General features: G+C 40.5%; 10 protein-coding genes across 16 annotated transcripts; 8 read left to right on the top strand and 2 right to left on the bottom strand.

The window, feature by feature from the left end:
- The first annotated feature begins 67,790 nt into the window (after window positions 1-67,790).
- On the top strand, window positions 67,791-99,166 carry LOC133990761 (uncharacterized). The gene is made up of 25 exons (XM_062429165.1): window positions 67,791-67,860; window positions 74,444-74,583; window positions 77,779-77,877; window positions 79,641-79,772; window positions 80,761-80,880; window positions 81,351-81,389; window positions 82,562-82,627; window positions 83,905-83,964; window positions 85,950-85,997; window positions 86,216-86,324; window positions 86,933-87,577; window positions 88,471-88,598; window positions 89,594-89,699; window positions 92,464-92,581; window positions 92,906-93,053; window positions 94,329-94,476; window positions 95,282-95,423; window positions 95,523-95,655; window positions 96,381-96,578; window positions 96,770-97,010; window positions 97,249-97,377; window positions 97,463-97,626; window positions 98,224-98,377; window positions 98,777-98,848; window positions 98,948-99,166. The coding sequence occupies exons 1-25, from the start codon at window positions 67,791-67,793 to the stop codon at window positions 99,100-99,102; spliced, it is 3,564 nt and encodes a 1,187-aa protein (XP_062285149.1). The 3' UTR covers window positions 99,103-99,166.
- A 354-nt stretch (window positions 99,167-99,520) lies between these two features.
- Window positions 99,521-104,091, bottom strand: c8a (complement component 8, alpha polypeptide). The gene is made up of 11 exons (XM_062428617.1): window positions 103,871-104,091; window positions 103,632-103,740; window positions 102,905-103,052; window positions 102,582-102,729; window positions 102,111-102,300; window positions 101,840-102,022; window positions 101,236-101,476; window positions 101,010-101,141; window positions 100,576-100,733; window positions 100,181-100,406; window positions 99,521-99,787 (listed from the first exon to the last, which is right to left on the bottom strand). The coding sequence occupies exons 1-11, from the start codon at window positions 103,978-103,980 to the stop codon at window positions 99,636-99,638; spliced, it is 1,797 nt and encodes a 598-aa protein (XP_062284601.1). The 5' UTR covers window positions 103,981-104,091; the 3' UTR covers window positions 99,521-99,635.
- Window positions 104,092-104,437: 346 nt separating this feature from the next.
- On the top strand, window positions 104,438-112,199 carry si:ch211-188c16.1 (uncharacterized protein LOC562677 homolog). Of its 5 annotated transcripts, XM_062428613.1 has the most exons (18): window positions 104,438-104,616; window positions 105,291-106,233; window positions 106,371-106,562; window positions 106,783-107,314; window positions 107,400-107,515; window positions 107,617-107,642; window positions 107,811-107,851; window positions 107,958-108,008; window positions 108,242-108,374; window positions 108,627-108,786; window positions 109,000-109,123; window positions 109,246-109,277; window positions 109,690-109,753; window positions 109,945-109,982; window positions 110,267-110,330; window positions 111,140-111,367; window positions 111,596-111,629; window positions 111,828-112,199. In XM_062428613.1, exons 1-16 carry the CDS (start codon window positions 104,608-104,610, stop codon window positions 111,357-111,359), a joined length of 2,745 nt encoding a protein of 914 aa, XP_062284597.1. In that variant the 5' UTR covers window positions 104,438-104,607; the 3' UTR covers window positions 111,360-111,367; window positions 111,596-111,629; window positions 111,828-112,199. The 5 variants fall into 5 exon arrangements, with proteins under 5 accessions (XP_062284597.1, XP_062284600.1, XP_062284598.1 ...); XM_062428616.1 differs by having other exon boundaries at window positions 106,097-106,233; window positions 111,140-112,199; XM_062428614.1 differs by having other exon boundaries at window positions 109,696-109,753; window positions 111,140-112,199.
- A 734-nt stretch (window positions 112,200-112,933) lies between these two features.
- LOC133990968 (phospholipid phosphatase 3-like) lies at window positions 112,934-126,355 on the top strand. 2 transcript variants are annotated; one of them, XM_062429405.1, is made up of 6 exons: window positions 112,934-113,291; window positions 119,651-119,808; window positions 123,008-123,288; window positions 123,486-123,543; window positions 123,633-123,809; window positions 124,382-126,355. In XM_062429405.1, exons 1-6 carry the CDS (start codon window positions 113,153-113,155, stop codon window positions 124,508-124,510), a joined length of 942 nt encoding a protein of 313 aa, XP_062285389.1. In that variant the 5' UTR covers window positions 112,934-113,152; the 3' UTR covers window positions 124,511-126,355. The 2 variants fall into 2 exon arrangements, with proteins under 2 accessions (XP_062285389.1, XP_062285390.1); XM_062429406.1 differs by lacking the exon at window positions 119,651-119,808 and adding an exon at window positions 118,331-118,485.
- Window positions 126,356-143,278: 16,923 nt separating this feature from the next.
- Window positions 143,279-145,802, top strand: LOC133990760 (leucine rich adaptor protein 1-like). The gene is made up of 3 exons (XM_062429164.1): window positions 143,279-143,491; window positions 144,103-144,287; window positions 145,259-145,802. The coding sequence occupies exons 1-3, from the start codon at window positions 143,279-143,281 to the stop codon at window positions 145,800-145,802; spliced, it is 942 nt and encodes a 313-aa protein (XP_062285148.1).
- A 965-nt stretch (window positions 145,803-146,767) lies between these two features.
- On the top strand, window positions 146,768-154,845 carry pgap6 (post-glycosylphosphatidylinositol attachment to proteins 6). 2 transcript variants are annotated; one of them, XM_062428771.1, is made up of 13 exons: window positions 146,768-146,899; window positions 147,973-148,156; window positions 148,374-148,575; window positions 149,304-149,431; window positions 149,528-149,796; window positions 149,930-150,276; window positions 150,404-150,500; window positions 150,799-150,913; window positions 151,699-151,838; window positions 152,031-152,209; window positions 152,304-152,450; window positions 152,602-152,718; window positions 152,860-154,845. In XM_062428771.1, exons 1-13 carry the CDS (start codon window positions 146,836-146,838, stop codon window positions 153,175-153,177), a joined length of 2,307 nt encoding a protein of 768 aa, XP_062284755.1. In that variant the 5' UTR covers window positions 146,768-146,835; the 3' UTR covers window positions 153,178-154,845. The 2 variants fall into 2 exon arrangements, with proteins under 2 accessions (XP_062284755.1, XP_062284754.1); XM_062428770.1 differs by having other exon boundaries at window positions 151,696-151,838.
- A 1,872-nt stretch (window positions 154,846-156,717) lies between these two features.
- On the bottom strand, window positions 156,718-164,061 carry rgs11 (regulator of G protein signaling 11). The gene is made up of 17 exons (XM_062429162.1): window positions 163,999-164,061; window positions 163,626-163,722; window positions 163,363-163,413; window positions 162,249-162,355; window positions 161,956-162,007; window positions 161,674-161,732; window positions 161,456-161,532; window positions 161,287-161,368; window positions 160,162-160,230; window positions 159,653-159,676; window positions 159,440-159,501; window positions 158,919-159,032; window positions 158,581-158,696; window positions 158,085-158,172; window positions 157,860-157,998; window positions 156,957-157,039; window positions 156,718-156,856 (listed from the first exon to the last, which is right to left on the bottom strand). Exons 1-17 carry the CDS (start codon window positions 164,059-164,061, stop codon window positions 156,718-156,720), a joined length of 1,422 nt encoding a protein of 473 aa, XP_062285146.1.
- Window positions 164,062-165,090: 1,029 nt separating this feature from the next.
- Window positions 165,091-170,196, top strand: ints15 (integrator complex subunit 15). The gene is made up of 8 exons (XM_062429281.1): window positions 165,091-165,163; window positions 165,759-165,959; window positions 166,052-166,273; window positions 167,422-167,587; window positions 167,762-168,039; window positions 168,156-168,393; window positions 168,767-168,806; window positions 169,760-170,196. The coding sequence occupies exons 2-8, from the start codon at window positions 165,765-165,767 to the stop codon at window positions 170,037-170,039; spliced, it is 1,419 nt and encodes a 472-aa protein (XP_062285265.1). The 5' UTR covers window positions 165,091-165,163; window positions 165,759-165,764; the 3' UTR covers window positions 170,040-170,196.
- A 7,698-nt stretch (window positions 170,197-177,894) lies between these two features.
- On the top strand, window positions 177,895-194,974 carry LOC133990327 (transferrin receptor protein 1-like). The gene is made up of 18 exons (XM_062428604.1): window positions 177,895-178,003; window positions 184,759-184,808; window positions 186,375-186,612; window positions 187,055-187,238; window positions 187,409-187,634; window positions 187,809-187,931; window positions 188,069-188,164; window positions 188,598-188,737; window positions 188,899-189,050; window positions 189,152-189,271; window positions 189,489-189,574; window positions 189,691-189,754; window positions 190,426-190,493; window positions 190,631-190,698; window positions 190,880-190,973; window positions 191,117-191,338; window positions 191,571-191,729; window positions 192,160-194,974. The coding sequence occupies exons 2-18, from the start codon at window positions 184,776-184,778 to the stop codon at window positions 192,394-192,396; spliced, it is 2,310 nt and encodes a 769-aa protein (XP_062284588.1). The 5' UTR covers window positions 177,895-178,003; window positions 184,759-184,775; the 3' UTR covers window positions 192,397-194,974.
- Window positions 194,975-220,974: 26,000 nt separating this feature from the next.
- tnk2b (tyrosine kinase, non-receptor, 2b) lies at window positions 220,975-254,739 on the top strand. The gene is made up of 17 exons (XM_062429811.1): window positions 220,975-221,041; window positions 235,100-235,277; window positions 236,734-236,804; window positions 241,899-242,168; window positions 242,554-242,706; window positions 243,465-243,628; window positions 244,490-244,609; window positions 245,026-245,152; window positions 245,310-245,456; window positions 245,815-245,909; window positions 246,091-246,285; window positions 246,535-246,626; window positions 247,809-248,242; window positions 248,448-249,620; window positions 251,297-251,392; window positions 253,446-253,576; window positions 254,272-254,739. Exons 2-17 carry the CDS (start codon window positions 235,115-235,117, stop codon window positions 254,276-254,278), a joined length of 3,438 nt encoding a protein of 1,145 aa, XP_062285795.1. The 5' UTR covers window positions 220,975-221,041; window positions 235,100-235,114; the 3' UTR covers window positions 254,279-254,739.
- The last annotated feature ends 921 nt before the right edge of the window (window positions 254,740-255,660 follow it).

Below are 255,660 nucleotides of genomic sequence, written 5' to 3'. Positions count from 1 at the left end.
TAATCAATATGTTGCATTACAGATTTTTTTTTTAATCATCAAGAAAAATGTTGACTTTTGTGAAAATTAGGCATGGCTTAAATTTAAGGATGAAAAAAAAATCAACCAATTATATGAAATTTTAATTTCTGCTTTTGCATTCAAGTCTTTGATGTGCCTCAGCAACTTGAAATGTTCCCTTTCAAGTTGCTGCATTGATCAGTAATCTGAAGTATGATTAGTTGACTGCTGTGACTTTCAGTCCTGGCATTGCATACTAATTTTACACATTTGAAATTTGACTTTTCTACATTGTTCTACAGCTGAATGAAGCTTAATTATCATTCAATGTGATGCTGCAAACGCTATCAAGGGAAAATCACAATTAAGAGCCTGGATAGATTTGAGCACAGACCTTGGAGCTGCATCCACTTCACTGAAGAACCTCGAGCAGGTCAATGAACCCCTCCTCCTGGCCCTTATGAGTGTTGTTCAGTAACTGACCCTGCGCCCTGGACACTTCAGGGGAATAATGTTTATTTCCCTTAGTGAATTTGTCCAATCAATTTAAATCAAGCATTATTGAACAGCTCACCATGGTTAGTCAATGTATTTGCATAGTATTTTGTACTTGTGCTGTTTGTGTGTGGGGGTAGTTTACAGGAATATAAGCGTCATGGTTGAATATAGGAAAGACCTTGGTGTTACATCATCTGTGACACTACAGAGTCAACTATGGGGGGAAAACGGACAGACCGACTGGTCATGAAAAAGGTGTAAGGTCAGTTTTTGGTGACAGAAAGTGAAAAGCCTTAGAATGTGGCATAACATGTCTTACATGGCTGTGACACTGAGGTACTTTCCAGTGATTGGCTGAATGATTGTGCACTGATTTTTTTTCTTTAGCAAATCACTTTTTTTTGCAGATCCTCTCAACCTTTCAAAAGGTTTAAATGTTGTAAAAAGCACTGAAATGGAGCTGATAGACACACACATACTGTTCATACACACACACACACACACACTTGCAAACAGACACATAATACAATGCACTAACTCAATCTTCACATATCACATCAGCTGTGCAACTTAAAGATATTCACACACAGTTATTTATATGGCATCTGTTTGCAAAAAAAAAAGAAAGAAAAAGTTATAATGCAACAATTTCATTGAGTACTGCAGTTGACAAACCTGAACTACAGTAACCTACCTTATGTAAGTGTCTAATCAATATGTCCAGTAGGGGGCAGTGTTGGATAAACCTACATTGTATGATTTTTGATCTACCATCCCCATCATTTTCCATGTGATGAGTCATTACTCAGGGTGGAAGTAAATTGGTTCAAGGGCTAATACAGCTCCACTATGCCAACTCATGCTTGCTTTTGTCATATTTTGCCAATATGGCAAAGATATGACCGTATCCTGTTTGCACTCTGCTATTAAAATGGTTCTTGTTTGGGCTCAGAAACAATCTGCTAACTGACTGTGCATGCTGTTTTGTTGTGAACACTGACTGAAAATGTGTTTGAAGACAGGATCTTTTGATGTGCGTCCCTGACAAAAAGCATTTCTCGAACGGTTCCAGCTGTGATTTTCAAGTAAAAAAACAGGATTAATTCCATTTACTTCTACAGGCTGTCTCTTGCTATCTGTGGTCAGGCACGGTCAGAGCGGTGGTGGATGTGAGAAATTAGGTTAAAACCTCTTTATTCATCTGACCCGGTTGTGTAGAGGAGTCTCAGAGATAAGCGTGCCTGATGCTCTTTTTTTCCCCCCTTCATTTTGTTAACAGAATTCCTAGGTTTCTCTTGCCCTACCTCGTCCCAAAGATTATCTGTAAATGCAGGGCTGCAATCCTCTTTTCCCCGGCACTCTGTTTTTATCCGATGTCTGTTATGGACTGAATATTCTCAGTGTGCTCTTGTGTATTTTCTTTTTGCATACAGGTGTCTATATATAGTAATCACCGTTAGCTTGTTTTCTGTTGCCTGATTCTAACATGGATGACATGAAGTCCAGACTCTTGGCAGAAATTACTCTTTAATACTTACTGATTTTACACAAAAAGGTCACGAGCAGGATTGCTTGGCCTTTGAAAAAAGTTACATAATGTCTTCAGTGGTTCTGCTGGGAACTTTCTGAAATCAGAAGGTGTTCAAACAGAAAGAATCTCATTTTTGCCTCGTATTACTTGTCCAAATTTGACAGCTGGACCGTTTGTGCAGTCTGTTGTTTCTGTCTCTCCATTATCCTGTTGTCTATGTAGGCTACATTCATCTTCATCTCTAGATTCTTAGAGCTCTAGGATAAGCACAAATATCTTCAAGAGGACCCATCTGCTTCTGTTCATGCCACTGCTACTTTAAATCCAGATATCTTGGCCACCTTTTCTTTGATTTTGACTCATCTTCTTTTCTTTTTTTTTTAAGATGTTTAAGATTTAAAGATATTAAATCACTAAAGAGCAAAGCAAATGATAATACCATCAGCCTCAGCTGTATTTTGTGGTCAGTGCTAATTTACAGATGTTAGCATGCTAACTCACTAGACTCGTGGATGATTTATAAGAGCTGCAAACTGGACCAAAAATTGCGCCCATTCAGTTAAATGAGAAGTGCTCAGCTGGTGTTTACGCCAGAAAAAGTTTCTAGTTTCCAGGTTTGTTTCTGCGTTATGTGACGCAGAATAGTTTCATCTGCTGGCCTCACTTGTAAGTTCATGCTCTGCCCATGGACTTTACATTGTGATGACAAAACAGCATTGCTTTTCTAGACTTGGAAGAAAGTTTTGTATATTTATCATCTCCATGGTTTAAAAAATTCATAATAGAAAGAGTCATAATTGACCTTGTTTGCAGTTCAAGGTGGTCTATGAGGAAAACGCTTTTTTAACCGCTGGGGGATTTTTCACTGCAATACCGCGAGTGGCCACTGGGTAAATTTTGCTGCAAGGCTGAGCAATGCCGCCCTATCCAGCTCTTATAATACATTCATGGCTAAACTAAGACGGTGAACATTATGCCTGCTAAGTATTATCATGTCAGCATTGTTTTTGTGAGCATTAACATATAGTTTAAAAGTACAACTTCACAGAGCTGCTAGCATACGTGTAGTCTCTTAGGCTTTCACTGTTTGTTTTATATGGTTTGAACAGAAATTCAATAAGACTGAACTGGACACCATCAAGAGGTCAAGGTTCACTTAACGTCTACCTGCATTCTTTCTTGGTTCACCACATATTCCTACATCTCTTTATTGGATGACTCATACCTTTAGTTATATTTCTTTTCTCCTATTGCCCTTCCACTCCTCTACCTCCTGCCTCCTATAGCTCTCCCATTTTCTCTCTCCATGCATACTTCTCTCTCGATTAGGGAGGGGTCTGCTAGTGAGGAGTGAAGGATCCCGTCAGTGTGAGTGTATGCGATTGGAGGAGAATAATCCTTTGAGTGCTTTGCTTTCTTAGATTTTTGTGCAAGGGGAGTGGGGTGGGGGGGTTCTTTGATGTTCTGCGGATACCATTTGAGACCGCAGCATTAAATGCGGATTTACAATTTCTGTCATAGATACTCCCATCCCCTCCCTTCCCCTTCTTCATGAGTGTTATTGCTCATTTCCATCTTTTTCTTTAAATTGCACCACTCATTAAATTTCTACGACCCAATTTCCTGCACTTCCAGTGTCGGACATCACAATAAGCACACTTGTAGTTGTGTTTTAGGAGCACTTAAATCTTCTCCATGGTCAGGCCACAATGGCATTCTGACAGGGCCGTTTAGCAGGGTGCTTAGCAAGAGGCCGATAAGACGCTGGCAGCTACTTGAAATCAATTCGGCCATGCCTTACCCTCAGTAAGCCCACAGTCGCAGAAGTCCCATTCCCATGCGCTTGTGATTAAGCCCGGTGTGTAGGGCTGAAGTAGCCATTCAGGAAGCAGCATCAGACATGCCACATTTCATAAGCCTTTGATTTAAGATGTATGTATATGAATAACAGTCTCCTCCAGGGAAGCTTCTGCTTAATGTTTCATGGACTTATTTCCTCTGTGCCTCTCTGTCATCTGAGATTTGCTGCTGTCTGATGCGACACAGAGAAACATGAGGTGTTCCCTGGGATCACGGCTCGTGTGACGCACAGGCCTGAGGTGTGTGAGGAGTAATAACGGATATACTTTCACATACACACTCATACATCCCACATTCAGTTTTGGGTCCACATTCACTGGGTCACTCTGTGTTCTCACGCGAAGCCCACACGGGTGAGACACAGCTGAGACACACACACACACACAAATGAGATGTGACATGTTGACTAAATACAGCATAGGATGCACACCATTCAGCCTAGAGTAAAGAATGATCATGCATGACGTGCACTTCCACAGAAGCATGTTGCCTAACCTTTCCCATGCCGATGAATGAGTCACAACCCAGATGCCAAAGGTGACCTTACATGGTGTGTTGCCCCTGAATGAAGCCAAACCTCAGCAACATATCTTCGGACATTTTGAACCATCTCACAGAGCTCTGTCAGAATCTGATTTGGGTTTATTTTGTATGTGGGAGCTTTGAATGAACAGGTTGCTTTTGTTATCTCTCTTCAGGGGACACAAGAACAGCAGGTAAAGTAATGATGAGATAATCATGAAGTAATGACGCTTTTCCTATTAAGTATTTAAGTGTTTTAAAGGGTTGTTTTGTGTGTTACACACTATTGATGTGAGTGAGAAGATTGCTCTCTGTAGGTGAACAACTCTATTGGTCAGAAACAAGGAAGTGAAACTATGAAACCTTTGAAAGATGACGTGATAAAATCATTCTCTTATAAATGAAAATGTTTCATTCATGAGCAATAAAATGCAATATGTTCACAGGATTTTGCTGCTTTAGCCTTAATTGGTCTGGTGTAAGCAGCAGATTTTGGTGACTAATGTTGGCAAATTTTAGATAAACTGTTGAGTCATTACTAGAGCTACTACTTTTCAGAATATCACAGAAACTCATTTAAATGGTTTTATTGCAAAAATAAAACAAAAACATAATATTGCTTGTGGTCCCTTTCTAATCACTTTCAGACAGTTTACGTAAAGATGATGTCATTAAAGCTGTATTAATGAATTACAATGAATACACAATTAATCAAACGACTATGTAAAATATGAAAGGAAATGTGTTTTCCACAGCTTAAAGAAGCATTTTAGTGTCTTCCAGCTCCTTGTTTTGTTTTAACAACATGCAGCTCTTCTGTTTAGTTCGTAGTCACAAACATGACTCCAAATGAATGCTAATGTTTGCTGGATGTGTATGTAATTGTTTGCAAACACGTTTGCCAGATCAACTTTATATGATATGCTATATTATGCTCTTGGGCTTTCAAGTAACTGACTCAAGAGCAGCTTACCTTGAGCTGCATTAGCCATCATTCAAGAAAAAGGGCATGTTCTCATATAAATACTGGTTCATTAACTAATTAGCAGTCTGTTCTCAGGTAAATTATCTACTATAGTTCTCAATTCATAGTTCATTGGAAATAATTAAGTTTTTATTAATTAACTGAGGAATTAGCTATTAGATATTGTTTTTTTGTTAATTTCTTAGAGACTACTCAGGATTTGTTGTACCAATGTGTTTGTAAGGCAGACTTTTTTTACTTTCAAATGTGAAACATTACACTCAAATAATAGAAACACCAAACAACAAAGTTATACAGTACATATGAGTCCTGAATCATTTCATGATTTGATGATAATTTTTGAGGTTGTATTGTTGACAAGCAAATCCGATACACCAGCAATGCAGTATAGGCAATGACTGCATAGTCTCATGTGACTCTGTAATGTGCTAATTAGTATTTAAATGAATAGGACTCTCTTGTGTAGCTGCCTTTGTAATTGTGATTTATATTGCTTGGAACAAACACTGCAAAATTATGTAATGCGACAGGGGGAAAAGCTTAAAAATGCCATACAGTATGTTGATATAGGAAAACTGTACCAGCAAAAAGAAACAGGCTTCACTAGCTGCATTACGGATTTTAATACACTTAACATGATTTTTGTGGAACAAAATTGCAAAATGCCTAAAATGTGACAAACAAGTTTAATCAACATCTATGACAGCCCAGATTGGAAGCATCCCCAAGAACAGCAGGGCATTTGTATTGTATGCTGTTGATAGTGTGTTTACCACTTGTAAATCTCCAATAAATGGGCTGTCTCTAATCTCAATGTTCTACTCAAGGCTCAGATCTAAAAAACATATATTTAAAATGTGCATGTTCCTACACAAAAGCCTTTGTGTTTCATGGATGTCATTCAATCTGGCTCATGATTCATTCAACACATTTGGCAGACAATATCAGCTGTTAGTCATAGGGGGAAAAACACCCAACAACATGTTGGAGGTGTTAGATAAGCGGCACACTGTCACAAAATCATTATTACAAAGTAGTTTCATAGTTACATAGCGGTGTAGAGTATCAGTTTGAAAGCCACTGCTACTGACCCTGACACTGCACAAACCTTGAGGGCCAGTGGCCCCGTCTCGCTCTGATTGTCGCCATGGTTACACACAATGGGGGTCCTGCAGATGAAGATGTGATGATTATGATGATGATGATGGTGCTGGCTGTCATAGTTTGCCCCTTGGGGTTTCTGTTTTCGCATCAGGCCCGCCATCCTCCGCTCATGACCTCTGTCACCTTCCCTGGGGGAGACACTTGCCAGGTGAGAAAAGCACGCAACAGGAATTAGAAGGACCAGGTCGACTGTATGTATGCTCCCCCGAGCAAGGTTGTTGTTGGCTGATATGTCAGTCCTTTTCGCTCATTTCATGAATACAGGGCAGGTTATTTTTTCCCAGCAAAATCATTGGGGATGTTCTAATATACACAGAGAGTAGAATGGAGTTTACTTAATTTTATTGTCATATCATATTAAGTTAATTTCAACTTTGAACTGATTATGTTGGGCATTCAGGGAGTGAGAAAGTTTTCCTTGTCTTAGTAACTGAATGAGACAGTGTATTATATCAATGCAAATGAAGGTTATTTCATGCTTATTCATTGTTCATTTATTGTTTCTGGCCGTGTGATGAATGTAAATCCAATATTCACCCCTTCATTCGATTAGCTCTGGACTCTTGAGGGAAATATCTAGCAATTTATCGGTTAAGTCCTCCACTATGTTCACCAGCTAGTTTCCAACTTTGTCTTTCAGAGCTTTTTCATCTGCTGCTGCTGAAAGCAATACTGAGGAGAGCACTGAGACTAAACAAAGAGCAAAGTTGCTTGGTGTAAAACCAAAACAATGAGCTGAAAGACACTAAAGTGTTTCAAAAGATTGGAGGGGTAATGCTGAGTCAGGTGATCATTTTCTTTGTCAATTCAAGCAAGCCCTCTCACATACATGTAGCCATTTGATTCATTGTTAGCATTAAAGTATTGATGAATGAAGCTTTAGTCTATGCTTCACCATCCAACACAAAACCTTTTGCTGTCCTAAAAAGTGAACTCAAGTCTCATTGTTGTGGAACTGTTACTAACCAGAAAACTTGCCCCAGAAGTCATCTTGGAGTACCAATCCTGCATATCCACTTTAGCAGTCTCCCATATGTCACCAGTGGAATAACTTCAAATCTATCCTGTGATGGGCCCATCTTCATTTTGGCTCACTGTTTTCTGTCTTTGAGAGAGAGATATTCAAGATCACAAAAACGTCCCAAGTGAATACCTTTTTTGGTTAGATTAGTGTCCTTTATAAAGGAAAGATAATCATATTAAAGGGCAGCAAATTGACTAAAAATACCTAAATTGATATATATATATATATATATATATATATATATATATATATATATATATATATATATATATATATATATATATATATATATATATATATATATATCTAGAGTGAAACAGAGTCTCACAGTGCTGTCTGAGCTCATCTTGAACCTATCATCAGTCTTTAGTTTTGGGATGTTCAGGAGGATGTTGTTAGTCAGTTTCACACCAACAATGCTTGTATTGGATCATGTTGATGTCATATCGGCCCACATCTCATACTTAGTGTAATGAATGGTGATACATTTATATGAAGCTGCAACCAGAAAATGGTAGAGATGAGTGTGTCCCTGCTTTTTAATGGCAAATACAGACACGTGTAAACAGCAACTCTGATTTGACTTCCTGGTATGAGACAATGCAGATGAAGATTTGTTGCTCTTCCTGCACTTTTACAACATTTTCATTTACTCTTTTAATGTGCAGCATTGTTATAGTTTGTTAAAATGCAAAAATACAATTGGTCTATCCACCATCTTGGCCCAGCCTGAAACTGCAACTACTCAATGGACTGCATTAAAGTATTTGGCTGGTGATTTTCTATATTTCTCTTATTGTCAGCAAATCTCATGTGCAGAGCCAAACAAGCAATTAATTGATCTACTTAAAAGTGTGTATCCAAAGGGATATATCAAATCCCCCTGTTCTTAGACCTCCCTTTTTGGCCCAAAGCTAAAGAAAAAAAAACACTGTTGCGCTGGGTGTCATGTTCCTTCACAAAGAGTTGTAGGCATATTACTTTGTTTAGAAATGGCTCCAAAGACTTATAGCAATCACGTTTTCAGTCTCCAGAGTATAAATCCATGTAAAGCAGATGCCACTGCCAATGTGCAGAAACAGTGCTTCGCTAGTTGAATACAACCACATTCCTATGCATGCACAATGGCATCTGCTTAACATGGAAACATGATTACTGTTATTAGTCTTTGGTGCCATTTCAAACAAACTAAGGTGACCGTAATCTTCAAGACGAAGGAACATGTCACCCAGTACAACGATGTGTCTCATTGATGTGTTTTTAATCATTTTCAGACAACAACAGCCTATAGCACAGAGGAATGTGATCTATCAGGCTTTGGATGTGTAAAGGAGTTAGTGATTCCACTTGCCACTACTAGCCCATATCGATATTATTATTGAATATGCACTGAATATAAGTCGTTATCAGATACCTGCCTCGTTAATATTATGTAATTTCCTTTTGAATCTTGAGTAAACATGAATGTAGAAGTAACCACAGACTTATTTTTTGTGTGTACTTGAACGCATCTAGAGGGCCCCTACAGAAATGGCGGGTGTGTTCTGGGTTCAGCTACCAGTCTGCTGTGCTCGGTGCCCACTGTAGGTTGAGCTTGGTTAATACCTGTTGTCCTTGTTTTGTATGCTTTAAATGCAGGTCTTTGTTTTATGTGTTTTCAATGTGTGTTTTATTTCTATTATACAATGAGATAAGCTCCCATTAATCACAACAAGTGTTTTACGGTGCCAATTTATTGGGCCGCTTATCAGCTACTGTGTTAGCTCAATGTTAGCTCGTAGCTAATACCTGTGATGCAGCTGCATATTAGCCGCAAGTCTAATCGTCTTTATTGTATTTCAGTGTATGTTCCTGTGACTGTCGCTGTGAGAGCTGCATATGGAGAGCTAATGCCACTGTGTCTGTTACCAAGTACATATATATATTTTTCATTATGACTTTATCTTGCTTGTAAGTGTTCAGCCACCAGTCTGCTATGCTCGGTGCCGCTGTGTATATTCCTGTCACTGTCTGTCAGAACTGGATATGGAGAGCTAATGTCACTGTGTTTGTTACCAGGCTGCAGTAAAAAGTGGATTGGAGTTGAAAAGCGCCAGTGTACTTCCTGAACACAACACGAGAGAGTAAGTAGACCAATTTATTGATTTGTTGACAGTAAGAAACATATTGTGGCAGCATAGCTGAACCTATGCATTGCACATGATCTCGAACGCACCCCGATGGCCGGTTAGCCTATCCTAGAGCAGAGGCCCGTATTTAAGACGGCCCTCTCTCTCACTCTCCAGCTTCTGTATCACTTCCGGGTAAGAGGTCGGTCTTCCTCTCCGCTACAGTGTGTGTGCTGCGGCACCTGTTGCTCTGTGTTGCTCCTGAGCTCTCCTTTGGCATGGAAATGCTGATGTCCGGATCTGTCGCGCTCCTCCTCCTGCCTGTATGAGTGTGTGTGTGAGCCTCCATTTCTGCTAGAGGTGGAACCACGGATCGGACTGCTGCTGCTTTGTCTCGGCTCTTTTTGCCAGCTCACCTTTCGCTTTGCCTGCTTGCTGCTGCTTTGCTGCTGCTTGCTGCTGCTTTGCTGCTGCTTGCTGCTGCTCCGCTGTGTTGCCTGCTAGGGCGGCGTTTTGACTGCGGCCTTCTCTCGACGGACAATTAAGCTGCTGTCTCTCCACTATAAGACTCTTGCTGCAGTCTGGTTTCCACAGCAGCTTTGCATGACATAGCCACGCATGCTTGTGATAAGTGACTTCCTTTTTAATGGTTTAGTTGTATGAGTGTGAGGTGTGGGTTGTATGAATTAACTTGGGTTATTTGTATAGGTTTATTTTTATTTTCTTTGGACTCTTTTGATAGATTCATTTTCTTGTTTTTGTGTTCAATTAGATTGTAAATTGTGTATTTTCTTTGAATTAAGTGTATTGCTTTAATTTTTGGTTATTTGAAAGGGTTTAGTTATATTTGTTCATTTTTGTTTCTCAATTTAATCTGTTCATTAATTGTTTTTGTCTTTTGTATGAGTTGCAACCCCCCCCCCCCCCCCCATTAATTATTTTACCTTCTTTTCCAGTGTCGGAGGCCGGTGTGCTCCCTGGTGATGGTTACTAGTGTGTGTCTGGGTGACCCTTTTTCTATTTAGTTATTTTGGGTGAACTACTCCCCGTCCACTAACACTTATCCATCCGCTAAGCCTCTGACATAGACTAGTTTCCCTTCCCTGTTGTGAGTGACGTTGACCATTTTATTGTTTTAAAAGATTGTGATAAAATACCTTGAACCCCGTCTCAGCCAAGTGAATAGAGCGAACCTGTGTCTACTCTCTGGGTGAAATTCCCAGGGTGGCGTTGTCGTGCAACCTATACATTTCTTGATGATATTTGACACTTGATTGTAATTTACCCTACCCCCACCACAATATAAAAGGAGCATCAACCATATCCAATAACTTTTCCTTGCCATCTCAAGGTCAAAATTTTAGCTTGTTCATTATTTTTAGTTTATGACCAAATGGTTAATTCGGTCCACATACCTGCAAAAGACATTACCATCAGCCTGTAGATTTCATATGCAAATGTATACTAAGATGGTAAATATGATAAATATTATACAGTTGAACACCAATGACACCAATAACACAATACATGTTAACATTTTCACTGTGAGCATGCTAACATGGTTAGGTAAGCATGTAACTCAACTTAGCTGCTTTGACCATTATACTGTAGTAGCTTAATTGGAGTTTTAAATTACAGTGTTTCAATGCACTTCACAAAAAAGAAAGAAGTGTTTCATTGGCTTTGACCTCAAGATAGGTAGTTTTACAGCCAATGAAAGGCACTCAGCTTGCATGAGTCCAAATCCAGGCCCTGAAAAAAATGGTCCTTGGAGTCACATTTGTCTCTGAAACACATGGTCTCATTTATGTGTGTGATTTTATGTATATGTACACTTATGTATGCCTCTGAGGTCGCATGTGTACATGTATTAACTCCCACAGAGTCTCAGTCTGTTAGAGACGGTACGTTTGACTCTCGTTTTTTACTGACTCGAGCTTTTATGAGTCACTCGTTAAAGAGAGTCGGGTTATCTTGTCACTAGAGTCACTGATCCTGGGTAATCCACAACCAGGGAACGAACACTTGTCTATAGATTACTCGGGCTCTGTATACTACAGATAAACAACTATCATGACACATTTCTTTTGGAGAGTGTTGGTTTGATGGTTCAATACTTGAATTAATTGGCTGATTAGATGTTCATGTTCTGACATTAATTTAAGCTTGCCTTGCTAATTAGGAAGCTAGCTGGCTAACGCAACATTTTATGTAAGCAAGTGAAGCAAACTAGCTAATGATGTGTCAGACAGTTTGATGGAGTGGAATACAACATGCATTGTTATTTTTGGCTTGAGAAAATAAAATGTTGCATATTAATTTCATTATAAAGACCTGATACTGTACTGTTTTGTTTAACACACACAGGCCGCATTGACTGCCAACAGCACAGCTCAGAAGAAGTGTCAACCTGTTTTAGAGCTACTCACTCATGAGTCAGAGCTGCTCAACTCGAGTTGACAGCCGAGTATCAAGTTATCCAGACACTCGCTCGCACACGCTTAACCAACGAGTTCTACCTTCTTCCAGTCCTAACTGATTTATATGATTAGACCACCAATTTGAAGGAAAAGGATCCGTATCACTGCGATTAAAGACTGAAAGACCAAGAAATCGAAAAGTGCTTATTTCGTAGTAGTTCGTTTCAAATGATTCGTTAATGACACGCACATCACTAGAATCTGCTGGGTTGAGCGCTCTGTTGTTTTGACTTGATTGATTTTCAACAACAGACATTTAAACTGAAGTTTACATGGAAACTGTGCATGAATAACACACGCCGTATTACAAATTACCCCCTGCCAAAATGATTAATCCAGTCTTTTGCCTTTGGGTCCAAGTTCATTAGACATTATGTTAATCTCATGGTGTTGGGGGGCCTATTAGAAATAGGCCTATGACTTATTTTGGATTTCGACTCTCTGGCTATGATTAATCACTGTTCTCTGACTGACTGATCAGTGGTGTTGTCGGTGCCCTTACATGATGGGTGGGATTTTAGAAAACAATAGCCCATTCACAGACTCTGTATGCGAGGAAAAGCCAGGCAAGATAAATAAAAGACTCTTGACAATAGCTCTGGTGCATCATGGGTAGTTTGGGCTCAGACGGAGAATCGCACCGCCATCAGCACAACCATGTTGCTCCACATTGAAGCAACTGCTTGCAGACTCCTTAGGCTTGCTTTGTGACATCCCCCATAAGCAATTTAATTCCTCCAGAGTTTCTTTGCGCTATACTATCCTATCCACTTGAGAGCCTTGACATCATTAATCCATTAAACTTTAAATTCCAGAGGACTTTTAGCCCTCCTGCTCCCAGATTAGCAGTTCAGTGCGTTTCTGTGTCAGTTCACTGGGTTGAAATTAATTTCTCGACTAATTTAGTAATTGCATGCCAAAGCTTTTTATCTGTGCGGAGGAAAGGCAGCATCACACTGTCACCATACTACTGGCAGGTTAGGCGGATACGAAAACTGTGATTGTATTCGCTCAGAAATCCAGGCTTATTATGACACTTTTGGCATCACCACTACAATAGGCTGCTCATAACACCTGATGCACTGGCAAATAACTAACTGACCCGATCAAAGCAAGCAGAAAATAGGCATTTTTTAAATTCGATCTGTGAAATCCAAATTGTAGAAAGCCGCATGCTGTGACCTGTCAGTGTGAGAAAGCCTGTATCGGGATGTAGACACTGAAACATGATAATTTGCACAAGCTTTTAACCACTTTCTCTGAATGTCTGCTCTAACTGGGAGTACTGTATTATACAGGATGGCTGCTCTGGATAAGTGCTTGATTCACTGCTACAGCCTGCTTTGCCCATTATGGATAAGCTCCTCTGACACACTGATGTAGAGGCTACTTCTTTCGTGTGTGTGTGTGCGCTCGCGTAAACTCGGTGCAAACATGCTCTTAGAACTGTGGGTGGTGTTGGTTGTAATGAGGGAGTAGGCACATGTGCAATGATGAGTGACTCTCAATCCCCTTCCTATCTGCAGTGTGACTCACTATGTCTCCTTTGGCATCCCATCCACTCTCCAGAGAGGACACACACACACACACACACACACACACACACAGACACACTGCAGTGACAGTTTTGTGCTGGCACAGGACGGCTGGACACTGTCCCCGCCGATCACTGACCATGCCTGACATCTCTGCCTCTCAGCGTGACTTGAGTTCACAGGGGTCGTGACGCCGTACGTGAGCCTATCACCCAAAACCATGGTGTCTCCTCAGCCGTGGATCCACTAGCTCGCAGCCTCTGAAAAACATGACAGCGTTTGAAATGCACATCGCTGCTGTTGTGACACTGACTAGAATTACAGTAAATTACCAGTTTGTAGTGAGGTGTAATAACAGCATTGCTAGTCATTGTTCCCATGATGCCGGCTGTGCCGCTTCGCTCTTATGAGGCTCATCGGCAGCTCTGTCTTACAAGACGCACGTGAACATGAAGTGCACCCTGTTATCACAGCTCACTCATACGCACGCACACATACACACGCACACACACCTGCGTGTCTGCCTGAGGTGTGAGAGTTGTGATAATGGTATGTCTTGCAATCCCAGTGTCACTTCTGACAGTCATTGCTCGCTGCCTCTGCACGCATACACACACATACATGCACGCATCGTCACAAATATGATTGTTGCCACAAAGGTATGAGCAAAAGAGAGTAGGATGCTGACAGGTTGTGATGAACAAAGGTGTTGAGTTCTCACACAGTACACAATACACAGAAGCACACGCTATTCAGGTATTTAGGAATAACTTGAATGTATTGTTGCCACATTGAGAAATGCTTATTTATGTTTATTACTACATCCCCTCTCAGCCTCTCTCCTCTAATATCTTTAGAGCTTATATCTTTCACAGAATCAGATATAATGTTATCATCTGATGATAATAATACTCATGGTATGATCTCAGGTCTTGGGGCGGCTTCCAGAGCTGGCATGAGTGCAGCCAGTGGCTGGCGTTGCGCAGTTGGTTAGAATAGTGTTTTCTCTGCCATCATCCCTAGTCATCCCTAATCCTGTGACTGCAGCTGTACACACAATGGGTAATCCCATCATGACTCACTTGTGTGTGGAAATAAAGACACACATTGGCCATGAAGAGGAGAGTTATTTTGTTAGAGCTTAAAGGGGCAGGTCTGTTGTTGTGTGTTCACTGGGGAAGGGTGAATGGTATTAAATGTTCACCTGCCAGTACATCCTGACATGGACAGAGTCCAGCATGGTTCCTGCTGCTAACAGAAGAGTAACACAGGGTTGTTTTTTTAATCGTCTGTGAAAAGAAGGTGTCACTCTTTTCAAAGTCAATACAGCTACTGGATAATAGACTAATGCGCGTCCTGCTCTGCTAACAATACACCTCGCATTGTAAACACCGGCTTTCCTCAGGGTGAAAGCTATTTATCCAGTCTGGGCCCTTTTGCAAAATCTATTATTCAACAGACAGACAAAAGTGAATTAGAATATTTTTGCTAGCAGGATATGTGCGCAGGAGGGGAGGAGGAAGAGGAAAAGGAGGATGGGGAGGGGGGGGGGGTCCAAAACTGTAGCTGCAACACTGTAGCAGACTATTTCACAGAGGGATTTCCTGTTTACTGAGGGACACCACGCACAGCTTGGTAGCTTGCTAGGCACAGCACAGGCTGTCTGTGTTGATGCCTGTTTGTGGTTTACGGAGCCACTGACCATGCTTGTATGTGTCAGTCTGCCATGGCCTCCATTCCTCCTCCTGCTTCACTGGATTGTGCAGTGGCTCAGATAATGAACAGTCCAACCCAAGGGGGACAATTAGCTTCTTAATGTGTCTGATCTGATAGACGTTTGCTCTGGTGAGTGGATGAGGAGTGAGCGACTCTACGCTGGGACCGCCGCAGCTTACGAGACCGGCATGGTGACACAGAAAGGATCAAACTTAAAACGCAGCCCCTTTCTGTCTGACACCGCTGTGTCTTTGAGCCGTACAAGAACCCCACTATGCATTTGGGATTTGCTGTCTGAAGAATTTTACACAGCGCACCCCCGCAGATTCCCACTGCACTTAACACTCGAAGTCGGCCCTCGCCTGAAGGAGTTGAAACCAGTACCTTCAATAGTCTTTGTCTGGAAAACCCCCTTGACACCCCAATCAGGCAAAGAGGCATGGCAGACACTCGGAATTTTAATCAAAAAGAGAATATTGAATTTGAGGAATTTGAAAATGTGCCTCTCAAACAAAATGCTGCCTACCTTCTTTGATATGGAAAGCTACCACTCCTCCCTCCCTCCCTCCCTCCATCATGAAATAAATTATTTTTCCTGTCTGTACAGTTGGGTAGCCTCGGGCACTATGACCCTCATTACATGAGTTGTACATATGAGAGAAAAGCCCCTGCGTCTCTTTATTTGCCCTTCTTTTTCCCTATTTATTTTCTCCTGAGCCCACTGTACAATGACACCCCATCCGAGCTGTGACAGGGTGATGCTCCATGCTAGCAGAGTGTTAAATAGGTTGTGAGGAGGTCTGGAGGTTATATAAGATTAACAATTGAGTGTAATTAATTGCTGTGTAGTTCACTATGTGTATGTCGACCTATATTGTGATAAAACCCCTGCAGCAAAGAAAAAAAAATGGAGCCAGACTCATTGTGTCTTAAGTTAACATCATACAGTGTCAGCCAAATTTCTTTTAGAAGACTGAGATACTATAAAATATAACCGGCTGTTTGATCTTAACAGACTTGTATGTTCCTGAAGGTCTTAACAAAGCTTTGGACTCATTCTAACGCCCTAATACATTTATAGAGTAATACAATATTTAAAAACATTTTGTCTTATTTCGTTCATTGTCTTTGATTTTTGTATGTTAGGTGCTTTTTCATCACTTGATTGTTGTATTGTGAATGGGGTGAATGTGCAGTTACATTTGCAATACAACACATTGATATAATACCCTCAAGTGTTTAAAGGTGTGGACTGATAGGATATTGTTATCAGGCTCAGACTGACATGACAGTATGTTTGACTCTGAGGTCATAAGTTAAATATGTATTTTTCGGATATCTGATGTTACCAGGGTAAAAATTACTTTTGTCCTCTGAGCCATCTCTCAGATTTTAACAATAAGGGTAAACTTTGAAAAGTGGCACCTTATTGTTTACTGTCTGGGAAAAATGCATAGCAACCCTCTAATCTTGTAGCGCACATATAATAACTTCCCATAAGGGCTAGTGGGAAAGTGTTGAGTAAGTGTTTCAAGGTTAAAATCGTCTTGCTTTGAAGAGAATAACCATTGGTGCAACTTCTCCCTTTGTGGTTCCATTTATCTTCCCTCCACTTGCGAAGTCTCTTTTTTTGAGCTGTTTGAGATCATTTGTGTAATGATGCAGAATATCCTGAAATATGGTTACTCTTCTGGTATGCTCGTTACTATGGAGCCAGATTTCTGACATCACACGGGTAAGTGCAGAGCCACAGAACATGTTCCAATAACAAACACTGTGTATTAGTCCAGAGGATGAAGAAGGTGAGTGGAATTGGAGCAGTTGTTCCTTAAAGTTTCTGTCAGAAACTTTAATGACACATAAGCAGCTTGCTCAGTTGTGTATCTTGGAATCGGCAAAAATTCTATTTATTTTATTGAGTTTCAAAAGTACAGAGAGGACTGTGGATGTATATCTTCCCACAGTTCAACAGTTTATTCCACAGTTAGAATAGAGATAAAGATTTATTACTTTGAGGTTTTGCATGACCTGGTCCCCTTTTTATCGCTCAGGCTTTTGCTTCCTTATGAGCCAGTGAGCTTGCTGACATTCTCAGCAGAAACTCTTCTGGTTTTACCTTAATTGAGGCTAAAGATTAAAGGTGACTAGTGTTTTGCCAGCAGGGCCCCTCAGGGCTTCTTTTTGCATGAGGAGCTCAAGTTGCCAGAGTCATTATCATGTTTTAAATCACTTCTTAACACTGTGTTTTATTGGGACATCTTTTTGTACTCTAATTTTTATTAATTTTACTTTTTTTTTTGTCTGTTACTGTTACTGTTACTTTTTTTTTTTTTTTTTTAATGTTTTCTACCTTTTATCCTCCATTTATTCATGTCTTTGCGGACACAATTCTTCATCATTAAACCACATGTAATTGATATTGTTTAAAGGTGTTTTTTATGATTTTGATGAGGTCAGCAGAAGGCTGCTCCAACAGCTACAGTATGTCTGATGCTCCAGATTGTGACACTCTGGTTGAGTTACTCTTGGCTAGAGCATATGGCGAGCTCTTACTCTAGTTTGTGGACTCTTTAATTAGCCCAGCGGTCCAAATGAGGTTACTGCAGCGAAGGACAGAAAAATCAAATGAAAAGGAGCAGAGGAGAGAGAAACAGGGTTGTCCTGAGAGCACAAAATGTTATCTAATTCAGTGCTCGATTATGTAAGGGATCAATAGCATAACTGTAAGAAGATTCAGCCCCCCCCCCCATCAGCTAATCATTGTTCTCCTCTGAAGTTCACGGTTAATTGTTTCTCAGGAGAGGTGGCTGGCATCCTCTACTGTTCCTGCTGTGGAAAAGAAAACGGTGTTCCATGCTGTGTTGTTAGACATGCACAGGAAGGATGGCTTTATTAGGCAGGTCTGGCCCAGTGCTTTTTGAAAAATAGGTTTTCTATTGTGGCAGGGATATTTAAATTGAGAGGAAACATACAATATAAATGTAACATCTGTAAAAGTGTTACAATTTATTATACTGTATGTTTATATACTACTGCATAAGTTGTGTTAAAGTAATGCATACACCTACATTATAGTGTTCTAAACAGGTATTAAATGTCTATAAACTGCTGATGCTAAATATTTTATGGTGCATATAAAAATAACACCATAAAATAAGATAAAAACAGCAAAGGTTGAATGCTGTTAGGAGAGTACAGTGTAGAGCAGGATTGGCATTTTTACTACAACTGGATGTCTATATGTGTGTCAGGAAGCATCATGCACCGTGGAACTCTACATGACACCTGTCATGATCGGGAAATGGCTGTTCTCTGTTTTCCAATTCCCCTGCTCCATCAGGGCGGCCTTGTTCCTTTCCTCACCGCAGAAGATCACAGGTTCTCCTTCCTCTTACATCTTTCTTTCATTCTCACTCTCTCTTGCTCGCTCTTTTCCCGATCTCACATCTCTCTTTTGTTCCCCTTCTCCTGCGTCTTATTTCCCAGATTTTTCTCTCTCTTGCACTCTGTTGCCTTTTAAAAAAAAAATATCTTTCTGTTCTTCTCTCTCTCTCTCTCTCTCTCTCTCTCTCTCTCTCTCTCTCTCTCTCTCTCTCTCTCTCTCTCTCTCTCTCTCTCTCTCTCTCTGTATCTTTCTGGCCCGCCTGGCTTCACCTCCTCCTTTCTTTCAGCTCAGCTGCTCTGGGATTGTCCCTGATCATTCGACATCAAAATATCTTCTCCTCACTGTTGCCCTGTGTTCTCCTCATCTCGACCATATAATATTAAAGTCAGAGGGGACGGCCCTGCTGTTTTCAATGAGTGCTTATTCACAGAAGAGGAAAAGAGACCGAGAGCAGGAGAGGGGAAAGCTATGTCACCCACAGCCGAGCCAGCGAGATGAATGCACTTTGACTAAATCTCCCCTTTAGCCACTTATTATTATTCAGAAAGTCCAAACCTTCTCTACCGCAGCTCTAAAACTGAATATAGAATGTGAGGGATGCATTTGTAGACATTCAACAAACAAAGCTTTTCTGAAGCTGAGACTGAGAACTCACTTAGGCCTTCTTGATTGATTATGCACATAGATTAACACTGTACATCTGCCATAAAAGCAACAGATTTCTGGATGTGAATGACAATTGTCCTTTTTTGTTCCCCATTGAGGTTTCAGATTTGGATCCGGTCATTGAATTTCATGCGTCTGCCTGACAAGTGACCAACTGTTTTTGGGAGCGGGTGAGGCAGTCACACTCACCCATTATCAAGAACACCATAGGGGACTGCCTACCGGGAGTGAAAACACAGACTTTTATTATGGGTCTCTCTGTAGTGCAGCCCACCAATGAGGCTACATAGCAGCACATGTGCAATTAACGCAGGACAGATGGTTCAAGTTCACATCAAATCAATGCCGGGGATGAAATGATGGGAGGGGAAGCCCATATCGCCCCACGGGACCATCACAGCTTCACTGTCACTGATGCGTGGTTCAATTTGACATGTTTGATCAGGTGACTCCATGAAAGTGTATCCACTTTGAAATTGAAATGCATGCCAGAGAGTATTTACGGTGCCCCCTCTGTGTTTTATAAACACAGGTGGATCCGCATTACAAAATCTATAATTTTATATTACTCTCATACATTATGCATGCGACATGCCATTAGTGAAGACAGGTAGGGGTAGGGCCAGGGGGTTTTAATGAATTTTTCAGATGATGATGATAGGAGGATTTGCATTTGCGGGAGGTGACATTGTGTTTGTTCTGGAAAATTGGTTGAGATTAAGGTTCATGGTCATGGCGTGCCTGTACGAGCTAATACTATTATAAAGAACTGGAAAACATCTCGTTGTGCTACAGTGTGTGTGTTGTGCTCCGTGTATTTGGTTAAATTAATTAATCTCTGCAGTAATCCTGAAATACTCATTTCTGATACTGATTGAATACAAATATGACATGTTATGTCACACAGCATTGCTTCACATTGTGTTTGCCCATCATATCTTATTATAAAATACTGTTTTGTTATTGTATCATATGACCACCGTATACGTTTAAATAAACGTTCAAAAATAAACATGCAGCACAGTAGCTACTGTATCCTCTTTGCACTGTTAGTAAGATTTCAGTTTGACTTGATTCTAGTTCATTGTTAAGCTCGGAAATAACAATCTCAAGTCAAGGTCCACTCACTTATTTGTTCCAGAGCTTTTGACGGCATCACAGGTCTTCTTCCCCAGGTGGAGTGTTCTCAGTTGTCATTGAGCTGTAGATGTAGCAAAGATGAGATGTGGCAAACTCCATCTGCTGATGAAGCCTGTGTTATCGCAAGCTCGGGAGCATGTGAGTTATTGGGCTTTGAGTTGAGATTGCTGTGCCAGAAAATAAGATACCCTTACAGGATGTCACAGATCATGAGTAAGTTTAATTAAAACAAAGCAAATTAGTGGTAGGAGATGAATATTTGACGGTTGAAAGCATTAATAGTGAAAATATCAAGTGTTTTGGTGCTGTAAAGACTTTTTTTTGTCTTTGTTCACCATTTGTCATTGTGTAACCACTAATCCTAACAACTATGAAAAGTAGTGGGGGAAGCGCTCTTACATAAAACATAAGTATCTGTAAAAGTAACTGTGTATGAATATATAAATATGTAGTCTATGATCTAACTCTAACCAGAGAGCTAGTGTAACTTTAAGGCTACACTTAGTCACAGTGCTGCTTTGAGCTAACACCAGCAATATGTTCACAATGACAATGTTTTTATTCATTTGTATTTTTGGGGTCATTTTATGTCTTTATTATACGTCAACAGTTGTGATACAACAGGCAATGAAGGGAGAGAGACATGCAGAATGGCAGGCTCCAAAGGTCCTCTGGTGGAATCCAACAACAGATATTGTGTTAATGTGTCTTAACCAGTTGGCTGCTAGAATGCACCCCCAATGGGGATGTATGTTTTTAATAATCTGATAATTAGTCAGTGTACCCATGTTCACCATCTTAGCTTAATGTGTTGGCTTGATATTGTGAAGTACAGATGAGGCTGATGGAAATGTCATTAGTTTATCAGGTATTTGGTGGGAGAACCAAAGTATTAGACACAATTACAGTTTGATATAGACAAAGTTGTGACAGTTCATTCTGTAAGGAGCATAAATACGTGTACCTAACTTTATGTGAAACCGTACAATAATCGAGATGCTCAAAACCAAAAATAAAATCTCCTGGCAGCAATAAGGAAAAGTTGAGATATCCCTAAGGATTCATCATCAACTATAACTATCTTTCCTAGATTTCTTGGCAGTCAATTAAATAGCTGATATTTCAGTTGTTGTAGCAATAAGTACTCCAACAAACTGACTTCTCTATCCAGCTCTACATCGGGTTTTTTTCTGAATAATGGTTTTGAATTCTAACATGGAACCACATAGAAAACAAGTTTAATGGTTTATTAATGCAAATTTATTGTAAGACTTACTCTGGAAGGTAAATATTTCATACTGACCTGCCACTGGCATCTGAACCAAAAACTTAATTTCATTCTCTGTCAGTCACAGATTTGTTATACACGATAATGATGTAGCCTACTCTTTCTCTCCGACTACGAGGAAGACATCACAGGTCATAATCTGTGATTCTCTGCCTGCTACGGACTGCTAATATTCTTCCAGAGGCTTCAGTTTAAAGTCAAACCGCTTCACTAAGACGAACAGAATATTTATATCTCACCCTCTGCCTGTGCAGCATCAGTGCTGAGCAGCCGTGATTATAAGTGAAGTGTTGCGATAATGACCTTGCTTTGGGTACTCAACAAAATATTAATTAGAGGTTGCTGTGTTTATGAGTCAGCTGTGGTCGTTATGCAACCCAGGCGAGCAAACAAGCCGACTGTTTGGACGTGAATTAACCGACAGCACAAATCTGTGAGGTTGGTCTTTGTGCAAAAAATGAAGCTGCTGGTACAGTAACCACGGCACCATTAGTGAGTAAAATGTGATGAAAAATCAATGCAATAAAAAAAGAAACCTTTTCACTGGCAGTTTAAATAGCAAGCTTGTTGCGTGTCTCTATTGTCCATGATTTCCTCCAGCACCTGCAGTCACAGAGGAAGCTGTATGCAGGGGAGGGTAGGCGTTAGTGTAGAATAGCATTATGAGCATCCTTGCTAATTAACTGTGTCTATTTCCCAAACCAGGCCTGCAGTCTCTCTCTCTCTCTCCTCTTTCTCTGCCATTCCTTCCTGCCCATCGTCACGTTCGACAGCCCAGTCTGATTAGTATTCAGGTGGCTTCCTCCTCTCCCTGTGTGTGACTCTGCAGAGCAGGTGTCCATGGCTGTGGCTCAGACAATGATAGCCCACTGATAAGCTGCCTTGCACAGACTGATAGATAGGCAGATAACCTGTTTTCCACTGATGAGAATGACATGTTTTCAGCTGGTATTTTGCAGTCATAGAGGATGTTCAAAGCGAAGTACGAGAAGCAGATCATCAGATGTTTTCTACTGAAACTAATAACACAGTTTAGATCCATAAGATAATCCTTTTTCAACATTTAACAGACACAAAAGAGACAAAAATGTTATAATAAAAAATGGGAAATAGTTGAGCATAAAGAATTTATCCATGGTGTAAGATTGGACACATGTTGAGGTAGCGATACAGGTGTCAGGTATCAGATTCCTGTAACAAAAAAGTATGTGTATGTACCCATTTGAACACTGTGCTAATAAAAGTTTTTTTCTACTGAGATGATTTAAAGAAACATGATTTTGACTAAATACTAAAAGCATTTAATTGATGATTTGAACATTGTACGTAAACAAAAAGAATCCATCTTCCATTTATTGATGAATCATTGTTTGGCCCAGGAGATAGTCTTGCTTTACATAGCTTGTTATGTTTTGTTTAATCTTTCAGTGCACCTCGCTGAAAAATAAAGAAAGAATTTAATTCTGCATTATTTACAGAGAATAATCCTGAACTTATTCTGCACTCCAGAGAGAGTCATATTGAACATTGTAATGCACTAAGTGAAGATCCAGGTATATCTGACATTTACGGTGTTTAAAAAAACTTTTAATTCGTAAATTTTTATGGCACTGACAATTATACAAATGATACAATGCATGATTTTTTCAGAGGGTATTGTACGGTATGAGCTCAGGCTTTTTTTCAGTGGTTAAAAATGGATGCCAGCCAGGTGGCAACCTTTGGGGCAGAAAAATTAAGCCAACGCAGAAGTGCAAACAACTGTAGTTCCACGAATGGCAACTTGAAGCTGGCTCCAAAAGCGAGCCAATCACCATAGACCCCCATCTTAAAATGCCCAACTTCATAGCAGAACTAAACATGTTTACAGTTTTGGTCTCTATAGCAAATTTTTGTTTTAATGGTTTTACTTTCATTCACATTATCACAGTTAACCATAGACTGTAAATGCACTGCGCTAACCCAGCTAGTCATCAGGGTGAGCTCTACCATCTCGAACAAATATGGCCACTTCTGGTTCCAAAAAATCAAAGATGGTTACGCTCAAAATGCAAACTTCGTCCAGTCCACAAACCAGTGGTTGAAGTCATGGTCTATGATGACAATAGCAAGTAATAGATTTAAATGCCATTCAGTCATTGTGTGTTCTCTGTAATACCCCACTTATCTTTGGTGATATGGTTTAAAGGGACAACGATTACTGGAACTTTTCTTCTTTTATTACTCTCTTTTCTTACTGATGGCATGATATGGTACCTAAAATGAAATGTTCAAAACCTTGTTTGCGTATAAGGAATTTATTTTCAAACACCACTTAATTCACAATCAAGCATCTGTTTAAAAAATGGTTTCATCCATATGTCATGTATGAGATTTGAAGAAAACGAACTTTTTTAAGTCTGTAAAAAAAAACAACGTACAAAATCTCTACAGTAACTTCAGCATGAATTGGCTTTTTACTATGAGGATGATTTTTTAAAGAGGTTTGAGGACAGTCCTTTAAAAATCCTTAGAGCATGGAGAATTATTGTGTCAGACATTACATTTAGACCAGGGCTGTTAACCGATTCAATGATTTAATGGCGATTAATCACATGATTCTCTTGAATTAACTCAAGACAGGGAAGGATATTTTTCAAGTTTTTAATACTCTTATCAACATGGCAGAGGACACATATGCTTGCTTCATGCATGATAGCTAATTGGTGGCTACATCATGCAGGCTGGTTAACATCATCATGGAGAACGAGGGTCTGCTTTGACGAGTAGGAGGAGGGCTCTCTGTATAAACTGTATGCTTGGCCAGCAGGTGGTATTTGAGACTCGACGTACACTGGTGGTAACTTAATTCACATCGACGTTAAATGCAAATAACTTTGGTCTTGTTGATAGAACCATCTGGCAGGGCTTTGAAACTGAATTTACCATTCATAAGATCCTTTTCTTTATCCATTTCTGCTTGTTATCCAAAACATTACTGCTGCATCACTTCCTTATTTCCCAAACTACCGGCTGGGCCAAGGGTCAAACAGAATGTGCCCACGTTAATTGCGCGACAAAAAAAATAGTGCAGTTAAAATGAATTTGCATCAACGTGTTATATATACAGATGTTTCAACCACAAGTTGGATCAGAAATTGTAGCACTGAACACCAGTTCAAGAAAATATGCATTATCACACATGAACAGCGTGCTTTCATACTAGGTTGTACTGTTGATACACTGCTTTGAAGTACACTTTGATGCATACTGTATAGAACGGAGCGAAATAATGAACATGCTGTGATTTGCACTAAGCAGCTCACTTATTTTAGACGCTTTGATAAGCAATACTCTAATGAGAGTGAGAGAGCATCCATTGTTTCATATGATTTAAAAATGTCTTTGTGGTGCTCACGTTTTAAAATAAGAATTTTAACCAAACATGACTTCTTAATTTTAACAAACTTCAATTTCCAAGTAGTCGATAGTTATATTAAATTAGCGTTAAGGTACCAACCGAAAAGAATTAAATTGACAGTCTCTAATGTGGACCTATGTAGACACTTCAAAAGTGTTGAAATAAATTCCGACAGTGTTAATCTGGGTGTGTTGATTTCGCTGTGCTGTTGTGAGTGATAGCAAGTTGCAGGATTTAGAATGTGGTTACTGCATTGACACTTTGGCTGGCGGTGCAGCGTTATCTCCCACCAGTTGTCAGACTTATGAACGGATTCCATAGGTCGAAGCTGTCCGGTATTCCTCAAGTGAACTGTTCTGGATGTGATGATATTGTGCAGCCAGATCCTTGCATCCGGCATGATATCGCCACGATTATCTCCAGTAATCTTTAATAACATCCCAGGGAGGAAGACAGACTGCAATAAGCTGCATCTGTTCAGACTGGCCCTGGTATAGCAAGAGGTGTGTATGAGAGAGAGAGAGAGAGAGAGAGAGAGAGAGAGAGAGAGAGAGAGAGAGAGAGAGAGAGAGAGAGAGAGAGAGAGAGAGAGAGAGAGAGAGAGAGAGAGAGAGAGAGAGAGAGAGAGAGAGAGAGAGAGAGAGAGAGAGAGAGAGAGAGAGAGAGGGAGAGGGAGAGGGAGAGAGGGAGAGGGAGAGAGAGAGAGAGAGTGTTGCCCGTAGGTTTGCTGTAGAAATTAATCATTTTATGAATCCTTTGCAAGGTTAAAACTAAAAACACATACTGGTTGTTTGGTAGATGGATTTGGTAACAAAATCAATTTCTATTTGAGACCCCACACCATTCAACTGGCACAAAACAGTGGCCTCCGAGACATTCATTGTTCCTAAATTTGACTGCTTATCAATTTCTTTTTAAATAGTGAAGGTTTTGGGTGAACTAATACTCAGAAATTAATTTATTTTGGTCCTGAGTGTTTTTTAAAACAAAAATTTAGCTTCAAGATCAGTTTTTCATTAAAACAAACCACAACTTTGTGACTTTGTTCACAGGAGTAATGTTTGTGTCTAAAGTTTCTCTAACAAATAAGGCCTCAGGGTTTTCTCTCCCCACTGAGCTGCAACGTTAATGTCAGTGTGTGCATCTGGGTGTATAATTGAAAAACGACTACATATAAATTAAGGGTGCCAAAGCAACAAGAAAGTCGTTGCATGCTGGGTCCTAAATCCTTTATATGCCTCCTAACAAAAGAATATAGTAGTGCCAATAACCAATCCTCATCAACTTGCAGTATATTTGAGGTAGGATCTTAATGTTTTCATTTGTGTATAGGGCCAATAAGTCTCTTTGTTATGGGTAAGCCTCTGGTGATGGCACAAATAATTCACAGAGGTTGAGAGCTCGTATCTTTTCCTTGATCTTGTAACATCATCAGTTGTACACAGATTTCCTTAATAACAATGAAGATTCAGAGGAAACATCACTACTTTGAAAGTTTTTTTTTCTGTTGCACAAGGTTATGTCTTTGGTGTGCATGAATGAATAGAAACAATGATTTAATGATCTGACTGCTTCTGAATATCTTGCATGTAGATTTGGAAATACTTTTAGTAAGGCATGTCGTTGGATGTTTTGATAATGTTGGTGTAGCAACATGTCATCTAGTTCCAAAATCTTCCATAGTTGTCACAGTTTAGATGAGATCTGTGAAGGCTATAGCATGTGATTCATCATTTTTATACTCACTGAAACATTCAGTGACCTGTTTAGCCCTCATCATTATTTTTTTTACACTGATTTATTCCAAAGAGAGTCCAAAATACTAACAATAATTGGCACAGCGCACTTTGAAGCCCCAATCTAAATAGCTTCCTTGTGAAGATTACAGAAATTGTTCTTTCCACACTGTGTAGTCAGTTGGTCTTAACTGTATTAGTTATATCCAAGTTCATTTGACCTTATTGAAAATGCTTCAATTTATTGTCAATGTAGAATAATAATAATAATAAGAAGAAGAAATAAATGTATAAAAGTGAAGCCGGGAAACTTTCTGAACACCTACTGTAATACACACATTTTCACTGCAGCCACCTGCTATAATTTTCATTACAATAAAAAATTTGTCAGGGGTCTATTTTATCTAAGCGGGTAGTTCCAGGTCTGAAAAGTTAAACCAATGGAAGTGCCATAAACCTGCATTCTCCGTAATGGTCAGCAGGGGGACAATGCCACTGGCTCGAAAAAGCAGTTATGGGAAATCACCCTACTTTTTTTACTTGATTTATTACCTCTGTAAACACTTTTCTAAAGAGTTTATGGTCTCAATCCCTAGTTACAAATTTTCTTCAATACATCGTGATGTTTATTTTGTAAATTCTGGTCTCATTTAAGTTTGACAATAAGGCTTAGTATGCTTTAGGATGTGGCTATGTTGTGATTGACAAGTCTATATTATGGCAAAAATGTTGGTTCGGTAAGGTAAAGATGGTTTGAACCCATATACAGAGTGTAGGAGTAGTTGTAGCATCACTATTTCAGTGTGCTTTCTGTCCATGAAAGTAAATTGTAACATTTTGGTTAAAAAAAATCCTGTTCAGTGTTTGGTGTGCACCCTCTAAAGAATTGGATGTTCAGTTTTTACAGCAAGTACATTATATTTTAAGCCCATTTTTTGCTAGCGAAAATTAGTACTAGCGTTATCACAGTTAAGCATAGACTGTAAATAAAATGTGCTAGCCAAGCTACCAGCTAGCGTTTGGGTCAGCTACACCCTCTTGTTCAAATATGTTCACTTCTGGCTCCAAAAATCCAAAATGGCGACGGTCAAAATCCCAAACTTGAGGCTTCAGAACTCAAGTTCACAAACCAATGGGTATATTATCATATATATTATTTTTATACAGTCTATGATCATATCTTATAGCCTATTCATTTAATTTTAATGACCAAAAGTTACATTTCCAAAAAAAAAAATCAAACTATCCTGTGTGTGAATGTTTCTGAGTCTACTTCATGTCTTCATGGCAGTCTGGGTGGTGCCTGTGTGGAGATTAAAAAATGAGCAAACAAGAACAAGCACTAAACTGGCAGCATTGATCATGTTTTTTGCAGGGGGGAGGGCGAAACGGCAACGTTTTCAGCTATGCTAATGGGCTCATGTTTCTCTGCCTGTGATCATGGATGAAGATTCATGGTGGCCATGGCTGCTCCAGGTCCGCAGCAAGTTCAGGAAGGATATTCATGTTGACAGCACTCGTTCTCCCACCAAGCCCGGGAGGAGGATCACACAACCTGTCACTCAGATTGATGTCTCCCCTGACGGCACAAGTTAAAAGGAAAGGAGGAGAAGGTAATGAAGAGAGGATAGAGGCTGGAGAATGCTCCCAGGGTTAGAGACGTATGAAGACGATCTCTCGCCGCTGCATCATCGGTATTCAATTCATCGCATTGACGTTGACATTCACACACATACACAAACCCTACTGTATGCACTGGGAGTTGCACCCAGAGCACTGTTGTGTATAGCAAAGCTGCTCTATTACACAGAGGATTTGTTCAATATGTCTTTGATGTGTAGCCTGTTCATGTGAGGGGGGAAAAAAACATAGGGAAGAGCTCCGTCATACAATATGGATCAAATGAAAAGGAAATAAAAAGATGCGAGGTAATGTCATGCATATGACCTCATTGTGTGTTGTTGCAATATTTATTATTTGAGATATGGTGAGATGGGTAACCACATAAAGCAGCGAAACTGTTTCTATTCACATCATCTTGAAAATGGGATGTCGTCTGTTTTTGCAGGTAGGTTATTCAGCCACAACCACGAATGAATTTTCTATCTCTGCGTGCTTTGATCACAGAAATGATTTGTTTTCATATTGTGGCGCTGCATTGTGCAACAGGCAATTTCTTAGCATGGCGAGCACCTCTACATTATGATGGGAGGAAACATAATCTAATTTCTACTTTAATTTAAAGGACAGATTGTTCAAATGGAGTAATAACTATCTCCTCTGCCCCCTCTGCTTCCTCTCCTCGTCTCTTTCTCATTCTCGCCCTTCTACTTCTCTCGCTCTCCCTTCTGCCTATTTCGGCCCCTATTCATTCCTTGAAGAATGCATTTGAAACCATGCAAATGAGAACAAGTGAACAAATGAATGTTTCATGAATGCTTTTATGATGAGAATATGCAAATGAGGATGAGTGAATGAATGAATGTTTAATGAACGCTTGTTTAATGAAAAGGACTTATTAACTAGAGCGCTGACTTAGCACTGCGCCATAGCCTGGGCCTACCACGCATGAAAGGATCACATTATATTTTGGCAAGGAGGTGATACAATACATTTAGATGAACAAGCACCACTAATCAGTTGGACCTGATTGACAGGACAGAGACATATTGAATTAGCATTTAACTGTCACTTTCTCCTTGCCTGCCTCTGTTTGTTTTGGATAATATTGAACAAACATACAATCTGATGAAGTAAAATTGGGTGGGATGTGCCAAGCGAGCCACATTTTTGGCTTCTGTGGCTGAGCTGGGGGAAGAGGCCCCACACATGAGGGAGATATATCACTCCCCTCATTAGCTGTTGTTGCCATATTTCTCTAAATCTCACACAGAGAGGTAGAGGAAAAATAATGTTTAATTTCACCCTCGTGTCCTCTAGAAGATGTGTGAGAGAAGGAGGAGTTGTGTGTGTGTGTGTGTGTGTGTGTGTACGTTTAAATGTGTCTGTACAGTACGCTTCTGTCACCTCAGTGTGTGTCGGTGTTGTATCTGTGTGTATGTGCTGTCAAATGAGTAGTCTATCTTGTGTTGGTGTTTGACGGCTTGAGGGCACCTTTAATTGTTATCTTAGTGTGTATGACTAGAGTGTAGAGAAGCAGTGAGGTTAGAGACCACCCAAGCTAATTTACTACCAGCCCCAGGTGGCTATGACCTTGAATCTTTGAACACTTATTATCAATATATCAATCAATAAATAACACAACCTGTGAATGTATAAGATCCCATTCAGTTCTTCACTTCTTCAGTAGAAATACAAAGCATCTTTTTCCATGAGATGTTCAGTCTTACAAGTTAATTTGACTCAAAAATAATGAGAGTCTTGGTGGTGATTTTCAAGTTGTATTGATGGCCACTTGGGCGCAATGGAACAAGCTGGAGACACAACCCTGAACATATTATCACCTCGTAAAATTGTTTTGGGGAATGTGTTAGCAAACAGTTTTGTTTTTGCACATCCAGCAGAGACTAAGCTGAAATGTGATTCATTTTTTCTGTTCACCATATGAATACAAGTCCAATTTTCCCTCTCCTTTTAGCTCTGACTGCTGAAGGAAATATGTGGCTTTCTAGCCGCTAAAATAATAAACTTCATTTGCTGGTTGCTAACTTTGGTAACTTTGTCTGTGTGCTGTTAAGCGCTGGGTAGAGAGCATATAGTAGGTTTTGTATGTCAGTAAAACACTAAAATATCCCAATTTTCAACCCAATATAAAAACATAAACAATCACTACATGTCTGAATTCAACACTAAATTTGTCGGTATCAATCAATATGTTGCCGTTGAAGCTGTTGCTAGCCTGTGATGCTTGTGGCTCTTTCTCGACGAATCTGTCAGTGTGCTAACGGTTAGCTCTCATGCCAAAGAGAGAGCTTGTCTTTTCTAAAGAGCTCCAGTACCTTTGCGTACATTTTCAGTTGCACACACTGGAAATACTTATATAAAAGATAATAATTTTAAGATAGCAAAAATAAGCGGTGGTTTCCCTGAGGGCTTCAGAAAATAAACTTTAACTAAGGAGAAAGACAGCAAAGTGTGAAGTACGTGGACATTTTTTCCGAAAGTCAACTTTCTTTTAAAGGCTGTTTCTGTGTATTTGTTATTAATGAGTTGCAATTATGATTGAATGTTTTGTAGTTCTTTGTAAAGCTGGCAGACTGCTCACTGACAAATACCTTGGTGGATTTTTTTTGTCTGCTGAGGCACTGTCCATGGTGTTGAAAGGTGTGTTCAGTAGGTGTGCTTATTGATGAAAACGCCTTCGTGCATAAGCGCATACATGTGCACTCAGGGTCCCGGTTTAGAGGTTTGAAAACATGGTCACCTGAAACTGAGGGGAACTGTAGAGTTAGGTAATAATCTCTGTGAGCGACCCCTTATGCAATAAACATGCTTATTTTATTGTTTTTTAATTTAAAAAAATTAAATTAAAAAAAATAATTGATTAGAGCAGTTTAAAGAGAAATGTTTCTATGAAGGTTATTGTAGGTAGATGATCTGGCTCCAGTGCCCAAGATGGTGGCAAACAATGTTTTTCTAAATTTAAAAATCTTCAGGCCATTTTCGAAGACAAGTATGGTTATGATTAGATTAATGATGGTGAACAATATATGCACTTTGAAAATTGAAATCAAAATAGTTCATCACAACATTGCGTCCCTCGGGTCAGCCGGGATCACCATCTACCGGGTGGCACTGTTTTATAATCCCTGAATGATTTTAAACCTTTTAGCTCTAAACAGAACCATATTATTCCAATAACTGTCATTATCCCTCATATTAGCTTAGTGGAGAGAACATGCCAAATGGCGAGGGCCACTCCGTCTCCTATTTGACCTTCCACACCCACACTAACACTAGCCGCATATGCTCCCCCCTGTGCCCCCAGACCTCCCCCTCTATCTCCCCATCTCCCTTCTCTCCCCCGTCGCTACAGTTGCGTTAAGGGGAAATGGGGCTTAACAAAAATATTGTCAAACTGCCTGGAAAGCCGAGGGGAGGAAGCTGGGCGAGCATATCCAAATAGCCTCCATTTGAATTGCTAATTTGAGCTCTGTACTAAAAAAAAAAAAAGTGTTGACAGAGCTGAGAGCAGAGGAGAGGAGAGTAGGTCCTTAATAAAGCAACAGTGTTAACTCTTGGGTGAGCGGCTTCAGCGTGAGATCAAAGCCTTTTAAAACAGGACAGACTTAAGCTTCTTCAGGGGACCTTTCTCACCCACACGCACCTCTCTCACTTTCTCTCTTTCTCTCTCTCTCTGTTCTCCCACTAATTCTGTCCCTTCAGTCGCTAGCCTCCACAATCCCCTTTTCTCACAGCTTGGGTTTTTGGATGTGAACCGCTACTTCCTCAAAGAGCATGCAAATGTGTGAATGTATGTGCGACAGAGACAGAGAGGAGAGGGAGGAAGAAGGCGAGCTTTGTTAGAGATGTCTAAATTGGGTTGCTTTTGTGCAAATCCACTGATCTCTTTCAAATGAAAAGGAAAACTTGTGCTTTTGTCCCTCTAATAGGCTGTCCACAAACCATGAAAAGGTCTGCATTGTGTCTGCATGTATGTGAGTGTGCGTCAGTGTGATGCGCTGTATGTGTGTGTTCACATGTGATCTGTGGATGCACCGGGGTCAGACAGGGGGGGGGACCCACACACATCAAAACACATAGCTACTCATGTGGAATAGGAGTCAGTCACCAGTGGAGACACACATCCACAACCGAAAAATACAAAAAATACATACACACACATTTGTATGTAGAGCACAGACACACACACAACTTTACTGTACCCTCATTACTTTACATATGCATTCTTTTAATGTGCTTAAATAAGTGATAAACCGCTCTGAGGTCTCTTGATATGCAAAGATAACGCCAAAGTAGAAAATGCTTCCTCTGCATCGTCTGTTATTTTCTGAATAGGAATATCCCAGTGTGTTATCATGCTTATTCCAATGGGCACTTATAACAGGCAAAAAGAGGAGCTGTGTTTAAGTTTTCATCTCTTTTGAAAACTGATATGAATTAAGTTGAACCCATTGTTAGGTTTGTTTCACCTGTGAGTGTTCACTGATAACATGAATACCTGCAGTTTAAAACATATTGCACATTCATTTAGGACAGTGTTAATCACTGTCATACCACTGGTAAAGCCTGCTCAAATCATTCTACAGTAATACCAGGTTGACACCCTTCTGGATCCTGATGTGAACACTAATATTAACTTTTAAGAAGTCTAAAAAACTGGATGGTACTGAATCTGATCGATTAGTTAAATACTAATCGATACTAACTCAATACTAGTATTGACTAATAATGAAGAGGACTCTGCTGACAGTGATGCTACATTCTGTTCAACCCTGCCTACACCTTCCCATTGATCAATACATATGATGTGAAATGACAAAACATGAACAAGCCTTCTTATTAACTTCTTTAAGTAGTTAATATAGGCAAAAACTGTTCTTATTCAGCAAAAACAAGGTATTAAATTGAAATGAAACCAAGAATCAACACAAGAATCCATATAAATGTTTAGAAATAAATAGGGCCCGAACAGAATTTTGGGCCAATACAGATATTAGGGAGTTAAAAAAATTCCAATGTCAATATATCAGTCAATTATCTTATATATGCAGAATATGAACATAAAAAGCAATTTTTTTGCAATGTGGTTATTAAACGAATATGAAGATATTAAATTGATCTATATTGTATAAAATGACTGAAACACTAAATTTCACTGGGAATTTAATAAATATAAATGACTATAAATAATAAAACACATTAAACACAAAAAAATATATGTACACATTAAACTTGAATTCAGAAAAAATGATACTTATACATAAAATGCTGCTAATATATTTTTAAAGAAATAACTACATATAAGACAACATGTATGTCGATATCGATCTGTGATAGGCCAATATCGGCCTATAATATCGGTCTGGCTCTAGAAAAAAAATGTTTGGTTTAAATTTAGCATATTCAATTTCTTGTAAGGCTGTAGAAGTTTTTAACCACAAAGAAATGTATAATTCAAGCAAAGGAACAAGATATGAGCAAGTGAAGTGAACACACCTCATCAGTTTACTGCTACACTCTCAGTGCAGCAGTGTAGGAGCTTATCTGAGGTTTTTTTTTTTTTGTGAAACTCTATCTAGAGACTTCTGTATACTGGAGAGCAGCTCATCCAGGCTACGTGGAGTGTAATGTAGGTCAGATGTGTGAGCTGCAGTGCCGGTTCACAGCGCTGACCCAGTAATGAGCCCCTATGTCCTGTATGCTGTCAGTCCACCTCACCTGGCACATGAGGTTAGGTAAGTCCCTCTGACTATGTCATACAGCAGCCAGAAGAGCGACCAGGCTGGAACGTCCAGCTGTCTGATCATCTGCAGGATCAGCAGATGAAGGCCTCCAGGTGTCGACAGCTGGCGCTCGGTGTAAGGGTTGAGAAACACCCAGTGGTCCGTGAAGGGTTTTATTATTTATCAGTTTATGAGTATTGATCTACAAGGTTGCTCTTTTTTTGAGGGGCGGGGCTGCGGTTGTGATGATATTTTATCCAACAGTCAGTTTTCAGCAGAGTCTGTCCACATACTCGCCCCGAAAAAATCAAAAACTAACAAAGCAACTACAAACCTCTGAACTGCACCTTTTCAGCAGAAGTCTTTTGGACACAGTTATGTCTATTGTATATAAATATAACAAACATACATATAGTTCAATGTGATAGATGCTTAGTATTTTAATAAACCAGCCAGGTGAAATAAATATAAAAGAATCAGAACATATTGAGAATAAAACTTTGCACGATTAGCTTTGCGACTAATTCTTGATATATAATATCAATAACCACGAACAAACTGATTACATTTTTGTGCAAAGGTAAGTGTGTGGATACAACTACAAATAATTGTTCAATTTAGCCACAACATTGATACAGACTAAATCTTACAAACAAATACAAAACTCAATACTTATGAGATTAAAAAGAAAAGGCACACTTCTCTTTTCCATTCTCTATTCATCCTTTTGACTTTGTGCTACATTATAAATTCCTCAAAGAACATCAGTACCATACAAAGGACCACTCTGGAGGCTGAAAACATGATTGCTGTTATTGCTCTTTGGATCCATTTGTAAACAAACAACAGAATATGCAATAAAATACATCAGGCTTTGGATACACGCACAATACTTTTTAAGTAGATTAATTTATTGTTGGTGCGGCTCTCCACATGAGATTAGTTGACAATAAGAAAATTGCCAGCCAATTTAATCTTGTTGCTCCTGTTGCTGTTTCTTTAAATAGACTGTGCATTATCTCTTTGTGTACCATACAATCGGAAGATCTTATCAGTCACTTCATGTTCATGAAAGATGTTGGATATATACTGAAATAACACCACAGTACAGAGAAATAACCATTTTAAAGCCCATAACCAAATGTTTTCGTACTAAAATACATGGTGCTATACTATAGAACAGTGAACATCATTATGAATTGTGCATTAAGCGTCTGTTTCTACTAATGTGGTAATCTCGTTCAAAGTATTTCATTCAGGATCACTCCACTTGAACTGCTCCGTCACTGAGTCTAAAACCTCTGCCAGCTCTCAGAAAGAAGTAGATCAAGATCAGTTCAAGACACGAGTGAAAAACATCCTCTCACACATTTAGTAGATGTTTTCAGTGTATTCTTGTGCTTCATCAAATGTAGACATGGCGCTTCTGGAAAAGCATATATAAGTAATCCTTTCCATTAATTCATACATGTAGTATTGTGTATATCTCACAAAGTTGATATTATACAAGTTATTTGAAAAGGCGTAATCTTTTAGCTATTTATATACATGTCATTTACATTTCAAACTTTCAAATGTCAAAAAATCATAGTGCTGTCTTACTATAGGTAGATACAGGAAGAACTGTCTGTGTTATTTGAGAATAACTGCAAACACGGTCTATATTTGTCATACAGGGGACAAAGATACACAGCAGATATGAGTTGCAGTCAAACCCAATTTCATGAAAAAGGTCAACCTCCTCCAACATCGCTACATCGACGTGAAAAGGTAAACATGTGGGGGGTTTATGTGTCCTTTTCACCATACCTGTTTTTTCTCCTGTGAAAAATTGAATTAGCAGGTGGTACATTAAGCAGCTTATGTTTAGTTTATGATGATCACCCTCCCCCACCTTTATACCTCTTTTTCTTGCTCCCACTTTTCTGACGGATGTCGAGTCTCTCCCTGAGCAGTGCAGTGCTCCACCTTCCTCCTGTACCTGCCTGCGAGGCTCCACGACGGCTCTGTGTGTTTGTCGACTTAATGCTGGAGCAAGGCTCTAATCTGCCATTAAGACAGGGGGAGAGAGAGGCTTACTGGTGTTTCTCTTACAAATCCACTTCCAGAAAACCCTAGCAGAGATGCTGCACTGCATCCCAACGGATTAGTGATGGGGCAACCACTGACAGGAAAAATGTAGAGGAGTGGAGAGGAGAGGAGTGAGGAAAAGGTCGAAAAGAAATGATGTGATGGAGGAAAGGTGATGATAGAGGATAGAGGGCTACAAGGACAGCCAAAGACAGACAGAGAGGGAACCTAGGTGAGAAAATGAAAGCGTGTGTGTGTTCAAACGCTGTGTTTGTGCACGCTTATGTGGGAATACACAAGAGAGAGAAGTGAAAAGGAAAATGCCACAGGAAGGCAGGGGTGTAAGGGCAAGAAAATGAGGACAAAAGGGAGAACAGAGAGAGGTGGTGGTGCTGTGTGGGTGCGCTGGTTATAGAATGAGGGGATGTGGGCTGTAACATTTAATATCTGGTCTCCACACAGCGTTTACTTAATGTTGTGTGCAAATATCAGTTACTGACAGATCCCTGCTCTGCGTCTTAACCCCTTTCAACCTGTTCATACAAAAGATTTATCCCTGTGTTCTTACTCCATCCTCCTCTCTTTGCCCAGCCTTTGCCTCAGCTTTGCTTTAATGATAGCCAGACTGTGCGGCCCTCTTAGTGTCACTGTGATGCAGCCCAGGCATGACTAACACCTTTCTGAAGGCTGTCCATCTGTGGTGGGAACACCGGAGAGCCAGAGCAGAGGTCTGAAATGGAGCAGTCCTGACAGGCAGATGGCTCAGCTCCTCCGTGCCAGGACTGTGCCCAGTTCCCTCCACCCCCGTAACTTACCCCCTCTTGGCTCAGCCCATCTGTGGACTGGCCTTGAGGGGGAAATGTGGCCCACCTGGGCTGACTAGGGGCCCCCGGTGTCCATTTTGTTCGGTTCGTCAGAGCCCGAAACACAACACAAGCAAAGGAGAAACCACCCACGCTCATCCAAGGAGCTGCCCCTGTAAAGGTAAGTGAAGGGCTTTTTCTTTTTTTTTTCTTCGTGTCTACCAAACACTCTTGGCTTTCCGTGGGCAGTTGCCATGGCTACAGCAAAGTAAGCGACCACCTGTGGGCTCGCTTCTGATGTAAAAGAGAAAAAGGCAAAAAGAGACAAATCAGCAGACTACAAACTGATGGACCGAAAGTACCCTGGAATAAATCCAACATTTTCAGATGATACATCCTCTGAAGTTTCAGGACATTCACACAGGCAGATAAAAACATCTTGATTCAGCAGACAGGAACTGGCGCCCCAAGCGCAGTCTCTGGATCAGTCAGATAGGAGCTCAGTCACAGTGGGCAGGGGCGGCAGATTTTAGCTCGGGTCAGAGCAGCCCAAACCCCCAAAGCAACTCACTCCAAAAACTCCTCCCCTGCTGGACATCAATCTTTGGAGCTGCTGTCTTGGCAAAGAGCAGATTTGATTTCTCCACTGAACAGTGCTCAACCCTTGACCTCCCTCCCCTCAAAGCCCTAGCAGTCCCAAGTAGTTGCTATGGTTACTGTAAATCGGGTGTGGGTTATAGTGGCATCCGTGCAAGATGCAGAGCTGTGGTGAACATTATAGTAATAGATTTAAATTTATATAAGCCCCTTTCAAAGTGTAATTGAATGTACTCAGAAAACTTGTCCCTGTCAATAAATTAGCTATTTATTTCTGGCCTTGAACAAGGTGACAGCATGTAATACGTTCCAGCACACTGCGATGCTCTGAGCAGAGGTGGATCCTGTTTAGAAACACAGTCATGTCTAAGCACTTGTGCGCAAAGAAAGCAGTTTGTGTGTTTGTGTGTGTGTGTGTGTGTGTGTGTGTGTGTGTGTGTGTGTGTGTGTGTGTGTGTGTGTGTGTGTGTGCGTGTGTGCGCACTGGCGTGTACTGTATGTGTATGTACATGTGTCCAAGCGTGTGAGTATGTGTTGACTTGGTGCCAGTGGGTTCCTCGTGCCAGCGCCGCAGTCTGGTGAGGCAGAGCAGCAAGTCGGCTGCACAGCTGCGCGCGGGCAGCTCCCATTGGTCGAGGTTAACGAGGTAGAGAGCACATCTGCATCAGAGCAGGCCACGGATGAGTGAGGCCACAGCAGAAACCGTCATGCTCTCTCTCTCTCTGTGTTTTTATGTGTAAGAGAAGTGCATGACTGTAGATTTATTCTAATGTCAGGAAGAGTGTCAACATGTCAGAGAGGGGGTGAAATAATTTATGTTGCACAGCATTATTTGCTCCTGTCTCCCAAAGCATTGCTTGTGCAAACAGTGTGTGTGCATATACAGTATTCACTATCCAAGTTAGCCAAGTATATGTGTAGTGGACCTTCCTCATCTGGAAATATAGTCATTTAAATGCAAACATTTACATGCCATCAACATGTTCTATAAAAGAAACATTTTTAATCAAATGAATGTGTCCACTTGTTATAGTTTTCCAAGGTTTTTTGACCATATCATGTGGTCTTCATCAGCGAATAAAGTTTCCTGAGTCATGCAGATTGAGATGTTCAAATGTTAGCTTAGTAGCTAATCCATAACACTTTTAGCACTTACTGTTTAAGTAATAATAAATTAAACAGTTCATTCTTGAACTTGAAAATAGTAGTTTGACAAACAATGACAAACAGGTCCATTTACTAGCTTTTTCAAGAGATTTAAACCACAGCCTGCATCAGTGGACCTCAGTAGCAGTTATGATTTTGACATGTAGTGTGATTCAAGCCCACTTGTTTTGACATGCAAACCATCAAATCAATGCTAACTGGAATGTGTCTGAATGTAGACGGGGAATTAGCAAGACTATTTAAAAACAGCTGTAATTTTGACATAACTAAGAAAATAAAAATAGAGCTATGTGGTTATGACATAATAATAAGGTAGTGTGTGAGGGTATTTCAAAGATACTCTGATATGATCTGGTTTTTCAGTGATCCATGTTAGATTTTGCACTGAAAAGGTTTTTTTCACATTTATGCAATGTTGGCAGAATATCAAGAACAGAAAGACATGCTGTTATGCTCACTTGAGGGTTCACACATTATTCCAGTGGGGTTACCCCCACCACTACCAAGCGGGAATTTCGTAGCCGTAAGAAATTTCTTAAATCTCTGACACTAATTACAAACCAAAGACTGGCATTTTTCCAAATCCTCTGCTTGTAATTATGGTGTGAACGATATGATGTGAAGGTGGCATATGACAAGTCAAAATGTCTGTTGTGAAAAAGGCTCAATGTGCTAGCTGGAGTACTGCCATGTGTGCAGCTGCTTCTGCAACTCAATATATGTAGCGGTCATCCCAGTCAAACAAAAAATATGATTGTAAATGATGTGATAATGGTCTTCTTGCTGAAAATGTCTATCACTGGTAATGTGGATGATACCCTGAATCGTGGCTCTTGTAGTCCATAATGAGTGGTAGTCTCGAAAGCCAGAAACCAGCCTGGGTTCATCACAAGCTGCTGAGGTAACCCTGATACAGAAATGCCAGAAGGGGCTGGATACAGAGAATTTAAAGGTACACCTGCACTGATGCAGACGAACAGGCACCTGGATAATATTTGAATTGTGTTTTCGGTTCGGAAATAAACATAAGATTCAAAACTCCCTATGTGGGGATTTTCAACGCAACATGAGCTGGCCGACAAGGAGACGCTGCTCGAATTACAGGTGCATGTGCTAGAAAAACAAAAATCAGCAAACTTATCGCAGCGAGGGGTGCAGTCAAGCAAAGCCAATAAATTCCGGGAATAAACATGTGTACACCTCCTTGGCAAATAGGTGGAAGTGATAACCTCCAGATCTACCTCTAAACAAATTTGAGCAGCTTCATAAATTACAGTACTCCTACAGTACACCCCTTCGAGAAGTGCTCAGGACAAGAGTTACATCATCAAAGGAGGTCTTTCCTGATGGCATACGGTGGCCGCACTCCTCGTCGTAAACTTAATATTCATCTAAATGAGAGCGCATGCTTGTTTATGCATGTGCTTCCCTCAGCCTCACTACGCTCTACTGCTAAATATGAATGTGAGTGTACTCAGTCGTGCATAAATATGTCTTTGTGCTTAATGGTGATGCACCACACTGTAGTATCTATCTAGGACAGTAGCATGTAGTGATTGTTGTTTACACAGCCTATTTACATTAGAAAGCCCTGTAACAATAGACGGTCTCACCATGTAGATCCGATAGCCGGGGGTTTTAACGTTGAAGCCCATCGTCCTTATTGTCTGTCTCACCCAGGGAATGTAGAATTAACAGATTAGCCCAACCAGAGGGGAGGGAAGAAAATGCCTGCATCTGCTGTTTGATTTAGAAAAGGAAAGACAGTAGTGATTGTTTGAGGAAGCATGTATGAATTCATATGTCTATTTGAGGATAAAGACTGAAACAGTGTATACACAAGACCTGATGAATGCAAGCAGGCCTTTATAATGTAAAGCAAGTGGCTGCCTCTCCGTCGTCCCTCCTTTCTTCATAGTCTTCTTCGTGTGTGTGTGTGTGTATGTAGATGAGTCTATGAACTGAAGCGTGTGTGGAGAGCGAGATGGAGCGACAGACAGCGACGAGATAGCGCCGAGATGAGAGGAGAAAGAGAGAGGGCAAACATATTCCTCTTTACCTTGGATTCACAGGCTGAGTCACTACAGATGGAGGGCATTTTTCATGCTGCATTGCTACACAGTTCTCTTTACTGCATTATTTTTTATGACACTCCTCCCCAAGGATGTTGGAGTCTTAAGGAGGTCCCCTGACTGTGATTAATATAACATGCTGCCGTTACCAACTGACATTTGAGTTCTTCTCCTACACCATTATGCATCTGCCTCATCTTTCATAGGGCGGGTTATGGCGACAGCCTGGCGTCATGCTACAGTACATGGAGAGGGATGGCAGTTAGTAGAAATATTCAAACCTCCATCTGGCTCTTTCTTGTATCTATTTTTCATTTTAACTCTCATTGTCGTCTCTTCTCTACCTTTGTCTCTCCTTCTGTCACTCACCGCTCCCCTCAGATCTTGTTTCTCTCTCTCCCTCCTCCTTCAAAACACACTCGCACACATGTAGCATGTCTCTCAGATCTGACTGATTCCTCAAACTTCTTCAATCCTTAAGTTTTACACTGCGAGCAGGTTGCAGATATCACACCTGGCTGGCCGGCTTAAAATGAAATCCAGCTATCTGTCATCAAACGTCGCAGCGGCTCCCTGCACTCACTTGTTTGTGCTGGGAAAGTTTCTGGTGTCATCTACAGCAGATTCGCTGTTTATTAGGATTAAGAGTTCTGTTATGAAGCTGTGTATCGCAGTAACGCCCCCCGTGGAACAAATCAAAACTGGGTCAGAGCCTCAAAATATCAGAAGAGGAGCCTTATTATCATTTCTGTGTATTGTCAAGCCTTATATTCTGCCAGATGAAAACTCTCTAAACAATAAGTTGGCACATTTAGGAAGGAGATGGGGATTCAGTGGGAGGAGAGGGATACCCAGACTCCAGATGTCAGTGCAGCAGCCTCTGTAGTGTGTGTGTGTGTGTGTGTGTGTGTGTGTGTGTGTGTGTGTGTGTGTGTGTGTGTGTGTGTGTGTGTGTGTGTGTGTGTGTGTGTGTGTGTGTGTGTGTGTGTGTGTGTGTGTGTGTGTGTGTGTGTTTGTGTGTCTGTGTCCAAAGCATCCTCCAGCTATTAAATAAACCATAGTCAACATCTCATTATAACTATATGGATTCTACTTTTATTTATGATTTATCTGGTAATCTCTCTTGTTTTTGTGTCTTTCTAAAGCACTTTGTAACTTGTTTTTTAAGAAAGTGCTATATAAATTAATTTATTGTTATCATCTTGGTGAACTGACTCCTGTATGATGATCAAAGCCTCCAATCTGGGCCCTGCACCAGTTTAACTCTGAAATCTCTGGTGAATATCTCGGGGGCAGCCCCGCACACGTGGAACTGCGAGTGGAAAAGCCAGCCTATGTGTCAGTGTGCCACAGTTTTGCATCCTGCGTGCGTGCGTGTCATGTAAAGTACGTGTGGGTGGTTAAATATATATGTCAGTTAGACACAGAGAGGTGTACAGCAGCTGCACCCATCTGTCTGCATGTGCAGGGGAGTGTGATGATGCGAAGATATGTATGTAGGTGTGCCTGTCAGGGCTGTGAAGGGGAGGTCTGAAGGATGCTCTTGATGGGAAATCAAATGCTCCTCGACTCCCTCCTCCCTCGCTCCATCTCAGCTCGTCATTTAGCGAGGCTGGAGTCTTAACATCTTGTTTTCCTTTAAAAAAAAAAAAAAAAGAGGGAGAATTTGACTTGTCGACGAAGCAAAAATATTTATGTTTCAAAATATGGCAGACAACTGCATTCATTTAAAGAACCAGGTTGATTTACATTGAAAACAAGTGGAATACTTTTTTTCTCTGCTTGCTTTTGGAAAAGGATTTTATAACACAGGTCTGGATTGATATGGAGCCCTGAAACAAAATGTAGTAAAACGTTATGAGACAAGTCAAAGTTATAACCAAATACATCAATTAATATTGGTGACTAAATAATTAAAAAGGAGTGTAAAAAGAAATATAAAACCTTAACCTGCAATCTTTAAAAAAAGGAAGTTTTTATTTATTTCCTTTACAACCACCAAAAAAATTAATTGATCTATTTATCTTTCACAAGCTCATTTTATTCAGTCTATTATTCTTTTGGGAGGTTAAAGTTAGGGTCTTGTCATACATTTAATATTTCCCATTTTCCTGAGCACCTGTGTGGGTGGCTGGCTTAAAAGATCAGTGTGTAGGATTGTGGGGGATCTATGCAGAAATAGAATATAGTATGCATGAGCAGGTTTTAATTAATGCATAATCACTTGGAAATAAGAATTGTGTTTTTGTTACAGTAGAATGAGCCCTTTATATGTTGCACCAACATATTTCAACAATAGCACAGAATGGACAAACCAAACACCGGCTCTAGAGAGGGCTTTTGAAGCTTTTCACAGGTTTCACAGCAAGTTACCCTACACTCTTAGAAGGGAGGGGTATTCAGTTGGTTGTAATCTGCACCCTCACCACTAGATGCCACTAAATTTTACACAGTGGTCCTTTAACATCAAAGAACTAGCGGCTTAACGCACTGAGCAACCGGCCATTTCAGCTACCTAGATGAAGCTAACATTCATTATAAACCTTTACCATCTATAGTCCAAATAATGGATTCAGCACATACTGTATGAACTCTTGTAACAGTAGCTAAAACCTGTTAACCAGCAAGCTTTGCTAACATTGTTATCATGCTAATGTGGATGTTCACTGCCAACATGCTTCTGTCTTCAGAAGTTTTGGGGCTCAATAACTTAAAAGACTAAATGGCTCGTGAAAATAGACATTTTTACTGTGCACTGATGACGACATGACATGCGTGAGGCATATTTCTGAAAGGGGAAAGGCTGAAGCTCTAGTTCCCCACTGTCCTCCATTTACTGCCTTCAGTTTGTCCTTCTCTGATGTCTCACTTTAAAGAGCATCAGGGAAACCCGGTTCTCTTCTCTCTGGATTCATTTGACACTTGAGTATGTGTCTTGGGATTTTATGCATGGAGATGTGCAATACACACCCACACGACACACGGAAACACGCTCACACAAGCGGAGGCGCACAGTGTGAAACACGCATCCCTACACATACACAAACAAACCCCCTCTATGCAGTGCAGTAAATACAATGATTGTATTTTGGCTCCATTTTCTCCAGGGTGGTGACAAGTCTTTTTTCCTCTCACATGGTTGAAATGAAATCCAATTATGTCTGTAATGGCTCTCCAACTCTTCCTCTGCTTTGAAGGAGTCAGCTTGCTTGAGTCACCACTGTTGGACCCAAATGTGCTCAGTAAATTAGTGATGCGCAATGGTGCAAATGTGCAAAAGAGACAGATGTAGCGTGTGCATGTATGTGTGTGGTCCATGGCTCTTTTTTGGGAAAGCTAATGTTAAGCAGTGACTAAACTTCCTTCAAACTTTGTTACTCCGTTATGTGTGTCACATGTTATAGCGATGACTGTCTATTTGCATATTTTAATTAAATAGCTTGAATTTTGAATTAATCACTTCCTAAATTTATGGGGTAATTATATGGTGTTTGTCCTTGACTTGGCAGCATCACCCACCCATGAATAAATTCATCATAGTCTTGTGATGGCAGGCAAAGTTACGCTGACACCTGCAACTTTGTTTCCTCCACTTACCCCTCAATTACCCTCTTTTGTTTCTTTTCTGACACAATAAATCACATACTGTCACATTGTCTATGTCATCGGTCCCCTGTGACAATTTTATGATGTGTGGGTGGTATAAGTGTGCAATACATGCTGTGTGTGTGTGTGTGTGTGTGTGTGTGTGTGCGTGTGTGCGTGCGTGCGTGCGTGCATGCGTGCGTGCGTGTGTGCTGGGATTTCTAAATACCCAGTGCACTCACTAAAATAAAGGGCCTCTTTGACAAACCGGACATGAACGAGGTGTCGTGTGTTTCCATGGTACCCTTAAATGTGTGCTTAGTGTTGCTGATTGGGCAAAGGGAGTACCACCTCACTGTTTTCACCTCTTCACATGAATAGTAGATACTCATCATTTACATTAGATCGACCAGTGTGAGATCAGCCTGTTGGTCATTTTACCACATAAATGACATATACACGGTCGCCAATAAAGTAGGAATAATTTTGTTTTCAGACACATACCTCTTTTTATTTTCTATTTATACACATCAGTAATCACCTTTGACCAGGTGCAATGAAATTGATCAATACAATTTTGAGAATATATACACTTTATCTATCAAGAATAAATCACATTGTCACAATCATTTATTCCAACTTTATGGGCGACCGTGTATATTTAAAAAAAAAACTTTTTGGATAATATGTGCAAAACATAGTTTATAGGTTAATATTGATCATCATTTTAGAAATATGTATGTGTTCATTAATTTGGCCTGAACACAGAGCAAAAGAAAGATGGCCAAGAGTGAAGACTTTGCCAAATTTCTTCAACAGACAGTCATCAAGATGTTCAGACACCAAATAACTGGCGTAAGATATCTGTACACTATCCTGTATCCAAAAAGTACACAGATGCAATGTAACCACATTCTGTTAACTCTTTTAATTAAAAATGCGAATTCAGCAGATGGACTGTAAATCCAACTGAATTTTCCCTCCCAAAATGCAAACCGACACCTGTCGCTGTCCATCTGCTTTATTTCCTGTTCTTGTGATTTAATATCAGCAGCTAATAAAGCCTCACACCTTCAGCTTGAGCTTCAACCATGTGTATCCTCCATCCTATAGCTAGACCAAGAGTTTCCATACTGTACAGGACGATTTCTCTCTGTTAGCAAGGGACTTCAAAATTGACATTTAGTATCCTCCCAGTTTACTGCTGATGTTTTGTAATTCAACTATGCATCAGCCACATTCAATGAATCAGTTTAGCTAACAGGGACAGAAATCATTCATCAACATTTTAGCATAACTCTTTTTCTACGTAATGAGGGGTCCTATTTTTCAAAAGAGAATGTTTTCTAGTTTAATGGCTGCGTCAGGATTTTTATGGTCTGATTATCACACGTTTTATGAGCAAGATTTTCTCCAGACCTCGGCGACCTTGACAAGACAGCTGAGTGAATACATGAGATTAATGAGCTGGTGTTGTGGCTTTCAGGCTCACACAAGTCACAGTAGCGCCAGGGAGCATTACTGTGAGTCACAAAAGCACAACAAAGCTAAACATGTGGCACAACACAGATACAGTTTGAAATCCTGAAAAAAAGAAGCTTTTTTCTGTTTTTTCTCTGCAGCAGCTTGCATCCTCTGCTCATTCTGTACCTGTTGTGGCTCATTTTATTACTGCTGTTTTCGAGGGAAACAGTAAACATCTGATCAACTGAAAAATGGGGCTAATAGTACACTTTTTGCTTCAAGATGGAAAATGCTTAAACCAGCAGACAATCTGCCTCTAACATCATCTTATTTAGTTAATATAAGGAACATTTCCTCTGACTCCTAACATTTATATCTGGCTTTAAGTGCTAATGTTTCCGCTATGATCACTTAGCTAGTCGCCAACTTTGTTACTCTGCTGTTTGGTGCTGGGAAGTTGGTGCACAGTTGGTTTACAAAAGATGTTTTGCTGAAAACAGCTGTTTGTGTCTAGGAACAAAGTTGACAAGACTGGTGAGAGTGAACCAAAACGGTTCATTTGCCTGCCAGATAATCACACAATGCGCTGAAAGATTCTAAACCGCCTTGTACCCGGGGAAACTGCAGAGTCGAGTGATTATTCTCAGTGAGCTCATCACTGTGGGTGACCCTTTTCACATTAGACATAGCCATTTCACCCATTGTTCCTACAAACACATTGATTAATGCGGCTTTAATCCAGTTTAAGGATTATGCACAATTTAGCTGTAACACCACCGCAAGATTTGAATCATTTTTCTAGCTACACTGCTCTCACTTAAAAAGATGTATGCTAAGGGTGTTAGCGTGGCGCACCAGATTGATATGTGACAGTTAAGTTGAACAACTTGCTTATCTGCTCCCAAATTTGGTGTATTACTGTACCACAGGTTCTCTAGCTTTGTCCCCAAAGACTTGAGGCCTCTAGACTTGCTGGTGTCTGAGTACATTATGATTAGCCATGCTAGAGGAAATGAAGAGGCCTGGGGCGAGAGATAAAGGAGAGCAACTTTTCAGCTGCCGGAACAGTCAGGGTCAAGGGTCACATGTCATTTATCGATGTCAGGCTTCTCCCTGCCATGCCTTTCTGAATGCTAATCACTCACACACTAGTACGACAATACGATTAGACTTGATTAAAACAGCCCATTAGCATAGAACTCAGTGTAGGCTGAGCACAATACAGCACAAAACAGCCTTCTCTCCTCCATGGCTTGCTCCGTCTGCGACTGTGTTCTTGTGTCAATAACACAGCTGAAAGGCTAATCAGTGGTCAAGTCTTTAGCAAGCTACAAGCCTTGTTAAGGAGGAGGACACAATGTAGCAAATCAGCATTTCGTGTGAGCATGTTTTCTGCTTTTTAAGTGTATGTTGTATCATGATTGCTGTAACCAGGAAGTAGTTATTGATCAGCTTTCACTCCAAGATTTCACAGGGGGGGCCACCAGTTAAGCATCTGTCCTCTGGGAGATGACTAATCATTTGCAGGGGTACGGCGATGAGAATTTTGACTGTGCTAATCTCTGGATTGAAGGGAGATTAATCGCCATGTGGGGTGGTGACTCTCCTCTTTGTCTTTTTGTCTGGATGGGGATCTGCTCGCCTTATCTTATCGCTCTGCCTCATTTCTCCAGGGCAGTTCCCTCCTGTTATCAGCACAGCTCCATCTACATAGAAATCAAAGCCTTTGCAGAAGTGGAATACGATTAGCGAGGGTGAAACAAGTCTAATCTTTCCCCTCTTAATTCTAATAATACAGCGCCGCAATTTACGAATACAGAGCCGAGAAAGCTGAACCAAACCGCACACTCGTATTTGTGAAGGTGAATGGATGGATGAACAAGGTGGCACAAGAGTGATGGGTTCATGTTTAACTTGAAACATTTCATCTGCAAGGCTTCTTTTTGTCTGTAGGCCTTGAAAATGAGGATTAACGCTCGCCTCAAAGGACACAGCTGCCTGATTCCACTGCTGACACTGACCTCCTTTGTTTTTTTAATGACCAAAGAGTAGATGCCTGTGTGTATTTGTGCATGTGTGTACGCCTGTGATGTGTGTGTGTGTGTGTGTGAACGCGCGTTTTTGTTACCTCTCGGGGACCGTTTCTGGTATAAACACTAACCTTGTTGAGACCAGTAGTTCTCATGGGGACCAAAACCTGGTCCATGAGGCAACACATAATTTCATGTCTTGGTTAAGGGTAGGAGTGATGTGTGAGCTCAGGTTAGGTTAAGGTTAGGTTTAGGGTTAAGTTGTCCAAAATTAATGGAAATAAATGCAATATCCTAACAGGGATAGCTGCCAGAACTGTGAACTGCATTTGTGTTTGTGTGTGTACAATAGCAGGGGTGGCTGATAAAGGGAGGGCGGGATACAGAGGGGATTAGGACCCACACAGCAGCCTCCCACTCTAGTAAACAAAAGTACACGGTACTGCACTGTGTATGTGTGTTTAAATGTATACCATGCTACTGTCACTGCTGGTGACACCAAACAAAAAGAGAAAAGACTGAGTCCATCTGTGAAAGCAGCGGGATTAAGCCATACTCAAGCCAAGAGCTGCACGTCAATCAACCGCTAAGTGTCTGTGTGAGTGCATGTACTTCTGCCAGCATGTGTGTGTGTGTTACATACAGCTCTGGTCCGGCAGTGGGGGGAGGGAGGACCCCAACACTGTTGTTCCCATTTGTAATCTGTGGGATGGAGTGAAGCCAGCTATACATCAATCACACTCTGTAACCGCGACACCACAAAAAATGAAAAGAAAAACTTTTTTTTATGGTTTTTACACTCAGTCTGAAGAAAGCATGGATCTGACATCTCCTCTTTTCTATGATATAGAATATGGAAAAGTAAACTGTATTCTTCAAAAAACAAGAACATGAATGTATAACATGTAACAAATGCTCACCGACGGCACGTCTACTGGAATGTTGCAAGATTTCTCCACGATGAGGCCCAGACGCTCTTGTGCACGCTCCCATACATGGGTCAGCCCCCACCGTACTGTCTCTCTGAGACGCTTGTTGTTGTGCTATCAGGACCCCCTACTGTTCCCCTATAATGCACCAGCAATTTTGCATGGCACCCCGTGGGGGCCAGTCTGAAGCCACCGGTGTGCAGACTGTGGCCAGAGTCCATTTACAAAGGCGGAGGTTGTCATAGGTGTGTATGTGAGTGTGTGTGTGTGTGTGTTGGGGGGCTTGACCTAGATGTAACAGCCCGCTCAGTAACAGAGCATGAAGGTGGGGGGTCATTATGCCCCCACGTGCCGTGTACCAGTGATTGAAGCTGGCTCGCTCCCCTACACCTTTCACCCCGGCTGGAGGGGGGAAATTGAAATCAATACAACCTATGATGAGGAGACTGGAGTGGGACAGGGGTGAAGGAAGAGGGAGGCGAGGCGAAGGAGGGAGGGGGCTTCGGCTTGATGGATGGCTGGTTAAAGGGGGGCGATCAATTACCCTGATGGATTGCTTTTTTGGGGATTTCAGAAATGAGACGGATCTCTTCTCTTTAAAGACCGATTGTCCACTGAAGGAGGGGAATGGATGGGAGACTGCTCCACTGCAGCTTGCTTAACATCCTACTAGGCTGGAATATCATTCACTTACATCTTTGTTGTTGTGAGAAGTGGCAACTGGTCCCTCCTCCCTCCCCAATCCTTTATTTTTCGAAAATGTTTAATCCCCTTCGTCCCCTCCCCCCTCCACACATTCTCCCTCTAACGAATCCCCTCTTTCTACATTATTCTCTGTGCATTTTAATTTTTTTTTTCTGTCACCGGGGGCCCACTTTCCCCGCCCACTCTCCTCATTTTAGCCTGAAACTAGAATAGTGGAGCCAAGAAATAGTTAATCTCTCCGGCTGCTGCTATGATTGGCCGCTGCAGCGCTTCAGCCTCCTTGAATGAGAAACAGGGGTAACCAGGCAACTTCAGTGCTGGAGAGAGAGAGAGAGAGAGAGAGAGAGAAGAAAAAAAAGAAGATAGAGCTTTACGGGATCTTAGAATTATGGAAGAATTTTGAACATGTAAAAGCGAGGCAATGTGATTTCACCTTGTGTGTCCGGCAAATGGAATTAACAAATGGATTTTCTTAAACACGCTCTCTGCCTCTCTCTCTCCCTCTCTCTCTCGCTCTCTCTCTCTCATTGAGGGAAAAAATAGAGCGCTCAAATGAAGGGGACACAGATGTGGATTAAAACGCATAAATGGGACACTCCAGAAAAGCACCCGCTGAGAAAAGGTGAGTGACATCTCACTTATGAGCATCTTTATTAACGGGAGTGTTTTAAACTGTGGAACTAAAGAGCTGTTTAAAGATGCAAGGCAGCCTCAGCGACATGTCAAGATTTATGGATAGGGATGCGTTGGCCGCTGAATAAGCGGAGCAGTCCGCTGTGACTGAGAGACAGTATCATAAATAATAAAAATGAAACAACTAAGATCAGAAATGAGCCGGTGAGCCTGATCATCGTTAGTGCTTTGGTGAATTTGAATGTGGAGTCCTTTAAAGCGCAAACGCCGGTCGCCTGTCAAATAACCTGCTGTCCCATATTCAATTGCGCACAAATTGGAAATGGACATTTAGCTCTGAAATGATTGCGGTGCATGATCCAGCTTGCATATGAAGGGTATGTTGCTTCATGAAATACCATCAAGTATCAGTAAAAGCTAAAAGCTCTATCCACCACGTCTGTACCCCCCCTCCCTCTCCCAAATATTCAAATGATGTCCTGCTGCAACAGCAGTAAGTCATCTTCCAACGGCTGCTTGTTAACCAGCTCTGAGCCCGGGTGAATGAGTGAATGATGACGCATAGGTTGATGAACCTATCGATTTTTGTGCAGAAACGGTTGGAAAATGCATAGATGAGAAGTGCTCAGGCTGCATTGGGGGCTGAGTACCTGTGGATGGATGGCTGGATGGGAGCGCACAGCGCAGCGCAGCGGCACCGGTCTGACCAACAGTGCTGAACCAGAGTCTGCCTCAGACAGTGCATATAGGCCTGCACATGATTCCTCTGTTCAGCATTCAAGTTCATGGGTCTTTTTTTGGGCAGAGAAACAATCCTGTTAATTGCGGAAGCGGGAGGGATGGGGAGGGGGAGTGTGTGTGTGTGTGTGTGTGTGTGTGTGTGTGTGTGTGTGTGTGTGTGTGTGTGTGTGTGTGTGTGTGTGTGTGTGTGTGTGTGTGTTTGGCTGCCCATCTTCTGGGCAGCCAAAGATGGGCGTGCAGTTGAGCCCATCTTTGGATTTCCCTATGATAAATGTTTGGATTTGAAGGGCTAATGATGCTCTTTTTTTCACTTGGATGGAACTTTTAACAGTCTATCACAGTTTTTGGTTATATGCGTAATCAGATTGGTCCAATTAAAGAGCCAGAAGCCAACCATTTGACCTCCTTCTGTCAGTATGTAAATTATTCATATTAACAAGTAATTTCTTTTTTTAGCCTTGTTTTTTTTAATGCAATTCTATTCTTGAACAAATCTGACGTAATCTTCATGACAGATGACAACCGGAGTGATTTACATTGTTCTCCCATGATTTCCTACTGCTTTTTAACCTCTCAAAGCCCAAACCCCCCTCGGGTAAAACTGAATGGGAGCCAGAATGACCAGTTCAAATGCACAGTTCAGTATTGGACCATATGTCTATCATGATGCCCTGTGGTTTCTGCTTGAGTGTTCATGTAAGAGAGGGCCTACATGGGAAATTGCACCGACTATTGCTGTGGAAAAGCATTAAACTAGCAGCTATAAAGCAGGCTGCTGGTGAGAATATGTGGCCCACCTACATCTTGTCAGCTCAAATTACCACAAGTCATGTTTATGTTGTTACTTGGCGGGATATAAGCAAAGGTCAGCGTTAGCATTGTGACATCGGTGCCAAAGTTCATTGGCGACTTCTGCCAATCGTCCAAACTGCCTTTAGTAATCTCCTTACAGTGGATGTTCTGCAACAGATCCTAAGCTGCGCTCACTGGCTCGATTGTAGGACACATGTGTTGCACGCGCGCACACACACATACACACACATACAGTACAATTTCCAGTTGTCATCCCAAGACAGTTCTTTGCAGCCCAGTGTGAATTGTGAGGCTTAAGCTGAAGCTGAACAAAACACTAGAGAGCATTAACTTCTCCAGTAAGGACTTGGTTGTTGGATCTCCCAGTGGAATCAAGACACTTAATTTAGCTCTTGACAGCAGAAGCAGAGAGTGGATATGGGAGCTATATCTTATCCGATTAAGACCATAATGCCTTCCCCCCCTTTTGCAATTATTGTAAAATGGTGAAAGTGGTTTGTAAATTTCCTTTTCATTTCATCTCAGCACAACTACAACGGCGCAGGGACACAACATTTTCAGCTGGCTGCTATTTTGCACTCAGCTTGTATCACCCACTAGCCGTAGTGTTGCCTTTTTCCATTTGTCTTGCTGAAAGCCTGGAGTATTATCACATTTGCTGTTTCTCTTCCGATTGCAACAGTATTACCTCAACTTGAACTCCCTCAAGATTTCCCAAGTGCCCTGAGATAATGCATCTAACGAACAGGAGGTTACATTGACATTAACTTGGCGTTTCAGCATTAGACACAAGATTGCTGAAGTGGCCTGAATCTTTTATAAAAGTAGATTTAATGAGCTTGCAAGATCGTGTCTGAGTTCTCATTTAGCTGGTGGCCTTATCACATCTAGTCTATTCATTAATGAAGATATGGCCTAAGGCAGTGGCAGGTCAGAGGTGATCCCGGCTGCCTTTGTTTGAACAAAAGGGGAGATTGCTCAGATAGCGGTGCATTGTAGAATGCTGAATGATGCACAAGCCCCATTGGGAATGTAATCAACATGACAGGTGCATCGCAAGCTGAGAGTGCAATGGAAGGGTAGTGGCAACCAAATGTGTCAGAAGCAAAGACTCAAACTACAAGCTAAGAAAGTAGTTCATGAAAAAGAAGCCATGGTTGCAAGCAAGGAAACATAACATGTAGCCTCAAACAGGACGATATGCCATAATGGAAACAACACTCACTTACAGTATTACTCAGTCTCCCACTGAAGCGATTTAGCGAAATATGAAGCCTGAAATTGGAAAGTGTTTAAATGAACATTTCCTTTCCAATATGTTTGTCTGGACCTGTTTCAGTAGTAAAATTGGAAATAGGCCCACACTTTTACAACGCCCACAGAATGTAGGATATTATCTTGCACTTTATAATGAGTCTGTAAACTCTATTTATTCATATCTGGTTACAAGTGAATTCATTAAATTTGTTCAAAAATCCATTTAGACATTACGCAACTGAAACAGGAGTTGTTTACAAAAGTGTTTATTGAAATGCAGTTAAATTATTATTCAATTACATTTTAGAAAGAGGGAAAGCACTGATACAACTGTAAGTTACAATCAGGAATTGTTGCTAATGGCTGTCAAGGTTTACTGTACTTATTATTTCAAGTGAATTCAGATGTAATTTAGTCAAAGATACATTCTCCAAAAGCATCTGTCAAGCACCATTGACTTCAAGTGTTTTCCCACAGTCACGTCCCTTATCACGCGGACGCTGTTGAGTTGACAGTGAGGCGGTGACCCCAACACTATAGACTGTTACTGGAATCAAATGGGGCAGTGAATTGCCAGCCCGTCACACAATTATTTCCATTGTGTAGAGCTGGGTGGCTAGTAATCCTTGTGCTTTGGCCTGTAACATCTGGTGAGTGAGTGAAGTGTTCAGTGTGAAGCCAGCAGTGTCAGACTGCCTCCCATGTTCAGCCAGAGCAGCCGTCACTGCCCGCTTCACTTCCAGAGGACTGGGCATCTTCAATGCATCAATGACACCAGCCATCACAAGGGACATGTAGCATGCCAAACCAATGATTCATTAGGACTCAATTAGCTGGGAGGCATGGGGCGCCCTGCCATATGCCTCGAGGTTCTTCGACAATCTGTACCCACTCCCCACTACTGTACTCTCAACCGTCTTTGGCACTGTACAGTCTGTACATGTACGTATGCTGCACCAGTGCTGTACAGTAGCAGCTCAGGACTGCAGTCTGCTGCTTTTCACAGAGCTGTCTTCTTTGTACTATTAAAACAAGTCAGTAGTGGAGATTTAGCAGCTCGGTCTCCAGCCACCCAGCTTCTGAGCTGGAAATGAGTCACAATGACCTTCAGCTCAACTCATGTTGCGCCAGTTGGCACCGTATGAAATACTCATCCATCTACTGAAGTATGAGGCTGTGGAGCTCCAGATACTGTAAATCTTAGGAGGTAAGAAAGCCCCCGCTCAATATCGACTTTGCTTCGCTTGCCAAGGGGCGGCGTGTGCTGCCGACAAGATCTATCCATCCTCAAATCTAGTTTGTCTTCTTATCTGTGCCAAGGTAAAAGACCCCCTCACCCCATCCTCCAACCCCCCCTTCTCCCAGTCAAGTTCTTCCACAACCTGAAATTAATTAAATTAGATTGGAGCAGAGAATAAAACTAGGGCAAGAAACACACCAAGCTCCAGATATCTGATACAGATATCTGGTGTAACGTGACATATTCTCGAATGAAACTGAATATGTGGGAGGGGTATTGTTTCGAGAGGGATTTGATGAAATTGTTTAGGGATTTAATTGGATTGCTAAAAAAGTGGGCATAGCTTAACAAGCATGAATCTTTGGAGAATCCAGAGAGTTGTAGAGGACTGTTGTCCTCCACCTACACCTCCCTCATCTGTGTCGTTGGATCAGGATGTGGAGGATGAGGAGGAAAAGAATAAATTAGACCACAATGGTCTTTTGAAAATCTAAAGAATATTTTTACCAATTGACATTCAAACACGAACCACTGATGCTCAAAATCTGCCAGCTACCACGACCCACCAGCTAACAAGTCAAGTACAGTTATATGGTGGGATGGCTTAACTGGTAGCCCCGAGTCACATTTGATTGGATGAATATATGTATATGCCTCCAAGTTCAGTATGAGTCATCAAATATATTTAAGCATTTGACAGGAAGAGAAAAGAGTGCAATTTTGATATATAGCCTACTGTGCTAAAAAAAATCACATAAATGTTATATATATCTAGAGATGAGACAACAGTTATCGTAGGAACAGAGTGCAGAACAGCTCAAACCAAATTTGTGATTCTTTTCTGTCTTTTCATCAACTTATCAAAACATTCTACATTTTGCACAACACATGATTGACTTTTAATAAATAACATATTCACATAAAACAAGTAACCGCACAATTATGTAACATTAAAAAATTATCCATTTGTCTTTAGACTGTAATTATGGTCAGAGAAGAACATGCCAAGTGTTAATATCTGCTTGATACTGTGCTCAGGAAAGCATCAAACCTAAAATTAGTTAATATCCACAATTTCTCAGTTTTGTTGTTAAAGAAAATGAGACAACTCTTATTGAAATACAAGATAAGTCTACAGCCATGTTATCAGCTCTGTCAGGTAGTGCTTTGAGTTAAATGCTAATGTCAACATGCTTACAGGACAATGACAATGCTAACATGATGATGAGCAGGTACAGTATACTGTTGACCATGCTCACCATCTTAGTTTAACATGTAGAAATGATAACAAACAGCTGAGGGGGATGTCATTAGTTCCTCATTACACATTTGATCATAAACTAAAATATTGGACAAATCAAAGTTTTGACCTGATGATGGCGCTAAATGAAAAGCCTGGGGTTGAACATTTTTGCAACTCATCCCCTGGAGATCATGAATGCCTGTAGCGCATTTCATGGTAATCAGTCTAATTTGTCATCCTGCTGATGGCGCCAGAGGAAAAGTCAGTGGATCACCAAAGTCTTTAGAATTCATCCTCTTGGGACGTTTAATATATGCAGCAAATTTCATGACAATCCATCCAATAGTTGTCAAGATATTTCACTCTGAACCACAAACATCGACCTTGTGGTGGCACTACTGTAGAAGTATAGTCGGGGATCACCGAAGTCGGCAAAATTTCAAGGCAATGCATCCAAATAGTTGTTGTTGTTGTTGTTATTTCAGTCTGGGACATATCGGTGGGCCGACAGACTTGTATTGACTCGGTTTAAGTGAATGACTTCAAAAAATGGAAAAAGAAAAACATTTCTTTGTAAATTAAATGCGTATCTTTTAATTACTGCCAGGAGTAGGAGAAGAGCCAAAGAAGGAAATCAGTCAAGTTGGAGCAGCTCTGCCCCAGTTGTAAGGCACGTGCAGCCACCCAACTGCACTCCTCCAGCGTTTTCACCGCATTACCCAGAAACGCTACGTTCGTGTGACCCAATTTATCAGCCTCTCCTCCCCATTCATCTGCTCTCACAGATGCACTACAGGAGGCTCCATAAGCAACAGAGCATTCATCACCTCTGAGTAGTGAGGTCCTTCGGTTGCATCCCGTTGGCCCGTTCTACAACCCTATTCCCCACAGGCGGGACAGCAGCTCCATATGTGGCTGATGATTATAATAGTGTGGCAGGCTGGCAGCAGCAGGCACTACATTAGCTGAAATGCATTTGTGCGTGCATTTGTGTCTGTGTTCTATAATACGTAATCAAATATAAGCTTAGCAGAGTTTTTCTTCCACTGACTGACAATTTAAATATTGTATCTGCCACATCTCCTCAACGCAGTACTTTTTCAACCCCCTGGAGGTAATTGAGATGTTTAGTTCAGCCTAGATGAGCTATCAAACCCAATTCTCATGTGCTTTCATTTTCATCTATGTTTATTCTCATTGAACGTGGTGTATATCTCCTGTTTCTATCATTTACAGATGTGAGTAATCAAATATTAGACGATACAGTTTACTCACTCTCACACAAATTAAGGAAACCATGACAAGTTTATAGAATATTTTAAATCCTGCGTCAGATAAATTAAGGTCCACTAATCTGTGACAGATGAGTGAACCTAAAGAAGTTGAATGCAAAATGAATGCTAATTAGTCATAGATACCCCAACCATCTCTCCCACAAATGATGCTCGTATACTACAGACTATTGATCATTTTTAAAGAAATGTTGCCAGAATACTGTTTTTATCAACTGATGAAACATAACTGCAAAAGATTCACTGACAGCATACAGTATTAATATACATGGGCTTTTCCTTCAATGTGTTTATGTTTATGCTAGTCACAATACTTGGTTCAGGGAAGGGAAAGATCATGGTCTTGGTCTTACATAGAGACAGGATGAGTTGACTTTTATGCAATTAAACAGAAACCGCTCCTTCCCTAACCTAATACCTTTGTTGCTACACCTTATCCAACCTCCCTGTGAGTGAAGTGCAGTCCAAAACCAAAACACTTTCTTCACTAAAAAACATTGCCACTCATATTCATGTTTGGCAAGACAAATTAATATATGATAGTATGAATACAGTTTATAGAAAAACTTGATTGTTGATTTAGGCGGGGAATGGAAAAGAGCAGAGGTAAACAAGTAGGAGTGCAGGTACATCTTTTAAAGATCCCCTTCAGACATGTTTTAAGATGTATATAAAATACTTGACTTTGAATAATAATTTGTGTCTGATGTGTTTTTTCAACAAAAGAAATGGTCTTGTTAAAATCCTTAAAATGACATCTACCCCTTCTCCTTCATTAAAAGGAATGATGAATATGCAAATAATGTTCATTTCAGAATGAATTTAATTGTTGGACACAAGATGTGTTTCCACATTCCACTTGTGTGTAGATTGAATATTGGACCACGATTGGCTCCAAACTAATTGTAACATCACAAATCATGCTCATAGGCCCACCCCTTAAAACTGGATTTTCAGTGAGCTCAGAGAATCTGTCTACTTTCAGCAGATGAAGTTAAAAACAGCCTTGTAGTGTAAAACTCTCCCCAACTGGAGGAACAAGAAGAAAAACACATTTTTGAGTGGAGGGGGCCTTTAAATGTCACATGTCTAGAAAATTAATCAAACTGAAGAAAAAATTAACCCTGAGCAGGGTTGGGGGCCTGAGGCAAAAATAAACTACGGCCCCTTAATGAGTCCTCAAATTCTTGCACACTCTGCTCAATGTGTACTAGGTTTTATTTATCTATGGTAATTTAACTGTACGAAAAAATATTCAGTGCAGTAAGTACAATATAAACCAAACTGGATGTTAACCTCTCGACAAAATATGCTCTTGACACACAGTGGACCTGGCGTGGTCAGGTTCCCTTAAGGTCTGGAGCTTCAGGCCAAGCTTTGACCAGTTACTAATCCAGCCTTGTCCCTGAGTCACAAGCAGCTCTAAAAAAGGGAGCTGGCCCCCAGACTGACCTCAGTGGAGGAAAACATACAATTTTGGATTTGGTCTGTGAATGCATCATCATTATCATTCAATTATTTATGCCATTATGACAAAAGGGATGAGGGATGGTTATAAATAACTCGGTGATGATCAATTTAACTATAGAATCTGACATGTAAGTAAAATGTTGGATGAATATTTAACCTTTGATGGCTGATGACATTTGATTTTCCTTCACGTCTGCTCTGGCTGAGTAATTGCAGTTGTACTAATTCAGAACTTTGTACCTTTTTTAATTAAATGGAGATCTCCCTTGTAGTGGTGCCTGCAGGGAACAGATTCAGTATGTTTTGATGTGGAGTTGCACTGAGCGGCAAGCATCTGGCACAGCAACATCGGTCAGCATGACGTCTACTGACGAGACCCTTTAGATCACTTCTCATCAGAGCATCACAGTTGGAGACTACCCTGATGTTTTGCTCTAATCAGCCATCAAGTGTCATATTCAGAGGCTTCACTGCAGCTTGCTCCCAGCCTCTGCTTTGGATTCATACGAAGCAACTCGAGGAGAAGTTCCTCGGAGACACGGAGTTGGCAGTGCTTTTGTGGGGCTGCGATCTGTGTGAGATCTTGACCTTGCGATGCCATTGTAATGAGAGGCAGTCGAATATTTCACTTATCATTAGCGGCATGATTAGCTGCCAATGGGCTGTGCCTGGCGTGGTTTAATCCTCCCCGTCTCCAGAGTGCGATAACATATGAGATGACAACAGTTTCACACCCAGTTTCACACCTCCCGTGGTTCCATACGTCGCAGCAGCCTAATCACTCATGTGAGATTAATGAGAGACGTTGAGGTGTGGTGGGAGATTCACTAATTACACCCGCACATACTGTATTATAGTCAGGGGAATAGATAGTTTGTGTGTGTGGGGGTTGTGTTAAGCTTCTTTTAAAGTAGAGTTTTACGAGGTACCTGTTACATCGCAGCGGGAGAGGTAGAGCTACAACAAAGGTGCCCTCAAGAGAAACACAGCAGAGAAAAGAAGAAATAGTTAAAAGTACTTCGTGGAAATTATGATATCTGAAGCACACCTGCAAAAACAAAATCTCATCACTGAAAAATACCACTAATTGGGATGTTAACAAGAGTTGCAGTATAATTTATTTGGCAAAAAAAAAAAGAGGATTTCTTACTCTGCTTTTGAACAGCTCCCTGCGAGAAACTAGTGGAGTCATGAAAGCAAACCAAATAACCCATCTGAGTTATCACAGCACGAAGTGTCGACATGCTAAGTTTCCTTTGTATGTAATGTCAGTCACTCCTATATTTTCTCTCAGGCATCTTTCTGCCAAACGCTGCAGTCTGGAAGGAAACCCAAACCAAATGAGAAGTTTTCATAGCGGAAGAAATATGTTTCATAGAAGAAGAGGGATTTGTAAGATCTGAATTGTGTACAACCTCGACAAATAAACAGGCAGAGAAGAAGATAAGCAGTTTTTACTCTTACCCACAAACAAGTGTAGGCCTCAGGGACTGTATGAAAATAACTGAAGCGGAGAGGGCAGCTGAATCATATAGATTAATCTTTAAAAGGGCAAGGCCATCCCCAATTTCATTAAAACATTTAATGGATGCTTCCCTTGACTATGAAAAAACTGTGATTAGGGTCATGATTGAAAATATGCCAGTGTTAGTTTTTACTGTATGAATAGGCGCAAGTTGTTTGATTATGAAAACTTTTACCAATCAGAATTTTAACAATATCCGCTAAATTGCAAATTAGAAAATAAGGTAAACATAAAATATTAAACATTCCAGCCCCTGTACTCTATTTTTGAACCAATAGCTGCTAAGTGAGCAGTTATCACTCGACAGCAGCTCTGTGCAGCTCAAGGGAAAGCTGAAATAAATTATAAATCTGGGATGAGAGAAATTAAAAAAGACCCTCTCTGCTCCTACAAAAAAATTCAGACTACCCTCCCCACAGCTAAAGAAAAAAATACCTCTCTGTTTTTGTCCCCTCCCCCTTAATAATTCATACAGTCCCTTTAATTAAATCAGAACTTTAGTTTGTCCAAAATATGTCACACTGCTGTTTCATTTACATTAAGTGACACTACTCACCGACATTGTGTGTGTGTGGTGTGTCACATCATGACAACATCGATAATGACAGCATGACAGTAAGAAGAAAAAGGCTCCTGTTTTTTTAAATGGCTGTTCGGTGCTTCCCCTCAGCTTCATTAATACTGTCTCGCAGACTGCACATAACGTTTTTTGAGAGCAGCCGTTTTGATCATGCCAACTTTTATCTTGGCTGCACTGGATCTCTTGTTGTTGTTTGATAGTCACGTTGCACGTCCACCACGCTGCTGAATGAAATTTGTGTCTGTTAAAGACATGAACACAGTCAGGACAACACATAGTGAAACAGTTCCTCACATTTGAGTTTTTAAAAAGTGTCTGCTTGTGCGTCTTAATTATATCCACGATCCATGCGCAATTAAAGAGGACACCTTTTGGCTATTTATTTAGTTCAAAGGGAACACAGAGGGCGGAAAAAATGCCTAATTGTCTCATTCATTACTCTCCGCATGAAGTAATGACCAAACCAAGGTATCCACGGTTCTTTTGTGGCTCACAAAAGAAAGCAGGGGTGGGGGTGGCAGCAAAATAAAACATGCTTCAACCTCTTTTCACGAATAGGCATTATGTTTCCAAAGAGAGGGAAACAAAGGAAAGGAGGGCAGAGGAGAACGGGGATGGGAGGGAGAGAAAAAAAAAGAGGTAAGATAGAATTGGAGGTGTTGGAGAGTAAAAAAAAAAAGAAAAATGATAGAGAGATTAAAAATGATTACAGAGCAGATCAAAAGAGAAGAAAGGGAGGAGAAAACATTGGCTGTTAGGTAACATGGTGTTTGTCCAGACCTTCTGGAGCCTGCCCAGTTCTCTCTCCCACCGAATGTGGTAAATAGCCTGTTTTAACACACTGTTCAGACACTGAGACACAGCACAACAACAGACCAAATCAACAGTGAATTAAAGACTCCTTGGGGAAGCCACAGAGTAACATCAGAGGAGGTGTTTTGGAGAGCCAGATCCACCAATTAACTGTTCTGAGAGGGGTCCAAGAGTCTTGCGCCAGCTCCATTTTCAGACCTGCTGTATGCGGTGGGTGGAATTAGATGAATAAAAAGAGAAAATGTAGTGTGACCTGTTTTCATGCTATTGTTTACTGTCACCATGGGGAGCTGGTGACACTTTATTAGCCTGGATTTGTCTGTTATAAAGGCAGAGGCAGCCTCAGAAATGCAAACTTTAAAAATAAACCCCATTAATATTTGCATCTTGAGACCTACGCTGTGTGAGCGTGTGTGGAATTGTTCATTTATGTCATGTCTCCGACTTGAAGAGACCACCCCCCCCCCCCCCCCCCCCCTCCCTCCCTCCCTCCCTCTCACGCACACACAGCTTCATCCTTTCCCGGCTCTTCTTCCATCTAAATTAGGCCCAGTTATCCTGCAGCTGAGCTAGTAAAAAAGGATAATGCAGGAGCACTTCAGAGGGCAGCTTTTCACTGCCCTCTGCGTAGTTGTACCCGGCTGTACTGGAGCCACGCCTAACTGAGCTCCGAGGCCTATGCTGACATAAATCTGCACAGCAAAGCAACTGTGTGGCAACACTTATTTAGTTTACCAGCTGTAGTTGCTGAACCCGAAGCAATGAAGCCTCTCTTTGCCTCGGAAAGTAAATGAGAACGCTTCAAATGCCCAAACTGAATTCTTGTATGTGTTTTCTTCCCCCTTTCTGCCACACTTGACTGTTCCATCGTCAGAGGCCCTCCATCTTGTCAGAATGAGGTGAACTAATGGGCCGTGGCTGAACAGCCCGAGCTCAGAGGCTATCAGTTCCCCCTGGAAGGCCAGGGAGGCAGAGGAGGAGGAGAAGAAAGGAGAGTTTCCTCATAGGCTACAATATTTCGCTTTTGTCTCAGATAATTCTCAGCAGAAAACAAAAGGAATGGTTTATGTTTATGGTGCTATGTTAATATAGAATAGTTGTCCCCAATTCTGCTTCCATTTTATTGTAATGTTATTCACATCTTTGATTTCTTAAAGAAAGCATGGTAATTTGCCCAATTCCATCACAATCAGTGATGGAATTGGCCCTTATGCTCCTAACATTCTTTGGTTTTTATCCACACTAGCGATGTGATGCTATTAATAGCAATGCCATTATGCTGGCCAGTTGGTTGAACCTCCTTAGTCCAAACTGAAATATCTCAGCAACTATTGGATGCATTTCATGGCAATCCATCCAGACATGAATTGGCTCCAGAATACATCCACATTAGTGTTTTTTACTGAACTGTATCAACATTTTGATGGATTGCCATGAATTTTGGTCTACACATTCATTTTTAATTTTGGATACTCAAAATTTTAAATTGTTTGTCAATTTGGTTTGTGAACGAATGCCTGCAAAATTAAAGATTTCAGTCTTAGCTATTATTTGTGTTAAATGCTAAATAGTAAATGATAGATTGTGAACAGGATATACATATAAATCAGCATGTTATAATTGTCATTGTGAGCATGTTAGAATACTGACGTTAGCATTTAGCTCAAAGCTGTGCTTTGCTCAAGAGCCCGGCAGACTGTTGTTATTGTACATTTGCATATTTCTTATGCTTCTGTGGCCTCATAGCTCGTCATGACTGTGTGTGAGATGATTAACCCTCTGAATCATATGGTCAGAAGTGTTAATAGATTGCAGCTTTACCCCACAGACCCATATGCCACTCGCTAGTCCAGAATGTAATTAGTCCAACAAAAGCAAATTAACCTTATCTTAGATTCAAGGGCTATCAGCCACTTGTAAGGCCACATGAGACGACCTTATTGTTGATTGTGAAGCCGCGATAAGAGCTATAGAAGAAAATAAAAAGTCTGTCCCTGGGAAAATATAGCATTTCACAACAACATAGATTAAAGGCTTTAGGTATGGAGTGGATATAGCATATATGGTGGGCCTTTGTTGCCATTGGTGACACAAGGTAACACAGCAGGGCTATTCAGAGGAGCTTTGCTAGTCCAGGTTGTGACAGTCATGTCCCAGTCCATAAGCTGGGGGGCATTTTGTAACAAAGATGACCAGCGCAAGGTGCCAAAGCCAGTCTGTTGAACAAATGTTCCAACGGCCCCAAGCCATGCCAGCCTTGGCCAGGAAGATATAGAGATGGTCCTGGGGACGGGGCCTCCCCGCTCCTCACTAGTCACACGCAAGCTGGAAAATACAGACTGCGCTTTCCGTCGGGACTGGAGTGAATGGAGGTGTAATTGGCCATATCCAGTGATAGATGACTGTTCAACCTTTGTTACTCATTGGTGGCAGGATGCACAGAGGCTTGTCACACAATATGAGGTTGATTGTGCAGTCTATTAAACACCAGTCTCGAGAGGAAACGTTGCTTACTGGAATGCAGGGGCTTAAAAGAATCTCAAGAATGATCTGAGTTAAGAATCAGCTCGTTTTCTGTGATTGCACATTATATTTCCGAGATGGTAAACATGATTGGATATCTAATCATACTTAATGAGTCGTTTTCATCCATGGAGACGGCTAGAAAGATAGAACTCAATATAATTGTTGTAAATTACAAGCTTTTGTCTCTGCTGCATAAATCAAAGAACAAAATTATAGTTTTATTTTATTGCAAATAAACTCATGTCAAGTCAAGCTAATTCCCAATTATATGGTTTGTCCATTAATTGCATAATTATGACGAATTGAAAACAGTAACAACATCTTACACTATATGTTATTTTTAATCACGATTCCAGTTTATAATGTTACCGGAGTGCTTTGATTGACCTGTGTTTCAACTCTCTAAAGGATATAGGCAGCTTTCTGACAAACTGATCAAAATGGCAAAGACAGGATGTTTTCTCGACACAACAAAGATTCAGATCACATCTCATTCCAATGCACCAAAGCTGCATGACAAGATATATGTACCTGCATGTTGCCCAGGGGGTCTAGTTTGCCTTGTGAAGGTACACACTCAAACTCCTCTCCTGAAGAATCGATGGCTTTCATGATTGATGTGCTTAATGTTAAAGAAGAGAGAGTTGCCATACATCAGGTTTTCTCACAGCATGCCTGCTTTTGTTAAATAATCCGGTTATGGGGTAAAGATTCTGACGCAAGCAGGAAACATCATCTCGAGAGATGATTTGTGAAATACCGGCAGACAGGCAGACAGAGACAAAGACAGCGGTGACTTGATGGAGGGAAATAAAGAAATGCAAGCAGAAATGAAATTGACTTCCCTCGAGGAAGTTTTCCTTTGCACTTGAGAGAGAGGTAGTACTAAAATGAACAAATTAATAAATAAAGGATGGCTTTTGTCAAGGGCTTTTGACATCCCCTAACAGTTATAGAGTAGCTGGAGAAACGAGTGATGCTCGTTAACTCTGACCCAAATCATAAGAGACACTGGGAGCTGTTAAAACACGGAGCAGATTGTGGAGTCTGGGTGACCTAGATAGCATTGGTTTTGAAAAGCAGCCGTACATCACATTAAATCTCTCTTCCGTCAAATACAATGAGGCATATCTCCCTCGTTGGTAATGAAAATTACATTCTGATAAGGTTCTTTGTGACATGGAAAATACCTCTCTCATTGCTCCAAGGCTGCGTCTGAGACGTACTTATAGGGAGATTGCCCCTTCCCCTGGACCTGGGTGACATTATCTACCTCATGAGCACACATGAGGGGTGACACATGGTCTAGACAACCATACATGAGAAGAGCTGGTGGTGATGAGGCAACCGCAATGACCTGTTATTCAAGGAAATTGAATGTGTCTTATCATCACAGCTCATTTTAGAATAATGGGAGGGTTGAAGGACTTGTCTGCAGGAAAAGCAGGTAGGAGACACAGCTGTGGAGTGCTTATTTCACTTGTTTTATGCATACATATTTAAGAGGAATGGTCATCTTGAAGGGTTGCTTCACCCAAATTACAGAAAGAAACATATTTTCTCACAAACATATAGTGGAAGCCCCATTTGTGACTTCAGGACTTCCCATATTATTCTATAATTCTGTAGCAGTGGCGGTGTATTATTGGAAAATATTGGGATAAACATTAGTTTCCCATTTGGCACGATGATCATTTATGTGAAGATAGCTGTGGGATCAAAAATATTCCTTTCAGGATACAACGGGCTTTTGAATTACTGGTAAATTTGAATTTTTCTCCTATTGTTTGTCTAAATGTACACTCTATTGTATGTGACCACACTTAGGTAGAGTTGAGGTCACCAGTGGAGCTGCTAGTCAAACAGCTGCCAGACTAATGCAATAGAAATCAATGAAATTCCATTTTGGGTGCTCAAGCATTGAAAAATTACATTTTCAAAAATCAAAAACAACATCCCCTTCCAGACCGAGTGTACCTGCCACTCTGGATAACCCACAGAACATGCTGTTCAATTTTCACAGGGACTATTTCTTCAGTAGAAACTAATGCTTTTCTAGCACTACTTTTATTGTTTTTTTGTTTAAATGCCATGTTTTTATTATAGAGTATCACAAATAATTTACCTCACTTGCATTGGGTTGAAGTGTGTTTAGGTGGAATACGGCATTCAAAGTCAATAGAAAGACAGACGTGTGATTGATTGATCTCTGTAAACTGTGCAAGCTGAAAATGTTTCAACTTAAGTGAAAAATGTTCATTTGTGCAGCAGGTACTTTGACTGTTTTATCACTGTGGGTTCAAAAACTGCAGTGGTTAAAATCACCATTAGAGAATTGCCTTTAAGTTCAGTCTGAACACACCTTCAGAGAGCAATACTGTATCTCTACCTGGGCGAAAAATTAAGGCAAGGGAGAAAATACACTTTTTGAAATTTGAGTGACATTTTAATAGGAGACACGTTTTCTGCCTTACATCAGAAACAGTTTAAAGAGGAAAATTGTTAAAATAATGCGGGGTACAAATTAAAGTATTCTTAAAATACACCAAAAAAATGACACTCAGATCACACTCCTCTAACCTAATTCTCACTCGCTCTCATCACACAGACTCAATGTCAGACAATGTCACACAGGATAATATGTGCCCAGTGCTCGATGTGGAGCAGCTCTATTCAGGCCATGGTAGGCTGAAGGCCTCCTTCTCTGACAATGGCCCGTCACCATGCCAACAGAAGCGGTGCCAGCCACTGTGCCAGCTTGGCACGGCCCCCGTGTTAGCAGTGGATGATTCAAGGGCATTAAAGCACAGTGTGGGGGGTTCCAGTTTATAGACGGCTGTGCCAGGATTCCCACCACAGTTTGCTTTGAAACAGCCTGTCATTCATCGCTCTCTGCTACTTCCCCTCCTCTCGTGCTGTTGGTCTAAGCTGGGAGCATTAACAATCCATCTTCTGAAAATTTGCTTTGCATGCACAGAAGCACCGGTCATGCTTTAATGTGCTATATTTACTCATAAGCAGCACATAAAACAAGAGCATCAAATATTTCGCCACAGGTCTCCTTCAAGGGTGGGCGCTGAACAGCAAGTGTTTGCAACACCCTCATTAAGGATTTATGATCCAGAAAAGATAATAACATCTTTGTTGATTTGTTAAATCGGTGGCTGCCATTTCTTATGTTAAATTAATCTTGTAATGAGTAATCAAGTGGCACGTGTTTGTCATTTTAATTTCTAACATTCTCCAGCTTAACATTAACTGTCATCCTTGTCTTCTTGCCTTGCAGTGCTTAGAGCAAGTGACTGTGATGGGCTGTCGGACTGCATCTGAAGTACTCCACCGAGGAATAATATCCACTACTGACCTACACTGAAGAACAATATTTGATTCAATCAATGTTGCAGCCTCCCCTGGGGGGAATTACACCTGAGCAATAGGTGGACCTTCACAAAAGAGCAACAGTGGACCATGTGATACTTGACCTTCAGGGAGAGGACTCAGGCACACTCCAGAAGATGTCAAATCTGATCTGAAGCTGCTCTCGAGAGGATCCCCCAGCTCATAATTCAATCATCTTTTCATGCATTGTTTAGCAATACTCAAACACCATGGGCCAGCAGTGACGGAGGGTACTTATCAATGCTGGATCTTCATTTATTGAGGAGGACAATAAATCTCACCATGGATTTGAAAGAGATTTTCTCCACTGTAGCACGACTGTGAGAAGGACCAGAGTGGGGGAACTGGACTGGGAGTTGGAGGATTAGCTAGTGTGCTGCTAACCCATGGTGGATCTGCTGTGAGCAGGATAAGGGACTCAGCAGTGGAGGATGTCAGCAGAGGCCGAGCTCCAGCCGGGTGTCAAAACCAGCCAACGAAAGGAGTCCAGGAGGATCAAAGGTATGTGAGATACTACTTGCTAAAATCCCTCATCTCTGAGACAACAATGTCTGAGGTAATAGTGGAAATGCATGTAAAATATTAGGTTCACATTGTGGAGATAAAACCGTGCTATATAATATAATGTTGAGTGAAAAATACTCAAGAGGAAACAAAGGCATGGAGAAGTGGAGTTGAGACAAAATGGGAAACTGGCAGGGTTTACTTTCCCATGTTTGGCAGGCAGAGAACATAACTTAAAGCCATGTTTGGATGGAGCTAAATAATGCTGGACTACATGAAGAGAGGCTTCACTCAGTCAAGCTTGCCGAGAGGCTCCCTGTCTAATCCCAGGGATCCAGATGTAGTAACAGCTATTCCGTGTAGCCCCAGGGTTTGGTAGTGGCATGATTTAGGTGTCATGGACAGGGTAATTCACACCCTGTCGCTTTGATGAACAGTATAAGTGATGTAATAGGACGAGGCATTCTTCGAACATTCACCGGGAGATTGAAATAGGATTGAATTGGCTGAGAGGAAGAAAGAAGAGGAGATGGAGAGGTAGAAAGAGTGATATTCAGAGAGAGGAAGGAATGAAGTGAGCAAGAAGGGGATGCTTTCTCATTTGCCTTCCCTCTCTTCATCCTGTTTTTTTCCCCACTCATTTCTCTATCCATGAATAAAGCCACTCCAGCTAGTCCAGTAAATCTGGCTTCTGCGAGCTAGCTGTAACAAGGCCGCGGGGCCAGGTCCTCTGTGGCTGTTTCACTGGCTCTGTCGGCTTGCTCAGATAAATGGCTGGGCTGGAGGAGGGCCCATCGATTTGAGCTAAGTGGAGGGGGGAGAGCAAAGCGAGGGGGCTATTACACACGTGGCCATGCGGCTCATTGGAGGGGGCTATCAGCACAGGCTATCAGCCCCTGACTTTACCATGTTAATCACACGTGCTGCAGGGACCACTGTCGCAATCAGTGAAGATGTTATTTAGATCCATATAAATGGAAATGGGGCAACATAAATGGATGCAGACTGTCAGGCTGTACAGCCAGCACTGGTTGTGAGCAGGTTGGGGGCCAGGTGAAGGACACTATTGAGGAGCCAGTTGGTGACATATATTTAGACAAAGCACCATCTATATATATTTAAGGTTATTTGTTTTCTGTACTTATACTCATCTCTGTAATCCTTTCAGAGCTCCCTACCCTGTGTCCCCGTGTTAATTGTTCATTTATCTCTGGTTGTATGAAATATATAGTTTCAAATGTTTGATGACTCATCCAGCACTTTGAGGCATTTGCAAAAGTTAATCCAATCAAATGTGACTTTGGGCGAGTAGCTGGCCACACCAGTCTTATAAAACCACAGTTTACCGTTTGTGGGTCATAGTAGCTAACGGTGAAAAACTTTGGTTTCATTTCCAAAACAATGAGGTGTAATTCATTCACCTTTCCCTCGTCCTCCTCCTGATCTAACAAGTGAGGGAGGTGTGTGTGGAGTCAGCTCCATATCACACTTAACTCTGTCCACTTTTAGCCATCCAATCAAATGCTAAGGATTTGATTTAAATCCCTCTTGTAATTGGGTACACCGTTCAAATATTCCGTTTCACTGGGAAATTACGTCACAGTTGATTAGCTTAGCTTAACATTATGACTGGAAGCAGGGGAAAACAGCTAGCCTTGAGTCTGCACTGCTAAAGCTCACCAATTAACACATCATTTTGTTGGTTTAATCTCTTGTCACCTCTAGCTCCTGAGGCTAGCTGCCCACTAGACGCACAGATATGACTTTCATATCAACCTTGTCATTGAACTCCTGGGAAGACAGCTAAACACTGACCCATAAAAAGTTGATGTTAGCAGGCATATATTAGGGAAATTACAGGGGTTACTAACAACATTACCGATGGTACTGTTATGTGTAGCTGTAAGTGTCCCAGTAAGTCATGACAGTGTGACAGTTAGCTAGCATGCATACCTGGATCCTGAAGCTCAAGTGGCTAAATAGAGTCCAACCTACATTAGTTTGATTATTTACACCTGCGCTTTTAATACTGTTGTGTAATTACAGACTTTCAAATTTTCATTCCTTAAAATACCGGAAATAATTCATCACATTATCATAACACATTACCACATGTATGTTTGTACAATAAATGAAATACTGATTTTGTTCTTTTCATGGGATTTGCTGACAATTAGAAAAAGAAATATATCGTCAGTCTTACCATGAATGTGTAATATGCTTATTTTTTGCATATTGCTTCATAATTATTTTGTAAAACAGAATATTTAGATAAAACAGAAACCAATCCTAATATTAAGGGTCAATACTGGACACACTACCTTGCGTTTTTGTGTTAGGGATGTCATCACATTTCCAATCATCATTCCTTTCAAACCATTCAGGAAAAAAAAAATCCAACCTCACTGCAGCAAACTCTGACTGCCAGGGTAAAGCTAAAGCTCCCCTCTACCCATCGACAGACTTGCTTTACATGCGTGACTTTACTCTATCTCCATAGCAACTGTTGCTCTCCCACTGTAATTTGTGCACACACAAAAAAAGATTAATTTCAAAAAGAGCGACAAGGAACAGAGGACAGATAGACATTGAGAGAGAAGGATGGAGAGACACTAAACGGACAGAGAGAGACAGAAGGAGGCAAACAGCAGATTAAATCACTAGTCACCTCTCATATTGAATGTATGACATTGGAAAGATTATAAGAGGCTGTACAAATACTAATCATTTCAGCCTATTCAAATACTATTCCCCACATTTGATCAAATCATTTTCTGGTACACTTATCCAGCTGTTTCGTCACACTGCTTCACCGTTCAATGTGACGAGAGCATTGTGGAGCCCCTACCTACTATCTCCCATCTTGCCCAAATTACCACCCGGCACACATCAATACCTGCATGTAACTCTGCAGAGAGTCAATGGTCTATCCCCTGCATTGACGCATTGTGCATAACACCCTTCATTAACTCTTAACTGCTTTAACGATCTGTCATTTAAACCAAAACCTCGATCTTGTGTTTAATGTCGAAGCTGGATAGAGGAATTTTGACATCAGCGTGGGTTGGACGAGGGAACACACACTGCTGTTCATGTTTGTAAAAATGTGTGCGTTTGCCGAGGCTTATGAAAGTTATTTTGTGCACATGGGGGAGGCAGATGGCAGGGACAGATTTGCCTTCCTCATACATCCATTCTCTTCACTGCTGCTTAAAGTCATCAGCCCTCTGCGCTGATAGGACATACCTAGTGCCTTCTTTTTTTTTTGGATATCAAATGTCCCGCACAAAGATAATGGTTAATATTGTGTATTGCATGTCATGTAAAAACATGGCTCAGTAGGCATCACTGTACCCACTCATTATAGCTAAATGAATGGCCTGTGTGCCCTACTGGCAGACAGGGACGCTGACAGAAAGAGACAAGCAGACACGGATGCACACTCCGAAAAGTTCAAAGGTTAAGCTGCGTCCATGCCCAGATCCTCAACAAAAAGTTTCTTGTTGCCAAGTCCTTATATCTAGAGGGGCACTTCTGACTCTCCATCTGTTGCCATCTGTGCCTTCGCTGTCCCCATTCTAGTGTGGCAAGGAGGAAGATGCAACACTGTGATCAGAGACGAGCCCTGAAACAGTATGGAGCAGGGCTAACAGTAATTGTTCTCTGTGTGGTCCTGGTGCAGGGCCTGTGTCTCAGGTGGGGGATTGTAGTGTTTGGTTTGATGTCCTGGCTCCAATTTTTAATATGTTTTTTTTATTTTATGGCATTTTTGTCTTTATTAGATCATTAAAGAAAGAAAAGAAAAGCGAAAAGAAAGAAAAACAAGAAATAAAGGTGGGAGAGAGCTGTGACGAAGGTCTTCTAAGGCTGGACACACGGACCTCAGACCACCAGGATTTCCAAATGGCAAGCATGTTGTGCCATGTGTAGGATCTACTTAGACACACACTAGCAGTAGACATTACTTAAGGCATCCTACTGTCAGACAAATTATGAGCATCAGGCTTATGAGCCAGAAATATTGTGAGGACCATTCAACCTTGGGTAATTGTAAATCCAGAAAGCCAGAGGAATATTTGTCACCCTCCTTCACAAACATACACACACACCTTCTTCCTTTCTCTTCTCCTTTCTTACAGTTTTTAACAACATGAAACAGCATGCCCCGCAGCTTTTTCAAATACGTTTTCAAATACAGCACACTCGCCTGTCTTGATCTGAACCCAGAGCACGTAGCGCACGAGTTATGCCACTGTGTCAAGACTCTCATTCCGTATGCAAGGCCTACTTTTTTGAGGATCTGCACATAAACCTCTAAATCTCTCCTGAAGTGTTATTAGGGGAAATGGCACGCTGTATGTAAAGAAACAAATGGCACAGAACATCTGGTTAAAGCTCATCAGAGAGAGCTGCGCTGAATTGGACCGATCGTGTTTAAAATGCAACTGGAGCAGCATGCATTTTACATTACATCTCAGAGTGTATGAGTCAGTAAAATCAGGCTCGAATGCATAATACTGTAGAAGTAGACCACAGTCAGTATGAGAAGGGTGGTTTGAATCAGGTGCAGCAATAATTATCGAAGACGTGCACACTTCCTCGCTTCTTTTCTGCAGGGTTTAAGCGACAGCACCTACTGTAAACATGTATATTTGTCATGGCGATGTCTACAGTTCCTCAGCTTAATGATTTCTCTACACGGTGGTTGTATGCATGCCAGGCTGCATCTGGTTTATGTTCAGATGTACATGGTGGTTGTATATAAGACTCATTATCCTCTGGCAGGGAAACAAGTCTAAATTAAACCCAGATCTGACATTCACTTGCTTAGAGACTTTAATGACTTTAGCATTGTCAAGCCCCCCCCCCCCCCCCCCCCCCCCCCCCCCCCCTTTGGAGAATTGTGCCCTCATGAATTAGTGAGATGGTGTGCATAGCCTAGACAAGCACTTGCATTAGAAACAAGACTTTTTCTTTTCTTTTCTTTTTTCATTTGCACAAGCCAGTTGATTTCTTCTGAATTCCTTTAGATTTCTTCACCTGGGATGGAGGAAGAAATTCCCTTTATGTTTGGGTAGATGTAGCAATACTGTGTGTTTCAGCGTGGAATAAGCTGATTCTGGTGTAATACGGTGTTTGAGTGCAGCCTGACTCTGTTCCTGTTAGGGATATTAAAGCTTGTCCTCTTCTCACACACAGCTTAGCCAGCTTCTTAAATGTGCCGTTAACTGATGCAACGTACGCGCCCGTGACCTAGAATTGAGTGAGCAAGGGGCCTGAAAACTGCTAAACTCTCCAAGGTGCCGGTGACCTTGATTTGAAATCCTGCTATCTCTTCGTGGTAAAACGCCGTCGGAGGCGAGCGTTGCGGCTGACGAACCACGCACAGGTTTATTTTGAAGGTTTATACGTTGTAGGCGCACAAGACGGCGCTCGAGGCTCGCGCCCACATAATCAAAACCGTTCGACGGCAGACAAGAGCAGAGACAAAATGAGAAAGGTGTCGGTGTCAAGGTGGTGTCAGGGCGGCTGCAGAGACTGACAGACAGAATAATCAGCAGTGGGGGCGGGAGGGAAAAAGGAGGGGATAACACTATAAAGCCTGAGGCCATCCAGACACACACTTGCAAACACCCCCCCGTCTCACACCACCATCCTGCCACCACCCAACATCCATCACCGAGGGACGGACTGGTGGATTGTGGGCGAGCACTGGACCGAGATGATTCTTTTCAATAGCAGCCATTCAAGCTGGTGTGTCACTGCCAATAGCACCCATGGGAACTGTAGGCGTGGGTGCGGCATAGGGACAAGGACCCCCACTTGGCCAATCTAACTTTTCACCCTAGCTTTCTGTGTAAATCTCCCACAATGCTCTGCATGCATGCGATGATGGTGATGGTAGAGCATTTTCAATATTCCAGTTGTTTTCTCATTTAGTCCATTGACTTAAACCAACTTCATTTCCAATTTCAAGTTCAATTTTCTTCCAATCTTTGCTCGCTGCTGCTAATTTACTATTCATTCTGTATTTCCTGTTCTATAAATATTTATAGCAGAGCAGCCGGTTTCCACACACACACACACACACACACACACACACACACACACACACACACACACACACACACACACACACACACACACACACACACACACACACACTGTCCTATGTCACATCTGGGGACATTGCATAGACTTGCATTAATTTTCTGGACACTAACACTAACCTTATCCTTAACCTTAACTTCTGACCCAAAAATCAGCTTTTTCCTAACTGAGGACACAACTTTATTCCCCAATTGGACAAGCCATCCACAATTAACTGGTCTTTAGTCTGAAATTTGTCCCCAAAACTGGCCAATGACGGACCATCCCCCACCACACCTCTCACACACTCTCATACACACACACACACACACACACGATAATAGCCTCTATACTTCAATCATGGCCTGGAACTCCTGCTTGTAGGATGCAGTTGAGCTGACACATCCTAATTTCCTGTAATCATTCTCTCTTTTCATTTTCTCCTCCTTATTCCCATCCTCTCTTTTCATTTCTCTCTCTCTCACCGCAGGTCAAGACCGCACCGAGGCGGGGCTTATTAAGCGTTTCCGTGGAGATGGCGTGCGCTACAAGGCCAAGCTGATCGGGATTGATGAGGTGACAGCGGCGCGCGGGGACAAGCTGTGCCAGGACTCCATGATGAAGCTGAAGGTGCAGACTTGTGTGTGTGTGTGTGTGTGTGTGTATGTGTGTGTTGTCTTAGTTTGTCTGCAGGGACATCATTGAGCCTCTTCACTCATCTCAGTCAGATTTGGAGAGGACATGCTTGGGCATGTCTTTATTGTCTGTTGAATGAGTCATGGGAGCTAGCTGTCTTCTCCTGTATATGACTCACTCAAACTCTGCTAAGAACTGACCAGATGGAACAAATAAAAGTCCAGCCTTATTATTTCACAGCTCTTTGTCATATAGAAAGCTACTATAGGGTTTGTTATATATATATATATTGTAAAACCAGTGCAGCTCTGTACTTAATTTTCCCTCTAATAGGCTGCCCTATTTGGAGAATTGCTCAAAGCTTCTCTGTATTTATTCATACAGCTTGTTTTGACCTTGGGGGCAATCTTGCTTCCTATTCTGAGACACTTAAATTATGTCGCTTAAGCAGAGCATTTTTCGCTTTTTAGCGAGCGACTGCGAGAACACTTACCCCCACAATTTGTGTGCCTCTTGTTCGTCTTCTCACGTCAGTCACAGGTTGCTATTTTTATAACAAAGTCCACGATGTTGTACTTGTGGCACATATGCAAACTGTGATAATGTGACCCAGATAATATTTTTTGCTCCGTTCTTAACAGAATATTGCAAGGAAATGAGGTGAAACTCACTCCTAAGAGACAAAGTCAATAAACAGTCTGAAACCTGACTGTGGATGAAAGTGGAGTAGCTGTATAGACCCTTTTCATGGAAGACATTTGGCTTGTCACAGCAGGAAAACAAAAGCGTAATTAATAACATTAATTATATTTAGGTGAGCCGGGTCCAGGGCTCTTATATTGTACATGCACACTCACTGACATGACATATTGGGATAATTAATGGAATGGAGCCATCATTAATGTTATTATTTACACCTGAGCTCCTCTTGCTATGCCAATTAAGATGTCTGCTGTAAAAAAAAGGGTTTATTAAAATGTTCTGCAACTTGACTTTTCGCAAAGCGTTGCCCCCTTTGTTACTGTTGCCTGTCAAGCTTTCCCCTCTTCCACAGCGCCTATGCATTTCACAATTATAATGGGCACAGATGTACCAGTTTTTTCAAACAGTGCGTCCTCAATTTCAAACAGAAGCAGACAAAAGCAGGCTACTCATTTCTAGCTGGCGACCGTCAGTTTAGTCATATGAAAGGAAAACTGTTGGATTTCATAATCCTGTTAAGTTATATATATATTTAATTATTTGTATTTTCACTTTGAACATTCCAAGAAAAAAGGCTTTGACAATAAGGACTAATGTTTTTGGCGAACATTACCCTTTCACAGGTAATGTGTTTGGCAGGGGTGTAAATTTCCTCAAATCCAATAGACTAGGATTGAGCTGCTAACTTTGTCCCACTCTGATGTAGCAACATCCAAGAGCAGTTTCCACATAGCGGGGAATTACTGCACAGTGGATGTGCTGGTTGTGAATTGGGTATTTATAGTATGACCTTTAACCCCTCTAAATTTAGTATGCTGCTGACTTCAGAAGTAAGGCTGGATTAGGTTACTACTGTAGCACACACTGTTTAATCAGTCCCTTACACTATTACTATTATTAGCTTTAGTGAGAGAAAAAAAGAAACCACAATCCAAACTATTTATTTTAATTATCAAAATGAATAACCTATATCACACAGAAATGGTACACACCCTCTCTTCAGGTTATTTCTGAAGTGGTAACTGTGTTTACTGACTCCAAAGCAAAGGCAGTGAATACTTATCGCTCTCTCTGTTGGTTAAAAATGTGGCACATGAGCATCTTTGAAGTAGGTGGCTATGGAATAAATCCGTCTCCGAAAGAGAACGTATATGCATGGCTTTTTAAGTATCTTCTCTCAGACTTTGCCGGAGCTTAAATGTGTGGGAAGCCCCACGGGAGGCGCAGTATTGCCAGAAGGCAAAGCCTCTCATTGCCCATATTCATTCTAAGTGATATGTCCAATCTGACATTTCAGCGGTGCCCTCCGTGTGACTCCGGTAGTCGCCACCCACTAGCCAGTTACAGTCAATGGAGCAGTCGATACACACCTGCTATTATCTGGACAGGGGATAGAGGAGCGGATGGGGTCTCTATTGAGCTGCCTCCCGCTGACTTGAGTACTAATCCACCAAATGGAGAAGCCGATGGCTGATTGACAACATCCATCGACATACCCCCGCCGGCCCACCCGCCTCTGTCTCACTTACTTCATCTCTTTCTGATCCCTGTTGCTTGCTCTGCTCTTTATCCTTTCCTAGTCTTCCCTCTATTTTGTGCACATAAGGATGTATGGATATTTTTCAGCTGTTGGTTATTAAAGCAACTCATAGCGGCCTGGGTTTTAAACCTTAGCCGAGCTTTAAAAAAAATCTTGGGTTGAATGGGGTCTGACGTTCAGAAGAGGTCGACCACTTGTCAGCGAACTGGGCCCGCAGATTTGTCAGACATATTCAGCACGGCGGGCAGGTTTCTTCTCCTCTTATCTCCTCCCCTTCTTCCCTCTTCTTCTTCCCTCTCTTCTCTCGCAGGCTTTGTTCTATGAAAGACACGTCAAGCGCACGGGTCGCGTCAAACTGAGCATGGTGGTGATGTTAATTGTTTCCTTTATTAGAGTTGAGAATATAAGAATAGGGAGCTGCTGAGATCCATGGGAAAAAAACAGACTTCAAAGGCCCAGATCAGTTGTTCAGTCAGCACTTATGCGGAGTTGCGGGGAGCGAGCTGGTCGGTCAACAGCGCGATCCATTCTGTCAGCAAATCTCACCTCATTGTTGTTAGCTAGCACTTGTGTATGTCACGTTGAAGTGCAGTAGACCTACTTCAAGAAAGGCGAGAGGAAATAAGGCGCTCGGAAAAAGAAAAGGCGGCGGTAATAATATGACTCGCTGCACGAGGCGACGTGAATTCCTCTGAGAGTGAAGCTTCAAGAAAAGGCAGATGAAAGAACATTCTGTCCTATCACACCTTATGTAACTCCTGTCACCCTACACACCAACCTCATCCCCCCACCCCCTCCCCAATCTCTTCCTTCATTCCCCCCACCCCCCCCCCATCTCCCACTACTGTCACACTCACCTGAGTCGGAAGAGAAGAAGGCTCACTGTCTTTCATGCTGAGCTCATATCCTTTCATCTCCTCATGTCGTTTCCTTTTTATCTCCTGCAGGGAATGGCTTCCTCGGCACGTTCCAAAGGGGAGCATAAGCAGAGAGTCTTCTTGACGGTCTCTTTCGGCGGGATCAAGATTTACTGCGAAAGATCAGGGGTGAGTATCATGTCATGCGAGCGGCGGAGCTGCATCGTTGGGGCCTCTGCCAGCTGCTATACTGGGAACCTACAGTATAGGACATCCAGAGGGCAGACGCTCGCACGGTTCAGTTCACAACGGCTGCCAGGGCCGCCATCTTGTAAGCCTGGCTGGCACAGTTGACATATTACTACAACAGCAATACCTGCACAGAAGGAAGGAACGTGATTCACAAGGTTATGCTGATGTAAAAGCTGTCATTTTTATCACTACATGTGCCAACATTCAAATTCTTCTTCAAATATCAATGCATAGAAAGCAGTACCATGCTCCCCACTGAACAGTTTTCCCTTTAGCTCATAAAAATTGAACTTGACAGCATTGCAGGTCTTACATTTGATATTTGACCCAGAGTAAACTGGTTTAACATATACCCCAGTAATAGCAGGGGTATGCTGCAGGACCTACTTAAGATCACTCAGGCCCTGTCTGCCTGCTAATGATAGCACAGTGAGCAAAGTTATGGTGATGTTATGAGACAGGCTGTTTCCGCCTCCATCCTGGCTTCCATCCCCCTGGCGGACTCAGAGGCCTGCTGTTCCATTACAGGATGATCGAGGGGCCTCGGCTCTCCCCCGTCCTGGGGCGTAGTGTTGGCTAGATAGGCCCACTCTGCTCATCAGCGCTAACCGATAATTAGCACTCAGTTCCACCCCTTAATGATCATTGCCGCTAATGCTAATTACACCGCGGCTCCACCTCAGCTGTCGTTAGCGCTAAACTGATAATTATGCAACAGCGTTTGTCCCGTGGCTGCCGACCCCTACCCCAACACCAAGCGTGTATTCCCAAAAAAATAAATTAATTAATTAAAATAATTCACCCATCTTTGATAATATCTGTGTTCAATATGACTTGTGGTGATAGTGGCTGGGTCTTTCATCTGTAATGAAAAAGCACATTAAGCCTCCCGCCACTACCAACCAGCTCACCAGCTTTGACAAGCTCATTTGTTGTTTTGGAAATCATGCCCCCTAATGCTCTTCATTTTATTTACTGATTACTGGCAGTAAATAACACTCCACACTTAATATCCCTCTTGAGTTATTATGGTGGAAATGGGGATCACTCCAGCGCACGCAGCGTCAGCAGGCGTTTAGATGGAAATACTTTATGTAAAGCTGACATGATTCTCTGCTGAGTTGGATAGACTAGTCATATTAGTTTTGTATTTCACATTAATCTGAGGCGTTACTCGCGTCGCTCCCCGCTGAACGCGTCTAATATCGGCTAATATTCAGACGAAAGCTCCTCCCCGACGCCTGAGCTTATCTCTGCTAATAGCGGGGAGGCAGGTGGGTGTGACTGAATGACAGCTGAATTACTCTCAGGGTCTATATATACTGGTGTGTGTTTATGTTTTGGGAGTTTTTGGGGGGTTTTCCGTTTTTTGGCTGATGTTTCAGAGCTGTCTGTCATTCAGCGATGTTGTGAATACATCATACAGTAGATTGTCCTCCTGCTCATTGTCTCCGCTAATTTAGTGTTTCTCAGTCACCAAATTCGCAGCATCTCAAACCCTTTTTATATCAAAGGAAGGACTAAGAGATGTCTGCCACCCAAATCAAACACAACACAAGGGTTGATCTCTCCTGTTCGTTGTGTTTAGCTCATACACCAAAAATATGCAAAGTTTAAAGTTTAAAGCAGGGTTGACCTACATTTTCTGCCTACAGCAACAGTGGCAGTAACAGTATTTCACTATCTGTGTCGCTTTCTAGGTGCTCCTGCATCACCACTCAGTCCATGAAATCAGCTACATCGCCAAGGACACCAGGGACCATCGGGCCTTTGGTTATGTCTGCGGGAAGGAGGGCCACCACAGGTTTGTGGCCATCAAGACGTCGCAGTCGGTGAGTACTTTTCTACTCTTTTAAAATGTTTTCAGGAAAGTCTGAGTCGAGGTTCAAGTCGCTGAGGGCACCTCCTATTAGTCACAAGCCTGCTTAAGTAGATTTCATGTCAAAACACAAGTCTTTTCTAATCTGAGTGCTGTAATTCAAGCAAGTCATTTATAGGCTTAACAATTAAATATTCAAGCTGTGTGCCTATGTGAGGATTGCCTGACATATTTATTATTTATTATAGAGAATTTCAGTCAACATTTTATCTAATCAAGGAAAACAGCTAAAGTTAATTTTATGAGCGACTTGGGATATGGACAGATATAGAAAATGCTGTTTCAATAACCAGCTTATAATTTTAGAAACTGAAAAAGTTCTGAGCTTGTAAACAGTTTGGAACAGAGATACCTCACTGTCCTCCTCACTGTGAAGATGCGAGTCTAGAGATACTATAAGCTAGAAAGTAGAACTTGCGTTGATTTCTTTTTGTCAAACCACTGTTTCTGAGGTCAAAAATGAAAGAAAAAAAATATATATATAATTGCCTAAATCTAAACTTTAAGCTGCTTTTTGATTGGTTTATTTTGATTTTATGAATGAATGAAATAGATACATGACACTTAAAAAAATAAAAAATACATACATAAAATAAAATATATGACTGAAATGCATAAACACAGAAGTCATTGGAATAAATGTAAAGGTGACTCTTTCATTTTGTTTCTCATCCTTCTCTTCCTGTACTGCTCTTCTTCACATGTTCTGGATTGGCCATTTTTTCCAACGGCTACCTGCCTGCATATCTTTATCCTCCTGGTCATGGTCTTTGTCATTCTGCATCTCATTGCTGTACCCCTCCCCTTCTTTACTTGCACCTCTCCCCTCTCTTCCTCTCATTCCTTCACATGCCCCTCTCATCTCTTTTTAATTCCATCCCTTAATGTGCCACGTCCTCTCTCCTTCTTCTCCTTTCCTTTTCCCCGCTACTCTCACTCAGGCGGAGCCTCTCATCATTGACCTGCGTGACCTCTTCACGCTCATCTACGACATTAAACAGCGGGAGGAGATGGAGAAGAAGGCCCAGAAAGACAAACTGTGTGAGCAGGCAGTCTACCAGGTAGGACACTCAGAGCCAATTGCTGCTTTCTTCTCCTTTGCCGCCTTCGTTTTCCCATTCGGAGGGGAGATCACACATAATAACCACCGTTATTCATTCACACAAACAGAAATCTTAACACTTTCAAGCTTCCTCTGAAGTGCTTTGGAGACTCTGTTTGTCTGCAACATTGATTTCTATCTGAATATCTAAATATAATGGAACTGCAACATGTGTAATGCTTGTTATTTCACTGGAGTCTGAAGTGACGGGAAATCTATGTGTTTATGAACTACCAAATCACTGTTTCACACGCTGGCAGCCTGTAATTACGCTTTAGACAGACTGAGATGTATGTTTTATTTTGTTTTCACGTTGTGTTCTCCCCCCTCCATTGATTTTTCAATGAGACTGCAAATGCGGCTGCACTGTTTTTACCGATGAAAAACAAAATGTGTCATCTGCCTTCTTCCCCCTCCGCCACCGCGCAGACCATCCTGGAGGACGAAGTGGACGATCCCGTTTACCAGGTAGGTCCGTAGGCACACAGAGCAGGAACACAACACTGCTTTACCTTGACGCATTTTCTAGCTTCACTGGTGCTGTTTTCACTCTTACAAATTTACTTAATCCCTCAATTTAAGTATCTTCTCCGGTCGCTGATCTGCTTGAATTAATGATTCATAATATTCCACCATTCCAGTAATACACAGAAGACCATCCTAGTGGACAGTTTTGTTCAACCATTCAACTCCCATTTGCCAGTGCAGTGTTGTAAAACCATATTTTTTAAGTTGATCTGTGTCAGTGTTCTGATTTCTTCTTCCAAAGACATGCACCCCCTGACTGGTTGTTACCCCTCTTTTTGCCCCCCCCCCCCCACCGTGCATTTATTTGGCTGAACATGATTTCTGTTTTTTTCTTTGTTTTTTTTCTCTGTGTTTGCTCACACTGAATACAGACAACACTAACTCTTACTCTGAATGCTATTGTTCAGTGACACGTCCAAACCACCTCCCAAAATCACCTCTGTTCTTTGCTCTTGAAGTGTGTTTGCATAAAGTCATTCCATTTGTAGCGTTCAATTATGTTGATGTTGGTTGACAAAACTCCAGACCTGCGGACAGAATCTTTGAACGAAAAGAGCGAAGTTTTGGGAAATTCTCTCGGTTTTGTGAGGAGACGAGAAGATTGAAACCGCTCTCATGTCTTAAGAGCGGTATCGATCTAGTATATTAAGCATATTTCCCAAAACGTTGCACTATTCTTTTAATTTGAGATACATGAAGTTCATTATTTACGTCAACCTTACTGATTAGACTTCTTTCTTGATCTCAAGCACATATTTTTGACCTCCGGGTCTCTCAAAGAGGTGGTGCATCACATTGCTGTTGAAGGGAGACCTCTAGCTAAGACCTCCACATTGCCTTGAACTACTGCCTGACCTATTATACTTGTGCTCTTTCCTCTTTCCCACCCCACTCTTTTTCTTTCTCTCTTCATCTCCCCATTCCATTTTCCCATGCCCCATTTTTTTTTTGTTGCACACCCTTTACATTCCTGATCTCATCTCGCTCCCCTTTCATTTATTCTCGTCATGTATCACTCCCTCGTTGTATTTTACACGCCAACCTTTCTGTCTGTCTTCCCATCTCATTATTCTCTGCACCTCTACGCCTTGCCCACTACTTCTGTTCTGTAGTACATAGTGTTTGAGGCTGGACACGAACCCCTCCGTGGCCCCCAATCAGAGGAGAGCGTGTATCAGGTACAAAGACAAGCATCGCCCCCCCCCCCCCCCCCCCCCCTTTTCTTCTCCCTCTTCATACCCTGTAATAGATGATAATAGTAACAGTACTAACCACATAACTTTATAGCACCTTTTTTTTATAATGAAGGTACCAAAGTGTAAATTGCTTGTGGAGATCATCAAAACTGAGATATTTCTTCAGATTCAGGTTTAGATCAGGTGTTAAAAGGTTTTTGTTTCACTGAGGCAGAAGATGAAAAGCCATTCAGAAAAGAACCAAATGAAGCTGTGAGATCAATTACAGTTTAAAAAAAAAAAAGGGAAAAAAAGGGGTTAAGTTCGTTTTAGATGTGTCAGAATAAAAAAATAAAAAATAAAAAAAGGCAATGGAGAGGCTTTATGTTGAAGACAACGCCTCATTTAGCTTCAGAAACAGCTGCAGCAGAGTCAAGGTCAGTTGTTTTATCTGTAGAGCTCACCCAGCGCCCGTATACTGGGGCTTCTTTTAGATGTCCAACACTTTGACCTTTTTGGCTGTAGACCATTTGAAGGACCAGCTAGGACTCTAGGGACCTCTCGTATGGTTTAATCCTATCCCCCTCCCCTCCCTTTCTCTCTCTCTCTCCCTCTCTCTCCTCCTCCTCCTCCTCTTTTTTTTGCCTCTCTGTATCTTGCGTTCCTCTGAAGATGAAAGATGCAGAGAGAGAGATTAATCACTTGCCATGCCATTTGATCTCAGAGTGAAATAAGATCAATAGACTTGGGGAAAACGTAACTAAAAGTTAACCAGTCGAGGGAGCGATAGAGAATCAGGCAGCGGGGTTAAAAGCAACAGATAGTTAGGGTAAATGTGAGAGAAATATACAAAGAGGGCTGGGGTTTTCTGAGGTATTTTCTTATTGTCAGATGAAGCAGTTGAGACATACTGTTGCAGAATAACAATAGGCTTTCTTAATACCCACACCAGCACACACCATCCTCAAGCAATGTTTGCAATCAATATTGATTTAAGTAGAATTGATTGAACAGCACAACTGTAGAATTTGCATTATCCCATTGCTCTAAAAGATAAAATTACATCTTGGAAAAAAACGGACTAAATCGAAATTGATGTAGTAATTGTAGTGTGTAGAGAGTAGAGTGTAGAGTAGTGTTTTTTTCTATTTCAATAGACATGTTTCAGGTCTTGTAAGCTCCTGTTTTTAAATACCCAGCCTGTTAAAAAAAAGAAAAAAAGAAGAAAAAAAAGTTTTGCTCTGTTACTTACGTTTGAATCGACCTCCAATCCAATGCAGGTCCCAACCAGTCAGCAGAAGGAAGGGATCTATGATGTCCCAAAACGCCATTTCATGACTGTAGGTGTTTTTATTTTTATTATTTGTTTCTTTACTCTTCTACTTGCAAACCTCTCTTTAAGATCCTCTTGAAGGAAGTGTCTTGAGCCCCCTTTGACAGGGTCCATTTACAATATTTAATAGTAACAATGTGTCACAATGTACAGGCTCTAAGACTCATTTCCCAAATCAAAGACAAGTCAGACAGAAGTCTGTGTCTGCATCTACTTTTTTTGATGATGATGATGATGAAACAAAGCCACATTGGTCATGTCTAGCCTGCTTGAAGAGATAAGTCTAATTGATTGGTCAACCAAAGTCAGACATGTCAGCAATTTCACAGAACATTAGCGAGGCAGGCTTCGTATCCAAAATCCAATCCTGTGCGGAATCTGACGCATGTCGGGACCAGATGGTTGCAGACAAAATCAGTTGTGAGTCTGTTTATTTCTTGGTCCCATTTGTCTGGTACAGTGGACTGGATGAATAAATGCAGGGGTGGCTGTTCCATCTTCCTCAGAGGATGAGGACGAGAGGTTTGTAGGTGGGTGTTGGGTTGAGCTGCATGCAGTGTAGTCACGGCTACATCCAATCAGGGCCACCAAACCCTCATAACAGCTGTACTTTATTGAATAGCAATACATTTTCTACAGTATTGATTTGATCACAAAACAGCCCAAAGAGGCCTTTCTTCAATTTTTTTCACCCGTTTCATCAAAACAGAAAATATATTTCATCTCATCCTGGTAGGTTTTATGAGTTCTTCACCACCATGCAGTGACCACCCTATTACATCTCTCAGATCACTTATAAAAACATTTATTCAAGCTTATTTCGCCAAATATTCACCTGGGGAAAATTTCTACGCAACTTTTGAAAACAGCCCTAGCAAAGTGCTTCTTTCTCTTCCCTGTTTGTTTGCTTTTTGCTCAGCATATCAAGCAGATAAACTGTCCTGGCCCCTCGCTATCTCACCCAAACAGCCCATGCCAGTATAAGTAGCAGCGCTTCCATATCTATAAGTGTTACTGCTTGTCTGTTCATTCAGTTGGAGCTTTTTGAGAGCCTAGGGCTCCCCTGATGTGTGTCAGTGTCTGCAGAGAGAGATCTCTGTGTACAATGCTTACCCTTTTTTCCAAATTCTGACTCATTCTGCACCCCTCAATGGTTACAAAGTGCCGTGCAAACTGTAAGATCCGTTATGTCCCAGCTTATTCAAGGAGGACATAAGCGCCATGTTAGCAGCAACACTGATTGCTGTTATTTCTCCCTTTCCTTCCTTTGTTTTGTTTTGTTTTTTTGGAATATATTGTGTTTGTGTGTGCATTTGTTTATTTATGGCATGCAAATCCTGTGTGTTCTGTGTGTTTTTCTGCTTTCATGGTGATTCATTGTCTGCTTGTGCATGGCCCAAGAGACATTTCATGCAACTTAGCCATTCCATAGTCTCTTCCATAGCCGCATCCCCTCTCCTTTAAGTAGTGTGAGTAGAGGACAGAGAGGACTAGAGCAGGGGTCACATCTGCCTATAGGGTGAGGTGACCTCATTGTCTCGGTCGGGTGGTTCCAGGAGCTTCTTCCCTCATGTATTCATTCATTCGGCGAAATAAACACACTCCTGTGTGTATAGATCTGCTCACAGAGTGGAATCAGCATGATAAAGCGGCCCAGGCTCTCACGGGGCCCTCTTGATTGGCAGACATAAGAATATCTAATCAGAGTCTGTTTTATGGGACTGAATAGCCTTTTCCCCACTCAATTATAGAGAGCCATGAAAGATTCATTTTAGATCCATTTTCTGATAGTGAAACAAGGGGATAGTTGTTTCTTGCCATCCACAGCACAACTGCCTTTATGAATAGATTTCACTCCCCCACCTACCCACCCATGCCACCACTGTAGCCTATGTGGAGATGAATTCAAGGTTTCATGACGGTGCAAATCTCATTGTCGTGATGTATCACTGTACCTTGTGCTCTCTCTCTCTTCCTTGGTTCAATTCACAGAATATCAACCACTTTGATCTTTTCGGCGACATGTCCACTCCTCCCTCGGTGAGTACTATCGCACAAAAGCAAACTTCCTTTTAATTTTTTAAAAGTTCATACAAGTTGGAACAATACAATAACATTAGGTTAAGTAGCAGGGGAAGGAATTACCTGAATATGTGACAGTAGTGCAGATTAAAGATAAATGTGCTACAAAGTGACTTTTAGGTGACTTTGAAAGTGGTGACATCTGTGTGTGTGTGCATGTGTGCTTTTCCTCCCAGATGCCCCCATCACCTGCCAACACACTGGACCCGAGCAGGAGCAGCCGCCAGCAGCAACACAATCCTGCTGAGATGTACGCCCCCTTCAGTCCCACCTCTGTGCCGTCAGGTAGCTACCCAGACTCAGATGCTGCATCTCTTGCACAATACAACACATAAAAGAGAACAAACGCCAGTGGGATTGTCTTTCTTTGATGTTTAGTTTGTGAAAAGCCTCGCTAAGATTTGGCAGGATGTGGATTTATCTCTGTTTTTCTAAGGACCACACACTGAGCAGCCATGTGATAATGCTAGAAGCCACAGAGACACTGTACAGTGATGTTTCCTTGAAGGACCATTGTGTTGTTTTTATCATATTTTAGCAAAAACACTTACACTGGATTTGCCCATTTACCACTATCAATTTGCAAATTGCAATTTGTGTATTTTTGTCAGTGTCTTCAGTAACAGAGAGACAACAATACATACCTTGTGCTTGATTACAGAGTACACAGGCTTCAGAACCTTAATATGCACCTTTTTGCTATTAAGTTCATCGTTAAATAGTTCTCACTGGATCTATACAAGGATTGCAAAACAGCAACATTAATATAGGACCTTCCTGTAATTTGGAAATCAATGTATTGAAAGTGTAATTACTGGAGGAGAAATGATAATAATAATCTTCACTTCCATTTCCTGCTTTAATATCCTTTGATCATTTCCTTCCTTCTCCAGGTTATATGACCATGGGCCCGGTGCAGGCGGCCCAGTGGGCGCAGCAGCCTTTTCCTGCCCAGGCTCAGACTCTAGCCTTCCCCGTGCAGGGGCCCCTCCAGGTGGCTCAGGTCCTCCCTGGTGGTCAGCCGGTCATCTGGAGCCAGGCCAACATTTTCCCAGCTACTCAGCAGCAGTGGGCGGCCATGGCGGCTTACATGCCAGCCCAGACCGTGGGCGTGGGGGGCCACGCCATCCCAGCTGCCATGCTCCAAGGCCTGGTACCCATTACCACCATGTGCCCCCAAGCTTGCGACCTATCAGCTCCTTCCTCGGCCATCACCAGCCCCCAGCACACGGCCGACCCCGCCCTGCTCCAGAGACAGCTGAGCCTGGGCAAAGAAGGCCTCGGCTTGGACTCAGACGCGGGCGAGGGCCCCTCTACATCAGGGGCAGCAGCAGGTGTAGGGCCTGGTGCTGCGTCAGCATCAGTGAGCAGGTGTGGGACTCCAGGCCTCATCAGTGTACCAGACACACTGGCCTGCAGCCAGCTGCTGCCACCTTCAGCTGCTGCGACCCAGGAAGAGGAAGGCAGCTGTAGTGACCTTGATCTCTCTCGGATGACCTTGAGCCCAGGTACATCCACGTCACCGTCTACTGAATCTCGTAAGTATTACTGTCCTTCTCCGTTATTATTACTACTGTTGTTTCTATTATTATCATTACTGCTGACTAAACCAACATCTGTACAGACATGTGTGATAAGTATATAGCCCTTAAAATCTCAAATCTCTGTTGATGCATTTTTGTCAGCCATGACAGCAGAAATCACTCTATGAAAGAAAATATGTCAGGTCAGTCTAGACTGAAATATCTCAGTTACTTAGAGTCATTGCCATGAAGTTTTACAGATATCCCTGTTGCCCAGAGGTTGAATCATAATGACTTCGCTGATCCCCTGATCTTAATGCCAGGAGTCACTCATCAAGTGAAATATCTGCTAAATGGATTAACTCAAATTTTTGTGCAGACATTCACGGGTCCCAGACAGTATATTCTAATGACTTCTCCTCTAATCTAAACTTATGACATTCCCATCAGCGTCAGCTGTATGGCAAATGTTAGCACGCAAACATGCTAAACTATGACACTGAAAATGATACCTGCTAACCCCTCAGCATGTTAGTGTTGTTATTGTGAGTGTGTTAGCATGCTGGAGTTAGCATTTAGCTCAAACCACCGCTGCGCTGAGCCTTCTATCTCACAAAAACTCCATTGACCTTTGGCAAGGCAAAAAGAGCTGTGAGTTATTTGATAGTACACAGAATATAAGATGTCAGGTATAATAGGAAAGAACGAGAGGAAGGTGACGTGTAGTAAAGGTCATATGATACAGATTTGAATCCATTACTTCTCACTATAGGTTAAGCATGTTAGTGGTATGATTAGCATTCAACAGTAAACATGTCACATTTTGGAAAATGGTACAAAACAAAGGTGAAATTCTACTTTCTCCTGCATATTTCCCTCTAACAAAAATGCACATTGTCATTTTGCAGCCTCCACTCCAGCCCCTCAGCAGAGCTCTTCTTCAGATTGCCCCCCCTCCCAGGGCAGTGACCCCCTGACAGATCACTCCCCTGTAGACCCAGAGGGCATCTCCAGCATTACCAAGGAGGAACAATCGGTGAGCGCCCGTCCCAATGGGTTATACCCCAGTCAATAAGATTCATGGATTTGATTCAACAACTGACTGGCATGATGCTCTAATCTATTATTGTCATGACGATGATCTGCTTTCAACTGCATCGCATGTAATCACATGGCGGAGAATGTCATGCGATTAATGTTGCCAAATGGGATTGATTTCACCTCATTTTCGGAAAAATGTCAAGTCAATTAAGAGTCAAAGGTCAAAGATGATTTTAGTGTCTTGATTAGATCATATTTAATAAGATAAAACTATGTTTCTGGTTGATTAAAGTTATAATTTTCCTAATTGTTGAGTTGATGTTTTTCTGGGTAATGTTAGAAAAAGGTGTGCACGTCCTCACAAACTGGAGAGGAGGATGATTTTGATAAATATGTCACCTTGAGAACAGAAATTCAACAGCCTCTCTCTCTCTCTCTCTCTCTCTCTCTCTCTCTCTCTCTCTCTCTCTTTTTCAGAGCTCTGGTGTTGCAAGGTCGGACTCTCCAGTGCCCAGTGGAGCTCCTGATCCTCCACAGGATCAGACCTGTCCACAGGAAGACAGCTAGAGAACAACAGACGCCGAGTGGGTATTTCATCATTCCCTCCCCTGAGATTTGCTTGAGTTATCTATCGACCGCCTTCGTATTATGGCTTTTCTTGTCTTTCCTCCCCCGCTCTTTCATCTCCCTCATTCAAGACGCATTTGTTTATGCATATCGCAATGTCCAACTACTCCCACTCTCTCATTTTTTGGTGTTTATATTCCTTTATTAGCTTTATATTTTCATTTGTCAGTGTGGCTCCATTTTTCCTTGCGGATGAATGGTTCCCTGCCAATTGGAAAAGAGCCTTGGTTTAGTTCAATGTTTCTGTCATTATGCCTTTCTGCATCATCCAAACTAAAGATCACAGCCTTCTCAGTAGAGAAAGGCACAATGTTGCCACCTGGTGGTCAGATTTATAACTGCGTGTTGCTTTTTGTCTTTAAGGGGATGGAAGCTCTCGAGGCCAAAACAGACGCTCATGAAAAAGAGAGAAAGATAGAGATGAGTGACTATGAACAGCAGCATCTCACACAGCTGGATTACTTGTTCTGTTTTTTCAACCTTTAAAGGATATTTTGGCAGTTCTCTTAATAAGCTGGCTATCCCAGGATCTGCTTTCCTCCAGAGGCCACACACACACTGACTGTACTCCTCAGCATGACAACCAGACTTTGGCTTTATCATTCAATCAAATAACCTTTCAACCAGGAAGTGACCTTTGATCTTTGCCCGAACACCTACAGAAGGAGGTGAATCACACCCTCCCGCGATGGATTTATATCTGCGAGGATGAGTTGAAAAGGCCATGGTGACATTGATGATGCAAATTATTTTTGGAAACTTTCAAAGAGGAGCAGCGTCCTAACGTGGTTGACCTTCACTCACTCTGTCGACTGCCACCAGCAAAGACTGCGCACAGCAGACGGATTTGCCAAATGTTCTCATAGTGTTGCTCAACCGATTCGTCCCATTTGCATGAACAGACTTAATGTGCATTCAGCGGACTCTGCTGTGAGCAAAACTGTTCTCTGCAGCTTCCTTCAAGGTCTGACACAAATTTAAAAAAAGATGATTTTCTTTTTCTTATTTTATAAGCTGTGAATTCTTAGTTGATGAAGCCAAGTCATCAGAGACATCACAATGACTTTGAGGCATCAATGTTGAAATTAAAATTGCCAAACATCTATTTTGTAAATAAGAATCTTCCCAGTCCCCATACCTGAGCCTCTGTGCCATAAGATAGCTCTCTGCCTCTTGAATGCCAACTACCTGTGTTTCTCTCAAGCAATGCCCTACCAGCACCTCCATTTTTTTGACGTCTGGATGTTCGTTTTTCGCTTTTGCTGCCATTTTCTTTTCTTTTCTTTTTTTTCTGAAAATGTCTTTGTTTCTGTTTGGTTGGTGAGATATGAACTGTGAATCTGTGTTACATGGTCATTCAGAATAAAGCCTGCTGTACCTGTCTCACTCATTTTTGAACTTGGGAGATAAAATATAAAGGGGTCCTACACTTGAAAAAAGAGTGACATAGAGTAAATCGACAGGCCTCCTCTAAAAGGTTAGAGGCATTTTTCTAGTAAATAGGAGGCAGATTTTCCTGCATCTTTTTGTTTTTTTTTTGTTTTGTTTTGTTTTTTGATATTCTACATTTGGGAATATTGTAGGTCGGCTCCATATCAGCTCCACTGAATCCAAATAGTCAAAAAGAAAGGCAACTTTATATAATGATCAATAGAGATATCACTATTAACTGCTAGACTTACAATAAAATGGTAACTGTACCCCTGCTCGTGTAAGAAAAATAAGAAATAGTCCAAAATATTTTGTAAATTTTATTTATGGAATCAAGAATTGTCATTAAAAAGAGAAAAAAAGGACTTTTGTACGTCTATGACTTCCCCATACACTGTACCCATGCCACTGTTCAGTCACAAATAAAATATCATGTGATTCCCACCTTTCTCTTTGGCTTTCATTTCACATTTGACCTGATAGTATTGGTTAACACCATCATCTGTCTCATAAAGTTATAAGACAATGAGAGCAACCAACACAGGTTGTCCCTCGCACAAATCCTGTATGTAGTCAGTCATTGTCATGTGACTAGTGTTGATTATATTATCTAATCACATGAAGGGTTACACAGGTTAAATACTATAGGTCTGGGCCCTAAAAGTGATGTACTGCTCTCTAGTCCTACATTCAAACAGTCATTCTTAAAAACAGAAGTATTATCAGGATTTCCTTAAAGTACTCATGCAGTAAGGAACATTAGTCCAGTGGTTCCCAATCTAGGGGTCAGGTCCATCTAAAGGGTCCCAAAATAAATCTGAGGTGTCATGAGATGATAAGTGGAGTAGGAAAGATGAAAAACACACTTTTGCAACACAAATGTCCTAATTTCATGATTTGGACTTTTCTCTAGTTTTTACCTTTGTTGTGAAATATTTAATTATTTGACCTCTTCAAGACCTTCCCTTTTTATAAACTTTTTTTTTTTTTAAGTTAAGAGGGGAAGTGGAGCACAGACATCATTTTCCACAACTCAAAAGTGTTGGGAACCACTGGTTTAATATTGGACAATTCATTGTATTTTATAAGCTTGTTTTTTTAACACATTAAAATGTATTTCTTATGTTAAATGTTTATAAATTATAATAATTAATTTGAAACTCTATCTGTCAAGTACATGTGGATTGGTAAAAAAAAATTCAATATTTTCCTCAAAATTGTACCTGCATTGGAGTAAATGTATTTTGTTACATTTATTTGTCATTCCAGCAGTATCAGTGCCAGTTAACAGATACTAGTTATTATTAGCGTCAGCATTTTTTAAATTTTTTTTTTTGCTTTTCACTGAGTAAGTAAACTGCAGCTGAGTCATGGGATTGTGTCATTCTGTGAAAGCCCAAATCAGTGAAGGTGAACAAAGTTTAAAGATCAATAGTACACAAACAATCAAATGATTTGACCAACGTTGCTTTTAACATAGTCACTTTAAAACAAGGACTTGTTTTTCCACCACTGTCACATCTGATCTACATGTTGCCTAATAATCTCATGTTTTTCACATAACTGCAAATGATATACAGTATATTATACGCTGATGGTACACTGAACAGACAACCAGACTAACGAGGTTGCTGTTGTGTCAAACTTACTGTAAATGCACTGAGACAAAGACACAGCAGGATTGGGGGCTCTGGCAGCCTGTAGTGTTGTGTATTCAGCTCCAGTCCTGTGTCTAATGGCAGCAAGGAGTTCATATCCAGGCCAGTATTGATCAGTGTGTGTTTACATAGAGAGCTGAGCAGTGTTGTCTCTTCGTTCACTGTCAGTCAGTGCCACCATGCTTTCTGTGGTTATACAAAAGAGTGCCTTCACTTTGCAGTGCCATCTCCTCCATGTTACTTTGAGCTTGCTGCTACTAAGGTAGGAGTTATTTATGAATTTGTGTTTTAAAAAAAAAAAAATCTTTTAGATTGTTGGTTGTGTTTTGAGCTTAAAAGTAACATACTCGCTGTCAAGGATGCTGATACCTTATACATATAAAACACTCAAATATTTCAAAATGCTTCCACTGAGACAGAAGTGATCAATTTCACATTTGACTCAATCTACAATCCTTCCTCAATCTGATCTACTCACATTTTTTTCATTAGCCAATCCTGCAGCAAGATACGTTTGAATGACCAAAAAACTTGTGTTTCCAAATTGGTAAAAATGTCATTTTTCATTTATTTTGACATGTCACAGCAAAGCTGCCCTCACATCAATGAGCAATGAAGACCCCAGTGTCCGTGTAGCTCGGTCAGTGGGTGATCAGGTGGTAGTTCAGCCACTGGACTGTGTTTTATCAGAATGGAGCAGGTGGTCCCGCTGTGACACCTGTCAGAAAAAGCGAGTAAGTATGATAATATCACACAGTCGAGAGAAGTGTTGAACAATCGTGATATATGTTTGCTGATCCATAATGACACCCCAGTGTTTCAAAAATAATCTGTGTTTAAGAAGGAATTGACTCATCCATAGCTGATTCAATTTGGGTCTACATCATTTGATTAATCCCCAAATTGTTATATATTTGCTCTGCTGATATACAACAACTAGTCCTCCATCCTCCATTTTGTGGCCCTAGTTAAGAAGGGCCTGTTTCAAAGTATGTATTCTGACCAACAGTCAAAAACCAACAGATTTGGTATTGTATCATAGAAAACTACAAAAAACAGCCAATATTCAGATTTGAGAAGCTGTTTTTTTTGGCATTTCTACTTAAAAAACTACCATGTATAGTCGAAGTCAATAGGATGCCTGAGCATAACACATAGTAACAGTGAATGTCAGGTTGTAATGGCAGTGCTGTGCACCTGCATGAATATGATTGGATGTTACGAATTGGCCACACACACCTGCCAGTCACAGTGAAGCATCAGTGGAATACCAACTGATGACAGGTGATGCCAATCAGCTGACACAAGCATGACTTCAATGTTCTGCCTGGACTAACACTCGGCTTTTTGTCAATTACAATTTTTTCCCCCAATTTTACAGCCACAATGTGGAAAAGAATCTGAATCAGTCTGCAAACCATTATGTGATACCACACATGTTTATAATATTACTTGAGGTTAACAGTTCTTTAATGCACTGCTTAATCTTCCCTTTTACAGACTTCAGTAAACTAAATGAACAGCCAATATCCCATATGTGGTAAACCTTTCAAATAAATTGATTTAACCATAATAGACACTAGTTTGGAGACTAGATGAATGAGACTAAAAAACCCTGGCAAACAAAAAATGAAATTATATTTGGAAAAATAAGTCATTTATATCCTACATTAGTGCTGTGATTAAAATGCAGCACAACCACAGGGTATTCAACATTTTGACCCTGGTGGGACATTGTGGTACTTGAGCTGTTTTTCTGGGAGGTAGAGCGCTCCACAGCTGGCAAAGGTCTCCACTGATGTACTCCAGTGCTCTATCTCATCCACTTTACACAGAGGGAGATTAATAACCTTGACATGACAAAGTGAAAACAACCCACTAATGTGATTTCTGCTGTTATAGGTCCCCGGAGCTCTTTCTGAGCTATTCCACCACCTTTATTGGATGGTGGTGAGCCTTCCTCTGTGTTTCTCTGACTGTATATGTGATTGTCTCCCTCACCCATGCAGTACCGCTTTGCTAAACTCACCCAGCCATCTCAGTTTGGTGGAGAGCCGTGCAATTTTCACGGCAGGGAGGAGGAGGCCTGCGAAGTTCCAGCTCGCTACACCTGTGACAACGTTCCTTTGTGTGAAGGTTTCTTCTGCACCCAAACAGGTGTCAACTACAACCCTCTACATGTCCTCTACTTTAAGTTCTGCTTCAGCACGTCTCAAAAAAACAAAAAACCACACAGTAGCAGAGGGATCATGTTTAAGAATTCAAGTCACAAGAAGAAGAAGACTATTAATATTCTGTCCTCGATGTGAATGAGTCATTTCTTCATTCTGATGGAGACTGCTTTGCATTTTAAGAGCTTTGTTCTTAAAGGAACAGTCTGGGACATAAATTTGCTTGATACCATTTGACGTGCTGTGTGTATGCTAAGAATGAAGCTACAGGCAGTGAGTGATTAGTTTAGCCTAGCATACAGACTGGAAGCAGGTGGAAACAGCTAGCCTGGCTCCGTTCAAAGCTAAATAATTAACCTACCAGTACCTCTAAAGGTCACTAAAGTCACTGCACCCACCCAAGAAATTGTTTGTTAGATGAACCACCGATTAACACATGATATTTAATTTGTTTAATTTGAACAACTAAAGTGTTGAAACGAAGACATTGTTGCCTGAGGTCAGAGCCAAGCTAGCTGTTTCCTTACGATTCTAGTCCTTATGCTAAGCTAAGCTAATCAGTTGCTGACTATTGACCTTTTCAGCTACCTGTTGGCAAGAAAGCAAATAAATGTATTTCCCAAAATGTCAAACCATTCCTTTAAATCACACCACCATAAATACACATGCTTGGATGCTTCGCTGCATGAGACAGATTTTGAGTGATGAACCAGATAAAGGTAATGGCATTTCATTCTGTTTTGAAAAAGAACCACCACTAAATGCCATCTGTGCCTTTCCTTTCCCTTCAGGTCGCTGTATACCAAGAACTCTGCAGTGTAATGGCGAGGATGACTGCGGGGACATGTCAGATGAAGCAGGCTGTAAGAAGGGTCAGAAGCCCTGCAGGCAGGAGGCCGAGGAGTACTGGGGAATTGAGAACCTTGCCAAAGGGTGAGTCATACTCCCATTCCTCTGAAACGTGAGTTTACGTAAACATGTTGCTCTTCTTGAATCAGTCAGTTAATGCTGCTGCTGTTTCTCCTCTTTTAGAATCAACATCTTGAACAGTAACCTGGAGGGAGTTGTGCTTGATAACAGATACTACGCCGGCAGCTGCTTGCCGCACTACATCCAAGATGTCAGATTCAGGAAGCCTTACAACTTGCAGCAATACACTCTACAGGTGGAGCCAGACAGCAATCACACTTAATGAGTATTAAATTGGAGTTTTAATGCGTATTAGGTTCACATAAGTCATTCTAGGATTTATAAGCTGTCACTAATGGTTCTATTAATGGTTCATAAATCACTTTCTAATGCTTTATAGACCAGTTTGAGACATTTAGACGACATTAATAAGCTTTTGGGTTGCCATTTTGTGGAAAATCCTCTTGACTGATTTGACCAATTCCCTCGCAGAAAGGGGCTGTAGAGGATGTGGAAAATTCATTAATTAACAACTTATTTATTTATTTGTTAATGTATGGCTTACCAAGATCTATAACTGCTTTATTAATAAATGAAAAGGAAAAACATCAGCCAAAATGGTTTTTCCCAAGCTGGCAACCAACAATGTGTCCTTTTAATGGTTTAAAATTTCTCTAAAAAGCAAAAGTAAATTATGTATTACCATAAATGAACCATTATAGTCAGAAGTTTATTTTTTTATTAACGTAAATTGCATAAGCATGGATTAATTTTAAATGTGGAATAATCATATTCATCTAATTCTTATGTTCCAAAAGTTTTAAACTGAGCAGATACATTTGAAACCATTCTGAATTTTATTTAATGGTGTACAATCCCTGTTGGCAGGCATTTGCTCAAAAGAATGTTTTTCTGATATGTTCAATTATTACTCTCCTACTCACATACTGAAAGGGAATTTTTGCTCTCCATCTCCAACAGACAAGGGGCTCGTATGATTTCACACTTCAGTCGTTTGAGACATACTCTGACTACATGGACCACACCATAAAGGAGCGAATGACCCAAACCATTGTTTCCTTTGGCTTTTCCATTCCGGGTGTATTTCACTTTGGCTTCAACCACAATGATGCCAGATTCTCCAAGTCAATCCAGAAGATTCGCCGTGCCTCAAGCAAAGTGAGATGTCTTTTTTTTTCTTGTATCCTGACCTCTGCTAATGTGCCCACATCTCTCAAAAACAAAAAGATCAAACTTTGAATTGTCATTTCAATGCTTAAGTTCTTTACATATTATAAAGTCCTCACTCTAATCTTGACCTGAAAGCAATTACGTATCCTTCACCTGCCTACCACTGATTTTCTCCCCAGAAAAACAGCTTTGTGAAGGCCAAAGCAGAACTGGAGTTGGCCCAGTACATGTTAAAGTCAGATAATCTGATGCTTCACCCTGAGTTCCTGCAGCGACTGCGCTCCTTGCCACAGACCTATATTTACGGGGAATACAGACAGATCTACAGAGACTACGGCACCCATTACATCACAGAGGCTGCTCTTGGAGGACAGTATGAGTACACCATCATTGTGAACAAAGAAAAGCTCGAGAAAACAGGTAATGACTACTGGTCGGTCATCGGGGATCCCAAGTCAAATCAACTTTCCGCTTACTATATGTTGTAAAAATGCATAAAGATAAATACTATGATTATTATTATTATGGCATTATATCCATACTCTCATCCCCAACACTGACAGCTAGTGTTGTAAACTAATACACTGTTGCACTGAAACACTGTAGCCCAGCCCAGTTTTGGGATGTGATCACCACTCCCTGAGTTTTTTTGTTCTAGATTATTCTTTGGACGACTACAAGAAGTGTGTGCAGTCAGGCCTTAGTGTCGGGGCCAACATATATGGCGTTTATGTGTCGGGCGGGCTTTCTGGTGGATCCTGTCACGGTGTGCTGAATGAGATGGGAGGTAAGGTTCTACAATTTGTAGAATGTCCTTTATTTTACATCAAACATGCATGATCTCATGCTAAAACTCATTTGACACTGTCCAGAGGACACCTTGCATGGCAGCATGGTGGAGGATTTCGTTTCTGTTGTAAAGGGTGGAAGCAGTGAATCTGTCACCGCTTTGTTGGCTAAGAAGCTTCCCACCCCAAAGCTGATGAGCCTATGGGGCGACGGCGTACGTTTCAACCCTGATTTCATTCGCAGCACTGTGAGTTTTCATTATATTTGCTATCTCTCATATTTTGTTTCCCTTTTTTTACGATTTGTAAAAAAAATCGTAATACTGTCCTTCTCAGTACACTATCATATCTATTTGATTGTCTCCTATGACATTAATATATGTGGTTATACCTCTACTTTTTGTCTCCTTTATATTTCTCCTTCTCACTGGCAGATAATATCCTTCTTGCTCTGGTGTAGAATTGATAGTATCAAGACTTAATCAGTCTTTTTTTTGCAGATTTAAATGAAATGGTGCACAAGGGTTTGAACTGACTAATTTAGGCAGAAACATTTACAAAAGAGCTGGTCAATAGTGGTATCAGCATTGGAACAATTACAAAAGGCAAAGTACAACCAGGCTGATCAATAGCAAGTTAGCAAGAGAATAAACAACAAAAGATGCCAGATGGAAACTGTGCCAAATATAAATACGCTGCCTTGTTACAACACAGTCAAATTTCAGTGCTTATGAGCCTTTCCAGTTGGCTCTATCTAAAAAACGAATTCCAAGAGAATTGAATCTGAGCAGTGATAAGAGTGTGGTTTAATAATGACACGTATAAATGTATATGCTTCGCATTAGACACGGCCGTTGTTTGAGCTGATCACCTCCAGAGACTTTACCCAGGATGCCACCCTGAAGAGAAACCTGAAGAGAGCCCTGTCAGAGTACCTGGAAGAGGCTAGTTCATGCCGATGTGTTCCCTGCAAAAATAATGGAGTGGCTGTTCTGAGAGGTACCTTAGTGGATATTTATTGATTATTGACTGAAATTTGACTATCCTCTATCCATTATTCACATAAAGCTCACTGCATCAGTCTTGCCATTTTTTGTCAGTATGTCATGTTACTCTTAGCATTTTTCCTTTTACTGTACTGCTTTGTTTTGTTTTCACTTCAAGTTTATTCCATAGCTTTAGTTTTCATTTTAGTTATACTTGGTGAGTGAGTGACCTTTATCACACTCAATGGATGACCAAGGAAGCCAGTAACACCTTTATATCTCTACACAGGCCAGTGGCATCTTTGGAGTTATTTTTCCAAAACAATGTCCTAAATTTGATATCTGATGATGATCATAGTTGTGGTAATGTTGCCAGTAACAATGATAGTAAATATCATGTCATCTTTAACAGGTACCAGGTGTGACTGTGTGTGCCCTCTGGGATACAGTGGACGGAGCTGTGAGATCACACAGAGGCCAACAGGTTTGACCTAAATACAAAACACTGTATCCAACATAACATTTTTTGTCTTCCTTTTGACACTATTGACACATTGACACATGATATAATCCTTCCTGACAGATATCGCCATCGATGGCAGCTGGAGCTGCTGGGCTTCGTGGTCATCTTGCAGTGGAGGAACAATGACAAGGAGTCGCCAATGTAACAACCCAGCACCCAGTAATGGAGGCATGTCGTGCAACGGACTGCAGCAGGAGTCTACTGACTGCTTTTAAAACCTGTTCAAGAAATCTTGCTTCAATTTTGGCATAGAGATTAATAAACACTTCCCTGAAAATAGATAGTCTGTGGTGCGTTTTGTCTTAAAACTATCTAGCCAGACATTATGATTCATATTTGAACAATGACTGATTTACCAGTATATATCATGTTCGATAAATACTTTTTCAATGTCTGTTTAACTATGTGTGCCATCAGCTATGTCTTCCCTCCTGTGTAACTGTAACACTGTAGCATTTACCTAGATCTGCCTAAGGCATTGTCCTGGAATCTGTCTCTGATACCCAAATTTAAACCGTCACATATAAACATTTTAAGTGGACAACTTTTGTGCTTAAAAAACATGAACACACATAGTAAAGTCTGCACAACATACAATTATTCCTACTTTCATGTACAGTATGTCACACAGTGTTAAGATTAAGATTTTATTTAAATTTTGAGAGCTCCGTCATTTACAAAGTAGTGGTGAAAGAGCAGTTTTTATCCACTGAGCATCTTCACTCTGGAGTCTGAGGTAAATGTCAATTTAACATCGCTGAGTCTGAGAGGGAGAGCCCAGGCAATTTGCTCCACCACTGTCAGGTTGGGGATTAGTACAGGTTCTGGACCGAGTCTTCCTCCCCGATGTACAGGGTGACCAAGCCCCCCAGCAGGACCACGCCCCATCTGTCCTGGTATCTGTTGAGTACAATTTAAGGAATTAAACCAAAGGATATGGATTTGTAAGAGGAAATGTCTGCAAACTGCCATTACTCCATCACATCCTCTGATGCAAAGATGATCAAACAGGCAGCAAAGGAAAGATAAAACCTATCCTATCAATCTAAACAAGACAACACTAATACAGATGCATGAAACTTTAAGAGGTTTAAAAAGGTTTGGGCCACTTGTTGTCAGGCCATCACATGACCATTATTTTTTACTTTCAAAGTAACATTTGAGTGCAGGGCTTATTATTGGATATTATTTATAGAATTGCTTCTTTTTTTAACACTTTGAGGAACACACTTTCTTGCTCGCTGAATGTGCTTTCAACCACTGCCTCCTATTCACCTATGACACATATCTCACCTCTTCTAAGAGTCTCTTCACAGGCCTCTCCTTGGTAACCGGACTTGCAGAGGCACTTACAGGAGGTACCAGTAAGGACTGGGATCCCATTATGTCTGCAGGGGTCACAGCGACAGGAGTCAAACTGTTGCAGATACTCATCCCAAGCCTTCTGTATGTTGGCCAGTCTGGCACCTACATCATCAGCAGCTGTGCTGAGGCGCACAAGCTCATAAATTGGCATGATCTGGGTTGTAGGGAAAGGACGGGACAGGAAGAGGAGAAAGAGAAAAGTTAATGAAAAGCAGACGACCACAGCAGTAAAGTAAAAGCAGCATGAGGTCAACATGACAACTGAATGAATTTGCTCTAATTTTGTTTAAGAGCAAAAATCCCAGTTTCTTCCACTACATTACCTCATATTCAATGAGTGTTGGGTTGTATTTGAGGGATGCTCCCCAGTTCCTATAGGTGTCAGGGTTCCTGATAGCCAAGACACCACTGCTGCTGTCTGTGACTCCCCCATTCACTAGAGTGACAATGTCCTGAACCACAGCTGAACTAGAGGGTGAGTCTACATTTGAAATTCAACAAAAAAAAGAAAATCATATTTGTAAAAACAGCAACAACAGCAATCGTTGATATCATTTGTCAGTTGAACTGAAATGAAACATTTTTCCAAATGAAGTAAATAAACTAAAATTGCAGCTAATAAGATATTATGAGGGCCTCAAATATCCCCAACGCTAGGGCCTGATTATCAATAATTCTATTTCTTATCTTGTACTGAATTTATTTGTCCTTGCTTAATGGGTCAGGGTTGGGTACCAACAGAATTTCGATGTCTCACCTTGAGATAAGCTTCCTTTTTTGTTACATGAATTCCCACGTGCTTTGAGATCTACTGTGGCATAGCTATTAATCGGATAGTTTATACCAATAGAGGCACCAAGGCAATGACCAACTTGTTCTGCCTCAAGACCTGTAAAAATTAGGGTAGAGAATTACACAAAGGTTCCTTTACATTACATCGCCTACTACATTATATTGACAACAAACTGGAAAGCCCACAGTACTTGATTCGGCCATAGCTGTTTTGTTGATAACCGCTACATACTCCAGGGTTCCTCCCATAGTTCCTTCAGTGACATAGTGGGTGCCAAATGTGTTGACGAAGCGGGAGTACATCCCAAAGTCATACTCCTCTGGAAGCTCCATAAGTGACACGTACAAGTTTTCATGAAGCATCAACTTATTACTTCTCATCTTGAATTGGGCTGTTTCCACTTTGGACGAAAGCCTAATGAACCCAAGGTCCTGAGGACAAAAAAAATATAGTGGATAAGGTGTTTTTTTTTCACAATCAGTAATAATGAACCAGCTTTACATTTATTTATTTAATTCCAAGAAAATAAAAATATGTCTTATTTATACCACAAATGCCAAAATTTGGCTAACCCTAACACGTAGACTGTAGTTATTTCTCCCTGTTTACATTCTTTTCATGTTATGCTAAACATGCAAACATGAGAGTGGAAACCTCTTATCAAACTCTTGGCAAGAAAATTGAACAAACCCAAAATGTGGAACTATTTCTTTCAATTGACTTCAAATGATTAATGAACACATTTTTGCAAATTCGATTGCATTTGTTAAAACATGTTGAGCTGTGGGTTATACCTGGCTGTTAAACTGCGTTAAGTTCTTCAAGAACTCAGACTCCTTACTTGCGCTCAGTCCCACTTCCACATAATAGACCCCTACTGTGACACCAAAATTGCTGGACTTCATAGTTTTCCTGGCCTTCAGCAGGCTCGCCATATCTTCATAGTATTCATGAGAGCCCTCTGATGTAGCTTCAGCCTGTAACGGGTTAAACCTTGCATTAGAATGTCTTAGTTCAGTCCATTTATTAAGTTACATGAAGAAATAAATCACAATGTGACAGTACCACAAAACGGTAGGTATGGTAGTTGTAAGGTTTCCTGTAGTTCTTTTCATCCTCATTGTAGTGCAAGTTTTCACAGAATGAGTCATACAGGAATTTTCTCCATTCGCCATTATACACATATTCACACTTTCCTCCAAAGTACTGTGGGTCAAGCACATGATCCACAAAGTCTGCATTCAAGGCGTTGTAGCTAGACAAAGAAGAATAATGCATTAGTCATTAAAGCATACAGTATGTCTGTTGATGATCTATTGTTAGTTATTGTCAACAAATCCCATGAAAAGAATGAAAAAAAATGAAAAATGAAATTGCTTTGGTCTTTTGCGGATGTGTTCATGATGTAGTAAATGCTTATTGAAGATGTTTTTATATCTGTATTTGTAATGTGTGGGCTTGGCATCACCTTTAAAGATTTCTTGCATGTGGATGTACACTATGTAAAATGAGGTCAGTAAATGGAGGAATATTTACCCCTGTGTGCCTCGCTCAGCACCAGGGATCGACAGGAGGGTGGAACACTTGTCGTCTCTGTGGTTGAAGGATTCACAGTCCTCTTCATCAGAAAAATCTTCACAGTCTGACTCTCCATTACAGCGAAGGGCCTTGCCGATGCAGCGCCCTAGATAGATAGAGAGACCATCTTACACACATATTTTCCTGTCTGTGCCTTTGTGTGCATGTGGACACATACATCTAATGCATGTGCGAGCATTTTCACACACCAAGAGACAAAAAGGCTCTGTTATACAACCTGAGGAGAATGTGTTGTCGTTGAGGTCACTGATGAAACTTGCCTGTTCCCTTGCAGGTGAAGTCCTCTCCACAGTAATCTGTCACCATACACTGCGTGGTTGCTGTTGGACAGGCTAGCTTCTCCCACAGTGTCTCGTAGCACTCTGTGCCACCAAACTGCGATGGCTTCTCTAAGTATCGGAAACGGAACTAAGACAGATGAAGTTAGAACAGAATCAGCAATTGAAATCATTCAGTTTGTCCATTACCACCACTGAGCTACATGCTCATAAAACACAGTAGAAGTAGGCCAAATATCATTGTGTAGTATATTTTACAGTGGTGCAATCCTTTGAATTATATGAATTAAATAAATGTAGTATCAGCACTAGCAGATATCTAACATTTGATAGTCTAAAAGTCATCTCAAAGAGTTGTGTATACTAGAGAAGGCTACAGAATATCAGTATCATTATGCAACCAAGGTCCACTCTCATTGACCTTATTGGAGCAGTAGTGCTGATTTAGGAGAATCATTGTTCCCTCTGGACTTATTGATAATCCCATCTATAATGTATTGATCACTGATTACAGACCAATACTTGATGCTACATGACGAAAAACTACTAGTTTAAACTCCAGTATTTTTGGAGAGAGGTTTTATTTTCAACATTGCCAACATCGATCTGTCTAGAGGATATCAACCTGCTGCACAACACAAGCGAACCATATCAATAAAAGCTGTATTCAATCAATTTTATGCAATTTATTGGAAAAACACATCATTACCTTTTTGTCTGTGCAGGAATTACATGGTGTCCATGATGACCAGCTCCCCAGCTTACAGTTGATGGATGCTGGTTTGTTTACAGCTCTGGCTCTCCTAGTAGCAGCCCCTCTGGCCCCAGAAACACCCATTATAATGTCAATTCTACGTCTAATACCCATGGTGAATGGGAAGCATTAAATCACTGTTAACAAGATTGTATCAAGAGAACATAAGAGGCAGTGAAGCTAGAATACCACACCTGTTATCAGCTGTTGTCCATGGCCTCCTGGAAGCATTCACGATTGTGCTTAAATTGGCAAACAGATGCAGTGTGCAAAAACCCAAAAGCAAATTGATAAATATTCCCATTCTTAAAATGAGAAATGAGTAGCTAGTCCTAAAGATTAAAATCCCACATCACAAAACAGCTGTTGTGATCCTGTGAGGACGGTTTGCGAAATGCGGACTTGACCAACCGCAGTGGATCATTGATCAAGAGTAAACATGCTCTTACAACAGCTGGGAAAGTTGTTTTTTAAATGATCTATACCCTCATGTTTCATCTTCACCCCCGCAAACACATACATTCAACCAGAACATGTTGTCCTAATATACAATATTCCTGATCCAACAATAAACACACATACTTTTCTTTCTTACAGAATTTGCAGTGTTATGACTCAATTGAAAATATTATTATGATTATGATTATTATTATCATCATTATTATTACCTATTCACCCACAAGCTTTCGACGCTTCTAATTCGTGAACAATGACGCGCACGTATCATGTCATGCGCAGCACGCAGATGCGCAGCACGCAGATGAGTCTCGCGGCGGCGCTTTCAAATTGTTTGTATTAGCATCATTCATGATTAGCATAAACAGTCTGCTGGATAGCTAGGTATCCAAGTAGCCGAGAGCGTCAAGTCACCAAACTTCAGACGGCTTTTCAAATGCGCAAACCTGAACAGTGATGAACAAAACGAGCTACAATGGAAGAGGTAAAGTTGAAAGAGTTGAAGTAACTTTTACTTCTACTTTTACTAACTAGGCTAAATTTAGCCTTATCATCATGCCCTGTGCAAGTTAAGACACCCCACGTTTAAACTACTGTAGATTTGTTTCATGTCATAAAAGGCGTGTGGCTAGTAGTAGTGGTAGTTATCCAAATTCTAAATATTAAAGCATATTAGGGTCTGTTCACCCAAATTAAGGGTGACTTGAACTTTATATATGGTGCTCACAGAATTGGGAAATTAGATTACAATTTTAGCTGTGATATCTTTCAACAATGTTTCTGTCACTCGTGATCCACAGAAACGTAGTCAGCAGTTTACAGATGTTCTTGTGATTATTCAGAGTAAAGAAGACATAGTATATTTTATAGGCATGTTCCATAGACAAAGTCCATTCACCTCCATTAATATTGAGATGGAAGCTGAAACAGAGACAGATATCTCAACCTCTGCACAAAACAAACAAAAAACTATCTGCAAAGCTGGTTTCCACTAGGTGATGAGGAAGAAAATGTATTTTGTGAACTAGGTGGACTGACTGTTTAATCATTTTGTGCCAGTATTGTGTGCTGTCTCCTTAAGTACATTTTCTTTCCTCTCGTGAAAGTAATATCAGTTTCTATTAATCTACTGGTTAGTGATTCATGATTTGTCCTCAGAAGAGTCCAATCAACTTCAAAGCTCTGAGGGCCAAGTTTCAGGAGGAGGCCCTTCTGGCTCAATCCAAAATCAGTCGACCAGCTGTCGCTGAGAAACCCAAACACTTTCCTCCTCCTGGAGGCCACTGCAGCACTGTGGTTGGCAGTATCAATATTGCAGCAGAAAACAAGACAGCAGTGGTTCCACGGGTCATCTTCAGAGATGGACTGCGGGCGTCTGGTGGAAAGCGACCAATTTCCTTTCCACCACAACATCAGCATAACTCCCGTTCTTCCCATGTTGCTAATGGAGACGACTCAGCAAGGCAGTCCCTCAAAAACAGACACATGCCTCTGGTGCTCCCTGTCCTGCCTGGAAAAGAGCAGAAGACAGACCCACCAGCCAAAAAAGAGCACAAACTGGAGCCAGAGTCAGTGAGAGAAGTCCTGCCACAAACTAAGATCAAGAGGAAGGGTTTGCTTCTTCCTTTCAAATCATCTAAGGCATCAAAGGTCAGTACAGAAAGTGGAGCGGCACCCACATATGCCGATTTGACCACCAGGCCTTCTAGTGCTCCTGGTGAGGTGCCCTCTATAGAAAAACAGACCACAGAGGATGGTGTTTCACTCCAAGGTGACCAGTCAACTACTGAGGGCCTGCTCTCCAGCCCAGATAACCCAATCAGTCCTCCATCTGCAGAGATGAGCGTTGACTCTGAAAACAGAATTATAAGCACCTTGGAGAGAGCCAAGAAGAAATTTTCACGCCGACATATGTTGATCTCTGCCAAAACTAAGAGTTTGCATTCCCCTGAATACACCTCTAGAGAGAAGGCGTTCCCTTCACGGCCAATGAACACTGAAAGCAATAAGCCTGACCAACCCATACCACCACCAGTCTGTCTTTCACACCTGGCTTATATATCGGCTCGGCCTTTCATCAAAACCAACAATTCTGCACATAGTAAGTTATATTCAGAATATTTCTTTACAAACATTTTCTGTCCGTTATTATACTGTGTGTGTGTGTGTTCATTTAAGTATCTGCTATTATTTCAACAAGGCCCGATAATGCATTTGAAATATTGTTTTTTCCCAAAGAGACTGCATTGGATAAGCAGTTATTCAGGGAGAAAGCTGAACATCCTCCAGTGAAGGCTGGTGAACCTCATCCACACTCTGCTCCACCAAACAAACCTCTACCTGACCTGAGGTTACTGGGGGCAGTACCAGTAAAGCCGTCCAGACCTCCATTAGTAGATATCAGTCGTTACCACCCACCTACAGTTAATGGTTTGTTAACTTGTTTTAAGTTTCTATCTCTTTTTTTTTTTTTTTTTGTCTTCTTTAATTCTGCTTCATTTCGTTTTAACTCTCCCCATTTTGTGACCACAGGCTTATATTTTGCTTGGACATCAATGCCTGTGTATTATCCGAACTGCAGCTGACATTATACGTATTTGCGGTAGGGGTGAACATCTGCTCAAGTGCTGAATTTAGTCTCTTTTTGTAGAGGTGTCACCAGCTCCTAGCCAAGCACCAAGTGAAGAGCCAAAACACCCATCCATCTCCAACCCTGAACTGGACGCTCCAGAGTTTCCAGACTTTGAGAATTCAGAGATGGAAACAGCAGAGGGTGAAGCTGTTGATATTGCTGCCCTAGAGCTGGAGGCCTTAGATTTAATCAACTCTGATCTCCCTGTAACAAATGACCTCGGGGTCTGTGATTTTGAGGACCCCCAGCCTGACATGTGTGATTCTGCAGAGCCCGCTGTGAGCTTTATCGTCCAAGATCTGAACCTTGGCAGTGAACACATAATACCCCTAGATCCAGCCAGCTTCCCTGAACCAATAAACCTACAAGAGTTCCCAGAGCCTGCTGTACTGGACGAATGGAGTCAGAGCGAGGAGGCGATCCAAGATCCTCTTTCTAGCTCTCACGCTGATGAGACTGATCTGGGAGCCGCTGAGTGCCACGCTGTCGCAGAGGAAACACAGCTGAGTATCCCTGCGTCATTTAACGAAGGGATTCAACCACATCAAAGGTCTGTTTTGTAGTAACCAGAATCACAGTGTTTTTCACATCAGTGCTCTCTGTTTGTGCAATTTGATTGTTTTTCTCCCCTTTAGTGAAGAGCAACAGGACAGTTACTATGTAGCATGTGACAATGTGTACGAGGATGTGGAAAACCTCAACAAATTCCTCTCGAGCCAGAACTCCCGCAAACATAAAGGTGTTCTGAAGAGTAAGAAATGTTTACTCAGTGCAGTGTTTTCCTCTCAAAGTAACACTTCTTACAGACATTTATCTTCTCATTTAACTCCCTTGCTGAACCATTTCTTGCAGATCCATATGCTGACAATCTCCCTACGGTAACTTATTTTCAAATCTAATTGAGTAAATCATTATCTCAGTGAGCAACAAGAAAACAGTTAACTTTATGGTCAGAGAGCCATTCTGTGCAATGAAAAAAATAATGTGATCCACTTTGTTTAACAATCATCTGCGGTAAATTAAAAATCATCTGTGTTTATTTCAAGAACGAGGAGGCGAGTTTCAACATATGGCAGCGGAATCCTTGGTATGTCCTTTTTTTCCCCAAACATACAAGTCCTGTGTTTCATCATGATTCTTGCCAGATGGAAAGCAGCCATTGATTTTCGCTTACTGTTGTAATCAAACTGCAGGGGCAATGCATCAGGAGAACATGCTCAATCGGCCTATAATCATGTCCATAGGTATGTTAGATGTCTCACCCCCCTCACTCACTGAGGTTTTAATCAAAATAAGATGTTGTAAACCAGGTCAGGGCCATGTTCTCCGTTTTCACATTGAAAGATGTTTTTGTTGTTGCTGTGTTTTTTACCGGCATATGTTTCCATTTTTATTTTAGGTGGTACATGTGATCTTTTTGGGAAAACAAGCGTTTGGGGATTTTTCTATGCCTCTTAACAGTCCAATTTGTTTTCAGTAAGGAACGGCAAAGCCCCAACACTGCTGACCACAAGGAACAGAAGAAGAGGGAGAAGCATCGACTGGAGAAGGAGAAGAAAGAGCAAAAAGAAAGGGAGAAGAAGGAAAATGAAATGAAAAAGAAGTTCAAAGTAAGTTAGGCAGTTGTTTCAGCCAGGTTGATAATTCCTTCACTCTAGTAGAGCCGTTTCTAGTCTAGTCTTATTTTGAAAGGCCTGTTCAGTCATTTATTGGCTTTCAACAAATATACTGAATGCTTGAATCATGTCTCACTCAAATATTACTCCTGATATTTTAATAAACATAAAGATATCACAATGATTATCAATTTTTTTTAAACTGTTACTGGCTACTCTGAAAAGAACTGAAATGTGACTCTCTAGGTGACTGGTGAAGAGGAGCCCATGTACCACGCCAAGGTGATGGTGGCCAGCAAAGTCCGCAAGAATGACCTGCCTGTGAAGAGCGGAGACACAGTCAGCATCATCCGCACCACCAACTGCCCCAAAGGCAAATGGTTGGCCAGAGACGCCAATCATAAGTGTGAGTTTAGACATGTTTCATTGTTATGTGATCACTGGCTCAAGAGTTGTTTCATTTTCAATAATTTGGATACATTTCAGGCTTTTTAGGCTATTTTTTATGATTTGTGATATAGAATTATCAAACAAAATATTAACATTATCTTCTTTTTACATGAACACAACGCCTTTAGCCTTTTTAAAATCAGTGACTTCTTCATCCTGGCTATTGCAGATGGTTACATTTCAGTGATGAATGTGGAGCTAAATATCAAGGAGATGCTGGAACTTGGCAAGAAGGCTCAAGCAGCCGGAAGAGGAGGAAATTTAGATGGAGACACCATCAGCATTGGGAGCAGGTACTGGTGTAAATCAGGGATACAATTATTTTGGTTTCCAAAACCAAAAAAAAGAACTCTAACTACCTTTTACCACCAATCATCCTGATCAATGATTTCTAATTCTTGTCTGTGTTTTGCAGATCATCAAGCCACCGTGTACATACAAGCAGCTGTGAGTGTCAAGGACTTTTTTTTTTTTAGCTCTATGGTCAACTTACTATTGTCTTACTGGTTGTACTGTCACCTCTAAACATAATGTTACATTGGCTACTTTTAGCACTGCAGCCTTATAATTACAGAACATACTAAGTTAACTGGTTGATATAATATATAGACTTGTTGACTGACATAACACAGTTGCACAGAGTTTGGAGAGCAACCCAGAGAGTCACACAATGCAGTGCCTGGTCTGGATAACTTAACTAGTCCAGAGCAGTTGTCATCTGCTTGCTCGACAGCCATGTGTTATTTTATGATTGTAAAAGAATTCCACGTAAGCCGAGGGCTTTAGCTGGTACCCTGCCAAGCATCTATCATCAGCAAGCACACTACGCTTTATCAAATTAATTTGTTTTTCCCCTCAGTCACAGATGACAGTGAAGAGTGGGCCTGTGATGATGAGACTCTCTCGCCCTCCAATGAAAGCCAGTAAGACTGACGGGTTTACTGTTCTTTACTGCCATTCAAAATTCTTAGATCTTATAAGGACAGAAACCATAAACCACAATAGAGCACATTTAAGTCATCCCTTACATATAGTTAAACCTCCTTTCTGAAAGACACATTTGAATTTATATGGCACACAGTGTAATCATTTCCTTTCTCTTCTTTCTATATAGTTGCTTTCCCCAGCAGTCTGCCTTGATGCCAGAGACGTGTGAGTATATTTTATATCTGGTTCTTTTGAAGTGAAAACGTGAGAACATAAGACCCCCTCCCCACCACTACCACCAGCCTCCTGCTTTAAAAGGAAACACAAGCTCTGCCTGTGGTGGTTTTATGTTATGCACTGACATATAGCAGACTGTAACATGCCTTTGATGTGCACTTTCCCAATTTCCTCACTCAATCTCATCCTCCTCTGTTTTACTGTTCTTACATAACTGACCCTATCCTTCCTTCACCCATCCTTTTCTGCCCCTCATGTGCTCGTTTCAACAGCATGTGGCCACGCCAGCGCCCAGCACACTCTGAGCGATGCCAACCTGGAGGACCTACACACACAGTAAGCCTCGAACACACAGGTGTCAAAGCAGATAGCTTGGCATATTTTGTCTAGCGCATAAACCTTTCTACGTGCACCTTTCTTAAGAGGGTTAGTGTGTGTGTGTATATATATCTCATAGCATATTAAGATTTACGGTCACTTAAATGCGCACCAGCTCTTGAGAAAGTGCAGATTTGATCATTAACAAAGCTAAGAGCAAAAGAGGAGAAAAATAACAGCTGCAACGACTAGTTGAAAATTATTTGGCAACTGTTTTGATAATTAATCGTTTTAGTCATTTTTTTAAAGCAAAAATGCCTCAAATTTAAAAACGTAATGCTTTCCTTTATTTGGCTGGACAAAATGTGGGTGTAACGTCTGATTTTGGAAAATTATATCAGTAATTTTACACTATTTTCTGACATTTTATACACTAATGATTAATAGAGGAAATAGTCAAGATATTATTCAATAGTTGCAGCCCTAGTAATACCACCCTTAGTATTTTAATCAGTGATGCTGATGCAATTTACTACCATGTACTGCGCACTCTGTTCCCCTTTTTCCTCTTTGTATTCCTATTGGAACATAAAGGGGGTCGACAAAATCACAGGAACACATAATCTGATACAGCACTACTGCTGCCTCACATATTCATTTTTATCTATATAAACCCCTGTCATGTCCAACAGTGATCATCATAAACTTCATAAAAACAGTATTTATGTCAGGATGATCATTTTGGATTGTACTGTATATTATCCAGGTGTCCTTCGCCCCCTGGCTGTAGGTCTGTGACATGTCTGACTCTTGTGTTTACCCGTTAGGACCAGGCATGAAGCCCTGCAGAAACTGGCCATCTTCTTTCAACAGAGCAAAGATGAGTTTGATGACGTCCCTGACAGTGGAGGAGCAACCCCTACAAAGTACAGTATTCATCCTCTTTTCCATAACATCAGTGTGTTACAATGTTTTCTCAACCTGAAAACCTCCCCCCCCCCCCCCCTTTTTTTCCCCCCTCCCATTCTGTCTGGTGCAAAGTGCTGAACCACCAAGTAAGTTTACTGAGCTCAATTATTTCCATGACTTCACTGTTGTCACCACTTGTCAATCTCACTGATAATGGTGGAGCTAAGAGGAGGCTACTTACAAATCACTTTTAAGTTTAAGACAGTCTCAACATTGGTTGGAGTCTCGCCTGTAATGGAAAATCACTTTTTTATCTGAAGACACAGCGTTTGACAGAGTGTATGTGACATGTGTATCTGCTCGTATTTATCCAGACTTCTTGTGCGCCGTTGAGGAGCCTCCGTATTCGTAAGTGTTGACAGTGTGCTTCTCATCAGCGAGACAAGCTTGGCTGGGTTTGATCTATATTTGTTTTGGCACATGAGTAATGCCCATAGTTTTTGTCTCAGACACACAAACAGTACTTCAGGTTCTTTGGCATTCTTGCCTCATCAACTGCGATGAGGACTCACTATTATCCCGATGTGTTTATTTTTCTTCTGACAGCGAACAGGAAGACGACTTTACAGAATTGGAGCTCCTTCCTCCACCGCTGCTATATGCTGATGCCTTCTGAACACCATCATGAATGAGGCTGTGATCATACCATGATTCTGCTTTCACTTTTTGTTAAGTTATGTTATAAACATGAGTGTATTTTCACTGTGTTTGACATGTTTGGATCACCTTTTCTTTCCTTTGTGTAACCGATAAAAAGAATAAATTATGCACAAATTAAATGTATTTAAATTGTGCTTTGTCCAAAGAAAAAAGACATAAAGTAGCCAATTGTTCACTTGTAGTGGTTTACATTTAAGGATATTTGTAAATGTTCTTTGATTTGCGTTTTGTTTCTTTGTTACGTTTAATAAATATTTGCCATTGATTGATTTGCTGACATTATTAGCACATTCCCAAATTCATTCATAATGTATAGCCTATGTTCTAGCCTCCTTTAGACCTTCATAATGTATTCTATCTTCATCACAGCGCTTAACTCTCACTTTATACTTTGTCAAAGTGCTACATCAGAGCCACATACCTTTTTGTCAATTGAAATTTCAGTGATGGAGGATGCTCATTACACTTTTACGGGTCACTTTTCAGGACTGGAAATCAAGTCTGAATAAATGGGTGTAGGTTGTCGTACATCATCTTGTTTTCCACAGAAAGAACAGAGCTTTTTCCTACTTCTGTTAAGTGTCAATGAGAAATAATGGAACCAAGCCCCCTAAAAGCATAAAATATGTCCTTAGAATTACCTGTTTTTTTTTTTTCCTGACTGTTTTGTACAATTCTCTGTTTTGCTACTGATGTGTTCTCAGCATCCTTCAACACTCGTGTGTGTGTGTGTGTGTGTGTGTGTGTGTGTGTGTGTGTGTGTGTGTGTGTGTGTGTGTGTGTGTGTGTGTGTGTGTGTGTGTGTGTGTGTGTGTGTGTGTGTGTGTGTGTGTGTGTGTGTGTGTGTGTGTGTGTGTGTGTCACAGCCTCTATGGAAAGCGCGCATATGGCATTAATTGCAAAGGGGAGGAGTGTCTTAGGAAGTTGTCACGTGACACTCCCACTACCCCCAAGGAAAGGACCGAAAAGAGTTAGAAGTTAGAGGAAAGCGGGCAGTGATTGTTATAACGAGAAACGAGAGCAGAAGTGCGTGTTCTCTCAGGAAAAAGACGCAGCGTCACACCATTTACATGACTACTCCTCCTTAGGATTCAAGTAACGTTACACTCGCTAGGAACCGCTAGCACACAGTGGAGAGAAAAAAAGAAAGTTTTAAGTTAGAATAGAAAGATTTTAATTCACCTCGTTTTGAGACACGTAAGACGTTTTAAATGCAACGCTGCTTGATATATGAGAAGAGTATGGCAGCCGAGACGAGGAACGGCGGGAGTTCACTGAACAACAACAACTGTAAAGACCACAGCAGGAGGAAGCTACTGGTTGGAGTGGACCTCTTCTGCTTGTTCTTAGGTAAGAAATTCACTGTGTGTCATCTACATTTATCAACTGCAAACTCTTTTAAAATGGTGTAATATTTTCACTGGAACTTATGACACCTATGAGTGACCTTACACTACCGCTTTTTGTAATATCCCTATGGTGTCATTGTAATATTGAGCCATATTATCTGCTATTTTAGACTTTCAAAATTGAGTTGACCATATTGTTCCCCTTTGTATCTTTATTAGCCATGTCGAAACCATTTTCCTACATGACTATAGAATATTTCCTGTAATTTCGCTAACATTTGAATGTTGTGATACTTTATGTTCAGAAATGGTCTATGAAAGGTGTCCGTTACAAAAACGTATTGGGGAAAAAATATAAGAAAACTAAATTAAAACTGTCATTCAGTCATTAAATAACAAACTGAGAACGAATTTTCACCATGAAATAGTTTTGCTAGCCAAAATGTGTAATGTTGTAGCTACAAGTCTCTAAGCTGCGTCTCTAAGGCAACAAGTGATGCCCCATTAGCAACTGTTGCCCACACCAAAGTTACAGCTATTAAGATAACTTTAATGTTTCAGAAGTATTTCATAAGTTTAGCTAGTTCAACTCCTCTGGCAAAAATGTGCTGGGTTAGGGGAGGACTGATTAATAAATTGGTCCAGGAGAGATTTATTTCTTTGGTCTCCACCCACACCTGTACTGTACCTCTCCTGTGACTACTCATTATATTTTACATTCCTCAACAGCAGGAATTCCCTTGATCTCCACATCTGGCATAATATTTTTTTTTCTGTGTGTGTGTGTGGAGTAATTATGGGAAGTGGTGTAAAGGTCAGACCTGTGTGTGTGTGTGTGTGTGTGTCCTGTGATGTTAAACAGCTGCAGACATTTTGGTTAAGGTTATTATTATGGGTGAAAGCTGTTTTCATATTGACATCTGAACCCAAAAGTCCTGCAAAAAAAAAAAAAAGAAAGAAAAGGTTTGCTTGCTCCTTGGAGCCTTTGACTGTTCACTAATTCTATTAATTTATTTTCCTCTCTGATAAATCTTTCCAATATGTTGTCCTGTGGAACATTAGTCATGATTGCAAACAGCTAAGCAGCTTCCAGCTATAAAATAAAACAGTTGCAACATCATAGGGGAAAAAAGCAGCTATTGTTAAAACAGTCCCATGAAAGATCTACAGTATAATCAGTCCCTCTCTGGCAAGCTATATTTAGTTTAGTCTAGTTTTTTGTCTCTGTGGAGGGTAAATTCCCATGATTTGTCTTGTGTACGTACCTTCCCACAGCGAAGCCTGTCAACAAACCAGCAGTGTTTTTCTGGTGAGAGAGGTGGTTTGAAGCAACGACCACAAGGAGGAAATGGTGGGCCGGTACTGGTAATCACCACTCCTCCATCCACACACACTGATTGCAGTTGTAGTCCTGCTGCACCCAAGGATATTTTATCTCATTCCTGCTCTCTCATGCGGATGAATCATCCCCAGTCACTGTGATCCCAGGACACCGTCAGTGCCAGCAGAAAGCATTAGCACATAGATTATAATCACTCTTATTTTAGTGGTTAATTGAACTGAATCCTGACAACTAAAGCTGAGGAAAGAGGAGGGCCGTTGTTTAGTTTCTTTCACGAACCCCTCGTGAGGTGATCCGGTTCAGTTTACTTTAAGCTGTAGCAGGTGGCTTTCATGTTTTCCACTTAATCGTCTCATAATGCTTCCGTGTGCTTTTGCCCTCGCTTAGCACAAAGCTGAAGGTGGTTAATAAGCTAACCTTATGCACAATTACGTTTTCCAGTTTTGTGAACGCTCACCATGTTGACTCATGAAAACAGGAAACAATTCACACAAATTACAAAAAAATCTTGTTTTTGTGTTATGTGGCAGTATTCAGTGGTATTTAGCAATGAGGGAGCGGCAGCAGAAATATCTCAAAGCCTCAGCAATTTTGATTGTGAGATAATCATTTCTTTCATGTCTTTTTTTAATAGTAAAAATGACATATTTGCTAGTTTGAGCTTCTAACATGAGAGGATTTGCTGCTTTTCCTCTTAGTTATATTATAATAAACTAAATATCCTTGTGTTTTGACTCTTAGTGGAAAAACAACTAATTTCCATACTTTTAATAAGTAAAAGATTGGCAGATTAAACAAATAGTTGCAACACTAATTTGATCACATGTTAGGACATTAAAAGACAAGATGGTGAATATAAGTGAGGAGAATATATAAGAGTGAATATAAGATCCTACTTGTATATCTTCCCAGGTAGGACTGATTAATGTCCACTTAATGGTCAGTGTGTTTGTGATCAAGGTGTATATCATGTATGTACATTACAAGGTGATGTATATTTATACTATGTGTATATATGTGGCATTATTTTGTATGATTCCTTTGTATTTGTATGTGTTTGTTGGGAATACAGGAAACGGGTATGCACATCTTGAATGTAAACAGTCTCCACTTGTGAAATTTAAATATAATTGGAAGAAAAGTTGCAGCTATAGCCGCAAGCAATTCAATGCAAATGTGATTGAATTAATGTAAACAGACAGACCCAGTTTCCCCTTCCACAGTGGAACCATGAACTAAGTTTTACAGGAGGCCGAAGTGACAGACGGACAGGGAGCAGGTTGTGTGGGGGCCGCTGCCTTGTGCGACGAGCCCACTGCGAGTAAAAACAACTGCATCTGTGTGTGTACACTCCAGACATGTTATACGTTTCTTTGCCAGACAGTGAGAGATCCCTGCAAGTGGAAAAAGTGTGTCTGTTTGTTTTAATAGTCACACTCAGTGTTTTGGCAAATGCCTCCAAAATATGGTGTGGGGGATTTAATTCAGCGTGAGGGTTATACATCGATTCTAGTTTCCACAAAAACTGCAGCGACATGGAGCCGCCGGCATCCAACTGGGGGAAAGGCAAACAGGGAAAGTGTAGGACGTTATAATCAGTGGGTTTTAATAAAGTTTTCTACCAGATTTTGATGTGAGACAGCATTTGGGTCTTATTGTCACTGCTTATTTTCAGTTAGCATCCCCGATGGACTGTTAAGCAAACTGCTTTCGGGGCAAAAACCCGAACAGAGGACACCTGATGTTTACATTAGACACTGAAAACTCATTCTAACCATTTAGTTTGTTTCTGTTGTCTTTGGTTCAGTATTGAGCTAATGTAAAAGACATCCCCATGCCTGCTGACTGGTGTTGTTGTTGGCAGGATGAGGACCCCCCCCCTCCACCCCCCTCCCCTCACGGTTTTAAGAAGCAGGAAGGGAGGAAGAGTGTAGGAGTGGGGGGGGGGAAATCCCAAGATGCTGAACTCAATGCTGATGCTGCACTGTTTAGACGGATGGAAGGGGTCGGAGGGCTAAGCGGAGGCGGTCAGCGTAGGAGAAGAAGAAGAAAACTCAGCTCTTTGTCTGAAAACAAGACCTGACATTGTCCCATCTTTCTCTCTTTCCCCTTCTCCTTTTTTTTTTTTTTTCATCTTTCCAGTCAGCTGTTGGAAGCACTTGACCCCATGCAGGTTCTTTTTAAAGGCTTTATTTCATCAATCCATTTATCTGTCTGCTATCAATCTTTGCCGTGTTACCTCTGACCTGGTGGTTTATATTGAGTCTGGAAATGTGTTTAGAGGAGGTTTCAGGGGTCAGGACTCTGGGGAGTTTCACAACAAGCATTTTCAGCTCTGTATACTTTTTTTCTCCAACTGCTTTATATCAGCAGTTTGGGCAGCCAGCATAAGTCCCTGCTTTGGTAATGCCTGTGTGATTCAGATCAGACATTCAGGATTCAGCGCACTCTGAGTTCAGTATATTTTTTCAGTTGCAGGACTTAAAGACGCACCACCCTGCCCTCTTTCTCGCCACCACCGCCAATCATACCTCCGTCCAGATATTTGTTTGAAGAACCAGAATGTTAATAATGTGAATCCTGCTGAATGTGGAGGGAAGGCCGACACTCTGGAGTTCCCATCAGGCAGCCGAGCTCAGTCTGTAACCTGAGCTCAACCCAGCTGGACCTTCAAAGGCCAGTCAGCTGTATATGTGTGTGTGTGTGTGTGTGTGTGTGTGTGTGGATGTAAGGGGTTGAGGGGCTCAGCAACTGAAGCGTGTGTTGACATTTGGTTTGAGAAATCATGCCCCCTCCCTTCATCCAGCCTTCAGCAACTCTCGACGCTGACCTCTACACCCCGGTGCTTTTTCTTTGCTTTTCGAGACAGAGGAAGAGGGCGTGCGAGAAAGAAAGCGCTGATGTTTGTTTTTCTTCGTGTTGGCAGATGGCAGAATTATTCAAAGAGAGACTTGAAAGCTCCGGCATCAGTTAAATGTCTCTTTTGAAGTGATTTAAAGTGTATTTTCTAAATTTCTGTGGGAGATTTGAGGCCTCTCCTGGGTACCAAGTCTACGTTCCAAATTCAAAGTCTTCCATTGATGCCTTTGGTAAATGGAGGAAAATAAGCTGCCCTTTTTTGGCATGCATCTTAGTTACACCCACTCTGTGTTTGTTGTCAGGAGATAAATAAGATTTTTTTTTGCCACTTTAAGTGGTGATAGACACTAAATTGATCAGACGCAGACACCCACTGGGCATCTTAAAGTGGGCCTTTTTAAGTGCACTTGAAAGCCTCTACAGGAAAGGAAGGAAGGAAGGAAGACTCTGATAGTATTGTTTTTTTTTCTTGTCGGCTAGCAGCTATGGTCTCTCTCTAAAAACATGACGCATCGGAACCTTTTAGCGATAATTCAGCCTGTTTTGAGATCATCTGATGCCATTCTAAGCATAAAAGGCTTCCTTAAGTCTACAACAATGACAACGATGTATCTTTGATTTTTGCATTTCATATCAACCGATTTCATTTTGTTTACTTTGGCTCATTTTCTTTTGGCAGCATCAGTTTCAGTTTTGAAAACAGGATCTGATGCATCACCTAAATATGTGTCTGCTGGGAGTTTTTGATCTGTTTGTGGATCTCTGTGTATGTGTTTGTCTTCCTGTTGATGATGTCTATTGATGCAGCTGTCCACTGTGCTGTCTGTCCAACCATGCAGTGTTGCTTGTCGCCGTGTTTTTGCACAAATCTCCCTTCCCACCTTACCAGAGAGGATTCTTCTGCAATGACGACAGCATCAGCCTTCCCTATAAAGGCAGCACAGTGTCCAACACAGTGCTCACGGCTGTGGGCGTCACGTTGCCCGTGGTCTCAGTAAGTCTTGGTGTGGTGCAGCGGGAGAACGAGTGGGCATGCACTGGGTCACTCTCAATCCAGCAGATTGTTGGCTTGTCACACCTCAAAACACATCACTGGTTAGACTCTGACTCACACTCAGTGGGCTTGAATGTTTCACCTCATTAACTGTAAATCATCTATAATGTGCATAACTGCCAAACAGTTTCCAAAGCGTATTATCAAAATCTTCCAGTTCGATTTCAAACCCCACAGTACAGGCAGCCATTGTTTTCCATTATTTCACCAGTGTGTTAAAATTTATAGCTTGTTAAGTAATGTATCAAGTGAAAATACCAAAGACTTTGGGGCTGAGAACTAGTTATTTGTATGGATGCAACTGCTAATTATATTCTCAGATATGTCTATGAAATACTAGAAAGTAGTGAAAAATGCCCATCACAATTTCCCAAAGCCCACATTGACTCATTTAAATTGTGTTGTGTCTGACCAACAGTCCAAAACCCAAAGGTATTAAATGTACTAATAAAACCAGCAAGTATTCACATTTGAGAATCTGAAACCAGTGATTTTTTTTACTTAAAATATTTAGTTGCTAATTAATATTCCTTAGATTTACTAATCGATGAAAGAACTAGTCGTATCAGCTGTAGTATTTAAAATTCAGCTCAGAGTCCATTTACCAGAGCTTTTGACAGTGTCCTATGGCCTTCAACAAATTGGAGGTTTCTAAGTTGTCATGGAAATTGCCTTTTCATTATCAGTCTGAAGTGAAATTAATGGAAACCAATGGCAGTCTGCAAAAAAGAAAAGCAGCCGAAAAAGATTTAAAGTAGCATGGAAATTGGCCAGCAGTAAGGTGAAGTATACGATTATTAGTTAAAAGGCCAAAAGATGAGAAACCAGTGGTGTGGTTCCCTTTATATAACTAAAGATCAGCTCTAAAGCCCCGCTAATATTTAATTATAGCTAAAGCTGGAGTCATTATTTGTTGATTGGTCACAGATAATAGCCACAAAATGGATTGAGCCAGTCCCAGATGTTCCCTCGTCGCCTCTCGCTCGTACCTGCGACCTCTGTGATTTGTGTATCATTAACCCAGCACCTCCATTTCTCTCCCTCACCCAACCCCACCCCCACCCCCTTCTTTCTCTCTGTGCCGCTCACTGCATCTTCACACTAGCCGGCCTGCCTTTCTTGGTCATTGAGACCAGCGCTGTTCAGCCTTACCGTAGAGGGTTTTACTGCGATGATGAGTCCATCAAGTACCCGGCCAAAAATGGAGACACCATTAGCGATGGTGTGCTTAGCGCTGCTGGCATTCTTATCACCATCCTCTCTGTAAGTCACCTCACTCACTAATGTCATCATCACTTTCTTGTGTTTCAGCAGCCTTCACCATTACTAGCAGCACCCACTGACTCTTGCTAGATGTTGACTACATTGTTTCCCATTGTCAGTGCATTCTAGTTGATTTCTCAAAAAGTCATTGGTTTTGATTTTTTTTTTTTTTAAAAGGTAAACAATAAATATTTTCACAAATAAATGTAAAATATGGTATGATTTTAAATGGTTGGATCAGTTATAATTACAACATGTGACCATATTTATCTCCCAACACTGTCCACTTACATTAACACTAGACTTGGCATAGAGAAATACACTTGTGTACACTCCATCAGAAGGATTTTATCTGACAGTTCATTCAGTGTTGACATAAACTGAGATTATCCTATATGATTACTGAAGCAACACCTCCCCCATACCTGTGTTATCAGCCCTTGTGATTGGTTTCAGCACATTCTAGATAACAACCAGTCAACAACATTTGTTCAAGGCTTTCTCTTAGGAGCTTAAGATGAGTCCCATGATTAAGGCACTTGAGCAAGTGAAGTGTTGAGTTGTTTGTTGCAATCTCCTGAGAGAAAACAGTGTGGATGTATTGGAAAATCTGCACACTAAACGTCATCCTTTAATTCAAATGCATTTTTCTGCCGTTTGCCACTTTATCAGAGGAATACGCTGAACGTTTTTCTGACACATTTTTTCGGGTATTGCAGATGTATTGCTCAAAAAAGGATTTTGAGCAATACATCTGTTTAGACTGGCCTTGTAATGGCTCGCACTTTATCGACATTTTTACACAAATAACTGCAATCCAGAGTGTCTTTTCACATTTCAGTTTTCTAAATTGTGGTTGAATGGCGAGGCAATAGTAAAGTGATCATGATAAAAGCAGCATAAATGTTCTGACTTAAGAAGCAGGAGTCAGCAAATTTTAATCAATTATGAAAATAGCTGGCGAATAATTTAATACTTGGCAACTAATCAATTAATTGAATAATCGTTGTGGCTTTAAAATATAATGGAAGTGTATTATTGGACGGAAACAACCCACAGAAGCATCTAGCAACCACTGGTGACACCCTAGCAACGACTTAGCAACCAACGAGCTACCACATAGATAGCACTAGTTAACACCTTAGCAACTATTTAGCGACCATCTCTTAGACCCTAATTATCAATGTGTCCGTCGCTACCACATTGAATATTCTAGGTTATAGGTTATATTTATGCAATGAGTCAAAAAAAGGATTCCCAGGACATTCACCAAGCAGTAGCCACATGTGAAATTTCCACACAGGCATGTTTTAGTTGGACTTTGGTGTTTAAGCACTACCATAGTGTGTGCTGTTGTCACCTGGAAGACACGAAGTGGGCTCCAGTTGTGCCCTCCTCCTGGAGAGCAGACTACTATACGGGCTTGGGGCCACAGGGGTTTTCATGGTGAGAGCAAGCTCTGGGCCCGTGTAATTATGGTTGACGCAATGGTTGTTCGGTTAAATACTGTAATTGGTGGGGTGGAATTGTGGTAAAAGCCCAAAAGACTTTGCCAGATATCTCTTTTTCCCCTGGCAAAACGTGACTTTTGCAATGCATCTCCCTCCCAAGAGTGCCTTGGCCAACCTTTGTGTTTTCTGAACCAGAAAACACCAACACTCTGTCATTTATTGCTTAATTTCCCACTTAACAGAAACAAGAAGCACCACCCTTTATAATTTATGCAGAACTTTTTTGAAGAAAGAAAAACACCATGGTGTCACTGTGGAATAACAAGACTTTTGACATAAGCCACAAATCAGCATCTTGGCCCCATGATTATCTCTGAGGTTTCAGCGTAACAGCTACACATCCTACAAGCCAATTCATTTATTCATTCACATAGTTAAATCCTTCACACAAGGGGAACCAGATGTGTTTTCTCCCCCTGCCCTCTCTCCCATGAAAGCAGCTGGGCTGTATCGAGCTGGCTCTAAAGGCCTGGATGGTGGAAACAACACACTCTATCAGCTTGTTAAATCTACTCGAGGGCTATCCCCCTGCAGAATGAGACTTATTCCTGCGCCCCTCGCAAGAATGTCTGATGAAACCGAGATACTAACATGAAAACAGCCAGACATCCCTTGTGAAATCGGAGCCGTTTCAGAGAGACAGCCGGCGCGGTGAAAAACAAACGTGCCCCCGACGTGCGCCTGGTGGAGTCTGGCCACCAAAATCAGACACGTCGCCTAGCTCAGCATTTCTGCTGATTAGAAACAGCGGTGCCTCCCTCGCTTCTCTCCCTCCCCACTCCACTCCTCATTCCTCCTCTCACCTTCTTCTTTCTTCTTTTTTTCTCCTTCGTTTGCACTCTTCTTGTTCTGTACCCTCTCTCACTCTTTCTTCCATCTCTCCACTCCTTCACAAAAATTACTCAAAGGCTCTTTCTCAATACTCTCTTCCTCCACACTTTCATTTTTGAGTGACTGGAAGACAACAGGATGAGGGGGTTGGGAAAGTGTTTCTTGAGCCTGAACAGCTGTTGTGAGTTATGGCTATCCACCTCCCCCTAAAGTGCGCCTTACACGTCAATCGTCGGTTTTAGACGGTGGTTTATTTGCACACTTACAGAAAACTATACATGGCGGACAGTTTGAGTTGCCTCCCACGTCGTCCCACTGTTTTCTCTCAGACGTAGAATGTCGCAGGTATACACATACAACCATAAAATAGCACCTTTTTAAACCACTTGAAGAGAAATCACTGTGTTCTGTTTCAGCTGTCATAATAACAGCCTAATCCTGGAAAAAAAAGTTATTTTGGTCACATATCACTTATATTCTCCACTCTGAACATCACAGTTCTCTATTATGGTCCTGTTCAAAATGTCCACACTCTCAGAATTGTTCATGTACAGTATATTTCCAATAAGCCCACAATATGTTTACTCTGTCCACCTGTGAAAATGGCAAGAGCTTTAGGCTTTTCCATGAACATTTTTAGTCTTTCTCACACACATTTTGTTATTCTGCACTGTCCAGATATTGTGATTTAAAGTGCTCTCCCAGTCCTCATAAAATATCTTGGCCTTACCACAATCACACATTTTTACTAAGCACTCTAGAGTGAGTTAAGTGCTTAGGAATTAGGGTGGTCATTGGGACTGGGACAATGTCACAAATCATGCCACTGACAATTTCCTTTTCCTCTGTCCATTCAGATCATCATTGGGGAGAGTTACAGGATCTACTTTCTGAATGAGGGATCCAAGTCTTTTGTAGGGAACCCCTACATCTCCGCTCTCTATAAGCAGGTGGGCGTGTTCATCTTCGGCTGTGCCATCAGCCAGTCCTTCACTGACATTGCCAAAGTGTCAGTGGGTCGCATGCGCCCTCATTTCCTCGACGTGTGCAAACCTGACTTTTCCACTATCAACTGCTCCCTGGGCTACATCACTGACTACGAGTGTCAGGGGCCAGAGAGCAAAGTTCAGGAGGCCAGGTACTGAAAGAAACTGCCACATATGGCAAAATAGTTTCAAATGTTGACATTGAATTGAATATTGATTATATTTTAAAAGAGTATCATTATTATTACTTATGTTTATGATTATATATGTATCTGTACAAAAACTGACTACCAATTGCTTTTAGATTGTAAGCTGTGGTATAACATTGATTGTCCTCTCTTCTCCCCAGGAAATCTTTCTTCTCTGGACATGCATCATTCTCCATGTACACCATGCTTTATCTGGTGGTAAGTTACTGAATTGTTTTTAACATACACCCACACCTTGTGTTGTGTTGTACACGCTGTATCAACCCAAAATTGTGTCTCTTTTGCAGTTTTACCTGCAGTCTCGTTTCACTTGGCATGGAGCCCGGCTGCTGCGCCCTCTGACCCAGTTCACCCTCATCATGATGTCTTTCTACACCGGCTTGTCCCGCGTGTCTGATCACAAACATCACCCCACTGATGTCCTGGCTGGCTTCATACAGGGAGCCCTTGTGGCCTATTGCATAGTGAGTGGTTTGATCAGAAGAATTATTAATAGTTTGAGTGTAAATTAATACTATTTTTATAACTTTTAATTAAATTAATAATAATAAAACTAATATTAGTATTATTACCTCAAATAAATACAGAATCACCCTAAATAAATTGGCATTAAAAACTACTGCAAGTTTCCAGGCCACAGGATTTAGAGGACTAAGAACCAGATTGAATTATCTGTTGAGTGAAGTGAACAATAGCTAAACCATCTCATGCTTTATCATGAATCAGCAGCATTCTATCATCAGTTCTAAAATGCAGCCAGAGTCTATGCATGGATCCAAAATAGTGACTGATTATTTGGGGTATGCATGTAAATAGAAATACAAAGAGGACCTAATACAGAACCTTGAGGAACTCCATAGTCTGTCTCTTAAGGAGGGGAAGTGAAATAGCCCAAAACAAAAGAAAAACTGTCAGGAAGAAAATAACGGGGAATTGTTTAAAATGTAATCTGACTCATAATGAGCTGCTTTTACATTCCAGGTAATGCATTGTAGTAATATAAACACACTGAGTTTCCTCTCAATTTTCTCCACAGGTATTTTTTGTGTCAGACTTGTTCAAGCCTAAAGGTAGACGTTCCATCCTGACTCCAACTCCAGTGAAAAAAGATCTTGTTCCTCCAGCAGACATCAGAGAGCGGAGCAATCATCTCATCATGGCATAGAGAGGACTGCAAATTGACTGCACATAACCCTGACCTGTGCCATTTTAAAATCACTACTACAGCCACTGGCCAAGACTGGATATAATAAACTCCAACAATCTGGATAATGCAGACAAATATGGAATCTTGAACATCTCAGAGTTTGAGAAGAGGCCACGGAAAACAGTCTAGCAAGTTTTTGCTTTCTCAACGGAAATTTCCATCTTTTTTCCTCTGTCTCACCAGGCATTTAAATGTGGGAAAGAGAGGACAAATCATATTTCTCATTGCCAGGGATATTTGTCCCTATTCTGTTGTGTGTGCTGCCTGGTCTATTCTCCTCTGTCAAGGCCGTTCCATGAACTAAAGTCTGAAAATCAGACAAAACCAAGAAATGGCAGCTGCATCCAGCATGGGAGCCATACTAATATTCATGTCTTTCACTCAACAAATTCCTTTATCAGGAAGGATGTTGTTTTTTATTTTGATTTTATTGCAAACATAAGCATTTTTTATGTGTGATTTATAGCACTATTTTAGCTAAACTTAGTACTGTTTGTCACCACTTGAATGACCTGAAGTGAAGCTTTCGGAAAGCTTTGTAAGCCTTTGTAATCTTTTATTATGTCCATTGTGTGGTGTTCCTTGGTAGGTGCACATGAGTTACAGTAGGTGGAAAATACAGTGAAGGGCATATGTGTTGGATGTGGGCCTCTTTCTGCTGGCTAGGACGAGCCCCCATTGAGCCATTTAATGAAATGACTGTCTGTTATATGTACCAGGCGGGTGCTCACACGTGTTAGGTCAGAGTGTGTGTGTTGGGTGTGTCCGTTGTGTGTGTGTGTGTGTGTGTGTGTGTACGTGTGTGTACGTTTGGGTGGGTGCACAGGTTTCTCTGTGAGTGTGCCAATGTCTTAATGTCATGTCTATATATTTCAGTGTTTATACCCTACAAGTGTGCCTCTCTCCAGCCAGAGAACAAGGCACCTGCTCCAACAGACTCATGTAACTCAAGATAGGAACACTGTGGAAAACGCATCACATGCAGCACATGTACTTTACTGTTACTAATCATAGTGATGATTCACATCACTGAGACACCCTGTGATATATACTGTATTCTACACAGGCATTTATATATTCCGAAAGACAGGGACTTCCTAGAGCATTCAATACTTATAGTAGCTTCTCAGTACCAAAGCACAATTTAGCAAAATAATAAAAAAAGAAACTAGTTATCATTTTGGCACATCATTAAAAATGACTGCTTAACATTTCCCAAGACATTGTGCAGTAATTCAGTAGGGCTGACGAGATTTGACATTATAATAGATGAAGTAATAATGTTGCTCATATGTTTGTATGGCATTGATGTAATTCACTTTTTAGCAAAAACTAATGAACTTAAAACCACTGTCTGAAAGCGTCAATCCTAGAGACATACTTTGATCTGACACGTATACGGAAACTAGTTATTTTTTTATACAGGTTTTGGAAATCTATAAACAGCATCAGAAAATTCTGCATGCTACCATATATTGTACAATACTGCATCACGTGTGTGTGTATGTGTATCTATATATACTGTATATATATGTGTGTATGTGTGTGTCTTTTCAAGAAACACCCACTATGACTTTGTGTCGAGACCTGTGTAAACGTGAAAACATGCTGCTTGAAGAGGCAAAGCTTGGCAGATGCCATCCAATAAAGTTGACAACTTGTGAATATTAAGTTTTATGAAAAACTAAGCTCTCAATGTGGATAGCTTCAGTACATTTCTATTAAAAAGTGCCTTCCAATATTTTTCTATGAAATTTTGTACAATGGAACTGTAAGACTGTATCAAAGATAAAATGTCTTTAATAAAACACAAAAGATCAAGAGCAGTGCGTTGTGAGGTTTATTCTATATGCCACACATGACACAAAAGAATCTCTGACTTTTGGACTATAATTTAGTGGCCGCCCAACTTTGCGTGTGATGGAGAGATCTGGGCGTGGGGCGATGGTAGACTTCCATGCACGGCTTCCTGTGGGGAAATAGTGTACATTCCAGGCTTTAACCCCTCTCCCCAATGGCCCTCTGGAATAATATAGACTCCACACAGCAGCTATGCCAGAGTGGCAAAGTACATCCACATATGAGAATACTTAGAGGCAATGTAACCTGCCTTTAGTGTCTTGTATTATCCTTATAGTGTACTTAGTCTACACAAAGTGCACACAGACAGTAAGATAACACAGGTTAGTACCATGTAACTCAAAGTTACTGTATATGCCAACATATCATTAACAGGGGTTTCTTGCCAGCATGCTCACATGGTATCCTAAGCTGACTGATTTTACTGTGGATCAGGCACATTGCCCAGAAGGAGATTAGAGTTGATTAGTCTAATAAGCTGCAAAATGTGTTGTGTTTTTATGACCATGCCAGAGGTGGTACATTACTTTTATGCAGCTGCCGTCTGTTATGACTACTACTAAATGACCGTTTCGAATGTCTTAATTGGGCGCAAGACTACACCCTATAGTGTGTGTGTTCCTTTAGGTAGACTTTTTACTTCTATTTATGTCCTCGTCATTCCTAACTCTCTGTTACTCTTCCAACAATGAAGTGTGTTTGATCTAAGTGATCAAGTGAAGGTGTGAAGTCTCCTCTGCTACCAAACATGGCAGTGCTTTTAGGTCTACGAGTGTTGCTTTCTCAGTTCAACGAAAGTCCACATCCAGTGCCAAAAGCCTGACATCATGTTTATCTTTGTGAACTGGTCCTGACCCGCTGCATTAAAGCATCAGTGGCGCAAGATTTTCTCAAAGATATGCTGTAATTGAAAGTGAAAGAGGCTGCACGCTGAGTAGTATTCACCAGACCAACCAATGCCACATAGTAGCCTACTCCAGTTTTTTTACATTTTCATCTGGACCTATTTTTCTCGCTGAGATTCAAAGAAGCTTTCTTCATCAGCAGTGCTTAACATTCTAATAATGGAATCCTTTTCATGTGGTTTGGAGAGAAAAAAACTTCTGTTGTGTTTTCCCACCGAAGTTTAACCCGCTGTTATTTGTAAAGTAATTACCCTGTGTGATTTCCAAATTCTTCTCATGAACTCTGTAGAACTGTTGTGGTTGATGTGATGAGGTGATGGTTTACCCGCTTTCTTGTTTACCCCCAACACACATATACATACCCCTCTCTGAGTGAGATTGTTTTCAGTCACAGCTGTTATCAATTAAATGACTAAACGGATGTATTTTCTCATCACACAAACACATTACACTGTCTAATCTGAGTTGCTAGTGCTGAGAGTTGCCTTCTTAGAATGTGCGAGTGGTTTTTGGCAGTTTGTTTGGTGGTTTGGTGTACCTAATAAGGAAAAACAATCAGTTTGTAGTTTTTGTAAAACCTGACCTCATTCATTCTTCTAGGAGGGCCGTACGTCAGAAAGTTTGGCCTGTCTGCTCTTTCAGTCAACTTGAAGCCTGTCATACGTTGGAAGCCACATGCCATTATTGGCAGTAGTTGCTGAGGTCATTTGTCCTCTCCCTGACAGATGGAGGGATGCTGAGAGGAAGCAAGGCACACCCTCCAAATGCCCTCGCTGATAAGTGACCTCATTACAGCTCCAGTGGGCATGTTTTTCTTATTCACAGAGCACTGTGATGATGGCTGGCTCCCCAGGAGACCTTGGGCTTTTGAGCCGTGCCAAGCTCTTGGACTTTCTGAGAGTTTTTCTTTACTTGGCTCATGGTGTACAATCAGTTTCCAGGACTATCACTATCAGGCTAAAACACTACATCATTAATCCCTCCACACTAGTTGTTTACAAGAACATTCTGCGCTTGTAAATGTTTTGTTTGAGAGGACTGCAACAAAAGTGAAGACAGCAGGCCTTTAGTATATTATGTAAGTCTCCTTTATCTGACCCTCACTCATCCATACACAATACATGCAAACACCCCTCATAAAACTTTCCCTAAACCCTAATGTTAGCCATAATGTGCTGTGTCCATGCCCAGAAGCCCTCAATCATGGAGGACTTTGGGTTGCAGTGATGCGGCTGTTAGTAAATCAATCTCTCTCTCTCTCTCTCTCTCTCTCTCTCTCTCTCTCTCTCTCTCTCTCTCTCTCTCTCTCTCTCTCTCTCTCTCTCTCTCTCTCTCTCTCTCTCTCTCTCTCTCTCTCTCTCTCTCTCTCTCTCTCTCTCTTTCTCTCTCTCTGTCTCTCTCTCTCTCACTCACTCTTTCTTTCTCTCCGTCCTTCTTTTCTCTCTCCATTCTCCCCTGTGTCTGGAAAATGTAAACATCAAGAGGGAAGCCAAATCTCTGCCATCACAACCTTGCTTACAGCTGATATGGAGACAGGGCTAAAGTGAGTCTGAGCCTGAAGCAGTCTAATGTAAACAAGGGGTAAAGCGTGATTAGGGTTTGGATTGTAATGGCACAACATTTTGTTGACAGTTTGACCCTTTCCTGGAGGCTTTCCAGCTTAACATCAACACTGCAGACCGTTGCCTCACGTGGGACTTGCCATGGTAATGGCCATGCAATCAAAACCATTCCCTCTTCAGCATGGCTTAAGGGCTATGATGTGAGCTGGTTCGTTGGTCAGTCAGTCCATCCAAACAACTACTTGGTAATAATTACTGGCATGAGCTTTGTCATGGATATTCACAGTCCACAAAGGATCATTCCTAATGTTTCTCCTGACCTATCCAAACCATCCAGTGCCACCATCGGGTCAAAGTGTTCCCTTGAAACTTTATTTCGTTACAAAGTATCAAAAAACTATTTGGTTTTGGATTTCCAGAAAAGTTATAGCTTTTGTTTATGAATCTCCGAGGATTAAGGATGGCCAAACATTTCAGGATTTAATTCAGGTCCAGGCTGGCTAATCTGCGGAGGCTGAACCTTTTCCATTTTGGGTACCCTATAAGCTTTTTCATACTGCCAACATCAGGCAATATTTTAAACAGGGGGATTTAAAAAATAAAAACAAAACACAACCTTCCCCTGAGTGTTAATGTGTCTGATGATGGTTCCCAGATGATAAACCCCTCAAGCCTGTCCTTTAGGCAAATCTAATAACAAAGTTTCACTTTACATACACATTGCTGTTACATAACACAATGACATTTGCCTAACACTAATCAACAATCATGGTCCCCAGGGGAAGATTCCTTTTGCTGATTTGCTGATTCCATAACCTTTGTTGTAGTGACAGTCTGAGGTTAAAATGAACATTGTTAGCTCCACTATGCTTACTAATGACTGCTAACCTTTAGTGCCACTATTAGGTCAAAATCTTTACCTTGATGATTTTTTTTTTTTTATGACAAGGTAGCCAAAATTAATGGCTGGATTTCCCAAAAAGTATATATATTTACCATTCATGTTGCACAAAGGATGAAGCCTGTCCAGTTTGTCTCTTCCAACACCATCAGATGAACATTTAAAGAAAGTAGTAAGCCAAATGTTCCTTAAATTTTACTGTGGCTTTTCATGGTCTCCATGTTATCAAACATTTAGATTTTGCTGAATCCTTGGGGGCCTTACCTTTTGTACCATCATGACACCAATATTTCCTTTCCAACACAAGACACTGTATTGCATATTGCAATTGGCGGATTTCTTTGACATTTGCTGAGTACATCATCCTGCTCCCCACTGGAAGACTCCATTAAAATTGTTTGTAGGAAGATATTCTTCAGCCTTTTTTGTGGAAATATCCTGAGGTCAAACTCTCTAAGAATAGCTGAGATGTCACTCCATTGTTCAACCATCCAACACTTTTTTCGGGGAGGTTGGAGCCTCAAGGCACTTCAAGTGGCACTTCAGACATTTTGCATTATTTTCATTTTGATGTCACAGTCATGTAGCAGCTTCCATAAAATCACTAAACAGGCACTACCATTTCACATGCAGCTCTTTAATATCCATTTCTCACATAAACCCTCAATGGCAGTACCCCTAAAGATGAATACCCCCACCCATTCCCAACCTCTCAAAGTGATTTCCAACCCCAAATCCCAAGGCCATTTTTCCCCCTCTTATTTCTTTCTCTGCCGAAGAATTTGAACAAATTACCTCCATATGTGTCTGAAGGAGCCCCACGGGAAAGCGGCCAAGAAGAATATGCTGCTGACGGAACCCAAACATTGACTTCATCAAACATTGCGAGGAGCATGCTCTGATGCTCTCCATATGCTCACCTGGCACCAGCAGCCATTTGCTGACAGCACAGCAACATCTCACCAGCATGGCTCTTTATCTTCTTATGCCACATGTTGTTTGGTATCTGAGATCAGGAGGTGGATGGAGGTTAGTCATGCCGGTTGCTATCACCCATGAGGTAACGTGTCAACATGAAAAACCTTCAAATGATGAGGTAGTCGATAGATAACAAAGATTTAATGTGTCAATCAAATGTAAATGTTTTGTATATACAGTACATGGTGATGGTGGTGAGCAAAATCCCAGAGCCCCTCTATAGGGCCTCATGTGTTTTCAGCCAGTAACCAGAGAAACAGCAGAGGGGGAAACATTAGACAGGGCAGAAAATGGAGAAAAGGGGGGGTGAAAGGAGCAGAGAGGAAGACAGGGTATAACTTTCCCTGTGTGATTAACATTAAATCTCAGGTACCACACTCAAACCTGTATTTCATTTGGCACCTGGCCAGAGGCTTTTGACCTTGTTCACTTTCTTTCTCATGTCACTCGGCAGGCGCTCAGTTGTGACCTTTCAAGCAATGAATACACGTCTCTGGAGAAAGATTACTTACAGAAAGCCTTCACAAGGTTTAAGGAGAAAAATCACCCAATCAGGTACAGCTATATTTCACGCAATCATCAACGTGTCTGGTGCTACAATCCTCCCTCGATGCTGACCTCCAACATTAGGAATGTGTGATTCACCAGGGGAGGGAAAGGGTGGACCCTGCTCCTATCTTGCAAGGTCCAAGCTGCACTATAACAGAGCTGAAGACTGATCCAGGAGGGATCCTATCAGTGGGTTCTGCCTCCTCCCCAGGCATCTCTAACACCACAATATGCACAGAAAGAGATTGAGGGGGAGAGAACGACAAGGATTTGGCAATAACAGCCTTTCCAAGTAAAAGTAAAGCCAGCAAATTGCAAGGGGGGTTTACTGTGTAGCATTCCATTTAGATCCACTAGTCAGCTGTTTGAAAGGTCGTTTAAGGGTGATCAGAGAGCAGTTTTAGAAATCCGACAAATCAGAGTCCATTTAAATTTTCTAGGACAAAATTACCAGATTAGATTAGATTAGATTAGAGAAACTTTATTTATCGCTCGGTGGAGAAACTCATTTGCCACCAAACAGTTCCTACATACAACAACACGAACAATACAATTGAATATATAAATAAATACAATACATTGGAAACATGATCTACAACAATGGATCACAGCAACAACTAAATGTGTTAATTGAAAAATCTGACTGCTGCTGTGACAAAAGACCTTGTAAAACATTGAGTAGAACACTGAGGCACCACAAGTCACTCTCTGAAAGGGTATTTTAAGGCTGTTAAAGACATTATGTTAAGGATGGCCTAGAATGACTTCAAGTGAGTCTGGGTTAGTGCCAATCACAGGGCCAGCTTTTTTGATCAGCTTGTTGATTCTGTTTTTTTCATCAACAGAGATGCTGCCTCCCCAGCAAAGCACAGCATAAAAGAGGACACTAGCCAAGATTCCCTGATAGAAGATGTATAAAAGGTTCAGATGAGCTGTGGTTCACAACTAACTAGGATTTTGATCATAGGAACCAGTCATGATGTCATGATGTGGTGGAAAATATAATTCAAAATTACACTCTAAATGCTGACTTGGCAATATATATGTATTTATCCATAGTAAAAGCGCTCTCTGTTGACTCACATTATTAGCATGATATTTGAGCCTCGAGGTGACGACTTAATCCTTGGATTTGAAGGTAATTGCCAGCATCGAGGAAAACACAGCATATGGCCTCAGTCTATTCTATTAACTTGTGTATTCAGCTGCACTATCAATATTTTTACATTAACAATGGTTAAAATGACTAATGTTGGAAAGGGTCACTTGCTCGCAGTGACAAAGCAACAGAGAGTCATCATCCAAACCTGCAGATGTTTTGCAACTTTCAGCATATTGTTTTAGTTTTACAGTCCACAATTTCACTGTTTTAGTCCAGTTGCACTGCTCTCATCATTTCCAGATGCCGCAGCCTTATTCAACAAAATGTTCTAAAAACCTAATGTAGACCAAGTGGCAACTAAAATAGCTAGAGGCTGAAGCCAATGCAGAAGTACAGTATGTTTAAGTGCCACTGACAGCTGCTAATAGCTCCAAAAAATCACTGGCTTCAATTGACTCCCATTCAAAAACTGTCAACTTCTCTCAGACTACTAAGTCAATTTTTTTTTTTTAAAGGGGTCATGTTTCCAGTGTGTGAAAAGCAACACCCTGTTATAGGTCCTGCGTCAAATTGGAAGAGATAACACTGGCCAGAAGCTGCAATTCTGGAATTCTGGGCTTCAAACCCACTCCAATGCAAACCAATGGGTGACGTCACACCTTGCTAGTCCATCTTACAGTCTTTGTAAGTGTACATCACTCCAGGGAGAACAGTCTTATCTCAGCAAACCCTTTGGTAATTCACTGCTGGCTCTGATGTCTGTGTAGCATCCTGATATATATTTCCTTTTGGAAGATTCATTTTGGTCTCAGGGATTAAATATAATATTAAATAAATACATTATTATTTCATTATTATATCCTTTTTATTGTACCATGGCACTTAATTTTGGGTCCTTATATGTACAGCTATCCCCACATTTCAATAAAAAGCAATATGTGTAAATGAAAATAACGCAAGTCTGAACATGGCACACTCTGTATTGTGAAATGCCTAATATTAAGATAGCATAGAGAAAAACAAGGTTAATTTTAGCAATTTGTTTTGTAGCATTTCTGGATTTGGAGCGTGTTCCCTTAATATTTGTGCCGTCACTTTAGTGTGTGCTTCATCTGTATTAAATATAAATATCCCGCTGTTCAATTTTCAGTTATAATAATTAAATCATTCAGTTTTATTCAATATTAAGGAACAATCCTTTTCAACTGTTTTCCTGCTTATCTAATTAAGAGTGACCACTTGTGCCCTGTATGGAAGCATCTATTCAGCAATTATTAAGTCTCTTGTCTGAAAGTCTGAATACACCAGATGAAGAACTGCCTTGGCCTCTGATCTTTTTTTTGTAGACTGTCAGATTGTTCCCATTGTTTAAGCCCAATCATCTATTTTAGTTCATGGGAATATTTTGTGCATGCAAACAACTCATAAAGGAAATAAATATTGTTTTATACTTGTGGCATTGTGAAGGACTGCTAGATGTGCTCTTCTCTTTCCTGTAAAAGACATATAATCAACTGACAGCCAGAAATAAAAATAGTACTTTTATAGGAACAAACTCATGATGTCCTTATTGTATTTCGTGGCGCAGAATCAATGCAGGATTGTAAAGCCATTATTGGAATGCACCTTATTGTGACACTTCATCTCTTATCTGACTCTGATGAGCTGTCAGGTGACACTTAAGCTCAGTCCCAATTCTCCCCCTTGGCCCTACCACTTAGCCCTACCCCTCCGTTTTGCGTAGTGTAGGGTGTCCTATTTCTGTTGAGGATTGAGGGGTAGTGGTCATCCAGCCCTCCAGGCGGCCTTCCAAATGAAGTGTTGTCAGATACAGACTCCCAACAGAGTGGTAGAAGGAAATTCCCTGAATGCATCCAAGATGAACATGGCCACCAGTGAGGAGAAAAAAAAGTATATCTTCACCAATAATCATCCAAAAACTTTAAAATCAGTTGGAATAGGAATAGAGTAGTTGGAATAGAGTGGTGTCCCATTTCCCAATTAAATATTTCAGCCCCTTCCTCTTGTGGCTCCATTTTGAGGGACACCATTGGTAGGGACTGCTACCAAATGGTACACAAGTTGGGGGGGGTGGGGGGGGGGGGGGGGGGTTGGGACTAGGCCTTACACCTTATCGCAGAACCCCTTGTAAAGCAGCAAATTCTAGATTTTGTAAACTTTGTTCAGAGCTAGGCTAGCTGTTTCCCCATTTCCTGTCTTTATGCTAAGCTAAGCTAATTTGCGGCAGGCTGTTGCTTCATATTTACCGTACACACTTGAGAATGGTGTCGATCAACTCCCTGCAAGAAAGTGAACAAGAATTCCAAAAATGCTGAACATCTGTGTGGCTGCAAAGGCTCTTAACTGTAGCATATTATTCACTTCACCCCAGTCCTTTAACTCACATGGAATAGATTATCATGTAAATATAGAATATAGTACTAACCCTAACTTGGCATGCATGAACTAGCAACAAGCATCTGCATTTAGGTTAGGTTTCTCTACTCATTTACTCAGGTCAACCCTCTGTAAATCTGTACATCTTTTTTTATTGTATACAATTAGGGTCATAAGGATTAGTTAATTAATTGATTATATGACTGTCAATTTCCCTTTTATTTTTGGATCTGAGAAATTGTGAATGGCATTTTTTTTCACTACAGACTGTCTGTACTACAGAATTTTTACCCACTGATAAACCATATAAGAAATAAAATATTGTTTTTTGTGAAGGATGGATGGAGCACTGATTACAATCTATCACCTTGTACATCTGGAATTGTGAAAGTCTGGTTAGATGTTAGATGTGCTGTTTTCTTTCCTGTTACAGACACACAATTGGCTGACAGCCATCATTTTGTATAAAGAGTGACCCCACTGTTGAAAAAATCTTTTGAGATTTCGAGAACAAAGTTATAAGATTTTGAGGGGAAAAAAGAACTCATGTTAGAATAAAGTTGTAATTCATGTAATTCATTGTGATTTCGCTGCTGTTCATCCATGTGTTGGCACATGTTGGCACGCATATCATGTTTGTTTTGTTTTTTGGGAATGAGGAAATACTAAGCTGTTTAATGTGCCAAGTCCTGTTCTGAGCATGAAAACATGTTAAGTCATTGCCTCTCAAAATGTGTTTATACCTCTTCATCCCTCTGATCTCCACACCTCTTTTTGCTGTACTATATAAAGTTCACCCAGGTTTGCAAATGACACAGTTCGACTGCGTAAATTGCCAGTCTGAGAATGGAGATCACTGTGTTTTTTCCAGTGTTATTGCTGGTCTGCTCTGTCTCCACAGATCAGCCTATTGCATAGCAACAGTCCTGTCTGAATGACATCCATGCTGTGTTTAGAGAGCTGTCCGCCTCGCTGGCTCAACAGAGGAGGGAAAACAAGCACTTACTGAAATAAAATCAAGGTACAATAGTACATCAGGTGGGTAGAGAAGTAATACACTGGAATCAGAAATAACTGTTTATATAACTTGTTATATCATGTTACAGCAGCTCATACTATAAAGAAGGTTAGAAATAAACAAAAATAGCATCCTATGTTTTTGTGTTGTTTGCTGAATTCAAGAATGGGGCCTAATGCACATATGTATCCATTAGTAAAAGATATTTACATTTAGTTCATCTTCTTTTTCAGTACAAGAAGCTATATTGAGAGAACTGGAATTGCAGAGGACTGATGTGGACAAGCTGAAGAAAGAGCAGGAAGGTATCATTGCAACCCTGCAAAGCCCTAAAAACACAGCACTCATGCTGTATAAATTGCACTGTACATACACGCATACCACATTAAGTCTTTCTACATAGCTGCATATCTACAGCCCTCACATGCTATGGGTGCTGTGTTGGTCAAGAATAATTAGCATGTAGCTATTGCATGAGTTTCAGCTGTCCCATTTTGGGACTGGTTATAGTGCCGCAGTGCCTCTCGGGGTTGGAGATGTTGTAGGATTATTTTGTATCTTTTGATCCTCTCAGTGATGTTTGACAAAGAAAATCACCCTTGCACCCCCAGTGGTCATCTGCTGTTCATCAGGTGAAAGGGAAATAATCCCTCTGTTTTCTAGCTAAGTGACAGTTTTTGGTTGCGGTTACTTTTACACATTTTCTCACAGGAAGTCTCTGCCTTAATATCAATTACAGTGATAAAAATGCTTTAAAATACATAGAAAGCACTGACCTGAGTGTCATATTCTGATAGTGTACAAAATTGAAATTACATTTTTATGTCAAAACAGGGTAATAGCCACAAAAAAGGCTGCAGACATACAGTAAAGAAGATAAACCTTTGACCCAACATTCACTGATCCACACAACAGTTACTATCTGATTCTCTGAATTCTTTTTTCTTTGTTTTTTCCCCTCTCTTTTTAGATTATAGACATTTGGAAAAACACTTTAGCATACCATTGTAGGACTAATGCCTGATCATTTTTGTCTGAAAATATTAAAAATCCATGTTTTGCTCCCTTTATTCAGTTAAGTGAGGAAAAAGAAAAGGGGTTTAGACAAGTCCCAGGTTGGGTCGGCCAAGTAACAAGCTGAGGAGAAGGTCACTCATAAATAAAACCACTAAAATGATTAAATGTTGCTCACAGGGTTCAGTATAGCAATAAGTCATGTGTATAAATGTCACCAGACTATTGACAGGTAGAGACCAGCATACCAGAGAACGGTGGGAAATGCCAGATAGTTTAGCAGGTGCTTTTTGGAAGCCTGTCATTAAACTTAATCTTTTCACCCTCAAAAGTCCCTCTGGAAGTCAATTATTACAAGCACATGTTGTCTGGTAAGCAATGTGAAATCCAAAACGTAGTCAAGATTGCAGAATTAAGAAAGATACAAGAGGAAGTAGCATGTGCAAGACTGGAATGGAAAATATTGAACATGTACAGCTGAAGAATTTCTGATGTGATAAATTCTTGGTTTTTGTGCTTGAAAAATGTCACTATTGGTTAAATGATTCAGATGTGTGTGACCAGAAATAAGCCTGCACCAGGAAGGACTTTCATCCAGAATAACTAGAATTCTTCCACATGGTGCAACTTGCAGCAATTTAAACAGATTTATTTTTTTAATCTAAGGAAGGATAGGACATAAAGGGGTTTAAACATCTCTTCTTTTTGGCGCAGGGTTCTTCTGCTTTTCCTAACCTGAGGCGATGGAGACGCCAGAGTGATGCCTGGCCGTTCTCCTGGGCTCCGGGAGGAAAATCCTGTTTAACGTCCCCACAATAACATTCCCTGGGGTTATTTATTCAGGAATGTTAATGTGCTTAGAATCTACTGGCCCCTGTGGCCTCTGACATGGGCTCCTCTGGGTTTTCCTATCAAGGATTCGATCAGGCACAGCGCAAGCTCTCTGGTGCCCCTGCCATCTGTTGTAGCAACAAAGATTGATGCAACAGGAATCTATTGATGACCCTTGAAGTCTCCGAAAGCAGGCTGTGCATGGTGACACAATGTTTTTGTGCAAAACGCCAGCCTTAGTGCATTCACAGACTGTGTATCTCTGTTTATGGTTTGCCTCAATCTGACATTGCAACATGCACTTTGGAAGCTAATGTATTTCAATGAAATTCATGCACTTTATAGTATGCCTGTCACGCACTGTAAATAGTGTATTACTTCTTAGCTCCAGGATCGGTGCTTTATGTCATGGTTTGAATAAACACAACACAATTACAGGATGTAAATGGGCCTCTCCATCCATATGAGATCCATTACTTTTCACACTCATTTAATCTCTCTGTAGGTTCCTAAATGGAAACAGATGCACAGAGCAGCATGATCCCCTCACTAAAAATTCATGAGAAGTTTTCACTTAATCTTGAGTTGTTTTTTTTTTCAACATCATTTTTGGATATGTATGTTAGATCATTAAAGTCAGCTGTGTTGGCATGTGGGGTCAGCCCTACACTGTGATTTTCTAAAATGTATTCTCTACTGTATGTTTGACATGTGACGATTTCCATACTTGAGAGCTTATTTTCTTTGGAAATTTGAACGAATCATTGAGTGTTTTCTGGCCTAATTGTGCAGTCGAGGCATCCCCGCCCTCTCTGATTGGCTTTGTTTGCATGTTAGGACCTTATACAGACCATGTGAACCTGGAGGATTTCCTGGCCGAGTGGCCTCATTTGTAATGCTGTTTTTCCAAGACTCTAAACTTAGTGGATGTAAACACACATGCCACACTTCAAGCTTATTCCTCTGGGAATTAGGCCATGCCAGAAGGATGTTAAAATATCCATTCCTTTTTTTTAATCAGCATGTTCTCTACGTGTGAGAGATTTAAGGATAAAATGAGGTCTGCATCACTGGATGTGGTTTTATACTCATTTTTCTGCTCTTCACATGTTTCAGGTGGTTTGGCAAAAATGTAGGGCAACTCCCCTAATAACTCAAACATCTTCTTTATGATTCATAGTAAATCACACTTAATTGCACTGACAGGCGCAGTAAAATCTAATCTGCTCATAATGCCGGCCTTTCAATGACATCCACATTTTGACCATTTTTAATGTTTGTTTAAGTTTATGGTTTCCCTAAAACTGGAAGTAAGAGGCCCTGACTCGTAAAAAAACATAATTCTCTCAGTGTGTAACATTTTTATGATTACCCTCTACCTCATGTAACGCTGGCCCCAGGGTCAATCTGAGCTGCCCAGAAATCACTTGCTCATACGTGGGTAATATTGCACAGCCTTCTCCCTGGAGGTAACAGTAACCTGATGATTATTTTTTATCCACCCACTCACTCCAACTTCCCGCTCGTTCTTTCATTCCAAGGAAATTACAAGAATGTTGTGTCACCTATGACAAATTTGCTTTCATTATTATGTTTCTCCCTGATGAAATCATGGAACTTGGTCAAGGAGTCAAGCATATTTGTCCAAAAAAAAAAAAAAAAAAGTTGGACAATTTCATGGCTGAGACTCTCCTGTAAAATTCCAAATAACATATTGATTCTTAAGCAGATGAGATGACCTCAGAGTGTTGACTCAGGCTCAGTTTTAAGGGTTGCTTGGTGTCTGACAGGCTCATTGGTGAAACCCGATCCATACTCTTAAGAAAAACAAACCCACTGAATGTACTTCCCAAGGTGTAATATTCAAGCTGGGTCCTTCAAACCTTGAGAATATGATCACACAACACCTGTGTGCCCTAAATGTTGAATGTCTGCTGCCATCTACAGGCTTTTTTTAGACATAACAAGCATTTTGAATCTGGCTGGAATGTTCTCCAAATCACATCTACTCACAGATCACGTAAAAGCTGTAAGTTATGACCAAAGTCAGAGAGTGGCAGGCTGAGATGCCGTCTCTTCCACAAAGACTTTTCTTTGTCTTCCAACTGCGTCACAGATAATGTGGAAGGAATATTGATGCTTGTTTTATTTTCACTGGAAGAAAAGGAAAATCAATTTCAAAGCTTTTAAACTATGAATATTATTGACTGGTTGTAACCCTCCAGCAAATAACTGCTTCAGATATGTTTATATGTATTAACATCTATTAAACCAGATTTATTTAATCCTCAAGGTTGTAACTCAGTTTGTGTGCATGCCTTTGCTTCTTGGGTTCTCCTCAGTTTAGTTGTTGAATTAACAGCTCAATTTTAAATAGATTCAAGTTGAAAATATAAAAAACAAGGTATTTTTCTCATTAATGATGTTGTAACTGCAATATTGTCATGCCATTTGTAATAAAATGTCTAAGACACATTTTTAAGTTTACCACTTTCACTCATAGCTGATGCCAGATATTCTTTTTTAAGCAAACTATGTGTAAAATATCTCAACTTTTAAGTCAAAATGGATGAAAAAGGCTTCAAGGGGTCAGAAAAAATTTAAATCATGCAGAGGAGCATTATGTCCTATAAAAAGCTCCAACTAAAAAAAGCTGACTTTTTAGCTGTAAATGAGACATTGCTGTTCCTGGCACTTACACATAATGCTTCAAAAGACTAATGATAGCTACACTCTTCTTTTCCAGCTTCCATTTTGTTCAAATATAGAACTTGCATCTGGACAATAACCCACAACATTTACTAGTAAGATTTCTATTTCAAATGTGTAAAGAAAGAGCATTTTTTGTGTATATATTGTTTTAGCAAAATCCTGCCTCATATACATCCACTTGTCACCTAAGACTTGCTTGCTGTAACTTTAGTGTTGGTGACCACAGAGCAGAGGATTCTGTTGCACTGCTGAGATTTAAGAGTAAAGGTGACTGAATTTTATGAGCCCCTAAACTGTGGAGCGCCCTGCGGGGGAGTTTGGGCTATAGACTCATAAAATTTTCATCTTATGAATCACAGGTGTGAGATCATGAATCCTACTGTGCTTGAGGTTTTTTTCCCCTACTTTTATTGCTGTCAGCTACAAATGTATTTCTTAGTGTGTGTATATTTGTGTGACACTCATGTTAATGGTATGTTCATTACTTATTACGTATGTTAACTAGATCCTCTATAAAACAGCTGGGAATGTTGGAGCTGACTTTTTCTCTGGTGAAGTTACTTACCGGCTGTTAACGGTTTGTGCTCATTTCTTTACACACCTATGATGGATGCAGCAGTGTTTGTCTCCCTCTACAGTGAAAGTTAGTAAAACCACCCTTGACAGTCTTTTCCCCTCTGTTAAAAAAATCCATCCCACTCTTGGATATATTGCACCAAGCCAATATTCTTGAACTCATTACTCTCATTTTAGTTTTCTGTAAACTGATGAAGCATCATAAACGTGTTTACCGTAATACATTCTACAAATTGCCCTACCTTTTCATGGAACACCATTGCTTCATCATTGTGTGATTACACACTCCTTACAGAACGCACTTGATGTATAACTTCATAAACTAGTCTTAACCTCAATCATAAGGGAGCAGGAAGTCCCCTTTGCGGTTGCCCTGGTTTTAAAAGGCTCTTTATGGGGCAAGATGACAGGCGAATAAAAATAAATCATCTATTTCAGTGTGTGACAGTTGCTGGCTTCCTCCTTGTTTGGCCTGTGTCTGAATCTAAAAGTGGGCTGTGCAACTGTAAAGACCTGTTTCTTCTACTCAGTCTCTTTGGAAAGACTTGAGCACTTTCACTGTGTATATTGCACCATGCATGTGGCCAGCATCTGCATCTCCTTGTATTTTTATATATATATATACCTGGAAGTGAGTTGGTATCTCTGGCTCAGGCCTGAATGGTTCCTCTGCTATCTCTCTGATAGTTTTTCAGTTAGCTACTGTTGGTGACTATGCCTCCTGTACCTCTGTCTTGTGGTGTGCCACTAGGGCCACTATTCTGGGTCCTATTCTGTCTGCAAGAAGAAAGAGGCCCCTGCCCTTCTTGTCCCTAAGGTGCAGGAAAACCATGGTTCTCTCTCTTCATCTGTTAAGTAGAAATGTACTTGTCACTTTTGAATTAAGACTTCAAGTGGTGAAGTGTTGATATATTTATGCTTTTTGTGACTTAAGCTGAGATGAATAGGATTATTCACGCTTGATTATCCCCTCTAGAGTGTTGAGTTTCCCTAATGTGCTTCAGCAAGACATCCCTGGATCATTTACAAGAGCTTTTGGACCAAATGGATCTCTTGTAACAAAACTCTTGATCTTTTTACATTGCCAACTCAAGATTCTCGTGGTTAACCCTCAGCTACATTGTCAGCCACCTTTTTACTTTATAGATATATTGCAGCATCATGTCACCAATATGTCTCTGATGTCTTCTGATTAGCGTTTGCTGGAAGACTGTGCCTTTAAAGTTGTGGCTGCTAAACGTTGAAACAATATCCCACTGAATTCTTGGTGATCAATATTATTTTTCTAATGCGTGTCTCTCTTTTGTCTTTATTGTGAATTACTGTGTGACATCTGATCTAGAAAGTGCTGTGTATTCATTTTACTTGCTTACTAACAATATAGAGAACAATTTTGTGTTAGTGTTGGTTTTGATAGACAATTAAACACTGCATTACATGCATTTAGCTTGTGCTGGCATGCATTTGAATTTCTGTTTAGATGGATCTTGCATCAGGTTGAACAGTGCTACATTTGAACATATGTGATGATCTCAGGGATAGATTTATACACTTTTTAAAGTTTAGACTGTACATATCCCATAATCTACATTACATTTATGTAACTACAGTATATGCCTACTAGCTTTAGTTGATTTAAATATCTATTTAGCCTGCAGTAACAGCACTGAAGCATGCTGCCTGTGTTAGACTGTGCAGGAACATTCTCGTTTGTTATTCCATGTTGTGCAATCAAGGTTTAATTAGTTACTACTGCTTAGACCAACAGACAATATTTTGATTCCAATCTAATCAAAGTAATAAAGACAGTCAATCATCAATTGATCATATTTGTGAGCTCATTAAATCGCCATAACAGCTCTGTGCGCACAGGTGATCCCCTGCTGAAGCTTCTCCATGTGACCGCTGCCATGAAACTCCCACCATTGTTTGAAGACTACACAAAGAGCATTTCCACTTTCCAGCATCATGTTCCGGGCTACATACCAGCAATACTTGTGTAGAGTGAATGGTGACAGCAGGACAGATGGTTTGCGCGTTTCGATTTCCAGCGTTTTCACGGCTTGTTCTGCGCTTCTGTAGCAAGTTTGTCATTGACTATCATGGTTTACTGTGGAGAGTTCGTGAATATAACGAGGGGACTTTGTTGTGTGGTTGCCGACACGCATGGGAGATTTATGGATGTGTAATTTTCTTGCTGGGGGGTCCGATTGCGCAGAGTGGAAGTTGGAAAAGGTGAGGTAACTTTACGCACCAGCTCTTCTACATCAGGTCTTAACACCTGGAAGTAAAAAAAAAAAAAAAAAGATAGTGACTGTGAGATGGCGGAAGAATTTCTCAACGATTCACTTCCAGAGCTGAAAGAGCTGGAAAATAAAATTGGCAGAAAAACACCGGAAAGTCTTCTGGTTTGGATGAAGGATGCTGCGGACTGCGGTGATTGTTGGAGCTCTGATGTAGGCGAGAGGAGCGAGCATGCCTCTGCCTTGGGCGACAGCTTCTCTGACAAAATCAGCAACTTAAAACAAGAGATGGTAAAAGCTTCCATTGTTTTCTATATAATGATTTCATATAGTTACACTATAATTAAGCATGATTTCAATGAACATAACACCATTACTTGTGTTCTGACTCAGCATGTGAGCCATAGCCATGACATAACTTGCACAACTTGTTTAAGAAAATCACTGCTCCATTTATTGTGATTGGATGTGTTTCTCTCAGCTGTAAAAATGTCAAAACCAGTTCTTTTCTGAGCCACTTCACCAGCTCATTTTTATTTCTAATGACAGACACTGTCACCCATCTCTCCACCACACCTCCCAGCCCCCCTCTCTCTCATTCACCTACATTCATTTTACACATTCTGACTGGATTCCTCTGTTCATTCTCCTCCACTGGTGATCCTCCCTCATTCCTCTCAGTTTTGTCGTTCTTTTCTTTTGCTCCATGTATTGTAGTCAAATGAGCAGACAAACAGGAAGAAACCCTGGCAGACTGAGTTATTTTAAGTGGCCCCCTGGGAGAGGTTTATGGCAATGGGCCAAGCATTCATATCATGCACACATACAAGCCCGCAAGGATGCACACAAACACAGCTGTTTCCGTACAGTGTCTAGCATAACTCCTCATCCTGTTCATGCAGAGGTGGCTGCGTTCTGCTGATGTGAGGATCCTGCGCCAGCTGGTGGCCGTGCATGAGGGTATCGAGGCCATGCGCTGGCTGATGGAGGAGAGGGGTGCCTTAGCCAGCCGTGGCAGCAGCTTGACAGGAAGTTTGAGCAGCCTGGTGACTCTGGAGGATCCCGGGGCCTCAATGTCCCCCTGGAGGTAAAGTGTTTATTTTCTCAGGTGTTTTGATTTGTACTTCAATTGCAACAAATAAGGTAATAAAATAATCTTGCCCTACCCTAAGGCAAAAGGCACAATAGGTACTTTGCATTTCAGAAAGAGGACAAACATATGATTAGATAAGAGACCCATAAATTTAACATTTATTCTAAACTTTACCAAAATAGTTTAATATCATATTACAATCATTTGATATATTTGTCAATCCCCACTAATATTGGATGTGTGTGTGTTCAAAGTATTTCCTTTTTTTTTTCTTACTCTTTGTAGGATATCTTATGAAGTGATGTGAGATTATAGCAGTCCACTAAAACTCTAGCTTAACTCGATCTGGGGATTTCCTAAAATCTCTGCTGCAAATCTCCTCAAAGTAAATCTTTCCAGCTTTTTTGTGGTTTGTGTTGGCCTTACATACAGTTCTGGACTGTTATTTGCACACACATGAGAGAAGAGAGGCTTACACCTCTATTTACAAGCCCCACATTTGGCCAGATGTATCTCTTTTCATGTGGTGTAGTTGTGTACAATTAACTCAATTAGCTGACACTGCAATCTCCTCAAACCTGAAACAAAAAAAAAAACTGAATTTCTGTCTTGGCTCATTCATTTTTACAGAGCAAGAGATTTGTTAAATTAAATATACTTTCCCCTGGAATAGTCAGAGCCAGCAAGTGGATGCTGGTGTGGCTGAATTAAGCAAAGCAGCAGCAACAAAGAAGGTGATGAAAATCAGGAGATGTAAATTGGTGCAATGAGCAGCAGCAGCACTAGCAGAGTAGATGAAATGCTGGGCATTTCTGACAGCTTAAACAGACCGTCACATTTAAAGAGTGTGTTGGATAGGCATCGCAGAGTGGGATGCATCATGTGGAGTTAGTTATGTCTCACAAGCTTGGGTTTGGGGCTCAGGTTCCGAATTGGGCTTAATATCCTTCCTATTGCTCTTACAGGGAAAGCCCAAGTCCAACCTGCCTTTATGATTTGGCTGAAACCGCTGGTGAGGAATCAACAGATCATCCACCCCGCACTGGCAATGATCCATCAGACCGCAAAAACTACTTTAACGTGCTGTGCCCAGAATCAACTGAAGCAAGACCTCCAAGTCCTCCCAACTCCAAATATGAAGTCAGTTATTCCGCACAGGCATCGTCCAGTCCTGCCAACGGTTTGGTTAGTTCCAATTTACCGAAGTCGCAACCACAGGACTCAGATGCAGCTCCATCGCAGGACATCAAAGGTGGTGCTGACCCCATCAGAAGAGCGCTGCAGCGATCTTGTAAGGCTTCAAGAAGAGATGTAAAAATGAGTAGTTTTGCCCTCACTCAACAGTCAGCAAAGACAAAGACAGAGGAACAAACTCTGGAGGGTCTCAGTGTCGCTCAGAACAATATGACGGAAGAAAACAAGAGCACACCTGATAGAGAGAACCTTTTGCTGGGTTATGATGCTCAGTGGTGCTGGGTGGAGTCACAGGATGATGTGACATTTTTATGATCTTCTATTAGCACAATTGAAATGTGTTATTCTTAGTGTGAAGCTATTTCCTTTCAATGATAAAACCTGCCTATAATGCAGTGGGATTTAATATGCACTTTGACACTCAGTGTGTCTCATTAAGAATAGGATGCTGAAAGCTTACTGTGTCACTGTTAGACTACCCTGTCACTCAATTTGTTTAGGATGTACACTGTTGTATCATGTGCTTTCATTTTGTCTGTGTATTTTAAGAGTTACAGAAGAAATCACAACTATTAAAGAACTCTTAAGATAATTAGAAATCCATTGATACATATTTTACACACTGGAATCCGAATTTTAGATTTTTTTTTTAGGGCCTATAGGGCTACAATACAACAACAGACCAATGAGGATTTCCAAGATGATGCCATTGATCTGTTATAGCAAATTGTTATGTAGCAATGAGCTTAATATAATTTTTTGATAATAAACGAGACAAAATAAGTCTTTTTTTGATACTCTTGTTTGTTACTTCAAACAGCAGAAAAGTGTGAAGGTGCTGAACAAATGTGTTTATGTATGTGTGTCCTTAAGTTTAGAAATGGTGAAACAAGTTATAAACCATGACTAATGTGACCATGGTGAAATATATGCAGTCTATGGTGAAATAAAGGTGTTTCAGTGCTGTGATGTTGAAAAGCATGTTGCGAATGAGTGTTGCCTTCAATTTTCTCCCATAATTGTACTTTTGTGTACTCACGTTATAATCCTAATGCGTGCATTGTGCGTCGCCTAATTTATGTTATATGTAATTGACTTTTGCTTATTATGTTTGTGTCTGTCTTAAAATCTCACAAATTACGAATGAAATAACAATTCGTAACTCTGTAGGTTTGTCGATTTTATTATTTCCGAGGGTTCGAAAGCTAGCACTGACGCCTTTCGTGACGTCACGTATTTACATAGCAATCAGGAAGCGCCGTGCACGTAAAATGATTTCCTCGTAGCGAAAGTGAGATTACAGGTGGACGAAGGACGATGTGATGGTTCAGACAAACGGGAAGAAAACATGGAATTGTGTTTTATACGCGGTCTCCTTTTCGTCGCTCTGGCAGCTACAACATTTGGAGACGGTAAGTGTTCCCAGCTAAAGGAACAAAGTCAGAGGAGACTTGCATTAGCATATGTGCTAACTACCGCTGCTGGCTGGTTCTACCTGTTATTGTACCTGCAGTGCTGCATAGTCTGCGGTATCAAAACATGTATGTGAAGGTTATTTAAGATATATTGTCTTTCAGCCCAGCGTTGACAGTTTGATATGAATATGACAGTGCGTATCTTTACTGTTTATATAATTCAACCGTGCTGCTATTTGTTGTTGTTGTTTTTTTTCTACTTTTAACTTTGACTTTTTTTTTTTAGAGCGAGTAGACTGTTTCTGCTGGGCAGTCAGTAAAGTTTAGCATTTAATATGTGTCATACTGTTTGTTTTTACTTATGTCTGACTTAGTGTGTAGCTTTGTCAGTTGTCCTGGATACATTTGAATCTCTTCATCTCTCTGGTTGAAATACTATTTTAAACAATTATTATTCCATGACTATCACGTACATGTGATTTTCTAACGTTTCTGCTTCATTTTTACCACGTCTCAAACACCATGTATATAAACCGCATTTCAAGAAGTAAAAGGTTTAAAGGAGAAATGTCAACTTTTACCATATTAACATCCAGGGAAACAAAACGATAGAAATAGCATTTAACAAGGGTTGAGCAATTAATTGAAACTTTATTTTAAAAGTGTTTTAAAATAGCGTTTTAAATTAAATATTGTCATTCAGCAGAGATGTCCAGGCCTACACATCATATTCTATAGACTTAAGAAAACATCTTTGTTTGGTACAGATCCTGAAGAAATGTACACCATTATCATTTTAATGTGATTTTCAATTAAAATAAGAATTATCCTCCCGTCTAATATCACAAATCATATCGCAATTGCAATATCAGTCAAAATAATTACAGTGAGGTTACCCTACATTTAATCTTTACCCATTTAATCCCAGGATAACACCAGATGCATCATACACAATTTATATGTATGTTTACTATTGAGCAGAATATGTGTGTGTATTAATAAAATAGTTGTCATGTGAATTTAAATGCCACCAGTGCGTTTTCATACAATAAAGAATCTATGCCCGACAGATGGACAGGTGACGTTTGTGTCCGAGCTCTCGTCCAAACCAGCTCAGAAGCTGTCAAAGTACGGCTGGTTCGGCAACGTGAGACTGCAGAGGTTTCATATACCAGAGGAGACTGCGGTCGCTCGCTGGCTGTTCTCCGTGACCAAGGGCCACAAATTCAACTGCGGCCAGCACAACGTCACCATGTAAGATACAGATACAGTCCTCCTAATGAAGAAGTCCAGCTTCCTCCCTGCTTTTTAAATTTTTTTTTTTAATCTTAATCAAAAATCAAACTTCCTTGTCTCTGTCTTCACGTCTTGTGACTGCTCTGCTTAATCTCCTGCCAGTATTCCTTCCTTCTTTCTTTCTTTGAAATGTTTTTGAATCAACTACTAAATTCTCTCTTACTTTCTTCTGTAGCCATATTCGATGGGGTGCCCCTCCAGTTATAAATCCGATAGGGTCTGTGTTCCCCAATGCAACTCTGTGGAGCCCTTGTCTATCTCTGACCCTACCGGTGACATCACACAGCTCCACGACATTTAACCTCTCCAATCCTGCGTCAGGTGATTGGTACGTTGGTGCCCACTTGCCTGAAGACGATGGGCGCATAGAGCAGAAGGTTTGTATAAACCTGCATACATGCTTGCGACTGTTGTTACTGTTAAATGTCTGCATTCAAGTATTTTTCTCCCCATCATGCTAATAACAGCTGTTCACATACTACATCGAAAATTGCTGCAGTTTTTGTAGATTTTTTTGGTGGCAAATCTGCACTTAACTTTGTGCATGTGCTTGTCCGTCATATTGTTTTGCACTGAAAGGAAAAGACAATGTCAGCATTCTTGTCATGCTCTAGCTGTGCGTTCCTCTTTCATCCTAACCTGTTCCGCCGGAGCGAGGGGGAAGCTAACAGTAAAGTAACTAAGCCGCATTCTTCGGCCTCCACAGAATCACAGCTGGTGGATAGTGTTATGTAGCAACCTTGAAAGACAACTTCGAATATGATCTTATATGTCAATATTTGTGTTTTTTGTGCGTGTGCATTAGTTATTACCATGCCCGGATCTATCATATGGGGAATCTGAGTGTCCAGGGGCCTTTGAGCAGCGTTATCCAATTGGAATACAATAAAAGCTGTATGGGGCTGCAGTGCCCAGGGGCCCGTGGGGCTTTAATGCAGCCTTGCTTATTACTTACAATTAGCTTGTCAGTATCTGTATGAAATGTGCTATGCAAATAACAATGTATTGATTAAAGAGAATTCTACAGCAGAATCAAAATTTATACTCTAAACTATAATAATAATAATAATATTAATACTCAATTATGTCTGTCTTTGTTTGTCAGGGCTTTCCGTCCTGCTCCTACTTCTTCCAGCCTCAGCTATCAATCAGGAGAGCAGTGGACACACCCATTTTACAGCAGGGCACATTCCTCCAGCAGACCGCAGCTCCAGACAAACCTGCACGCCTTAAGTAAGGAGTGTCTGCGTGTGCACTTGGTTCTAAACCTTTTGTAATCTTGCATATTAATGTTACTAATACAGTTAATACGTGTCTGTATTTGCTTAGGTTGTACGTTCCAGAATTTGCCTCGTCTCTCTCCGTTTCTGTGACCGACTGTTCTTCAGGGGAGGGAGGGGCAGACAGTGGAAACTGCTCACTGGTCCTCAGGCTCGGCTCCACCTCTCTGCAAGAGGGCCCGGTGACGGTGAACTGCTCAGGGATAAGCTGCTCTGCGGTTCTCTCTAGCCCTGCTTGGGACACGTGGTTACGAGTCATCGTGGAGAGCGGCCAAGATAACCGCACAGTGACATTTAATGTTGTCTCAAACTACACAGGTGATCAAAGAAACCACATACACACACATAAAACACCAGATTTCACTTGTTATATATCTGTTCTAATCCTGTAGCTGTATCTTTTCTTTGTCCTTTTTCTTATTTTAATGTTCTTCGTGTGTGTCTGCCTCAGTGGGATGCAAGCCAAAAAGCGTTGGCCTTACAGCAGATGATGACATCAACAAGCTCCGTGGCAACAGCAGCTATACCAACACCACATTGGCAGCTAACAGCTCAGCGGTTACAGAGCCAGTTGCCTTTAGGAACGAATCAGCATCACCGTTATTGCTCTTGCCGGCGTCGGCATGCGTGTGGAGCATCCCTGTGCTATACGAGGAGGTGGACGTCCTGTCTCTCCGATTCACCCCCGTCAACGGACCTAACGTCAGCGTTACGGATACACACCCCACACTGCTCACCTACCCCCTCTACGCACAAGCCACGGGAGGCACACTCAACCTACAGCTCACACTCAACACTGTGAGTACCACTGAATCATCACACACTCACACACGCAGCTGTCAACTTTTGTTAGATTTGAAAGCAGTGTGTGTGTTTGTAGTCTCACTTTGATGCATGTGTTTGTGTGTGTTGTTTGTGTGTGTAGACTAATGTAACACTGGGGAACAGCAGCAGCGTGGTGGCTTGTCTCTCACCCTGGGCTCCAGTCCTCGAACTCAACCAGTCTCAGCCATGTCGTACAGGTAGCGCAGACTTTTGACTATAAAGGACATAAAGATATATATATATCTATATATATATAGATATATATATATATATATAAAATTGTAATATGATTAAATTTTGCTTGCAGTTTTATGCATTTGGTCTCTCTCTTGTACCAGATGCACTTGGATTTCTTTTGTACACAACTGATTACACCTCATTGATTCACTGAACAAGCAGTAAAGTTGACTTTGCATCATAAAATTCAAATTTGGAGACTCTCATCGTGTGTCTGTGTGTCTGTGTGTCTGTGTGTGTTTGTGTGTGTTTCTGCAGCTTTGTACGGAGGATACGGTGTTAATGTGAATGCCAGTGTTCCCAAAGCTGTGGTCAGGCTGCCTTTTCCTCAGTCAACAACATGGTACCTCACTTTACAGCTCATATGCAACAGGTAATAAATATATACACCATTTACCTTAATTTCTGAATATTTTCTACACCCGTTATGTATGAAACATCGTCCCTGTACATCCTCCTCCAGCATGGGCAGTAATGTCAGCTGATGTTTCTGCTTTTTTTAGTCTTCCTCTTCTCTGCTTACATACATACAACCCTAATACAACCCCATGACCTGTTTTATGTAATGTTTTATGTATACGTGACACACACTCACGTATACTTTACTAGCATTTTTCATATTTAGAAATCTGCTGTATATTTCAAAGTGCCAGTCAATTTCTTTGTCTGAGTACTGTAAATGTAAGAGCCTACAGATGAATGCTGGGGTGGAGGTGGGGCTTTTGAAACAATGTATGAGCATAGTGGCAGCGGTGACAGCTATAGACGCAAGCTACAGTGTAGCTTTTATGAGTGGTGTGGCTGGGCATGCAGATATATGTTACAGTGAAGATGGTACAGCTTGCGAGTGTAGCAGCAACTCGAATTTGGCCTGATCTAGCTCACAGGCGTTGCTTTATTTAGTCTGTGTGCTATCTGATTTTGGTCTGACAACTTATTTACAGAATAGGATGAGGAAGTTAAAAAAAATGTAGTTCAGAGATGACACGATTAGTCTTGATTCCTCATATTTGAGGAAAGGCATTTATATTAAAGTTGTAGTCAATTTCTTGCTCTCGGTGTGTGTGTGTGTGTGTGTGTGTCTGTGTGTCTGTGTGTCTGTGTGTCTGTGTGTCTGTGTGTCTGTGTGTGTGTATGTCTGTGTGTTTCTTACAGCAGTGACTGTGGTAATCTGTCAGTGGTGTCTGTGGTCCCAGAGGTTTTCATCAGTGCCTGTGTAGAGGACTGCGGGACATACGGAGAATGTAGACTACTGAGATCCTACAGCTACCTGTATGCCGCCTGTGTCTGCAAAGCTGGTACAACACACACACACACACACAACCATACACATATAGTTCTATATTCATGAGGAACATTTACCTCCAATCTTACCTAAACCCCACACTGCAACCTGCCTTTAAGTTAGTTATAACATAAATAATATATGTTATCACTGTATCCTGTGCTGTCATGTGCTATGAATTTATTATTGAATTGTGTGTGTGCAGGCTGGAGCGGTTGGGGCTGCACTGACAGTTCTACAGCTCAGTCGTACAGTCGCCAGCTGACGGCCACTCTGCTGCTCACGCTCAGCAACCTTTTCTTCCTGCCTGCCATCGTGGTGGCCGTCAGACGCTACTACATCACCGAGGCCTCCGTCTACCTCTTCACAATGTTCTTCTCCACGGTAAAACACACACACACACTTGAGATTGCTTCCCTGGAAAGATTTGCATTCACAGTGATTCCTTAACTTTCTTTTTGTGTGTGTGTGTTTGTAGTTCTATCATGCATGTGACCAGCCGGGTGCAGCCGTACTGTGTATAATGGACTACGATGCCCTCCAGTACTGTGACTTCCTGGGTTCAGTCTGTTCGTTCTGGGTTACCATCCTGTGCATGGCTCGCATTGGAGACACATTTAAATATGTAAGACATTGACTGTTACCTGTTTTTCTGTATGCAATTCTCACTCTTTACTGAGGATTAAAATGCTGTTTATCCAGCATGTATTTAAGCGTATATTTATTGTTTTATTTCTCTCTTCTTTGTGTGTGTGTGTGTGTGTGTGTGTGTGTAGACTCTGTTTATGCTCGGGGCTCTGCTGATAGCCATGTCAATGCAGCTAGATCGTAAAGGCCTGTGGAACCTGCTGGGCCCGATCCTCTGTTCCATACTGATCATGGTTACTACTTGGGTAAGAGATTAACCACATTCTTACAGAGTTCCATTAAACCTGCTGAAGATTCAATTTGGGCAGCGACACAAGGAAGAAAACTAAAGATTATCCTAAAAATCGACTTGCTGTTTGGTGTATCTGGTTCTCTTTCGTTCACAGGTGTACCGAGGGGTGCGGCAACGAAACTGCTACCCACCTTCGTGGAAACGATGGGTCCTCTTCCTAATCCCCGGGGTGCTCTGCGCTCTGATCGGGGTTTGTTTGTACATTTTCGCCGAGACAGAGGACAACTACTACTACACGCACTCGCTGTGGCACATCCTGGTGGCCACCTGCGTTGTGTTCTTGCTGCCGCCGAAGGAGAAGAACAGGGAGGCGTTCGGCTGGACCAGGGGATGGAGCTGGAGCTGGAGACCACGGGTTTGTGGATACACACTCTGTCAGAGCAGCAAGGATGAACTCTACACAGTCACATAGTGAGACATGAGACACTGTAAAAAAAAAAAAATAAAAGGGACAAGGCGTCAGTTGTCAGACAGCTATGTAAGCACTACAAACATTCACAGAAGGTACAAAGACATACATAAAGCACAGGGTGTCTGCTGGTCTTGACAAAATCTTATAATGTCTTTATATTTTCTAAATGACTTAAATAAAGCATTTAAAATCAAATGTAGATGTATGGTTAATGCCTGCTGCAGACTTATATTCTCATAGGCCTACAGTTTTCATATTCACATTCACTTCAGGTTTTAAGCTGTTCTTATATTTGTTCTAATATGGAAATTTAAAAAAACTTTGCAGACATCCTGAAACAACTCACACACACGCACGCACGCACACACACACGCACACACACAAAACCCCAAACTGAACCTGCTGAAACCTCCAAGGTGGTCCACTGCACCAGCTTACCAGCAGACCACCTGACCTTTGACCTCATAATCAGGAGTTTGTACATATGGTATATGTACATATTTTACTCGCATAGTAAATGAATGTTCAGAGTATTTATAAAGAATAGCACTTTGTGGAACTATTTGAAATCTTTATATTCAGTCTATCACTACGTCTACATTTATAATAGGTGTAAACACTCCTGATTCTCGTATGCTCAAATGACACAATGCCAGCTCAATGTCCAATTCATCTCTTTTTCCAGCGCTTTCAGCTGTATTACACTGTCTTCATCGTGTTTTTATCTTTATCTTTTAAGTAGTTAAATACAGAAGTAAGTAAGAACTGAGTAAGAACAATCAAATTCTCTATTATACATTATTTAACACAAGTACTGTTCTTTTACCAAAGTTTTCTCATCACATTTATCATGGGGTTTTTTTTCTCCATAATGTCAACTTCAGTCTCTTACTTTTCAAATGTCATTTTAAGGCTTTTAGTCAAGTATGCATGCAAACAAATGCAAGTGCAGTGGTTTGGGATACAGGGTGCCTCATTACTCCTTATAAAAACTCCATGTCTTTATATACTGTACAAGTTATTTTCATGAACAGAATTACATGCGGCGTGTATTGAAAACGAATGACTCCTTTTTTGTCTTTTGTGTTCTCTTCTTCTGTTTCTCTGCTCAAAAACCTTATCAGTCCTTTCTTCTTACCAAGAGTAACTCTGAAGCACTTTTATGACTCCACTATGTAATGTACATAGCCCATATGTGTATGAATGGGCATTTGATGAATGTATATTCAGATTAATGTGTCCAGTGCCTCCTGTTTTCTGTATCTTTTTGTGAATGAGTGTGTGTGTGTATTGTCTCTTGCAGCAGTGAAGTTATACCATATTTTGTTTTATGTAACACATTTAATGTGCATAACTTTATCTGTGTAAGTGTCCCACACAGTGATGATTTCTTCAGATGGTCTTATTGTGATTTTGCACAGGCTCAAATTGGCACTTGCGTAGCCTTCCTTCCTTTAATTGTCGACATATTGTTTTTCTCGTGTGTATGTGTGTGAGAGAGAGAGAGAGGAAGAAAGCGAGTGTCTGTGAATCCCATTGTTTCGTTATCACAATGAGCCCTTATTGTTTGTAAGTATGAGGACATGTTTGGAATGTTTTATGTAAAACATGATTTTATTTCCCTGTACTGGACAGTTACCCTTCAGTCTGTTAAAAACCCAAACAGCATTTAGCCTACCAAAAATAAATCTGTTGTTTAAAGACAGTTTCATTTTTTGTTATTGCTCTTTATGTCTTTTCCCTCAGGCACACACACACACACACACACACACACACACACACACACACACACACACACACACACACACACACACTCTCTCACAGTGAGAATGGATGGAGAATGGAGAGAAGAGGATTATCATAATCCTCAGAAATATGGAAAGTGCTTGTTTCAACTGTTGATATGCACATTTTACTGTGTGTGTGTGTGAGAGAGAGAGAGAGAGGGTGTATTAACTTGTGTTATGTAGCTTACCTCCATTAGTAAATTTGATGGGCTGTCAGGTCCTGCAAAGCTGTCTCGGAGTGTCACACACAACATCAAGACTAACTGCTTATTGTTATGGTGTGGCTGACATAAGGTTTTTTTTGTGGGGGGTTTTGCTTTGCTTAACCTGAAATAACACCTAAACGGAAGTATTGCTTAGCAGTAGTGGTGATATGTTGTCAGATTTTTTGCAAAAGCAGCCTGGGGGTGGGGCATGACAAAATCATGTTTATTTCCTCTATTTTTAAAAATATATTTTTAGCTATTTTGCCAAATATCTCCCTCAAAATAAAACCATGTGAGATGGAAAAACCATGAGGGGAAATTCACAAAATCACAGATCATATAATGCCTAACCACTAATGCCATAACCTGTGACAAAGGCCACCAAGTAGACATATGTTCAAGAGAATACAGTATGTTCATGAGATTGGGGAACAATTGATTTCCAGTTAGTGAACACTCCAGTACCCCTCCAGTAGAGGGAACCAGACCCACAGAAAAAACAACATAGGAGCCCCTACAGAACCAAAGAAGAGAAGGAAGTTAAAAACTTAAAGTATTTATTAAATGAGGAAAACATTAAAGGAAAATTTTGCCCAAACCAAATAGCAGGCGGAAAACTGCCTCTGGATTTAGCTCAAATGGATGAAACTTAAATGAAGATAAAGCATATTTCAGTAAATGTATTGGATTAATCTCCTTCTAATGATTGCCTAAATTATATGGCAGGTTATGGCCTCACACCTGGAGTGTAATAGTAAAGGCTAAACTAAATTTGTATTTTAATTTATACTTAAACTTACAAAGACGTAAAAGAAAGATAAGAGAGTAAGTAGAAGGAAACAAAAAAAGAAAAGGGATGATGGTGTCACATAAAAATTAAAATATAAGAGCCTGATGGAAGATTTAACCTTCCACACACACACTCACAGATAACCTCAGCATGCAGAGCTCAGAGCACAACACAACACTGAATGTTGTTGTGACATTTTATTGGGATGAAAACATGCTCAAACAAAATCAACAACAGCGGCAGTAACACCGATCACTGTGACCAACTCCAGCATGGAATGAACAAAAGAAGCACACTGTACGATAATCACAAACCTGCTTTCTGCTAATTATATATTGTACATCTCTATTGTTCTATTAACAACCCTTTTGCTAAAACCTTAAAAGAGTAGAGTCTGGATGGACTGAGGGAGAAAAGAAAGACTTGGTATAAGGAGTCAGTAGCAAGACCAGCGATCAGTTTTTGGACTGAGATGGGATGTAGATGCAGTATGAATATTCAGCAGTAGCTGTTACAGTAGCACTAAAAGCTCCTCTCTGTTCGAGCTCTGGGAATAAGATGAGATGCTGCTGAGGTATGCATTAACACCTGTGCTCTGGGAGTAAGCTCTACGTTGAAATCCTAGCTCTGTTAATGATGCAGCGGTGAGAGAAAAGCGCTGGCTTATAGCAGAGTTATAGCAGAGGAGAACTCCTTGGATGTTTGATATGACAACTAAAAGAGACAATGGAGACTGAGGTGATTTTTTGTCCCGGCATCAGGCATGGGAGCCGGCTGCAGAGTTGGTACCTGCTTGCCCGGCTCCCTTGGCACCCCCGTCTTCCTCCGTCGCCTGGCCGGTAGCCTGAGCAGGGGAGGGGCTTGCGTGCCGCTGGCGTCTCATGAAGGGGAACACACTGAGAGGAAGGTGATAAAAGAAAGGAAAAGTTAGAAATGCTAGAGAAGGAGTGAGTGTGTTAATGTAAAAGGAGAATAAAGTGGTCTGTGAATTTTCACCTTTTCTTAGTTTCCTGGGGGACAACAGCTTTGGCCAGCATGTTCTTGTATAGGTCAGACTTCAGATATCTTGGGTAAGAGTCCTAAATACACACACACACACACACACACACACACAAAATAGCATCACACAACATTAGCTCCAAAGTCCATTCTAATAACTGCCTGCTTACCTTAAAAATCGTAATTTTTGTGTGTCTGGTTTTAGTTCACGGAACTGAAGAAATTCGACACTTCCTAAAGGTGAAAATGCATGTTTTGATCTAATTAAATGTGCTTGGCTCTTTTTCTGTCTAAACATACAACAATATTTATGTTTCTTGGGAATTTTATATCTAGGAAAGTTGACATAAAATATGGCATCCTTCAAGGGTCAATACTGGGTCCACTACAGTTATATTGCCTGTAGGACAAATAATCCAGAAACGCATCTCCAAATACGGCTTCTTTTCACAGGCTGATGCTGACATGCATTCACCTCTATGTGCCCACTGATGTACACTTACAGCCAGCTTTCCTGCTGCCAGTTTTGACTATCTATGAGACAATGGCAAAGCACCATTTCATTCTAATCAAAGACAAAATTCAAGACATGATTGTCCCACAAGTCCTAACTATTTTATTACCAAACTAAGTTTAAACAGAGATATGACTGGTACAGTATTACGGAAGAAAGATACCAGCTTCTACAGACTATAATATTCATTTTTTAATGTGATTTTCCGGTTCTTTCCCATGGCCAGTGGTTTTTCATTTCTGTATGATATGAAAATTAATTACAGTGAACATCAAGTTATATGCATATGTTGCAATAATTTAAGCTTGTCTGTTAGTTAGTTAGTTAGTTAGTTAGTTAGTTAGTTAGTTAGTTAGTTAGCTAAGAAGACAATTGATAGGTCAAACCTTCTTCATGAGGAAGTAGATGTGCATCTGTGCATCATCCATGACAAAGCGATGTGGGCGTTGGATCCCCACTAAAGTCTTATCCATGGTCTTGCTGTCAATGTTCACCCAGCGTGCAGCTCCAGGCGCCAGGAAATTTCTAAATCACACGCACAATATTGGTGGTCACTTGAAAGTTACAATGAAAGTGTGTATTTTTGCTTGTTTGTGTGTGTGTACACGTACTCGTAGATTTCCTCCACTTTCTCTATGATTCTGGAAGTTTCTCCATGTCTAACCTCCTCACAGGCCAGCCAAAAGCACAGGTTCTCCGCTGGTGTGAGACAGAGAGAGGTTTAGGTTACGGATGGAGCTGAATAAAACAACAGTGATGCAGGTTAAAATGACATACAGTGAGAACTTTATTGCATTGGCAGCTTCTGCGAAAAACCATTTACCTCTTAGCATACTGGTGTTAGCAATTAGCTCAAAGCACTTCTGTGCCAAAACACAACCTCTTCAAGCTGCTAGCATGTGGGATCTTTTTCACTTACTGACTGCATGGAGACTTGATGCTTTTTAAACAGAGCAACAGCTGAATGAACTGTGTCTGGATCTGATCTGTATGTGTGGGAAGCTGCCCAATATGTTTAAGTTAAAATGTTGTGGAAGATGACATTTTAAAAGTAAATTATTCAAAGTATTGAATATGTAAACCAACATTTCTGTTACTCTTTCTCACCACTAAACTCTTTCTCCAGGTAGGTCATGAACTCCTTCCTCCCCATGGCGTCATTGAGAAGCTCCATGAAGCTGAAGCTCCAACACTCCACTCGCAGACGTGTTGGGGTAGGCACCCTGCTCACAGAAACGCACACACATAAAAACGGTAGATACATATGCAAGATATATTTAAAGCAAACTATTGTGATAACTATGAACATAAGGAGATATGAAAAAAGCTGAAACCAGCAAAGTTAAATTCATGTTTTAAATGCATGGACAACTATAGTTGACCGCAGTTTAAGTTTGACATGATCTATATGTGTGTGTCTTGTGTGAATGTGTGTATTCGCTCACACTTCTGCATTCATTGTCCAATGGGCAGTGTCATCAGAGATCCAGGGGTTGCTGGGAAGACAGCCTTGCATAATGGGATCATGGTTATGGTACTGCTCGCTGTATTTCAGAAAACTGCACATTCACACACAAATGCAAGGGCATGCACCAACACAAGAGCACACACACACACACACACACACACACACACACACACACACACACACACACACACACACACACACACACACACACACACACACACACACATACACACACACACAGTATTATTGTATTAGTGCTGCAGATCATAAGAGTTAATGGCGACTAATTCCAACTTGCCTCAGGAAGCATCCATTAGTGGTTCTTGTAGTGGGAGCACTAAGCCGTACGTATGTGCATGGGTTTGCGTGTGTGTGCTAAAGGCATAGAGTTCAATTCAGGCAGCATCAAATCCATTAGGTCTTATATAAATATATATGTGTTTTCATGGAAGCATATATGTGTGTCTGCATATGCATGGTCATCAGACTGACACACACCTTTCAAGGCAGATGGATGACTTCACACGGTTTCTTCCAAGGGCCCTTCTACAGGTATCAATCTGAGAGAGCGCACGCGCACACACACACACACACACACACACACACACACACACACACACACACACACACACACACACACACACAAGGTAAGCTATAATATGCACTTGATGTGCTTAAAGTGAAGGAGTGTAAATTATACATGATGTTTACCTCTCTTTTGTAGTAGTCACTGTTCTAGTTCTGTTAAGAGAAACACTGCGTCATCATGTTAGGTCACACAATGGTTGCATTCAACATTTATACAGTGACAACAATAGTAGGAGCCAGCATGTGTTTATATGTGTTAATCCATGCAAACTATAACTTTTAAATATGAAGACAAGATGGTTGCTGACAACTTAGAAATATACAGTGTATGTTAAAATATTGGTCATATTATAGCATTTATTAAATTAGGAGAAAATTGAATGTGGAACAAGAAGATGGCTTCCACCATGAAAATGCCAGCCTCCATTTAGAATTAAGATTTGACTTTAATGTAATTGTCCATAGTATAGTGCTGCTTATGGGGCACTTACTTTGAAACCATCCCAGCAGCAAGAAAGATAAAAAGCAATAAAACAGGGAAGGTAGAGATAGATAGCAGGCGTGTTATCACATTATTTTTTTCAGAAGGGAATATAAAACAGGAAGTAAAGAAATGTGATGAGGTCACTGACCACTGTAACTGGTAAATTGGGGTTATTTTCTCTCTCTAGACCCATGTCCAGCACATTATGCCCCCCAGGCTGAAAGAAACACATATCCACACAACAATAATGAACTGAGTCTGTTGTCACTGAGTGTGTGTGTGTGTGTGTGTGTGTGTGTGTATGTGTGTGTGTGTGTGTGTGTGTGTGTGTGTGTGTGTGTGTGTGTGTCTTTCTCTCATGTGCAGATGCGTGTGAGTGAGCACTTATCCTTCCTTGAATTTTCCACTCCACCAGCTCTGACTTTTATTCCCAGGTTTCCCTTTCTTTTTCTCCATGCCCTCGTCCCTAATTCATGATGGCAAGAAAAGATGGACTCCCTCCTCCAAACCGTTGTCCTCTACTTCAGCCTCCCCACTTCCCCACAATACCTTTACACTTCCCATCATGCCCTTTTCCCTTCCCTTCATGCTTAACCTAAAACTCACCATTCCACTCTTTACTTGCTTTTGAAATGATTAAAAGAGATTGGTCAGATGAACTACTGTGGTATTTAAGTAACACTTGGAATATCATAGTTTTTTTCCCTCTCTGTTTGTCTTTTGCCCTCTCTCTTTCTCTAGTTGTGAGCTGAAGCTTTTACCAGATGGGTTGAATATTTCATGTAGAAGGCAGAGGGGACTGTGGCTGAATGTTAGTGGGACTTCTGACTGTTTTATATATAGTATAGTGCAGTACATTACAGTACAGTACAGTACAGTACAGTACAGTACAGTACAGTACAGTACAGTATAGTATAGTATAGAACACTATGGGACACTAGGACACAACAGGACAGTATCATATCGTATTGTATATCGTATAATACAGTATAGTATAGTATAGTATAGTATAGTATAGTATAGTATAGTATAGTATAGTACAGTACAGTATAGTATAGTATAGTATAGTATAGTTTAGTATATTATAGTATAGTACAGTACAGTATTGTATAGTACAGTACAGTACAGTATAGTATAGTATATTATAGTACAGTACAGTACAGTACAGTACAGTACAGTACAGTACAGTATAGTGCAGTGCAGTACAGTATAGTATAGTACAGAGTAGATACACAGTATAGAGTACAGTACAGAAGAGTAAGAGTGAACATACCGGGGATCTGTTGATGAGCCAATAAGCCTGCTCCTGACACTCTAAGACAATACGGTCAGCCTTCCGCCTCTGTTTGGATGCTCTAAATATAAATCACACAGTGAGTTTTATGTTTTTGTGCACGTGTGTGTCAGTGTGTGTATATGTGTATGTGTACATGTGAGGGCACCTGAGTTGCTCCCTGGCTTGCATCACCACAAAGTCCCAGGTGTGATTGATCCTTTTGTGCAACACACTGTACCTCTCCTGAAAAGGACGAGGACAGAGAGGACAAGATGTAAATATGAGGAGAAAAGATGACTAGCTTTTAGAAAAGTCATGATGACAAAGGTCCATTAACTCTGACTTACTGGTGCATAATTCATAACATGCATACTCTTTCCTTACCTTTTCATATTCCATCAGTTCTCCTTGTTTTCTTATGTTCTTTTTGGCCAAATAGATTGCTGTTGGGATTTGAGGAATAAATACAAAGAACAAAAACAAAAAAGAAACAGAGCTAAATAAATCTGAGAATTAAAATAGTTTGTCTTGGTATGAAGTTCCTTTAAATGTTATATTCAAAGTGGAAGGTTTCTCGTTTAGAATAATGGGTAGAAAATCATTGTTTTCCCTCACAATAAAATTTCACGTCACCCCTTCAGATGCCCTTTTAGTTTACATCCTTACCATAATCCAGCTCTGAGGCAGGCCACCGGGTACTAGTCCAGAAGTAAGGAGTCTGAAAGAAATAAATGACATATTTTTTTTACAGTTCTGATTTAGAGATTGATGGCGGAAGCGTGTGATGAAAAAGTGGCAGTAGAGAGTGGCAGATGGATGGAGGATTAGAAAGTGGGCTAATGGAGAGAGAGGGAGAACGGGAGGCAGACAGGGATAGAGAGAGGGTGAAGCTCTAGCTAAAAGTACATGTAGGAATTGTGGGGTATTAGAAGCAAGTCAGGGAGGGATGGTTGTTTTACCTGGAAGCGATAGGGCGTCTCATCTGGACGCAGCACGAGGGATCTCGGCTCCTTGAGTGGATATATATACCCGTATCTCACAAGCATGGCACCAAGGTGCAGAGCCTCTGTTCAACACCACAGAAGAAGCATCCAACTTAGTACAGGACTCTCTCTCTCAGTTTGCCTCAAAGTACTCAGGTGATAATCGGGGGTGTATGGAGAGTAAACATCTAAACTAAGTTAACCCTGCACACATATGTTTAAGGTTATAGTGAATCTTTATGCCCTATAATAACAGTAATTCTAACTTCCTTTATATAAAAAGCTTATTTAAGGCATTCCATGTCCTCTTTGTAAAGCACTTTCTAAGATGTAAATTACAAGCTATACTGAGTTAGAATCAGAAGTTGTTTCTTTTTGTTTTTAAAAAAAAAATCTCTGCAATATGTTTGATAGCACATGAAAGAGATGTTGATTTTATTAAGGATGAAGCTCTCACGCTGAACAAACTAAATTTGGAAACCAAATACTGTGACAGGTTTTTTTTAATAAAAATCAAAAAGCTGCACCCCGTCAGCAGTCTCTCTCAAATCAATGTTTTGTTCCGGTGATGAAATGGATCATCTATCTTCAGTCTCTCCTCATTTGTTAGAGAGCCCTACTTTATGACTGACAGCTACCAGAAAAAAAGAGCTGTGCAGTGCATTTTAATCAGCTCTTACCACTCTCTGTCCCTTGCCAACAAACTCCTCTCTTTCCTCCTTTAGTCTATTCAGAGGCAAAAGCGACCAACTGACTACTTTTTTCCAACCTCTAATTTAGTTCAGGCGCAGTGAGGTCTCCTGAGGTGAAAAAACCTCCACAGGGACACTAATCAAACCAGGATCATCAGGTGAGTTAATCAAACTTCAGTCCTCAGGGGTTCACCCCATTCCTGTTTACTGGAAACAGCAACCCCCACAATACACACACACATCACTAGAACCACATCAGCTTAAGAGAAAACACCATATCCTGGCAACACTCTAGCAACGACACAACAAACCGGTCAAACTGAAACAGGGAATCACATTAGATCCTAGAAAATACTCAACGCAATTGTATTATTATTATTTTATTAATATTTACTTGCCCTCCTCACATATGATGTATTTCTGGATCAACCAGTCAATAATATCACGGCCTGCAAAAAGAGAAAAAGAGAGGGAGAGCAGGGGGGTGACAAGAACAAATGACAAACTTCCTTCTTTCTACTCTGCAAAGCACACAGTATTCTCCAAAATTCCCTGCTGCATTATGCATGACCAACGGGACAAACACAAGTTGCAACCCGCATATCCACACATGCATACACAGATGCTAATGCACACTGACATTAAAGAGACATGCACACACCTGTCATGGCGTGTGGGATGACAGTGATGAGGAGCCTCTGGTTTCTCATCTTCATGCCCATGTCAGGGTCCTGCATGGCCACAATCACTTTCTCCATCTGTCAGAGTGGGGGGGGGGGTCCACACAAACACACATGCAGTCACACACAGACATGCATGAACACACATAGAAACAAATGGAATATAAGTATATGAGTCACAAATTCTGAGAAAGACAAAGGCACACAATACATTTACCACAATTTCATAACTTGTTTTCATCCTGGCATCCGTTCAAATGTGCTGGATCTTTTCTGAATTATACATAGTTATGCCCAGCAGCCTATCATATGTCACATAATAAAATCAAAGAAAACAGACAAATACAGTCTTACTTTTCGAAAACATGTCATTTGCTCCCGGTGCCAGCCTCCTTTAGCCAGGGTGTTGATGGTCATCTTTCGGTCTGCTTTGGGATCACTCGATGGGACGATAAAGTGGAAGACTGACGCGCTGCCGGGAGCGCGCAGCAAAGAGTGCACCGCCCCCCTCCTCCCCAATCCAGCGGTCCGGTGCCTGACAGGCGCGCCGCTGTGTAGATTAGAGAGGATTACAGTATAGTAAAGTGATTTTCAGTATCATATAAGCAGAAACAACAGTATGTATATATGTGTTTGTATGTGTGTTTGCCACTTACATATATATATATATATATATATATATATAGCCTAAGCCTATTGGGGGGAAAAACAAACTAGCTACAACATTTAAATGAGAGAAACTCGCAGCTAAACAGGACATTTCAAATTATACAAAAATTATAGTTTCACCACAGCACCATTTATAAGTCATACCGAGTTAGTAAAAGCGTCATTTTGACAAACCTGATAATAACCAGCAATAAAGGCTAATTACAACATAGGTTCACATACAATAAAGCCTAAAAATAACAGTTCCTTTTATGTCATTTTGAAATATTGAGTCTGAATATTACGAAATATTAAGTTTGTCTTCACTAAATAACCTATTTGCTAGCAAAAATGTGGTAACGCAATGTATAACTAAACATCTCCAACGATACATACAGCGTAAAACGAATCTACTCTAAATATGCCTCCTCCGTCAGTGTATTAGGGCCATGTATGTAAACACATTTTTATAATGTCAGAGCATATCCTGAGTTTTTTTCTCGTAAATTTACGACTTTAATCTGATAATTTTTATTTTATTTTTTACATATATGGCCTTAATACGCCGTTGTAGTCTTCTCATAATTATGTGTGGGAAAGTATAAAATGGTTGTTTAACCTTTGAAAAAGTTAAGGTATTTGTGTATTATGATAATTTACAATTGAAACAAGTTTAGTTTTGAATTTGTGGTGTATTGAGTGTGTATGCGGCCAACAATGAAAATACTCTATTACTCAAAATGCGAATGACAGCAGTTTTCCCCCACGCGAGCTTCCGTAGCAGGAAGCGGTACTGTCGTCGTTCTGAGGCTAGTCACTGCTCTCACCGCTTAAATTCAATTTATTCTCTAAATTAAGAGATTTAACAAAGGTAAGACCGCAATTTAATACACGTGTTTTCTTGACAATGACGTAGTGACATTTAACGCACGTGAGACTTTTTTTGCGGAGTAGAAAACTGTCTTTTAGCTGACCTTGCTAGCACTAGCCTTAGCAAGAAAGCTGTGCACTGTTGTATCAAAGCTAACGTTAGATGTGTTCATGATAGTTTACATGCTGCTACTCCTTAGCAGCATGTAAGATATCTACTCACAACAACATAATCACAATTGTTTAACAGTGGAATAACATACTGGACAAATAATAATAACATGCCACCCTTTTTTTATGTATATAATTGTCATCATTTCATGCTTTCCACCATGAGGTTTGCTACAGTCTCACACAAATCAATAATTACAATAATACCTTGATATATAAGATACCATGGTGTCAGAGTAACTTGAAACATTGATACATTTACATAGTCAAGACATGACTCATGTACATTCATATTTCCAGGTATGATCACAAGCATTCATCTTGCTCCTAACACATATACCTCATCAATAACGTGTACTCTTGGCATCTCAGCAACACATTTTAACTTCTAATGAAGGTGTGAAATGTGTATGGTCCTCTGTCAGGTGGTGATGGGTGACATTCGTCAGTCCTTGCTGCCTCGCGATGTACTGAGTGCAGCAAAGGAGCTACTGTACCACCTGGACATCTACATCTGTAACCTGGTGCAGTCAGGGAGGCAGCCTCCTCAGGTCGACTCTAAAACCCTGGAGCTGGTGGAAGAGTTCATCCTGCACTCACCAAAGGACAGAAACACACCAGCAAGGGTAACCTACAACCTTGTGTACATGTGCATACACGATACACAGTATACAGACCCTGAAATGCAGACCATCAATGAAATGTGCTTTTCTTTTAGAGAATGAGTGCCCTGCAGGAGCTGCAGCTGCTGGAGATCATGTGCAGCTGTTTCCAGGAGCAGAGTCGTGACACTGTCCGTCAACTGATGTTCTCCGCCCTCTTCAGTCTCCAAGGCAACCAGGCAGATGAAAGTCGCATGGGATTGCTGGGCAAGCTGGTCTCCATGGCAATTGCTGTGGGCAGAGTTCCTATCTTGGAATGCGCTGCTACCTGGTTACAGGTGAGCTTTTTAACATAGGTGCACATACACACTGAGCTTTATGCATACTATGCATTAAGTGTGTTCTTGTACGTGTTCTCAAAGCTTTGTTAAATCAGTTTTATATTTGAAAGCCCTTCTACAAACTTACAAACACTTAAACAGACAGGCTTTCATAGGAATCCATTCCTTATGTACTGCCGTTGAGGTGTCTGGTGTGTTGTGCTGTAGTAAGCACCTCTGCCATGAAATGCACCCACTAGCATTCACCTTAATAATGCAACCAGATGAACAAGGAAAAACTGTCTCATATTTGAATTCTTTGTGAAGGGTATAGAAGACAAGAACATTGGTTATTTTCACTTTTTAGAAGAGTGTAAACAACTGAGGTTCTTCTCCACACATAATTCTTAAACCACATAATTCATGACAGATTAATAATGAAGGCAAACTAACAACTCTCTCTGGAAATATATCCCAGCTATAATTACGAAATGAAATGAAAGGTGTTTCACACAGTTAAATAATCCTAGCTTTTATTACCAATTTAAAGGTTCAAAAGTATGTGCTTTTAATAAGGTTGGCCTGTTAATAGCTTAATCATATTAGTGTAAAAGCATAGCCTTCAGATTCAGAATATCAGCAGTCCTGAAAATGTAATGTGGTTTACTGTTTCAAGTCATATAACCATAAAATCTCTATGTATCCTGCGAGGGAGGTGCATTTCACAGCAGGGGTGCATATTACAGCACAACACAGGTGCCAGTGAGCTGTGTTTATGTTTTTTCTGTTCCGTTTCTGTTTTTAACTGTTTGTTTTTGTTTACTCTTAAAAAGTCTCTCATGTGACCTTTTATTCCTATTTTTAATAATACTATTATTGTTTTTATTATTTTTATACTTCATTAAATCCCTCTATTTATTTTATTGTGGTCATTTTGCATCACTGTCTCCTTGATTTTTATTGGATGTAAAGCACTTTTTAAACTTTGTTTTTAAGAAGTGCAATACAAATGAAGTTACTATTGTTATTTACTCAATTTATGTTTTAGACCTCAAGTGTGAGAATACATGGGCCACTTCTGATTGAGTGCTATTATGTGTGATATATTTGAACCCCTGTGTGTGTACGTGGATTCTGATACCTCTGGATGTGTTTGCGTCTGGCAGAGAACCCACCGTGTGTACTGCATTCGCCTGGCTCAAGTGCTAGTAGACGACTACTGTAGTATGGTTCCAGGCTCAGTGCCCACCTTGCAGAATATCCACAGCGCCAGCCCACGCTTCTGCTGCCAGTTCATCACTGCTGTTACCACCCTCTACGACCTCACCTCAGGTACTTTTGTGGGATAATACAAAAGGGAAATGAATGGAAAATGCATCATGTTAACATTTAGACAGATTATTTTAAATAGATCGGAGCTGGTTTCTTGCTACATGGCTCAAATAGAATATAATTTTTTTTTTTTTAACATCCTGTTATCATTTTAACCACGTTTGTGTTTTTTAGAGGAACTCACTCCTCCCCTAGAACTTCTTCAGATGATTGTGTCATGGATCCAAGATGACCCTCGCCTCGTCCTAATCACCTTCCTGAACACGCCCCTCTCTGGCAGCCAGCCAATCAGCTCACTTGATGTCACACCATTAGGGGGGTTGGTGCGGTGGTGCGTCAAAGCCCCACTGGCCTACAGGAGAGACAAGAAGCAGGCGCTGACAAACGGCAGCACTGAGAGTGAGCTAGAAGTGGGACCGCTTTTCTCTACACTCCATCTAAGTGTCCTACAGGTGTGTGTGTGTGTGTGTGTGTGTATATGTGTTTCTTAACATCCATTTATTTACAGTATATGCATGCATATATTCAAACTTCTAACATATAATGGTGCATCTCCTGCTACATCTAGGTCTTCATGCTCCTAGCAAACATACTAAATGAGAAAGGGCTTTTTGGTCGCCTGGCACTGCTCCAGATGGATTCTTTGGCAACTTTGACTTCTGACCTTTCCCGACTGTTGGACCAGGCCGACAAACATACACACACATCATCCGCTGATACACATGCAGCGTCGCAGCTGGCTCTGGACCGGCTGGCACAGGCTCTGCAGGTGGCCATGGCCAACGGTGCCCTGCTCTGTTCGAGAGGTACGAGCATGAAAAATTAGGAGGAAGCCAGAAAAGCAGACATAAGAAAGAAAGAATTACATTAGATTTACATTTTAGGAAGGACTTACAAAGCTCTCTTCCAACCAAGTGCAAAGATTTCAATTACACATTGCTCATAACTCTGTTTTTGTGTGAAACTATTGTATAACAAACATTTTCACTACATGTTACTTTCTGCAAAAAACTCCAACTCCTTTACTGTACACCTGTAGAGGACAACACGTTATTGAAAGTTACAGATCAAAGCTTTAAGTGATGACTAAACAAGTAGCTGATTAACAAGGGTTTGATCAGTCATCATATGAACTCATCATGCTGTGAGTGCTGATTATATGTTGTCTTGTCTCTACAGAGGACCTAAGAGCCATCTGTTCCCGCCTTCCTCACAACAAGTAAGAATCAGTTACTTATTTATTTGATACATGTTTTCACTGGTAACCTTATTTTAATCTATAACTTTACACTACAATGGGTTGGTCAGTACAGCATCAGCTTCAGGGTTACCTATGTAGAAAACACACAAAATACCATCTTAAAATCAGTGCCCCCTTGTGGAGAGCAAACTCTACACTATGTGTGTGTCTGTTTCAAATCTATGGACAGTGAGTCGTGCAGAACTGAAGTATAATAAACTTACTAGCTGAGTTACAGATCTATAATAACAACACTGTGCCTCTTTAATTCAAACAAACACTCATCTGCTTTTATTTAATGTATGGAATAAACTTCATTTCTGGTGCAGTTGAGTATTTGAGCAGTTTTTGGCTGCTTTGTCTTTGAAAATAGGACTAACCTTAACCCACCGGTGCATAGAGACAACAGTGGGAACTGTGTTTGAACTAGTAACATATTAACAGCAATGGTCTGTAAGAGATGATAGTGTCATGCCCATATTTGTCACACTTTTGTTTGCTTATCATTTATGTAAATTGTGGTTTCAGTCAAAAGTTTGGACACACTTACTCATTCATGTGAATGAGAAAAGTGTGTCCAAACTTTTTACTGGTACTGTAAACACAGTTAGTTTAAAATTCTGCAGTATTTCAACGCTAAAATTGGCGTGTTACAAAATTTTGGTCCAGTTTCAGAGCCGGAAGTTGTTGATTTTAGGGCTGCTGGTAATGATTATTTTCATTATGGAATCTGTTGGTTGATTTGTCTATAAAACAGTGAAAAATACCCATCACATTATCCTAGACCTAGACAACCTAAAGCAGTCTGCCTGTGCATGTGTCCAAACATTCCAAGTTTTACTATACAGAATGTGAGATTGTCTCCATCTTAACATTTTGTATCCCTTCTCTTCTCTTTCTCTGTTTGCATGTTTGTGTGTTTGTTGTCACAGCTTGCTCCAGCTGGTGTTGTCGGGCCCAGTGATGTACTACAACAACATCCACACTCCTCCGCTGGCCTTCAGCCCACACGCTGCCCATTCTCCCATCGCCTCACACCCAACACATCCAACACATCCAACACACCCCACACACCCCACACACCCCACACATCCCACACACCCTGCACACACCCCACACACACCTCTAGCCACCCATCCTTCCTCTCATCCCCAGTACCCCGCTCAGCCTTTCATGACAGGGATACCATTCCCTTTCCGACCCAGCCACTAAAGAAAATAATGTCTGCAGATGTGAAAATGTGTGTGTGTCTGTGTGTGTGTGTGGATGGTGGATAAAGAATGTTGTTTTCAATATGAGTTTGATGTGCGGGTATGACGATTTATGTATTATGATGTTAATAAGCACATTTGCTTCTAATAGGTCTAAGTCTGTGAGGCTGCCATGTTTGTCCAATAAATATTTTTTTACTTCATTGTTGTTGTTCTTTATACTGACCACATGAGGTCACTGTTGCCATATTGCCATCCTCAAATCCATCAGATTTCAAGTGAGGGTACTGTGTCAGAAAAATTGGATAACTAACTGACAAAGAAAAAAAGACCTGTATTACCGGGTTTTATTCAAAGTTTTACAAATTGCAAGCTGGCATGGAAACATCACTCTACCATAGGCTTATTTGTTTAGGCAAATTTTATGTGTGATTCTATTTTTATCATACGGAAGAAGAAAACAAGTTCTTTAATGAGGAAAAACATATCTTATTGGTTAGAAACACAATATCAATTAGAGGAGTACACCAAACTGCTTGTCTTATATGTTAAATATAATACAAATGCTTAACACAAAAGGCACAAATATGTAAAGGGAGATGGTTCACCTTGGTCCCAAACCTACGTGAGTTATTACATAACCAAATATGTCAATTCTTGGAGCCATGCCCTGTGCGTACTTGGGCCATGTTTTGAGATAGATAACATATCATTCGTCTTCAACACACCAAAAAAAAAAACCTCCCCAGGACCCCAGCTGCCCTCATCAAGGATGAGAATTGCATCAGCCGTTATAGGTCCACACTGTGATGGCTAGTGCAGTTGAGTTTTGGGGATCTTAATAGACATGCATGATGAGTTAACGTCCCTATTTTTACCTGTACTTCCCCATAATTTACATGTATGCCTGCCATTGTGCTGAGAAGGAAATAAACATACAGAGAAATGCTTTTGTATGCTACTTCTCAGAATTATTAATAATAGTTTTATTTGCATAGCACTCTCAGTAAAATACAACATGTAATATAAAATAATTTATAAAAGAAATTTACAAATAAATAATCCACAATGCAAAACAAGAAAAACTATTACAATAAACTTAAAATGAGCACAACTGAGCTGTGTTATGTAAACGAACAAGACAAAAGTAGAAATGTGTCTTAAGACAGGATATAAAGACGGAAACAGTGTCAGCAGATTGAATACTAATCTTCTGAAGATGAGGTGTCAGTACAGCAAATAAGCTTGATCATCCTTTGTCTTTAACCTGGACTCTAGGACAACAAGCAGGTCTAAGAGGCTTTTTTGGACAGTAAGAAGTGAAGAGTTGAATGTTGTATTCTTGTGCCGAGCCATGTAAAGCCATTTAAGTCATGAGTAATATTTGAGAATGGATAAAAGCATGAATCGTCTTCTCTGTATTGGTAAAAGATAACATTGCTCTGATCTTCCAAATATTCCTGAGTTGGTAGAAACATGATTTGGTTGGCTTACTGTCAAAGACAACATCCAGGTTCTAAGCAGAGCCCTTAGGCAGTGGCGGGACTTGTTTAACTTGTTTTTAACTGGAAATGGTTTTGTGATTGTTTCCCACATCAGCTAAGCAGCTCTAGTCTGTGGCGTGGCCATCTTGCTGCATTCAGATGGTTTAATACAGAGATATAACTGTGTATCGTCTACATAACAATGAAATGAGATGCTCTGGTGATCAAGGTCAGGTTCTTTTAGCAGTGGCTGAATACAGGCTATTCTAAAATAACATGTGACAAAGCTGTTTAAAATTTGGAGCAGACTAGAGTCTATTTTCCCCCCATCACTCCTCTCAACAATTTAGCTGTAATGATATCCAGATGACTGGATGAGGGTTTCATGTGGGATACAGTGTCGGTGAGAGTTTCCATATCAACTGGACAGAAGCTATCTAGGAAATGAGGACATAGACAAGGACAAATCACGAGGAAAGTTGGAAGGGCGATGTTTGCTCGAACTTTGTGAATTTTATCGAGTTAAGAATTGTTTCAGTGATTAGCTGTTGCTACTTCCTCATCTGTTTTACTAGAAACACCCTACAGGATGAGACTCGAGATAAAATAAGACTTTCCCCGGAGGGAAAATGTGCATGTTCGAGCAGTGCAGGAAACAAAGTAGACACATAAGAACTGGGAAAAATAAACAAACAAAATAATAATAAGTCACGCAAATGAAATACAATCTATACACAATAGTGCAGTTGTAAGACATCCTGGAACAACTGCACCATGACATGAAGTCTCAGGTCTACTCCAGGAGACAGTCGTGTCCGTCTTCACACACTGTCTCTCACAGGTTTGCAGTGGACACTGTTGAAGTCTGATTATGATATGTCCATGAATTGCACTGAATTGTACATTCTAGGGGATTTGCAACCCTCATGGGTGGGACAGTGATAAGGATATCTTTACTTGGAAAGTGATGCATTACTGTTGGGCTGCTTAAAGGTGACAGAAAAAGATATGATTCAAGTGAAAAAGGCGGCATCAATGAGTAAGCAAGTGTTCATACTTAAGAGCGTGCATGAGGTTTGTTTCTATCAATCATACTGGAGCTGCCGGGTGAACTCAAGCTCAGACTGATCAGGCTTTCAAATTCAGTACACTGGTGTCAATATTGACAAAATCACCTAAAAATGACAAGAAATAACACATTCAAAACGGTCCTTTCCTTTCAGCCTAATGTCTCTTAGCCTTTTGTGATCATAGGTGGCCTTAAGACAAACAAAGCTTAATTTGTCTACCACACTTTGTGTTTAATTGCCCAGTATTTTTTTAAGCAATCAGCAACCTAAGGTGGAACAAGTGCCAGTGTCCCATGACACTAAACATGCTGGCTAGAGACGGTTTTGACGGTGCATGTCTGCACGCAGTTATATGTAAGTAAACAGTAGATTTTCCATGGGTCTCAGAAGAAATCTTGGTTTTAGTTGGTCTGGTTCCCTCCTTGCAGGTGTGCTTGTGGTTGGGTAGAACTGTCTGTGTCAGCAGCTGTATAATCATAGTTTCCTGAGGGAGAAAAACCTCCCATTGCCAAACACACCAAATCTGTTTCACTGAGGCAAATGAGTGCACCTTAACTTTGTGTCCCTATGAATTGATCTAGATCAGGCAGATGCTCTGCTAGCGCTTTTATCAGCTGAATGTCACAATGAGGTTTTAAGCTTGAGGTTTGAAACACCACAAGTGATTCCTTTTTCTAATAACATAAGGTAGAGAGAAGAGAATGGAACATATATTCACCAGTCTTCCCCTCTGTTTCGTGGTTTTGCAGAACAGCTGTTGAGCATTTCATTTATCTGCACTTCCTCTGTGATAAATACAGCCTGAAAATCACCTGCAGCTTCAGAATTAACCGAGCACCTGGAGATATGAAAGTATAAATGAATATTTGCAAAATGAATTCAACCTTAATGGGAGGAAGAGAAAGAACAAGAACAAATCTCCTCTGACTTTTGGGCATCTTAGGTGAATACGTTATCATTATGTATATTGTACAGACTTGTTTAGTCAGATCCCTGGACATCCAGAAAAGATTATGAAACCAGCTAGTGATAGCTGTGAGACCACCCTCGTTTGCTTTTCTCAAGTAAAAACGATCACAGATATTGAGTTTACATCCTGCAAAGCCTAAAAGGAGAGAAAACAGTTTTAGTGGGATTTTAAAGCATCATGGGAAACAGAAGAGCTTTCATTTCTCATACAGTCTTGACCTCTTTCAAAAAACGAAAGGCTTCTGTGAGATCAGTGTGGGCTTCAGTAGAGGTACAGTTATACAGTGCATTACAGAAAAGTTAATCTCACTGTTTGTCTTTCCCGTGTCGTTTGATGTGTTCCTTAATGGGTCTTGATATGCTTAAGAGAGACCAAGAATCTGCAACCATTCTTGTATGGGAGCCCAAAAGTATCATGGGAAATAAATAAATAAGCAAATAAATAATTAAATGAGCATAATAAAATGCAAATATTTAATATATAAAGTTTTTGCCAAAAAGATAGATTTTATATTCTGTATTAATTTTATGTTCTGTATTAATTTATTTCCCCATTAATTACTATTAATTTAAGTAACTTAATTACTTAAAGTATAGAAGTCTTTGTTAATTTACTGTCCATTAATCTATTTACTTGTTCTTGTTTTTTGGGCACTTATTCTTTTGTTTTGGGGAGAGGGCACATTTATTTTTTACCATGATCATTTATTTATTTATTTATTTCCAGTGTCACTTTTGGACCCTCATACACTAGCAGATCTGTGAGACTGTATTTAGACACAGCTATATTTACCAGGATCACCATCTCAGTTGAGCCTGTTAGCATGTAGACCTTAGCTTATTTGCACTAAACACAAAGTACAGCTGAGGTGGATGAGAATGTCTTTTTCAGGTATTAAATCATAAACCAACATATTTGATAATTCACGAGTTGAAGTTTTAATCTGATCAATGTGCTAAATGAAAGCGTAAGGCCTCAGAGTCTAGAGTGTCATTGGAATTATTCCTCTAGTGACCTTCAATATCTGTTTCAAATTTCGTGTCAATCAATCTAATAGTTATAGAGATATCTCAGCCCAGACCTGCAGATATTATACAGCATCGAAGGAAGTCTGACATCTATTGTTGTCTAATGTTAATCATTCATATAAATACAATATAATCCTACAAAAGCATCAGATAAGCTTACAACACTTTACTCAGTCAGTTGCTAATATCTGCAAACAAATAATTTTATTTCTTTGTCAAATCTGTGCATTCACAAAACAGACTGTTGTTCAAACTTACCAGGGAACTAACGTGTTGCATGTGGTGTTTCTCACTCATTTTAGTAAAGTAACCCTGCAGTCTATGAGTCATAGTGTGCAATTTGCATGCTGTACACGTGTTTTTTTATACATTTTTATGAAACACAGACATTTCCAGTGAAAGTCCAGAACCACCTCCACCTTGTGTAATATATTTTTCTTAGAAAATGCCTCCTCCTCTGCTTTTGCACAGTTGGAGTATTGTTACAGTGCCATGAATGGCAGCTACAGATACTGTGAGAACTGTTAGCATGCTGTGCTGTGCACCTCCAACATATCCAACAGAGTTAACTATTCAACCAAAGAACACAGGCAGGCCTGAACATTATTACATGCTGCTTGTAAGGTCTAACACTAATCCAAGCCACACCAGAGTGTCAGGTAATAATTACACAGAAAAAAGAGACAATTAAATCCTGTCTGACAACAGCCTCTATAGTGACTTTGCATTCTTGGCCTTGGATTCCACGAAACTACAACAACAACTTGAATGCTCTTGAACTTTCAAAACTCTAAATCAGTGTCTAAACTGTGAGACTGTCTGCCTCCAAGAGAGGACAGATATAAATTCCCTTTGTGTCCAATGTTTTGTCTAGATGGAGATATACAGCAGTGTAATCTTGGATATGAACCTCAAAGTTCTAACAACCAGAGAACATTTAGTATGAGTGAACTTTGGATTTCAAAGCAATGATGGAAAGTGACACAAAATGTGGGAAAATTATGCTGTGGGAAAATTATTCAAAACTAGACTCAGACCAGCTAATGACTGGTTTCAACAAAATCCATGTTAGCAGCTTGGCACCAGGCATAAACATCTAATTACTGAGGACATCCAAAAGAGCACTTATAAGGACGGTAACACGGGCTGTTTTGGTTCAATAATCAGTTGTTAGAAGTGATGGTAAATAAATACGATTGCAAAACCTGCTGTCAAAATAAAAGGAGAACTACCTGTTTACAAAGATTTAGTAATAATTTACCACCAGTGGCTACAGCTTTGCCCCTGCCCACCACAAATACCCAATCACAGGGTTGTCTGATTTGCTAACTCTGTCTGTATGAACACAGCTCTGGGTAATATAATAACCAGATTATCAATATAGCCCACATTAAAGCTGCTAGCACAGGATTTGTGTGTTTTTTTCAGTCTTACCACTAAATAATTGACCAGTGTTGGCGCCAGTGACAGCAAGTTATATGGTATAATAATGTACCATATTATTCTGGATATTAGCTCTAAACATCTATGTCATGAGTTCACTTTTAAGTTAAACAACGAGAAAAAGTTGAATTTATCCCAGACGACTAAGATGGAAAAAAATCTGGGGCTCTGTCTTAGTCAGCACAGTGACGACCAAAATAAATAGGTCTGCACTTCCTTTCTCCCTCTCTCCTTAAGCTGATATTTTCACAGCTGAAGCATTAGGAAAAAATTTATTTTGTGGATTCTGGGGTCTGAAAAGTTAACAGTGCTTGGCACACTGGTATTATGTTTGTTCTCATTTCAAGGTGAGCAGCAGACGGAAAGTCAGGGTTTGTGTGGTGTCGCCGATTTGTCTGTGACCCACTTGGGGGGAAGGAGGGGGCGTTATTCATGGTAACCTATGGTTGAAATGAACTCCTGGTTTATTTCCAAATGAAAATACTGGTATGCCTATGTTTTGTAGAGAGAAGTTTGTGTGATGATATGCAACATTTATTCTGAACATTTCAATTTACTTTCAATTTGCTCCATAATATATCTCATGGCTGTACATATATAGGACTTATATTATATAGAGTGCATCTATGATACTCAATCTGTAAGATCACAATGACCAGCTGTGAAAGAGTAAAAGTAAAGAATCTGAATAATTCACTCTAAAAATACTCCATTACAAGTAAAAGTCATGCATTCAAACTTTAACTTGGGTAAAAGTACACAAATATTTACAACTCATAAAATGTAGGCTACTTGTCCGTATGGAGGCATATGAGGCCCTGGGTATTGTTATATTTTCTCAATAGAGCATTATAACATTTAGATCATTTCTGATTAAGGAATTGGTACTTGATACCTTTAAGGTATCGACCAAAATAAATCGATACCAAGTAATATCGAAACATCTCACATCAAACGATACCTACAATCAATCTTTTTGCACCCAGAGCTAGAAAATATAATTATTTGTATGTACTTTCCCACAGCCGATCAACACAAGCCTTCTTTGATTTAATGCGACATGTGATTGGCCCACTTTCAAGTAAAAATTAAATAATTGGAGGGGTGGTGGCATTTTTTGCAATTTAATGCTTTTATTGACATAATAGGTATCGAATGAAGGACTCAGTTGGTATTGGTATCACTTTAAGGGTAGGCTATGTGGATCAGTACCAGTATAGTCATTTTTAAAACACTACCCAGCCTTATTACTGATACTTTGTATGTGGTTGAAGTGGAGCTGACTCTAAGTATTTTGTATACACAGTTGGGTATAGTTCTATGTTAAGCAATACATCATATTCATAAACTCACATTTTCCAATATATATTCTTGATCTGTGAGATAACTAGTCACTAATAGCTCTTAAAAAATGTAGTGCAGTAAAGGTATTTACAGCATAAAATGGAAATACTCAGGTAAAGAACAGTACCCAAGAACAGGTGCATAGGGGCTCTCCACCACCACTGACTGTGTGGTTGAAACAATTTAAACCACACAGTGCTCTGTTTGATCTTATGTAGAGCAGTACAGCCAGTGAGAGCTTTGCTGTTACTCTATGTTATTTCATTCCGTCTATATTGCCCTTGCAATAGTTGTCACTGAATAAGACTAGAATAAACATATTCAGTGCGGGGAAAGTGCATATTCATATAACAATGCAGTGAATCCATGCACAAAACACATGTGCTTCATTTCACTTTTTACGCATACAGGATCTGACACATTCATAAGGCGCCAGACCACGCCCCAGGAAGTGACGTAAATATCACTCCAGCCAATCCGAGGTGAGATAAAACTACGAGACACATGGTCAAGGACACCGGTGAAGCTGAGGCAGAGTGATAGCAAGGAAGCAGCCAGCAGGAGCACCTCGTGTCAAAGGGGGCCGCTGAAGAAGTCAGTCGGTTTTTAGCAGTTTTGAAGAGCAGGTGAGAGCTTTATCCGTGACAGACAGCTCGCTACAATAGTTCAAACTGAGCTAGAAAACTGTTAAAGCTAATTTAACTAAACTAACGTTAACCAGTGATACAAAGACTGTTATGCGGGCGGATGTATGGTAACATATTTATTTGGAAAGCGTAGAGAAATGGCGACTTATATAGCATATGTCTAATATTTTGCATCTTATTCTTTTACTAACATCTATAATGTGTGTTACCGTCGGTAATGCAACCCCAGTGCTGTCTAGGCTTGTCTAACAAACGTTAGCGGAGGCGTTTACCCCACCTTTACATATGTTGTAACCTGGTTGTAACACGTTTCCTCTTCATCATTCAATACTTGAGCCTTCTCAGCGTTGGTTGTCACGTTGCCATTGAAACAAGGCGCCATAATGAAGGAAGCCGGTAGTCACGTTCAACAAGCTGGGCTGCATGAGCTGCACTGCGCCGGTGTTAAACTTGGCCAGTTACCCATGTGTGACCCTTCCTTCACAGGGCAGTAGTGTCACTAAGTAGACATTGCAGTGTCCCTGTTTACTGACCTTGACAGCAGCCGCATAGATAAGCTATCTCTACCACAACATCCATAGCTGTAACCTCCAGTCTAGACTTTTTTTCCTTCCTTCAAAATGCCAATGTGTTTGTCCACATATTATTTAAGTGAAGCTGGGCAGCATTTTTTCTCAAATGTACAGGACAGGAGCCATATTTGGTTATGGATGAGTGCTCTCTGAGGCGGTGTAGTGTGACGTTAGTCATGACTGCATCCTTCAATATGTTGTGCAGACTAGCAGCAGCTGAACTTGACAATTGCATTGCTCTCCTCCTTGAAAAGATCAGTTGATTATTGGCTCTTGTGCATTTTAGGCTGCATGTCAAGCAGCTTTACCCTATTGAGTCTTGCTTTCAGTTTTATTGGAATCTCTTGCATTATCAGTCATCTGAATCTTCCTAGTTTGACTCAGTTTTTGATTGATCAGCCCCTTTGATACACACACACTGTGTTGCCACCTGCTGTTGGTGGGGGGTGGGGGGTGGGGGGGTTTGGATGTGCAGTAGAGCTGCAAAGAATAGTCGATGAATCGATAAGCAGACAGAAAGTTATCATTTTTCAAGAAGAAATGTCCAAATACTTAAATTCCAGTTTCAGATGTGAGTATTTTCTGGTGTATTTAGTCTTCTGTGAAAGCTAACTAACTTGGTGGGGTCAAAAGAAGACAATGGAGGAAGTCACCTTGGGTTGTGAGGAATAGTGACTGACATTCTTCACCATTTTCAGACATTTTTATAAACCAAATGACTTGATTGGTTAATTGAGAAAATAACTGACAGATAAACCAACCTTACAATCATTAGTTCCAGTTGGACCCACAGCTGCAAAAGTGACCCCCAGAACTTGTATTATAGTAAGAAAAAACAGAGGTCATTGTCTTTTCTGCATATAATATTAAAGCATCGTGTGTCTATAATTTAGAAAGTGCTGCCTTTTTTTTGTCCCTCCAGAGTACTTGTACCAGCCTAATAAATGGGATTTGTCTACTTCACTGTTGTACTTCTGGCTCACTCTCCCATGAGCTACTTGGAGCTTTTCTCCAGTGTGACTATCACATGGTTTGCTGCTGCACAATGACTCCTACGCACTCCTGACCCCTCTCCTCCTCCTCTCTTCTCCCGTTACCCCCCCCCCCCCCGACCTTGTTCTTTTTCTTTCTCACCATCTCGTTTTGACTCCCAGTCCTCCATTTACCAAATTAGTTGCAAAAGCTCTACGATTAGACCAATTCTGATTTAGTGTTTTAAAAAAAAAAAAAAAAAGAATGGGCATTTGAGTCAGTGCTTAACATAATTGTCAGTTTCAGTGTGGTGCATTTGTGTGTGAATTTATTTAGAATAAACAGGTTATACGTCAATTGTCATTTAATCAGTGCAATGGAGCGCACTGGAGCTTATGATTTGGGTTTTAATTGAACTTAATTAAATCTGATTTATATCACATGGGTAAACTGTTGTTGATGATCTTTGGGTTCAGTAATGCAGTAGGAGAGGACTGTGTGAAAGCTGTGACATTTGTGTCTTTACAGATCATGTGTCACCTAAAGCTTCGATTGCTTTTTTTTTGGCACCTATGATTTTAACTATGATTTAACTTTTGATGGGTGCATTCATGCTTAGAAAGACCTATCCTCTGATGTGAAATGGTGTCATGTAATGTTATTTCCTGGTTCTCTGTGTAACTTCCAGTTACAGTTCAACCGTTAGTTACACAGGCATTTCATTGAATTGTGTAGTATTTGGATGCCTGGCTTCACAAGAGCAGATTTTACCACAAGCTCTTACTGTGTCAAGAAGGAAGGATACTATTTTTTAACCAGGAAGGAGTTAATTATGGCTTTTTGGTATGAAGAAGTAATGTTAATCACACATGCATTACATAAAATCACATCATGCCATTTGTAACAGGTTGTTCTCGCATAAGTTGAAGTAATGTTTCACTGCCAGATTGCTGTTGTGATGTATATACGCATCATTACAAACACATTAAGTAAAGTATAGGTGTATTTACAGCCTGCCATCTGCTGATGCAGAGCCCTTTAGACACATAGGCTACCTTTTAACACCATAATGATAGTTTCAGTTATGGTAGATATTCTTAAGACTGCACTGATGAATAATAATTATGTAATGAAATGTGAGCTGTAAATCATCATGTTAGTAGTTTCAAATGCATGACTGCTCTTAACTGCTCAGTACATGTTCAGACTTAACCACCTGTTAATTAAAAATAGTCAATGTAGTAAATTAAAGTGATTGTTTAGTTATTGCACCTCAGTGACCCTCAACTGAGTTCACAACCAAGCTGTTGTAATACTGGAACAAAAGTGTTCTTTGCCGCTCAACTTCACTAGAAAAATTATGAAATAAAGGTTACTTAACTTCTTATCACAGGGATTGTTTCAGTTGCTGCATGCACTACAAGGAAGCTGCTTTTGCAACACGTTTGATCTTGGAAACGAGAGGGGAATTCACCTTTCACAATGACGGTGATCTTGAATCTGTCTGCAGATATCCACCTGGCTTTGATTGTCAAATATGTTCGCCTGTTAAAGTGGGGGTGGGGGTGGGGGTGATGCTCTTCTTTCCTGCGCTCATGCCGTTCTTACAGCTCATGCTTGCGAGTGTCATTCCCAGAAGGGCGTGACCCAATTTTGCATCTACTATCTCTTCTGCACACATGTGTCCAAAACTTATGACCTAGAGATACAAGACATGCCCCAAGGTTCAGAGACTGTCACAAGCAAATGGTCACCCTCAAGGACATCGTTATCGCACTCGTTAGTTGGGATGAAACTAATATTTGTGCATATACATTTTTTAATGTGTTCTGTTAATTGCTAATTTCCATAGGTCTCTCAACTGAAAGATTAGCTAATCTGATTAAAGTATTAGCTTCAGTAAGGTCCGGTATGTTTGGTATGTAAGATTATAGACATAGCTCTGCCCACCTTACTGAGCAATTAGCTTTACAAAGCAGCCAAGTCTCTTTTGATACCACGTCTTAAAGTTCATATCCGTCAAATGTGTGTTGCAAAGCAGACTGTGAATTTAAAAAAAGTTAGTCGATACGTTTGTTGCAGTTTGTGACCTTTTAGAGCCAATGTGTGGCTCCTGTGGCCCCATCAAGGTTATAGTAAACTCTAGGGAGTCCTGGGGGCGATCTGAGGCCAGGCCATGTGCTAAACTTAGCTGTGCTTCATAATGCCTAGAATAGCAAAAGTGTTTTCGGAGCTGTGTTAATGTGTGGCAGTATTCCAGCATATCTGCATCCTCATTTTCTTTATTTAAATACAGTTGGAGTGCAAGGTTAGGCTTTTTAGCTATGCTATCTGTATAACACGCAGTTGGAGTTGAGCACGGCCAAGTTTTGGCAGTGTAAATTAGTGCAGGCCTGCCTGTGAACTTGTGTCCCCTCTGCACTTGTCCATACAAGCTCTCCTCACGCAATGTCTAGTTTGGGATCTCCTTCCAGTGGAGCTTGTAAATTGGCCCAAAGGTGTCGTTAAGTTTTTCTCATTCCTCTGCTGTTGGGGTGTGTAACCCAGATAAGAACATAGGTCACCTTCAGTGTCTTTGTATGTTATTTTAATTTGCTTACTTTGTTTACTTTGCTTTATTTCGGTTTCGTGACTCTGTTTATTCTGTTGGGACACAATACACAAAGTTGTGAGCCAAATTAGGCCACTGCCAAACAAAGCAGTGTTCTATTCTGTTCAAAGTTCAGTCAGTGTGGTAATATTTTAACCCGTTAGTTGATTGTTGAGAGGTGTTGGATTAGCGTACTCCGAGGGTTGATAAGACCCAGGATGTTTGAGAGGTGTTGTTCTTCTCTCAAGGTCAGACAGGTTAGGAAAGGTCATGAGCTCTACTTACTACAACTGGGATTAAAGTTCAAGAGTAGGTTTGCTTATGGCCTGATAAACTAGTTTTAAAGTGGATATTTGTTAAACATTGGTAACTAACAGCTTAGAGGAGTTCGCTGTCATAAGGTCAGCCATGAAACATATTTATTTGGGTTCCATTCATTTGGATGAATAGATTTGCTGCAGGTAGGGGTTTTGGAATATGTTATCGTGTGACAGGCACTTGTATCCCTGCAGTGAATATTGTATAATAGTGTGGAAAAAGTGAGTTGCTCCATCAGAACAGAGCCCCCCCATAATTCACCCAAAGTTACAAAAAAATCCCTTAATATTACAGATAGTGTTAGTGATTAGTTGTCTTAATTTGGTAAAACAATGAAATGGTCAATTTAAGTCGCCTAATTATTTTAGAACAACAAATCATTTTTTTTTTTTTTTTTTTTTTAAAACTCTTCCAGAAAGGCTCCTTGATATCAGCATTTTTAAGTTACATATTCACCAATAGATGGAGACAAACCAAACTACTTACATGGCCTAAGGACACTTTTGTCTATAATGATTTCCTATCAGCTATTATACAAGATATATAGCGATATCTGTAACTGCAGAAGAAAAACACATATTTTGAAGAGAAATATGAGAAATATTTGGATAATGTACAGTGTTTAACAGTTCATCAGTTTCACAGAAAAGAAATGCTGCCAAGTATAAATAGTGCAACACTGATAACTTAAGCCTCACTTTGTATAAATACCACAACACTGGTAGTGCTTGTAGCGTTAGGAAGTCTGATAAGAGACACATATAGGCAATGTCTTGCTAATACCCCAAATATTTATCACTTTTCTGTGGTCAAAAACACAACACACAACCCTCAGATAACAAACTATGCTATATTCACAGCATTACAAGATACGCAGGGCTGACGGGTGACGATGGTAACATTAACATGATAAAGAGCAGGGCTGTGGCTACACACTGACACCCCCAGCCTCAATCAATTGTAAACACCAGTCATAAGTTAAAAATAGATGTATAGAAATATTGTGATATGTTGCAATATCGATTTTTCTGCCCCTCCCCGAATCCAGTGTTCATTATTGAACCAGGATACTGTAATCATATTGTTAACATCCCTTTTTTACAAGCCTGATTTGAACAATAAAACCATTCTTTTCACTATTGTGTTTTTTTACAGTGAACAAGGAAGTGGCACCACTAATACTTTTTGAGTAGCAATGTTGTTCATTCAGGGTAGTTTCCCAAAAGGGTGTTGATGTCACTGCAGTAGATTAGCTCTAGTTCTGGATTTGCAGTTATATCAGTTAACACGTATACTTCCAGTGAAAGGGGCGAGGGGTCAGGTTTTAAAGCTTAATATGGCAACCTTTCATTTTGCACCTTGAAACCATTTAATTCACATAGACATTACCAGCATTACATTGTGTTTGGATAGATAACTTGTATCATGAATTAAGCTACTACCTCATGAGACTATGTAGTCAGTTGGATTCACAAGGTCATTGTAGTAACTCTGAGCTAAACCTTAGCCGCTGGTCAAAAACAGCAGTGTCAAATGTCAGTGAATCAGTACGAATCCACTGAGTGGTCAGAAATTCTATACATTGGATTTTTTCTCTTATACTTTATTGTACATGTATTATAATTACAGTGATTTTTCTGATATGTGTATGTTAAATATGCGTGAGAATTGTGCAGAAAAGTATGACGTGAAAGGAGAATGGCTTCTCTTTCCAGTGAAGCACCTTACACAATCAACCTCCCGTCCTGAGTATGATCACATATATGGCTCCTATAACAATGGTTGTGGTTTCAGTATAAAAAAAAAAAATACACAGAAGACTTGCATTTCAGGTCTTGTTCTTCTGTTATATTTGAAACCTTGCTTTGTTTGGCTTTCCCTCGAACATCGAAGCAAGTGGGAACAAGTTATTCTGTTATTGTATTATTCTGGCCGTGGAGTTCACATGGAGGCATGGAGCCTGTGTTGACCTGTACTGGACACTGGTCTTTTGTGCCCTGAAACAGTGGTGTCTTTCTAGTTAGCAGCAAAGGAAACCCCATGGTTGTTTGGACAAGAGGTGGGGCGCATTCTTTGGACACCCCATTATTCCCAGAAGTGAAACAGTAACACACTGTACACACTGTGGGGAAATAAAATCTTAAAGTAATATTCCACCTGTGATTATTGAGTATGAAGCATTCAACTCTTTATAGACTTGAAAGGTGACAATTCCAATAAGTATACTAAAAGTCTGACTTCTCTTGTTTGCTTCCCTTTTTTTTTTAAATTCTTTTTTTTAGATTCCAGTGAAGCAGAAATGGATCAGGCAAGGACAACAATATCAAAAATTGTAAGTATTGTTATCAGTATTACAACTTTAAATCCTAAAGACCAAACCTGTCTTTAAGGAATTATCCTCTCCATAATGTGGTGTTATTGTTGCTACTTCTGAAATGACTGTTATTAAAGTGCAAGGTTGCATAACGGAATGTTTTTCTTTTCTTCTTGGGTACAAATAATTACTACTTTTCGTCAACACCAAGCTGAATGATTATTTGGGATTTGGGGAAATATTTTCAGTGCAGCAGATGTTGACTTATTATATAAAAAGTACTTACATTGAAGTACATAGTAGAACATAGCAAAAATTAAGTTAGAAAAAAACAGCGCCATATATCTCAATCAATTTAATAAATCAGTAATTATTTAAGTGGCATGCATCAGTATAGAATGTCAAACAGAAGTGAAACAAAATCAACTTGCAGACTTTGGTTTCTGAGAGAAACCAGAATGGAGAACTATTTCCTGTTTTCTGTAATTACTGTAAATCATCTTTTTTACTTTTTAATGACTATGTAGACTGTAACTTAAACGGGAAGTAGTCCTCCATTGTCTATCAGATCTTCTTGGTCTTTACATCGTGCATTGTCCCTCTGTTTAAGTTCTTGGATGGAAATGGATGTAAGTTAATTTTGCTGTACACTTGTTTGACATTTTAGGTTTACACATATTATGTATTTGGGAGAGAGATTTTTGAGTTCTTATTGGCATATAATAAGCTTGTGGTTTTCTAGATTGTCTGCCGTGTACTTAGGCCCCAAAGCCTACAAGACACACACTGGAGGATAATTAAAATGTGCTGCTTTGTTAAATAACGATGGAAAACTAGAGTTAGAAAAAAAGTGGGTGATCTCGAAGGTGTAATGAAAGAGAAACTGAACTTTTTTTGGTTTTAAAAAATACAGATAAAACACTTGTGCGGTTTGCGTAGATTACTGTACACTGGCTGTAGACCGTACATTTTTTATGTCAGTCAATTATAAAGGGTCATACCTTCAGTTTTACACAAAGGCTGTATGGATTTTACACACAGTGAAGGAAGTCTAACAGCAACTGTTAAAATGTAAGCAAACTTCTTTTTTGGGGAGTTGTCTGGTTGTTCTGCGGCTTTTTATCAGATGGTATGAGACTGAATGGCCCATTGGGAGGGGTCTTCCTGATGAGTTTCAGAGATAGCTAAAACAAAAGGAACTCATGGTGGAGATAGATAAGGAAACAACATGGTGTCCTTAAAACTAAATAAGTGTTAAGAGATGTTTAACATAAAGTGTTCAAATTTCTGAACCAAGTTTAAATTATAGATTTTTTAAAAAGTGGTACAGAAATCTGTACTCCATATGTTAGTTAGAACATTTAGGGTTTAATTTTTGTCATAGATTCAAATCCATAATACATTTTGATGTCATAATTGAACAAAAATATCACTAATTGAAAAACGCTTTACAAAACTACATGTTGTTTTTTTTATTCTAGCTGATGGCCTGGAATTATAGGTCCCATTAACAATGTGTAATATGTGCTTTGTACATGTTCCTACTTAAATATTAAAACGAAATGTTCTCCTCTGTCATTACAGTTTAATGGGGAGCCACACTCCTACACACGCTTCAACCTGACCCAAAACATGGAAGGGGATAACAGCCAGGTGGAGATGAAGCTGTCGTCCGACATGGATGAGGAGGTCGGGGAAAATGGTGTGGGGGATCACAGTCTCAACAACTCCAATCGCAAACCGTACGTGGCTCAGAAACTTGGACGCACACCCAAGAACCTCTGCTTCATGGCAGCAACTATCCTCCTCATCTTTATCATCGGTAAGAGTGGAGGGTTAATGAAGCAGCTACCTTTTTATATTAAGTTTGCATCTGAAATAACTGCTGGAGTTCCTCAGGGGATCCGTCTTAGGACCATTACTTTTCAATCTGAAAATTACATTTTTATCCAACCTTTTGACTCAAAAATAAACTTGATAAGTGAGCAATATGAAATGACTAATACAAGCTTCTATATGTAGCTTTCAGGCTTTGGCATGTAGTAGTTGATTCAATAACATGTATTTTACTTGGTGTGAGTGGAAGTAGTTTCTATGGTGTTTCTTGGTGTAAGGCATGCATGCATACATACAGTGCTATCATTGTCGGTTGATGGTATACTATTTCAAAATGCTGACTGCTGTAATTTGATACCTTCAGTCTGTCCTTGGCTCTTCGCCTTCTTTCTTTGTCATTGTTCATTTGAAACCACTGCTACTTTCAGGGTACTTGATTGGTTACCTCGTCCATCGGAAGAAGGAAGTGGCTCCCACCTGCGCAGCCTCCAAGCTCCCTTTTGATGTGCCTGTGGCCCACGAGACAGGTGCTGCCCCACTCATGGACTGGGATGATGTCAAGAAACTGCTCGCTGAAAAATTGAGTCCACGCAACTTCGACACTGCCTTCAGGTAAATATGAACTCTACACACTGCCTGTGGAACCTGCTGTGAGACCGTTTAAGCCCCTACTACTCTAACTTCTTTATTGAAATTGCATTTTAAAAAGTGAATCATTTCCTCCTTTGTTTCTTGCCTTTATTTTCTTTTTTTTGCTCATGTTTACTTTTCTTCTACCCCAGTGACTTAAGCAGTAGCAACCACCAGGCTGGTTCTCTTGGTGATGAAGTTCTCGGGAAAATAGTGCACAAGAAGTTTAAAGAGAACGGCATGAACACCTGGACCGATGAGCACTTCATTAAGGTGCATGACGCCCCAGTGTCCGGCTTCAACAAATTTACTTTCAAGGGCGAGCGTGAGACACAAGTACAAGGATTCCTGTCGTACAGTGCCACTAAAGAAGTAACGGTAAGTCAGTAATCCATCTATGAAAATAATCAGGAAAGAGAAAAATGCAGTGAAATTATTTTGTTCAGTTTTAGGTTTAAGTTAGCTCTGCATTCATTCTTCCATTTAACAATAACAAAAAACAATGGGGTAAACACCTTTTTCTTTTTCTTTTTGTATTGCTGTTGGTACCAGGGTGCCATCCTGTATGCATTCTACGGACAGGAAAATGACTTCAGGATGCTGCGTGACAGGAACATTGATCTCAGTGGCAGGGTCATTCTCGTCAGAGCTGGTAGGATCAGCTTTGCAGAGAAGGTGGGTGGTTTTCAGTTTGAAGCATGACTTTAATGCCCCTATAAACTATTTCCCTTTACCTTTTTCCATAATCACTGTAAAGTTCATGCTTTTGTATATTTATTTATCTATTACCATTGTACTTTGTGTGTTTACAGGTAGCCAATGCTGCCAAAATGAATGCCTCTGCTGTGTTGATCTACCCAGACCGCGCTGATTACAATATCGGGGAATCCACTCAGCTCTATGGACATGTGAGTGTGGATGGGAGACGAACTCCACTGGGGAGACACATTTTTATTTGTGATGATCATATTTAATTGCATACCATCAACTGTTTGCATATTTATTGATTTTATTGATTGTACTGAGGACATGAAACTCACTAGACCATATTAAAGGGACCATGTGGAGTTTTTGACCAGTAGCGTACTGACCAGTAGCGTACTGACCAGTAGCGTAGCTATAGAACATTTTCTTTTATTAGTGTTTGTATGTAATGTAGCAATATAATCTAAGCTTTATAAAAAGTCGTCACCAGTCATATTGATTTCTAATAAGGGTAGAAAAAGAGAACAGAGTGCAGGAATCATTGTGGGTTTTTTAGTTTAGCCTGAATGTCTGTCTGGCTACGTGTTGCTAGTGTAGAACAGAAAGGATTAAACATGTCTGTCCTGTCTCCCAAAGGTCCACCTGGGTTCAGGGGATCCTTACACCCCCGGCTTCCCCTCCTTCAACCACACACAGTTTCCTCCTGTCCAGTCTTCAGGCCTGCCACAGATCGTGGCTCAGACCATCACAGAAGCCATGGCCACCAACATCCTGAAGTAAGTCTTTCGTACACTATGGACCGTCTGAAACAATGCACGAGAAAAAGATCGTAATAAATACAGTACCTTGTCTATCAACTTCAAATATCCATCTTTCCTCACAGTTGGATCTATCATAGATTATATAGAGCTACATTTTTGTTGTCTGCATCTCACAGGAAGCTGGGAGGTCAGATTGTGCCACAAGAGTGGGGAGGCGTCACCAAACTGGGAGATGAGACCGATGTCATTACTTTGAGTGTCAGCAACGAACTTACAGAGAAAAAGATAAATAATGTCTTCGGGGTCATCAAAGGGTTTGTGGATTCAGGTACAATGATATGTTCATTCAACAAAAGAGATGTACAACGATCAGCCACGCAGTGTAATAAAAAGAATGTGACTAACATGTCTCATTATTGTTTCTTTTAGACCGATATGTGGTTATTGGTGCCCAGAGGGACGCATGGGGTCAAGGTTTTGCTACATCAACTGTCGGAACCAGCGTCCTTGTTGAGCTGGCTCGTTCCATCTCAGAAATGGTGAAAAATGGTAAGCTACAGGAGACTGCTGTTCTTTACTTTTAATAGGAAATATTGCAACATTTAAATAATATTATGATAAGGGAGTTGATGCACATTTCATATCACATCCTACCTCATCTACGCCATGAAAGAACTGAAGAAAGTAATTAAATATGCCCTTTCAAAATCTGTCAAGTATTTTCTGTTCTATTTTTGTTAATGTTCATGTGTTGTCACCTTGACAGATGGATTCAAACCACGGAGGAGTATTGTGTTCGCTAGCTGGAGTGCTGGAGAATATGGGAGTGTTGGCGCCACCGAGTGGTTGGAGGTTAGAATTACTTTTTGTACTTACGCTTCAAATTGTTTTTATTTTTTTTGATTCGCAGCTTTAACACAGTAATGATACTGACTGTTGTTTGTAACCTTATTTTTTCATATATCCAGGGTTATCTGTCTTCTTTGAGCATGAAAGCCTTCTCCTACATCAGCCTGGATCGTATTGTAACAGGTATTTACTGTCATTGTTAAAAACAACTGACTTCTGTCTCAAGTTTTATTACTGAACACTAGATTCTGCACCCTACATGCACAGTATGACCATTAAAATGTATAGGGAAAGTGCATATTAATCATCAGTGTAAATGTACTGGGGTTTAGCTCAACAGCTATTTTTTACCTATAGTTTTAACTCAACAAACACTGCAGAAAATGTATCGCAACTCTGTCCTAACAATCAATAACAAACACTATAATGAGATGGGTTAAAATACTACAAACAAGATAGAGTTCGTCAGTGAACACATATCTGAGTTTATTTTAACCATATTTGATTTGATTAATAAAAAATAAAAAAAAACAACTGCAGCACAGTTCCTGATTTCCATAGGTAGAGTATTCTCTCAGAAACAGCTTATTTATACAAATTTGCTGCATTTATATGGGACCATACATTTGCCTCTGACCCTTTTTTACCTGGAGGTGCTGTGGATGAATTTAAAAGTAACTTAAAGGAGGGCTGCTATTCCATGCTGAATTTTAAACATAGGACACCATATTGCTGTAGTCCATATGCTGTTTAAAACCTAAAAACAATAAAATGTTTGTTTTATAGTACCTTGAGTTGGTCTATAAAATGAAATGTAATATTCAGAATGACTGAATACAAGTCTCCTTTTCCAGGTCGCACTGCATTTAAAGTGGCCTCCAGTCCCTTGATGTACAGTGTGATCAAAAGTGCTCTGGATGAGGTAAATCCATAGAAAGTAGACTTTTAATTTTAATACTTTTGAAGTCCATTTGTTACAAGTCTACAGTGTTATTAGTTGAATTATAATTTAATTGATTTTCGTTAGGCTATAATATGTAAATACTGTCTTCTCTCTAGGTGAAAACCCAGAGCAGTGGTGCAACTCTCATGTCTCAATATGGAAAAGGCAGCTGGGAGAGTAATATGTAAGTTAGTTTTTATACATCTCAATACCATCCACGCTTTTCTCACTAGTATCACATCCACTACTGGAATGTGTTGGCTAGCTTTTAAATCTTTCACTTCCAAATCTTTCTTTTCCAAATATCCATCTACACTGAGAAAAAGCAAAGCTACATCTGCATTTTGCATGTGTTTGTTTTCCAGAATGGAGCCCATGAAGCTGGACAATGCTGCATTTCCTTTCCTTGCCTTTTCGGGCATTCCGTCTGTCTCATTTAGATTCACCTCCAGTAATTCAGTAAGTCATCCTGCTGTACTATACGTTAAACACATCTTTTTGAACCAGTAATCCAAGACAACCTTGTACATTGTGTGATTTCATCAAAGTCTAGGTAATCCTGGGCTGTATCTTTTTCTAATCCTCAACACTTTCCTTCACAGGACTACCCGTACTTTGGCACAATGCAGGATAATCGGGACAGGTTGAACGCGGCCACATCCAACCAAGTTCCTCAAATGGCTGAAGCCGCCGCCCGGTTTGCAGGTCATATTGCTCTGAGGCTGGTCCATGACCATCTGCTGAGATTGGATCTTTCAAAGTATGACAAGATTATTCGTACTCGTGTGGCTCAGATCAACGCAAAAGTCAAGGATGTTCAAAGGGTAGGTGTCTTTTTGTGATCCTGTAGATTTAGATTGAATTTCACAACAGTCACTCACTGAAATTCAAGCTTAGGAAAGTATCAGATGTACCTGTTTTAAATGTCATCATTTATTTCATCTTTACTTTTGTTTAATTGGGGCTTTGACTGTGTAACTCAAAGATATAGAAAAATGAATCTTGTGTTTAATCCGAACCCTAAATCACTCCTGTGAACCTTCTGTGTGTTTCCAGTTGAAGCCTGATATGCTGCCCAGGAGTCTGACCATGCAGTGGTTGATCTCAGCCTCTGGCTCCTACAGCCGTGCCTCTCGCAGCCTGGCAGCAGACATTCAGAACAGCAACCTGGAAGACATCGAGATGTGCCGCGTCCTTAATGACCGCATCATGACGGTAAGACCTGTACAGCACCCATCTTTTACATGAGTGCAAAAAAAACCCACAAAAACACTGGGGTGTTTGAGAAATGATCGGGGGTATGTTGAGAGATGAATCATCAGTTTTTTGGGCTGTACACTCATGCTTTTAAAAAAAGAAATAGTTTAACTTATGGAAATACATAGATTTTTAAATTTGCTCATTCGAAGCACTCAGAATAACAACATTTCTGGCTGTAAAAATTAAAAATGGCCTCCACCTGTTTAGGTATCACAAGAGAGAGGCAAAAAGAGAACATAATGTATTTTAGTTCACAGGTTATGTTTCTTAGACTCAAGGTAGTGACAGAAATAAAAAAATTAACGTTAAGCCCCATACAAAACAATATTCCAGTGACTTTTAAAAAACCTGTGTTCATCCCATGTTCCTCCCCTCGTTTCTGTAGGTGGAAAGGAACTTCCTGTCGCCATACGTGTCTCCGAGAGAGAGTCCTTTCCGCCACATCCTGGTCGGCAGTGGCTCGCACACACTCCAGGGGCTGCTCAACCACCTCGAAGCCCTCAAGAGCGGCAAGGCCGAGGCCGACCTGTTCCGGAACCAGTTTGCCCTGGCGACCTGGACCATTCAGGGCTGTGCCAACTCGTTAGCTGGGAACATCTGGGCTCTGGATAATGAAATCTAAAAAAACAACAACTAACCATTGTTAATGGTTTGGTCCAGCTACCACAGTGTGAAAACCAACAAGCTGTTATCATTAACAAAAGTTGCACAGCTTTTCAAATTGGCTTCAACTAATTCAGGAAATTCTAAAAGACACCGTCACGTCACCTTTCTTCCATTTATTTAAACACTTTAGTTAAAAACTGCCTCATCTCCCTTCTTACTGAAATTCTCCAAAAAAGCCAAACATTAATGATAGTACTTAATTAAGCCTTCCGCCTTAACACACAGAAGATCGAGTAATAGGTCAGTACATTTTCCCACTTTGGAAAGGAAAGGAAAAAATCTTACATAATTGTAACGTGGTCCTCAAATACCACATCTTGAATACTTTGGTGCTAGTACCGTTTACCTTCAAAAGCCAATGTTATGTGGTAGTATTACTACGTAAACTAATGTTACCCTACAAATGAATTGAATGTAGTGAAAGTGATGCTTTTTCAGCACAGTATGGGGTCAGTATCACAGGAATGGCTGTGTTTTGCCAGTTCAGATTAATAAGACACAAAAGGGCAGTATGACACAATAAACTAATTACCACAAAGATTGAGAACTGCTGATATTTCAACTGCTTTTGTAGCCTCATGTCATACCTGAACTGGTTAGTGTTGGTAGTTATAATTTCATACTGTGCTGAAATATGCTACTCATTTTCCCAGATTCAGAAATTGTTGTAAGGACTGAAGAATAATTTGCAATACCACAGCAGTTGCACAGAACATGCCTAAAAGTAGACTTGGAACAATCAGCTGTTGTTACAAGACCTCATTTAATACTTGCGTGGCATTAATATTTAACAAAAAGTCCTAATAACAAGCAACAATTATACAAGGTAAACGAAAGAAATCTATGTGTCTGTTATCTGAATCATCCACCTCCTGACATGAGGTCAAATCTCTGTAGGCCTTTCTAAACCTTAGGGAGAAGGTCTTCAACCACGTGGCACTGAAACAGAAATCGTACGTCTATTTATTGTGTTATTTATTTATCAGTGGCAGGGTTCACTATAAATAGTTTTTTTTATCGCCTTTTTATAAGAAATGTATAATTATCGGGAGCAGTGCCTTCCATAATTATGACAGTTATACTGTCGAAATGACAAAAGCAGCATCTGCTTAAGGAAGTGAACATGTCGACCGACGGCCGGTACCGAACACTCAAAGCACTTCAACAACTGAGGTTGTTTTTTTCTACTTAACTGACACTGGATTGGTCTTTAAGCCAGGGCCAACTCGCATATCGAACCCATGAAAATATTTTCTGAACAACTCAGGCTGTTTGTCAGTACCGCTCCCTTGGTCCATGTACACTTCTCATCATGACAACATTATCGGGAGCAGTGTCTTCCATAATGTGAAAAAGAAGAAGGTAGTTTTTGCCTACCAGTGTGTATCCGTATCGGAGGCAGTGCCCTCCATATTTCACTGTAGGAGTGGATGTTTTTAATTATCGGGAACAGTGTTTCCCATAATAGTGTAAATATTCAATACATTGCTACACAATGCATCACCTTGCGCATCATCTTGAGATCTCTATGATATTTCAATTACAATTTACATCTCATTTTCTCTGACAGAATCTCAGATCTTGAAAGAGTGATTTTCAACCTCAGCTCTTGTGAAAAACCATTCCTATCAGTTTTATAAAGCTGAAGGATCTGCACGTCTGTCTTCTGTTCTGGGTTTCTTTTAGTTTTTGTCTCATTTTCAAATCAAGTCTTTGGGCTGCATATCAAATTGCTATGGAAGGTCATTTTGCTTTGATGAGAACATGCTACAAATGTGTTTGGGACCACTGCGGTCACCGCAGTGTGTTCCATAACAGATCACTTTGCAATTTTCTTTTTTTTTTTTTTAATGATTCAGTGTGTAAGTACATTCTACTTTCTATTTTGATGTGTTCATCCATTGTTGTTAAAGAGATTTACCTGTGCCTTTTTGTTTCATGACTGCATTATAGAGCCGAGGTGCTTCATACAGTACTTTGAGGTTTTTGAGGATGTATATTTGGCTTGTTTTTGTTTAGTTTTGACACTTCTGTATTTCTTTTTTTTCCTGTTGTAGAATCAAGTTACTGGTGTAAAAGCCACAAAAATGAAAAGAATGAAAATTGTGAAATGTGAAAGAACAGATGTATGTTACAGTAGGTGACAGTCTCACTGACACTGATATCTCAGTAGAAAAATCTAAATTTTGTTGTTTTAGATCAGTAGCCTTTTAAAAATGATCTGTTAAGCTTTCATAGTCTTGAGCGATTACACTGATCTACTGGGCTGTAATGAGGCATGCGCTGCCAGTTGTATTTCTGAAATTGGCAATTTACTGAGCAACTGCCCAAAGAGAATTTTCTATGAGAATACAGATGCAAAATTGGTCTTTATCTGTAAGGGCTTTAAAATTCTGACAACATGGATAAAGAATGTGTTCAGAAATTAATTGTTGAAAATAACGATGTACATTTTTTTCCCCTCTTCAAACTGTATTCAAGTTTGCTTAGCTTTGTTCTTTTTTTTGTTGCTGCAATAAACAATCACCTCATAACTTGTGGAGTCTGTGAATGTTCATTTGCATAAAATTACTTTCACTTGATTTATCTGCAGGGTTTATTACTAAAACTTTCAGAATTGCATGACTACCTTTTTAATAAATAAAGCTTCAAAAGTCTGGTACAACAGCCCTGTACACTGAAATTCATGGTCTATTTTGGCACGTTTCTAAAAACGTCTTATATTTTGTATACTTAATGCTGTACAAGTCTTTTTTCATAATAGGATTTGATGTGTAAATAATTAATGTCAATAATTAATTTAGATGTTATTCATTGATTGCAATACAGTCCTAAGACCCTCCTCTAAAGGAGCTGACTGCACAATACAGGATGGTAACATAGTTGTTGTTACAATGTTTGGCCAGATGATGGAGACAAAGTAAACAATATATTTAAATGGTTAAGCTAATAGTTTGCAACTGTATTCATTTACCAATGTATGATCACTTATGAAGTGACGTTTTGGTTTAAATATGACTAGTGGTCTACTACTACTTTTGGGGGTAATGTTTGAATTGCTTGTGGGTGAAACAGCAAAAAAAAAAGACCATACAAGCTTAATTTATTCTTAATTTGCTGGGGTATCATTGCACTCTTCATACTGTGTCTGTCCTCTGGAGCCATCTTAATAGATTATAAATCTGAATATTTAAAAAAAATCCAAACTCACTATATGTAAATACTGCAATCATCAAGTGCAGTGATATTGGAAAATTGTGACATGTTCCTTTAAGAGTGGGCTGACAGCCTGAATATGTACCAGAGACATGAGAGAAACAAAGAGTTCTCACTTCGCTGAGGATCCCTGCTGCGGAAAAAAATATTACAATATATTGTGTGGAAATGAAGACCAATCTTAGAAATTGAGATATGAAGAAATGCTAATAAGAAAATATTTTTTTTATTAAATCAACCCCTCTTAAATAACTATTCAATCATTGATGGATTATTGCTTACTCCAGGAGGGATCCAAACATGCACTGATTAGAAGAGATGCACACTTCATTCAACCAGTCACAGCACAGCTAAACACATCCACTGACAGGAAACTGTCAAAGACAGGAACAGTAATTAAAATCCATAAAAAAGGGGGAAATTGTAGTGTGACAAATAGAAATATGCAGTATGTGCCACAAAGCTGCAATTAGTTTAACTTTAAACTGTTATTTTGCTTACAGGCTAAGAAATGTGTAAATAGGCATAAGGATGCTTGATGTATCAGTAATAATCTTACAAGCTAACTAAACCAGCTGAACAATTAATTAGTATGTTTAAAAACCATGTTTTCCATGTTTCTGTGTTGGTGTTGTTGTTGTTGGGGTTTTTTTGTATTGTGATTAGCAGGATTATTTTGACCTGATGACATTAAAGTCAAGGAATCTAGGCAATTTTTTAAAAGTCTTAAAACAATAGTCAGTTGCCCAAATGAACATTGAAACAGGTTTTTCTTGCCATAATCATTTCTTCATGAACACACTTACAGTTTAAGTGATGGGGCCAAATCCACAAGTCTGTTAAAAAATATATTAAAAGTTTATCTGAAGCTAATATCAACCTTCAGACCTTTTGTATTTCAATGTTAGTCTTTTTCTTGTCACAGCTCAACAGGGAAACACTGTCCAAGGAAACATAAAGAGGGAATTTAATGCTAAAAAGACTGTGGCAGTTATCCACTTGATATAACTCCTTGATATAACTCAGACTGCTGAAGCCTCATATAAGTTTCACTTCAACTTTTAAATGACTGTGTGGACAAACTTTCCTTGAAAACACATTTGCAATGGATCATTTAATAGCCAATGTTGAACCCATATTTTAATTTAACTAACTAACTAACTAACTAAGTACCAAGATAGTTTCTATGTCACCGCTGGAGTGATCCATCTCCCGCTATAGAGACGATCTTTGTACTGTACAAAGCCAGCATAGAAGTGACGCCAGCAGCAGCCTCAACACTCAAACCCCGGCTGTGTTTTCGGGACAGGGCTTGCCTGCAAGTGAACCATTCAACACGAGTAACCGACCGGTGCAAACTTTATTCATTTCCAGCCCCGTTAACACCACGCCCGCGGCTCTTTAACAGGTTGAAAATGTCAGGACATGTGAACTTATAGCCGGTCTGTTGGGGTGCCAAACTCACCGGAACAGCAGCAAGTGACAGCAGCAGAGATTGACAGGTAGGCTCACTCACTCATTCACTCACTCACTCACTCACTCACTCATTGAGAAGACGACTGTAAGTCACAACAAACAGGAAACAGACTTGAACTCATCTTTTCCGTTTAAAAGCGTTGACTTTCCCGTTAAGGTGTAACCCAAAAGATGCTCGTTTATAAGGTGAGAGCTGGTTAATGTCATGCTCGCCAGGTCATGAGGCTGCAAGGCGGGAAGAAGCCGACAGGTGAGAGCTGCTGTCACTGACTATTGTGAAAGACTGCAGCTCTTTGTTATACAACCTGAGTCGCTGATGGTGCGAACATAAAACAACAAAGATGGACAGTAGCCTTTCTAACAGGCACAGACATGGTCAGACGTGTACAAATAGAAAGAGAGACACCCCTAAATAGCAAATGACTGTTTCTATATTATGTCCAAGAAAAACACAGGTGTAAATATTACAGTTAATATAGTCTGAATTCAATCTAGCTGCTTCAGTTTCATGGTCCTATTTGACACTGTCACACTGTATTAGTTTCATGGGACACTTGGAACCATCAGTGTTATAAGTAGCACCTCTGCTTACTATGTCAAATATCTAGTGTAAAAAAAAAAAAGAAGATGATTAAAGAAGACATTTATTTGATCTGTTAATCTACTTAACTGTCTTCCTCTGCAGGCTTTTTAGACAAATGACGAATACCGTATGTGCAAGTGAAGGTATAATTACCGCTCTTTACATCATGTTCATATAGAGACATAATTAATGTTGAATGATCCTCATCATGAGGGCATTTGCAAGCCTGTTGGACAATTCCGCTTAAATTAGATTAGTTAAATAAGATTAGCAAGCATCTTCTGCCTCTTGAGTTTCAATCTCATTCTTTTTGATTATTTGAAATCCCCGAAACCTTTTTATCTATGATCCTGCTGCGTGTTGAAGTTCTCCCAGAAATCAGATGGCATGCAGGATGAATAAAATACCTTCAAGTCCCCAAAAAAAAAAAAGTCCTCAGAAAGACAAAATATGCAGCTTAGCTTCATGGGGGCTTTTCTTGTTCCCACATGCTGTATGTTATCATGTTCTTTCTTCCCTTTTTCTTTCTCTTTATCTTTCACACACACACACACACACACACACACACACACACACACACACACACACACACACACACACACACACACACACACACACACACACACACACACACCTGACACACCTGGTGTCAGATACAAGGCCCGAGGGCAGCAGAACAAACTCTCTTCATCCTACACTGTAAAGTTCACCTCAGGGGGACCCAGCCTCCTTAAATCTCACAGAACACACAGACACACACACACACACACACACACACACACACACACACACACACACACACACACACACACACACACACACACACACACACACACACACACACACACACACACACACTCACCCTCATAGAGAAGTTTCAACAAGCATGAGGGATTGTCAGTTATTGTCAGTCTCACATCACAATCCTCGCACAGACACACCTGCCACATCATACACACACATTAGCAGCTTGCTGTAATCACCTTCATTATCTTTAGATCGGTGAGTAATGCTCAGTTTTAAACTCGGCATTATGTAATCCATTTAAACATAACTGATTATTTTATTGGTGCAATTAACCTTAAGGGTTGCCAGTGTTTGACTATAAAATCAGATTGACCCACTGTCTTCCGGGAGGGCAAAGTCCAGGTAACTGTCGTTCAGCATACTGTTGATAAACTGTGTAGACGTTCCTGAACGCCACATGGGTGGATTTATGATTTAATGTGTGAGAATAATCAGAGCCCACATTGGGATATGAATACAGTTCAGATACAGTTCAGATACCTCATTACGGTTATGTCTGCAAAGATCTGTAAATAAGACTTTCAGGCAACTTCCATGCAAACTTTGTAAATCTAATATGCTGATGTAACGTAGGATATTTCTAATTATGTCTTTATTCCTGTTCTCGTATTTCACCGTGAAACATTAGTGGATAAAAGTGCCAGCTTAACCAACTTAACCAATTTAACCAATTTCAATTTCAGGTCAGAGCAGCTTTCTACCTATATGCATGAATCTGTCGCACACTTCTGAGAATAGTCAAAGACAGATTATTTGCACTCACAGCTGATGACGATGATATAAGATCTTTGGGATGTGAAGAGCCCTCTTCTGTGCTGAAACTGCATTGTGTTGGTTGCGACTGAAAATGATAAAAGGCCAACAGGGTTAGGGTTAAGGTTGGAGCTGCAACCTGATCAGTGTAATCGTGACACGCAAAGGATGCTACTACACAACAGGTTGATGCTCTTGTTTCTCCAGACAGGCTGTGTGGTAGTTCAGCTCACTTTACATCAGTAGACCTTCAATAGTATTTGTGAAAAAGCTGAATTTATTATGTGTATATTTCATTTGATTGGATTGGATTACAAAGTGTTGTTATATTTACATGAAAATTCTCCAAATTCTCTTGCAATTCCCAAAGCGTAAAAAAAAGGATAGGTATGGAAACTGAATGGGGTATTTTTTCTTTATCTCTATTTATAGCATGGTCACTCTCAACTGATTCAGTAGGTGCATAATGTACTGGTGCAGCAGGATGTCTGGTTTCGGTTTCTAATATTTAAAAAAATCTCTTGCCCGTACCATGACCCCCTAACATCACCACAGACTTGGATTTGGCTGCAACTACTTTCATTTTTCACATGCTCGAGTTCACAAATGTCTAAGTGGGATTAATCTGTGTTTGTAGTGGATACAATCCAGTTCCTCAAACTCTGGCTTCCACTCTGATGACTGTGGCATTGCTCAAATATACAACATGGCAGTGATTGAGCTAAATTGTAGAGCACGGAGTGGGATGGGCAGATCCTTGAGAAAAACCAAATCCTTCCGGTGAGGTGATATGTGGCGCAAGACCAGACGTAACTCTATTGGTCGGAGGGTGTTGTCATATCCTGCGGACCACATGTTGACTCCGGTTAAAGCATCTTTGAGTAAAACTTTGAAACTCCAACTTTTTTTTATATGACTCTGGATAAAAGCGCACAGTGAAATAAGGTCAAGCTTTTGTCAGGAGATACATTTTAAACACAAACAATATAAATATGGCCTGCTTCTTTTTGAAAAATGGGTTGTTTTCTCTTATTTTAGTCAGTATTGTATTGTATTATGTTTATATTGTGCTACTGAAGTCAAAATCCAGCTCTGATCTTATTACTTGCAGGATGTTGCATAAGTTACTGACCTAGTAGGATGAGGCTGACAGTCATATGACATAAATGTAGTTAAATAACATAATTACATTTACAGAAAACAAAGTCAGTCATTATCCTCACTGAAGACTGATTTAATGACAGACCGACAGGCCAAAAGAGTTGTTTGGTGGCCAACACAGGTTAAAGGGCAGGTTCGCAATTTTCCAAGTCTGTTGTAAAACATTCAGGTGCCCAAATGTTTTCTTCTTGCCGTAATCCTTCCTCCTGTTCATACTGGCCATTAGAAGATCTCTTCATGATGCACTTACAATGTAAGTGATGGGAGGCCAAAATCCACAGTCCTCCTTTATTTATCTGAAGCTAATGTGAACTTCAGCTGTCCAAATTAGACAAATCAAGTAGATGTTACAGTCCGTTTAGTGCCAAAGTCCCTCTTTTTGTTACTATACATCCTCTGCAGAAAAACAGGAAACACTGTCTGAAGTACACAAAGAGGAATTTGATGCTAAAAATATCGCAAATGCAGATATCTACTTGATATGACTAACTCAGACTGCTGAAGCCTCATATTAGCTTCGGATCAACTTTTACATTTTTACACAAAATGACAGTGTGGACACACATATGGACACGTGACTGTTGTTTTAAGACACTTGGAATAATTGTGAACTTGTCCTTAAACAAGTGCACCAATGACGCAGGCCTTTTTGTTCTGAATAGACCTGTACTTATTTTTTTGACAGAAGTGGAATGACTGATGGTAAAGGTTTGGCTCACCCAAAAATACAAAAACACTTACTCTTAGTGTTTTGTTTTTTTTACATTGAAGAAGTAGGTCCTGTGGAAAAAATAAAGACAAGATCCAGAAATGTTTGTTTATCTTAGGCTTACTTGTCACTGCCAGGCTGGTATGTCCTCTGTGCAACAACAGTGTAACTCTTCAAAACAATGTGGGTATTGTCAGTTAATCCATATCATTCTCAATGGATTTTAATCGGGCGTTGCATTAAAGTTGCCATGTGTACTGTAGACATAACAGACATGAAGATTTTCAGATTTCAGTTTGAGTGCCAGATTTGGTCCGTGACCTTTTTAATTTACAGTTTTATCATGCAATTTAACAAGAAACAGTTGGTGTTTCTATCTATATATAATTATTTTTTCCAGAGTAGAAATGAGGGAGCTGTCAATGGATTCTTTAGCATTTTATATGCCAAAAGAATGCCAACCTGCTTCCTCCTAATTTATGACAAATTAAGAAAGTTCTTGGAAATGAAATGAACCAGACTCCTCTGTTCAACATGTTTAAACACATAACTGTTAAGATGTTAGCATTAAAACTGTTTTTACTGCTTGGAGACAGTTCGATTACAGGTGACTGGACATGTAAGATGAATTCAAAGAAAACTGTCAATACTGGCTTGATGCCCAGCAAACTGTTAGCAATACAGAAATCGTGCCAAGTGTAGGCTGTGCCAATTCTCCAACAGGATGTCACAGACTGCGCGACTGTTGCACCACCTCCCTGCATGAGTAAAAAACAAAACAAACGTTAGAAAATACTTGATGACTAAGAGCAATTCAAGCTGTAGTTTTCACTGCAGGAACAAGATGCCAGTGTTTTCAGCTCTGCTTCAATGTTGAGCGAGTTTATTGGAAGAATGTGAAGAACAATATTTTAAAGATTTAAAACCATTCGACTTATTTGATTCTCATAGATATTTTTCGACCTTGTGGCCATGTGCCATTATAATTGCTGCAATCATGTATTGCCTGTGAAGCTGAAGCTTGTATAAACTTATTTCTTTTTGCTATTTAACTTAACTTTTAACTATTAAACACATCAGTGAGCCATTCTGTTGCACTGTGGGAAAGGTTCCTTCGTTATAATATTCACCATCACTGTAGATTTTTTTCTGAGTCAATCTCACATGCACTGTCCTGAAACTGTAAATACTTAGTAAAGGAGTGTTTATTAAACCGAAGCTGGAAATAGCCCCAAAAAATGCACTATTTACTCTTGTCCGATTAATGTTTGATAAAAATTGCACTTTCCACCGTTATAATTTTAATTACTAGATTTTAACCTTGCCAAAAACAAGGTAGTAAGTAGGTGGGAAAGTGTTGTGAGACAGGTATTTTTATGAGCTTTATTTACAGGGGAAAAATATAGACTGAAGACAGACTTTATCCTTTAAACTGTCACTGCTGATAAAGGTAAGAGTCAGTGTGCCCAGTCCTAACTACTAAGTGTATTGAATAACCCTTTATTATAACAAGCTTAAACTCTGAAGTAATGTCTCGCTTCTCTCAAACCAACATTATGTCGTACAGCTACAAATGATGTCATCCACCGTCTGTCTACATACGTTGGAGCAACATGGAACTGAAATAAACAAAAATATTAATAATGTCACACTCAGCCATGAAAACTTGTGTGACCCTAACCATTAATGCTGATTTATTCTCCTTCTCCACCTATTACATTGTGTATAGCACAGGGTCAGGTCTACTATAGGTGAGTGTGTGTATGTGTAACACACACTCAAGACTCTTGGAATTCCTGTAGTGTCTCTTCTTCCAGAGAGAGGATAGTGTTCACCACAGTGTCTTTGTCTTTTGTCACTGACTGGCAGGGAAAGTGTTGTTCACCTCTGTTGTATCGAATTACCCGCCGACCGCAGCTTTCCTTTGTCCTCTGTAGAGATGATATAGTTGGCCTGGCCTCTATCCATTAATCTCTTGTTGCTATAGTAGCCTGAGCATGTCACTAGTATTGTCATTCAGTGTACATAGAAACATCAGCAAAATAAGATGAGTTTCGATACCTAACTGTTTTGAGTGTCCGTAAACTACACAAAATCCTATTTTAATTTCCTTTGTTAAGTTTGTGTTATGAGTAGTGAATGCCTATGTTATACATTACTATAAAATCATATAGTGTTTAAATGGTTAGTAGTATAAGAAAAAGACTGTTGTCAACATTCAAGCGGTAAACTATAAAGAAAGCAAAGCTGGTGAGTGGTGCCATGTTGACTTCATCAGTAGGGGGGGGGGGGCAGAATGAATGAAAGGCTTTTCTGTTGATGGTATAATGCATGAATCAGCAGTGACTGTGCAATAGAAGAGACAGGAGAGGCTTTTTATTCTGTAAGTAAGCTTATTCAAATGGACAAAGAGTTTGGATTAAAGATTCATGTGTCTATATTGTTTAAGTAATGCTGTGACATGTACATTGTGCATGGAGGAGATCTTAAAAAACTGGTATCACCAGTTTCTGACAATTGGACAAATTCGACAAACGTGTAAGCTTGATAAGCAAACTTTTACAACAAAGTCAGTGTTTTAAGTTAAAGAATATCTCTGTGTTTTTCACCGACTACCACTGAGATACCGCGAAGCAAGACATTTGATCACCAACTGACAGTAGAGTTGCTCACGCCCAACATTAAAAGACAGGTAGTTTATTAAAAAAACACAAACCAATGACACCAAACCAGATGTTCAGCCAACCAGTTAGTCATTGTCTGGGAAACATTCATTGTCTGTACAAATGTACCAATCCATCTAGTAGATGTAGAGGCAAGTCACTAGATAAGGAAAAACCTTGACCTGCTGCTGGCGCTACATCAAAAGTCAGAGGATCCCCAAAGTCATCAGGATTTATCCTCTGTAGACCACACGTATCTGTACCAAAGCAGCAGCAGTTCTCTTCAGTCCACCTACACACAGTTTTTCAGGGTACTTAGCAGATCGGTAATTTCAAGCACATGATGTTGAGATCAGGGCTTTGTGGGGGGAATGTAATCTGTTGCAGGACTTCTTGTTTTACCTCTTGATCAAGATTATGTGTTATGACTCTGCCTTTTGAGGGTTGTTGCCATGCTGGAGAATGAATTTGGGGCAGATCAGATGAATCCTTGATGGTATTGCATTATGGATAAGAATCTAAGCATCTAAAGTACCTAAAACCTTTGCACAGTACTGTGTACTGTTACTAAATGAAATGTGGTATTTTATCTTGATTTTGATTTTTAGGTCATATAGTCATTCATCAAATGTCTCCATCTTGTGCAACAGTATAATCAGAGGACTAAAATTACATTTAATTCAATCAGAGTTAATATTAGTAAATCAATAGTAAAAGCTGCTGATGTTGTTAGTCACTATAGTTAATTCTCTGACCTCAGTCAGTAACAAAAGCTGCTTTCTTGTACACTTATAGTGTTTTAAGTGGCCTCTGTACAGTTTATTTTTGGCCTTTCTGACTCTTAAGGGACTGGGTGGTGTCTTAATGTGCTGTGGTGGGGGCTGCAACCGTAAACCACCTTCTCCTCCCTGTCTTGCCCACTTTCAGTTGCGTAACAGAAATGTAACATCCGCTGGGGTCATGTGATGTCACCCTCTGGTATGTTACAAATTGTTGTCAATAGAAAAAAATTGTAGCTCAGCCACTAATGCATGAATAGTGCCTGTCAATAAATGAATGACATCCTAGTGGCTATTTGTCACTTCAAATCTGCCTTAACACTGTTGAGTGTGTGTGTGTATTTGTTTAGTGTTCACGCTTATGAGCGTACATGTGATTGGTGTGTGTTATTGTCCAGGGTGCTTGTGTTGCACTGTGCACAGTTACATAGTCCAATGTGTTTTTTTCTCTGAGACAAAGGAGCCATTTGTGGGGCGTATAGGGAGGAAGAATAGCTTGGTGTTTCTTCTTGTTGCGAGCTTCTCCTCTGGCACTGTAGGCTCCAGTTAGCTACTTCACTAGGTGGTGGGTGGACTGTGTCCTCGTGTGTCCGTGTGAATCGCATTGATTCATTCATACTGCCCTCTCCTGCACAGGGCCCCTCTGGCATTCCTACCCCAGCCCCCAGACCTGGCTTGGAACAGTGTCAAGTCAATTCACATCCAGCACTGGAAATTGCTTCCGGTAGTAGCCTACTGTATGTTATTGATTCTGCAGGCCTCAGTGGATTAGAGTTTCATATTCTTTTAAATTGAGTTTTCAGATTTGCATCAAATGATTTATTTCAAATCATGTATTGTGGCCTGTGTTGATTATATTGTAGGTTAATTGATTATCAAATTCATCTAACCAGAATGGCTTCACTGTTTGGTTTGGCAGTTGTAATATTATGACAGCAGTACTCATTTCTGTTGTTGCCAACACTCTGTTTGGTCATGTGTGTAAAGTCTGAGTGGGTGGATGATTGTTGTTTAAAACCTGGCTCCCTTTTTAAGCTCAATAAATTCCAGTAGAAGTTTTATTTGCTGGAAGAAAGTAGCAAATGTTCATATAAAATATATGACTTGCATAAAAGTAGATGGTTTTATGTGTCATATTTAAAACTTTATGATGTTACAGTATGATGAAAATAAAAAAGTGATCATCATCAAGTATGTTGACAATACTCAACTCTTAATGGCCTACAATCAGTTCAAACAAGCAATTGACTTACTTTCCAACTTGTTAACATGCTAAAATGTGCTAGTTAGCACTAAACACAACTGAGGCTAATGGGAATGTTGTCAGTTTTGCAGGTCATACACCCAACTAAATGGTTGTTGGACAAATTAAAGGGGACCTATTATGCTTATTTTAAGCTCTATATTTTTATTCTGGGACTCAACTAGAGTAGTTTTGCATGATTAACAGTCCAAAAAGAGTAAAAGTCAGGGGATCATCACAACACCATAATGACTATACCAGATATGATGGCAGTTCAACGCAGTTATTGTCAAGAAACTTCAGTTCAGTGGAAGACAACATATCCAACATTGCCATTTCTGCAGCATACAAATACCACGACTAACAGAACTCTTGTTTCATATTGTATAGCTAGAATTTTGACAAGACAGGGACAAGACATCCCCTTATTCAAATGTTGGATAATCAAATATGTTTATTTTGGGGTTTATTTCAGTTTTTACTCCAGCAAGAATTGTTGTACTGTCCCAAAGAAGAAATTGTGCTTGTTATGTGCCTGTGTGTCCATTAAGTGTGTAAACTGATAGCATGTCTGCAAGGGGCCCTGTAAGCGAGTGAAGTTCTCCTCTGTTGAAACCCTGTAAACATCTCCAGGGCTCTGGCTCTGACTCATTCTGTCATCATAGTATTGGGTCGTTCTGTGCTCACAGGGGAGACACAGTGCTAGTATAAGTAGTAATCATTCTCGTGTTGTTGTCTGCACATAAACTTCAGAAGATCTGGTATCAGAGCTGTTAATGAAAACTCTCAACAGTCCATTCTATGCATTGTCATTCCAAACACTCCACACTTCTTCTATCTTCTTTTTTCTTCTATAAAAATGTAAAATTGTCCTTATTAAACCCAATTTTTTGTTTTATTGCCTTTTCAGACAACTTACTCCTGGGTTTGTGTTGACCAATGGATGGAGATGAAATCATGTAATCATGTCCTAGCCTTGCAGTGCCATGGACATGTAGCTAGGCAAATGGACTGGGGGCCTCGTCTGCGTGCGGCTGACCTTCTGTCATCGACCTGAGAGCAGCATCTGTGGTGTCAGAGCAGACGCTGGACTCAGCCGGGTGGAGAAGACTGGGTTTCTATGGATCAAATATTGCAGGTAAGACAATTTTGTGCACTTGTCTCGAACAAAAGCGCTGTATCGATGCCTTTTATTCAGAATTCAATGCAGCTGGGTGTGACTGTGTCACATGTGCCTGTTTTTGTCATTGTGTACACAATATAAAACACACACACACGCACACACACACACACATACACATACACATACACATACAGACACACAGATACATGTTTTGGTTGTATGTCTGAGAGTTTATCTGCTGTACTTTCTGTTTGTTATCCTGCCTTGGTATGTGTGTGTGTGTGTGTGTGTGTGTGTGTGTGTGTGTGTGTGTGTGTGTGTGTGTGTGTGTGTGAGCTATGCAGACATGAGATCATGACAAACAGTGACTATGCTTTCCTCAGAGCATGAAGGTCCACAGACCAGCTCATTGTGTGTCTGAATGGGAACTATTCACCTTTTGAAATGCAGAGGAGAAAACACCGGGAATGAGGTCATCTGGGGTCATACTTTTGGTTTCGCGTGTGTGCGTGCATGTGCGAGTTATGCTAGACATGCTTTTCCTTGCAGCTACACACACTTAAAAACAGAGGGTGGCTGTGGTTGCCCATTTCCTGTTTCATCAGACTCATGTTTGTATATCTAAAGGGGACTCGTTATGTCCCTGATTTATTCTATTTGTGGGACACGGTCAGAGAATAACAATTCTTAGCAGGAAATAAAGAATCACACTGGTGGCTTTAATAGAAACCCCTGTTCCTCAGGCACAAACAGACCCACGCACAGGATGCCGGCCAGCCAGACACACCCGAGCAGGTGTCTGCAAGCCTCGGTACAAAGAGAAATAACGATGGAGTGTGCATTAATGAGCTGAGATGAAGGGAAAGTGAGAGGAACAAATCGTGTGTTTGTGTACAGTATGTCTGCCTGTGAATGTGGGGATTGTGCCAGCATGCCTTTGTGCGAGTGGGTGCATTCACTGACACTTTGTATATGCTTTTGTTTTGTGAAATGGCACACGAACGACAGAACGAAGTTGCCAGGTTTGGTTGTTTATTTATCAGCGTCAGATAATCAGCGTTTAGGTCTGTGAATGGCTCTATAATTAGGGCAGCGTTGAAGGCAGGAGGAGTGGCAGCCTTGTCAAAGATGCTTATCTCATCACTATTCAGTGTTGATTATGATTTTCACTCTCCATAATTATTTATGAAGAGGTAAAATTCTAATCATTAGACCCCATCAGACTATGCTGTTAAGATCAGGTCAAGCTTTGCTCCTCTGCCAGAGGCCTCCGTCCAGCCGCTGTTTTTGACTTAAAGCTTTTTTTAGCATTACTGGCAAAAGATTTGGATAATTTAAGTAGTTCTGAAGATTTTAAAAGGGCTTTTAAAAATCTTCCTTGTCTAACATGTAACATTATACAGCACAGGTAGTGTCTGCACAGAACCTGTACATTTATTATTGCTCCCCATACTGCCACTGAGATGATTTTAGTCAGCTTGTCACGTAATTTCTGTCCTCAGTGTTTTAGTTTCAGTAACAATTTTTGTTGTGAAGTTAAGTCTGCTCTTATGCTCAATAGCTGTCTGTGATTCATTTTTCATTGTACAAATATTTCAGCTTTTTATCAGTTTTATACAGCAGTTGACTCCTACCGGATGTCACTAACCACTTGACTTCCTAATGCTTTCACAATAGCCTGTTTTGGTTTATGGGTATCACACTGCAGGTGCAGGAAGTGATTTGTTTATATGAACAGAAAATCAGTGTTATTATAGTTCCATGTATGCATGTCGATCCACCATTTGTGATTTTTGCACAGAACAGGTTATCACATAGATCTTTAAGCAGGAACCTCTACTTTAGGTGTTATAAACACCTCATCCCTACAATGGCCGAGTGCCTGGCTGGGCCTGAGTTAACATTTTCTAGTTAATTACAGAGGTTTACTCAGTTCCAGAGTTCCAGAGCGAGAGGGGGGCGACTTTTGGAATATAAATGTATTTATGTTTTGCCACTGATTAAAGTAAAACATTATTGAGGGTTCTGTATCAATACAGTGGAAAGTGAAGTGCGAACCTGAAGTATATTAATTCTGTAAAGATTACTACTTTACCATTCACTTTAGAAAGACTCATTTCTGAGAATCTAGATGGTAAAGAGGTGAAACTTTTAAGTTTCACAGGCTGTTAAGACAGGATGTCTGTATCTTACCTTCTTCCCCTACATTTGTCAAAGAAAATGAAAAGAGAAATGAAACTTATTTTATTTCACCTCATGCTCCAAGTAGCGATTAAGTTACTCGTCACTGGCATTCATTGATTTTTAACTAGAAAAAAGTGTTAGTGGGATGACAGGCGGGGATGTGGGGAGCACAGAGTGGAAAGGAACCTCCCAGAATAGCAGCAGTGTCCAGTGAGTGAGCTTTTTGTGGAAAGTGTCTCTGAATGCTTGGAGGGCCTCGGGGGCCCAGACTGACAGAAGAGAACTCGGAGGAAAGGGAGCCTCTGAGAGTCAAAGTGTGTGTGTGTGTGTGGGTGTGAGAGAGCGAGGACTGTGTTATTTTAACCCTGAACTTCCATCTGGCTGTCACTTCATACCCCCCCCCCCCTGCTGCTGCTGCAGCAGTCTGTGTACTCCTCAATCAATCCACCTGCAGACCAGCTGTCACACGCCTCACTGTCACCCTCACTCCTCCAGTTTTCCTCTCCTTTCACCTTCAGCAGTTGTTTTTTTTTCTTCAGAAGCCTTTCTCTTTTTCTGTTACTCCACATGAATACTCAAGTATTGCATTACCAGCCCCCCTGACTGCTGGCATGCTATCTGTCGCTTCCGGGTATATTGTAAGTTAACTGTGTTTTTAACGTGTCAAGTTTCCTGATTAGGTGACCCTGTAATAGATCAGCTTGTGACGCTGGGTAGCAACGGGAGGATATAAAATTTTATCCTGTACCGAGATGAAAACGCTCAAGATAATTTAATCGTGGTGAATTTCCATTATCAGGATAATGATGAATATCCTCATATGAGCGTGAATATCCTCACACACTTGAAAAAGCTGTTTAGCTCTATTGTCTTATTGATTTCCTGAATTATTTTGATTTACCATTTTGCCACAAGGGAGAGCTGCCATCTCTCCAAGCTTTTGTCACCATGGCTGAAGGCTCCAATGTGAATGCTTAGATATCAGGTTGATAGCTAGATTATGTTATCAATGGATCTGATGGGTGTTGGTGAGAATCTGAATCTGTCCTTGTTTGTTTTTCTCAAAAAAGGTTCATTAAAAAAAAGATATGTGTCCTTTTGATATTATTGTCTTCACAAAACGTAAGCTAAATTGATTCCAGTATATTTTAGTGCTGTTTAAGGAAGTTTACACATCATTAATCACAATTATTTTAGCCAGGATAATCATGACATGAAATGTTCATATCCCCTCATGCCTAACATAGGGTAGCTCACAGCCACAGGCTAGAAATTTAGATGACTCCCATAGTTTGAAAGTCAAGCTGTCTCTTTATATCCAAAACAACATGACTGATTCTTGTTATTCACGTTTTCCTGTACTTGTAAACACAATCTGATGCAGACACAGTAATGTATTATCTAGATCTGGTTCATCTGTAGTTTTTTTTTTGACAAACTTTATTCTCTTTACCTAAGTTTCCCTTTCTCTCTCCCTGTTTCACACATGCACACACACCTATACACACACTAATGCCCACTCAGGAGCAGAGGGTACAGTGTGTTTTGTTGTCTCTCTTATCTACTGTAACTCTGCTCATTCACTCACTCCTTCAGCGTAGAGGGGACCGGAAGAGCAGCTTACATATTGACTAGACACTCACTCACACTCACTCTCACTCTCACTCACACACACACACACACACACACACACACACACACACACACACACACACACACACACACACACACACACACACACACACACACACACACACACACACACACACACAAATGCATACCTGCACGCCCACGCTTATTGTGCCCCTGTTTGGCACACAAAGAAAAAGCCACAGCCATATTTTTTTCAGTTCGATGCAGGATTATTGAACAGAGAAAGGGATTAAAACTCCCATAACAATCTTAAATGATGCATATAAAGGCATTAAAAGCCTAAACATTTTCATAATGGTGGGTTATTTTTTAATAATTTCTCTTATTATATATTTTTTATAACATAGTGATAGTGGAGCGTTGATGGGACATGACAGAAGGAAGAGATTGTGAATTATTGCCGTCTGTGAAGCTATTTCTGAAGCCATGGTGAGAGTGTGGATAGAAATCATTAAGCTGGCATTTAACTTTTTCCTCATTGCCAAATCTGGATAAACAGTTCTTCAGTTAAAGGGGAGGATGTCTGCTTTTTTTTCCATAAATAGAAGAGATGACCTATCTGAAAGCTGCAGACATTACAGACAATTATTAACATCTAATCTGGTGTCAGTTTGAGCAACAGTCTGCAGCATTTCAATGAATCCCTCGCTATCTGTACTAACTTTTACAGCGTTCTAAAAATCATTGAAACTCAATTATTATTCCAGTATGATTTTAGGATTTTGACGTTCCTCTACTGAACATCTTTTTCATAGATGTGGGCGATGACAACGATTGTTGATTTAAGGACCAAATCCTATTAAAATATCCTAAATCAGGATTTAAATTGATTAAATATGATTTTTTTTCTATTCAACTTTTTTAAACAAGTCTGAGCTACAGTACTTAAAAGAAAAAAAGCCTGATCTAAGCTAATTTCATTAACAGTTTGAACATAAATGTCAGCTTGAAATGTCTCATTTTATGTCAGTTTTTTCTTATCATTGCCTCATTCTGCCCTCGTGTGGCCAGATGGAGAATTGACAGTAATAAACTATTGTAGTCTCAGATACACCAGCAACACAGGTGCACATATGTATACTTACTTTATTCCATAGTGAAATTTGTGACTATTGAATATTTCATATTCACATTACTCAGACGTTACTGCTAAGAAGACGTGTACATGGTGTCTAAAACTATGCTCTTGTATATTTCAAAGAATTAGAGTACCTCTTCATATTGAGCTTGGATTCTGGAGTTTGAAGCTCGAGGTGGAGAATCAGATGTTAGTAGGCCAGGAAAACATGATTTAAATCAATGTCACAATATTGATTCAAGTATTTTTTGTACTGATATAGCAAATAAAAATAAAACATTCAAGTTAATGTCAGACAAAAGTCACCACAGATGTAAAATAACTTGATATTTATTAGTTAGTCTAATGCAAATTAGCTTTGAATCAGTAATGCGATCAACAGATCTTTCTAAAACAGTAACATTATGTTGACAATTGATAATATTGATTGGTGTAATATTGCTCAGCCCTATGTGTGTTGTTTCAATGGAAGGAGCCATATGTGGGAACTGACTTGATGCCAGGACAGCAGGGTTGGCATGTGAGCTCAGGGTGTGAATGAGTTTGTATGTTCGGTGTCACTTCAATGTCACCACATGCACACACACACACACACACACACACACGCACACACACACACACACACGCACACACACACGCACACACACACACACACACACACACACACACACACACACACACACACACACAGCCCCTGGCATGGTGTGTGACCAGGCATCCAGATGGCAGTGAAACCCTGAGAGCTTTATTTCCTGATGATTTGCATAGCTCATCACCTGTGACCTTGGCACAAATGCCCACGCAGATTTAGTATGACACTGGGACCCTCATCCTGTCCTCCTGTCCCCCCTAATCCTGTCCTCTGCTGCCCTGCACAGCCCAGTGTAGCCCCGCAGCAGGCTTTAGCTCGCCTCTTAAATATCACCTGTTCAGCCTGAAGGGACAGAGGAAAGCCAACACCTCACACACTCACGTGCTGCCCCTATACTTCAAAGACAGCCTGAGAGCTAAGGATTATTTAGCAAGGACACTCTCTATCTCTCTCTCCCACACACACACACACACACACACACACACACACACACACACACACACACACACACACACACACACACACACACACACACACACACACACACACACACACACACACACACACACACACACACACACTCTTTATCATCTACTCTCTCTCACACACACCTCTGTCCACAGTGGATTTGTTCAGCGTGCCTTTTCACCTCTGATTCAGCCGAAGTGAGAAGTCTTTCTGGGAAAGGGGTGATGAGAGAGGATTTGTTAAGGATAATATTTCTCCAGAAAGGTCGATATGAAATATTGTGAGTTGTACAGTAAATGAAGTCATTAAGAGGTTTGACTCTGCCTAACCCTGACTGATCCAACCTGAGTCTGCTGGATAGGGGACAGGCCATATTTTATCTTTTCATCTTTTTTTAAGTAAACCTAATGATGAGGTTTACTTCAATGTACATTCATACTTTTAAATTAGCTGTGTATTTTGATCATTTTATTAGGATAGAAATTACAGCTGCAGAAAAATTAGTTTCTCTCTTTCTTTTTTCCGGTATTTCATACGCAGTTTTTCTGAAATTGTATACATTTACATAATGTGACCTGACATTAAATAGATGTACTGTAATGTTATGACTGATGTCTTTCTTTTGGTTTTGTATACCAGAAGATGTCGAGCTGTCATTTCATGTTTGACGTATAAATATTTTTAATCTCTTGTCAGATGGGCTGAATGTAGAGCTGAAACAGTTAATCAATGGATCAACTAACAACTATTTTCTTTATTGATTTAATAGTCATTTTTCAAACAAAAAACATTTGATGGTTCCAACTTCTACTTCATTTGATGATTTGTTTTTTAGTAAATTTGGGATTTTGGTTGTTGGATTGATACAAAAATACATTATTCATGAGCCACAATGTGCTTTGGTAAGTTATAATAAGCAAAAATTCGGTCTGTTTCTAAATTGAATGGACTGTTGGACAAAATGAGACAGGCAGTTTGGACTATTTTCTAACATTTTTTAGACTATATGAAGTAGCAAATATTGATATTTGAGAAGCTGGACCTGACAAATGTTTGGCATTTAAGGTCAATGACGAAACAATTAATGGTTGATAATTAATTTTCTGTTGAAAAACTAACTGACTAATTGATAAATTGCATAAGAACTTTTTTCCCAGTGTGGATTGATGTATTACGGACGTTGAAAAACATTTTTGTGCGTGACCCACATCTACTCTTCATCTCCACAATGGGGATTTTCTGACATGTTCCAGTAATCATGTTGGTACTTGAAAATCTTATTAAGGTTTTTGAACATATGGTGGGGATTTAGGGAGAGTGAGGTTTAGTTTTGACTGATGACACGTGGATCTGCAGTCAGGTTTTAGCCAGCTGGTATTGTGTTTAAGGTAAAGGTAAAAAATATATATAAGCTGAGTGTAGCATTTCTCCACAGTGCACACCCTGACCACAGCTACATCAGCTTCCTACTGGCTGATGACGTTTTTACTTTCAACATTCTCTTAGAAGTACTGACCTCAGCGTTGGTAAATCTTAACGTCTCCTTCTGTTGCGGTGATTAGTGAATCATCTGGTAGCATGTCCGGCATTTTTCACCCGCAGGGAGGGGAAGTCATCGCCTAAATCAACAAGATTTGATCTCTGACCACAATTAGTGGGCGGGTGTTGCTATTATGACTTACGAGGAGAAATATTTTAAATGGGTGCTTTTTAAGCTCAGGAGACCAAATTGGTTGTAAAGAGGATTGATGTGGCAGAATATTCCCACCATAAACAGGTCTGTAAGCCATTTCAAGTTCACTGCTATTTCACTTAGAATCATACAGATGTTAAAGGGAAACTTTGGTATTTTCTGGTGTTTTCACTCTGTCATTACTGAATATTTAGCTGATTTTGACAACAACTCATCTCTCGTGAGATTTTGTCGCCAGTCTCCTTGAATGAATCTTGGTTAGACACAACAACAAACAGACTGGATTAATCGAAAGGTAAAGAAAAAAGCTTTATATGATCCTTTCCATAATATTGTCAGACACTTAAACTATAAATCTAAGCTCGTCAGTAGCAAAAATAAACACTTTCACTGAATGTACATCAACTGGATTTCATTGCAGCCCATGCTGGCTACAGTACTCTCAGTCAATACTGGACAATTTTCAAAAATTGGTTGAAACATTTAGGTTGAAAAATACCAAAGTTTCCATGGTTGTACATGTACATGATTACAAAGTGTGTGGATGTTGGCAGGACTTGATTTTTGTGTTGAGATTGAGTTCTGAGAGACTAGAGACATCTTTGAAACTGTGATGGATCTCACCTCAAGTCTTATGTGCCTACAACTGAACATTGACTTAAGAACGTAGTTTTCTTTGATAATTTATAGTCTCCAGGAAGATCTGCATTAATTTTACACATAAATGTCTGTTCACTAGTTACTGACAGTATTGGGAGCTTGTGTAAACTGTTTAACAGTATCATGTCTTCTGTGACTCTGGAGGAGCTTTGTCAAATATGAAAAATTAAATGCTGATTATGTGAGAGTTATCTCAGCTTGAGCTTTATGACTGCATCCAGCATTACAAACCTGGCATAAAGTCAAGTAAGTTTTGATGATATTAATGGGGTAAATATATTTAATCTATGTTATTAAAGTTTAACCTTCAAATATTAAATCAAAATGTGTTTGTACAGTAGCTAGCTAGCTGGTAAATCAGATAGCTAAATGTAAGCTAGCTAACACCATGTCATTGACCATTTAAGAGGCTAGCTTATCATGGTGCTAGCTATATCAAATGTAAATGTAAATAAATAAGTAAAAATGCTGTTTTAAAAAAAAGTGTATTAGTTTGCATACATGTCTGCTTATGACAAAAGACACCAATTTTCCAGTTATTTCCTGTTAATTCCCAATTATTCCTATATACCCCTATAACTCCCATCGAAAGTTTCCAACTTGTAATATTTCCAAAATTCCCACACTTAACTTCCCATGGAAAGTTTCCGGAAAATTCCCAGAAATCTATCGGAAATGTTCCACCTCTTTGCAACCCTAGTCTTCACTTTGTTTGATTTTCTCATGGAAACATATTTAGTGTAATATCCATTCATTAGATTGATTTCTAATGTGGCCACAATCCAAAGTGATGTCTTACTTAGGATACCTTTTAGTAGCCTAAATATTTTTGATTGTGGACATTTTAAGGCATCAGTCATGTGACTTGTGATCATGATTTAATCATGATTTATTTTTTGACATTTTTAGCCTGTTGTTTCTCACCCTTGGCTCCCTTATCAGTCGGCCAATACAGATATAACATATATTGACATTATTCTGAATTTGATAAAGTGGCTCCAAAGAAAATACTTTCCACTGAGGCATGACATTCATGTAGGCGAACATACACGCACACACTTCTGCCGTACTGTCCAGCTACTACCCTGATTATATTTCCACCCTACAAGCCCCACACCAGATATCAGAGATTTCTTTCTGCTCCTGTTGAAAAGCTTACTGCTGCCCCCAGAGGCTGCGGTCTACCCACCAACAGTCGTAAAGAGACAGGAGGGACAGAGGAGTCGCAGTCCCTGAAGTCATGAAGGACTCTATAAGGTATCTTAAAGGGAGGGTTTACACAGCCTGTGATGTTGGAGCTGGGAACACTGAATCGTTACACCCACAGCCTGTCTGCTCTGCTTCTCCTTGCTCTCCATCACAGGGAAAGAGAAGGCGTTTACATGTTTTAACAGGCTCAGCTTTACCTTCCCCCTGACACAAGATGACTGACTAATAAACCTGCTGGGGTCAAAGGTGGCAGCCCCAGCATTTTATTATCCAAGGGGTTTTTCCAGGTTTGGGAAATGTGGCGTATAATGGAAGCAGATATGTTAAAGGTGAAGGTGTGGTTCTCCAAGTAATTGATATCTTTGGGAAAGTTTGATGCCACATTTAAAGATATACAAAAATAGTTTTAAAAGGGAACTTTTTTTAAGAGCAATGTGTAAAGGAAACCAAGCATAGAAAAGGAATTTTCACTGTTAGGAATAAAATCTTTGCACATTCCCATCGAGAGCCTGTTCATAGTGTAAAAGGAAGGAAAAAAATTGGTATTAAAAAAAAAACCCCAACAAAACCTGCATTTTTAAGTGGAGAATGATGACATGCATTTTTTCTTCAATTTTACTGTGAAATAAAGTTTTATTTAGGGAATATTTTTCCTTTTTTATGTATATTTCAGAGCACATTAAGTGTGTGTTTTGTATTGACTTGAATATTTTCACACTTTGATTTGAAGTCCAGTTTAAACAAATTGTGGAGCCCCCCAAAAAACTGTCATTATAAATCTTTAAGTGTTTACCTATCTAATCCCCTTTGAAAGTCCTCTCCTTGAGATGTGATACACTCAGCTTCTCTTGTTCCTGGAAACATTTCCTGTGGTCATCTTTTGTCACAGTGTGCAGAGCCTCCTGCATTTCTTTCTGGATTTCTTCCACGGTGGCGAATCTTCTCCCTGTTCAGTCCCAGTTTGCCGCCAGGCAGTGTAATCCGATAACTACGCCCTACTCCTGTGCTATCGATAGCTTCGAGGAATTTCTGGGTCGCCCCTCGTACATTAATGAATAAATCAGAGATTCTGGCAACAAAATTGATTCTTGGAGGAAGTAACAAGGGTTAGTGTGAGTTGTTTTTTAGCATGTGCTGAAAGGTAAGCATCGTCTGCTTGTTGAAATGAAGACGAGGTGTTTTACTGTAGCACAGACAGCTAAAAAAAAGTTCCCTTTACAAAATGTTTCCCACAGAATCCACAGAATAAAAAAGCTTATAAAATGATTATTTCACACAGCTTTGGCGTGTAGTCTTACCAAATTGCCTTACAGTCTATAATGGAGTGTTTAAACTTCATTAAAGGGTCATCACATTTCAGCCCCTCTCCCCTTATCACAGCTTGAAATGGCCACTACGTCCCTCCACTGTCTTACTGTCTTTTTCCTATGCTCATCTTACCTATTGTGTCTTGCTCCTAACCCTTTGGTCCACTGTCTTGATCATTTTTATATTTAATAAAATTATTGTTAGATTGTGTTCAGTTTTATTTATTTGTTGTATGTCTTTTACCTTATATGTATCTATACCTCTGTACATAGTGTGCACAAAACACCTCTCTGTCTAAGTCAAGCAGATGTGATGATGCATGCAGTTAAAAACATGAGGAGAGAGAGGATAGCGGGGGGGGGGGGGGGGGGGGGGGGGTTTCCAGTAGAGTGGACATGTAGAGATGGAAGGAAGGACACATTGACCGACATTGAAGAGAATGAAAGTGTCAGAGACGCTGGTGTACTGTTGTATGAAGTCTTGGTGAAACCGACAAAGTGAGGCTTTAAGCTGAGATCTGATTGGCTGTCAGACCAGCCTGACCAATAAGGATCATTGATTTAGGATTCAGTGTAGGAGATGGAGGTGAATAACATAACATAACAGCACACCGGAGGAACCAGAAAACAAAACCATATCTAGAAACAGAGAGATTCATTCAGTCCTGCAGCTGGTTCATGTATGACTTTGCGGTCATTTAAATTTCGATGGTTGGCAGTGGTGTTGATGCCTCTAGTCTAAAGCATGGAGAAAATATTATATCCAGTGCTAGACACAGAGGTTTAGTGATCTGACTGAGCAGCTCTATATTGCATCTGTGTATGCAAAATATGTTTTTCGCAGTGTGATGTTGCGTGCCGCTTACATGTGTGACAGCCGGCCTCCGGAGGAGCAGATTCAACAACAGAACAGGGGAGAGGCGGAGGAGTGAGAGCAAAAAGTGAATGTTGCTCAGCGGGCTGCAAATAACTGGCCCGAGGACATCAGCAGGACTGGAATGGATGAGAGAGAGAGAGAGACGGAGCGAGAGAGGGAGGGAGAAGAAAGGGATGGTTGGGCCAAGAGGAAAGTCTGAGATGAGATGGGAGGGAGAATGAAAAAAGGCAAGTGAGGATAGGGAAAAAAAGAAGAATAAAGAGTGAGTGACATGGGCTAAAGGGTGGAGAAGAGGGTGTATGAGTCAGGGAGGACTGTGTAATGCTGTCATTTAAATGTGTTGAAGACTGCAAGGTTAGTCACACTACAACTTGGGAAAGACCAGGAGGTACTATCATTCACATGCATGCACACACACACACACACACACACACACACACACACACACACACACACACACACACACACACACACACACACACACACACACACACACACACACTGTTCTTTTATTCTATTTTCCCCTCCATCCAGATGTCCACTCAGCAAGGGTCCAGATGGCCTGGATACCCTCTCTATAGTAGAGAGGTGCTTTTGACGCACACACGCAAACACACACAAAGCAGCATGGCCGTGTTTTTCTCCCTCTCAGAGGGAAGATTAACTCTCCTCATTAGGGCTCCCCCGCCTCTCGCCCTCGTCTCTCCTCCCCCCCACCCTCCCTCCCCTGTCAGCCTGCCTCGTCGTCATTGGCTGCTTCTATCAGGACCACCGCTGACTGGATCACCGCGGCTACAGGACACAGGAGAGCAGGGAGGAGGTGGGATGGGGTTGATGTTGCCACGGTAATAGAGGAGGCGACCACTAACCAAACCATCGAGCCGGGGCTGAACTGGGGAAAAAAAAGGGGGAAAAAATCAAGTGGAGGGGTGTGGAAAGCGGGTTAGAGGGTGAGGGACTGAAAGGAGGAGAGGGGGGGAAAACAATAACAACAACAGCGAGGGATTAGGCATCGACCGAGCAATCAGTAAGTCCATTTAGGACAAAGCAGCGTTAAAAATCCTCCCAGACTTTAGTCGTGATCGTCAGAGCTGAGCTGCCAGTCAGATTGGACAGCTGCTCAAGATCTGTGGGAGGGGGGGGAAAAAAAGAGAAGCACACACAAAGGAAGGATGAAATAAAACAGGTGAAAAATGAAAAACGGCTCCTGGATGATGGCTCTCCTTCACTGCTGTGATATTTCACTCTCAGGGATGAGTGAGAGAAGGTAAGCTGGCCGTTGTGATGCCTGGAGCCCAGAAATAGAAACAGAGAGAGAGAGAGAGAGACAGAGGCATCGCTGGATATGAAGAGCATGCGTCAGCACTAAGGCAGGGCAAACAAGAGGGAGAGAGAGAGAGACAGTGACAGCAGAGATGAGTGAGGTGGAGAGCGAGGTAGAGTGTGGGAGATTGAGGGTAGAGGTCATTAATGTGATGTGAGATGGGACGACAGAAATAGAGCCTGCCGGATTTGTCACCTCCAGTGCCACACCTTGGCTGCATCATCTCAGCGCTGCAGCAGCTCCACTGAGGACCCACAAATGGGATTTCCTTGTCTTGAAGGAAAATAAGGATCAATTAAAGTTAATTTTGAGTGATCAGCGTTGCACCTCAGATGCTTCCGGGAAGATTCAAGCCACTGACACGTAAAAAGGACAAACTGTACTTCTTTTAAAACAGCAAACCGGCTTCTGTGTTTCTTTTGAAGAGGAAGAATTCTTGCCTGCACACAACAATGCAAAAATGGGGACTATTTTCATTCTGCGTCAAGAATTTTTACCTGCATCTCGACGGAGGAATGCTTTACCTATACCCATTTCCATAAAGACAAGCACCTGTGATTTTACAGACTGCTCAGTCAGTGAACACAGCCCTGTTACCACTGTGATAATATGAGGAACTCATTGTCCAGCCATTTTCAAGGAAAGCTGACTCAACCTAAATGAGGAAGACAATGAAGGTGGGATCATTGCAGGTGTAGAGCGACAGTATATTACGTGAATTATTAGAAATACTGTTTGAGGATATCTAAAATAATGCAATAGTGTTATGTGAATGTCATGCAGAGTACTGTACTTGTTTTCCTCATGACAGCACAAAGCTTGAAGCCTGAGTGAAGGACCGACTGACTGACTAAGCGCGCTCACTGGCTGCCGGCTTGCCAGCCAACTGGAGCTGTGGCTATTTGAGGACTTTGAGGACACGTAGCCCCGGGCAGGTACCGGCTTGGGGTCGGAGCCCCATCATGGGGGAGACTGCAGAATACCAGAGGCTGCAGGACACGTCAGAGTCCGACTACCAACGACTGCCCAGCGATGATGAAGAGGTAGACCTCTATAGTTATCTTCATCATAGTTGTGATCCTGTCACACAGCTTTGGTCAAACGTGGATGTTATAGAGTGTGAACAGTGAGCAGATATTTCAACTGCTATTATGAGTCCTGTCAAAGGAAAATTTAATAGTGTGAGATAATGTACAGTGAGGCTTTGATGTGTGGGTTTCTGAAGAAGGCAAATTTTTTACTGAGTAGACAATTAATTGTAGGTAGGTAAAACTTTTGTGTGTGTGTCTCAAAAAGAAAACATTTCCTGGCACTTAAGTGTATTTTTCCAGTGTATTTTTTGGTTAGCTACTGATCAAGTAGCAGGCAGGGAGGTAGAGTATAATTTTCAGCCATTTATTCTGTCCAGCATGTGTCAAGATAGGCCTTTTTAACACGTGACATTTTCACATGTCACAGCAGGAAAAGCTCTTGTGTAAATAACAACATAAATGAAGGTTGAATTCCATTTGGCTGCTTCAGTTTCAGGTCCTCGATCTGTGCATGCTTTCTCACTGTCATGACTTACTGGGTTGAGTAGAATGGATCGTTTTATGATCATCATTGATGTAATTATTAACGCCTGTGCTTTTCCTGCTGGTGTCTGCTGTAAAAAAGGCCTGTTGGATTGTGAAAATATACATCCTGTATCATAGATCTCTTTAACCGCTCATTCATCTGTCATACTAAACCAGCTCTTTTACACTCAATATGTCACCAGCAACCTCCTCAACCATCACATACACACACACACACACACAACACTTTACACCCACACACACAGGGCCGGCCCCTATACGCGCTTAGTTATTGAATGCAGAACCAGAGGCCATGAGGCCAGTGATGAAGAGCTGTTGAATGAGCCCTGTGACAGGAAAAGTAGGACATTTTATACCCTCCCACCTCTTCTGCAAACACCAAAGTCCTTCCGCAAACCGCCTAACGTCCTGACAGGTCTGACTACTTCCTCGGTTTGAACGGAGCCAGCAGTCCTATTGTTACTACAGACTGATACACTCTATTTATTTGACTTTTCACAAACATCATGCAGTCATTTTAAAGCAGGCGGGACATTTGAAAGAGAGGGAGGTGTACAAAAAGATTCTTAGCTGGATTTGAACCATATGTGCATTTATATTTTTAGGTTGTTGTGTTTTTAGACAAAACTAATTGATACAGTCAATATTGGTAGAACAAGTGCAGAATCATGGAAGTTGTTTATTTTGGTATAGACTGACCAGTGTGTCTGTGTGTGTGTCTATGTATATAAAATCTATTATAACTGGTGAAATGTACAGTAATCATAAATAATTCTTATATTTACACGATTAGTCTGATTTAATCCTGACTTTGGCCAGTTTTATGTAGTGCAGTTCTTGTGCGAAAGGGTTATTTTTAGAGAACAACACAAGAGCTGTAGTTTTTATGTTTTAGTTATAAAAAAAAAAATCTTTATATTCCTCAATGTATGGTATTGAAAAAATATGTTTATACATCAGTAGCGGTATTGAACTCAAGTATTGTATCAGCACTACTTAACAAAAAATTGCAAGCTGGGATTGACTCCAGTGCCCTGCAGCCCCACCCTTGATAAGCTTGTATAGAAAAAAGATAAATGGATGAATGTGTAGATCTGTGCAGCAGTTTTAATATTATGAATGTGGACCGCGTGTGTCAAGGGTCTGTGTGCTAGTTCAGCAGAGTTAAGCCGCTGGACACTGCAGCTGTCCTGGTCACTGGGGGCCGAATCAGATCCGAGTCATTCTACAGCTGCAGCTTTGTGCTGAATACAGTGGTTTTCTAATTTTCACACACACTACTGAAGCACTGCATACAGCCCCATGAGAAACAGAGAGAATGATGAGCATAGATGAACAAAGGCACTAAGACAGAGAGACAGGGTTTGAAAGAAAATGAGGAGGATAGTCAGTCTTTTTCTTGTGACCAACTCCCTTCAAATCCACATTTCCTCTATGAAGCACGAGGAGATTAGTGACTTAGTCCTGCTACTGTAGTTCAACCACTAACTCCCATCTGATCCATGTTGCACTGGTCCAGCAGCACATTGTTGAGCATCTGCTGTAATTTTTCACATGGCGGATATTGTAGTAATGAAGTCAGTTTGTGTCGCCGTGGCACAACCTGCGCTGTAGTTTTGGTTTTGCACGCTGTTGACTGTCAGTAGGTCAATCTGACATTTGACCGACATTTTTCCCTAACACCCTCCTTTCCCCTCTTAAACAGCTTTAGGGGATCAAAGAGGGGGTGGTTTAGGATTGGTGTATTTCCAGGGAGGAGGTGACATTAGGAAGTGTTTGTGGGGGTTGCTTTGGTAGTCTGGCATTATGCATATTAGGCCGAGTGGTCAAAACAACCTCTGTTAACAAAAGGGGACGCATATGTTCTGCGTCCGCCGCCTGTTTGTAGCCGAAGCCCTTTTCATTCCCACAGTCGGTTCCTCTCCACGTTGACTTGACACCCACCACCCCATAACGCCTCTCCTCGTGAATGATGAGGTGCTGCAGACGATTAGGTGATTTTGAGGGAGAACGTGAAAGGCAGACCTTGGCGCAGGGATGTTATCTGTGAGATCCGGAATGACGCATCTCTGTGTGTCTGTGCATGCAGGCATCCGTCATAAGCAGTGTATTTGCATGCGTGTGTATAGATATTTTGCTCACAGAGTTGTACGAGAGATTAAATCGTGTTTGTTCTACTACTCCTTCCCTGTGCTCTGCTAGCTTTTAGCACCTGATACCAAACCACAGACTGATGTTTTGCCACCAAAAGGTTGCAACTTATTTTAGAAATGCACTGGCATCCACCCGTATCAACTAAGCTATCTTAATTCCCCAACACTGTACGTCAGCCTGAATCCAGACGATGTGAGCGCATGCCTCTGCTTGCCTGTGTGTGTGTGTACAGTGAGCATCATATTACAGAATGAAGCTTAATGTGTGTGTGTGTGTGTGTGTGCGTTTGTGTGTGTCGCAGTGGCCAGACATAATGTAGACCTCACACAGTGCCTCAGTCTTCATAATCTCATTAGCCCATAATAACCCAAGCCCGTAATTTGATGTCAATTCATGATAACGCAGTCTACACGGTCAGACATTTATCTCGGGCTTTAGAGTATTAGCATCCTTCGTGTTCCAGCTGTACTGCCAGTGTGTCACACAACTTTTTACATTTGTGTGCAGAAGAAAGTGAGAAGGAGATAACGCCACTTGAACAGGCCTACAGTGGCTGCTTCACGGAGTGAGTGTTAGGGAGCAAGCAAGGCAGGCACCAGCGACTCTGTGTTCCTATTTAAGGGTTTTCATTTCACCGTCCAAAGGAACTACTTTAACTTAAAAATGAACACAAAAGAGCAGCTTCCTATGAAAGGATGTCCCAACTAGAAGTTGACAATGAGCATAATTTGCATTAAACACCACAAATTAACTTCAGTTTTGAGCTTTCACCTGATGAATTGATCTTGACCAAAAAGTCAACGTCTTTGCTCTTCCTTCAGCTGTAGTAGGTAACAAAAAGGACAAAAACTAAAGCAACCAGCTCATAACTAAAGATAAATAAAGCCTATATAATATATGAAGTAATAAGCCACTGTTGAACTTGAACAAAATATTATACAATATACTGTGAGATCAGGTATGATGCATCACTGTGTGTCTACGCATGCAGGTGCCGTCACAAGCATCATCTGTGCATGTGTGTGTGTGGAAAGATATTTTGGTGGCAGAGTTGTAAGAGGGATTACAGTAATCACGTTCGTTCTACTACTCCCTCACCCCGCTCTGCTATAATAAATAATGAAATAAAAATACAACAATACAATACCCTAACCCAAAAAAAAGGTTTAGAGAAGCACAACACAACTAATGAGGCTTAGGCACATGTGAGTGGCCCTTCACAGTCAGTGAATAAGCATTATTGCAGATTTGTAAAACATTTTTTAATGTAAGATGAATGATAGATTTTTTTGCTTTACAGTCATCACTAACTTGCCCAGTGATTAATACCTTCATATATTATCACAATTTCTACAATATGAATCAAAGTCAGCAGATAATAGTTTGCTATATTGTTCAATTAACTGGTTTAATCCACATTCTTTTTAGGAAACCACAATGCTTTGTACATAGCAGTCAACCAAATTTGATCCAGTTCACCCCATCATAATATTTGGTGCCCCCTAGTGGTCTCATCATGCAGCTGCAGACTGACTTACTGACCATTAATCGTATTGCTCTAATCTCCTTAGTGAGGAGGCAGCTGACAGCACTGTGACACATTCTTTCCACTGATTTGTAAACTTATGAAGCATCAATGTAAGTCACATGTCTGGTGCTCTACATACACTATATGTTCAACTCACTGTGCTGTCACACATTCAGCTCTCTACGTCACTACACTCCATACCTTCTACTGTTGCCACCACCACGCTTAATCCTTTCCTCCTCCCAGTGATCTTGATTTAAACGTGTGGCCTTGGCCAATTTCATCGCTTTCTGCTGAGCACATGGTCAGCATACGTACATACACACACCTCTATAGCAGAGGATCAGTTGTTTCTCTTTTGGATTGTCCTTTCATGCAAGACTGGGTTTTTAGTATACAGATTGTAAATTCAGCAGTGCATGAGTTTAATAATCAGTTACTGTGCCTTGTCCAACTGATGATTCAGGAATGTTGGCTATTTTGTAGCATCTGTTTCATAGTCATGCAAGTTACATAACTGTTCCTATACTTAAGCAAACTATATTTTCCTATTTGTCATACCAATAAAGTTGGTTTTACTGTGACCCATTCCTTCCCGAAACACACTGGGACAGTTATAGTTGGCTAATGTGCTCTCAGCAGAGGTCATGTGGACTTCAGGGAATTTTTATGCCATTAATGGAATAACTCACTTCAGGGAGTTGTTTTTCCAGACTCTTTGTGAGTGGGGGTTGGTGGGTGCAGAGGGCAAGAGAGAGAAGAGGAGGGAAGGGGTTTGTTTTTTTTTCCTCCCGTCCTGTCACATCCTGTGTGCTTAATGATTTAGAGCCAGACTGATGACGTCAGCTCTGCCCGTGAGTGACTGTGAGAATGAGACAGCTGATGAGGTCCAGAAGGAATCCACACTTAAAAGAGACTTGGGATCTTTGTGGAGGCGAGCTACCACTGCAGCATACAAACTGTTAATTGTTAGAGACGTGTAGCAGTGCGTGTAATGCTAGTGTAATGATTTATGTTATGAGCCACACCACCATTTCTTCAGATGGTGATGACTCAAAGGTTTGATTCAGAGGTTTGATTTGATTGAATTGGAATTCAAACAGAGAAGGGAAAACATCTGGACCGTGATACTCTGGCAGGTGTTTAACAGTATATTGACTAACACACTGAAGTAAAAATGACTCGTCATGCATAATATAACAAAAAGTTTGACGTGGAAAACATACAAAACAGTTGCTCTAAAATACAGAAAATGTCTTTGTTGTTCAATTCAGCTCTAGACTACTATTAAGATGCAGAGAGTAGAGTAAAAAAAGAACTTAATCTCATTTAAGTATGAATGTTTTTGGATCATGAATATAAATTGCATACACTCACATAAAACCCCACAAATATTTGGAGAAATCGCAAAGCACATCTAAGCCTCTTTGTGAATGACTTGAATCAGATTACTTTATAGTAAATCGGATAACTGAAATTACTGCTGATGTTGTTATGAATGCAGGCATGCAGACACAGACTAACATACCGACATCCTCATAAAGCCGTAGTACACAGCACCGCACACTCCTTTGAAATGTCTGATGTCCTGTTTTTAATTAACAAGCCCCATTTTGATGTTGTTTTCTCTTTCCTTCCACTCCGTGATTCCGCTGTCTGCTCACCTCCCTTCCTTCCTCTAGTAAACAGAAAACTTCCTAATTAAAAGCAGAGGAGCGTTGAGAAGGCAGGAGACAGAGGGAAAAGAGAACAGCCACGTCAAATGCTGTATAGATTTGATTGACTAGCAAAGTGCAGACCTTTGAAATTAAAAAGCCCAAAAGTTGAAGAGAGTTTGAAGAGAGGCAAGAGGGAAAGGAGGCTTGCCACTATTAAGGGTCTGAAAAGCAGCTGGTAAGGGCTTGTTTATAGTCAGCAGAGTGGGAGAGAGATAACATTTTTGGAGGATTAGAGGCAGGAAATAAAAGGCAGCACCAAATAAAGAAGAAAATGCAACCGGTTGGCCAGACCCTGGGGAGGGAGGGGACACTGGGAGGGGGAGAAGAGTGAAAAAGAAGGCATTAATGAAGGAGTAAAGGATAGGGAGGAGAAAGGGTGAGGTTAGGACTTTTTTATGCTGCAATGGAAGATAGAGTGCCAGTTTAGTAAAAGACAGGAAAGACGTCACACAGACAGAAAATAAGTGGGGGAGTTGCCTGCAGTGAGGTGGCCTGGGCAGGTTTTGCTAAAATAACTGAAACTTAATGTAGCTATGATTGATATTTCTATAATAACAATGGATTAAATGACTATGAGTAAGTGGTTGCTTGTAATGATCAGCTTAATTATCACCTCACTTTGTAGTTCCCCTCTGCTCTACTGAGCATTTTACTGTCTTTTAGTGTCGTTTGTGGCTGCGGTAAGCAGCTATTTCTAGTGAAAAAGCTATAAAAGGCTGATTGTAAACTTTCCACCCAACACTAAATGGAGTACAGACAAAGTTAGGAACTAGCTGGTGAACACAGAAACTAAACCAAAGATAAAAGGATAATGAACATTGGATTTATATTCATCCGGTGGCCAGAAGCATGTCTACAAATGAATACTAATTTTGCTTGATGTCTGCTTGATGTACAGTGTGCTAAGTCAACTTTAAAGGTAATACTATTGTCAGTATTTGGTTAACAGTGTGTTTCTGCTGCCCTTACGTTGCCAAAAAAGCTAGTGAATGGAGGTTCAAAGTAAGTCCATCAGTTGACGATAAGTTTTTAATTATATGTTTTGAAAGTCAGTGTTTACACTGTACATTAATGTAAAGTTTCTCTATACAGCAGATTAGTGTTGTTTATATTGAAAATAAGATTTCGGTACTTTAAAGATTTAAATTTCAGATGTGGACGTGGCTGTTGCAGTATGACCTCTGTTTAGCAGATACTGTTACTGTGTGTAATGCAGTGGTTTTCAGTATCACATTAGAAAAGGCTGATGGAAACCCTGGAATGGAAATTTGAAAACATATATCCTTTCCTTGAGTTGAGTTTTTCTCGAAACACTCAATGTGCTAAATGGGAGATGGAAACACCTTTGTGGACGTAGTTCTGACGTAGTGAACATTTAACTCGTATGACTAATGATTTTCCGTGATGAGCAAAAACATAGCCGATAGTAGCTGACATGAAAGAAGAATTAAAACTTGTTCAATTTCCTAAAGACATCCCTCCATTTTTCTCCCGTAGACAGCCAACCTGACTGTTTTTGGTTCCTGTTCGCAACTCTTCTTCTTTTACTTTGTTTATTACAGCCACGCGTAATGTTGCCTATACCACCACCTTCAGACAAAATTTCTTTGTGTAGCGTAGTTTGTTTGCTCAAACCAGCTGATAAAAATGTTTGCGACATTTCAAATGTTTGCTTTAAAACTTTTGAAATATACAACATACATAAATTAAATTATCTTTGTAGAATTATAGATGGCCTGGCTACAGATGTATAAAGCATACTGTCGATGATGAGTATGGGAACCAGAGTTGATTATAAATCATGGAGCGCTGAGTTTTTTCCTGGCTAACATGTTAAAGCATTGTTTCAAAATGAAAAACCTGTCTTTAGTTTCAACTTCTTTACAAGATTTTTAAGATTGTAGATTTTCAATGTGTATATGACACTTTTTCAATTGGATCCCCATTGAGGGTGTAGGCATTTATGTTATGTAGGGATTGGAAATGAGCCCTAGAAAAAGTCATGAATTTGGTTTTCATTGCATTAAGAACTAACTTGAGCCCATGAAGTGAGACTTGAAGCTGTTGAAATGCTATCTGAAGCTCATTAATGGCTTGGCTTAGAGAAGGGGCAACTGAGTACGCTACTGTGTCGTTCGTTTAAAGGTGCAAATTAGCAGTTTGCAAGTCCTTCTCAATGTCATTTATAAATATAGAAAATTAAACAGGAGCTAAAATTGAACCTTGCAGGACACCCTTGGAAATCTGTAAAAAGTCTTATTTAAGACCATCTCTAGAACATACTATAAGATAATTCCTCAACCATTTTATAACCGTGTCATCTATTCCAAAATCACCTAATTTTTTTTAGCAACAGCTCATGGTCTACAGAGTCAAATACATTTGACAGATCAACAAATAAAACAGCACAGTGTTGCTTTTTGCCCAGGGTCCTGACAATATCATTTAACATCAGCATAGTTGCTGTAACAGTGCTGTGTCCTGCTGGAAGATCAGACTGTGTATCTGTTAGAATGTCGTGATCTGCCAGAAATGGTTTCAGCTGACAGTTCAATTGAGTGTCCAACAGCAAGAACAGAGATCTTGGAAAATGGGTGGTAATTGTTATGATCTGAAGTGTCTCCACCCTTTAACGAAGCACAAGGGCTGCCTTCCATAATATTTGGATCAAATTTGTCTGGAGACTACAATTAAAGATGTATGCTATAAGCTTAGCAATCATTTCAGCTGCAACTTGTAATAGGAAAGGCTCTAAGTTGTCTGGTTCTATTGACTTTTTTGGATCAATAGCTTTAAGAGAGGATTCTTGTTGTGATAGTGCTGGACTGAGAGCAGCAAGAACCTAATTTAGACTCATTGGAAATGCAGGCAGCAGATACAAAAAGTTTATTAAAGAACCCAACTTGTTCATATTGTCTGCTGAGTTTGTGGAGGGAGGGAAGGAGACCTGAAGAAGAGTCAGAACAGGACAGTGGTTTAATTTGCTTCCAAATTTCAAGGGGTTATTGTGATTTTTAAAAAAAGGTTGTAAAAGCTAACCAGTCATCAGCAGAACTTGTGGCTATAACTTTGATCCATGAAATATTTCTTTCTGTAATCATAAGAGCCAAAACTTCAGTGAACCATGGATTATTCTTCCCAGTAATCCTACATTTCTTTAGAGGAGCATGCTTAAGGCAAGGCATTGTGAAAATATTCCCAGGCTTTTTCTATGTCAGGTATCAGACAAATATTATCCAATTTACTGTATATGTCTGCATATGTCATATACATATAAGAGATACAACCGAATTATCTTCATTTTATATCCCATAAAAAAGTAACCCTGTGAGTGAGACCCACAACAGTACCATAAATTCAAACCCCAAAATTGATTCTACTCTACCATGGTTAATTTCAACATAAGCAGGGAAAGGGATGAGGAGAGTGGGAGGGGAGGGGAAGGAGTGGTAGTGTGGTAGTTATGTATGTGTGTGTATGTGTGTTTGGAGGGTTGCATCACAGGAAACAAGCTCTCCATCCTGCAGTTGAATTTGACCCTTTGGCCCTGGATCAAATGCTCCTCCGGGCTGAATACCATGAAGCCTCTGTCCTCTGCACCACGCACTGCTCTGCACTGCACGGACCGTCTGACTGACTGCAAGAGGGGAAGAGAAGGAGGGGAGGGCAGAAGGATAGGGTGAGCACTGCAGGAGGAGGTAGGAGAAGGGGCACGTGGAGAAGAAAGTGGGAGAAGGGGCACAGGAGCCAAAACAACAGAGCAAGAATCGAGTCGGGACAGAGAAAGTTCTCTGAAACCACCCAGACACATCTTGCTGCAGCCTAAAATGTGAAACCAGAGACAGTCCCTCACTCTGACTCTCGCGTCTCTGCTGCCTGCCTGACTGGCGAGCGATTGAATCGGGGAGAAGTCGCACCTATTTTTAGCCCCACGCTCGATGGAAGGATGGAAATGCAAACAGACAGTAGCTGCACACGCAAATCTGAGAGAGACAGAGAGAGAGAGAGTCTGTGTGCGAGAGAGGGTGAAAGGAAGGGAGGAAGGAGGAGTGACTTATTTGTGAAGTTCTGCAAGTTTAGATCACTGGCTCATTGCTGTCTGTGGAGAACACATGGCCAGACTGGACACAAGGCAGAGCTGGGAGGCTTTCTCTGCCACAAACAGCAGCTCTTAATCGCTCTCACACATTATACAACTGTTTGAATGCCTTCTCGAGGGAGCTGAAGCTAAAGAAGGGGCTTACAGGAGGATTGCCCCGCCATGGAATGTTGTAGATTTGTGTACAGGATCATAGGAAGTTTTTCTTCCCACTCTCGGGTTCGGAGACGCGGATCTGGATCTGAGGAGATTGTGCGTCTCTTAGAATTTTCTCACAGACTGGGAACGTCAGACTGGGAGGACTGTGGCTCTGGTAAAGACGAGCAGCAGCCTCTGGCAATTTAAACAAGCACAATTTTTTTCTTCCCTTTTTTCTTTTTTTGCACCTACACTCAACCAGACTAAGGAATTCAGGATGCGCCGCTTTGACAAGCTGAAAAAGTCATTCCCCTTCCTGGCACACTTTCATGTATATCGAGTAAGTCTGGTGTCTACTATGCGTGTCCAGTCTGGGATTTTTTTGCCCTGTGGTAATATGACACAGATAGTTGTAGCTATAGTCAGCATCATGTGGTTAACTCAGATGTTAGAATACAGAGTTTGTATCATGAATAAGGTATGGTGGAGGTCAGTTTTGTGTGTGTGTGTGTGTGTGTGTGTGTGTGTGTGTGTGTGTGTGTGTGTGTGTGTGGACCCTCCAGCTGGACTGAGGCAGTCCTCTGGGAGGGTTGTTGTTATTGCAGCAGGATGTTGGAGCAGAACAGATCTGATACAGGACATGGCTTTGGCCAGGAGATGTGTGTGAGTGAGTGAATGTGTGCGTGCATTTCTCCACCACCATGAGGAATGAGTTCAGGCCAGAGGCATTTCTCACCAGGGACATCATGTTGTTTCTCTGCATCTAAATTCCTACATCCCTCCTTTCCCTTCTGTCTCATTCTTCTAATTTCTCCCTTTTTTCCCGCTTAGTTTTCCCTGTTTTTCGGCAACAACAACTGAAAACATTTTGGGTTTATTCTGAATTGAGAAATTGGTACACTAGGCTGTGCCCCTTATTTGTAATACTTCTTCCTGTCTGAGAAACATAAATTCATGGAAAAGTTGGCACTCCCTAGTATTTAGAGGCCTAATCCTGGACTTCTGACCTTGGTTGGGATTCCTCACAGTGCTGCCACAAGTGTCACCCAGGAGTAGATCATAGCATTCCTCCTGCTTCCCTCACACCCCACCAATGTGCATCTTAATCCTATTGAAGGAGAATCCAAGATGTACTATAGTATAGAAACCAAGTATCTGTGAGTGATAAGAGGTTTTGCATAAGTCAGCATCAATATATTTTAACAATTCTGCACGACTTTATCAGGTTAACCTCGACCTAGTCTATTACTGGATGTGTGACAAGTTATTTCCATGCAGCACCTGTCTCAAAACAGTACAAAAAGTGTGATGCATATGCTTGTTAAATGAGTTTTGTAAATTAGGGGTTTAGCAGAGAAATGTAATATGTGGGCTTGCGCACCTTGATTTTGACCCCTGATGCCTAAGATATGACACTATCATGGAAAGAGGCCCGAGAGGAAGCTGACTTGCGTCTTTGGCACCGTCCAGTGAAATAACACTCACATGTTGACTGCCAGGGAAGATCAGACTCGGGGCTGCATTGTGGAGGATAAGTGGAGAAATATTTCATGGTGTATATCCCGTGTAGGAAAATGTGTACTAAATACAAAAATGCTTTTTCATATATGTAAAAACACACAGAAAAATGTTCATTTGTTTGAATGCTTCCAAGTATAACTTTAGCTTCACACTCTCAACAGTGTTGAACTGCAGACTATATGAACATGCAACATTGGCACAGCTTAACACTGTAGTAGACCTGCCAAACAGGCCGTTGTATCGTCTTTCTCAGGGTAAGGGTCAGGCATGATGCAGCAAAATGCAAAATATGAAAACGGATTCAAATGACTGCAGCTGTAGTTAATCCTAAGGCCACAGGCATTCAATGCAGCTTGCATCTCTCTACAGTGAAACTAGACTTACTTATTGACCTGCTTGTGGTACTGTACCGACTTCAAACAAACCAGAAGATTTCTGCTCCAGCTAACATCAAAGAAGGTTCTCACAGTGCGGGATGGAGCAGAAACAAACCCTGGCTTTTTTCGGTTGACCTGTTAAAGTGTGCAAAGCTTCCTGCTGACTCTGAAAGCCAAAGCTGCACGTTCAGGTATTGAAAAAGAGATATCAGCCGACCTACTTTTAAATGCAATAGGATGAATTTGTATCTGGTGAAGAAGAAATGCACGTTTGGCCAGAGGTGTGACGTAACAAAGTGACGTCTGAGAACAACACCTTGAGCTAGTGACGTCACAGCCCTTGATCATTACTGCCCCCTTACGATTTCATCTATGGCTTTTGTCTGAATGTAGACCCTCCTCCTGTTGTGACTGTTTGCAGTTAACATTATCAACTGACCACCTAAGAATCACTTACTGTATAAAATGCCTCCATTTCATTTGCTCTGGGTCAGTCCAGTGTCTCAGACCCACTCTGTGTCAGTGTGCCCACCGATATCCCGGGATATCAATAAACATCCAACACCACAGCAAACTTTGAACAAGGGTTGAGTGATTTTCTTCAACACTGAATACAGACATCTGGCATAACTATTGGGGATTGAGCCCTCCCAGCAGATTGGCCTAAGGCAGACCTCGCATCAGAACTTCGTGGAAAATACAATACTGTTCACTTTGTTGAATCCTTCCTCTGAGAAGCCACGGTGGACATATATTCACATGTAAACTATGACCTAACATTGGGTGTATATTTGTGTGTGTGAGACAGATATATTCTTTTACTCTTTAGGTTACAGCCATTAAGCAATAGGAAGTGACCTCTAACCAAGCCCATTAAAGCCTTTAACTGACAGAGAGGAAGCCGTGACCCCTCTGACACTTTCTTCTAGACCTTTTTAACCTTTCCTCACCCAGCAAAGGGTGTCTTAACTACTACTCAATAGAATGACCTCTAAACCCAAAAGCATCCACCCTAAAGGTCTCCCTGTCAAACTCTGCAGATTACAAATGTTTGTCATTCTTTGTGTTCATTCATTAGGTTTATGGGGCTTTTTCCTATCATGGGAATAATGTTGTAGCCAATATGAGCAGATGTTTTAAAAGGTGGTTTGTTAATACCTGTCATGACATATAGAAAGAAGCACAACAGGATTTATGCTGAAACTTAGCTAAATGTTGTACTAGTTTTAGCTGGTTACATTAAGCAGACAGTGAAGGATGATGTTTTAAAGTGGGGCATTGTGTTTTGACACAGAAGATTGATGGTCTGAATCAGTGTTGTATGGAGCGATGCGTACTGTATATTGTGGTCAGATTGTTTTGGAGCCTCCCGTTTGTCTTCACTGACACTTACAGATACCAGATGTGCATCATTCATCTCATATCTCTCTGTCTGCTGTAAGATTGTGATGTCTGCAAACCCAAATACCAACCTCTTTTACCAGACAGTATTTATTATTCTATTTCATTGTCGTTTGAATATTTTGAAAAAGATAAATTGTTGACACGGTGGTATAACACCACAATGATATCTGATGGCAATTTTAAAGTTAAGTCCGTGTACAGGCATATTTTGGCCAATTGATGAGCAGCTCATGTTATATTTGGCCTGTTACCGTCTATGTCCTCCTTTATGTGATGTCAATTTGGGCAACAGTCTACGGTGTGTTTATGTGTGTGTTGCGAAGGTACATGCATGTTTATGACAGGCCATATGTGTATGGTATTTGGATGGTGATGTAAATGTCTGAGCGTCTAAGTAGGTATTTCACTGCGCAGTAAACAGTTACAGTGCCAGACAGCACACAGTAGCTCTGAGCTACTTGTTTTTACAGCAAATAGCCAGCAGCAAAGAATGGTTTATTCAAAGTTACTTCCAAGCGTTGAGAAAACTACTTTAAACTAAATTTCCTGTATCCTGTGTGTGTGTGTGTGTGTGTGTTTTTCCAGAAACTGGGCAATAGCATGCAGTGTGAGGAAGGCACAGAATGGCTGCTGGAGCTGCTGATGGAGGTGCAGCTGCAGCAGTACTTCCTGCGTATCCGAGATGATCTTAACGTCACACGTCTGTCACATTTTGACTATGTCAAGAACGAAGACCTGGAGAAGATTGGCATGGGTCGACCTGGTGAGAAACAGTGTGTGTGAGATTGCACACACAAGTTTTGTTCTGCTTAGGAAAAATATGAGTTTATTTGCTCAGCAAAAGCATGTGTTTTAGTTCAGTTATGCTGAAATCCTGAAAGGTGTCTGGCCTACGACAACATCACATAATATTGAACATAAAAATGCGTGCAAATGAACTTGCAGCCTTACTGTTAAGTTTCTGACCCAGTTCTATGGTAGGCTTGAAACATCTAAGTATGTTGTGATATTGCCTCTGAATCCAGGTAATAACCTGCCTTCCTCTGCCCACTGGCTGCCTGCCCAGTCCAGATGTCCACTTGTTCTCTTCCGCAGGCCTTTTTCTTCCTCTTTCTTATTTAACCACACTAACAGAATGTAGATTACAGTATGTAATCATGGTCCTAAAAGGATAAATCCTAATAACTTTAATCCCCAAATGTTTCATTTATTGCCATCATCAGGTCAGAATTGTCCAGTACTTTGGTGAATGACTAAATACTTGTAAAAGATGACATTCCCATCAGTCTCAGCTGCACTTTGTGTTATGTTAGCAAATGTTATCATGCTAAGACAGTAAACTACGATGGTGAACACGGTGAACATTATCTACGCGAGCATGTTAGCATGCTGATGTGAACATTTAGTTCAAGTGCAGCGTCACATAGTCTCTATTTTTTTCTGATTAGCTGACATGTCATCAAGTATACCCCAAGGGTGGCAGGTACCTAATTTCTTCTCATGCAGTGGTGCCTCTGTAAAACTGTCATTTCCACTCATGAATTATACACTATAGAATCATGAAATCCAACTTTGATGAATAGTTTCCTGGCAATTTTCATTTTTCTTTTGTATGATTATATATATATCCACATTTTCCATCTTATCTATATATATATAGCCTGAAGTATGACTATTGTCAGTGATGACAGTGCTTCATTTGGCTCACTCTTAGAATAGCTGGAACAAATCCTCCATTACTAATACCCCTCATATCATTTTAAAGTCACAACTGGTAATTAGGCACAATAGGAAGGGACACGTCTTTTGTCTGTGGTGTGTGTGTGAAGTGGATGGCAGCAGTAAATCCATTTACTGAAGCCCTTAGGGCCTCCACTACAGAGCCGCTTAAGACTAATTACACCCGCTTTTCTTCTGCTCATATATTCCCTCACATCTCTCCTCTCCACACAGCCTCTCAAGCTTTTCTTTTTCTTTTCTTTCATATCTCCAATCTCTGCTCGCATACAGTGCAGAATGGGTGTGTTCTCCCCTCTTCTCTCCTCCGTCCCTGTTTTTTTCTTTGTTCACATTTATATCAAAATGTAGCTTTAATTTGCTAATTACTTAAAATTCAATGTGGTATTTCTCTTTGAGTCCTAACTGATCCTATACTGTAGGTTTCGACTGTGTTAACCATCACTACATTTTCCCTTTTGTCTTTTATTCTCTTGATAAAGGGCAGAGACGACTGTGGGAGGCTGTGAAGAGGAGGAAAGCAATGTGCAAGCGCAAGTCTTGGATGAGCAAGGTGAAGCATGACAGACATAGACAGACACAACACACACCCACACATATATAGGACTCATTTATTATGGTACATGGTATGCTTGACATTATGTCGCCACAGTGGCGTCTGTCTGACTGTCTGTCTGTATCTGAGCACAATAACTCATGAACAATACGTGGTGGAAACATTTGCTCCAAAGCTTCCCCCTGTACAGTTGAAAAGCAATTTTCTGGGAACTGCTTCATCTCCTTTATACTATCATATAAATTCAACATGAAGCTACAACTAGCAGTTAGTTAGCTTAAGGGAAGCTGCTAGCCTGGCTCTGACCATAGGTTGAAAAAAAGCTCACTAATTCACATGTTATATCTTGTTTAATTAATCCAAAGTGTAAAAACTACACTGTGGTTTTAAAGTGGAGTTATATTTGTTTCTTGGCTGGGATCAATAACTTCCTGGAGTCTTGCAACTGTTCAGACCCAAGAAATAATCAAACACATACCCTCCATAAAATTACAAACTTTTCTATTTAAGTATTTGTACAGATTAAACTAACAAGATATTACTAGCCGTTTCCCACCTTTTTTCCAGTCTTCGTGCTAAGCTAAGCTAACTGGCTGCTGGTTGTGCTTTATACTAACAAAGGAGAAGACTGATACCACTCTCATATCTGTTAAACAGCCTACTCAAAAAAGTTTTTAACAATTCCTTGAACATAATAACTAAAATACTGCTTCACCACAATGGCATCTGTTAATGTGGTGCTAGATTGTTGTGTGTGAATACAAAGTTAATGTTACAGTGGCTTTAAATTAGGATTTTACTAGTAGTGGTGATGATAGTTTGTGAATGGTGTTAAAATCATATCATTAAATCATATAAACATTAGATGTGACATTACATCATAACTCATGGGATAACCATCCGCCATCTTACCTGGGTATTGTTTACAATTGCCACCTATGTGAGCAACTATGGTTGTCGGCTGTGCAGTACCTAACTTCTTTACTAAAAGGACCAAAGAGACAGGGAGGCTGGCACAATTATGACATGATCTTTATGACTGATGATTTATTCACTTGGAGCTATAATAATCAATATTCTAAACAGGCACAGTTGTCTTACATGTATTACTTTTAAATAAAAAACAGTATTGGTTCCAGTTACAGTACAGCAAGTTTAAAACTGGACCCAGGTAAGATGGTTGCCACATGATTCCATCCCAGAATAGCAAGTCATTATGACACATGGCATCTACACTGTGTCTGAAATCGCATACTATGCACTACATACCCAATATGTGTACTATCATTCAACAGACTTTTGTGTGAATAAACAGTAGTATGTATTTTTTTCCAAATGCACTGGGCTGTAATTATCACATCACTATCTGAGAGCCTCATGGCCAGTTGGAGATGCATAACCATGGTAGCCTGCGCTAAACATTAATACTGAACTACTTTAAACAATATGTTACACCAAGCAAATTGAAACCTTACTTTAATTTAGGCATTATTGACAATACCTTGGTTGCTGTCCACCATTGTCTGTTAGATTGTTGTTGTCGTCACTACTGCATTTCATAGTGGAACATTTATGCTGGCGTAGTGTCTAGTACTTACATACTGTAGTATTTCCCCAGAAATGGTATGCACTTCACATAATGGTTTCATACTATGGTTTCGGACATACTAAAAGATCTCTCATACCGTTTTAGCTTCCTAAATAGCATGTTAGTATGAAATTTCAGACGCAGTCTTAGTGTTTTATATCTACAGCTGTTTTTTCCCCCCTTTTTTTCCTTCTTTTTTTTAAAATAAAAGATGTGTGCGGGTGCATTTGCAGTGAAAATTCCTCCAGAGAGCAGAACAGCTTGACCCTTCACATGAGTATGAGCACGTCCACATTCAGACGCAGACAAGAGTCAAGTCATGAGAGTTGGTGACAAAAAGATTCAGAGCATGCTGCATTCACAGAAATGTTGTCTCATGAAGTATAAAGTTTCCATTTAAAGAGGCAGAACCGTGTTTGACAGTAACTTATTCCCTTTTTTACATACTAAAGGCTAAAAGATAGAATTAAACTGATTAAAGATACCTTATACAAATGCTCACACAAACACTGATACACCTACACACATCAAGGCTCAGAGGAATGGAATACTGCCTACATGTGTGTTTGTATGTGTGTGTATGTGTGTGTGTGTGTGCGCGTGCGTGTGTGTGTGTTTGTGTGTGTCTGTTCTCAGTGCAAGCTGCAGTGCCCAGAGGAGGGTGCTTGCTGTCTATAATTACACCTGTCTGTTTCCGCCTCTGGCACCGTCCTCAGCTAGAATAATCTGCTTCCTCAGCCCCTGTGTGCGCGTGTGCCTGTGTGTGTGTACGTCCGTGCGTGCTGCTCTGCCATCATCAGAATCTTTTGAATGTCGAGCCTCCTATTTGAAAACCACTTACCACCAAGACAAGCACACACACACACACACACACACACACACACACACACACACACACACACACACACACACACACACACACACACACACACACACACACACACACACACACACACACACACACACACACACACACACACACTCTCTCAGACGTACATGCACAGTGACCACAGAGATGTGGTGTTTTTAAAAAGGTCTGCAGCATTATGTCATGTCTGGTCCAATGTGAATGTGAAACCACACACCGCTTGCTACTGTTTATATCTGGCCAGTCAAATGTATTTGGCACTGGGGATTCATTGACACCTTTTTTTTCACTGACAGTACCATTTCTGAGTACTGACATTTGTTTATCACCAAATAACTAGTTCAAATTCATTCACTTTATTGGACAAAGGTTAACTAACCGTATTCCCTCAAATAGTGTCCGAGACCTTTATTTACCTCAACTGCAGAGGGTACCATAAACCAGGGTTTATTTGCTCATATTTAGTACGAAGCCTCCTGACCAAGGCCCATTAATTCTTCAGAACAATTTCACTTACATTATATCCAATACTGTCCTATCCATATGAAAGACAGAATTGGTTGCATGTTAGTTGATGTCAGATTTGATTTTTGAATATCTTACTTGATAATAAGTTATCTCCAGTATCTAACAGCAACATCAGTTTCTGTGCATTCCTATTTTGGTAAACAGTCTTATTTAGAGCCTCTAAACAAAGCTTTCCTTTAATGGCGTTGCACAGGATACACATTGAACAAGTTCAAATTTAGGGGAAGAGACTCACACAAACATGAACACATGCACACAGAAACATTCAGGTCACTTAATCTAATAGTGCTTCCTAATGAGTACTTCCTAACAGCTAAGTAATTCCTGCTGTGTTGTCAGTGTTTCAGCCAAGAGGCAGGAAATTTCTCTCTCTCTCTCCCCCCTAATGATAAGTGTGTGTTTGTGTGCATGCGCTCATGTTGGTACATATGCATAGTTGCTTACTGACTGCATAGTAATTATTGTTTGTTGAAAACGTTCTAACATATGTGTTGCACAGTCATTATTCACCACATACAACATTAGTATTAGTGTGCACAGGGTGTGTGCCTGTACTAGTCATGCTTTGAAGGGGTGATGGTGACAGTTTCTTATGTGAAAGTGGTCCAATTGCTGGGCACTGGACAGAATTGGACATTTCAACCTCACACTCCACAACCCCCCCACGCAGAGTGTGTGTGTGCAAATATGTGGAAGATGAAAGCATGAAACAGGTGAAGAGGTTTTCTGTTTGGTGAAGGATGAATTTAGCTTCTGCACTTGAAGTACATCTAGTGGTTCAGTGGGTATGTAGAGGGCCCCGTAAGAGCTAAAGTGTCCTATTCCAATGTAATTTCAAAGTAAGTTAAGAACAGTACAAATAGCAGCTAAATTAGGTGAAAATCACCAATCAACTGGGCAAACAACACAGATGCTCTCTTCAAGAAAGGACAAAGCAGACTGTTCTTCCTCAGGAAACTGAGCTCCTTTTTAACGTGTGCAACAAGCTACTGAGGATTTTTTACCGGCCTGTGGTAGCGGAGGAGGCATCAAGGCTGGCGATGTCAGAAAACTTAATATGGTCAGGAAGGCCAAATCTGTGGTTGGGCTGGAACTGGACAGTCTGGCAGTGGCAGAGAGGAGGATGAGCAACAAGATCAGTGCCATCCTTGACAAACCTTCTCACCCACACTATGATGATCTGGGGCTCATTCAGTCACGGACTAATTCCACCAAAGAGCAAGACAAAGCGCTTCAGGCACACATTTGTACCCACTGCCATCAGACTGTACAAGAACTGTCACAACAGGATGACTAAAATAGCTGTGAGGGTCCACCGTCTCCACCTCACTCTACACACTCACAAACTCTTTCATCCTCTGTATATGTATGAATGTATGTGTGTGTGTATGTATGTACTATAAATATGTGTGTATACTTTGTGTATTTATAAGCATGTATGGTAGACTTTCCCTCAGACTTTTGGACCCTACTGAATATATCTATAGCTACATCTACCAGAACCATTACTTCTACACATATTTTGCACAACTAACTCTCGTTTTACAACCCATAAGTCAGGTCATTTAGCCTAAGTATTATAATATGTATAATGTTTATATTTTATATAGATTGAATTCCATTTACTGAACTTTTCATGTTGCTGTGTTTATTACTGCTAGTTTTATCTGTTACCTTGTTTCCTACACTACTGTAATTTGAATTTCCCTTCCAATCATATATTATATACATTGACCCATATTAGAGCCCATAGTATCATTAATTAGCAGTTAAATATAATACATTTTATTTATTTATTCTTAATTGAAAACTATACTTGCGTACAACAGAATGTGGTCTTGCCACTTTAAGATAATGCATGTAAAGATAATAGTGGAATAGATATTAAATAGTAGTATGTGAATAATAATAGATAAAAATGCAAATTCCTCAGGAACTATCATCAGTATCCAATTTATTATTACTTTTGGCTGGCTACTATTTTACATTCTTTTTCCACATTATTTCTCTTATACACACTCACTCTTTTTCTCCCTCTAGAGGTGTTTAATTTTCCACTTTTGCTTACCTCATTGCACAGCCAGCTTCATTCTGTCTTTCTCTCTAGGTGTTTAGCGGTAAGCGCCCAGACGGAGCAGACCTCCCCCAGCAAGGCCAACCGGCCTCCTCTTTCCGTAAGCTGTCTCCCACGCCACCTCTGGGCCTGGGGGAGGGAGTCCTGGCCACACAGCCTGGTGGCAGTGCTCCTCTTGATGGTCAGCAGCAGGCTCTGACCTGCCTTATCCCAGAGAAGGACTTGACGCTGCTTGAGAAGCTCGGGGACGGCTCTTTCGGTGTAGTGAAGAGAGGAGAGTGGCTGACACCTGCAGGAAAGGTGGTGAGGAGACCCATTCCTGTTGAATTGATTCATTTCTCTAAATAAGAAAAGAAAACTCATATGTAGGATATATTAATGAGAGGTTAGGGGCATGTTCACACTACTGTAGATCTTTTGCATAAAATGTGCCGCTTGTTTGCATTTTATACTAATGCAGTAATAAATAAAAGCATGTGTAACTCTGTGTGCGCTACCCTTTCTTTATGAAGAGCTTCTGAGAATGTGATTATTGCGGCTTTTGCCATAAAAGTTGTGGGTAAAAAGACTGAAAACTATGAATGATTTTCAAAGTGTGGAGGAATTAAATTAAATAATCTCTTTTTTGTCGATATGTCTAAAATCCAACTCTGTATTTGACATTTAAAATCGTTGTCCTGCTTTGCAGCTTAACGTAGCTGTGAAGTGTCTGAAGACAGATGTGCTCAGCCAGCCCGATGCTCTGGAGGACTTCATCTGTGAGGTCAACGCCATGCACTCCCTGGACCACCAGAACCTCATTCGCCTCTACGGTGTGGTGCTCACACACCCAATGAAGATGGTAGTGGACACAGAAACGCACACACACAGGGAGTTCTACAAACATATAATACATACACACACATTTGTCTTCATATCCTTGGAAGGACACTCGTTGACATAATGCGTTCGTTATTCCCTTACCCCAACCTTAAACATCACAACTGAACTGAACATAAACCGAGTTTTAATCCTCAAATTGTCCTGGTACTGTACTGGTTCTATTAAAGATAGAAACACACACACACACACACACACACACACACACACACACACACACACACACACACACACACACACACACACACACACACACACACACACACACACACACACACACACACACACACACACACACACACACACACACACACACTCTAACTACACTGTATAAACTGAACAGAAATGTGTTACAGATGGTTGAAGTCAGCTCTTGCATTTCAAAGTGAGTGATGGGAGGATGGAGGAAAGAAAGGAGACAGGAAGGGAGGAGTACAAGTGAATGGAGGGCAAAACTAAGGGCTTACATTTCTGCTTTGTTGTTTTCAACTCATTGTTGTGGTCTGCTCATTTCCTCTGTGGTATTTAAGGTTTAGAACGTTTCTCTTTTTTGGTTTCTTCTGTTTTTGTCACAACACTCTACTTTTTGTTCCACATATTTCTATTCTTACTCCCCCTTTTCTTTTCCCCTTTTCATCTTCTAATATTTTGCTATTTAATCCCACATTCCTCCTTCCTCTTTTCACCCACTCTCTCTCTTTCTCTCCCCATGTTCTGCAGGTAACGGAGCTGGCTCCTCTGGGTTCTCTGCTGGAGCGTTTGCGCTGTGTTCGTCTGCAGGGCCCCGTGTTGATCCACAGTCTATGCCAGTATGCCGTGCAGGTGGCTTGTGGCATGGCCTATCTGGAGCAGAGGAGGTTCATCCACAGGGACTTAGCAGCCAGGTAGGCCCCAGAAAGCAATTTTAAAGGTGGAACTAATACGTTTTGGCAGCTATTTGCTTGTAAGGCTCAAAATCTTTTTATAAAGGGTGGTTTTGATTTTATTCTCTATTTGTTGTTCTCCAATTTTCCGTTCTGGCATTTTTTAATCGCATGTTAAATTATTTAGATTGCCTCTCCCTCTCAACTTCTCCACCCAGAAATTTACTGGCCATTACAGGCAGACTTGGCCTACTAGCAAAATGACTCAATGGTTGGCTGGTTATACTGGGTGGTCTTAAATTATTTCCCAAATTAGTCACTTTCACTTAAGTGTTGACACTGTATGGATGCTTGAGAAAAACTTAAATGGCTGGTAAAAATGAGTCAGTTTCCCCAGTTAAATTAATGATAAAATTGCAATGACTGCACAGTTTAGTAAAAGAATGCCGAACACAAAGAAGTTCTCTCATGCAGCGATTTTCACCCCTGGATCCTTGAGTAAAGGCTTGTTGATTTTATAGTTTGGTTATAACTGTATTTGTCATACAGTCCAGGGTTGAGTTCAGAATAGCACACCACTCACACTATGCACTCTACATGCAGAGTGTAGCTGTTTGGTACATGAAGTATTTGTAATATTGTTGGATCACATTATGTGGCTCAACACTCCACAGGTTTAAATCTAAATTTGTGCATTTAAATGTTTTTTTTTTTTCTTTTCTTTCCTTGTTGTAACAACTAAACACAATCATAATAGCAGGTGGTTAAACTATTATTATATAAGTCATAAAAAATCCTACAACAATAAACTTCATACAGTACCTCATACAGTTTGTAAAAATGTACAAAAAAGTTATTCAAAGTTTGATCTTCTCTCATCAGGAACATCCTGCTGGCCTCAGCTCACAGAGTGAAGATCGGTGATTTTGGCCTGATGAGGGCGCTGCCTAACAACCATGAGCACTATGTCATGCAGGAACATCGCAAGGTCCCCTTTGCATGGTGGGTGGACTAAAGGAGGAACACAATTTAAAACTCTTGTGTTGGATACAATCCAGGGATGGATGAGTGGTTAGAAGTTAGGGTCTGAATCGGATTAATTATGTTGCAAAAAGTTTCCACAGAGAAACCCGATCAGTCAAAGCTGCATTCCAGTTGAGTAGGTAATTGTTATAAAGTTATATAAAGGCTTGCTGGGCTTCTTTGGTTTCTTTGCCAAATTTTGTGTCAACCAAGCAGCTAGCTAGTAATCTAACTGATTTTAGTTTAAGTTTCCAAACACAGTATTTACTTTTATTGTAACCCTAAAGTTAAACACATTCACTGCCAAAAGTGGGGATTGCTTCATATTTACAGATATGTAGATATTTGGTTTAATGTGCAGTCCATGTTACAGTTTGCTGTCTGTCCTGCTGCAGGTGTGCCCCAGAGAGTCTGAAGACCAGAACATTCTCTCATGCTACTGACACGTGGATGTTTGGAGTTACTCTATGGGAGATGTTCACACATGGCCAGGAGCCTTGGCTGGGTCTTAATGGCAGCCAGGTAGACACACACACACACACACACACACCCTACATAAACATGTATGTACGCTGTACTCATACCCAGTGTAACACAGACATATCTTCTTAAATATCCACACAAGTAGTCACATTTACACATATTTACACCTATACATTGTACTTGTTTTGTTTGCCAGATCCTGCATAAGATTGATAAAGAAGGTGAACGCCTCCCTAAGCCAGAAGACTGTCCACAGGATATCTACAATGTGATGCTACAATGTTGGGCTCAGAAACAAGATGACAGACCTACCTTTGCCGCTCTGCGAGAGTTCCTGCTTGAGGTATGACAGCAGTCAATTTGTATTGTCAAAGGTGTTTGTTCATGTGAAATATGACTTATTATTTTCAAACTTTATGGATCTTGTGTTTTCATTAACTCAATGTTCGCATGCAGGATTACTAAGCAAAAGACACTTTATTGCCTAGCTTGATGCCTCTTGTGAGGCCAATGTTCCCTCAGTAATCCATTATTGCATGATTTGACTTTTAACTCCACCTAGTGTACATACTCCAAACTGAAACACCACAGCTGCAAGGATTACAGTTTACAATGATTTCTTCATAAAAGTTTGCCCCAAATTTTGCTTGTGTCTCTTGGCCTGTGTAATTTGGTATTTTAAATGTTTCTTTCTTTCTCAGACGATGCCCACAGACATGTGTGCTCTGCAGGACTTTGACGAGGCAGACAAACTACCGATCCAGGTCAATGATGTCATCACCATCATTGAGGGAAGGTGGGTGTCAATAATAGTTTTACAATTTGAACCTGAAGTCCTTAAAATCAAGAACTTTAAAAACAGTTTAATAGAAAAAATGTATGTCTTAAATTACTATTAAACTAAATCTAAAAACAAAACTCTCTAAGTCATAAAGTGTGGGCTACCCTCTTTCATCCTAACTCTCTACGTGTTTCAGGGCAGAGAACTATTGGTGGCGAGGTCAAAACAAAAGTACCCAAAAGGTCGGGCAGTTCCCCAGGAACGTGGTGACATCAGTTGCGGGTTTGTCAGCTCATGACATCAGCCGGCCACTGAAGAACAGCTTCATCCACACAGGCCACGGAGACAGCAACCCTCATCGCTGCTGGGGCTTCCCTGACAGGATTGATGAGTAAAGACTGTTCATTTTCTCTCAGTTTATAAAACTGTACAGTTATTTTGCACCATTTTGGAAGGTGGTTGTAGTCTGTCCGTCCAGGATATGTTGAATAAGAGTAATAGCACTTCTACACATTCACCAACAGATGGCAGTAGCACATTGCAATAAAATTACAGAAAGTTATTGCAGGTTTATAACAGGCCAACAGACCCCAGATATTGACATTTACTGTATTGAAGTCTGTTACTCTCTTGCTTCTAGTTTGTACCTCGGGAATCCCATGGACCCTCCTGATGTTCTTGGTTTAGACCTCAATTCTGCTCGGCCCACACAGCTACCAGGACGAGCTAAAAGTGAGTAGAAGGCCTTAATGAAGACTTAAAACACGCCACAGTCAAGACCACTTTAATTGATAACCACCATATAATCTGCATTATTTTCACTCATTTGCAAACCATTTTTATGACTGTGATAGCTGAAAGGGGAGCCATGGCAGGAAATGAGGGGAGTGAGATAGAGAATAACCTGTTAAAAGCTTGTTAGCAAGATCTATACTGTGTTGTTGATTGTACCAATCAGTGTCCACGATCTCAGGAGTAAAGATGTGGGTATGACATAATGCTGATGTCATGACCTAAGAGTCAGGAAAGACCAGAAGTGGTAGATAGTTAAAAACATTAACATTTGTATTTTTTAAGTGATAATGGTTTGTTTTACTTCTGTGATTACAAAAAATGATTGATGTATGGGAAGACGTCAGTAAATGAATGCCTTTGGTTTAGTCCCTGTATAAATTTAATCATGTCAGCCATTTACAGAACAATAGTTTATTCTAAACCTGTGTCAGTGTCAGTGTTGGGAGACTCTGTTGTTTACACTTGCATTATGGATTGTGCAGTTGAATTTCAAGGTTGGGGCAGTGTAGATCTTGATTTTCAGCTTCCTGTTTCTTTTCTTTCTGACACTTGCTTGAAAAGCTTTCATATGCAATCATTTACTACTTGCTTTTTTCTATTTGTTCTATTTTTTCTTCTTTTATTTTAAAAAAAATCTGTTTTTCCTTCCCTCTGCGGTGGCGTTATTTGCTTTTATTATTGCAGAGGAGCCTCCTCCCCGCCCTCCTCAACCAGCAGTGTTAATCAAGAGTAAGTCTGGTTTCTCTCAGCAGCTCTTCACCCATTGCACCTGCCCTCTCTGTTCCCTCCTAGCTCCACTCCTCAAAGGTACATCCCATGTTTTTTGTTTTTTGTTTTTCCATCCGTTTTGTCTGTCCTTTGCTTGTTTTTGCAGTGATTTTGTCATCTGCTTTTATTTTTCCTCCCCTAACCTAATTTCTCCACCTTTCCACCCATGTGTCCCTCTAACAGGCGCGCAGTGTCCTAGCTGCACTTTAGGATTAACTTGGAACCTGCAGTTTTTTGGAGTGGTGTGTCTTGTATTTTGTGGTGTGAAGTAATCTTTCAGTGTCATCACTCTCTTAACTCTCCACCGTCACACAAGTAAAGTGATGAAATGTATTGTGTGTTTGTCTCCAGAGCCTTGCTATGATCCGGTAAATGAGGATGAGGATCTGACAGCTGCAGGACTGAAGAGATTATCACTTCGGAAAACGGGTTCCGTCAAAGGCCTCAAACTTAAACCAGCTGCGTGGGTCTCTGCTTCCAGACACGGGAGTATCAGGACTGCAGGCTCAGGCCACAACCCCAAAAGTGAAGTGTCCCTCATTGACTTTGGGGAGGAGTTCGCCCCAACCACACCCTCCCCGTCCCCCGTCATTGAAATTCCGATCCCCTCACTGGCGAAGCTGGCTTTGGAAGCAGATAATATCTTGGACCGCACTCCACCTCAGAGTCCATGCAGGTCACTGCCCCGCCCTCTGCACCCCACACCAGTGGTGGACTGGGACGCCCGGCCATTACCCCCACCCCCGGCCTATGATGATGTAGCCGGGGACGAAGATGATATGGAGGTACGGTAGGAGGTGATACAACAAATATTACATAATGACAAAATTTCATGTGAATGTTCATCTCATGGGGTATCACTTACTTGCAGTAACAGAGTTCCATGTAGCAGAATGTATTGAAGTTGAAAAGTGTCTAAAGAGGAACAATGTGTCAACTATTGGATGTTTCAATGCAACTATAAATGTTAAATCTTCTTTCTCCACAAAGGTGAGCTCCATCAACAGCTCTGAGCAGCAGCATGAAGACGAGCAGAGTGACGTCTGCCACCCAGACGAGGCTTTCTCTTCTACACAGAGGGTGGAGGGTGATGCTACTGTCTCCAGGGGTCAAGACAGACCAGGCTTGGAGGACAACCTCTTTCTCCCCAACAAGCAGAACCAGGCCTCGTCCTCCTCTTTCTCCCAGTCTGCAGAGATCTTCCAAGAGCTCCAGCAAGAATGCATGAGGAGGCTCAACGTGCCAACCCAGAGCTCAATCCCATATCCTCAGACACAAGATGGACACGTGTCCTCTACTGAGGACAAGCCCCAGATCCCTCCCCGTGTCCCCATCCCCCCTCGCCCCATAAAGAGGGGCGACTACACATCTGGTCGCTGGTCAAGGGACCTCTCCCTGTCCCCAACGCCAGCCGACACCACAGAGGATGTTTCAGGACCAGACAAAGACCGACCACCTCAGATCCCTCCCAGAGACCCGTTGTCCCAGCCGGGCTCCAGGACTCCCAGCCCAATGGGCCTGGTGGTGGGCTCCCCCCAGCAGAGAGTCTACTCTGTCAGCCCCACCACCATGCAGGTTCCCCTTACCTCCTGCCCCTCCACACACACCTATGGCTCCTACCTCTCCACCTCTCCAGGAAAACTCATGCCAACTACACACAGCTTTGCCTCAGATCCTAAATATGCTGCACCCAAAGTGATCCAGGCCCAGGCACAGGGGAAGGACTCCGCCAGCAAGGGCCCCTGTATCCTCCCCATCGTCCGTGATGGACGTAAAGTCAGTAACACCCACTATTACCTTCTGCCAGAGAGGCCACCGTACCTTGACCGCTATGGCCGCTTTTTCAGGGAGGCAGAGAGCCTGAATTCCAGCAGCATGGAGGACAGGCATGTGCGGCAAGCTAATACCGCCACCGTCAGACCCATGGTGGTCAGTAGCCAGACTCTCCAAGGACAGGCCCATGGACAGGGGCTCATCCAGCAGAGCGATCTGAAGGCTAATTTCTCCTCCAACAATAACAGCAATCTGGGTGGGACACGGTCAGGGATGAAGACATCAGTTAGTCTCCCTCGTGTGTGTGTAGACGGGCTGACAGCTGCGGTTGTCGCTGCTTCCTGTACCAGGACAGACGGAGGAGGAAACTCAGCTGACAGGGTCAAAATGGTGAGGTCATAGATGTTTGGATTGCTTGCCTTTTACACATATTTTATGAGCCAAGTTGTCAGTGAGTGGTGAAGGCATTATGTATCACATCCACAGTGTTAAACAGTTTTTTATATGTGGGTGGGTATCAAACCTTTGCAATGTGGAACTTACTGAAGTGTATCTTCTGTTTACAGATTATACTTGTCCTCACTAAGGCTACTTTTTGTTGTTTTCTGTAAATTAGACCAAACGTACAGTCCTTAATTCAGACTGCCATCCTGCCTTATTTCTTTACTTTATATTTCTATTGAGAATATATGGTTTCATTATCATACAGCCTAGAACAAAATATTAGACCAATGATACTAGATCACTCTTAACATTGCACTATGTAAGAGGAAGACTTTAGGTTTGATGTAATGAGGTGAAGTGCATATACTGTATGATGTTTGGCATGTGAAACAGTTAATGTAGCTCTTTAGTGCATATAAATATTGTGGTGTACTGTACAGTATTTTGCATTTGATTGTACAGTGAACACAAGGGGGCAACAGAAGGTCATTTTTTATAGGTTGTCCATACAGGCAATAGGGAAAAGTGTGTGTATGTGTGTGTGCATGTGAGCAAATGTGTGTTTCTCTGTGTAGGGCAATAAATGAGTGATTTGACATTTCTGGCACATACCAGTTTTTAACTGCTCAAATATGTCTGAGCAGATTAGCTCCACATTCAACTTCCAGTCAATTATCAGAACCAAATTGTGATTGATGTACTATAGAAAAATGAAAAAATTTTATAACAAGAGATGTGCTTACGAACAGGCTGAACTTGACTTGACTTGAATTTTAAAAGAAAGTTCAGTTTGAATATCTATTCTATACAAACTCTGTAGCATAAAAAAGCATTTATGCATTTTTCCATTTTCCTCGCAGTGAAAAAGCACTAAAATGTTATAAATTCTCTTATCTTATTTTAAAATATGCCACTGTTCAGATAAAGCAAGTATTCATTTTTTGCAGAGAATTGAATTTAAAGAACAAGAGACTGGAGTTTAATTTGGGTTTTTTTGCCGTCCAATAGATTCTGACACCGATTGAACCTGATTAAACTGCAGTCTGAATCACCCAAGAGCTCTACAGTACATTGATCAGGCATTGGCATTTTGTAGTTGATACTGAGATCTTAGGCTGTAAACTAGGTGCACAGAGAGGATGAGATCATAAACCTGTACTGCAGAGGAGTTCATTACAAAACATAGACATGCCAAACATTTACTAGCTGTAGTAGTTGTGGTCAAGGCAGCAGGTGGAAGTTATGTAGTAATTTATTTTATTTTTTTTAACTATAGGTATTAATCTAGTAAGATAAATATGTCTAACAAAAAAAACACAGCTGTTCTTCTGGAAAATCCCATCATGCTCAAACACTTCAAGTATTATCTTGTTGAAATTAGAGGTAGAGAGTAGAGCATATACATATAACACTTTTTTGTTTTGTTTTGATGATATAGGAGGTTGCTTTTTCTGGTGAAACTTGTACAAGTATTATTCTAGTTTAAGTATAAGTACAAGAATATTCTCATGTGGATGATGAATATTGAATTGATACAGATTATTTTATGTCCATGAATAGGGGTGGGGATTAAAATTCTTGTTGGATGTTTCAGAGACTTACGCGGTTGTTGTGTGATTCAGGTGCAGGAGGCAGTTCACGGCGTGACACTAGAGGAGTGCCAAACCGCCCTCCAGAACCACAACTGGAATGTTCAAAAAGCTGTGCATTACCTGAAGGTGAGAGCATATATCAGTATGCTGTTGAAGATCTGCAGCCAGTGGCTGAAAAACGTGTTTGCCATATCATACTGGGATTCTATATGTATCACAGTTCACAAAAGTTTTCATCAAGGTTTGATATGGAGACCATAAACTGAATTATGGTTGTGAAAAATTTCCTTTAACCTCCAATCAGTTTAAAAAAAAAAGTATTCTATTTTAGTCTCTTTATCTCTTACTAGCTCTGTTTTTTTTCACCAACTGGCACAAATTCATTCATTTATCTATCTCTATTTTTCTTTGCACATCATTTCCCATTTCCTTCATGCTTGTATGATAATGAGATGGTAGGTTGAGAGTTTGTTGCTGATTGTCCAGGGTGTGTGCTTTTATTTGTGTGTAAAATCAGTGGAGCTTCGTACTCTTATCTTCATGGTCAAGTGCAAATCTTTTGTACCACAATGGAAATAAGCCTTGGAATTATTCTTCATTTCTTGTCGATATGGATGTGATTTGGTGTCTATTTTCTAATCATATCAATATGTAATAATTTTTAATTTAGTTTTGTTACATGTTTCACTCATCTTTGGACCTCAATACAATTGAAATAACTATATAAACAGTGTTAATAAATAGCATGCCAGACATGAAATAAATGGTGTCATATAAATACAGGAGCAAATGAAAGTAATATTAGTCTCATAAAATTCATTAGGTTACTTTAAATGAGTTATATAAGTTATTAAGCGCTAAAATAAAAAAGTAAAACAAACTTTGACAGGAAAAGTAAAAGTACAACAAACATGGTTTCAGTTTATCCAAACAAAGCCCCTATTATATGGATGAGCGATTACTTTGCAGCACTGCACTGGCAAACACTGCTGTACCAGACGACAGATGACCAATGTGAAAGAAATGTGGTGATATCTTCGGTTGTGACTCCAAAACAGTGGTCCTTCATTGCACTGGGTGGTTCAAACATGGCTGTTGTAATGGTCTTGCGACCAAAGATAGCCTAGGGCAAAGTTTTGACAGTGTCCGAAATGTTGGATAACCATCTCACAATGAGACTGCTGCTACGACCCATATCTACTAAATAACCAACAGGAATGCAGCATGAACTGACTAAAACTAAACTAAACACTTAGTATTAGGGATTAAACAGATAGTTACTGCATGAAAACATTTTTTCAGGTTGTGGGTAATGAAAATAAAATATTCATCATATAAAGAATAGCCTAAATCTTAACTCAGTCCTTCTTACAACAGCACCATATTGTCTACACCCAAGATCTGGTGCAATGTATTTTAGGTATTTTTAATGTTTTTCTTTATGTGTACTGCACCTTGAGTAACAACTACTGTATGAAAAGTGCAATACAAATAAATAAATGTGAACTTACATAAAAACAAACATGTTAAAAATGCTGTGATGTCCATGTCTCACCACATAACGTACCAACCTAAAGTTTCATACATGGTGCAGCCATATACAAGGTTTTGACCTAGACTTGTTTAATACAGGATGTAACCACAAACAGGTAGATATTAAACGTTGCTGAATGTAATCTTATTAGGCTCATATCAAGGCATGATAAAAGCCACTTTGTTGATCCTCTAAGCAAAATCAGGTCAGCAATGACCCTGATATAAATAAAAAGCATTTGACACTAACATGTCTACAGTGGTCTTCAGCACCCTCTCAGCCAGCTGTGTATGGGGCCACTGTGGCAGGATGCTTGATGTGTTTGGATGGCAGCGGGCACAAGGGAACACTTGAGTGCTCTTTAATAGTGGCAGCAAAGTTTAGAGGATAAAGAAGATGCAATCTAAAAGTCTCAGATGCAATCTAAACAACAGAAGTGTGTTTGTGTAAAGATGTAATCATTTTTTACAAAGTGCGTACTGGTGCTGCAATCACACTCGCATGAATAAGTAAAAAGATTATTCTGTCCCCTTGTATCTAACCTCATGACTCCACTGTGTTGTCCTATCTCATCCTTTCTCCCTCCCTATCTTTGGACCCAGCTTCTTAGAGTTTTTGTTTCAACTTTGAAATGTCTCTCTGCAGGTGGAGCAGTTGTTCTGTTTGGGTCTGAGGAGCAGGTCTGAGTGTCTAAAGCTGCTGGAGATGTGTGACTGGAACCTGGAGGTGGCCAGCTCTCAGATGTTAGATAACTATGGATCCACAACGAGGCAGAGGTACAACTACAGCATATATCCTGGCCTATAGCAGTGTTGGCTGAACTTTGGGTACCTAATTTACATCTGGTGTAGATATTTAATCTTACATCTGTGACAATAATGCTTACTGAGTGCATGTTTGGACATTGTTGCCGGAAATTGAATCTGTTCAATGGTGACCTTGCTCCCCACATACTGACATGAGACCAGTTTCTTCGCATTCGTCTTTGTGAAGCATACCATTAAAATGCAAATGCAGGTGAAATGGGTCAAGTGCAGAGGATACATTTCATTTCAATGTATGTGAGTGCTGAGAAATGACAATAAAGAGAGTCCTTATCTTAAAATCTGCTTCATAGCTGGACTTCAGTGCTGGAGATTTCACCCTCCTTCAAATATTAAAATACTGCGAGCGAATTGAAAATTTACCAGCAGATGTTTACAGCAAGGAGACAGGCAGAAGAGTGATGCAATAAGAACACAGTTGTTTTGTTTATTAGTCTTCGGTGAGGCTAAAGATGTAAGTTCTCTGCTTTGTTGAGCAACTACATTTTAAAGAAAATTATATATACCATGGAAATGCTTTTTAATACTTGAACAATGCAGTAGGGGCCAAAAGTCTGAGACCCCTTTCCAATTCACCTGAATCTCACTTTAAGAGTCTCTCTTGTTTGATTTTCTCGATCTAATTCAATGCATCTTCATATTTGCAGACGGTGACAGAAATCTCAAGCTGCTGAGCTCTGATTGGAAATTCATCCGCAGTAATGTCAGAGGAGGTGACTCTGCTCCTGACCTTCCTGTTTGACTCTTCAGCCACACACATCCAATCAGAAGACTGTTATTTGAGTATAAGAATCAAGAACATTGTCACTCAACTTGCACAAAATACCAAACTTCATTACAGCTCCATTTATACTCACCATGGATACAGAAACTTAGCCTGGGGGCAAAAAGGACTTTGGTCTAAAAAGATATGAGATTGTTGCACTTATTAGGAAATAGTTTACCACCATTCATCATCGTTCTAAAGGCAAAAAACGACACTGTCCTTGTGCATTCAAGACTATTTGGTCAGGCTCCTACAGTGTCACAGATTCTGGGTGCTACAATATTGTCAGATCTACTTACTACTATCATCACTGCCACAATTAGACTTTTCTTTTAGTTAAACGGGTACAAATGAGGTTAATAGTACAAATACACAGCTGCACTGTGTACAAAGGTCCACACTTTGCCAATAGGACATCATATTATGCCAAGAACTGTTAAATACTACAGTCTGACTGTAAACTGTTGTTTAAGTAGATTGTACCTCTTCAACATCCAAACAACAAAATGCAAAACTGGTATTTAATTGGCTGTTCAGGCATCAATTGTAGGGAGGTATTAAGCCTGTTTACAGCTATAAACATGAGTAGTTATAGTGAATATGAAGATTGTTGCTGCTGAAATTATGTGCAGGAAAGTGATTGTGTGTGTGTGTGTGTGTGTGTGTGTGTGTGTGTGTGTGTGTGTGTGTGTGTGTGTGTGTGTGTGTGTGTGTGTGTGTGTGTGTGTGTGTGTGTGTGTGTGTGTGTTAAAACATTTAGCTCACCTCCTTAGTCATGATACATTTTTACAATTTGATGAGTCAAAGTATGACCTAAATCAATAAAATTAATGGGGAAAAAAAGATTGGAAAATGTACTTACTTACAAAACTAAATATATGTACAGAATGTGTGGCAACAATTGTATTAAATATTGGTATCTTTTAGTTTTTAATACAAAGCTCAGAGACCAGAGAAGACTGTCCATTACTGGTCAGCATGCTCACAAATTACTTGAATGTGTCTCCCCTTGAGTTAAACACCAATCTGTGACTATTGCCTAATGTGGTTCAAGAAGAAAAATGGCCACCCTGTCAATAGACAACCTCCCCAGAATTGGTCTTCAGTCTTTCCTCATTCCTTCTGTCTAAGCACTTTGCCCACACAGAACTCCTGCGCATCAGCTGAAAACTCCTGCCAACTTGGTATTTTCTGCATGCACCTAGACTACGTTGGCAGCTAATAAGAGCAATGTAGTGAAATTCACCCCCAGGCAGAGATCCAGTCCCAT

This window comes from Scomber scombrus, chromosome 11 (genome assembly GCF_963691925.1).
Source record: "Scomber scombrus chromosome 11, fScoSco1.1, whole genome shotgun sequence".
In the NCBI taxonomy this organism is placed as follows: Eukaryota; Metazoa; Chordata; class Actinopteri; order Scombriformes; family Scombridae; genus Scomber; species Scomber scombrus.
The sequence above is the reverse complement of the archived record's forward strand: the minus strand, read 5'-3'. Positions and strand labels throughout refer to the sequence as shown.

Excerpts from the sequence above, each read along its gene's own strand:
- LOC133990761 (XM_062429165.1), top strand. The coding sequence starts at position 67,791 with ATGTCAGCAGAGGCCGAGCTCCAGCCGGGTGTCAAAACCAGCCAACGA. Across the intron at positions 83,965-85,949 it reads CAAAACGCCATTTCATGACT|AATATCAACCACTTTGATCT; the intron begins GTAGGTGTTTTT and ends TTCAATTCACAG. Across the intron at positions 85,998-86,215 it reads ACATGTCCACTCCTCCCTCG|ATGCCCCCATCACCTGCCAA; the intron begins GTGAGTACTATC and ends TTTTCCTCCCAG.
- c8a (XM_062428617.1), bottom strand. The coding sequence starts at position 103,980 with ATGGGAATATTTATCAATTTGCTTTTGGGTTTTTGCACACTGCATCTG. Across the intron at positions 101,142-101,235 it reads AACAGCTATGGCCGAATCAA|GTCTTGAGGCAGAACAAGTT; the intron begins GTACTGTGGGCT and ends TAATTTTTACAG. Across the intron at positions 99,788-100,180 it reads TGAAGAGACTCTTAGAAGAG|ATACCAGGACAGATGGGGCG; the intron begins GTGAGATATGTG and ends TGTACTCAACAG.
- si:ch211-188c16.1 (XM_062428613.1), top strand. Across the intron at positions 107,315-107,399 it reads GGGATTCAACCACATCAAAG|TGAAGAGCAACAGGACAGTT; the intron begins GTCTGTTTTGTA and ends TCTCCCCTTTAG. Across the intron at positions 110,331-111,139 it reads CTGGAGGACCTACACACACA|GACCAGGCATGAAGCCCTGC; the intron begins GTAAGCCTCGAA and ends TTTACCCGTTAG.
- LOC133990968 (XM_062429405.1), top strand. The coding sequence starts at position 113,153 with ATGCAACGCTGCTTGATATATGAGAAGAGTATGGCAGCCGAGACGAGG. Across the intron at positions 123,289-123,485 it reads AGCAAAGTTCAGGAGGCCAG|GAAATCTTTCTTCTCTGGAC; the intron begins GTACTGAAAGAA and ends TCTTCTCCCCAG. Across the intron at positions 123,544-123,632 it reads ACACCATGCTTTATCTGGTG|TTTTACCTGCAGTCTCGTTT; the intron begins GTAAGTTACTGA and ends TCTCTTTTGCAG.
- LOC133990760 (XM_062429164.1), top strand. The coding sequence starts at position 143,279 with ATGGCGGAAGAATTTCTCAACGATTCACTTCCAGAGCTGAAAGAGCTG. Across the intron at positions 143,492-144,102 it reads GCAACTTAAAACAAGAGATG|AGGTGGCTGCGTTCTGCTGA; the intron begins GTAAAAGCTTCC and ends CTGTTCATGCAG. Across the intron at positions 144,288-145,258 it reads GCCTCAATGTCCCCCTGGAG|GGAAAGCCCAAGTCCAACCT; the intron begins GTAAAGTGTTTA and ends TTGCTCTTACAG.
- pgap6 (XM_062428770.1), top strand. The coding sequence starts at position 146,836 with ATGGAATTGTGTTTTATACGCGGTCTCCTTTTCGTCGCTCTGGCAGCT. Across the intron at positions 148,157-148,373 it reads GGCCAGCACAACGTCACCAT|CCATATTCGATGGGGTGCCC; the intron begins GTAAGATACAGA and ends TTTCTTCTGTAG. Across the intron at positions 152,210-152,303 it reads TCACAATGTTCTTCTCCACG|TTCTATCATGCATGTGACCA; the intron begins GTAAAACACACA and ends GTGTGTTTGTAG.
- rgs11 (XM_062429162.1), bottom strand. The coding sequence starts at position 164,061 with ATGACCATCAACACCCTGGCTAAAGGAGGCTGGCACCGGGAGCAAATG. Across the intron at positions 161,369-161,455 it reads CAAGCCAGGGAGCAACTCAG|AGCATCCAAACAGAGGCGGA; the intron begins GTGCCCTCACAT and ends ATTTATATTTAG. Across the intron at positions 159,502-159,652 it reads GTGACTACTACAAAAGAGAG|ATTGATACCTGTAGAAGGGC; the intron begins GTAAACATCATG and ends GCGCTCTCTCAG.
- ints15 (XM_062429281.1), top strand. The coding sequence starts at position 165,765 with ATGGGTGACATTCGTCAGTCCTTGCTGCCTCGCGATGTACTGAGTGCA. Across the intron at positions 168,040-168,155 it reads TCCATCTAAGTGTCCTACAG|GTCTTCATGCTCCTAGCAAA; the intron begins GTGTGTGTGTGT and ends TGCTACATCTAG. Across the intron at positions 168,807-169,759 it reads TCCCGCCTTCCTCACAACAA|CTTGCTCCAGCTGGTGTTGT; the intron begins GTAAGAATCAGT and ends TTGTTGTCACAG.
- LOC133990327 (XM_062428604.1), top strand. The coding sequence starts at position 184,776 with ATGGATCAGGCAAGGACAACAATATCAAAAATT. Across the intron at positions 187,239-187,408 it reads AACTTCGACACTGCCTTCAG|TGACTTAAGCAGTAGCAACC; the intron begins GTAAATATGAAC and ends CTTCTACCCCAG. Across the intron at positions 190,494-190,630 it reads TCAAAAGTGCTCTGGATGAG|GTGAAAACCCAGAGCAGTGG; the intron begins GTAAATCCATAG and ends TCTTCTCTCTAG.
- tnk2b (XM_062429811.1), top strand. The coding sequence starts at position 235,115 with ATGCAGTGTGAGGAAGGCACAGAATGGCTGCTGGAGCTGCTGATGGAG. Across the intron at positions 242,169-242,553 it reads TGACACCTGCAGGAAAGGTG|CTTAACGTAGCTGTGAAGTG; the intron begins GTGAGGAGACCC and ends CCTGCTTTGCAG. Across the intron at positions 246,627-247,808 it reads GCTACCAGGACGAGCTAAAA|AGCCTTGCTATGATCCGGTA; the intron begins GTGAGTAGAAGG and ends GTTTGTCTCCAG.